At 44.2% G+C, this 288,358-nt stretch overlaps 2 protein-coding genes across 5 annotated transcripts; both read right to left on the minus strand.

Moving 5' to 3' along the window:
- Nucleotides 1-50,225: 50,225 nt before the first annotated feature.
- AP3B2 (adaptor related protein complex 3 subunit beta 2) lies at nucleotides 50,226-174,793 on the minus strand. 4 transcript variants are annotated; one of them, XM_069765750.1, is made up of 27 exons: nucleotides 174,640-174,793; nucleotides 132,173-132,248; nucleotides 132,019-132,093; nucleotides 129,534-129,629; nucleotides 124,443-124,603; nucleotides 121,922-121,988; nucleotides 117,818-118,000; nucleotides 115,741-115,920; nucleotides 115,310-115,407; nucleotides 113,105-113,159; nucleotides 103,451-103,522; nucleotides 99,638-99,700; nucleotides 96,228-96,360; nucleotides 91,099-91,208; nucleotides 89,716-89,892; nucleotides 83,044-83,230; nucleotides 79,126-79,244; nucleotides 76,575-76,686; nucleotides 75,693-75,852; nucleotides 74,655-74,844; nucleotides 73,143-73,215; nucleotides 69,423-69,529; nucleotides 69,072-69,303; nucleotides 64,509-64,593; nucleotides 64,299-64,396; nucleotides 60,046-60,184; nucleotides 50,226-53,348 (listed from the first exon to the last, which is right to left on the minus strand). In XM_069765750.1, exons 1-27 carry the CDS (start codon nucleotides 174,744-174,746, stop codon nucleotides 53,198-53,200), a joined length of 3,306 nt encoding a protein of 1,101 aa, XP_069621851.1. In that variant the 5' UTR covers nucleotides 174,747-174,793; the 3' UTR covers nucleotides 50,226-53,197. The 4 variants fall into 4 exon arrangements, with proteins under 4 accessions (XP_069621851.1, XP_069621850.1, XP_069621849.1 ...); XM_069765749.1 differs by having other exon boundaries at nucleotides 79,114-79,244; nucleotides 174,640-174,785; XM_069765748.1 differs by lacking the exon at nucleotides 174,640-174,793 and adding an exon at nucleotides 136,656-137,724.
- Nucleotides 174,794-227,675: 52,882 nt separating this feature from the next.
- On the minus strand, nucleotides 227,676-253,295 carry OAZ2 (ornithine decarboxylase antizyme 2). The gene is given in 6 exon segments (XM_069762368.1): nucleotides 227,676-228,137; nucleotides 233,948-234,033; nucleotides 241,530-241,705; nucleotides 252,777-252,857; nucleotides 252,859-252,934; nucleotides 253,276-253,295. Coding segments are annotated over 6 exon segments (570 nt in total). The 3' UTR covers nucleotides 227,676-228,006.
- Nucleotides 253,296-288,358: the final 35,063 nt, after the last annotated feature.

The raw sequence follows: 288,358 nt of genomic DNA on the forward strand, positions 1-288,358 counted from the left end.
TCTTTAGCATGGATGTGGCCATGGATGAGTGGCCACCTACTGTATATTACCAGTGGTGCGCAACATCAAACATGATCGCAGCGTTCCGGCGGCATAGGGAAGCATTGCGCAGGGAGGATGACCCGACTTATTAAACTGTCCCACTAGTTAACCCCTTCAGTGAACACCATAAAACAAAACTAGGGAAAAAACAATGATTTATCATCATACCGCCGAAGAAAAAGTGGAATAACACGCGATCAAAAAGACGGATATAAATAAACATTGTACCGCCGAAAACGTCATCTTGTCCCGCAAAAAAAACGAGCCGCCATATAGCATCAGCAGCAAAAAAAGAAAAAAGTTATAGCCCTCAGAATAAAGCTATGCAAAAATAATTATTTTTTCTATAAAATAGTTTTTATTGTATAAAAGCGCCAAAACATAACAAAATGATATAAATGAGGTATCGCTGTAATCGTACTGACCCGAAGAATAAAACTATTTTATCAATTTTACCAAACGCGGAACGGTATAAATGCCCCACCCCCAAAAGAAATTCGCGAATTGCTAGTTTTTTGTCATGGCGCCACCTGCCGCCGCGCTGGCCGCTCACTCTGCGCGCCGACATACTCACCCGTCCCGGCGCGCTCCAGCGGTGTGCGCGCGCCTTCCGGTCTCTTCTCCTGACTCGCCGCAGGTCCCTGGCTCTCGTCGGGTGCGCGTGCGCGCCTCTCACTGCGTGCGCGCGCCTTTCACTGCGCGCGCGCACTTCCTCTCTCTGGTCTGCAGACGCTCCGTTCCTCCACTCTATGATTCTGGAGGATCTTGACCCGGAAGTTCTGCAGCACTCGGTCTATTTAAGTTAAGTCCTTCCTCTGCTCCATGCCTGATGTCATTTGTCCTCATTTGACCCATGTTCCTCTGTAGCTTGCTCTGTCCTGTGCGTCCGCCATACCTTGCACTGTCCTGTGCGTCCGCCATACCTTTCTCTGTCCTGTGCGTCCATCATACCCTGCCTTTTCTGTGTTTCCACCATACCCTGCCTGCCCTGTGTTTCCGCCATACCCTGCCTGTCCTGTGTTTCCGCCATATCCAGTCCGTCCTGGGCATCCGCCATATCCAGTCCGTCCTGGGCATCCGCCATATCCAGTCTGTCCTGGGCATTCACCATTACCTGCCTGTCCTGTGTTTCCGCCATACCCTGCTTGTCCTGTGTTTCCGCCATATCCAGTCTGTCCTGGGCGTCCGCCATATCCTGCATATTCTTAGTCTCAGTCATTGCCAGTCTGTTCTGTGTCTCCATTATAGCCAGTTCTATGTCTTTTCCGCTCCTACTTCCTGTCCCCGGGTAACAGCTTCTGCGGCAATAGTCTCCCTCGGGCCTGCCCCTAACACTCACTGTATTGGGGTGGTCCACCAGGCCAGCTCACCCTTGGGAGGTTCGTTGTCGTGGTTCTGCGGGTTCACTTTAGGAGTTCCAAAAGATCTGACAGTACAATCAGGCCATTGACCCCGCTGGTACCCCATCTCCTACCCAAAAGGAACTACAGTTCCTCCGGGAGAACCAGTCTAGGATCATGTCCTTCTTGAAATCCATGGAGTCTCGTCTCTCGTCTCTCCAGGCCTCCGACCCTGGGAGTGCTCTGCAGCTGGCAGGTGTTATGAAAGGTAATTCAGTACCACAATGGACATACAGGTCAGCGCACATACAGTGACCTGGCAATAACCCAAAAAACAAGAACGAGTTCTGAGACGTGGGAACTCTGTTGACCGCAATCCCTAATCCTCTCCAACCACACTAAAGGCAGCCGTGGATTGCACCTAACGCTACCTATGCAACTCGGCACGGCCTGAGAAACTAGCTAGCCTGAAGATAGAAAATAAGCCTACCTTGCCTCAGAGAAATACCCCAAAGGAAAAGGCAGCCCCCACATACAATGACTGTGAGTTAAGATGAAAAGACAAACGTAGAGATGAAATAGATTTAGCAAAGTGAGGCCCAACTTTCTGAACAGAGCGAGGATAGGAAAGGTAACTTTGCGGTCAACACAAAACCCTACAAAAACCACGCAAAGGGGGCAAAAAGACCCTCCGTACCGAACTAACGGCACGGAGGTACACCCTCTGCGTCTCAGAGCTTCCAGCAAGCAGAAAAAAACTAATTGACAAGCTGGACAGAAAAAATCAGCAAAAAAAATAGCAAAGAGTAACTTAGCTATGCAGAGCAGCAGGCCACAGGAACGATCCAGGAGGAAACAGGTCCAATACTAGAACATTGACTGGAGGCCAGGATCAAAGCACTAGGTGGAGTTAAATAGAACAGCACCTAACGACTTCACCACATCACCTGAGGAAGGAAACTCAGAAGCCGCAGTACCACTTTCCTCCACCAACGGAAGCTCACAGAGAGAACCAGCCGAAGTACCACTTGTGACCACAGGAGGGAGCTCTGCCACAGAATTCACAACAGTACCCCCCCCCTTGAGGAGGGGTCACCGAACCCTCACCAGAGCTCCCAGGACGACCAGGATGAGCCATATGAAAGGCACGAACAAGATCGGGAGCATGGACATCAGAGGCAAAGACCCAGGAATTATCTTCCTGAGCATAACCCTTCCACTTAACCAGATACTGGAGTTTCCGCCTTGAAACACGAGAATCCAAAATCTTCTCCACAATATACTCCAACTCCCCCTCCACCAAAACCGGGGCAGGAGGATCAACAGATGGAACCATAGGTGCCACGTATCTCCGCAACAATGACCTATGGAATACGTTATGTATGGAAAAAGAATCTGGAAGGGTCAGACGAAAAGACACAGGATTAAGAACCTCAGAAATCCTATACGGACCAATAAAACAAGGTTTAAACTTAGGAGAGGAAACCTTCATAGGAATATGACGAGAAGATAACCAAACCAAGTCCCCAACCCGAAGTCGGGGACCCACACAGCGTCTGCGATTAGCGAAACGTTGAGCCTTCTCCTGGGACAAAGTCAAATTGTCCACTACATGAGTCCAAATCTGCTGCAACCTGTCCACCACAGTATCCACACCAGGACAGTCCGAAGACTCAACCTGCCCTGAAGAGAAACGAGGATGGAACCCAGAGTTGCAGAAAAACGGTGAAACCAAGGTAGCCGAGCTGGCCCGATTATTAAGGGCGAACTCAGCCAAAGGCAAAAAGGACACCCAGTCATCCTGATCAGCAGAAACAAAGCATCTCAGATATGTTTCGAAGGTCTGATTGGTTCGTTCGGTCTGACCATTAGTCTGAGGATGGAAAGCCGAGGAAAAAGACAAGTCAATGCCCATCCTACCACAAAAGGCTTGCCAAAACCTCGAAACAAACTGGGAACCTCTGTCAGAAACGATATTCTCTGGAATGCCATGTAAACGAACCACATGCTGGAAAAACAATGGCACCAAATCAGAGGAGGAAGGCAATTTAGACAAGGGTACCAAATGGACCATCTTAGAGAAGCGATCACAGACCACCCAAATGACTGACATCTTTTGAGAGACGGGAAGATCTGAAATAAAATCCATAGAGATATGTGTCCAAGGCCTCTTCGGGACCGGCAAGGGCAAAAGCAACCCACTGGCACGAGAACAGCAGGGCTTAGCCCGAGCACAAATCCCACAGGACTGCACAAAAGTGCGCACATCCCGCGACAGAGATGGCCACTAAAAGGATCTAGCCACTAACTCTCTGGTACCAAAGATTCCAGGATGACCAGCCAACACCGAACAATGAACCTCAGAGATAACTTTATTCGTCCACCTATCAGGGACAAACAGTTTCTCCGCTGGGCAACGATCAGGTTTATTAGCCTGAAATTTTTGCAGCACCCGCCGCAAATCAGGGGAGATGGCAGACACAATTACTCCCTCTTTGAGGATACCCGCCGGCTCAGATACACCCCGAGAGTCGGGCACAAAACTCCTAGACAGAGCATCCGCCTTCACATTTTTAGAGCCCGGAAGGTATGAAATCACAAAGTCAAAACGGGCAAAAAACAACGACCAACGAGCTTGTCTAGGATTCAACCGCTTGGCGGACTCGAGATAAGTCAAGTTCTTATGATCAGTCAAGACCACCACGCGATGCTTAGCTCCTTCAAGCCAATGACGCCACTCCTCGAATGCCCACTTCATGGCCAGCAACTCTCGATTGCCCACATCATAATTTCGCTCAGCAGGCGAAAACTTCCTGGAAAAGAAGGCGCATGGTTTCATCACCAAGCAATCAGAACTTCTCTGCGACAAAACAGCCCCTGCTCCAATCTCAGAAGCATCAACCTCGACCTGGAACGGAAGCGAAACATCTGGTTGACACAACACAGGGGCAGAAGAAAAACGACGCTTCAACTCTTGAAAAGCTTCCACCGCAGCAGAAGACCAATTGACCACATCACCACCTTTCTTGGTCAAATCGGTCAATGGTTTAGCAATACTAGAAAAATTGCAGATGAAGCGACGATAAAAATTAGCAAAGCCCAGGAACTTTTGCAGACTTTTCAGAGATGTCGGCTGAGTCCAATTATGGATGGCTTGGACCTTAACAGGGTCCATCTCGATAGTAGAAGGGGAAAAAATGAACCCCAAAAATGAAACCTTCTGAACACCAAAGAGACACTTTGATCCCTTCACAAACAAAGAATTAGCACGCAGGACCTGAAACACCGTTCTGACCTGCTTCACATGAGACTCCCAATCATCCGAGAAGATCAAAATGTCATCTAAGTACACAATCAGGAATTTATCCAGGTACTCTCGGAAGATGTCATGCATAAAGGACTGAAACACTGATGGAGCACTGGCAAGTCCGAACGGCATTACTAGATACTCAAAATGGCCCTCTGGTGTATTAAATGCAGTTTTCCACTCATCGCCTCGCTTAATACGCACAAGATTATACGCACCACGAAGATCTATCTTGGTGAACCAACTATCCCCCTTAATCCGAGCAAACAAATCAGATAACAATGGCAAGGGGTACTGAAATTTAACCGTGATCTAATTTAGAAGGCGGTAATCTATACAAGGTCTCAGTGAACCATCCTTCTTGGCTACAAAAAAGAACCCTGCTCCTAATGGCGACGATGACGGGCGAATATGCCCCTTCTCTAAAGACTCCTTCACTTAACTCCGCATAGCGGCGTGCTCAGGCACAGATAAATTAAACAGTCGACCTTTTGGGAATTTACTACCAGGAATCAAATCGATAGCACAATCACAATCCCTATGCGGAGGTAGGGTATCGGACTTGGGCTCATCAAATAAATCCCGGTAATCAGACAAGAACTCAGGAACCTCAGAAGGGGTGGATGACGAAATAGTCAGAAATGGGACATCACCATGTACCCCCTGACAACCCCAGCTGGACACAGACATGGATTTCCAATCTAATACTGGATTATGGACTTGTAGCCATGGCAACCCCAACACGACCACATCATGCAGATTATGCAACACCAGAAAGCGAATAACCTCCTGATGTGCAGGAGCCATGCACATGGTCAGCTGGGTCCAGTACTGAGGCTTATTCTTGGCCAAAGGCGCAGCATCAATTCCTCTCAATGGAATAGGACACTGCAAGGGCTCCAAGAAAAACCCACAACGCCTAGCATACTCCAAGTCCATCAAATTCAGAGCAGCGCCTGAGTCCACAAATGCCATGACAGAATATGATGACAAAGAGCAGATCAAGGTAACAGACAGAAGAAATTTTGACTGTACCGTACCAATGGTGGCAGACCTAGCGAACCGCTTAGTGCGCTTAGGACAATCAGAGATAGCATGAGTGGAATCACCACAGTAGAAACACAGCCCATTCAGACGTCTGTGTTCTTGCCGTTCAACTCTGGTCAAAGTCCTATCGCACTGCATAGGCTCAGGTTTAAGCTCAGGTAATACCGCCAAATGGTGCACAGATTTACGCTCGCGCAAGCGTCGACCGATCTGAATGGCCAAAGACATAGACTCATTCAGACCAGCAGGCATAGGAAATCCCACCATGACATCCTTAACCCCTTTACCCCCAAGGGTGGTTTGCACGTTAATGACCGGGCCAATTTTTACAATTCTGACCACTCTCCCTTTATGAGGTTATAACTCTGGAACGCTTCAATGGATCCTGGTGATTCTGACATTGTTTTCTCGTGACATATTGTACTTCATGACAATGGTAAAAATTCTTTGATAGTACCTGCGTTTATTTGTGAAAAAAACGGAAATTTGGCGAAAATTATGAAAATTTCGCAATTTTCCAACTTTGAATTTTTATGCAATTAAATCACAGAGATATGTCACACAAAATACTTAATAAGTAACATTTCCCACATGTCTACTTTACATCAGCACAATTTTGGAACCAAAATTTTTTTTTGTTAGGGAGTTATAAGGGTTAAAAGTTGACCAGCAATTTCTCATTTCTACAACACCATTTTATTTTAGGGACCACATCTCATTTGAAGTCATTTTGAGGGGTCTATATGATAGAAAATACCCAAGTGTGACACCATTCTAAAAACTACACCCCTCAAGGTGCTCAAAACCATATTCAAGAAGTTTATTAACCCTTCTGGTGCTTCACAGGAATTTTTTGAATGTTTAAATAAAAATGAACATTTAACTTTTTTTCACAAAAAATTTAATTCAGCTCCAATTTGTTTTATTTTACCAAGGGTAACAGGAGAAAATGGACCCCAAACATTGTTGTACAATTTGTCCTGAGTATGCCAATACCCCACATGTGGGGGTAAACCACTGTTTGGGCGCATGGCAGAGCTCGGAAGCGAAGGAGTGCCATTTGACTTTTCAATGCAAAATTGACTGGAATTGAGATGGGACGCCATGTTTCGTTTGGAGAGCCCCTGATGTGGCTAAACATTGAAACCCCCCACAAGTGACACCATTTTGGAAAGTAGACCCCCTAAGGAACTTATCTAGAGGTGTGGTGAGCACTTTGACCCACCAAGTGCTTCACAGAAGTTTATAATGTAGAACCGTAAAAATAAAAAATCATATTTTTTCACAAAAATTATCTTTTCGCCCCCAATTTTTTATTTATCCAAGGGTAAGAGAAGAAATTGGACCCCAAAAGTTGTTGTACAATTTGTCCTGAGTACGCTGATACCCCATATGTGGGGGTAAACCACTGTTTGGGCGGATGGGAGAGCTCGGAAGGGAAGGAGCGCCGTTTGACTTTTCAAAGCAAAATTGACAGGAATTGAGATAGACCGCCATGTTGCGTTTGAAGAGCCACTGATGTGCCTAAACATTGAAACCCCCCACAAATGACACCATTTTGGAAAGTAGACCCCCTAAGGAACTTATCTAGAGGTGTGGTGAGCACTTTGACCCACCAAGTGCTTCACAGAAGTTTATAATGCAGAGCCGTAAAAATAAAACAAAATTTTTTTCCCACAAAAATTATTTTTTTAGCCCCCAGTTTTGTATTTTCCTGAGGGTAACAGGAGAAATTGGACCCCAAAATTTGTTGCCCAATTTGTCCTGAGTGCGATGATACACCATATGTGGGGGGAACCACTGTTTGGGCACATGGGAGGGCTCAGAAGGGAAGGAGTGCCATTTGAATGCAGACTTAGATGGAATGGTCTGCAGGTGTCACATTGCGTTTGCAGAGCCCCTAATGTACCTAAACAGTAGAAACCCCCCACAAGTGACACCATTTTGGAAAGTAGACCCCCTTAGGAACTTATCTAGATGTGTGCTGAGCACTTTGACCCACCAAGGGCTTCACAGAAGTTTATAATGGAGAGCCGTAAAAATAAAACAAAAAATTTTTCCCACAAAAATTATTTTTTAGCCCCCAGTTTTGTATTTTCCCGAGGGTAACAGGAGAAATTCGACCCCACAATTTGTTGTCCAATTTGTCCTGAGTGCGCTGATACCCCATATGTGGGGGGGGGGGAACCACTGTTTGGGCGCATGGGAGGGCTCGGAAGGGAAGGAGCTCCATTTGGAATGAGGACTTAGATGGAATGGTCTGCAGGTGTCACATTGCATTTGCAGAGCCCCTAATGTACCTAAACAGTAGAAACCTCCCACAAGTGACACCATTTTGGAAACTAGACCCCCTAAGGAACTCATCTAGATGTGTTGTGATAGCTTTGAACCCCCAAGTGTTTCACTACAGTTTGTAACGCAGAGCCGTGAAAATTAAAAAAAAAAATCTTTCCCCCCAAAATTATTTTTTAGCCCCCAGTTTTGTATTTTCCCGAGGGTAAGAGGAGAAATTCTACCCCAAAAGTTGTTGTCCAATTTGTCCTGAGTACGCTGATACCCCGTATGTTGGGGGAAACCACCGTTTGAGCGCATGGCAGAGCTCGGAAGGGAAGGAGCGCCATTTGGAATGCAGACTTAGATGGAATGGTCTGCAGACGTCACATTGCGTTTGCAGAACCCCTAATGTACCTAAACAGTAGAAACCCCCCACAAGTGACCCCATATTGGAAACTAGACCCCCCAGGGAACTAATCTAGATGTGTTGTGAGAACTTTGAGCCCCCAAGTGTTTCACTACAGTTTATAACGCAGAGCCGTGAAAATAAAAAATCTTTTTTTTTCCCACAAAAAATATGTTTTAGCCCCGAGTTTTGTATTTTCCCAAGGGTAACAGGAGAAATTGGACCCCAAAAGTTGTTGTCCTATTTGTCCTGAGTACGCTGATACCCCATATGTTGGGGTAAACCCCTGTTTGGGCACACGGGAGAGCTCGGAAGGGAAGAAGCACTGTTTTACTTTTTCAACACATAATTGGCTGGAATTGAGATCGGACGCCATGTCGCGTTTGGAGAGCCCCTGATGTGCCTAAACAGTGGAAACCCCACAATTATAACTGAAACCCTAATCCAAACACACCCCTAACCCTAATCCCAACAGTAACCCTAACCACACCTCTAACCCAGACACACCCCTAACCCTAATCCCAACCCTATTCCCAACCGTAAATGTAATCTAAATCCTAACTGTAACTTTAGCCCCAACCCAAACTGTAGCCCTAACCCTAGCCCTAACTCTAACCCTAGCCCTAGTGGGAAAATGGAAATAAATACATTTTTTTAATTTTTCCCTAACTAAGGGGGTGATGAAGGGGGGTTTGATTTACTTTTATAGCGGGTTTTTTAGCGGATTTTTATGATTGGCAGCCGTCACACACTGAAAGACGCTTTTTATTGCAAAAAATATTTTTTGCGTTACCACATTTTGAGAGCTATAATTTTTCTATATTTTGGTCCACAGAGTCATGTGAGGTCTTGTTTTTTGCGGGACGAGTTGACGTTTTTATTTGTAACATTTTCGGGCATGTGACATTTTTTGATCGCTTTTTATTCCGATTTTTGTGAGGCAGAATGACCAAAAACCAGCTATTCATAAATTTCTTTTGGGGGAGGCGTTTATACCGTTCCGCGTTTGGTAAAATTGATAAAGCAGTTTTATTCTTCGGGTCAGTACGATTACAGCGACACCTCATTTATATCATTTTTTTATGTTTTGGCGCTTTTATACGATAAAAACTATTTTATAGAAAAAATAATTATTTTGGCATCGCTTTATTCTCAGGACTATAACTTTTTTATTTTTTTGCTGATGATGCTGTATGGTGGCTCGTTTTTTCGGGACAAGATGACGTTTTCAGCAGTATCATGGTTATTTATATCTGTCTTTTTGATCGCGTGTTATTCCACTTTTTGTTCGGCGGTATGATAATAAAGCATTGTTTTTTGCCTCGTTTTTTTTTTTTTTTTTCTTACGGTGTTTACTGAAGGGGTTAACTAGTGGGCCAGGTTTATAGGTCGGGCCGTTACGGACGCGGCGATACTAAATATGTGTACTTTTATTGTTTTTGTTTTTTTTTTATTTAGATAAAGAAATGTATTTATGGGAATAATATTTTTTTTTTTTTTTCATTATTTTGGAATATTTTTTTTTTATTTTTTTTTACACATTTGAAAATTTTTTTTTTTACTTTTTTACTTTGTCCCAGGGGGGGACATCACAGATCGGTGATCTGACAGTTTGCACAGCACTCTGTCAGATCACCGATCTGAGAGCAGTGCAGGCTGCTTCACAGTGCCTGCTCTGAGCAGGCTCTGTGAAGCCACCTCCCTCCCTGCAGGACCCGGATCCGCGGCCATCTTGGATCCGGGGCTCGAGCAGGGAGGGAGGGAGGTAAGACCCTCGCAGCAACGCGATCACATCGCGTTGCTGCGGGGGGCTCAGGGAAGCCCGCAGGGAGCCCACTCCCTGCGCGGTGCTTCCCTGCACCGCCGGCACATCGCGATCATCTTTGATCGCGGTGTGCCAGGAGTTAATGTGCCGGGGGCGGTCCGTGACCGCTCCTGGCACATAGTGTCGGATGTCAGCTGCGATAGGCAGCTGACACCCGGCCGCGATCGGCGGCGCTCCCCCCGTGAGCGCCGCCGATAGCGCTGGACGTACTATCCCGTCCATGGTCATAGGGGCCCACCCCACATGGACGGGATAGTACGTCCGATGTCAGAAAGGGGTTAAGGGCTTCAGAGAGACCTTTTCTGAAAATAGCTGCGAGCGCACCTTCATTCCACTGAGTGAGTATGGACCACTTTCTAAATTTCTGACAATATACCTCTATTTCATCCTGACCCTGACACAGAGCCAGCAAATTCTTCTCTGCCTGATCCACAGAATTAGGCTCATCGTACAGCAATCCGAGCGCCAGGAAAAATGCATCGATATTACTTAATGCAGGATCTCCTGACGCAAGAGAAAATGCCCAGTCCTGAGGGTCGCCACGCAAAAAAGAAATAACGATCCTAACTTGTTGAACTGGGTCACCAGAGGAGCGAGGTTTCAAAGCCAGAAATAGTTTACAATTATTTTTGAAACTCAGAAATTTAGTTCTATCTCCAAAAAACAAATCAGGAATAGGAATTCTCGGTTCTAACATAGAATTCTGAACCACAAAGTCTTGAATACTTTGTACTCTTGCCGTGAGCTGATCCACACATGAAGACAGACCTTTAATGTCCATTGCTACACCTGTGTCCTGAACCACCCAAATGTCTAGGGGAAAAAAAAGGCAAAACACAGTGCAAAGAAAAAAAAATGGTCTCAGAACTTCTTTTTTCCCTCTATTGAGAATCATTAGTACTTTTGGCCTCCAGTACTGTTATGAAAGGTAATTCAGTACCACAATGGACATAGAGGTCAGCGCACATACAGTGACCTGGCAATAATCCAAAAAACAAGAACGAGCTCTGAGACGTGGGAACTCTGTTGACCGCAATCCCTAATCCTCTCCAACCACACTAAAGGCAGCCGTGGATTGCGCCTAACGCTACCTATGCAACTCGGCACGGCCTGAGAAACTAGCTAGCCTGAAGATAGAAAATAAGCCTACCTTGCCTCAGAGAAATACCCCAAAGGAAAAGGCAGCCCCCACATACAATGACTGTGAGTTAAGATGAAAAGACAAACGTAGAGATGAAATAGATTTAGCAAAGTGAGGCCCAACTTTCTGAACAGAGCGAGGATAGGAAAGGTAACTTTGCGGTCAACACAAAACCCTACAAAAACTACGCAAAGGGGGCAAAAAGACCCTCCGTACCGAACTAACGGCACGGAGGTACACCCTTTGCGTCCCAGAGCTTCCAGCAAGCAGAAAAAAACAAATTGACAAGCTGGACAGAAAAAAACAGCAAAAAAAATAGCAAAGAGTAACTTAGCTATGCAGAGCAGCAGGCCACAGGAACGATCCAGGAGGAAACAGGTCCAATACTAGAACATTGACTGGAGGCCAGGATCAAAGCACTAGGTGGAGTTAAATAGAGCAGCACCTAACGACTTCACCACATCACCTGAGGAAGGAAACTCAGAAGCCGCAGTACCACTTTCCTCCACCAACGGAAGCTCACAGAGAGAACCAGCCGAAGTACCACTTGTGACCACAGGAGGGAGCTCTGCCACAGAATTCACAACAGGCAGGTCTCCAACAGGAGCTTGCTCAGCAGCGTGACACTCAAGCCCACATCTTTAATTTCATGGCATCCATGGATGATCGTCTTCGTACCCTATAGTCTCCTGCTCCTGTTGCCTCTCAGTCCTTGGCCCCTCACCCACCGCCTCACCTGGCTAAACCTCCTCGTTACAGTGGGGATCCTAAATTATGTAGAGGGTTTCTGAACCAGTGCCAACTCCATTTTGAGTTGCTCCCTATGCAGTACCCTACTGACCGAGCAATGATGGCCTTTGTGATTTCCCACTTAGAGGGAGAGGCTTTAGCTTGGGTAAACCCCCTGTGGGAGGGAGATGACCCTCTTGTCTCTCAACTATCCATCTTTTTAGATACTTTTCGTAAAGTATTTGACGAACCGGGTCGTTTGGCCTCTACCACTGAGTCTCTTTTTAACCTTCACCAGGGGTCTCTTTCTGTGGGTCAATATGCCATTCGGTCACTTTCGTCTGAATTAGGATGGAACAATGAGGCATTGGTGGGAGCCTTTTGGTGAGGGCTCTCGTCTCGAATTAAGGACGAATTGGCAGGTCGGGATACTCCGACTTCCTTGGAAGATCTGATATCCCTGGCAACCCGCATAGACTTACGTTTCTAAGAGCGTACCCGAGAATTCGCTAGGGAGAGGAGAGTTCCTCGTCTTCCTTCAGCTACTCTGAGTCCTTTATTGGGGGTGGTCCACCAGGCCAGCTCACCCTTGGGAGGTTAATTGCCGTGGTTCTGCGGGTTGACTTTAGGAGTTCCAAAAGATCTGACATTTTTGTTCTTTCTGCCTAACAAAAATCAGAATAAAAAGCAATCAAAAAATGTCATGTGCCCAAAAATGATAGCAATAAAAACGTCAACTCGTCCCGCAAAAAACAAGACCTCACATGACTCTGTGGACCAAAATATGGAAAAATTATAGCTCTCGAAATGTGGTAATGCAAAAACTATTTTTTGCAATAAAAAGCGTCTTTTAGTGTGTGACAGCTGCCAAACATAAAAACCCTCTATAAATAGTAAATCAAACCCCCCATTATCACAGCCTTAGGGAAAAATAATAAAATAAAAAAATGTATTTATTTCCTTTTTCCCATTAGGGTTAGGGCTAAAGTTAGGGTTGCGGCTAAAGTTAGGGTTAGGGTTGGGGCTAATCATTTTTGTGGAAAAAAAAAATATTTTTTATTTTCACGGCTCTGCGTTATAAACTTTAGTGACGCACTTGGGGGCTCAAAGTGCTCACCACACATCTAGATAAGTTCCTTGGAGGGTCTAGTTTCAAAAATGGGGTCACTTGTGGGGGGGTTTCTACTGTTTAGGTACATCAGGGGCTCTGCAAACGCAACGTGGTGCCCGCAGACCATTCCATCAAAGTCTGCATTCCAAAACACCACTTCTTCCCTTCCGAGCTCTGCCATGCGCCCAGACAGTAGTTTTCTCCCACGTATGGGGTATCAGCGTACTCAGGACAAATTGCACAACAACTTTTGAGGTCCAATTTCTCCAGATACCCTTGGAAAAATACAAAACTGGGGGCTAAAAACATAAATTTTGTTGTAAAAAAAAATTTTTTTTTATTTTCACGGCTCTGCGGTATAAATTTTAGTGAAACACTTGGGGATTCAAAGTGCTCACCACAGATCTAGATAAGTTCCTTGGGGGTCTACTTTCCAAAATGGGGTCAATTGTGGGGGTTTTCTACTGTTTAAGTACATCAGGGGCTCTGCAAACGCAACGTGACGGCCGCAGACCATTCCATCAAAGTCTGCATTCCAAAACGCCACTTCTTCCCTTCTGAGCTCTGCCATGTGCCCAAACAGTAGTTTTATCCCACATATGGGGTATCGGCGTACTCAGGACAAATTGCAAAACAACTTTTGGGGTTCAATTTCTCCAGATATCCTTGGGAAAATAGGAAACTGGGGGCTAAAAGATCATTTTGGTGGAAATTTTTTTTTTTTTAATTTTCACGGCTCTACATTATAAACTTCTGTGAAGCTCTTGGGGGTTCAAAGTGCTCACCACACATCTAGATCCACTGTTTAGGCACATCAGGGGCTCTCCAAATGAGACATGACATCCCATCTCAATTCCAGCCAATTTTGCATTGAAAAGTCAAATGGCGCTCCTTCCCTTCTGAGCTCTGCCATGCCCCCAAACAGTGGTTTACCCCCACATATGGGGTATCAGTGTACTCAGGACAAACTGTACAACAACCTTGGGGGTCCAATTTCTCCTGTTACCCTTGGAAAAATAAAAAATTGGGAGCAAAAATATCATTTTTGTGAAAAAAATAAGATTTTTTATTTTTACGGCTCTACATTATAAACCTCTGTGAAGCACTTGGGGATTCAAAGTGCTCACCACACATCTAGATAACTTCCTTAGAGGGTCTACTTTCCAAAATGGTGTCACTTGTGGGGGATTTCAATGTTTAGACACATCAGAGGCTCTCCAAACGAGACATGGCGTCCTATCTCAATTCCAGCCAATTTTGTATTGAAAAGTCAAATGGCGTTTCTTCCATTCTGAGCTCTGCCATGCGCCCAAACAGTGGTTTACCCATACATATGGGGTATCAGCGTACTCAGGACAAGTTGCACAACAACGTTTCGGGCACAATTTCTCCTGTTACCCTTAGTAAAATAAAACAAATTGGATCAGAATAAATTTTTTGCGAAAAAAAGTTAAATGTTCATTTTTTTTAAACATTCAAAAAATTCCTGTGAAACACGTGAAGGGTTAATAAACTTCTTGAATGTGGTTTTGAGCACCTTGAGGGGTGCGGTTTCTAGAATGGTGTCACACTTGGGTATTTTCTATCATATAGACCCCTCAAAATAACTTCAAATGAGATGTGGTCCCCAAAAAAAATGGTTTTGTAAAAATTAGAAATTGCTGGTTAACTTTTAACCCTTATAATTCCCTAACAAAAAAAAAATGTGGTTCCAAAATTGTGCTGATGTAAAGTAGACATGTGGGAAATGTTACTTATTAAGTATTTTGTGTGACATAGCTCTGTGATTTGAGGGCATAAAAATTCAAAGTTGAAAAATTGTGAAATTTTCAAAATTTTCACTAAGTTTCCATTTTTTTCACAAATAAACTCAAGTTTGTCAAGGAAATTTTACCACCGCCATGAAGTACAATATGTCACGAGAAAAGTTTGTCAGAGTCACCGGGATCCGTTGAAGTGTTCCAGAGTTATAACCTCATAAAAGGACACATGGTCAGAATTGTAAAAATTGGCCCGGTCATTAACATGCAAACTACCCTTGGGGGTAAAGGGGTTAAGCATCTTGGGCTGTTCAGCTTCTACAGCCTTTATGTCATGCACAATATACAGTAAATATTTGATACTCTGCCAATTTTGCAAGTTGTTCCATCAACAAAGAATGGAAAGGTCTGTAATTTTTATCATATGTATTCAACTGTGAGAGACAGAATCGAAAAGTAAAAACAGAAAATCACATTGTATGATTTTTACATAATTAAATTGCATTTTATTGCATGAAATAAGTATCTTATCACCTATCAACCAGCAAGAATTCTGGCTCTCACAGACCTGTTAGTTTTTCTTTAAGGCTAAGTTCACACTTTGCGGATTCCACTGCGGATTTTTCCGCAACAGAATTCCAAAATCCGCAGTGAAAACCCGTCGCGGTTTTTACTGCGGATTTATCGTGGTTTTTACTGCGGTTTCTTCTGCGGATTTTCATCTGCAGTTTCCTATTGGAGCAGGTGAAAATCCGCAGAAAAGAAGTGACATGCTGCGGAATGTAATCCGCTGCGTTTCCGCGTGGTTTTTTGTTTCCCATAGGTTTACATTGTACTGTAAACTCATGGGAAACCGCTGCAGATCCGCAGCAAAATCCGCAAAGTGTGAACATAGCCTAAGAAGCCCTCCTACTCTGCACTCATTACGTGTATTAATTACACTTGCTTGAACTCGTTACCTGTATAAAAAACACTTGTCGACACAATCAATCACACTCCAAAATTTTCACCATGGCCAAGACCAAAGAGCTGTCTAAGGACACCAGGGACAAAATTGTAGACCTGCACAAGGCTGTGATGGGCTACAGGACAATAGTCAAGCAGATTGGTGAGAATTTCACAGTGAGACTTTCATTACAGTGAACTCGCCTTTGCACCGTGCGACTTTCTCACGGTGCTAGCGGGGATCTCACTGAGGTCACTGCAGTTCATCCCGGCTGGGAACGGAGCCTCAGTGACGTCACCATTGGTCACTGAGGCTGCGCTCACAGCATCTCATTCACCAGTGGTTCTCAGCCTGGACGGTTGCATCTTGGCACTGTCTAGGTTGAAAACTAATTATCCCCAGACATTGATTACGGCGTGGGACAGAACAACGGATAGGTGAGGGATATTGTTGCTTTATATTTTTGGTTCATTACAGGAGAACGAGGGCTTTGGTGGAATTAGGCGAGGTCGTAAGTATGGTTTGAGATTATTAAAGGACTCTGTGTCATTTTTTCAGTTAAAGGACTTTTATTCTTGGTGTCTGTGTTTTCTTACAATGTGACTATGGGGTTAGTAATGGGGGCATCTTATTGACACCTCTCCATTACTAACCTCGGAGCTTGATATCACCAGACACTACAAAGGTGACATCAACCCCTCCAACTATCACCCCACTTGCCACTGCTACAGTGCAAGTGGGAAGAGCGAGGCTAAGTGCCAGAACTGGCGCATCTTAGAGCTGTGCCTTTTCTGGGGTGGTTGAGAGCTTGTGTTTTTAGCCTGGAAGAGCCAGTATCCATGGCCCCTTCCCAGGCTATTAACCCCTTTCTGACATTAGACGTACTATCCCGTCGAGGTGGGGTGGGCCCCTATGACCACGAACGGGATAGTACGTCATACGCGATCGGCCGCGCTCACGGGGGGAGTGCGGCCGATCGCGGCCGGGTGTCAGCTGCCTATCGCAGCTGACATCCGGCACTATGTGCCAGGAGCGGTCACGGACCGCTCCCGGCACATTAACCCCCAGCACACCGCGATCAAACATGATCGCGATGTGCCGGCGGTGCAGGGAAGCATCGCGCAGGGAGGGGGCTCCCTGCGGGCTTCCCTGAGCCCCCCGCAGCAACGCAATGTGATCGAATTGCTGCGAGGGTCACCTCCCTCCCTGCTCCAGACCCAGATCCAAGATGGCTGCGGCATCCGGGTCCTGCAGGGAGGGAGGTCGCTTCACAGAGCCTGCTCAGAGCAGGCTCTGTGAAGCCTGCAGTGCTGTAAGTCATTTCGGTGATCTGACAGAGTGCTGTGCAAACTGTCAGATCACCAATCTGTGATGTCCCCCCCTGGGGCAAAGTAAAAAAGTAAAAAAAAAAAATTCCAAATGTATAAAAAAAAAAAAAAAAAAAAAATCCTAAATAATGAAAAAAAAAAATTATTCCCATAAATACATTTCTTTATCTAAATAAAAAAAAAACAATAAAAGTACACATATTTGGTATCGCCGCGTCCGTAACAGCCCGACCTATAAAATTGGCCCACTAGTTAACCCCTTCAGTAAACACCGTAAGAAAAAAAAAAAAACGAGGCAAAAAACAACGCTTTATTATCACACCACCGAACAAAAAGTTGAATAACACGCGATCAAAAAAACAGATATAAATAACAATGATACCGCTGAAAATGTCACCTTGTCCCGCAAAAAACGGGCCACCACACAGCATCATCAGCAAAAAAATAAAAAAGTTATAGTCCTGAGAATAAAGCGATGCAAAAATAATTATTTTTTCTGTAAAATAGTTTTTATCGTATAAAAGCGCCAAAACATAAAAAAAATGATATAAATGAGGTGTCGATGTAATCGTACTGACCCGAAGAATAAAACTGCTTTATCAATTTTACCAAACGCGGAACGGTATAAACGCCTCCCCCAAAAGAAATTCATGAATAGCTGGTTTTTGGTCATTCTGCCGCACAAAAATCGGAATAAAAAGCGATAAAAAAATGTCACGTGCCCGAAAATGTTACCAATAAAAACGTCAACTCGTCCCGCATAAAAAAAAACCTCACATGACTCTGTGGACCAAAATATGGAAAAATTATAGCTCTCAAAATGTGGTAACGCAAAAAATATTTTTTTGCAATAAAAAGCGTCTTTCAGTGTGTGACGGCTGCCAATCATAAAAATCCGCTAAAAAACCCGCTATAAAAGTAAATCAAACCCCCCTTCATCACCCCATTAGTTAGGGAAGAATTAAAAAAATGTATTTATTTCCATTTTCCCATTAGGGTTAGGGTTAGGGCTATTGTTAGGGTTAGGGCTAGGGTTAGGGCTAGGGTTAGGGCTAGGGTTAGGGTTAGGGCTAGGGTTAGGGCTAGGGTTAGGGCTAGGGCTAGGGCTAGGGTTAGGACTAGGGTTAGGGTTAGGGCTACAGTTAGGGTTGGGCCTAAAGTTAGGGTTAGGGTTGGGCTAAAGTTACGTTTAGGGTTTATATTACATTTACAGTTGGGAATAGGGTTGGGATTAGGGTTAGGGGTATGTCAGGGTTAGAGGTGTGGTTAGGGTTACTGTTGGGATTAGGGTTAGGGGTGTGTTTGGATTAGGGTTTCAGTTATAATTGGGGGGTTTCCACTGTTTAGGCACATCAGGGGCTCTCCAAACGCGACATGGCGTCCGATCTCAATTCCAGCCAATTCTGCGTTGAAAAAGTAAAACAGTGCTTCTTCCCTTCCGAGCTCTCCCGTGTACCCAAACAGGGGTTTACCCCAACATATGCAGTATCAGCGTACTCAGGACAAATAGGACAACAACTTTTGGGGTCCAATTTCTCCTGTTATCCTTGGGAAAATACAAAACTGGGGGCTAAAAAATAATTTTTGTGGGAAAAAAAAAGATTTTTTATTTTCACGGCTCTGTGTTATAAACTGTAGTGAAACACTTGGGGGTTCAAAGTTCTCATAACACATCTAGATAAGTTCCCTGGGGGGTCTAGTTTCCAATATGGGGTCACTTGTGGGGGGTTTCTACTGTTTAGGTACATTAGGGGCTCTGCAAAAGCAATGTGATGCCTGCAGTCCATTCCATCTACGTCTGCATTCCAAATGGCACTCCTTCCCTTCCGAGCCCTCCCATGCGCCCAAACGGTGGTTCCCCCCCACATATGGGGTATCAGCGTACTCAGGACAAATTGGACAATAACTTTTTGGGTCGAATTTCTCCTCTTACCCTCAGGAAAATACAAAACTGGGGGCTAAAAAATAATTTTTGGGGGAAAGGTTTTTTTTTTAATTTTCACGGCTCTGCTTTACAAACTGTAGTGAAACACTTGGGGGTTCAAAGCTCTCACAACACATCTAGATAAGTTCCTTAGGGGGTCTAGTTTCCAAAATGGTGTCACTTGTGGGGGGTTTCTACTGTTTAGGTACATTAGGGGCTCTGCAAACGCAATGTGACACCTACAGACCATTCCATCTAAGTCTGCATTCCAAATAGAGCTCCTTCCCTTCCGAGCCCTCCCATGTGCCCAAACGGTGGTTCCCCCCACATATGGGGTATCAGCACACTCAGGACAAATTGGACAACAAATTTTGGGGTCCAATTTCTCCTGTTACCCTCGGGAAAATACAAAACTGGGGGCTAAAAAAATAATTTTTGTGGGAAAAAATTTAGTTTTATTTTTACGGCTCTGCATTATAAACTTCTGTGAAGCCCTTGGTGGGTCAAAGCGCTCAAAACACATCTAGATAAGTTCCTTAGGGGGTCTACCTTCCAAAATGGTGTCACTTGTGGGAGGTTTCAATGTTTAGGCACATCAGTGGCTCTCCAAATGCAACATGGCATCCCATCTCAATTCCTGTCAATTTTGCATTGAAAAGTCAAACGGCGCTCCTTCCCTTCCGAACTCTCCCATGCGCCCAAACAGTGGTTTACCCCCACATATGGGGTATCAGCGTACTCAGGACAAATTGTACAACAACTTTTTGGGTCCAATTTCTTCTCTTACCCTTGGGAAAATAAAAAATTGGGGGTGAAAAGGTAATTTTTGTGAAAAAATATGATTTTGTATTTTTACGGTTCTGCATTATAAACTTCTGTGAAGCACTTGGTGGGTCAAAGTGCTCACCACACCTCTAGATAAGTTCCTTAGGGGGTTTACTTTCCAAAATGGTGTCACTTGTGGGGGATTTCAATGTTTAGGCACATCAGTGGCTCTCCAAACACAACATGGCATCCCATCTCAATACCTGTCAATTTTGCATTGAAAAGTCAAACGGTGCTCCTTCCCTTCCGAGCTCTCCCATGCGCCCAAACAGTGGTTTAACCCCACATATGGGGTATCAGCGTACTCAGGACAAATTGTACAACAACTTTTGGGGTCCATTTTCTCCTGTTACCCTTGGTAAAACAAAACAAATTGGAGCTGAAGTAAATTTTTTGTGAAAAAAGTTAAATGTTAATTTTTATTTAAACATTCCAAAAATTCCTATGAAGCATCAGAAGGGTTAATAAACTTCTTGAATATGGTTTTGAGCACCTTGAGGGGTGTAGTTTTTAGAATGGTGTCACACTTGGGTATTTTCTATCATATAGACCCCTCAAAATGACTTCAAATGAGATGTGGTCCTAAAAAAAAAATGGTGTTGTAAAAATGAGAAATTGCTGGTCAACTTTTAACCCTTATAACTCCCTAACAAAAAATATTTTGGTTCCAAAATTGTGCTGATGTAAAGTAGACATGTGGGAAATGTTACTTGTTAAGTATTTTGTGTGAATATCTCTGTGATTTAATTGCATAAAAATTCAAATTTGGAAAATTGCGAAACTTTCATAATTTTCGCCAAATTTCCATTTTTTTCACAAATAAACGCAAATACTATGAAATAATTTTTACCACTATCATGAAGTACAATATGTCACGAGAAAACAATGTCAGAATCACTGGGATCCGTTGAAGCGTTCCAGAGTTATAACCTCATAAAGGGACAGTGGTCAGAATTGTAAAAATTGGCCCGGTCATTAACGTGCAAACCACCCTTGGGGGTAAAGGGGTTAATATCAGCCCACAGCTGTTTGCATAGCCTTTGCTGGTTATTAATTATAAGGGGACACTACATCATTATTTTTAGGGTCCCCCATTTTAATAGCCAGTAAAGGCTAATTATACGGCTGTGAGCTGATATTAATAGCCTGGGAAGCTCCATGGGTATTACCCCCTTCCCAGGCTATAAACATCGGCTCCCAGCCGTCGGCTTTCCCTCTCCTGGTTACGAAAATTGTGCGATTTTTTTCTGAAAAAAAGTCTTTTATTAATTAAATACGTGTACATAAAGCTGAACATACAGTGTACTCATTGTATTTGTCACTGACATCTATACATCTACCTATTCTATTTGTATTTACTGTATGCAAACCATCTCTTCTATCCTGTCGGCTCCTGCTGGGATTTTACAGTACAAGGCAGATGAATTACCAGCTATTCTATATATCTATGTAATATAAATACATGTATACATGTGTGTGTCACTGCCATCTATATATCTATGTATTCTATGTGTACATATCTATTCTATCCATTCTATTCTAACCTGTCTCGCTGTAATTGTACTGTATGCGGCACATGAATTGCTGGCTTTTATTCTATCTATCTATGTAATATATAAACATATATACAGCTCTGACAAAAATTAAGACCACTACACAGTTTTATAAAAATGTATAACACGTATCCTTAATCAAATAATAAAGCCTCAAAAATCATAAAAATCAATAAACAATTCCCATTGAATACCAGGGAAAAAGGAGGCATACAAAGAAAAAATAAAATATACAAAATTTTATTAGAACAGCAATACAATTGATATGACCACGACAACTATGCTGGACAAGGTAAATCTCAATTAAAAACAAAGCAGCTACAGGGCAATAATAGATGTACACAGAGTTTTATGGGGCATACTTTGAAAATGGCCTTCTATTGTCATGTATACAATTATGCCGAACAAATAAAGTGCAAAGAGTGCCAAAAGGCCACCATTTTTATGAAAAATGCAAAAATACCAGAGGGCAACAACCATCCATGGAACCCATATATAAGATTAACAGTAAAGTGCAAAAAGTGCTAAAGACATATAGCCATATGAAGGCCTAATAGTCACAGTACATAAGATTATATATAAATACTCCTGGAATGCAATCCTGATATATAGTGCTGTGTATGTGTCAGTGCAATATAGGCACATGTATACCACCTTAATAAGGCATAAAGGACAAATGTCCAGATGAACAAATGACACTTACATGAATGCCGCAAGCCTGTGTATCACGCCCGTGCCGCCACCCCAACAGTGCTGTTTCGCCTACCAGGCTTCTTCCATATGGGGGCACAGTTTTATAAAAATCAGCTTCTCTACATGTCTGACAGCCATTTTATTCCAGTGTCAGTTGAATTCCAACTAGAGGACACCTCATTCTACTTGATGTGCTTCTGATTAGGCGATCACCTGAACCAAATGTTATTTAACGAAGGAAAGTATAAAAAAACTCTGCTGTGGTATTCACAATCCTCTTGCAATAGGACAAGCTGGATGGCAAAACAAGTGCAAGCAATATCCCAAAAGTAATAGGAATGAAAAAATAACTTTTAACCATGCCAAAGGAGTTGAAAAGAAAAGTCTTGAGTGAGGAAAAGAAGGGCTCAATTCTGGCTTTACTAGCAGAGCGATACAGTGAGCGTCATATTGTCTCCATCCTCAAAATTTCTAAGACAGCAGTCCATTACAACAAGGTCAAGCAGCCGACATTGGGAACAACAAAGCTACAGACCAGCAGAGGGTGAAAACGACTCTCAACTGACCGGGATGATTGTCATTTTATTCGAATGTCACTCAGCAACCACAGGATGACATCAAGTGACCTACAAAAGGAATGGCAAATGGCAGCTGGGGTGAAGTGCACAACAACAACAGTTTGTAACAAGCTCCTAGATGCAGGGCTCAAGTCATGTAAAGTTAGAAAAAAGCCTTTCAATGAGAAGCAAAGGAGAGCCAGGCTGCTGAAGTTTGCCAAAGACCATAAGGATTAGACCATAGAAGACTAGAGTAAGGTAATCTTCTCTGAGTCTAATTTTCAGCTTTGCCCAACACCTGGTCGTCTAATAGTTAGATGGAGACCTGAAGAGGCGTACAAGCCACAGTGTCTTGCACCCACTAAATTTAGTGGAGGATTGGTGATGATCTGGCGATGCTTCAGCAAGGCTGGAATTGGGCAGATTATCTTTGCAAAGGACATATGAATCAAGCCGCATACAAGGTTATCCTGGAAAAACAGTTGATTCCTTCTGCTCAGGCAATGTTCCCCAACTCTGAGGACTATTTTCTTCCAGGAGGAAAATGCGCCATGCGACACAGCTAGGTCAATCAAGGTGTGGATGAAGGACCACCACATCAAATCCCTGTCATGGGCAGCCCATTCTCCAGACCTGAACCCCATTGAAAACCACTGAATTGTAATCTAGAGGAAGATGGCTAGCCACAAACCATCAAACAAAGAACTGCTTACATTTTTGTACCAGGAGTGGCATAAGGTCACCCAAAAGCAGTGTGAAAGACTGGTGGAAGCATGCTAAGACACATGAAAGCTGTGATTAAAAATCATGGTTATTCCACAAAATATTGATTTCTGAACTCTTCCTGAGTTAAAACATTAGTATTGTTGTTTCTAAATGATTATGAACTTGTGTTCTTAGCATTATTAGAGGTTTGAAAGCACTGGTTCTTTTATTTAATTTTGACCACTTCTCATTTTTAGAAAAAAAATACAAAATTTATTGCTTGGAAATTTGGAGACACGTTGTCAGTATTTTATAGAATAAATTGACAATTTACATTTTACTCAAAAATATAGGTATAAAGAGAAAAATCAGACAAACTGAAAATTTTGCAGTGGTCTCTTAACTGGTCTGTACGAGCCAGAACTCTTAATGGTTGGTATGGGATGAAATACTTATTTCTCACTGCAAAATGCAAATAAATATATATAATTTACTAGATGGTGGCCCGATTCTAACGCATCGGGTATTCTAGAATATGTATGCATGCATATAGCAGCCACATTGTATATAGCACAGGCCACGTAGTATATAGGAGTACTACGTGGCCTGTGGTATATACCATGTGGCTGCTATATACATACATATTGTAGAATACCCGATGCGCTAATATAGGCCACGCAGTAAATAACACAGCACATGTAGTATATAACACAGCCCACACAGTATATAGCAGCCACGCAGTATATAGCAGCCACGCAGTATATAACACAGCCCACGTAGTGTGTAACACTGGCCACGTAATATATAACACAGCCCACGTAATATATAGCACAGCCCACATAGTATCTAACAGTGGCCACGTAGTATATAGCACGCTGTATAGAACACAGCCACGTAGTATATAACACTGCCCACGCAGTATATAGCAGCCATGTAGTATATAATGCAGCCCCGCAGTATATAACACTGGCCACGTAATCTATAGCACAGCCCACGCAGTATAGAACACAGCCCACATAGTATCTAACACTGGCCAGGTAGTATATAGCAGCCACGCAGTATCTAACACAGCCCACGTAGTATTTAGCAGTGTGGGCACCATATCCCTGTTAAAAAAATAATTAAAATAAAAAATAGTTATATACTCGCACGGCGGGATCCAGCGTAGATCCAGCGGACCTCTGGCGATGCGTGCGGTTGCCGCCATCTTGCGTTCCCAGGATGCATTGCGAAATTACCCAGATCACTTAGCGGTCTCGCGAGACCGCCAAGTCTTCTGGGTAATTTCGCAATGCATCTCTGGGACCGGAAGCTGGCGGGAGCGCATCGTCGGACTACGGAAGGTGAGAATAGCAGGTTTTTGTTTTTTTTAATTATTATTTTTAACATTAGATCTTTTTACTATTGATGCTGCATAGGCAGCATCAATAGTAAAAACTTGGTCACACAGGGTTAATAGCGGCGGTAACGGAGTGAGTTACCTGCAGCATAACACGGTCCGTTACCGCTGGCATTAACCCTGTGTGAGCGGTGACTGGAGGGGAGTATGGAGCAGGCGCTGACTGCGGGGAGTGTGGAGCGGGCGCTGGGCACTGACTGCGGGGAGTATGGAGAGGACACTGACTGCAGGGAGTATGGAGCGGGCACTGACTGTGGGGAGTATGGTGCGGGCGCCGGGCACTGACTGCGGGAGTATGGAGCGGGCACTGACTGCGGGGAATATGGAGCGGGCGCCAGGCACTGACTGCAGGGGAGTAGGGGGGACTAATCGGACTGTGGCCGTCGCTGATTGGTCGCAACAGCCATGACAGGCAGCTGGTGAGACCAATCAGCGACTTGAATTCCATAACAGACAGAGGCCGCGACCAATGAATATCCGTGACAGAAGGACAGACAGACAGAAAGATGGAAGTGACCCTTAGACAATTATATAGTAGATACAATGTGATTTTCTGGATTTTATTTTTGATATTCTATCTCTCAATGTTAAAATTAACCTACCCTTAAAATTATAGACTGTTCATGTCTTTGTCAGTGGGCAAACTTACAAACTCAGCAAGGGATCAAATACTTATTTCCCCCACTGTATATATACATGTAAGCACTTTATGTTGGGTTACAGTAACAGGGTTAATACAGTAAAACAACTGTTAATGCCTTTATGTCTCAATTTAACGTGTATCCCTCTCAGTGCTTGTCCTGTTCCCATTGTAGTCTCTGCAAACACTTCTGATCGTTACACTGGCCCTAGTGTGGGTCACCGGTATTTCCCGCTAGGCTGCAAGTCCTAGATATGTGAGTCAATTGGTATACAGTGTGCTCGTTGCACTGGCGTTCTCCATTTCTTGAAGCACGGCTCCAACCTGCACCCTGTACTGTAAGTCTGTGCTGGAAGTAATGGCGCACAGGAACGGTCCTCTGCTACAGCCGGATTGTCTCCTGACCTTGGTTTGGATCTGGTCATGAGCTTCCACTGGTGCTGCTTACGGACTACTACTGGTGCTGAATAGAAAATGAACAGCTCCAAAACGTAAGTGCGGAGGACCGTATGCAACTCAAAAGAAATGTGGGAACAAACAAAATCCTCCAATGCTGATTTTCATGATTTAAAAATACATTTATTGAAATACAAGATCTAAAAAGACATTAAAAATTGGAAATGCAACCTAGACACACAGGTGATGGGAAAAAAAGCAAACACTGGACGTGAGGATAAATTTGTAAACTAGATAGAGTAATGCGGGGTAGCATACATCTTAGGCCGGGGTCACACTAGACCGTAATACGGACGAGTGCAATGCGATAAAAAAATTGCATTGCGCTCGTCCCAAGGATAATCTATGGGGCAGCTCCCATCATCCGATATTTTCTTGCCCGTATTCCGGATCTGAGTGAAATCGCAGCATGCTGCGATTGTCAGCGTATATCGGCCGAGAATCGCCAATACAAGTCTATGGGGGCCAGAAAAATACGGATTACACACGGACCAGCAGTGTGACTTGCGAGAAATACGCAGCGGTGTTCTATAGAAAAGCCGGCAATTCAGTGCGGTGTACAGTAATATCACACTGACAGGTTAGAATAGAATAGCTAAAATAAATGTCTACACATAGTATAGGGGTATATATATATATATGTCAGTGAGACACATATATGTATATATATTAATATTTCATACAGCTTAAAAGCCGGTAATTCAATTGCTGGCTTTTGCTATCTCCTTCCCAAACCCAACATGATATGAGACATGGTTTACATACAGTAAACCATCTCATATCCCTTTTTTGCATATTCCACACTACTAATGTTAGTAGTGTGTATGTGCAAAATTTGGGCGCTGTAGCTATTAATTTTAAGGGTTAAATCGTGGAAAAAATTGGTGTGGGCTCCCGCGCAACTTTCTCCGCCAGAATGGTAAAGCCAGTGACTGAGGGCAGATATTAATAGCATGGAGATAGTCTATGGACATTGCCCCCCCCCCCCCCCCGCTAAAAACATCTGCCCCCAGCCACCCCAGAAAAGGCACATCTGGAAGATGCGCCTATTCTGGCACTTGGCCACTCTCTTCCCATTCCCGTGTAGTGGTGGGATATGTGGTAATGAGGGGTTAATGTCACCTTGCTATTGTAAGGTGACATTAAGCCAGATTAATAATGGAGAGGCGTCAATTATGACACCTATCCATTATTAATCCAATTGTCTGAAATGGTTAAAAAACACACACACACATTATTACAAAGTCTTTTAATGAAATAAATACACAGGTTGTTGGAATAGTTTATTATACTGGTAATCCATCTGAAGACCCTCGCTCTGTAAAAAAGGTAAAATAAAAAAACAACAATATCCCAATAACTTCAGATGATCAGTCTCGTCCCACGCTGTAAATCCATCTGAAGGGGTTAACTAATTTTACAAGCAGGAGCTCTGCTAATTCAGCTGTGCTCATGCCAGTAAAACCCCAGCAAATTAATGGAAAGTAGGTCAATGACCTGTAGTTACCTTCAGTTGCGGTGAGGCGCCCTCTGCTGGATGTCCTCATATGAACTCGAGCCTGGGAACTTTTCAGAATATTTTCCCACGCTCGAGTTCATATGAGGACATCCAGCAGAGGGCGCCTCACCGCAACTGAAGGTAACTACAGGTCATTGACCAATTTTCCATTAATTCGCTGGGGTTTTACTGGCATGAGCACAGCTGCATTAGCAGTGCTCCTGCTTGTAAAATTAGTTAACCCCTTCAGATGGATTTACAGCGTGGGGCTAGACTGATCATCGGAAGGTATAGGATATTGTTGTTTTTTTATTTTACCTTTTTTACAGAACGAGGGTCTTCAGGTGGATTACCAGTATAATAAACTATTCCAACAACCTGTGTATTTATTTCATTAAAAGACTTTGTAATAATGTGTGTGTGTGTGTTTTTTTAACAATTTCATACTATTGGATTAATAATGGATAGGTGTCATAATTGACGCCTCTCCATTATTAATCTGGCTTAATGTCACCTTACAATAGCAAGGTGACATTAACCCTTCATTACCCCATATCCCACCACTACACGGGAGTGGGAAGAGAGTGGCCAAGTGCCAGAATAGGCGCATCTTCCAGATGTGCCCTTTCTGGGGTGGCTGGGGGCAGATGTTTTTAGCCAAGGGGGCCAATAACCATGGACCCTCTCCAGGCTATTAATATCTGCCCTGAGTCACTGGCTTTACCATTCTGGCGGAGAAAATTGCACGGGAGCCCACGCCAATTTTTTTCCGCGATTTAACCTTTAAAATTAATAGCTACAGCGCCCAAATTTTGCACATACACACTACTAACATTAGTAGTGTGGAATATGCAAAAAAATAAAGGGATATAAGATAGTTTACTGTATGTAAACCATGTCTCATATCATGTCGGGTTTGGGAAGGAGATAGCAAAAGCCGGCAATTTAATTACCGGTTTTTAAGCTATCTAGCGGTGTATGAAATATTAATCTACAGTATATACATAATTGTCTAAGGGGTACTTCCGTCTGTCTGTCTATCCTTCTGTCACGGTTATTCGTTTGCTGATTGGTCTCGGCAGCTGCCCGTCATGGCTGCCGCGACCAATCAGCGACGGCCACAGTCCGATTAGTCCCTCCCCTACTCCCCTGCACTCACTGCCCGGCGCCAGCTCCATAATCCCCTCCACTCACCGTTCACACAGGGTTAATGGCAGCGGTAACGGCCCGCGGTGTAACGCACTCCGTTACCGCTGCTATTAATCCTGTGTGTCCCCAACTATTTACTATTGATGCTGCCTATGCAGCATCAATAGTAAAAATATGTCATGTTAAAAATAATAAAAAAACAAAAAACCTGCTATACTCACCCTCCACTGCCTTTCTCGTTCCTCTCCACACTCCCGGGACCGCTCTATTGCAAGCGGCAGCTTCGGCTCCCGTCCCAGGGCTGGTGTGCGACAAGGACCTGCCGTGACGTCACGGTCATGTGACCGCGACGTCATCATAGGTCCTGCTCACACCAGCCCTGGGACGGGACCGCAAGCTGCCGCTTGCAATGGAGCGGTCCCGGGAGCGTGGAGAGGAGCGAAAAAGGCGGCGGATGGTAAGTATAGCAGGACTTCAACGGGCTATAGGTGAGTATATGTTTTTTTTTTTTTAAAGTCTCTATACTACGTGGCTCTGTGCTGGGCAATATACTACGTGACTGGGCAATATACTACGTGGCTCTGCTATATACTATGTGGCTGGGCAATATACTACGTGGCTGGGCATATACTATGTGGCTGGGCAATATACTATGTGGCTGGGGCAATATACTACGTGTCTGGACAATATACTACGTGACTGGGCAATATACTACGTGGGCTGTGCAATATACTACGTGGCTGGCAATATACTACGTGACTGGGCAATATACTATGTGACTGGGCAATATACTATGTGACTGGGCAATATACTACGTGGCTGGGCAATATACTACGTGGCTGGGCAATATACTACGTGACTGGCAATATACTACGTGACTGGGCAATATACTATGTGACTGGGCAATATACTATGTGACTGGGCAATATACTACGTGGCTGGGCAATATACTACGTGGCTGGGCAATATACTACGTGGCTGGGCAATATACTACGTCACTGGGCAATATACTACGTGACTGGCCAATATCCTACGTGACTGGGCAATGTACTACGTCGCTGGGCAATATACTACGTGACTGGGCAATATACTACGTGACTGGGCAATATACTACGTGGCTGGGCAATATACTACGTGACTGGGCAATATACTACGTCGCTGGGCAATATACTACGTGGCTGGGCAATATACTACGTGGCTGGGCAATATACTATGTGGCTGGGCAATATACTACGTGGACATGCATATTCTAGAATACCCGATGTGTTAGAATCTGGCCACCATCTAGTATATACAGTATACAGTGGGGCAAAAAAGTATTTAGTCAGTCAGCAATAGTGCAAGTTCCACCAGGGGTGGATTAAGGGTAGCCAGGGCCCCGGGCTGTTCAGACACTGTGGGCCCCCCCGGTCATGTGACAGGGGGTCATGTGACAGGGGGTCATGTGACAGGGGGTTATGTGACAGGGGGTCATGTGACAGGGGGTCAGGGTCATGATATACCCGAACCAGATTATTCCAGAAAAATGGCCGGGCCCTACTCTACTGTAACCTATTAAATATTTGTTAAAATCTGCAATACAATTTAGGTATATTTTGACCAATAATATCACATACAAGGAACAAATACCACCGCACCATGACCAGACCACATATTACCACCACTTGGTGACCAAATAGCATATACAAGGGACAAATACCACAACACCATTTCCAGACCACATATTACCACCACATAGTGACTGAATACTACAATACTGATCAGTAATGAAAAAAACAAACAAAAAAACACAATACTATCACCATAAGTGCCAGTATTCACAGGAGATCTGTACTTAGTATGCAGTGTCTAGGTAGAGGTAATACAGAGATCACTGGTGGTATTATACACAGGAGCTCTGTATATAGTATACAGTGTATAGTGTCAGTGTATAGGCAACACTGACTTACCAGTGACGTCTCTAGGTGAAGTCCTTCATCTTTCATCCAGCACAGACCGCCATCATTTCTTCCAGCCAGGACTCGTTTCTGCAGGAAATAACAGTTATCTCGAGCTCCGCTTGCAGAACACATTACTTAATTTTTCACAACTTCTACATTACACCACATGAAGAAAAAAAGGCAATATAGTGTCACTCTGTACAGTAACAGGACCGCCCCCCCATTTAAAACAGTATACTCAAAAAATAAAATAAATATATCACTGCAGTAATAATATCCCTTAATTAGCCCCTTTGGTAATAATATTCCCCATCCTGGCCCCGTGTGTCTCATTCCTGGCTCCAGCCATATGTTCTCGCATCCTGCCCTCATGAGTATCCATTCTACTACATATGATCTCCACATCCTGCCCCATCTGTCTCCATCGTATCCATCCTGCCCCATGATCCTGCACGATCTGTCTCCAATCCTGCCCCTGGTGTCTCCAATTCTGCCGCATGTCTTTCATTCTGCCCTGTGTCTACATTCTGCCCATGCCTCCAGTCCTGCCCCCAGTGTGTCCAGCAATCTGCCCCAGTGTGTCCAGCATATTACCCCCAGTGTGTCCAGCAATCTGCCCCAGTATGTCCAGCATATTGTCCCAGTGTCCAGCAATCTGCCCCAGTGTGTCCAGCATTGCCTCAGACAGTGTCTCCAGCATATTGCCCCCAGTGTGTCCAGCATATTACCACCAGTGTGTCCAGCAATTTGCCCCAGTATGTCCAGCATTGCCCCCAGTGTGTCCAGCAATCTGCCCCAGTATGTCCAGTTGTCCAGCATTGCCCACAGTGTGTCCAGCAATCTGTCCCAGTGTGTCCTCCTGCATTGCCCCAGTGTGCCCAGCATTGCCCCAGTCTCCAGCAATCTGCCCCAGTGTGTCCTCCAGCGTTCATCTGCCCCCAGTGTGTCCTCCAGCGTTCATCTGCCCCCCAGTGTGACCTCCAGCGTTCATCTGCCCCCCAGTGTGACCTCCAGCGTTCATCTGCCCCCCAGTGTGTCCTCCAGCGTTCATCTGCCCCCCAGTGTGTCCTCCAGCGTTCATCTGCCCCCCAGTGTGTCCTCCAGCGTTCATCTGCCCCCCAGTGTGTCCTCCAGCGTTCATCTGCTCCCCAGTGTGTCCTCCAGCGTTCATCTGCCCCCCAGTGTGTCCTCCAGCGTTCATCTGCCCCCCATTGTGTCCTCCAGCGTTCATCTGCCCCCCAGTGTGTCCTCCAGCGTTCAATTGCCCCCCAGTGTGTCCTCCAGCGTTCATCTGCCCCCCAGTGTGTCCTCCAGCGTTCATCTGCCCCCCAGTGTGTCCTCCAGCGTTCATCTGCCCCAGTGTGTCCTCCAGCGTTCATCTGCCCCCAGTGTGTCCTCCAGCGTTCATCTGCCCCAGTGTGTCCACCGTTATAAGAAAAAAACAAAACAAAAAAACAAACAGTCTCCTCACCTGACCTGTGCGCTCCAGCGGCGAGCTCCAGCAGCGCACACACTCGCCGGCGACTGACAATGACGTCAGACGCCGGCGACGTGTGCGCTGCGGCCGACTTCAGCTGCCAGCCTCCAATTGGCTGTCAGCTGTTAACTATTGAGGTGCGGGCGCGCGCCCGCACGTCAATAGGAAACAGCCGCAGCGCCGGAAGGGGCCCGGTGAGCAGATGAGACGGGGCCCGATGCGGACCCCCTCTCTCTGCTCACCGGGTCCGGGGGCACACAAATGCCGGCGGGCAGTCACACTCGGGCGAGTCGGGCGGATTATCAGAGGGTCAATCTGTGAGGTAGCCCAGGGCCCCCCACACCATTGGGCCCTGGGCTACCACCCATATTGACCCTCTGATAATCCGCCCCTGAGTTCCACCACTTAAAAAGATGAGAGGTGTCTGTAATTTACATCATAGGTAGACCTCAACTATGGGAGACAAACTGAGAAAAAAAAATCCAGAAAATCACATTGTATTTGCATATTATGGTGGAAAATAAGTATTTGGTCAGAAACAAAATTTCATCTCAATACTTTGTAATATATCCTTTGTTGGCAATGACAGAGGTCAAAAGTTTTCTGTAAGTCTTCACAAGGTTGCCACACACTGTTGTTGGTATGTTGGCCCATTCCTCCATGCAGATCTCCTCTAGAGCAGTGATGTTTTTGGCTTTTCGCTTGGCAACACGGACTTTCAACTCTCTCCAAAGGTTTTCTATAGGGTTGAGATCTGGAGACTGGCTAGGCCACTCCAGGACCTTGAAATGCTTCTTACGAAGCCACTCCTTCGTTGCTCTGGCGGTGTGCTTTGGATCATTGTCATGTTGAAAGACCCATCCACGTTTCATCTTCAATGCCCTTGCTGATGGAAGGAGGTTTGCGTTCATCTGCCCCAGTGTGTCCTCCAGCGTTCATCTGCCCCCAGTGTGTCCTCCAGCGTTCATCTGCCCCAGTGTGTCCACCGTTATAAGAAAAAAACAAAACAAAAAAACAAACAGTCTCCTCACCTGACCTGTGCGCTCCAGCGGCGAGCTCCAGCAGCGCACACACTCGCCGGCGACTGACAATGACGTCAGACGCTGGCGACGTGTGCGCTGCGGCCGACTTCAGCTGCCAGCCTCCAATTGGCTGTCAGCTGTTAACTATTGAGGTGCGGGCGCGCGCCCGCACGTCAATAGGAAACAGCCGCAGCGCCGGAAGGGGCCCGGTGAGCAGATGAGACGGGGCCCGATGCGGACCCCCTCTCTCTGCTCACCGGGTCCGGGGGCACACAAATGCCGGCGGGCAGTCACACTCGGGCGAGTCGGGCGGATTATCAGAGGGTCAATCTGTGAGGTAGCCCAGGGCCCCCCACACCATTGGGCCCTGGGCTACCACCCATATTGACCCTCTGATAATCCGCCCCTGAGTTCCACCACTTAAAAAGATGAGAGGTGTCTGTAATTTACATCATAGGTAGACCTCAACTATGGGAGACAAACTGAGAAAAAAAAATCCAGAAAATCACATTGTATTTGCATATTATGGTGGAAAATAAGTATTTGGTCAGAAACAAAATTTCATCTCAATACTTTGTAATATATCCTTTGTTGGCAATGACAGAGGTCAAAAGTTTTCTGTAAGTCTTCACAAGGTTGCCACACACTGTTGTTGGTATGTTGGCCCATTCCTCCATGCAGATCTCCTCTAGAGCAGTGATGTTTTTGGCTTTTCGCTTGGCAACACGGACTTTCAACTCCCTCCAAAGGTTTTCTATAGGGTTGAGATCTGGAGACTGGCTAGGCCACTCCAGGACCTTGAAATGCTTCTTACGAAGCCACTCCTTCGTTGCTCTGGCGGTGTGCTTTGGATCATTGTCATGTTGAAAGACCCATCCACGTTTCATCTTCAATGCCCTTGCTGATGGAAGGAGGTTTGCACTCAAAATCTCACGATACATGGCCCCATTCATTCTTTCATGTACCCGGATCAGTCGTCCTGGCCCCTTTGCAGAGAAACAGCCCCAAAGCATGATGTTTCCACCACCATGCTTTACAGTAGGTATGGTGTTTGATGGATGCAACTCAGTATTCTTTTTCCTCCAAACACGACAAGTTGTGTTTCTACCAAACAGTTCCAGTTTGGTTTCATCAGACCATAGGACATTCTCCCAAAACTCCTCTGGATCATCCAAATGCTCTCTAGCAAACTTCAGACGGGCCCGGACATGTGCTGGCTTAAGCAGTGGGACACGTCTGGCACTGCAGGATCTGAGTCCATGGTGGCCAGGGCCGTATTTAGAGTTTCTGCTGCCCTAGGCACTTTTCGTGCTGCCTCCCCCATTGGTGAGTGTGACTAATGCAGACACTATCGGCAGTGACTTAGGCTATTTTCACATCAGCGATTTTTGATATTTGCGGCAGATCCGGCAGTTTTTCCGCATCCGTAACGAATCACTTATGGCAACACTGTGTTCGGCCTCATTCATTCCCTATAGGACTTGCAGCACTTGCGGTTTGCTGCGATCCGGCAAATGCGGTACTTGCAGCAACAAGAAAAAATATGCTGCTAGCAGTGTTTTTTTTGTCTCACCTCAAGTGCCGCACATGTCCGCAAGTCCCATAGGGAATGAATGAGGCCGAACGCAGAGTTGCCGGCCTGTAAGTGATATGTTACACGACAGAGGCAGAAAAACTGCAGTATCTGCCGCAAACGGAGAAAATCGCTGATGTGAAAGTAGCCTTAGCAAACCTTTCCATTAGTTGTCATATGAGAATCTGGTGGATCTCATACACAGTACATGGTCAGTTGATTCTGCCACGGTTGCAAGGTTTGGCTGACAGGTTTTTAAGGGGAACCTGTCAGTCGATTCATATTAACAAAACCACGGGCAGCATCACTCAGACTGCAAACAGGGAAGTTTATCTCTGCAATGCTGGGATGTTTCAGAGAGAATAGTTTGAAGAGCTGGATGGGTAATTTAGTGAGAGAACGGACTAATCTGTTGCTATCGTCTGTGGGCTTCTCACTCCATGTCTCTAGATCAGGGGTGTGCAATTTATTTTCCCGAGGGGCCAGATGAAAGACCATGACTGTTGTGGAGGCTGAACCAATAGCATGAAAATAATTCTACTCAATATTAATTAATATTAATTGTATCACTTAATATTGAGCAGAATTAAGTATGCTGACACCCCCTATATATCTTTAAACCCCCCCACAGCCCCTTAAATACAGCATGAGCCCCACACAGCCTCACCATATACAGCATGAGACCAGCCTCTCATCTCATCTCCTCTCCTCAGCAGCCTCTCATCTCCTGTCCTCAGCAGCCTCCCCTCACCAGCCTCTCATCTCCTCTCCTCAGCAGCCTCCCCTCACCAGCCTCTCATCTCCTCTCCTCAGCAGCCTCCCCTCACCAGCCTCTCATCTCCTCTCCTCACCAGCCTCCCCTCACCAGCCTCTCATCTCCTCTCCTCAGCAGCCTCCCCTCACCAGCCTCTCCTCTCCTTTCCAGCCTCTCCTCTCCTTTGCAGCCTCTCCTCTCCAGCCTCTCATCTCCTCTCCAGCCTCTCATCTCCTCTCCAGCCTCTTATCTCCTCTCCAGCCTCTCATCTCCTCTCCTTTCCAGCCTCTCATCTCCTCTCCAGCCTCTCATCTTCTTTCCAGCCTCTCATCTCCTTTCCAGCCTCTCATCTCCTCTCCAGCCTCTCATCTCCTTTCCAGCCTCTCATCTCCTTTCCAGCCTCTCATCTCCTTTCCAGCCTCTCATCTCCTCTCCAGCCTCTCATCTCCTTTCCAGCCTCTCATTTCCTCTCCAGCCTCTCATCTCCTCTCCAGCCTCTCATCTCCTCTCCAGCCTCTCATCTCCTCTCCTTTCCAGCCTCTCATCTCCTCTCCAGCCTCTCATCTCCTTTCCAGCCTCTCATCTCCTTTCCAGCCTCTCATCTCCTTTCCAGCCTCTCATCTCCTCTCCAGCCTCTCATCTCCTTTCCAGCCTCTCATCTCCTTTCCAGCCTCTCATCTCCTTTCCAGCCTCTCATCTCCTTTCCAGCCTCTCATCTCCTCTCCTTTCCAGCCTCTCATCTCCTCTCCTTACCAGCCTCTCATCTCCTCTCCTTACCAGCCTCTCTTATCCTCTCCTTTCCAGCCTCTCCTCTCCTTTCCAGCCTCTCCTCTCCTTTCCAGCCTATCCTCTCCTTTCCAGCCTCTCCTCTCCTGCCTCTCATTTCCTCTCCTTACGAGCCTCTCCTCTCCTTTCCAGCCTCTCCTCTCCTGCCTCTCATCTCCTTACCAGCCTCTCATCTCCTCTCCTTACCAGTCTCTCATCTCCACTCCTTTCTAGCCTCTCCTTTCCAGCCTCTCCTCTCCTTACCAGCCTCTCATCTCCTCTCCTTTCTAGCCTCTCCTCTCCTGCCTCTCATCTCCTTACCAGCCTCTCATCTCCTCTCCTTACCAGCCTCTCTTCGCCTCTCATTTCCAGCTTCTCATCTCCTCTCCAGCCTCTCATCTCCTTTCCAGCCTCTCATCTCCTCTCCAGCCTCTCATCTCCTTTCCAGCCTCTCATCTCCTTTCCAGCCTCTCATCTCCTCTCCAGCCTCTCATCTCCTCTCCAGCCTCTCATCTCCTCTCCAGCCTCTCATCTCCTCTCCTTTCCAGCCTCTCATCTCCTCTCCAGCCTCTCATCTCCTTTCCAGCCTCTCATCTCCTCTCCAGCCTCTCATCTCCTTTCCTTTCCAGCCTCTCATCTCCTCTCCTTACCAGCCTCTCATCTCCTCTCCTTACCAGCCTCTCATATCCTCTCCTTTCCAGCCTCTACTCTCCTTTCCAGCCTCTCCTCTCCTTTCCAGCCTCTCCTCTCCTGCCTCTCATTTCCTCTCCTTACCAGCCTCTCATCTCCTCTCCTTTCCAGCCTCTCCTTTCCAGCCTCTCCTCTCCTGCCTCTCATCTCCTTACCAGCCTCTCATCTCCTCTCCTTACCAGTCTCTCATCTCCACTCCTTTCTAGCCTCTCCTTTCCAGCCTCTCCTCTCCTTACCAGCCTCTCATCTCCTCTCCTTTCTAGCCTCTCCTCTCCTTTCCAGCCTCTCCTCTCCTGCCTCTCATCTCCTTACCAGCCTCTCATCTCCTCTCCTTACCAGCCTCTCATCTCCACTCCTTTCTAGCCTCTCCTCTCCTGCCTCTCATCTCCTTTCCAGCCTCTCCTCTCCTTACCAGCCTCTCATCTCCTCTCCTTTCCAGCCTCTCCTCTCCTGCCTCTCATCTCCTTTCCAGCCTCTCCTCTCCTTACCAGCCTCCCATCCCCTCCCCTTAGCAGCCTCTCCTCTCCTGCCTCTCATCTCCTTTCCTGCCTCTCCTCTCCTTACCAGCCTCTCATCTCCTCTCCTTACCAGCCTCTCATCTCTTCTCCTTTCCAGCCTCTCCTCTCCTGCCTCCCATCCCCTTTCCAGCCTCTATGGCTATGGCTATGCACTTTAACCCCTTCCCGACCTGTGACACAGCGTATGCGTCATGAAAGTCGGTGCCAATCCGACCTGTGACGCATATGCTGTGTCACAGAATGATCGCGTCCCTGCAGATCGGGTGAAAGGGTTAACTCCAATTTCACCCGATCTGCAGGGACAGGGGGAGTGGTAGTTTAGCCCAGGAGGGGTGGCTTCACCCCCCCCGTGGCTACGATCGCTCTGATTGGCTGTTGAAAGTGAAACTGCCAATCGGAGCGATTTGTAATATTTCACCTATTATAACTGGTGAAATATTACAATCCAGCCATGGCCGATGCTGCAATATCATCGGCCATGGCTGGAAACATTGATGTGCCCCCACCCCACCCCACCGATCGCCCCCCCAGCCCCCCGATCTCTCCTTTACACGGCTCCGCTCCCCTCCATCCTCCTGTCCGCTCCCCCCCGTGCTCTTGTCCGCTCACCCCCGTGCTCCAATCACCCCCCGTGCTCCAACCACCCCCCCTGCACTCCGATCCACCCCCCCTGCAGTCCGATCCACCCCCCCTGCAGTCCGATCCACCCCCCGATGCTCCAATGCACCCCCCGTGCTCTGATTCACCCCCCGTGCTCCGATTTACCCCCCCATGCTCCGATCCACCCCCCGTGCTCCCCCACCCCACCCCATCATACTTACCGGGCCTCCCGTGGTCCGTGGTCTTCTTTCCTGGGCGCCGCCATCTTCCAAAATGGCGGGCGCATGCGCAGTGCGCCCGCCGAATCTGCTGGCCGGCAGATTCGTTTCAAGTGCATTTTGATCACTGCGATAAAATCGCAGTGATCAAAATAAAAAAAATACTGAATGACCCCCTTCCTTTGTCACCCCCATAGGTAGGGACAATAATAAAATAAAGATTTTTTTTTTCTTCCACTAAGATTGGGGTAAGAATTAGGGTTAGGGGTAGGGTTAGGGGTAGGGGTAGGGTTAGGGGTAGGGTTAGGGGTAGGGTTAGGGGTAGGGTTAGGGGTAGGGATAGGGTTAGGGGTAGGGTTAGGGGTAGGGTTAGGGTTAGGGTTAGGGGTAGGGTTAGGGGTAGGGGTAGGGTTAGGGGTAGGGTTAGGGGTAGGGTTTCGGTATGTGCACACGTATTCTGGTCCTCTGCGGATTTTTCCGCTGCGGATTTGATAAATCTGCAGTGCTAAACCACTGCGGATTTATGGCAGATTTACCGCGGTTTTTCTGCGCATTTCACTGCGGATTTACAACTGCGATTTTCTATTGTAGCAGTTGTAAAACCGCTGCGGAATCCGCAGAAAGAAGCGACATGTTGCGGAATGTAAACCGCTGCGTTTCCGTGCAGTTTTTCTGCAGCATGTGTAAAGCGATTTTTGTTTTCCATAGGTTTACATTGAACTGTAAACTCATGGGAAGCTGCTGCGGATCCGCAGCGTTTTCCGCAGCGTGTGCACATACCTTTAGAATTAGGCTATGTGCACACGGTGCGGATTTGGCTGCGGATCCGCAGCAGTGTTCCATCAGGTTTACAGTACCAAGTATACCTATGGAAAACCAAATCCACTGTGCCCATGGTGCGGAAAATACCACGCGGAAACGCTGCGTTGTATTTTCCGCAGCATGTCAATTCTTTGTGCGGATTCCGCGGCGTTTTACACCTGTTCCTCAATAGGAATCCGCAGGTGAAATCTGCACAAAAAACACTGGAAAACCACAGTAAATCCGCAGGTAAAACGTAGTGCCTTTTACCCGTGGATTTTTCAAAAATGATGCTGAAAAATCTCACACGAATCTGCAACGTGGGCACATAGCCTTAGGGTTAGGGTTGGAATTAGGGTTGTGGTTAGGGTTAGGGGTGTGTTGGGGTTAGGGTTGTGATTAGGGTTATGGCTACAGTTGGGATTAGGGTTAGGGGTGTGTTGGGGTTAGTGTGGGAGGTAGAATTGAGGGGTTTCCACTGTTTAGGCACATCAGGGGTCTCCAAACGCAACATGGCGCCACCATTGATTCCAGCCAATCTTGTATTCAAAAAGTCAAATGGTGCTCCCTCACTTCCGAGCCCCGACGTGTGCCCAAACAGTGGTTTACCCCCACATATGGGGTACCAGCATACTCAGGACAAACTGCGCAACAATTACTGGGGTCCAATTTCTCCTGTTACCCTTGTGAAAATAAAAAAATGTTTGCTAAAACATCATTTTTGAGGAAAGAAAAATGATTTTTTATTTTCACGGCTCTGCGTTGTAAACGTCTGTGAAGCACTTGGGGGTTCAAAGTGCTCACCACATATCTAGATAAGTTTCTTGGGGGGTCTAGTTTCTAAAATGGGTCACTTGTGGGGGGTTTCTACTGTTTAGGCACACCAGGGGCTCTGCAAACGCAACGTGACACCCGCAGACCATTCCATCAAAGTCTGCATTGCAAAAATCACTACTTCACTTCCGAGCCCTGACGTGTGCCCAAACAGTGGTTTACCCCCACACATGGGGTATCAGCATACTCAGGAGAAACTGGACAACAAATATTGGGGTCCAATTTCTCCTGTAACCCTTGGGAAAATAAAAAATTCTGGGCTAAATAATTATTTTTGAGGAAAGAAAACGTATTTATTATTTTCACGGCTCTGCGTTATAAACTTCTGTGAAGCACTTGGGGGTTCAAAGTGCTCACCACACAGCTAGATAAGTTCCTTTCGGGGTCTAGTTTCAAAAATGGGGTCACTTGTGGGGGGTTTCTACTGTTTAGCCACATCAGGGGCTCTGCAAACGCAACGTGACACCCGCAGAGCATTCCATCAAAGTCTGCATTTCAAAACGTCACTACTTCACTTCCGAGCCCCAACGTGTGCCCAAACAGTGGTTTACCCCCACATATGGGGTATCACCGTACTCAGGAGAAACTGGACAACAAATATTGGGGTCAAATTTCTCCTGTTACCCTTGGGAAAATTAAAAAATTCTGGGCTAAATAATTATTTTTGAGGAAAGAAAACATATTTATTATTTTCACGGCTCTGCGTTATAAACTTCTGTGAAGCACTTGGGGGTTCAAAGTGCTCACCACACATCTAGATAAGTTCCTTTCGGGGTCTAGTTTCCAAAATGGGGTCACTTGTGGGGGGTTTCTACTGTTTAGCCACATCAAGGGCTCTACAAACGTAACGTGATGCCCGCAGAGCATTCCATTAAAGTCTGCATTTCAAAATGTCACTACTTCACTTCCGAGCCCCGGCATGTACCCAAACAGTAGTTTACCCCACATATGGGGTAACACCGTACTCAGGAGAAACTGGACAGCAACTTTTGTGGTCAAATTTCTCCTGTTACCCTTGGGAAAATAAAAAATTGCAGGCTAAAAGATCATTTTTGAGAAAATAATTTTTTTTTTATTTTCATGGCTCTGCGTTATAAACTTCTGTGAAGCACTTGGGGGTTCAAAGTCCTCACCACACATCTAGATTAGTTCCTTTGGGGGTCTAGTTTCCAAAATGGGGTCATTTGTGGGGGATCTCCAATGTTTAGGTACACAAGGGCTCTCCAAACGTGACATGGTGTCCGCTAATGATTGGAGCTAATTCTCCATTTAAAAAGCCAAATGGCGTGCCTTCCCTTCTGAGCCCTGCCGTGCGCCCAAACAATGGTTTACCCCCACATATGGGGTATCAGCGTACTCACGACAAACTGTACAATAACATTTGGGGTCCAATTTCTCCTAATACCCTTGGCAAAATAGGAAATTCCAGGCTAAAAAATCATTTTTGAGGAAAGAAAAGTTATTTTTTATTTTCTTGGCTCTGCGTTATAAACTTCTGTGAAGCAGCTTGGGGTTTAAAGTGCTCAATATGCATCTAGATAAGTTCCTTGGGGGGTCTAGTGTCCAAAATGGGGTCACTTGTGGGGGAGCTCCAATGTTTAGGCACACAGGGGCTCTCCAAACGCGACATGGTGTCCGCTAACAATTGGAGCTAATTTTCCATTCAAAAAGTCAAATGGCGCACCTTCCCTTCCGAGCCCTGCCGTGTGCCCAAACAGTGGTTTACCCCCACATATAAAGTATCGGCGTACTCGGGAGAAATTGCCCAAAAAAATTTAGGATCCATTTTATCCTATTGCCAATGTGAAAATGAAAAAATTGAGGCGAAAAGAAATTTTTTGTGAAAAAAAAGTACTTTTTCATTTTTACAGATCAATTTGTGAAGCACCTGAGGGTTTAAAGTGCTCACTAGGCATCTAGATAAGTTCCTTGGGGGGTCTAGTTTCCAAAATGGGGTCACTTGTGGGGGAGCTCCAATGTTTAGGCACACAGGGGCTCTCCAAACGCGACATGGTGTCCGCTAACGATGGAGATAATTTTTCATTCAAAAAGTCAAATGGCGCTCCTTCCCTTCCGAGCCTTACCATGTGCCCAAACAGTGGTTTACCCCCACATGTGAGGTATCGGTGTACTCAGGAGAAATTGCCCAACAAATGTTAGGATCCATTTTATCCTGTTACCCATGTGAAAATGAAAAAAATGAGGCTAAAAGAATTTTTTTGTGAAAAAAAAGTACTTTTTCATTTTTACGGATCAATTTGTGAAGCACCTGGGGGTTCAAAGTGCTCAATATGCATCTATATAAGTTCCTTGGGGTGTCTAGTTTCCAAAATGGGGTTACTTGTGGGGGAGCTCCAATTTTTAGGCACACGGGGGCTCTCCAAACGTGACATGGTGTCCGCTAAAGAGTGGAGCCAATTTTTCATTCAAAAAGTCAAATGGCGCTCCTTCCCTTCCAAGCCCTGCCGTGCGCCCAAACAGTGGTTTACCCCTACATATGAGGTATCAGCGTACTCAGGACAAATTGGACAACAACTTTCGTGGTTCAGTTTCTCCTTTTACCATTGTGAAATCAAAGAAATTGTTGCTAAAAGATAATTTTTGTGACTAAAAAGTTAAATGTTCATTTTTTCCTTCCATGTTGCTTCTGCTGCTGTGAAGCACCTGAAGGGTTAATAAACTTCTTGAATGTGGTTTTGTGCACCTTGAGGGGTGCAGTTTTTAGAATGGTGTCACTTTTGGGTATTTTCAGCCATATAGACCCCGTAAACTGACTTTAAATGTGAGGTGGTCCCTAAAAAAATGGTTTTGTAAATTTCGTTGTAAAAATGAGAAGTCGCTGGTCAAATTTTAACCCTTATAAGTTCCTAGCAAAAAAAAATTTTGTTTCCAAAATTGTGCTGATGTAAAGTATACATGTGGGAAATGTTATTTATTAACTATTTTGTGTCACATAACTCTCTGGTTTAACAGAATAAAAATTCAAAATGTGAAAATTGCGAACTTTTCAAAATTTTCGCCAAATTTCCGTTTTTATCACAAATAAACGCATAATTTATTGACCTAAATTTACCACTAACATGAAGCCCAATATGTCACGAAAAAACAATCTCAGAACCGCTAGGATCCGTTGAAGCGTTCCTGAGTTATTACCTCATAAAGGGACACTGGTCAGAATTGCAAAAAACGGCAAGGTCTTTAAGGTCAAAATAGGCTGGGTTATGAAGGGGTTAATGATTTCATTATACTGTGAACCCTTTTTTGATATTTTATTGGCCTTCAGATGTAAGCAGATATAATTGATATATAACATTGTATTAATAGATAGATTTATACATTTTCTACTGTATATTGTATATCTCTATGCCCAATTCAATTTGTTTGCACTATGCACTTTATCTAGCTTTCATATTTTACTTCAGACTGTATGATCACTATAGGATGTATTACCTTATTTAAGTTATAAAGTTATTACACTTTACTCCAGACTGTCTGCAGGATCATCATAAGATGAACGTTACCCCGCATTACTCTTATCTAGTTTACAAAGTTATCCTCACGTCCAGTGTTTGCTTTTTTTCCATCACCTGTGTGGCTAGGTTGCATTTACAATTTTTAATGTCTTTTTAGATCTTGTATTTCAATAAATTTATTTTTAAATCATGAAAATCAGCGTTGGAGTTTTTACTGGTGCTGGTCACAAACTTCCTCACAGTTCAGGCCTTCTCCGGCATCTGATTGCTCTCGGACCCTTATTAATAATAATAATAATAATAATAATCTTTATTTTTATATAGCGCTAACATATTCCGCAGCGCTTTACAGTTTGCACACTTTATCATCGCTGTCCCCATTGGGGCAGACAATCTAAATTCCCTATCAGTATGTCTTTGGAATGTGGGAGGAAACCGGAGTACCCGAAGGAAACCCACGCAAACACGGGGAGAACATACAAACTCCTTACAGATGTTGTCCTTGGTGGGATTTGAACCCAGGACTCCACTGCTCCACTGTGCCGCCTTCTGTGGCAATGGTGGCTGTAAGCCCATCTAGCAGCCACACAACCTGTCCTGGTACAGGTTCTCGCGCCAACTGCCTTTTCTCGGCTCGGCCTTTTATAATTAGTCACAAAGACACAGGTGTCACCTGGCCTGGTCTTGTCTTTAATCTTCTCCTCTGGGAACATAGGTTCCCACTAAGATTCCTACTACTGTAATTATTTCTTTACTTTCACTTTTGCCTTTTTTTTTTTTTTTTTTTTTTTTTACTTTTGCCTTTGACCAGCAGATGGCTGTGTTTGTTTGCCATTACTCAGCTAGGCATCAACTTCAACTTTATTGTCCACTTCCTCACAGTATCAGTACACTATCCATTAATTTCTGTAAACTCATCTTGTTACAGGAAAAATATACCTTTTTTTTGCACCATATTAGCCAGTAGATAGAAAAATATAAAAATTTGAGCGTCCTCATTGGTTAATACATTTTAATGGTTAACTGAAAAAATGATAACAAATAGCAATTTTCAAGACTACTCAGGTCTCTTCATCAGGGGCTCAGTATAATGGAAAATCTAAAGAGTCACATATTTACACACAACAGGACATAGAATAGTGTAATAACACAAGTGATGTGAAGCAGAACTATCAATGTGGGAAATAAAACAAAAAAACAAAAAAAATTTGTCCTTTATTCCAGGTACTTTCAGCTGTGCCACGTCTAATATGGCGTACTTATATATGTACTAGCTGAAGAGCCCGGCGTTGCCTGGGCATAATAAATATCTGTGGTTAGTTATAGCACCTCACTTCTCTTATTTTCCCCTTCACATCTTTCATTATCCCTCTCACATCTCTCATTTTCTCCCTCACACCTCTCATTTTCCCCCTCACTCCTCTTATTTCCCCTCTCACTCCTCTCATTCCCCCTAACACTTGTCATTTCGACCTCACATCTGTCATTTTCCGATCACTCCACTATTTTCCCTCACTCCTCTCATTTTGCACTCACACCTTTTCATTTTCACCTCACACCTCTCATTTTCACATCAGTACATGCATGTTTGTCATCTCCCTTATATATAGTATACACCTGTATGTCATCTCCTGTATATAGTATATACCTGTATGTCATCTCCCCTGTATATAGTATATACCTGCTGTGTCATCTCCCCTGTATATAGTATATACCTGTATGTCATCTCCTCCTATATATAGTACATACCTGTATGTCATCTCCTCCTGTATATAGTATATACCTGTGTCATCTCCCCTGTATATAGTATATATCTGTGTGTCATCTCCTCCTGTATATAGTATATACCTGTATGTCATCTCCTCCTGTATATAGTATATACCTGTATGTCATCTCCTCCTGTATATAGTATGTACCTGTATGTCATCTCCTCTATATAGTATATACCTGTGTGTCATCTCTCCTGTATATAGTATATACTTGTGTGTTATCTCCCCTGTACATAGTTTATATCTGTATGTCATTTCCTCCTGTATTAGACCTCGTTCACACGTTATTTGGTCAATATTTTTACCTCAGTATTTGTAAGCTAAATTGGCAGCCTGATAAATCCCCAGCCAACAGGAAGCCCTCCCCCCTGGCAGTATATATTAGCTCACACATACACATAATAGACAGGTCATGTGACTGACAGCTGCCGGATTTCCTATATGGCACATTTGTTGCTCTTGTAGTTTGTCTGCTTATTAATCAGATTTTTATTTTTGAAGGATAATACCAGACTTGTGTGTGTTTTAGGGAGAGTTTCGTGTGTCAAGTTGTGTGTGTTGAGTTGCGTGTGGCGACATGCATGTAGCGACTTTTGTGAGATGAGTTTTGTATGGCGACATGCGTGTAGCAACTTTTTGTGTGTCGAGTTGCATGTGACAGGTTAGTGTAGCAAGTTGTATGCAGCAAGTTTTGCGCATGGCAAGTTTTGCGCGTGGTGAGTATGTGCAAGTTTTGTGTGAGGCAACTTTTGCATGTGTTGCAACTTTTGTGCATGTGGCAATTTTTCCGCGGGTGCAAGTTTTGCGTGTGGCGAGTTTTCCATGAGTTGAGTTTTGCACGTGTGGTGAGTTTTGCGTGAGCCTAGTTTTGCATGTGGTGAGTTTTGCGCGTGGCGAGTTTTGAGCGGCGACTTTTGTGTTTCGACTTTTATGTGGCGAGGTTGGTGTATGTGTGGTGAAATGTGTGCTGAGGGTAATATGTGTTCAAGCACCTGGTAGTGTGTGGCGCATTTTGTGTGTGTGTTCATATCCCTGTGTGTGGTGAGTATCCCATGTCGGGGTCCCACCTTAGCAACTGCACGGTATATACTCTTTGGCGCCATCGCTCTCATTCTTTAAGTCCCCATTGTTCACATCTGGCAGCTGTCAATTTGCCTCCAACACTTTTCCTTTCACTTTTTCCCCATTATGTAGATAGGGGCAAAATTGTTTGGTGAATTGGAAAGTGCGGGGTTAAAATTTCACCTCACAACATAGCCTATGACGCTCTCGTGGTCCAGACGTGTGACTGTGCAATATTTTGTGGCTGTAGCTGCGACGCCTCCAACACTTTTCCTTTCACTTTTTCCCCATTATGTAGATGGGGGCAAAATTGTTTGGTGAATTGGAAAGAGCGGGGTTAAAATTTTGCCTCACAACATAGCCTATGACGCTCTCGGGGTCCAGACTTGTGACTGTGCAAAATTTTGTGGCTCTAGCTGCGACGGTGCAGATGCCAATCCCGGACATACACACACACATTCAGCTTTATATATTAGATGTACCACATATCTATACGTTAGGTACAGTTAGGGCCAGAAATATTTGGACAGTGACACAAGTTTTGTTATTTTAGCTGTTTACAAAAACATGTTCAGAAATACAATTATATATATAATATGGGCTGAAAGTGCACACTCCCAGCTGCAATATGATAGTTTCCACATCCAAATCGGAGAAAGGGTTTAGGAATCATAGCTCTGTAATGCATAGTGTCCTCTTTTTCAAGGGACCAAAAGTAATTGGACAATGGACTCTAAGGGCTGCAATTAACTCTGAAGGCGTCTCCCTCGTTAACCTGTAATCAATGAAGTAGTTAAAAGGTCAGGGGTGGATTCCAGGTGTGTGGTTTTGCATTTGGAAGCTGTTGCTGTGAGCAGACAACATGCGGTCAAAGAAACTCTCAATTGAGGTGAAGCAGAACATCCTGAGGCTGAAAAAAAAGAAAAAATCCATCAGAGAGATAGCAGACATGCTTGGAGTAGCAAAATCAACAGTTGGGTACATTCTGAGAAAAAAGGAATTGACTGGTGAGCTTGGGAACTCAAAAAGGCCTGGGCGTCCACGGATGACAACAGTGGTGGATGATCGCCGCATACTTAATTTGGTGAAGAAGAACCCGTTCACAACATCAACTGAAGTCCAGAACACTCTCAGTGAAGTAGGTGTATCTGTCTCTAAGTCAACAGTAAAGAGAAGACTCCATGACAGTAAATACAAAGGGTTCACATCTAGATGCAAACCATTCATCAATACCAAAAATAGACAGGCCAGAGTTAAATTTGCAGAAAAACACCTCAAGAAGCCAGCTCAGTTCTGGAAAAGTATTCTATGGACAGATGAGACAAAGATCAACCTATACCAGAATGATGGGAAGAAAAAAGTTTGGAGAAGAAAGGGAACGGCACATGATCCAAGGCACACCACATCCTCTGTAAAACATGGTGGAGGCAACGTGATGGCATGGACATGCATGGCTTTCAATGGCACTGGGTCACTTGTGTTTATTGATGACATAAGAGCAGACAAGAGTAGCCGGATGAATTCTGAAGTGTACCGGGATATACTTTCAGCCCAGATTCAGCCAAATGCTGCAAAGTTGATTGGACGGTGCTTCATAGTACAGATGGACAATGACCCCAAGCATACATCCAAAGCTACCCAGGAGTTCATGAGTGCCAAAAAGTGGAACATTCTGCAATGGCCAAGTCAATCTCCAGATCTAAACCCAATTGAGCATGCATTTCACTTGCTCAAATCCAGACTTAAGACGGAAAGACCCACAAACAAGCAAGACCTGAAGGCTGCGGCTGTAAAGGCCTGGCAAAGCATTAAGAAGGAGGAAACCCAGCGTTTGGTGATGTCCATGGGTTCGAGACTTAAGGCAGTGATTGCCTCCAAAGGATTTGCAACAAAATATTGAAAATAAAAATATTTTGTTTGGGTTATGTTTTTTTGTCCAATTACTTTTGACCTCCTAAAATGTGGAGTGTTTGTAAAGAAATGTGTACAATTCCTACATTTTCTATCAGATATTTTTGTTCAACCCTTCAAATTAAACGTTACAATCTGCACTTGAATTCTGTTGTAGAGGTTTCATTTCAAATCCAATGTGGTGGCATGCAGAGCCCAACTCGCGAAAATTGTGTCACTGTCCAAATATTTCTGGCCCTAACTGTATGTTGAGGAGACAGCTTAGAAGAGGAAAGGATTTTCATCGCCACACAATAGTAGAAAAAAGAATAGAGCTACCTGAGGTCAAACATTTTTGCAGACCTGATCACAACAGTATAGACATTAAATTGCTGGTATTGAAAGGTAACTTCAATCTCCGAGACAGAAGAGTCTGGGGGTACAAATTTATGACATTCTAAGACACACTCAGCACAGGAATGAATGTGTCGCATGGATTTATGTCTTTCTACATCAACTAAAGAATGTGCTCCTCAGTTCTTTTTGGGGCATTACAACCCCCAGAGCAGACCCCAATCGGTGGACAATAAAACTTTCACACTCCTTATCTATGAACTGCTCCAGTATTTACAGCCACAGCTGTGTCTCCCCTTCCCATACTGATAGTTCTGCTTCATGTCACTGGTCTTACTGCTCTATTCTATGTCCTGTTGTGAATAATTATGTGACTTTTGAGATTTTCTGTAATACTGAGACTGATGAAGAGACCTGAGTAGTCTGGAAAACTTGCAATTTGTTACCATCTTTTCAGTTAGCCAATAAAAGGTATCAACTACCGAGGATTCTCAATTTTCTTATATTTTTCTGCACATTCATATTAATCTGCTTCTCTCCCGGACTGGGTATCTTCTTAGATCTCCTCCTGACTCTTTTGCTTACCGTACTTTTCCTTTTTTAGGCTGGGTTCACACTGCGTTGTGTGAACCCGTTCAACGGACTACGTTACACCGCGGCATAACGTGGCATAACGTGGTGTAACGTAGTCTGGTAACGCCGCCATTACTGGCAATGGCGAACGCATCGCTAGCGCACACCCACAATGGGTGTGCGCTAGCGATGTGCCGTCATTGAGTGACGGACCCGAGACGCGGGCTGCAGCACACATAGCGCAGTGCCAAAGTTGGCACTTGCGTTAGTGCAGTTCGTTTAACGGATTTGTTGAACGGAGTGCACAACGCAAGTGTGAACCTAGCCTACTTTCCATGAAAATTTGTGCAGATTGCAACGAGTCTTCTCTTACTTCACACCACATATTTGATTTACTACACCTTGATTTATGCTGCCTATAATAAACCAAAGTAAGTTCTTAAAGCCGCAGTGTACCCGTGTCTACCTCCGTGTGCAGCCGAACTACCACACTATATATAACTAATATATTAATCTATTTCAGAGATGCCAAGATCTTCAGCTCTGGTTCCCAGTCATATCAGCTCCACTCCTATCTTGTGCAGAATATGGGAGGAAGGTTTTTGTGTCAGCACATCACTAATGCTGTGTAATGCTGTAATAAATGAACTGGCTGACTGGCTCATTTCCCTTTCCCTGTCTATGCAGATAGAAATACGATTAAAGGGTTAGTTTCATGTTCATATACAATTAAAATTGTAAAAAGATCATCAAAACAAGAAACTTAACAATTTATTTGTTATTAAAATTCCTCTCCTTTCTCAAGGACAGAGGGATTTTTAAATTTATTGTATCGTTGCCTAGAGAACCAGACACCACTCTAGTTTAGAAGTGCTGAACCAATATATGCAGAGTTTACAAGCTATTTGGTCATAGAGCTTGTAAGCGCAGCTCTGAAGCTGGCTGAGTCACCGTAATACATTTCTAGTTCCTGATCAGTGTAAATGGGCTCCTCTGATGCTGCATTGGCAAAGCTGGGTCATATAGCAGCATGAGCGACCACACAGCATGTGCCAGCAGCACAACATTGCCAATGGTCAGAACTGTCAATCAATCAGAAATACCAGAAGCCTCGGAGGCCTGGTGCGCTCCTGCTGAACATAAACCAACTCCTACAACTACCAAATGTAATGATTGACTGCAGTGTATAACTTTTTATCTGAAACTGGAAGTCTACTTTATAATAAATAATTTTGGAAAAAAAATGACACAGATCACTTATGCGTCTTCATGTTCACTTTATTGACTCAACAGATGTTAATAAATAAAACTATAGTATTACACTGGAAACAGTACACAGGGTAGGAAACAGTAAGAAGCCACAAGAGTCACCCCAGGGTTACACAGTGTCCTACTGTCACGGTATCACATCCCATCAGTGCGTCTATCAATACTGTGTCGCTAAGGCTATGTGCACACGTTCAGGATTCTTTGCAGAAATTTCCTGAACAAAACTGGACTTTTTCTGCAAGAAATCCGCTCACGTTTTTATCGCGTTTTTCATGCGGATTTTTCCGGAGCTTTCCACTAATATATTATATAGTGGCAAATCCGGAGATTTTCCACAAAATTAATGAACATGCTGTGTTTTTTTTCCCGCTATGCATTTTTTTTTTTGCGGTAAAAGACGCAACATGCACAAAAATTGCGGATTGCATTCTAATGATAGGATGCTTAATGTAAGCTTTTTTTAGTGTTTTTATTCGGAAAACTGCCGGAAAAAAACCGCAAAAAAAAAACGTGAAAAATCGTGAACATGTGCACATAGCCTAAGAACGCAGCTGTCTACAGTCAGGGAAGCCCAGCACAGATAGAAGCACTAGCTGTTCTCAGTAATGTAATCTTAATGCACTGACTAGCTAGAGTTTTCACCAATATATTGTGCTGAATATACAGAATGCAGCCTCACACTAATATCTTTTTGAGAAATGTATACAGTGGGCCCTCCAGTTAAAATGTCTCAAATTACAATCTTTTTAACATACAATGGTGTTTCTTCTTGGATAATACACTAGTAAAACACCCAAATGGATGTAACAATTGGCTCCTTAGCAATGTCTCTTTAAAGGCCCCCATACACATAACCTTCACACATAATGATTTCGTTAACGATATTGTTGCTTTTTGTGACGTAGCCACTATATCGTTAACGAAATCGTTATGCGTGACAGCGACCAACTATCAGGACCATGCTTGGAGATCGTTGGTCGCTGGGAGTGATCAGGACCTTTTTTGGTCGCTGATCACCCGCTGTCATCGCTGAATCGGTGTGCTCTGCTTTACAGCCGTCCGGCGCTGACACAGTCAGTGCGGGAAGCTGACGCCGGGGGACGTGACAGACAACGGAATGTGAGTATGTACTGTTTTTTGCTTTTTTTACTTTTACAATGGTAACCAGGGTAAATATCGGGTTACTAAGCGCGGCCCTGCGCTTAGTAACCCAATATTTACCCTGGTTACCCGGGGACTTCGGCATCGTTGAAGACAGTTTCAACGATGCCGAAGTCTTTCCCCTGATCGTTGGTCGCTGGAGAGAGCTGTCTGTGTGACAGCTCCCCAGCGACCACACAACGACTTACCAACGATCACGGCCAGGTCGTATCGCTGGTCGTGATCGTTGGTAAGTCGTTTAGTGTAACGGTACCTTTAGACTAATAGCAGCAGGCCCGGCTGACAGTTTAACGTTGGCCGACTGATGGTCAGGAGAGATGTTGATAGCTCATGTCCAATTTCGGACTGCTGATTGCATTGCTCTCCAGGAGCTAAGCCGCCGTCATATGTGTCAGCCTCATAAAGAAGACAGGAGCACTTGGCTCAGGACTTTAACTACTGTCCAGTATTACATGTATACTAATAGCACAACATAACAATAACATTGCTATACTTCCATTCTAAAGATAGAGGTATAAAGTGTGTCCTTTCAGCCTCCATCTGACATGTACTCCTGCATACTGCTTGTGTAACTATATAGAAAAGTACAGCATACTGCACGCTCCTATATAGAGGGCTAAGGTGAAAGAAACATTTGTTTTTTTATAGTGTGCCCTTATGAGTCCTGACTGTGGCCACTGTTGGGCACATACCTCCTGAGCATATACGCCTGGCACTGGACACAAACAGAATGTGTACCTACCCTTAGTTATACAAGCTTCAGACCTGATTTTCTGACTAAATTAATTACTATATGATCTATATGATATGATCTCGAGCTACTATACTTTTAGCAGACAATACTCGTCCCAGTACGAATTTATGAATTACTCCCATTTTCATAGATGGATATTGCCAGATAGTGCTTGTAATTACAAGCAATTTTGCGATTCACTGCTTATTAAAATTTCCATCCGTTCTTGAAACATTATCACTTTTGTTTACAGCTCGTAGCAATGGAAACCGACCACCGCTGCTAAAGCAGAATATGCACAGTGCTTACAGTCTCACTTCTATTGAGCATGTATACACTGTTTATAAGCTGCCAAGAATTGTGGGAGCCTGCTGTTCCCATCTAATCCTGCCCAGCTTCATCGTAGTGCTTAAAAGCTAGACAGCACCAGTGGTTGGTTTCCTAGGTAACGAGCTGTAAAGAAAAATGTTAATATTTTAAGAATGGCTGGATATTTTTATAAGCAGTAAATTGCAAAAGTGCTTCTTTTTATAAGCGCTATCTGACAATATTCATCTATGATGATGGGAATAACTGTTTAATATTAAAACTTCACTACTGTATATCAACATATTGTTATAAATCAACCAATACGTGGACCAATGAAGGGTACACTAAAGAGGTTGTAAATACAATATTTTAAGAGGCTCTTTCATTGTATTAATTCTGAATATATAAATAATAGAAGACAACTGTAATTGTAACAATATGCGAAAAAGATACTTGGTTCTCCATTCATTGTTTTACCTTTATTAATAATAACATTTCCGAGGCAAAGTAAAATTAAGGTCATACGAGTACAGTGTCTTTATCTCTTTCAATATCCATTTTATCTCCCTCTTATTTAGGCATATAAATACAAGATTTTCCAATGATGGTTTTATAAATACACATTAACCTATAAATTAGTGTTATCAGCATGGTAGATGTTCTATAAGTCACGCAGCATCTGATCTTTACAGTTATTTCAGTGCAAATATTAAACCAAAACCAAGTGTGCCCTGTTCCGTAATCAAGTGCAAACTGATCACTGCGCAAGGGCCTGGACAATGTCCTTTGCTAACATGGTTGCAATCACCATTTTTTCACTATTGATAGTCAGCAGTGCAGAAGTGGCATCCTTCAGAGTTAAGGTCACCAGGACGAGGGTTCCACTGGACACTGTTTTCGCTGCAAATCTGTGGAGACATTACAAATATTAGTAACAAAGTTGTGTGTGTATATAGAACATATGGATATATTTCCTCCTATAGCATAGTAGTGTGTTATAGGCAATGTATTTACAGAGATGGACGCAGAAAAGGAGAAATAACCAGCAGTGTGGTGAGAGGAGACGCAGGGTTGGAAGCAATCAACAATCAGAGTTCTGTGGTATTTTGACAGAAAACGTAGTACTGAATCTGCATGAGTATTATTTTATTGGCCAAATGTGACAGAATCTGCAAAAGAGGATTCTCAGAGGCAGATGTGAGTAGCCACGAAATACAAATAGGGGCAAGAACTACTTTCTTTTTACAGAAGATTCTGGTTTGGCCGTATATTTATATACCCCTCTTCAAGGGGTCAATGTTGACTTCTCGGTTTCCTGCCTTCAATAGGTGGATGTAAGAACCTTGTTCTCTTATTCTTTGAGGAGACTATTTATATTTCTTTTTTTTTCAGGGAGCACTGGATGGTCTCTAACACTTCCCAAGCCAGTTTAGCAGGCTCCTACTTTACCTAGTAGACCCTCCATCAAAGGCTTGAAAGGCTTTTCCTGATATGACTGACTACTGTTTGCAAATGCATGAATTTGGAGAGGTCTACTACATCAGAGTGTCTGACTCCATTAGGCGTAGATACCCGAAAATGAAGCACAAAAGAGTGCACGTTCGCTCTGTCGGTACCAATATAGTCTATGGCCGCATTAGTGTATACGCCGGAATCCCGTTTTGCAGGGGATGGGGGTGTTTTGAACATAAGCCCCAACGGGACCAACAAACAAGTGCTAGTATGCAGTGTGAAAGCACCTTACACCTGCCATTTTTCCTGCTATTTATTTACTGCTTAATATATTTACTGGAAGCATATTCTTGAGAAAATCAGTGTTATTTATTGGCTTTAATGTTCTAACTGTGATGATAGTATCTGTAATACTCTAAAGATTGGTAACTGCCAATCTCATCCTAATTCCTAATCCTAATTTAAAAAAACCCACGTGATTTTTGAACATAATTTAAGAAAGGTAGAATAAAACCTCTAAAGACTTTATGCACTACTCTTTAACACACCATGCATCCGCTACCTTATACATGTGGGCTCTGCCTCTGGAATATCTGTGTCACTGTATTAGGAAAACAACTGATTAACACAGGCCGAACAATATAAGCACTTGCATATGGAGTTTAGAAATATTTGACATTTTTCATATATTTTAATTTAACTGAAAGTACATCCTACAGAGGCAATCCAGCAATATACTTCAGCTTAAGTGTTGTTTTAGTTGTGGGCAAAATATAGTCAATCTGCAATCTTGGCAGCTCCTCTTATGTGGTTCCTCTATTATTAAGCCCTGAAGCCTTCATTTCCCTTTATGCACTTGTTCTGCTTTTTGCCCTATCTAAAGTGATGGAGCTCAGTGGCATAAAACTTACAATTAATCTCTTACTAAACTCCTCTATGGCTACGTTCACATTTGCGTTGTGCGGGGCTGCGTCGGCGACACAACGCAAACAAGAACGCATGCAAAACGCATAGTTTTGCGACGCATGCGTCCTTTTTTTTTGCTGGATTTTGGACGCAAAAAAAATGCATCTTGCTGCGTCCTCTGCACCCTAACGCTTGCGGCACAAAAGACGCATGCATCGCAAAACGCATGCAAACGCATGTCCATGCGCCCCCATGTTAAATATAGGGGCGCATGGCGCATGCATCGCCGCGGCTGCGCCCGACGCAGCCCGGCAGAACGCTAATGTGAACGTAGCCTAACACTGCATTGGTATCAGCTGTTTGCTGAATTTCCATGATTCAGAGGAATGCTGCTTCACAGGGTTCTCTACTTCCTCATACTTGACTGGGAGAATGGTATCAAGCAGTAGGCAGGGACAGCAGCATGATGGCTCGGATAAGAGTTAGAATACTTCCACTAGGTTAGATGAAGATGAACACTGAACATTGTGGACTAGGCGGGCAAATGGTTGGCTCTGTATTCTTATCTACATAGCAAATGGATGCAGGAGCTGATTACTATTTTCATGCACTAGTCTGCTCTGTAAATTGAACCAGATCAGCACTGTCCAACATTAGTTTGTGTGAACGTACCCTCAAGACTCATATACACATTAGACTACTGTCGGTGGAAGATAGCAATATCAATGGGTCTGGCCGACAGTCTAATGTGTATGGGCTGATGGCCAACTGATCATCACAGGAGATGTTGATTGAGCAGCTCTGATTTCTGACTGCCGATCGCGTTATTGTCTTGGAGATAAGCTGTGGGCAAAGGTGTCTGTCGACGCCTTTCTCATACAGAACAAATGGGCTCTCGGCTGGAGGAGGGCTGCTGTGAATGGGACAGACAGATGGAATGGCTGTTGGCCGAATAATCAGTTGAAGCATTGTTCGGCTGATAGCCATCTGATGTGTATGGCCGACTTTACTCACAGTACCTCACTCTGTTATCAGAGGGTCCAGTTTACAGCCATGAGATGCAGCACCTTACAGCTCTGTCCTGTCTCCAGCTTGTGTGTCTAAGATATTTCAGCCAGTTAGCTTGTAAAAGCAAGACTCTGTGGATATTGTTATCCACAGAGTCTTGATTTCCTCGCAGAAATCTTAAACAACTCAATCTACACTCACTGTCTGAATCCTTTCTCCCTCTTGCAGACATACTGTATAACACCACAATAGCTTTAGCTCTGGAATCGGTTGCCCATCTCACACATACCAAAGCTCGCAAAATCAACAGACAGCCCTGGCACACCAGTCTGACCAAAGAACTGAGACAGGTTTCCAAGGTTGCTGAGCGGAGATGGAAAAGATGCACTCCAACGAGGACTTCCTTGCATTCAAACAGTCCCTCATTACTTTCAAGGCCACGCTCGCTGCAGCATAACAAACCTACTTCTCATCTCTCATATCCTCCCTGTCTCACAACCCTAAACAGTTATTCAATACTTTGAATTCTCTCCTCCGTCCCCCAGCACACCCTCCCTCTCCACTCACCTCGGCCGAAGACTTTGCCTCATTTTTCAAGCAGAAGATTGATAACATCAGAGGCAGTTTTGGTTGTCAACCCCCAGAGCCCTTCCTCCTGACTGCCAAGCCCTCTTCCTCCAAAACCAACTTCTCCACCATTACAGAAAATCGACTCTCCACTCTACTCTAAAGATCGCATCTCACCACTTGTGCACTTGACCCGATCCACTTCATCCCAAAACTCAGCACAGTCTTCATCCCAACCCTAATCCAGCTCTTCAACCTATCATTAACAACTGGTGTTTTCCCCTCTATCTTTAAACATGCATCAATCACACTTATCCTCAAAAAGCCCTCTCTTGACACATCCTCTGTATCTAGCTATCGCCCTATATCACATCTCCCCTATACCTCAAAACTACTGGAACAGCCAGTTCATCTTGAACTGTCCTCCCACCTCTCTTCTTGTTACCTCTTCAACCACTTACAATATGGCTTCCGGCCGCATCACTCCACTGAAACTGCCCTAACTAAGGTCACCAATGACCTATTAACCGCCAAGGCCAAGCAACACTACTCTGTCCTCCTCCTCCTGGACCTGTCCTCTGCCTTTGACACAGTGGACCATTCCCTATTACTACAGGCCCTCTCATCTCTTGGCATCACAGACTTGGCCCTATCTTGGATCTCGTCATACCTAACAGACAGGACATTCAGCATCTCCCACTCGCACGCCACCTCCTCACCTCGCCCCCTATCTGGTGGAGTCCCACGAGGTTCAGTCCTAGGACCTCTGCTCTTCTCCATTTACACCTTTGGCCTCAGGCAGCTTATAGAATCTCACGGCTTTCAGTATCACCTCTATGCTAATGACACACAGATCTACATCTCTGGACCAGATATCACCTCCCTACTAACCAGAATCCCACAATGTCTGCTATTTCAACCTTCTTCTCCACTAGATTTCTAAAACTTAATATGGACAAAACAGAATTCATCATCTGTCTCCCCTCTCACTCGACCCCCCCAACATACCTATCCATTAAAGTAAATGGCTGCCTCCCCAGTCCCACAAGCTCGCTGCCTCGGGGTAATCCTTGACACTGATCTCTCCTTCAAACCACATATCCAAGCCCTTTCCACTTCCTGCCGACTTTAACTTAAAAATATTTAACGGATCCGTACATTCCTCAACCAAGAATCTGCAAAAACCCTAGTCCATGCTCTCATCATCTCCCGCCTTGACTACTGCAACATCTTGCTGTGTGGTCTCCCCTCTAACACTCTCACACCCCTCCTATCTATTCTAAACTCTGCTGCCCGACTAATCCACCTGTCCACCCACTATTCCCTGGCCTCTCCTCTCTGTTAATTCCTGCACTGGCTCCCCATTACCCAAAGACTCCAGTTCAAAACCCTAACCATGGCAAACAAAGCCATCCACAACCTGTCTCCTCCATACATCTGTGACCTCGTCACCAGGTACTTACCTATACGCAACCTCCGATCCTCACAAGATCTCCTTCTCTACTCCCCTCTTATCTCCTCTTCCCACAATCACATAGAAGATTTCTCCCACGCTTCACCCCTACTCTGGAACTCTCTACCACAACATATCAGACCTTCGCATACCATGGAAACCGTCAAAAAGAACCCGAAGACCTACCTCTTCTGACAAGCCTACAAACTGCAGCAACCACCAGTCGACTAAGCCACTGCGCAACCAACTCTACCCTCGCCTACTGTCTGCTCACCCATCACTTGTAGATTGTGAGCCCTCGTGGGCAGAGGCCTCTCTCCTCCTGTACCAGTCGTGACTTGTATTTTTTAAGATTACTGTGCTTGTTTTTATTATGTATACCCCTCCTCAAATGTAAAGCGCCATGGAAAAAATGGCGCTATAAAAAATAAATAATAATATTGATTATAGGGAAACTAGTACTATATCAATGTACTCCTAGCTAGCTCTTTTCTTTGCTGCTCTTTAAATGGATGGTTCCACAAAGTATATTTTAATCAATAGATCTTGGAATAATAATAAGTTCCACAATTGCATGTGTAAAAAAATATTCCTGTGCTGAGATAATCTTTTAAATGTGCCCCTGCTGTGTACTGTGCAATGGATGTGTCTGACCGTGCAGGAATATGGTCTGATCATACTACAGCTCCTGGGCAGAGGAGGAAACAAGAGAGTATAGAGATAGGACAGCATGAGATCCCAGCTGATTCTTTCTGTGAGGTAAAACATATTTTTAAACAGGCAGGGAAATATTTTACCTCACAGAGATAATCAGCTGCAATCCCGTGCTGTCCTGTATAATGTTCAGTGCACATAGATTGCCATTATTCTCGGCAGCGCTAAGACGATGCACTTCTGAGAACAATGTTTATTTGTGTGGCACAAAAGATAATTTCATCCAATGAACGAGTGTTTTACTCACTCATCGGGGGATCAGCAACCTGTTTACCCTGCAAGATTATTGTGAGTCAAGTACTCCTAGGAACGTTCATTCATGATCATTTTTCAGTGTAAATGCGCCTTAAGGCTGTATCCAAATGTTGCGTATTTTACAGGCATTTATTGCAAAACTTCAGCAGGTATACTGCAGCTTTCCTGAAACCATGGAGGCCTTGTAAATTGCCTCATATCCACTATAGTAAACCTAACCTAACTGTTAACTGGAAAATAATGCCTTTAATGGGAACTAAACCATTTAAAGAGAACCTATTACTAGAGTATGAAAGACATTTTTATTATTTAAAAATAACAAGTAAATAAATAAAAATGCAGAAATATGCAGGCCATTTCTTTCTAAATATGAGTATTTTTTGAAGGATATGAACACCTTCAAGGGCAATATCTATTTATTCAAATACATGTATTATGGTATAAAAATACGGTAAATTCTGCAATTGATTTTTTTTCAAACTTTTGCAAAAATTGGCCTTTACAAATTCTCTGCTTCCCTGCACATATCTGGCCACTGAATGAGTTATCTGAGGATCTTCATTGATCTTTTTCTGATGGAGAGTTTGTATAACTCTTCTGTCTGTCTTTTGGTCAGTTCCTCTCAGCAGATGTATGACCACATCAAAGTTCAACTCCACATTTATGTGGTCTGTGCTGATAAATCTGCAAGGGTTTAGTAAAAGAGATAAAAGAGTTGAGAATTGTCTGGCAGAACCAGCTCACTGGCAAACTTTCAGTTATTCTCATTCTGCAGTCTCCAATGTGCAGGGAAACAAACAGCCTGTAAAAATTAAATGGTGCAAATTATATAATGAAACCTAATTGCAGATATTATTTGTAACCTACAATACATGCATTTAAGTAAAGAGAAAAATGTCCCCAAAGGTGTCAAAATCCTTTATAGTGGCATCTCACAACCCTCCATGGCAGAATTTAGTCTTAGAACACAAGACGTTTCGTGTTTCCATATTAGTAAGTTAGCAGTTATTGATTCGTAATTGCTTTTTGGAAAAATATGGCAGTAATAGGTCCTCTTCACTGCATTTTTTATTTAAACTGTATGGCGCAATAAAATGGGGCTGAGGAGTTGATTAAAATCTTATTTTTTTAGGTAACTAGGTGCTGCTATTATGCTTTGCCTTCTAATATGATGATTCTAATGGTATACAAATATTTGCAATTTTATTTGGATTTTTATTTCATTTTCATTTTGTTCCATTGCTTCTTACCTGTATTCTTTATCTGCACCACAAGGAACACGGTTCATGTTAGCAGCAGATGTGATTCGCTGTACAATGACGTGGTCACTTTGATATGTCTCAGACACTGACAATCGCTCTGTGATCTCATTCATACCAGTAAGTTTACCTGCATTACAGAAAGACATTGCAATATATGCACTTTAGGATATATATTCTATATGATATATATTTTAAAGCTATTTTAGTGCAGTGCAGATGATCACAAATTGTTGTAAGACATTATAAAATGAATACATCTGTGTTTAAGCCCCTTTCTCCTGCTGTCTTAAGATTACATAGCAAAATCTGCTGACAGATTCCCTTTAAAACACACTAATATATGTAAAAAAAAACAACTTTTTTTTTAACATACTCTGCTTATGCTGGTCTATGTCTTTGCAGGGTGTTGATTACCTGCTGAGCCTTGGGCGATGCCACTCCCTATTTAAACCTCCTGGAGCTACTACAGGCTGCCAGTTAGGCCGGGATCACACATACGCGAGATACGCCCGAGTCTCGCAAGTGAAATCCCTCCTCTGGCGCCGGCACTCCGGAGCGGAGCGTGCAGCCACACAGCAACACATGGAGCTGCACGCTCCGCTCCAGAGTGTCGGCGCCAGAGCTGGGTTTTCACCTGCGAGACTCGGCCGTATCTTGCGTATGGGTGATCCCGGCCTTAGAGTTTATTACTACCCTGGTCTGTAACTTTCTCTAGCCCTTTTATTTTGTGTCTCTGGTTGTTTAACCCCTTCATGACAGAGCCCTTTTTCGTTTTTGCATTTCTGTTTTTCGCTCCCCTTCTTCCCAGAGCCATAACTTTTTTATTTTTCTGTCATTATGGCCATCTATAGCAGTTTCCCAGCTGTCCCAGCTGTCAAGTAATAAGATGTGTAGTGAAAAGACATCTGCTCAAGACAGACTACCGGTGAGAGCATCATCTTGCCAGGTATAGTGAATGCCCATTCCTCTGTTCACTGAACCTGACAGGACCCCACAGAGGAGGACCGGAGTGGACTAAAGCAGAAGAAGATGACCTTTCTTTAGCTGACTGAGATTTAACATTAATCTCAGTCAGACTGACAGGTTTAATGGAGGACGGCATGCAGCTGCTGGACTAAGCAATACATACATTTTTACTCAGGATACTCAAGATATTGAGATGACTTTGTCAGACTGAGCAGAAATGCCTGGGCTGGCCAAAGACAGTTTGTATTGTTTGTCCAGCAGCTCTGTTATCCTGTCCTCCAATAAACCTGGCAGGCTGGCATAGATAAATGTTCAGTCCCAGTCAGCTAAAGAAAGGTCATCTTCTGTTGTATTCTGCTCCTCCATGGTGTCCTGTCAGGTTCAGTGAACAGAGGAATGCGCATTTAGGATACCTGATGCTCTCACCCTATGCCTGTCTCAAGCAGATGTCTTGACGCAGCCCATCCTACAGCATCACAGCTGGGAAAATGCTACACAATGGCAGTTGGCATATTCAAAAGTCTTGACAGTTCAAAATATAAAAGTTTCCTTTTTGCCAGATACAGGTATTTTGTAAAATTTGTAATATTTAAATGTATTGTAGGCTACGTTCACATTAGCGTTGCGCCGCCGTGCGACGAAAATCGGACGCACAGAAAATGCTACATGTAGCGTTTTCTTGCGTCCGACGCTAGCGTCGGAAACGACGCACGTGGCGAAAAACGCCACCAAAACGACGCACGCGTCCCCTATGTTAAACATAGGGGCGCGTCGCCGCTGCGGCGCCGCTGCGTCGCCGGCGCAACAGCGACGCACATTGGCGGAACGCCAATGTGAACGTAGCCTTATTTATTTTATTACATTTCTCGGAGAACCCGTTTGGCGTCTCCAATAAGAGCACAGTCTAACCACACATTGATAACATAGCCTAACCAATGAATGCCTGTGATGTAGTAGTAGTATTTCTTACTTACATAATAGTTTTATTTTACATGTTCCTTTTAGAGAATGAAATGTATTTAACCCCTTCACACCGCAGCCCATTTGCGTTTTTGTTTTTGCTCCCCTGCTTCCCAGAGCCATAAGTTTTTTATTTTTCAGTCAATATGGCCATGTGAGGCATTGCTTTTATGCGGGACGAGTTGTACTTTTGAACAACAAAAAAGAGGGGAGAAGCCAGCACTGCTTATGGTCAGAACGCAATACATAAAGTTGCACATGCACATATTAATTTCTAACTGTATTTCAAAATGAGACATTTAGCAAACAATTGATCAATTCTTTGAGCTACCCCGCCACGTCACGGCATTCTCATATTGGGGCAGTCCTACGCTACGTTTTTTATATTCGCTGTGCCATAAAGGCCTCCTAAACGAAAGTAAAGCAAGACCACATTAAATGCAAGCTGTACCTGGAGCATTTCAGAGTCACTCCCATGGTGCCAGAAAGGGCGAGCGCAGATAAAGGTTGACCAGGTCCAGCTATAGACATTTCAGGTTTAACCTCCACACTGCAAAACCAGTGCTTTTAATTAATTTAGGAGGCCTTTATGGCACAGCGAATATAAAAAACGTAGCGTAGGACTGCCCCATTATGAGATTGCCGTGAAGTGGCGGGGTAGGTCAAAGAATTGATTGCTAAATGTCTCATTTTGAAATACGGTTAGAAATCAATATGTGCATTTGCACTTTATGTATTGCGTCCTGACCATAGGCAGCGCTGGCTTCTCCCCTTTCTTGCTTTGATATTGGTTCCGTTGCTGACCACCACTGTAGCCGTGCATCGCCTGGTCATGTGCACCATTCTTTCTGTGTTTCCTGTGATTGATAGGCTGCTGTACACACATACAGCAGCCCTGCCTTAGGCTCTGTTTAATTGTGCACCTGTGTCTCAGCCTGTCTCACTCTTCATTTGTGGCGCTGACTGGGCAGTGTGGAAGTTGGACCCGAAATGTCTGTTTGGACCTGGTCAACCTTTATCCTTACCTGCCCCTCTAGCGCTATGGGAGTGACTCAGTAATGCTCCAGGTACAGTTTGCATTTAACGTGGTCTTGCTTTTAATTTATTTAGGAGGCCTTTATGCCACAGCGAATATAAAAAACGTAGCGTAGGACTGCCCCATTATGAGATTGCCGTGAAGTGGCGGGGTAGCTCAAAGAATTGATCAATTGTTTGCTAAATGTCTCATTTTGAAATACAGTTAGAAATCAATATGTGCATTTGCACTTTATGTATTGCGTTCTGCGTTCTCATAGGCAGCGCTGGCTTCTCCCCTTTCTTGCTTCGACTTTTGAACAACACCATTGGTTTTACCATATATTGTACTGGAAAACAGGAAAAAAATTCCAAGAGCAGTGAAATTGAAAAAGAAGTGCAATTCCACAACTTTTTTTTACCATGTTCACCAAATGCTAAAACTGACCTACAAATATAATTTTCCAGGTCATTACGAGTTCATAGACACCAAAAATGTATAGGTCTCTTTTATTTAAGTGGTGAAAAAAAATCCAAAGTTTGTTTAAAAAAAAACATTGCGTCATTTTCCGAGATCCCTAGCGTCTACATTTTTCATGATCTGGGGCTGCGAGAGGGATTATTTTTTGCGTGCCGAGCTGACGTATATAGAGCAATTCGCAAAGCGGCAATACCAAATATGTGTATTTTTTTTTTAAAGTTGTTTTATTTTGAGTGAGGCAAAAGGGGGGTGATTTGAACTTTAATTTTTTTTATATTTTTAAAAATATTTTTTTTTAACTTTTCACTTGCTTCAATTGTTTCCATGTGAGACTAGAAGCTGTGATAATCAAATCGGCTCTGCTACACACGGGCGATGATTAGATCACCTGTGTGTAGCAGAAATGCTCACTTGCTATGAGACCACAATGACAGACCCTGGGTTGTCATACAACCCATCGGGTGGACGGGATTAGTGACTCGCTTCCGGGTCGATCACAGTAAATGCAGAGATTGACAGGGGCATTTAACAGGTTAACAGCGGCGGGTGGATCACGATTCCATGCATGGCTGTTAGGGGCACATGTCAGCTGTTCAAAACAGCTGACATGTGTCGGGAAAGATGTGGGCTCAGCGCCAGAGCCCATATCAAAGGGAGAGACACCACAGGCACAGTACATGTATGGCACATGTTCTGAAGGTGTTAATAGAAAACTAGACCTATAATAAAATACAGTCGGCCTGAAAAGCAAAAGCTAAATATTTGTTCCATGATTTGGTACTTGATCTGTCTGTAATCTCTCCACACACTTGTCACTCACCCTGTTCTCTCTTGAACTCATTCTCACTCATAAACACAGGAAGCATTAGCTCTCCCACCGGTGGCTGGATGGACACATAAAACTGGCGCGTGTGTGTGCTGCAAAATAAATATATCACATTATGCTCCTTTCTTATTAACAAGGCTATTGGGATACACTCAGAATTTATAAAAATAAATATAAATAAGTGTTATGAGTATATGTTCTCACCAGAGCTGAAAGTTGGCAGCTTGTGTGGAGTCACAGAAATCAATGCCCATTATTACAGTGGCATTTTCACCTGGTGGCAAAGATTCTGTAGAAAAAAAAGAATATATTGATGCCTGCATATATGTAAAAAGTGTTTACAATAATCGACAGCTTCTTTAAGTGTTCCCTTCATTTCAGGTAAATTTTCAGAATAAACATTCATGGGTGTTCTTGAATAACCCAATTTCTGTTCATTGTATGCCTCGTAGCCCACATTTTTTGGCAAGTTTTCCCCTTTGCAAGCTCTATCTCTAATTTTTAGTTGTCTCTGAGCTAGTGGATGGAAACTAGTTGCTATAATGTCTACGCAGCAAACAGAAAGAGATGGATTCTTACTCTTCTTTCTCTGTAGTAAACGGACAAATGTAGCAATGAGATGTAAAACATTAGACGGCAGTACTACTGAGATGTGTGGCTGTGCATCAGCACATAAGTGAAATACATTTCAAGAAAGCTGCAACGCGCTTTGAGTCCTCCTCACTACTCTTCCTACTTCTCCTCTCCAGGTTATAATAGGCTAAATCATTTGACACCACACTACCCTGGCAGTCTATGTTGTTTTGACAAATATGGGTTTGAGCTGGTGAGTTCATGAGGCAGTGGTAAGGGGACGTAGTGTCTCATAGGTGGAAGAAGCAGATTTCCCTGACAATATACTATACAAAGATTCTTATATTCATTTATGCTATTGATTTATTGCTCACATAACATTGGCTACTAAAGAACTATTTTACAATTGATAGATGTGGGAACCATTGGGAGCATTTTTTTACTTAAATGCACAGATTTGTGGCTAAAAACTATTTGGTAATTGGTTTTCATTAAAAATGTTGCACCCTTTGGCACTGATAGATGATAAGAAAACTTATACAGCTGTGTGAAAAAGTATTTGCCCCTTCCTGATTTCCTATTCTTTTGCATGTCAAATATTATACAAATATAACACAAGTAATCACAATATGCAGTTTTTAAATGAAGGTCTTTATTATTAAGGGAAAAAGAAATCAAAGCCAATGGTCTTGTGTGAAAAAAGTGATTGTCAACTAAACCTAATAACTGGTTGGACCACCCTTAGAAGCAACAACTGCAATCAAGCATTTACAATAGCTGGCAATGAGTCTTTAACAATGCTCTGAAGGAATTTTGGCCCACTCGTCTTTGCAGAATTGTTGTATTCAGCCACATTGGAGGGTTTCTGAGCATGAACCACCTTTTTAAGGTCATGTCACAGCATCTCAATCGGATTGAGGTCAGGACTTTGACTAGGCCACTACTAGCCTACTTAAGCCATTCAGAGGTGGACTTGCTGGTGTGTTTTGGATCATTGTCTTGCTGCATAACTCAAGTGCGTTTCAGCTTGCGGTAACAAACAGATGGCTTTTTTGTTAGACAGCAGAATCAGGGGCAGACATACCGCCGGTTCAACCGGTGCAACTGCACCGGGGCCCAGAGCAGGAGGGGGCCCCCACGGACATACAAAACAATGAGATGAATGACAGCCGGCGGCAGTATCACTGCTAACAGGAGAAGCAGGGGGGCCGCTCTGCTGCACACATGTGATATGACGGTCAAACGGGCCCCTTTTCTGACCTCACCTGTTAGCATACATTATGCTGCTGTCTGGCTGTCACTGGTGAGGCGCGGTGATGGGCGGCAGATGAAGGAAGAGAGGAGTGAGGGAGGGGGAGGTACTCTCAGTGAGTCACTGAAGCTGCGGCTCTGCTTTGACTCACTGCTGCTGCTGTCTTCCCAGTGTCTCTCAGTGATCCGCAGGACTGGGATACACATGAAAATAGGGGGGGGTGAGGAGGAATCACTAGTCTAGGTAGGAGAAGGGCTGGCCCGCCGGGAGTTCATAGGGTTGAGAGCTGACAGTCTAGACAGGCTCCATGTCTCCCCTGCTCATTTCCTGTTCCTCTGGGACGGACCAGCTCCCTGTAATTACACTCACTGTAGGTACACATTCCATGTGATGAATGTTGATCTGTCTAGAGTGTGTGTATACAGCTGTGTGTATATAGGGCTAGTGTGTATACACCGCTGTTTGTATATAGGTCTAGTGTGTATATACTGCTGTTTATATAGGGCTAGTGTGTGTGTGTGTGTATACTGCTGTGTGTATATAGTGCTAGTGTGTGTGTGCATACTGCTGTGTGTATATAAGGTTAGTGTGTGTATACTGCTGCGTGTATATAGGGAAAGTGTGTGTGTATACTGCTGTGTGTATATAGGGCTGGTGTGTGTATACTGCTGTGTATATAGGGCTAGTGTGTGTGTATACTGCTGTGTGTATATAGGACTAGTGTGTGTGTGTGTGTATATTGCTGTGTGTATATAAGGCTAGTGTGTGTGAGTATACTGCTGTGCATATAGGGCTAGTGTGTGTATATACTTCTTTGCATACAGGGCTAGTGTGTGTATACTGCTGTGTGTGTATTGCTAGTGTGTATGTATACTGCTGGGTATAGGGCTAGTGTGTAGTGTGTGTGTACTGATCTGTATATAGGGCTAGTGTGTGTGTATACTGCTGTGTACGTAGTGCTAGTGTGTGTATACTGCTGTGTATATAGTGCTAGTGTATGTATACTGCTGTGTATATAGAGCTAGTGTGTGTGTATATTGCTGTGTGTGTATATAGTACTAGTGTGTGTATACTGCTTTGTATATAGGGCTAGTGTGTGTATACTGCTGTGTATATGGGCTAGTGTGTGTATTTTCTGATGTGTATACACATATGATATTATAGGTATTTTATACACAGTGTACATGCATGAGGGGGCCCCCGACGTATTTCCTGCACAGAGGCCCATTGCTGCTTGTGTCCGCCCCGAGCAGAATTCATGGTTCCATTTACCACAACAAGTCTTCCTGGTCCTTAAGCAGCAAAACTGCCCCAGACCATCAGACTACCACCTCCATATTTTACAGTTACCATGATGTTCCTTTTCTGAAATGTCATGTTACTTTTGTGCCTGATGTAGTGGGACATATACCTTCCAAAAAGTTCAACTTTTGTCTTGTCAGTCCACAGAGTATTCTCCCAAAAGTCTTGGGGATCATCAAGATGTTTTCTGGCAAAACTGAGACGAGCCTTTATGTTCTTATTGCTCAAAAGTGGTTTTCGTCTTGGAACTTTGCCATGCAGGTCATTTTTTCCCAGTCTTTTTCTTATGGTGGAGTCACTGACCTTAACTGAGACAAATGAGGCCTGCAATTCTTTGGATGTTGTTGTGGGGTCTTTTATGACCTGCACTCTTGTGGTAATTTTAGTTGGCCAGCCAGCCACTCCTGGCAAGATTCATCACTGTTGCATGTTTTCGGCATTTGTGGATAATGGCTGTCACTGTGGTTCGCTGGAGTCCCAACACTTGGGAAATGGCTTTATATACTTTTCCAGACTGATAAATCTCAATTACTTTGTTTCTCATTTGTTTGAGAATGTATTTGAATTGTGGCATTATGTCTAGCTTTTGAGGAACCATTGGACTACTTCACTTTGTCAGGCAGGTCCTATTTAAGTGATTTCTTGATTGAGAACAAGTGTGGCAGTAATCAAGCCTGGGTGTGGCTAGGGAATATTTGAATTCAGCTTCCCAAAGATGTGATAAACCACAGTTATTTTATTTTTTAAGAGGGGGGTGGTGGTGCAATCACTTTTTCACACAGGGACCTATAGGTTTGGGTTTCTTTTTCTCTTAATAATAAAGACCTCCATTTAAAACTGCATTTTGTTTACTTGGGTTATCTTTGTCTAATATTTAAATTTGTTTGGTGATCTGAAACATTTATGTAAGACAGACATGCAAAGGAATGGGAAATCAGGAAGGGGCAAACACGTTTTCATACAACTGTATATTAGAAAGTGCCAAAAATCCATGTCTCAACACATTTGTGAAAATAAACATATAGGCCCTGATTTATCAAAGCTTTTTTATCAGAAGTCTGTCATAAAAGCTTTGAAAAGTGGAAATAATTTTGCATACTGCGAGGTTGCGCAAACATTTCAACACTTTTGGCATCTTCACGGCATTTTCGCCCAGCTCTATCAAAGTTGGCAGAGTGTGGATGGGTATGTAATGAGAGCCAATCATGATGAGCGGCAATGTTCTCTACCCCACAAATCTTACTCCAGTAGGGACTGGAGTAAGATTTGTGGAGAGGCACATGCCACTATGTGCCTCGGCTGATTCATTAAAAGAAGTGCGCCTTTCAATGAATCAAAAGCCTCGCACTCCAACCCCCCACCTCGTCATAACCAGGTTGAAAATGCCAGGCTTCATGAATTGGGCCCATAGTGTGCAACCACTTTGAATACATTCCTATGAGGATGTGATTCTGATTTGAATTTTGCTTTGTATTAATGACTAATATCTTCTCCTTTGCCATTCAGTGTGATCCTTATGTGGGAATTTTCACAATACACCATTGGATGACTCTTATCGACTATTACATCAATACTTTATCAATATCAATACTAAAAAAAAAACTTTTGAAAACCTTTTGAAACTAATAACAAATATGTACCTATTTCCTGAAACTCTTGCATCCTCATACCACTCAGCAGCTTAGGCTCACTAGTGTGGATACTACGCACTTCACTCTCAGTGTTGTTGGAGATCTTTATTTGAACAGACACCATCCGATGATCAGGTGTAAATGGCTGGCGGCTGAACATATATTCCATAGACAGGCCCTCTCCGGTCATTCGATGTAGTAGTTCGAATGAGCGACCAGTGGAGAATATAGGACTGATTACCTTAGAGGGAAAAATAGAAACACTACAACGTGGAATAGAATAAATTGAGCATTATAAATAAATGCCATATTTTAATAGAGTTGATAGATGCCACCATGGTATAGCCCCATGCTACTCACTGTGGGGGTAAGAGAAGTGTCCGTTAATGATAATCCTTCAAGGTCAGTCACTAAGCTGGATGATACAATACTCCCAGACGTTGTAAGAGGGGCAGAGGGCACTGAGACTATAAAAGAAAACAAAAAAAACACATTTATGTTACTTTAGCTAAGGAGTTTGCATAAAGTTCTTGATTAAATTATATGACAGGGTATCTGTATTAAGGTACCTTCACACTGAACAACTTAACAACGATATCGCTAGCGATCCGTGACGTTGCAGCGTCCTGGCTAGCGATATCGTTGTGTTTGACACGCAGCAGCGATCTGGATCCTGCTGTTACATCGCTGGTCGGAGCAGAAAGGCCAGAACTTTATTTCGTCGCTGGATCTCCCGCAGACATCGCTGAATCGGCGTGTGTGACACCGATTCAGCGATGTCTTCACTGGTAACCAGGGTAAACATCGGGTTACTAAGCGCAGGGCCGCTCTTAGTAACCCGATGTTTACCCTGGTTACCAGTGTAAATGTAAAAAACAAACAAACAGTACATACTTACATTCCGGTGTCTGTCCCCCGGCCTCAGCTTCCTGCACTGACTGTGAGCGCCGGCCGGCCGTAAAGCAGAGCGGTGACGTCACCGCTGTGCTTTACGGCCGGCTGGTGCTCACAGTCAGTGCGGGAAGCTGACGGCGAGGGGACAGACACCGGAATGTAAGTATGTACTGTTTTTTTTTTTTTTACATTTACACTGGTAACCAGGGTAAACATCGGGTTACTAAGCGCGGCCCTGCGCTTAGTAACCCGATGTTTACCCTGGTTACCAGGGGACTTCGGCATCGTTGGTCGCTGGAGAGCTGTCTGTGTGACAGCTCTCCAGCGACCACACAGCGACGAAACAGCCACACTGCAGCGATCGGCATCGTTACCTATATCGCTGCAGCGTCGCTTAATGTGACGGTACCTTTAGGCTACGGTCACACGTTCAGTATTTTACCTCAGTATGTGTAAGCCAAAACCAGGAGGGGGTGAGAAATACAGAAGTGGTGACGTGTTTCTATTAGACATTTCCTCTGATTATAGTCTTTAGGGCTATTTGCATGCCTGTATGTTTGGGGACCGAGTGTCCACAAAAAACACAGAGATGTGTCTGTTTTTGATCTGAGTCGCCCATTTAAATCAATGAGTCCTTAAAAGAAAATTGAACAGCACACAGATGCCATCCATGTATATCCTGAGCACTGTCCTTTTTTAAACAGGCCTCTGACCTTTCCGGCGCCTGCGCACTGCAGTACTATCCTCTGCCCTCAACAGGGCAGAGCAAAGTACGCCTGCGCCGGGGCCGTGGCTGAAGATCAGAAGATGACGTCTTGTAATGAAGATAGGAGGCGCTGCAGCGGACCAGAGACGCCCATCTGACCTGACCAGCAGCGGGACCGCCCCTGGGTGAGTATAATATAACGTCTTTTTCTCCTCTTTCAGGTAACATCAGGGGCTTATCTACAGCATTACAGAATGCTGTAGATAAGCGCCTGATGCCGGTGGGCTTACCTCACCCGCGATTTTCGGGGTGACAGGTTCCCTTTAATACATGGGAAAAGCTTAGACAACTTTGCGGTATGAGAAGAATGGATGCACCTGATGGTAAAAAAATGACACACGGACCCAAAATGAATGAAAATCAAATCTAGCAACATGCTGCAGGTACTGATGTGTTGTAGGAAAAATGCAAGTGTTTTTTATGTATTTTCCCCACTCATTAGTACAGGTGAAATCGCTGAAAGTATTGACGTCCTGCAGACTTAAATCTTCTGCAAATCTGTAAGAAAAAAATAAGCAACGTGTACATGAGACTTCAGGAATCTCATTCACTTTGCTGTTTGTTACTAGGAAAGTTTTCAGGTTTTGTAACAAATCTCCACAGAAAAAACATGACCAAAATATCAATGTGTGCACAGACCTTAACAGGGTGTGTTATTTTAGACCTTGTCTGAATCTGCTGCTATATATAATGCTGGCATAACTATGTGTTGTAAAATAATACTGTGCAATATTTGATCTTCAATGTCAGAATGTCTTCTTTCTACCAACGAGAAATGGAAAAAAGGTGTTGTTCAGAGGTCCAAAGAGAGATACCAAGTGAGGCCGGTTTCACACGTCAGTGGCTCCGGTACGTGAGGTGACAGTTTCCTCACGTACCGGAGACACTGACTCACGTAGACACATTAAAATCAATGTGTCTCTGCACATGTCAGCGTGTTTTCACGGACCATGTGTCCGTTTGAAAAACACGGAGACATGTCAGTGTTCGTGGGAGCGCACGTATTGCACGGACCCATTAAAGTCAATGGGTCCGTGTAAAACACGTACCGCACACGGATGCTGTCCGTGTGCCGTGCAGGAGACAGCGCTACAGTAAGCGCTGTCTCCCCAACGTGGTGCTGAAGCCGCCATTCATTTCTTCTCTCCAGCAGCGTTCGCTGGAGAGAAGATATGAAAAATCCCTGTCCCCAACTTCCTCCCACCCCCTGTGTGCCCCCCGCGGTTAATAAAATACTTACCCGGCTCCCTCGCTGCTTCCTCTCCTCGCCGCAGCTTCTCCTGTATGAGTGGTCACATGGTGCCGCCCATTACAGTGATGAATATGCGGCTCCAACCCTATGGGAGGCGAACGCTGCTGGACAGAAGAAATGAATGGCGGCTTCAGCACCAGATGCAGGGGACAGCGCTTAACTGTAGCGCTGTCTCCTGCATGGTGCGTGTGGTACCCAGTCGGCACACGGGCGGCACACGGATGCCGCACGTGTGCCACACTGATGTGCCACGTGAGCACACGGACACGGATAATTCCGGTACCGGAATTATCTGGACGTGTGGGACAGGCCTAATAGTGACTCATCGAGAATTAAAAATATATATATCTCTTTTGCTTGTTGGATGTTAAATAATATAAAAAATTTCCACTTTAATAGAACTTTTTCCACCTTCTATTACGCTGCTCATTCACTCGTTTCTGAGTGAAGTTTGTTATAACTCTTTTCAAGCAGAATGTACACTATTTGCAAGAAAACGTATTTCTAATGTTAAATAATATAGTGTTGTGCTGAGATTTATAGAAAAAGTATTTTATGTTAGGGCATGTGCACACAGCATTTTTTTAGATGTATCCACTGAATTTTACAGAATGAAGAAGCTTCAGGAATAAGCCAGTGATGTTTTTTTCTGTAGTGTCTTCATTGGTGTCTTTACCGTCTATTTTGTTGCCGCTCCACTGCTGGAGTCTTTTTTTTTTTTCAGTTTAGCGCAACTTCTTTTAACTGTTTCCAGACTTTAGAAGCCTGAAGTGGTTCTAAGAAGTGACAAAAGATGTAACATATGCACAGCAAGTCCTTTTTACATTGCTGTGCATTATGTTCATTCTTTGTGGCGGTTTTCTTTAGAGCTTTTTCAGGTGGACTCCACCTGCAAAAGACATCATGTGCATTACCCTCACCTACTGCATCCTCACCCATCCCTTGTAGATTGTGAGCCCTCGCGGGCAGGGTCCTCTCTCCTCCTGTACCAGTTGTGACTTGTATTGTTCAAGATTATTGTACTTGTTTTATTATGTATACCCCTCCTCACATGTAAAGCGCCATGGAATAAATGGCGCTATAATAATAATAATAAATAATAATAATGTGCACATAACCTTATACAAAAACCAGTGAAACTCTATTCATATGTCAAGATTTTACTCACAGTCATCTAGATCCAGTAAAGACATCTCTTTTGTCTCCTTGGACTGCTTTACTGCTGGTTTGGAAGCTACAGACTGAGTAGGGAGAGAAATTAACGTCACTCACACATTTATATGCTCTCCTTGACAATTCTAAATCCTATACACTGGAGGTCTGTTACAGTAAAAGTGTCACTTCATACAGTTTTACCTATTTCAGAGGCATTCAGATAACATAATGTTAAATCATACTTCTCAACCCTCCCATAATATCTGGGAGGCTTTGGAAAAATACGGGACCTAATAAACAGTGATTGGGGTGTGACACGTCCACCAGTAAAATTGACTTTGAGGGCCCACTGTTGAGTTACATGCAAATATCACATTAGCCTCATTCACAAATTGTTCTGGGCTACTTTTGTCTGATATGTAATGACCCTCTGCTCTCAATGGAGAGAAATTGCAAGTTGAGCACAACAGACATAAATGTGATTACTGAGATATGTCCAGACAAGTAGGCTGAGGGAGTGACAGTACAGCAGAGCTGACAGTACAAAGAGATGAGGTGGTGCTGATGGAAATGGTTGTAAAGTGACACAACTAAACTTAGCTGTGCTGCCGCTCTCCCACTGGGACCTTATAGGAAATCATGCAGGAGGTTAGACCAGGAGATCAAAGCTATATTATTACACTACATTCACTGAGAAAACTGCTCTAAACTACATTTGGGAATGTTCTTCTTTCTTTTGAGTGTAGCTACCTGCTAATGATTGGTCAGCATCATACAGGGAGAAGAAGTAAACACCTCATGTAAAATCTGCCAGATAACACTCACTATGACTTAAAAAAGTTAACTCATTACGTGACAAATACTAATATCTCTGTAACACAGTTTTATTCCACTTTTCAGCTATTATTACATCGTGTGTCCAGTTCAACCTTAAAATTTGGTGAAATGTCCTTTTTAATTCTCCCATACTCAGGCCTCATTCATACAAGTGCATTCCTTGTTTTTCACGGATAGCACTTGCACCTATGATAGTCTATTGGATAGTTCACATGTCCTATTTTTTTCCTTGTATATTGCGGAGGCATGTTCATTAATGATCTGAGTGTCATATAAAAATCATCAATACAAGGCTATGGATCCGTGAAAAAAATCAGATAGCACTTTCAATTTTTCAAGGGCTGAGAAATAGGAGAAACTTTTTTTTTCCTATCAGAGAAAAACTGATGAAAATCTGATGGACCATTTTTATTGTATGTGAAAATAACTGATGTCTGAATGAGGTCTAAGTCTTTGTGCTTTATAAAAGAACACAGGAGTGCAGAGGACTGCAAACTGCAAAAGTAAGGAGAGGGGAGTATTGGCAGAGTTTCGAGTTTCTGGTCTTAATATGTATTTATGTGGACCCAGATCTGTGTTTAGTTAGGGGTTTGGTTTGTGGTCAGTATTAGTTTAGGCTGACTGCTAAATGAGTACACTAGGGGGTCTGGTCTGGCATCCAGATTCGTATCATAAAATAGAGACTTACAGGCCTTTTCTTTTTAGGCTCAGACTGCGGTTGTTCTTTCTCATCCTCTTCCTCGTCATCCTCTTCTGACGAAGATTCACTCTCAGATTCACTCTCTGAGCTGCTTTCTTCTGAAGCGGACTTCTTTGATGTTCTCACTGGGGTTTTCTTCCCTTTTGCTGTTAATCTTTGATCCCGATCACTTTCATCACTGTCAATTGATCAAGAATGTAATTTTTTTTACATACAAACCTATTTATTATTAGTGACTTTATACGATCCCCTGTAATGGTAGGAAAACAGAATACTGAACCTCTCCGCACCCTTTGCTGATGTTAAGGAAATAGGACTGTCTTCGTTCCATCAAGATAAGGTTCCAAAAAGTGTGTTATGTCACAAGGGGCTTACATGTAAAATGGGCATATGCTTCAAGTCTTATTTATGGTCCTAATAAGCATTGGGCTGTCCTTGCTGATATTTCTATGGGATCATACTCACTTGCCGCCGGCACTTTGGAGCGGAGCATGCAGCTCAATGTATTGCTGTGCGGCCGCATGCTCTGCTCCCAAGTGCCGGCGGCAGAGCCGGGTTTTAACATCGGCCGTATTTCACGCAAGTGAGTATGAGGCCGGGGTCGCACTATCAATGATTCTCTCATGTGAGAGAATCAGGCCAATTATGCTAATGACAGTCATCTTACTGTGCTGCGATTCACTCACATGAGAGAATCGCATCACAGTTGCGGAGAAAACAGATCTTAATTTCTACAACTTCTTTATTCTCTTAGTCAGTGGATGTTGGGCTGCACCAGGATGACATCCGAGTGCAGTTCGATCTTTCACATGCACCAAGACTTGTATAAGTGCATGTGATCCGATCGTTGGATGCACCTGCAGCATTTTGCAATTGTTTTCTTATGCCCAATCGGCATGAGAAAATAATTGTTCATCTGCTCTGCCCCATAGTATAATATTGGGCCGAGTGCTATCCGATAAAACAGCGCATAGCACCCGGCCATGTTATACTCCAGTGTGAGCGAGCCCTAACACTCCTCCGTACCTCCCCTCACTCTGTGCTTCATCTTTCTTGTCCTTTTTCTTCTCTTCCTTTTCAGACTCTTCTTCATCTTCACTCTCTTCCTCCTCTTCTTCACTCTCAGACCCTGAACCACTACCACTGGAACTCTCACCACTCTCTGACTCACTCACTGACTCTGGTTCTGAAATAAAAACATTATAAGGCATATATCAGCGTATGTAAAAAATACTAATGTTAAATATGGAAAATTGATAAGTTGAAATAATGTTCCGCAATGTATATACTTTTATCTTAAAGAAAAAAATACAAAAAGGGTTGACATGCACCACTGCAAAGAAAAGTAGACTTCATTAATATTCAGCTTCTCAAATTTCTTTGGCAACAGTTTCATGTGTGATTAAAATTAGTAATAACAGTGTTGCCTGTTAAAAGGGAATCTTTCACTAGGTTATTGCTACTGAATCTAAGAGCAGTGTGATGTGGGGGCAGATACCATGATTCCAGCAATGTGTCACTTACTGGTCTGTTTGCTGTAGTTTTTATAAAACCATTATTTTATCAGCAGGAGATTATGTCTAGGGGACTAGTAAACCTGCTGTCATGTAGTCATCCCCCTTCATGAGTTCTGTATAACCCCGCCCCTACCACTGATTGTGTACACTGTGCATAGGCAAAAAGCTGCCAGAGAGCTGCCAATCAGTGGTGTGGGCAGGTTCATACAGAGCTCAGAATTCAGAGTACTCGCTGAACTGCATGAGATAAAACTGTGATTTTATTGAAAATATAACACACAGCCCAGTAAGTGACACATCACTGGAGTCAGGGTATCTGCCCTTATGTTATGCTGCTTTCACATGGAGTAGCACACACCTGCTGACAGATTCCCATTAACTAGTCTCTTACCACTGTCTGCAGACTCAGTTGGTCCTGATTCCCCATCTGAATCAGAATAGAATGGTTTCTCCTCCCTCTCTTTCCTCTTGTCTCTGCTTGGGCATTTAGTCCATTCAGGTACCTAGAAGAGTGAATTGAATGACTATATGCAAGGAAAGGTGCAAACTACATTCCAAAGCAGACAAAATTCAGATTTATTGGGATTCACTTGTCGATTAAAATATAACAGAAAGGAATAATGCTAAAAAGAAAAATAAATTAAATGAAAAAATATATAAATTCTAGTTCAGCAAAAAGTGTTTCCACTGAATTATAACATGCCATGGCCCAATTTCTAGATGCATATGCATGGTCGGGATGCAGTATTTCAATGCAGCAAGAAGTGACTAGTGACGACCAGGCATCTTTAATAAACAGCAGAGGCCTGACAAATCGGCATTTGGAAAACGTGTATTCCATGCTGTGAGAGGCAGTGACTCCTGTCACAGGTAGGGGGCGCTGTGTGTTCTCCCCAGGTTGTGGATGGAGACGGATGAAGTCCATAGGTATGCATGGCAGTCACAGATTTCCATGTGGCTTCCAGCCACGGGTTTGTCTGTTAAAAACCCTGCAATAAGGGTATAGGTGTGTCAGGTGCAACATCAGTGTCAGTTTGGTGTGTGCTGTTGTGCAGAGCAGAGGCCTGCAGAGAGCTGGCTGTGTGTGCAGCAGCACAGGTCAGCAGAGCCAGGAGCTATGGCAGCTGAATAGCCTGGCACCTGCAGCGTATACAGCGATGCAAGTCGTCCATGGTAGCTGGTCTCGAATGTGGACAGTCATGTGCCCGGAGGTGTACCGAAGGTGGATGTCCTGTGCTTGAAAGAGGACTGGCATGTGTAACGATTGCAAACAGTGGATATGGTGCCCGTCTGCTATCCGGAGGATATCCTGGTCTGTGTACAGCTGTGTGAGTAAAGAGTCTTTGATACAGCGATGCAGGACACCCAGGGGAACTAGTCAGAGGAGGACTGGCGTGTGTAGTGTCTGCAACATGTGAAGCTGTGTTTGGAGACTGTAATATGGCGTGCGGTCGCCCCACGGATACCGGAAAAGGAGAGGACCGGCGTGTTTAGGAACTGCAATCTAAAAGCCATATGATGTGTAGTGCTATGAAACGGGTACTGAGACGAAATGAACTGTTTATATTGAACTTTGATGACGTGTACTATAAAATGCTATGCACCTTTATGTGTGAAGTTACACATTAAAGAGACTTTTGTGTGTGAACTTTGTGGGTCACTGCCTCTTCACTGCGTATGGTGCTACCGCAGCATTACAGCTGTTTGAGGTGACTTCTAGATTCACTTCACTAGAGAGTATCAGGCAGGTAGTGTTACAATGATAAGCATGCTATTAATGTTCGGCATTGCTGTAGCAATTAGCCACAGGATACAACAAGGTACAGAAAAATCTATTATAAAAAGAGAAAAGAATAATGCTAGGCTATAAGTACAATTCAACAGATAAGATATCGAAAAACAATTTTTGCAATATGCAATTTGAATTAAGCTGGGAAAAATGCCATAAGCAGAAAGGACAGGTGCAGTGTAAGGCTACGTACACACGCTGCACAACTGCATGCAACCAAAATCTCTGCCCATCAGCAGAGACGAATAGGTGCAAAAGTCTGCAGGTAGCGCCTCAGTGTGAATGCAAACTCTTGCACTTATTGGTAGCCGCGGGTGGGTAGGACTGTTGGTCATATGTAGCAGCCGCACCGTGGGATCCCAGCCCATGGCTACAATCAGCAATAAGGGCAAACAGCATTTAACAGCAGGCTGACATCCATGCATTCTAGGTCTGATCTCACATTGAAGTAAGTCAGTTACTAAGGAAAAAAGAGGTAAATTCATTGGTAGAATCTTGACGTTGCCCTGAATCATATCGGGGACAAGTTTATCACGTTTGTGAATTCAGCATTAGGTAGTGAGGGGAGAATACAGGTCACTGCACACAGAAAGAATAGTCTAAGTCAGGGGTGTCAAACTGCATCCCTCAAGGGCTGCAAACAGGTCATGTTTTCAGGATTTCCTTGTACTGCACAGGTGATAATTTAATCACCTACACACATAATGAATACAGCACCTTGTGCAAAGCTAAGGAAATCTTGAAAACACGCATGGTTTGCGACCCTCGAGGAATGCAGTTTGACACCCCTGGTCTAAGTGGAGAAAAGGCCACACTAAATCACACACAAGTGACACCTCTTTCCACTCCCCCAGCAGGCTGATGTGACACTCCGTGGGCTCAGTATCCTCCTCTTCCTGAATATAAGGGAAGATAGTTCATTCATAATATGTTACATTATCAAATCTAAAATGACCCTTTACTACAGACTGCATTGATGGATGAAGACTGAAAGGATAGCCTGAAAGTACAGCCCAGAGCAGCAAACAGCGAGCAGCTAGAAAGGGACAGATATCTATGCGGGATAAAAAGCAGGAGTGCACTGCAGGGGGGATAGCGGTGGGCTTTGCCTACATCCCTATATACTCAGGTTAGCACGCACAGCTTCCTTCACCTCCACGTTGCGCACAGATGGATCGGGAGCCTCATCTGGCCAGTCTGGTAGCTCCTGATACCCAACAGCTTTGGCATTCAACAAGTGAGAAAGCGAGCCCAACTGAAAGTGATCCCGATCTGTGTGCAGGAGAGAAATGGATTATTCCTTTTATAATTACGAGCCCTCTAACCAACTATTACACATTCAATATCCTTATTATTTATAAAAATCACATTCTCAAGAGTGGCACAGTGATGAGCAGTTTCTAGGACATGTTGCAATTTTTTCAAACTGTTTTTTAAGGGGTATACTGGCAAATGAAATGTATCCTCTGTGCATAGAATAGAGGATAAGTTACTGATCGCTACGAGTCCCACACAGATCTCGACTCTAAATACATGGAGGTGCACATGCTCAACCTCCACTACATATGTTGTCTATGGCAGGGGTCCCCAACTCCAGTCCTCAAGGCCCACCAACAGGTCATGTTTTCAGGATTTCCTTTGCATTGCACAGGTGATGCAATTATTACCTGGGCAAGACTAAGGAAATCCTGAAAATATGACATGTTGGTGGGCATTGAGGACTGGAGTTGGGGACCCCTGCTCTATGGGACTACCAGAGAAAGCCAAGCACAGCAGTGCCATTGACAATAAATGCAATGGAACTAGTGATGAGTGAGTATACTCGTTGCTCTGGTTCTCACGAGCACGCTCGGGTGGTGTCCGAGTATTTGTGACTGCTCGGAGATTTAGTTTTTGTTGACGCAGCTGCATGATTTGCAGCTGCTAGACGGCTTGAATACATGTGGGGATTCCTTAGCAACCAGGCAACCCCACATGTACTCAGGCTGGCTAGTAGCTGTAAATCATGCAGCTGTGTCAACAAAAACTAAATCTCCAAGCACTCACAAATACTCGGAGACCACCTGAGCGTGCTTGTGAGAACCAGATCAACGAGTATACTCGCTCATCACTAAATGGAACCATTGTTGCATTCTACAAGGATCTACAGAGCCCCATTCGCAATATCGAAGGAGGACCCAGAAGTCGGACCACCAGTGATCAGCAAGATATCCCCTACAAAATAAGAAAACAATGTGTAAATATGGTGCAAAACTTTAAACTCACAAGTATTAAAGCAAATGTAATTTTTACTCCCTTGGGTTACACAAATCACTAGTGGAGAGATAAAAGTATAAAAAAAATACAAAAATGCAAATCTGATCCTCCTTCCACCGCCCCCCCTGCAACATATCTTACGATTCATAACTTTAAAATAGAGTGCAGATACCAGTGAAGTGAGGCAGGGAGCTAATGTCTATTACATTCATTAGGGCTGCTGCTTCTTCCCCATATTGCTAGAGAGGGAAGCAGTAATGAGGACACTCAAAATTGATGATGCGTCTAAAATGATTCCTATACTCACAAATGTTGTTAAATTGCACAAAAACAAAGCAATGGAAACTTCTCTACAGATACTATCTTCCCTTCTACTTCTACATTTGAATCAACAGATCATGTAGATAAAGGGAATTTCTTATGTATTTAATTGTAGTTTAATTTAGTTTTAATTTTAGTAATTAAATTTGTTTGTTCTTTCAATTTTAATTTTCTATTGTACTTTTTTTTACATTTCTAAATCCCTTCCTAAGGCAGCGTTATGGGACGCAGAGCAGTAGGGAGTACATGCTTTCTGAAAGCTGCCATAAATGAGAATCAATCTACAGAAATAGGTCATTGGCCATGTTCACATGCAGCATTTTGTAACATTATTTTCTGCAGCCAAAACCTGCTGTATTGGCAGTAACAATGCTAAGTTCAAAACACAAATTTTGCTATGTTTTTGCAGCCTTTTTCGCTGTGTTTTTGGTGTAGATTATATGTGTGATTTGTGTACAGTACAAACTGAAAAAATGAACTGGATTATAAGTTGGTATGCATGCAAAATAGACGCATGTTCACACTGGCCATTAAACAGACAAAACCCAAGACAGAAACAAAATGAACATATCTCCTGCTGTAAGTAAATAAGTAAAAGCAATAGCGTATATAACTAACATTGGGTACTTAGTGAGCGTAAAAGCAATCCCACCAGCGTCAAGGTGAACTACAATCAGAAAGGTCCTAGCCTATAGTATTAAAACCTTAGCAAGCTTCCCATTTGCTGGGTATCCATTCGGGACCCGGTCCTACTCTGTGCTTATTCACACTGATGTCACTTTGACACATGGCTTTAATACTAGAGGTTATGACCATCCTGATTTGGGTACACCTTGACGTTGGTGTGATGGCTTTTACACATTTAAAACAATACAAAATGGTGTTTACAAAGTACCCAAGGTTATTTATATGTCCTATTGCTTTTACTTATTTACTTAAAGCAGGGTATATGTTCATTTTGTTTCTGTCATGGGTATATACAGTACATGTTTAATAAAGTTAGTGTTAATCACCAAAATTGTGTGAAAAATGAGTGAAAACACCACTGCCAAAATGCTGAAAATATTGATTTAAAAAATGCTGCAATGCTCAAATTCAGTTAGGAAAAAAAAACGTAAGTGCATAACATTTCTGAACTCTCATAACTTTTGCGGGCACTATAAAAGATAACTTCCTTTGAGCAGAAAAAAACGCAGCTAAAATTTTGTGTGTGAACATAGCCATAGAATACAACAGTCTCCAGAAAGCCTCTTCCCTATCAGGGGAAAAGCATACATAGTTTTATCTATTAAATCAACCAAGTGATCACGATTGTGTCATCGTGTTCAATCTACAATACTCAAATCCAAATAGAAGTCTCAAATACCACGAAGCGCCGCAGACCCCCAAAATACACAATGAACTATAATAAAAATCAGTAATGTTTATTAATAATGTAAATAGCAAAGAACAACAAGTGCCCCCTGAGGAAGTGTTATGAAACGCGCGTCGGGGTAAAGGAACGGACCCACGGACATCATACACCTTTGTAAGTATACTAATGGCCTGCCTTTTTATTTGCCACAGATCTCGTTTTCTGGAAAGCAGTATTGTTTAGGGGGTAGCGTTACTATATACATGCCGTATGGCAGTGACAAAGTAATTTAGCCCCCTTTTTTTGCTTTACCTTATCACACTGAGACGTCCTGTTTGTAGGATTATTTCACCGCTCGGCCAGTGTTACTTTGAGTGATGTAGGCAGACTTGTTCACTTTGTTAAGGTATCTTGCTATTGTGTACTCAGATGTGTTCTATTTTTGATGTTATGTGTATAGTTCGCTCCTATTGCATTGGAGGTTTTCTCTGGTCTATGATTGTTGTTCTTTGTTATTTACATTATTAATAAACATTACTGATTTTTATTATAGTTCATTGTGTATTTTGGGGGTCTGGGGCGCTTCGCGGTATTTGAGACTTCTATTTGGATTTGAGTATAGTTTTATCTATATGTAAAGTGTTACTATCCTGGCTTTCTAGGTTTCACGTCGTACAACCGGTCGTTCATTGATTTCCCCCACCTTCTATTTAGAACTATATGACTCTTCTCATTCTGTCTCAGTCTACACGGCAAAGCTGACAAGTGAGCTATCAAACATAAATCACATTATCCTGATGTGTACGCTACAATGTTAAAACATAAAGTATGTTTATAATAAAGGCTTGATTTCAATAATAAGTTATTTCTTGACGATACATTCTATTTAGAAAAATTGATTGTGTGTCCATCCTAAATTGCACGTCCACTTTTTATTGTATGTTGAACAGATTCACAATAAAAAAATTCTGAATTTATTTATTATGTAATCAACTCTGTAGAATTATTTTTAGCAGCCAAGGATTGTTGGTCTGCTGCTGGAACTCATTATGGTACTCTGGTGGAAGGGGTGTGACCCTACACAAATTATAATTCTTGTTCTTATATTTACATGTAATAAGTTAAAAGTGGAAATAATACCTTTAAATGGAGACTCCAAAATAGGTGCAGGTTTTTGAGCCAGAAAGAGCTTCTTGGCATGCTTGCTAAGTGCTCCGCTTTTCTCAGTGGGTACAATCAACTGGCGAATGAATCTTGTTCTGTCTCTGATGTCATAGTTTTGGTCATACTTGGCCAGATTCAGAACATACTGAGTGAGAAGCTTCGTCTAAGAACACATATAATGGGGATAATACTTTAATAAGGACAAACACCAACATGATAATAAGCTACTAGTTTCAAACACATAGGCCCCGATTTACTGACGCTTTTATGCCAGAAATTGGCCTAAAATGCTTTGAAAACGTACAACTTTTTTGGCCAAGCCGAAGTTGAACATTTTCACGCCAGTTCGCAGCAGCTACATCAAAATGGACAGAACTGGAGAGGAGCCAAGGCAGGATGAGAAGGGGCTACGCCCGTCTGCCAGATTCTGAAAAAGTATTGTTGCTTCTCACACCAGAAATGCTACTCTAGTCCCCAACTAGAGTAACAATTTTTGTGAGGTACATGCCACAGAGAAAATGCACCAAATTCATTAAGTGGCATGTGCCAGCAAGCCCTTCATTAAGACTGGCGTGTGCAATGCCAATCTTAATGAGTCAGCCCCATAGACTGGAAACATGGAGAAAATGTCTGTTTATACCCAATAAAGTTTCATAAGCAGTGCTTCTCAAACTGGTTTCTGGGACAAAAAAGTTGAGGGATTGAGACACAGCAATTCAGAATACTTCCATAGCAAATCTAGAAAAACAAAATTGGTGAAAGCTAATGTTGGATCCCAGACTCTAAGAAAATACAATCTTATCTGAAAACACAAAAAAGAGGAAGATTTCCATGTCTAAACTGTTTCTCAAGGGTGATAGGATCCATCATCCACACACTGGTAAGGGCATACCCATCATACTTCGTCACATGTGAGACATCTTTTGTGATACATGTTATTTCCCAACTCAAGTCTACAATTCGTTGTGAAAGCCTCTCGTTACCCCTTCTCTATTTTTTCCATAGAATGGGACTTGGACTTTTGCAGTTGAAATTCCAAGTTTTGGAACAAGTCCTTCCAAACGGTAAGAGATCTACCATGACAACTCAAAAAGAGGGAGACATTTTGGATACATGACTTAGGCTAAGTTCACATTAGCGTTCGGGGGCTTTGCGGAGGGCTGCGTACATCCTCCGTTAAGCCCCGCCTACTTCCGCATGCCTCCTGTGTACCTATCTTTAACATTGGGTATGCAGGACATGCAGATGTATGCGGATGCGTTGCTTTGACGCGCCCGCCGACCGCATGGGAACGCAACTGTGCTGTTAAATCTGAAAATAAACATCACAGATCCAAGGATCAACCTCAGATTCCACCGCAAACACACAGAATTAACCCCTTCCCGACCTTTGACGCCACGTAGGCGTCATGAAAGTCGGTGCCAATCCGACCCATGACGCCTATGCGGCGTCATGGAAAGATCGCGTCCCTGCAGACCGGGTGAAAGGGTTAACTCCCATTTCACCCGATCTGCAGGGACAGGGGGAGTGGTAGTTTAGCCCAGGGGGGGTGGCTTCACCCCCTCGTGGCTACGATCGCTCTGATTGGCTGTTGAAAGTGAAACTGCCAATCAGAGCGATTTGTAATATTTCACCCATTATAACGGGTGAAATATTACAATCCAGCCATGGCCGATGCTGAAATATCATCGGCCATGGCTGGAAATACTAGTGTGCCCCCACCCCACCCCTCCGATCGCCCCCCCCACCCCCCCGATCTGGCCGGTACACTGCTCCGGCTCCCCTCCATCCAGTGCTCCGCTCCCCCCCGTGCTCGTGTCCGCTCCCCCCGTGCTCCAATCACCCCCCCGTGCTCCAATCACCCCCCCTGCACTCCGATCCACCCCCCCGTGCTCCGTTCCACCCCCCCGTGCTCCGTTCCAGCCCCCCCGTGCTCCGTTCCACGCCCCCCGCGCTCCGTTCCACCCCTCCCGCGCTCCGATTCCCCCCCCCGTGCTCCGATCCCCCCCCCCGTGGTCCCCCCCCACCCTATCATACTTACCGATCCAGCCGTGGTCCCGTCCGTCTTCTCCCGGGCGCCGCCATCTTCCAAAATGGCGGGCGCATGCGCAGTGCGCCCGCCGAATCTGCCGGCCGGCAGATTCGTTCCAAAGTGCATTTTGATCACTGAGATATAATCTATCTCAGTGATCAAAATAAAAAAAATAATAAATGACCCCCCCCCCCTTTGTCACCCCCATAGGTAGGGACAATAAAAAAATTAAGAAAATTTTTTTTTTCCACTAATGTTAGAATAGGGTTAGGGTTAGGGGTAGGGTTAGGGTTAGGGGTAGGGTTAGGGGTAGGGCTAGGGTTAGGGGTAGGGTTAGGGGTAGGGTTAGGGGTAGGGTTAGGGCTAGGGTTAGGGCTAGGGTTAGGGGTAGGGTTAGGGGTAGGGTTAGGGTTAGGAATGTGCACACGTATTCTGGTCCTCTGCGGATTTTTCCGCTGCGGATTTGATAAATCCGCAGTGCTAAACCGCTGCGGATTTATGGCGGATTTACCGCGTTTTTTTCTGCGCATTTCACTGCGGTTTTACAATTGCGATTTTCTATTGGAGCAGTTGTAAAACCGCTGCGGAATCCGCACAAAGAAGCGACATGCTGCGGAATGTAAACCGCTGCGTTTCCGTGCAGTTTTTCCGCAGCATGTGTACAGCGATTTTTGTTTCCCATAGGTTTACATTGAACTGTACACTCATGGGAAACTGCTGCGGATCCGCAGCGTTTTCCGCAGCGTGTGCACATACCTTTAGAATTAGGCTATGTGCACACGGTGCTGATTTGGCTGCGGATTCGCAGCAGTGTTCCATCAGGTTTACAGTACCATGTAAACATATGAAAAACCAAATCCGCTGTGCCCATGGTGCGGAAAATACCGCGCGGGAACGCTGCGTTGTATTTTCCGCAGCATGTCAATTCTTTGTGCGGATTCCGCAGCGTTTTACACCTGTTCCTCAATAGGAATCCGCAGGTGAAATCCGCACAAAAAACACTGGAAATCCGCGGAAAATCCGCAGGTAAAACACAGTGCCTTTTACCCGCAGATTTTTCAAAAATGGTGCGGAAATATCTCACACGAATCCGCAACGTGGGCACATAGCCTTAGGGTTAGGGTTGGAATTAGGGTTGTGGTTAGGGTTAGGGGTGTGTTGGGGTTAGTGTTGTGGTTAGGGGTGTGTTGGGGTTAGGGTTGTGATTAGGATTATGGCTACAGTTGGGATTAGGGTTAGGGGTGTGTTGGGGTTAGTGTTGGAGTTAGAATTGAGGGGTTACCACTGTTTAGGCACATCAGGGGTCTCCAAACGCAACATGGCGCCACCATTGATTCCAGCCAATCTCGTATTCAAAAAGTCAAATGGTGCTCCCTCACTTCCGAGCCCTGACGTGTGCCCAAACAGTGGTTTACCCCCACATATGGGGTACGAGCATACTCAGGACAAACTGCGCAACAATTACTGGGGTCCAATTTCTCCTGTTACCCTTGTGAATCTAAAAAAATGCTTGCTAAAACATAATTTTTGAGGAAAGAAAAATGATTTTTTATTTTCACGGCTCTGCGTTGTAAACGTCTGTGAAGCACTTGGGGGTTCAAAGTGCTCACCACTATCTAGATAAGTTCCTTGGGGGGTCTAGTTTCTAAAATGGGGTCACTTGTGGGGGGTTTCTACTGTTTAGGCACACCAGGGGCTCTGCAAACGCAACGTGACACCCGCAGACCATTCCATCAAAGTCTGCATTTCAAAAGTCACTACTTCCCTTCTGAGCCCCGACGTGTGCCCAAACAGTGGTTTACCCCCACATATGGGGTATCAGCGTACTCAGGAGAAACTGGACAACAACTTTTGGGGTCCAATTTCTCCTGTAACCCTTGGGAAAATAAAAAATTCTGGGCTAAATAATTATTTTTGAGGAAAGAAAACGTATTTATTATTTTCACGGCTCTGCATTATAAACTTCTATGAAGCACTTGGGGGTTCAAAGTGCTCACCACACATCTAGATAAGTTCCTTTGGGGGTCTAGTTTCCAAAATGGGGTCACTTGTGGGGGGTTTCTACTGTTAAGCCACATCAGGGGCTCTGCAAACGCAACGTGACGCCCACAGAGCATTCCATCAAAGTCTGCATTTCAAAACGTCACTACTTCACTTCCGAGCCCTGGCATGTGCCCAAACAGTGATTTACCCCCACATATGGGGTATCAGCGTACTCAGGAGAAACTGGACAACAACTTTTGGGGTCAAATTTCTCCTGTTACCCTTGGGAAAATAAAAAATTGCAGGCTAAAAGATCATTTTTGAGAAAATAATTTTTTTTTTTATTTTCATGGCTCTGCGTTATAAACTTCTGTGAAGCACTTGGGGGTTCAAAGTCCTCACCACACATCTAGATTAGTTCCTTTGGGGGTCTAGTTTCTAAAATGGTGTCATTTCTGGGGGATCTCCAATGTTTAGGCACACAGGGGCTCTCCAAACGTGACATGGTGTCCGCTAATGATTGGAGCTAATTTTCCATTTAAAAAGCCAAATGGCGTGCCATCCCTTCCGAGCCCTGCCGTGCGCCCAAACAGTGGTTTACCCCCACATATGGGGTATCAGCGTACTCAGGACAAACTGGACAACAATATTTGGGGTCCAATTTCTCCTATTATCCTTGGCAAAATAGGAAATTCCAGGCTAAAAAATCATTTTTGAGGAAAGAAAAATTATTTTTTATTTTCATGGCTCTGCGTTATAAACTTCTGTGAAGCACCTGGGGGTTTAAAGTGCTCAATATGCATCTAGATAAGTTCCTTGGGGGGTCTAGTTTCCAAAATGGGGTCACTTGTGCGGGAGCTCCAATGTTTAGGCACACAGGGGCTCTCCAAACGCGACATGGTGTCCGCTAACAATTGGAGCTAATTTTCCATTCAAAAAGTCAAATGGCGCGCCTTCTCTTCCGAGCCCTGCCGAGTGCCCAAACAGTGGTTTACCCCCACATATGAGGTATCGGCGTACTCGGGAGAAATTGCCCAACAAATTTTATGATCCATTTTATCCTACTGCCCATGTGAAAATGAAAAAATTGAGGCGAAAAGAATTTTTTTGTGAAAAAAAATTACTTTTTCATTTTTACAGATCAATTTGTGAAGCACCTGAGGGTTTAAAGTGCTCACTAGGCATCTAAATTAGTTCCTTGGGGGGTCTAGTTTCCAAAATGGGGTCACTTGTGGGGGAGCGCCAATGTTTAGGCACACAGGAGCTATCCAAACGCGACATGGTGTCCGCTAACGATGGAAATAATTTTTCATTCAAAAAGTCAAATGGCGCTCCTTCCCTTCCGAGCCTTACCATGTGCCCAAACAGTGGTTTACCTCCACATGTGAGGTATTGGTGTACTCAGGAGAAATTGCCCAACACATTTTAGGATCCATTTTATCCTGTTGCCCATGTGAAAATGAAAAAATTGAGGCTAAAAGAATTTTTTTGTGAAAAAAAAGTACTTTTTCATTTTTACGGATCAATTTGTGAAGCACCTGGGGGTTCAAAGTGCTCACTATGCATCTAGATAAGTTCCTTGGGGCGTCTAGTTTCCAAAATGGGGTCACTTGTGGGGGAGCTCCAATTTTTAGGCACACGGGGGCTCTCCAAACGTGACATGGTGTCCGCTAAAGAGTGGAGCCAATTTTTGATTCAAAAAGTCAAATGGCGCTCCTTCCCTTCCAAGCCCTGCCGTGCGCCAAAACAGTGGTTTACCCCCACATATGAGGTATCAGCGTACTCAGGACAAATTGGACAACAACTTTCGTGGTTCAGTTTCTCCTTTTACCATTGGGAAAATAAAAAAATTGTTGCTAAAAGATAATTTTTGTGACTAAAAAGTTAAATGTTCATTTTTTCCTTCCATGTTGCTTCTGCTGCTGTGAAGCACCTGAAGGGTTAATAAACTTCTTGAATGTGGTTTTGAGTACCTTGAGGGGTGCAGTTTTTAGAATGGTGTCACTTTTGGGTATTTTCAGCCATATAGACCCCTCAAACTGACTTCAAATGTGAGGTGGTCCCTAAAAAAAATGGTTTTGTAAATTTCGTTGTAAAAATGACAAATCGCTGGTCGAATTTTAACCCTTATAACTTCCTAACAAAAAAAAATTTTGTTTCCAAAATTGTGCTGATGTAAAGTAAACATGTGGGAAATGTTATTTATTAACTATTTTGTGTCACATATCTCTCTGGTTTAACAGAATAAAAATTCAAAATGTGAAAATTGCGAAATTTTCAAAATTTTCGCCAAATTTCCGTGTTTATCACAAATAAATGCAGAATTTATTGACCTAAATTTACCACTAACATGAAGCCCAATATGTCACGAAAAAACAATCTCAGAACCGCTAGGATCCGTTGAAGCGTTCCTGAGTTATTACCTCATAAAGGGACACTGGTCAGAATTGCAAAAAACGGCAAGGTCTTTAAGGTCAAAATAGGCTGGGTCTTGAAGGGGTTAAAAAACAAAAACGCATATGAACATAATGAGAGAATGGAACATTTTCGGTTACACTGCATGTAGATACTCATGATGGCACACGTCTTTACTCAGATGTTTTACCCCCCAGGACAATATGTCATCCACATACCTGCTTCGAATTAGTCAGATACAGCTTTGCAGCCAGGTTTATGGTCTGTAGTTTAACAATGTCTTCTTCATTAGTGAATGACTTGGCCATCTTCCTCAACACATCAGGAGCTATTTTAGGCACATGTTCACAGTACTCACCAATCAGCCACAATATGCTAGCTCTAGCCATGGGCACCTGAAAATATATGAGAAATTAGGTCCTACTTGTTAGGGCTGTGTTCACATGCACAGGCCTCAAACTAAAACACTTCTTTTTGGAAGGTAACAGCTCTTTTTCCTACATGAAGCACGGCCAACTGCAATGACTGTGTGGTTTTGAGAGTGAAAGAGCCGATTACCTGCACAATTAATGGGCTTCTCCACTACCTGGACAACCCCTCTTTAAAGCACCACTCCAGGGTTTTATTTAGCGTTCGAGTGGCGCTGTAAATGAAAGCCACCTGCCCCCCATCTTATACTCGAATTCTGGTGGTTTTACCTTTTACCTACGCCTCTCCGGTCCCGCGGCACCATCTTGTGTCCATAACGCTTGACTGTCCAGAAGTCAGAAGTTATGTCACAAGAGCTTAATGCAAGTCTATGAGAGCCACAACGAGGCCAGAACAAGGCTCTCATAGACTTGTATTGAAAAGTGACCTCCGGTGGGTTCTATGAAACACCGGAGCAGCTGGCAGGTCACTTTTCGCTGGAGACTGACGCTGGAAAAAGTTGAAGGTGGTTGCAGGTGAGTACGAGACAGAGGGTAGAGGAATTACAATTAAAGCACCACTCCAGCGGTGCAATGAGAAAAAAAAACACTGGAGTGGTGTTTTAAATAAGGTAGCTCTCCTTGTAAAATAAAATAAAAGACCCTCACCTCCAACACTCCCGCTGTCCCATCGACGCCGGGTCTGTCGGGGTTTGAGTGATACTGTTATGCCATCTGAGCCCTGGAGCCAATTAGTGGTCGCTATTGGGCTCATTGCCCTTAGACATAACAATGTCACGTGAACCCAGGGAGACTTGGCGCCGACATCACTGTAACGACACCAGATTAGGAGGTGAGTATCTGTTATTTTCCAAAGGGAAGCACTTTATTTATATAGTACTTGTCCAGCTAAAGAACAATCCCTTTAAGTGATTGTGCAGCAAAAACCCACAGTGGTACAGGGATGCTGTGGTTTTCAGCCATAGTGTGACCGCCATGTATGAACATATGGGTTTTGTATACACAAAATAATTAAGATGGTAATAGTTAGGCTATTATGTACATGTACGTTGTCAACATATCAGCATCAAGATTTACAGAATATGCCTGAGAATAAATGGCACTACACAAAGCTAAAATTGCATTATGCGCATGTATTATATTACACGTATCATCCCTGTAAGATATGGATACCTGAATATTGTCGGTTAACTTGGCCATGTGCTTTATTATTTCACTGTGCTGTGCTGGCTGCATTTGGAGTAATTTCTTGATGACCACCACAGATTCTGCAACAACCAGCTCTGTAAGAAATGGAAGCAAAGCTAATCATCTTGCATATAATGTATTAAATGTATTATTTATCACTGTTAGCAGAAACGTGAAAAATAGAAATCTCCTGATTTTACATAAATTATATATTCATGATTTGTTTCTATATTATTTTACTTAATAAACAAGAGTTTTTAACTATTGGCAATACAGGTAGATTCAATGTCACAATTTGTATTTGTGTATCTGTCAGACACTTTTCAAGATCATTTCAAGACCAAGAAATTTTCATGTTTTTGTACATGTTTATTTTATTCTTTGCATTTTTTGTGTGATAAATGGTACCTAATTTTGGCAGTTTTATGTTCATATTTTTGGATGATATTGGGTGAAAATGTACAGAAAAATTAAAATTTTTCACATACTTTTTTAGTAGCACAAAATGTCACTAAAATAAGTTTTTCATTGTATTCACCCTTATGTTCCAATCACTTTATAGTTATTGGATATAGTTTTGGGGTTTTTTTTGGGGGGGGGAGGTATTAATCTAGCAGTGTCTTATTTCTTATTTAATTCACAAATTGTATAATAAAAAACCCTTGGGGGCATTTCAATATTAAATCAATTAAATTAATCCCTGTTACAGATCAAATTCAGTTTCCCAAATGCACTGTTGAGCTGATCTAAGTCTGCTAATTCCCAACAGTTCCTGCTGCTTCCTGGCATCTGGTGATCGCTATGGGAAGACTCGGAGAAAGCTTCCTGAACTCCCTAAATGGCACCCATTCCGCTCTGTATACAGCAATACGGAAGGCAGAAATGGCAATAAACCTTTTCTGCCTTCTGTGTGGAAAAGTCTCAGACAGCTGGATCCCAGCTTCGGCAGATGAACAAAGGTGGTTCAGCTGATTTTAAGACATCTTTGCAGACTTGTGTACAGACTGCCTCAATGTTTTAAAAAAATTTTTGGCAAAGTATACCTCCAATGATAAATACTAAGTTCATAGTGTTAATCATCATATACTATAAAAGGAAAGGAAATCCGTCAGCTCGCCACAGCTTGTACACGGCCACTTCTCTTGGTAGAATTTGCCTATGAATTCACAAATGCCAGCACAATGTTCCACATAAAAACTGGATTTTTATTTCTTCACCAACACATTAAAACAGTAAATAGTATGAACAAAAAAAAACATTTTTGGGACTGATGCAATACTGACCATGCGGTCCTTATTCATAGTCCATCAATGAAGACTATAAGTAAGGACTATTTGGTCAGAAACACGTCAGTCCCAAGAATGTTTGATTCTTCATACTGACTATGGCTGGTTTCACACTTGCGTTTTAAAACGCAGCGTTTTAAACGCAAACGCATTTGGTGCAAAAACGCGTTTAAATGCGTTTAAACGCAGCGTTTTTTTAGGCGCGTTTTTTGCGTTTAAACGCGTTTTGATGCGTTTAAACGCGTTTTTTCCTGCATTTGCGTTTTTGAAACGCATGATGAGAAGTGTGTGACAGCTGCCAATCATCAAAATCAACTAGAAAACCCACTATAAACATAAATACCTAGGGTTAGGATCCCTAGTAACCCTAGGGATCCTAACCCTAACACAAATCCTAACCCTAACCCTAGGGATCCTAACCCTAACCCTAACACAAACGCTAACCCTAACCCTAGGGATCCTAACCCTAACCTTAACCCTAACACAAACTCTAACCCTAACCCAAACTCTAACCCAAACTGTAAAACAAACTCTAACACAAACCCTAACCCAAACTCTAACCCTAACCCTAGGGATCCTAACCCTAACCCTAACACAAACCCTAACCCTAAGGATCCTAACCCTAACACAAACACTAACCCTAACCCTAACCATAGGGATCCTAACCCTAACACAAACCCTAACCCTAGGGATCCTAACCCTAACCCTAACACAAACTCTAACCCTAACCCTAAAACACAAACTCTAACCCTAACCCAAACTCTAACCCAAACTGTAAAACAAACTCTAACACAAACCCTAACACAAACTCTAACCCTAACCCTAGGGATCCTAACCCTAACCCTAACACAAACTCTTACCCTAACCCTAAAACACAAACTCTAACCCTAACACAAACTCTAACCCAAACTGTAAAAAAAACTCTAACACAAACCCTAACAAACCCTAACCCAAACTCTAACCCTAACCCTAACTCTAACCCTAGGGATCCTAACCCTAACACAAACCCTAACCCTAGGGATCCTAACCCTAACCTAACCCTAACACAAAACCTAACCCTAGGGATCCTAACCCTAACCCTAACACAAACCCTAACCCTAGGGATCCTAACCCTAACCCTAGGGTTAGGGTTAGGATCCCTAGGGTTAGGGTTTGGGCTAGGGTTAGGGTTTGTGTTAGGGTTTGTGTTATAGTTTGGGTTAGAGATTGTGTTACAGTTTGGGTTAGAGTTTGTGTTTTAGGGTTAGGGTTTGTGTTAGGGTTTGTGTTAGAGTTTGTGTTACAGTTTGTGTTAGAGTTTGTGTTACAGTTTGTGTTAGAGTTTGTGTTACAGTTTGTGTTACAGTTTGTGTTTTAGGGTTAGGGTTTGTGTTAGGGTTAGGATCCCTAGGGTTAGGGTTTGTGTTAGAGTTTGTGTTAGAGTTTGTGTTACAGTTTGTGTTAGAGTTTGTGTTACAGTTTGTGTTGGAGTTTGTGTTACAGTTTGTGTTAGTTTGTGTTAGAGTTTGTGTTACAGTTTGTGTTAGAGTTTGTGTTAGAGTTTGTGTTACAGTTTGGGTTAGAGTTTGTGTTACAGTTTGTGTTAGAGTTTGTGTTACAGTTTGGGTTAGAGTTTGTGTTACAGTTTGGGTTAGAGTTTGTGTTTTAGGGTTAGGGTTTGTGTCAGTGTTAGGATCCCTAGGTTTAGGGTTAGGGTTTGTGTTAGAGTTTGTGTTACAGTTTGTGTTAAGAGTTTGTGTTACAGCTTGTGTTAGAGGTTGTGTTACAGTTTGGGTTAGAGTTTGTGTTACAGTTTGGGTTAGAGTTTGTGTTTTAGGGTTAGGATTCCTAGGGTTAGGGTTAGGTTTAGGGTTTGTGTTAGGATTTGTGTTAGAGTTTGTTTTACAGTTAGGGTTAGAGTTTGTGTTAGAGTTTGTGTTACAGTTTGTGTTAGAGTTTGTGTTAGAGTATGTGTTAGAGTTTGTGTTTTAGGGTTAGGGTTTGTGATAGGGTTAGGATCCCTAGGGTTAGGGTTTGTGTTAGGGTTTGTGTTAGAGTTTGTGTTACAGTTTGTGTTAGAGTATGTGTTAGAGTTTGTGTTTTAGGGTTAGGGTTGGAGGGTGGCTTATAAGTGTGTATTCTTGTGTTTTTCTATAAAAACGCATGTGTTTACGTAGACATCAATACGTTTTTTTGCCGCGAAAAAACGCATGCGTTTTTTCGTGGCAAAAAAAAAACGCCGCTAAAATTACTACATGTTGCATTTCTGCAACAAAACGCATGCAGATAAAAAAACGCATGCGTTGCAAAAATGCGTCAAAACGCATGCAAAAAACGCATGCGTTTTTAATGTTAAGTATAGGGGGAAAAACGCATGCTTTTTTTGCGTTTTTTACCACAGAAACGCAAAAAAAAAAAGCAAATGTGAAACCAGCTTATGTCACTGTTTTTAATGTTCTACGACTAAGGGCAGCTATGCCAAAAACGCATCAGAATCGGCTTCATTTTTAACTATAGATAGCCAGCCCCTTATCCCCTAAACCTTTTTTTCCCTTTGGCTATTGCACACTATTTATCAGCAGTATGGACTGACGTACTCACCTATGGGAGCAGTGACAATGGCACGGTGAGGCTTTTCAAATTATTTTTCTTGCTTAGACTTTACATTGTTTTTTATGATTTGGTGAAGAAATAAAGATCGCATTTTTATATGGAGCACTCTGATGGCGTATGCTAATCCTCATAAACAATAACTTTGTGGAGCCTTTCTCTTCAAAGCTCAGCTATTTGTGCTGCACACACATCCTTCCATTTCTTATAATTGTCTGCTCTGTTTCAGGTACAGTGAAGCTGCAACCCCGTCATGCTCACTGTTTCTACAAGTTTGCCAATGCATATCACATTGCTATGTGCCCCTTCCTCTCTAACCTTTGCTTAACCCATTACTTGCCAAATTAAAATTAGTACAAGTACGGATTTTTCAGAGAAGGGCGTCCCAATATTCAATTAAAAATGACAATGACATGATTTCCTATTTTGAAAACATTCATTTTACAAGCACAACACAAAAAATTGGACCTAATTATAAAAATTATAAAATCTTAGTTGCTAGAAGCTAAAGATTAGGCGTCCCAAAAAAAGGACATTGGTAGATAATGGGTTAAATCAATTCTAAAGCCATGTGCTTGATTAAAGGGATTTTCCCATTAACAAAGTTAATTTGAATCAACATTTTAATCTATAGATCTTTTAATAATAATAAGTTCCACAACTGGATGTGTATTAAAAAAATGTTCCGGTGCTGAGATAATCTTATAAATGTGTCCCTGCTGTGTACTGTGCAGTGTCTGTGTCTGACCGTGCAGGAACATGGTCTGATCATACCCCAGCTCCTGGGCAGGGGAGGATGCAAGATAGGATACAGACAAGACAGCATGGAATCGCAAATGATTCTTTCTTTGATGTAAAATATTGCTTAAAAACAAAATGTTTTGCCTCACAAAAAGAATCATTTGCGATCCCAAGCTGTCCTGTCTGTGTATACTCTTTTGCTTACTCTGCTGCCCAGGAGCTGTAGTATGATCAGACTATGTTCCTGCACGGTCAGACACAGCCATTACACAGTACACAGCAGGGCCACATTTATAAGATTATCTCAGCACAGGGACATTTTTTTTAAAACAAATCCAATTGTGGAAATTATTGTTATTCCAAGATCTATTAATTAAAATGTACTTTGTTTGTTGGAAAATCCCTTTAAATAACATGTTACCTTCTGCAGAAACCGCCTATAATTTTCTGTTCAAGTAGAAAATTATTAACAGATCTTATTAACACAATTTGTCTTACCATCCCGGTTTGATAGCAGTTGGACAAGCCCATTGAGACAGGTATCGCGTACTTTTCCTATGCTGGTAGCACATCGGCCAATGGCCTGTATTGAAGCTGCCACAAAATCTTTATCCATGCTGCGAATGTAAGTCTGAAAGGATTAAGATACGGTAAATACATTGGACTAATAATTATCAGTAATATTGTTAGGTTTTGTCTACTTTGACAAACATGAACATTATTAAATACTACTATCACTTGCACAAAGTATGGTTCTTTCATTTTTATTAATTAGAAAGTATTATGCCCTTAAAAATTGGAAAATGAAATTAGTGAAGTAGGTATAAGATGGCCAAATTAAAGCACAGTTGTCAAAATCTGTAAATGTGTATAGAGTATATCACAAAAGTGAGTCCACCCTTCACATTTTTGTAAATATTTTATTATATCTTTTCATGGGACAACACTGCAGATATGACACTTTGATACAATGTAGTCAGTGTACGGCTTGTATAACAGTGTAAATTAGGTGTGCTCTCTAAATAACTCAACACACAGCTATTAATACATATTGATACCACAGTAGGATAGACTGTGTTCAAAGAAGTGTCACAACAGTATATAAAAAGCTGAATATCTTTATTATAAATGGTTAAAAGACATAAATAAACATGAACATTAAATAAGGTGCCTCAGATCAAACCAACAAATACAAATGAGGTCAGCTAGAGCAGGACACGTTATAGTATGAACAGGAATATGACTAAATGAATAATGGACATATCAAGGTATTAGAGGATGCACATAATTTGGTGCAATCCTTTGGATGCAATGGCAGGACTTAACCAGGAACCTAAGCCATGGATCTATTAGATCCCAGTGCACTCCATGATTCACACTATTGCTGTAAGCTCAGAAGATATAACTGGCAAAATACCCCACGCCCAGTACATACTACCTGATCCGTGTCTCTCCCAAAATGCTCAGCCAAATGGCACGCTGAACCTTCCAGCCCCGATGCGCGTTTCGCGTGTGCTTCTTCCTTCCACCCCCAGGAAGAAGCACACGATTGGGACCAAAATATGTGCATCCTCTAATACCTTGATATGTCCATTATTCATTTAGTCATATTCCTGTTCATACTATAACGTGTCCTGCTCTAGCTGACCTCATTTGTATTTGTTGGTTTGATCTGAGGCACCGTATTTAATGTTCATGTTTATTTATGTGTTTTAACCATTTATAATAAAGATATTCAGCTTTTTATATACTGTTGTGACACTTCTTTGAACACAGTCTATCCTACTGTGTGTGAGGTATCAAGGGGAGAAGTACTAGATAACAGATATGTTTCTACCCGTTTCATTTCCTATGTTTCCAGGTATTAGTTGTGAAGCTGTTTTTTCAATGTAATCAGCTCCTGGTTTCTTTAGAGATCAGCGTGAAAAAGGACTGGTGCCTCCCCTCCACACATACAATCCAGGTTTTGACTTCTGACTGTTTTCAGCTGATATAATCAGGAACTGCTGGGGTTTCAGCGGATTCGCTGGTCTGGGAGAGCTGACACAGTAAGACTGCATGAACTTCTTTGTTATTTGTAGGTTTATTTTGTAGTTAGAATCTTCTTGTTAGTTAGTGGCCAGATGGCCTTAGACATTTATTTTATGTTTGATAAGTGCAACATTGTATGACAAGTGTGCACAATAAAATACCCCTGGCTCATGCCTATATGGAACTCGCCAACCTGTTATTTGTGACTCCATAGCCACCTGCTTGTGACAAAGCAAAAGATCCCTGCTGAATCATATTCCCACAAATGGTGTTGAGAATGCGGGCATAGTGGCTGTTGGACTGTGATTGCAGAGAAAGCGCTCTGTGTATGTCCTGGCTGAATGCTCCGGTGCTTTTGAAGAGCCAAGAGTCCAGTAATATTGAGGAACTAGTGAAACAGTTATTGCAGGCAAATATTCAACAACAGCAGACCAATACTTCCAGCAAGCCCTGGACCAGCAAAACCAGATTCAGCAAGAGCAGTTGAATGCTATAAAGCAGGCTTTGGTTCGGCAACCCCAAGATGAGGAACTCGCCAACCTGTTATTTGTGCCACCTGCTTGTGCCAAAGCAAAAGATCCCTGCTGGATCATATTCCTACATGTGGTATCAATATGTTTTAGTGTAATATGAAGTGCCTTGTGGGAATATGGGCTTGGGTGTTATGCTTACACAGCTATTAATGTCTAAACTGCTGGCAATAAAAGTGAGTACACACATAAGTGAAAATGGACAAATTGTGCCCAAACTGTCAATATTTGTGTGGTCACAATTATTTTAAGCACTGCCTTAACTCTCTTGGCATGGAGTTCACTAGAGCTTCACAGGTTACCACAGGAATCCTCTTCCTCTCCTTCATGACGACATCACGGAGCTGGTGAATGTTATAGACTTTGCGTTCCAAAATCTTCCGTTTCAGAATGCCCCACAGATAGGGTTTAGGTCTGGAGACATGCTTGGCCAGTCCAGCACCTTTACCATCTGTTTCTTTAGCAAGGTAGTGGTTGTCTTGGAGGCTTGCTTGGGGTCGTTATCATGTTGGAATACTGCGACAGAGTGAGGCCAGAAGATTGTGGCATCTAGTTACACGTACATCTGCTCTGGTTAAAACGGTTTCACCTTCCTATTAGCAGTACAGATTTTCCTTGCTCTGTTCTTACAAGAGTGAAATAGTCATGTGTGTTTCCCAGTCTCTATTCCCATTTGGTTTTCCTCACCACTCCTTCCCTATTTCCTACTCGATTGTTTGAGAGTGTTTTTGCATGATTGCGGTTTTCTCCTCTGTGTCTTTACACTAGTGCAGGACTAGCCTTCCTGCTGTCCTACTCACTAAGCAGGATGGTACATAGGGTAAACCAGGGATAGGAATGTGATTGCCGTACGGAATGAAAAAAAACGTCTAGGGACGCTAGGGAGCTCAGGTTGGCACAGGGAAAGTATCAGGGTGCCCCCTTGTATCCATCCCTAGTGGCAGAATGTCCTCTCCCTCCTGTTTCACCGTGCACCATCATGCTTTGAGTAGAAGCGTGACACTGCCAATCCGAACTTTGAACTACAGTTTGTCCGCACCAGAACATCCACGGGTCCGCTCATCCCTACTGACTACTTTACAATGTGCATTGTGTCATACCTTCAGTGTTGTCCCACGGAAAAATATAATAAAACATTTATAAAAATGTGAGGGTGTACTCACTTTTGTGACATACTGTATAATGCTCCATAATTCTCAGGAAGTTATCATATGTTAGGGTTTTATGTAATAACAACTGTGACTGAAAGACTTGTGGTATAAATCCAATTGGTAATCTAGATGCTCTACTAGTTGACAGAAACTAATTTCCAACATGTTTTTAGACTAAACTCATGTAATTACTTACTTGGAATTCCCGCAGAATTATAGAAATGTTGGTCTCATTGGCCAGATTTGTCAGGACTTCCAGCTACACAATATAAAAAAATAAGGGAGACATATATTTTTTAATCAAAATGTTGAGGGTATACTATATTTTTTATTTAAAGAAGCACTCCCAGCAAAAATGTTATGCCCTAAACCTTTCTAAATATCTTTCATCGACCTACAAGCAATACTATGGAGTACTACAATCCAGGTGCAGTTTTCTTAAACTAGTTTTACTGAATAATGTTAAAATAATGATGCCAATGATCATAGATAAAATATGGTCAATATTTGAGAACTCAAAATGTAAAGGGTGAACTAGCACACATATAAAGACCTGATTGTACATAGGAATTTCAGCCAGGTAATACAATAAAAACAGTTTCATCAAAAATAATAACCTGGTTCATTGAACCGAATGAGAATTGAAGTGTCCTAGTGACATCATTCAAAATTTAATACTATGGAGTACAGTAAGAAACATGATGTGGCCATTTAGACAAGAAGCTGAATCATGACAGCATCACTAAGCAGTTAAATCCACAGTATGAATAGACTGTATAAAGAAAGGGCTTACCCATGAGGAAGTGCCAGTGCTAGACCCAATGACTGTCCCTAACGCGAGTTTCGCATAAGCTTTTTCAAGGGGTACTACGTGTGTGTGTAAGGTCATTAAATATAGTGTAGGTGTATTAAAACACTCACCGGTTGCCATCTTCCCTGGTTTCTAGTGCCACTCAGGTCATTTTCTGACTCATGTGACTGAAATTACAACCAGCCGGATCACACCAGGATTTATGTGTGAACCAGAAGTCGCTTTTAGGGCTCACTCAAACTGCCGAGAGAATTGGATGATATTCTGTAAATGGTACATTCTCTAAATTGGACAGAGTGGGGACCGCACAAATCTGTATTAGGACCGACTCTTTTTAATCTTTTTATTACCGTATATACTCGAGTATAAGCCGACCCGAGTATAAGCTGAGACCCCTAATTTTGCCACAAAAAACTGAGAAAACTTAATGACTCGAGTATAAGCCTAGGGTGGAAAATGCAGCAGCTACCGGTAAATGTCAAAAATAAAAATAGATACCAATAAAAGTAAAATTAATTGAGACATCAGTAGGTTAAGTGTTTTTGAATTTCCATATTGAATCAGGAGCCCCATATAATGCTCCATACAGTTCATGATGAGCCCCATACGATGCTTCATACAAAATACGCCCCATATAATGCTCCATACAGTTCATGATGGGCCCCATAAGATGCTCCATATTAAAATATGCCCCATATAGTGCTGCACAAATGCTGATTATGGCCCCATAAGATGCTCCATAGAGACATTTGCCCCATATAATGCTGCACAAATGCTGATTATGGCCCCATAAGATGCTCCATAGAGATATTTGCCCCATAGGCTGTTGCTGCGATAAAAAAAAAAAAATCACATACTCACCTCTCGTCGCTCAGGCCCCTGGCACTTGCTATATTCACCTGTCCCACGTTCCACCGCTGAGCGCTGTTGTGTCTTCTGCATCCACTGCACTGACTGTTCAGGCAAAGGGCGGCGCACACACTAATCGCGTCATCGCGCCCTCTGACCTGAGCGTCACTGCAGAGGACGCGGACGACGGAGCAGCGCCGACGGTGGAACGTGGGACAGGTGAATATGCCCCCGTTATACTCACCTGCTCCTGGCGCGGTCCCTGCAGGTCCCTGGTTCTCCGGGCGCCGGCAGCTTCTTCCTGTATTGAGTGGTCACATGGTACCGCTCATTACAGTAATGAATATGCGGCTCCACCCCTATGGGAGTGGAGTGGGGTTCATATTCAATACTGTAATGAGTGGTACCATGTGACTGCTCAATACAGGAAGAAGCTGTCAACGCCTGGAGACCCAGGGACCTGCAGGGACCGCGCCAGGAGCAGGTGAGTATTATTAGACAGCTGCCGCTCCCCCTTCCCTGCCGACCCCTGGGTATGACTCGAGTATAAGCCGAGAGGGGCAATTTCATCCTAAAAAAAGGGCTGAAATTCTCGGCTTATACTTGAATATATACGGTAATGACCTTGTGGATTGGACTGAGAGTAAAGTGTAAGTCTTTCCCTACGACACCAAACTATGTAGGATATTAAAATCTGACCTTGACATTAAAATATTACAAAACGATCTGGATAAGATGACTGAACGGGCAAACACTTGCCAAATGAGATTTAATGTTGATAAATGTAGAATAATGCACCTATGATGGAGTAATCCTATTTCTATATATACATTAAAGGTACCGTTACACTAAACGATTTACCAACGATCATGACTAGCGATACGACCTGGCCTTAATCGTTGGTAAGTCGTTGTGTGGTCGCTGGAGAGCTGTCACACAGACAGCTCTCCAGCGACCAACGATGCCGAAGTCCCCGGGTAACCAGGGTAAACATCGGGTTACTAAGCGCAGGGCCGCGCTTAATAACCCGATATTTACCCTGGTTACCATTGTAAATTTAAAAAAAAAACACTACATACTCACATTCCCGTGCCTGTCACGTCCCTTGCCGTCAGCTTCCCGCACTGACTGTGAGCGCCGGCCGTAAAGCACATTGCTCTGCTTTACGGCCGGCTGGCGCTGACACAGTCAGTGCGGGAAGCTGACGCCGGGGGACGTGACAGACAATGGAATGTGAGTATGTAGTGTTTTTTTTTTTTTAACTTTTACAATGGTAACCAGGGTAAATATCGCCGATTCAGCGATGACAGCGGGTGATCAGCGACCAAAAAAAAGGTCCTGATCATTCCCAGCGACCAACGATCTCCCAGCAGGGGCCTGATCGTTGGTCGCTGTCACACATAACGATTTCGTTAACGATATCGTTGCTACGTCACAAAAAGCAACGATATCGTTAAAGAAATCGTTATGTGTGACGGTACCTTAAATGGGAGTATACTAGGACTACACAACAGGAGAAGGACTTGGGTATTCTGGTTACAAGAAGCAGCAGTACTCAATGTCAAGCCGCAGCTGCAAATGCAAACAAGATTTTAGGATGTATAGAAGGAGAGATAAAATCCCACAATCAATATATTGTTACCCCTTTATAAATCACTTGTGGGGCCACATGTAGAATATGGGATCTAGTTTTAGGCTCCACATTTTAAATAGGATATTCAGAAGTTAGAATCAGTTCAAAGATGGGCAACTAGAATATTATAATCGATGGAAGGCCACTCATATGAGGAGAGGTTGGAAAAGTTGGGCTTTTTTAGCTTAGATAAAAGACGCCTCAGAGGAGATCTCATTTATATGTATAAATATATGTGTGGTCAGTACACTGGACTGGAACATGACTTATTCCTTCCAAAGACCATACTGAGGACCGGGGAGCACTCATTACTAGTGATGAGCGAATATACTCGTTACTCGAGCACGCTCGGGTGTCCGCCGAGTATATTTTAGTGCTCGGAAATTTAGTTCTTATTGCCACAGCTGAATGATTTACATCTGTTAGCCAGCATAAGTACATGTGGGGGTTCCCTAGCAACCAGGCATATTTTACCACAAACGTAAAGCCATTTATTCCTAAAATGTACTTTGCAGCTCCCTAGAGAATACAATTTCTTAGAAGAGAACTGCATTGCTAGCTTCCATGGTGCATATAATCTTTCCTATCTTACTGTAGAAGTTACAATCAAAGTTGTGACTGAAGGCACAGTGGGATGTGACTATGGGAGAAATGAATAAATTAGTAGCAGGTATTTAAAGAACACAGGGAAAAGTAAAGTAAAGCTGATTTGTTACCTTTAAAATCTTAATCTGAGTAGGGTCAGTAGATCGGATGTAGAAACTTTTTAGGTATGGCTCAAACATTCCCTAAGAAAAAAGATCAACGATAGAAACAACAACGGATTAACATAACTAACGTGTTCAAAGAAGTTTTTCCATTGTACATTGTTGGCATAGCCACATGACATACCCTTTAACCTCATAATTATTACTAGTCTTTTTATAATGGCTATTTAAATACTTGAAACAATGGTTTGTTTTAAAGGGAACCTGTCACCCCGAAAATCGCGGGTGAGGTAAGCCCACCGGCATCAGGGGCTTATCTACAGCATTCTGTAATGCTGTAGATAAGCCCCCCGATGTTACCTGAAAGAGGAGAAAAAGACGTTAGATTATACTCACCCAGGGGCGGTCCCGCTGCTGGTCCGGTCGGATGGGTGTCTCTGGTCCGCTGCGGCACCTCCCATCTCCTTACAATGACGTCCTCTTCTGATCTTCAGCCACGGCTCCGGCGTACTTTGTCTGCCCTGTTGAGGGCAGAGCAAAGTACTGCAGTGCGCAGGCGCCGGGCCTCTCTGACCTTTCCGGCGCCTGCACACTGTAGGCTCCGGCGTACTTTGTCTGCCCTGTTGAGGGCAGAGCAAAGTACTGCAGTGCTCAGGCGCCGGGCCTCTCTGACCTTTCCGGCGCCTGCACACTGCAGTACTTTGTTCTGTCCTCAACAGGGCAGACAAAGTACGCCTGCGCCGGAGCCGTGGCTGAAGATCAGAAGAGGACGTCTTGGAATGAAGATGGGAGGCGCCGCAGCGGACCAGAGACTCCCATCCGACCGGACCAGCAGCGGGACCGGCCCTGGGTGAGTATAATCTAACGTCTTTTTCTCCTCTTTCAGGTAACATCGGGGGCTTATCTACAGCATTACAAAATGCTGTAGATAAGCCCCTGATGCCGTTTTTAAAGGGACATCCCCAATTCTGATGTTTATTGTGTATCAATGATATTGATACTAAAGGTGTTGTCAACCTTTGTGGGCATTTATTTTACTGTAATGCATGCATTTAAAGCTAAAAATATAATTTTTCCTTAAAATTTTTCACGAATATTTTTGCAGCATTTGCAAATGCCTTCTAGAACCTCACCAATGATGTTTACTGCTGGCTGCATAATGAGTTAACTGAGAATCCATCTGTCGGCCTGCTATGATGATCTAACGGAGAGTTTGTAACATTTTTACCCGTCTTTTTCTGAGGTTAATTAATTTTCAAATAACTCCAATTGCAAAAATAGTTTTTAGCCTCAAATACATATAAGTAAAAAATATTGGCCCCAAGTTGAATAACCCCTTTAATTGATTTTTTTTAAAGAGGACCTTTGACCAAATTTTTATTGTTAAAGGGTACCTGTAAAAAAACTCTGCAGCTATGGGTTTAATCTACAGGTGAATAGCGTTTTTAAGCCGCCCGGTGCCCACACTAAGGATTAAAGCCGGCTGTCAGTCAGTGCCAGGGGGCAAGTAACAGACGCCACTAACTATGCACTGAGCGGTGACTGAACCCATACCGGTTCCACTCCTACGATTGAATGTCTGAGGCTGCCAGGAGGAGTAAAGGTCATTTCCTCCCGATAGTGGGGCTGCTTCAGAATGCTATTAACCCCTTTACAACCTATAATATATATATATGTATGAGATCGGAGGTATGCTCCAGCACATATAGCGCTGAGAGGAATGTTTTGAATGGCTCCAGAGCCGGGTTTTACGAGCGGTCTTAAGAGATGGTTGGTAATGACCACTCACATATCCCACCCCAGGGTCGTGGTTTGGTGAATAAAATGGAGGCCAATTGCCTCATTCAGTGTCTATGGCCGGAAATGTGGCGACCTCCATTGTGTGCATTGTAAAAGACATTGACTTGTGCGGGTGGGCCCGGTGTACTACAAGGACTTTGTACCTTTTTTTTCCTGTTATTCATTTGTTATTTCTAACCAGAGCAGTTTATTCCTTTTGAATAAACCTGCTTGGACACTTTAATGATTCCGCTTCATGTGCCTACCTCAACAACAGCTGAGTGAGTGAGTCACTACAATTGGTGCTAGAAGCACGGGCACGAATCCCAAGACACAGTGTGACTGCTGATACCGCATGTCCTGGACTAAATCTGTTGCAAGCCAGCAAGCATTGCCAGACAAAATGGAGGACCTGCTGAAACACTTGGTCCAGTTACAGCAGCAGCAGCAAGAGACCAACAGGCTGTTGTTACAGCAGATACAGCAGAGCAAGCAGGAGCAACGGCAGCAGATGCAACTTCTGGCAACCGCCATCCAGTGCAGAATGAGCCCGCCCCAACCCCAAGTCCGCCTGATGATGCCCACGTCTGGAAGGCTCTAAGACGTTAGTTGCAGAAAATGACCCCTGGGGATGACGATGAGGCCTTCTTGACATTCTTTGAGAAGGTCGCCGAGAGGGAGAAGCTTCCGCCAGAGCAGTGAACAGAGGTACTGGCGTCATACTTGACAGGGGAACCCCAGAATGGCGTACTATGACTTGACTTTGCAGGACGCCAAAGAGTAGCAGAGATTTTCGCTTGGGGGTGACAATGACTACCAAGGCACAGCGGGTTCACTGCTGGGCGTATCACTGGGACAAGCCGCCTCGCTCCAAAATGTTCGACCTGTTGCACCTGGTCCAGAAGTGGCTGCAGCCAGAGTCCTCTATGCCTGCACATGGTAGAGCGGGTGGTGATGGACCAGTTTGTGCACTCCCTGCCGAGGCCCATACAGACTTGGGTTGCCGAGGGTGATTCACGGTATGCCGATGAACTGGTCGGACTGGTCGAGAGATACCAGGGGATGGAAGACTCCTTGGGAAGGCAGCCCACTGTATACTGGGGGTCCCAAGAGAGAGTGGAGTCCCAACAAAGGGTGGGGCATCCAAGGTCAAAAGGGGTGGGGGAGGTGGTGCCCAAGGTCCCCACGGGTGTTGTTATTTGCTGGAGGTGCCACGGGCCAGGTCATATAGCCGCCCGTTGTCCTATGACCACTGAGCTTATGAACTGCAGCACAGGACTGCGCTGCTCTTATTTTGCCTATCCGGTCTGCAGTGCTGTTCCCCAAACAGGAGAGGGGCAGCAGGCATGTCCCGTGACAGTAAACGGGGTACAAGTGACTGGTTTGCTGGACTCGGGAAGTTTGGTAACCCTAGTGAGGTCCACAATTCCCCATCGGCCGATTCCTGGAAAGAAGATGGGCGTCCCCTGTATCCATGGTGACGCGACGGACTAACCTGTAGCCCAGGTGGTCATAAACACAAGCGGTGGCACCGAGTCCCATGAGGTCAGCGTGGTCAAGAACCTATTGCACCCTATTACAATAGGGCGGGACTTTGTGTTGTTTTGGGACTTGTGGGGAAAAGATCGCTCCTGCAAGCAAATGCAGATGACAGGTTTCCGTTGTGTGTGCTTGTTGGAAAAAAGGATGGGGCAGCATCTACTGAGGTCAATGTCCCTGAGCTGGAGGTGTCGGGGGAAACTTTGGGACCGCCCAACTCAGGAACTTAACTCTAAAAGGGGCTTTTGAAAATGTAACAGTACTTAATGGTGTTTTTCAAGAGTCGGGCACTTAATACCCACATTTTGCCATGAATGGGGAGATGCTGTACCGCGTCACCAAGCTGAGAAGGGAGGTAATTGAGCATTTACTGGTGCCAGGGGCATACCGACGCAGAGTATTAGACATGGCCCAAACATGTATTAGGTGGTCACCTGGGCGTAGAAAAAACACAGGAACGGATCCTCCAGAGGTTTTACTGGCCGGGTTGTCACCGCGATATTGTGAATTTCTGCATGACCTGCCAGCTGACATCCCCAGTGGCCCATTTTCAAATTCCCTTGGTGCCGTTGCCCATAATTGAGGTTTGATTGCATAGCCATGGATCTAGTAGGACCCCTCTCAAAAGAGATGGGAGGGAATGACCGCTCACATATCCCACCCCAGGGGCATGTGTTGGTGAATAAGATGGAGGCCAATTGCCTCATTCAGTGTTTGTGGCCAGAGGTGTGGAGACCTTCATTGTGTGTGTTGTAAAAGACAGTAACTTGTGCAGGCGGACCCGCTGTACTACAAGGACTGTGTACCTTTTTTTTCCTGTTTGTTACTTTGTGCCGGAAAAGGCTATTCATTTGTTCTTTCTAACCAGAGCAGTTTATGCCTCTTGAATAAACTTGCTTGGATAGTTCAGTGATTCCGCTTCATGTGCCCACCTCAACAACAGCTGAGTGAGTACAAATCCCTACTATATATATATTTATATATATGACCAAAAGTTTGGACACACCTTCTCATTTAAAGATTTTTCTGTGTTTTCATGACTATGACAATTGTACATTCACACTGAAGGCATCAAAACTATGAATTAACACATGTGGAAGTATATACTTAACAAAAAAGTGTGAAACAACTGAAAATATGTCTTATATTCTAGGTTCTTCAAAGTAGCAACCTTTTACTTTGATGACTGCTTTGCACACTCTTGGCATTCTCTTGATGAGCTTCAAGAGGTAGTCACCGGGAATGTTCTTCCAACAATCTTGAAGGAGTTCCCAGAGATGCTTAGCACTTGTTGGCCCTTTTGCCTTCATTCTGCGGGCCAGCTCATCCCAAACCATCTCGATTGGGTTCAGGTCTGGTGACTGTGGAGGCCAGGTCATCTGGCGTAGCACCCCTTCACTCTCCTTCTTGGTCAAATAGCCCTTACACAGCCTGGAGGTGTGTTTGGGGTCACTGTCCTGTTGAAAAATAAATGATGGTCCAACTAAACGCAAACCGGATGGAATAGCATGCCGCTGCAAGATGCTGTGGTAGCCATGCTAGTTCAGTATGCCTTCAATTTTGAATACATCCCCAACAGTGTCACCAGCAAAGCACCCCCACACCATCACACCTCCTCCTCCATGCTTCACGGTGGGAACCAGGCATGTAAAGTCCATCCGTTCACCTTTTCTGCGTCGCACAAAGACACGGTGGTTGGAACCAAAGATCTCAAATTTGGACTCATCAGACGAAAGCACAGATTTCCACTGGTCTAATGTCCATTCCTTCTGTTCTTTAGCCCAAACAAGTCTCTTCTGCTTGTTGCCTGTCCTTAGCAGTGGTTTTCTAGCAGCTATTTTACCATGAAGGCCTGCTGCACAAAGTCTCCTCTTAACAGTTGTTGTAGAGATGTGTCTGCTGCTAGAACTCTGTGTGGCATTGACCTGGTCTCTAATCTGAGCTCTGTTAGCTTGCGAATTCTGAGGCTTGTGACTCGGATAAACTTATCCTCAGAAGCAGAGTTGACTCTTGGTCTTCCTTTCCTGGGGCGGACCTCATGTGAGCCAGTTTCTTTGTAGCGCTTGATGGTTTTTGCCACTGCACTTGGGGACACTTTCAAAGTTTTCCCAATTTTTTGAACTGACTGACCTTCATTTCTTAAAGTAATGATGGCCAATCATTTTTCTTTACTTAGCTGCTTTTTTCTTGCCATAATACAAATTCTAACAGTCTATTCAGTAAGACTATCAGCTGTGTATCCACCAGACTTCTGCACAACACAACTGATGGTCCCAACCCCATTTATAAGGCAATAAATTCCACTTATTAAACCTGACAGGGCACACCTGTGAAGTGAAAACCATTCCCGGTGACTACTTCTTGAAGCTCATCAAGAGAATGCCAAGAGTGTGCAAAGCAGTCATCAAAGCAAAAGGTGGCTACTTTGAAGAACCTAGAATATAAGACATATTTTCAGTTGTTTCACATTTTTTTGTTAAGTATATAATTCCACATGTGTTAATTCATAGTTCTGATGCCTTCAGTTTGAATGTACAATTTTGATAGTCATGAAAATACAGAAACATTTTTAAATGAGAAGGTGTGTCCAAACTTTTGGTCTGTACTGTGTATATATATATACAGGTCCTTCTCAAAAAATTAGCATATAGTGTTAAATTTCATTATTTACCATAATGTAATGATTACAATTAAACTTTCATATATTATAGATTCATTATCCACCAACTGAAATTTGTCAGGTCTTTTATTGTTTTAATACTGATGATTTTGGCATACAACTCCTGATAACCCAAAAAACCTGTCTCAATAAATTAGCATATTTCACCCATCCAATCAAATAAAAGTGTTTTTTAACAACAAACAAAAAAACCATCAAATAATAATGTTCAGTTATGCACTCAATACTTGGTCGGGAATCCTTTGGCAGAAATGACTGCTTCAATGCGGCGTGGCATGGAGGCAATCAGCCTGTGACACTGCTGAGATGTTATGGAGGCCCAGGATGCTTCAATAGCGGCCTTAAGCTCATCCAGAGTGTTGGGTCTTGCGTCTCTCAACTTTCTCTTCACAATATCCCACAGATTCTCTATGGGGTTCAGGTCAGGAGAGTTGGCAGGCCAATTGAGCACAGTAATACCATGGTCAGTAAACCATTTACCAGTGGTTTTGGCACTGTGAGCAGGTGCCAGGTCGTGCTGAAAAATGAAATCTTCATCTCCATAAAGCATTTCAGCCGATGGAAGCATGAAGTGCTCCAAAATCTCCTGATAGCTAGCTGCATTGACCCTGCCCTTGATGAAACACAGTGGACCAACACCAGCAGCTGACATGGCACCCCACACCATCACTGACTGTGGGTACTTGACACTGGACTTCAGGCATTTTGGCATTTCCTTCTCCCCAGTCTTCCTCCAGACTCTGGCACCTTGATTTCCGAATGACATGCAAAATTTGCTTTCATCAGAAAAAAGTACTTGGGACCACTTAGCAACAGTCCAGTGCTGCTTCTCTGTAGCCCAGGTCAGGCGCCTCTGCCGCTGTTTATGGTTCAAAAGTGGCTTTACCTGGGGAATGCGGCACCTGTAGCCCATTTCCTGCACACGCCTGTGCACGGTGGCTCTGGATGTTTCCACACCAGACTCAGTCCACTGCTTCCTCAGGTTCCCCAAGGTCTGGAATCGGTCCTTCTCCACAATCTTCCTCAGGGTCCGGTCTCCTCTTCTCGTTGTACAGCGTTTTCTGCCACATTGTTTCCTTCCAACAGACTTACCATTGAGGTGCCTTGATACAGCACTCTGGGAACAGCCTATTTGTTGAGAAATTTCTTTCTGGGTCTTACCCTCTTGCTTGAGGGTGTCAATGATGGCCTTCTTGACATCTGTCAGGTCGCTAGTCTTACCCATGATGGGGGTTTTGAGTAATGAACCAGGCAGGGAGTTTATAAAAGCCTCAGGTATCTTTTGCATGTGTTTAGAGTTAATTAGTTGATTCAGAAGATTAGGGTAATAGGTCGTTTAGAGAACCTTTTCTTGATATGCTAATTTATTGAGACAGGTTTTTTGGGTTATCAGGAGTTGTATGCCAAAATCATCAGTATTAAAACAATAAAAGACCTGACAAATTTCAGTTGGTGGATAATGAATCTATAATATATGAAAGTTTAATTGTAATCATTACATTATGGTAAATAATGAAATTTAACACTATATGCTAATTTTTTGAGAAGGACCTGTATATATAGAGAGAGAGAGAGAGAGAGAGTCACAGGTCGCCTCCCCCTCTTTGGTGCAAGCTCCTGTCTTGAGCCGGCACCTTTTCAGGCACGTGACAGCTAATCTGATCAGCTATTATGTGCCCCTAACAGTCGTGGGTGGAATCGCTATCCACCCGCAGCTGTTAACATGTTAAATGCCGCTGTCAATCTCTGACAGTGGCATTTAACTTGTGCAAACCAGATGCGCGTCCTTAGCTCCACCCATTGGTGTTCGCGTCACATAACCATCTGGCGCCAATGGGTTGGCATGACAACCCGTGGTCTGCAGGAGACCCCTGTGGTTGTGAACTGCTATGAGTGCCGCCCTGTAGCCAGCACTCATTGCAAATGAGCATTTTTGCTACACATAGCAGGGCTGCAGCACAAGCGATCAGAAAATCACAGATTCGAGTCTCCTAAAGAGACTATAGAAGATTGTAAACAGTAAAAAAAAAGTTTTAAAAGAATTTAAAAAATATAAAAAGTTCTATTCACCTACTTTTTGCCCCATTCAAAATAAAACAATTAAAAAAAATTAAAAATACACATATTTAGTATCACTGCATTCAGAAACGCCCGATCTATGAAAATGTAAAAAGAATTAATCTAATCGGTAAACAGCGTAAAAAAAAAAAAACTACCAGAATTACGTTTTTTTGTTCGCTGCAACATTGCAATAAAATGCAACAACAAAATATCAAAACATTGTATCTATCCCAAAACAGTATCTGTACAAACGTTGGCGTGGGGCGCAAAAAATAAGCCTTCATCTGGCCCCAGACAAACTTTAGATTTCTTTTACCACTTAAATTAAAAAGAACCTAGACATGTTTGGTATCTACGAACTCGTAATGACCTGAAGAATCATAATGACAGGTCAGTTTTAGCATTTAGTGAACATGGTAGAAGAAAAAGACTCAAATAATTATGGAATTGCACTTTTTTTTTGCAATTTCACCGCACTGCAATTTTTTCCTTTTTTTGAGTACACTATATGGTAAAATCAATGGTATTGTTCAAAAGTACAGCTCGCCCCGCAAAAAAACAAGCCCTCACATGGCAATATAGACGAAAAAATAAAAAAAGTTATGACTCTGGGAAGAAAAGGAGCAAAAAATGAAAATGCAAAAACGGAAATACTAAAGTTGGTGAAGATTATCCCCATATCGGCATGTTAATAGCATTTTTTTTTACAAGGTGGCAACAACAGACATAAGTTTGATTTCTTAAAGAGGTGACAATGCTATGGGAGGAGGACAGTTGATAGAAGGATTTGCAATTTGACACAGCTAAACTCAGCTGCACTGCCTCTCCCCCATTCTGCAGTATGTTAGACCAAAAGATCAGAGAGTTATCCTTTCAACTCACACAGTGAGAAACCTGCTCTAAGCTATGGTGGGGGCGTGTTCTTCTTCCTTTGAGGGTTGCTGCCTGCTTATGATTTGTCAGCATCATACAGGGGTGAGAAGTGCAGGTCCCCAGTGAAAACTATTTGATAACACCCACTTGGATGTTAAAAAGTTAACTCAGTAGGTTACAAATACTGTGATTGCTAATATCTCTGCAATGGAGAGGCAAAATTAAAAAATAATAAATACATTTTAACTGCGCTATGCAGCCACAATTCCATCCTGTGTCGAGTTTAACATGAAAAATTTGGTGAAAGCTCCTTTTCAAAGTGACACCTTTTTTTTGCAGCAGAGCTTCAGAAGAACGTTACAATAATATATACTGTCAAATTCCGAGCCTAGTTCTAAGTGCAATGATCAGGGACCGAAAGGATTGATCTCCAATATTAACATTTTAATATCATAATCCCTTGGATAACGTGGTCAATACTGACCTGAGGTGTTAGGCAGAGTGCTACTATCAGTTCATCTACCCACCTGCAACATAATCAAGAGCCAATGCTTAGACTGGCAACAGAGAGCCTGTTACCCCCTTCTACCCACTTCAACTGCTTTATTATGGCAGCTGAGAGCCTGAAAAGGGACTGTTTCTTCCAAGTACATTGACAAGTGATGAAAAGTATTAAAAAAAAGCAACATATACCGTAATTAATTTTAAAAATCACAGCATTTTTTACTTACCCTCCTCTTGATTGACATAGTAGCTACGTTTTGTAGCACAACAAACTGCACCTCACTGGAAAGGGAGAGAATAATTGTTAGAAGAGCAGGAACAACAAAAAGAAAAGTGAAATGATAATGAACCTCAGATGATTGAAAATAAATCTAGTGAAGAAAAGTGTGACTGTTTACAGAAACAGGTAAAAGAAAAGAAAACGACATGCTTTTCTTGCCTATACTTTTGCATTAAAGTTTATTTTGAAAATATTATTTTCAAAGCAGAGTAAAGCAGAAGTGATCTTTTAGGTTATTTTCTCTGGCTTCACATTTACATTATTATGTGTGCCAATTTATTGTCAAAATGTGTATTAGTGTATTTATGTAAAAGGCTGTATTCCTTCCTGCTGATGACACAATAGTGTGTATCTATAAGCTGATCTCTATTTATATGCACTGATTTACACTTGTGAAAGTTCTACAACTTAAAAAAATGAGCGAGATCTGTAATTGACATCATAGGTAGACCACAACTATGAGAGTCAAAATGAGAAAACAAATCCAGAAACTCACCTTGTCTGATTTGGCAAGATTAATTTAGCTAAATATGGTGGAAAATAAGTATTTGGTCATTAACAAAAGTTCATCTCAATATTTTGTTACATATCCTTTATTGGCAATGACAGTGGTCAAATGTTTTCTGTAAGTCTTCACAAGGTTGGCACACACTATTGGTGGTATGTTGGCCCGTTTCTCCATGCAGATCTCCTCTAGAGCAGTGATGTTTTGGGCCTGTCACTGGGCAACATGGACTTTCAACTCCCTTCAAAGGTTTTCTATGGGTGTTGAGATCTGGAGACTGGCTAGGCCACTCCAGGATCTTCATGTGCTTCTTATGAAGCCACTCCTTCGTTGCCCTGGTGGTGTGCTTGGGATCATTATCATGCTGAAAGACCCAGCCACGTTTCATCTTCAATGCACTTGCTGATGGAAGGAGGTTTGCACTCAAAATCTCACCATACATGGCCCCATTCATTCTTTCATGTACACAGATCAGTTGTCCTGGTCCCTTTGCCACCCCAATGCTTCACAGTAGGTATGGTGTTCTTTGGATACAACTCAGCACTCTGTCTCCTCCAAACACGATGAGCTTTGTTTCTACCAAACAGTTCTACTTTTGTTTCATCAGACCATATGACATTCTCCCAATACTCTTCTGAATAATCCAAATGCTCTCTAGCACACTTCAGACGGGACTGGAGATGTACTGGCTTAAGCAGGGGGACACATCTGGCACTGCAGGATCTGAGTCCCTGGCAGTGTAGTGTGTTACTGATGGTAGCCTTTGTTACAGTTGTCCCAGCTCTATGCAGGTCATTCACTAGGTCCCCATTTGGTTCTGGGATTTTTGCTCACCGTTCTTGTGATCATTTTTTTCATAGCGGGGTGAGATCTTGCGTAGAGCACCAGATCGAAGGAGATTTTCAGTGGTCTTGTATGTCTTCTATTTTCTTATTATTGCTCCCACAGTTGATTTCATCACACCAAGCTGCTTGCCTATTGCAGATTCAGTCTTTCCAGCCTGGTGCAGGGCTACAATTTTGTTTCTGGTGTCATTCGACAGCTCTTTGGTCTTCCACATAGTGGAGTTTGGAGTGTGACTGTTTGAGGTTGTTGATAGCTGTCTTTTATACTGATCACAAGTGCAAACAGGTGCCATTACTACAGGTAATGAGTGGAGGACGGAGGAGCCTCTTAAAGAAAAAGTTACAGGTCTGTGATAGCCAGAAATCTTGCATGTTTGTAGGTGACCAATATCAGACAATGTGATTTTCTGGATTTGTTTTCTCATTTTGGCTCTCATAGTTGTGGTCTACCTATGATGTCAATTGCATTCCTCTCTCATCTTTTTAAGTGTGTGAACTTACACAATTGGTCGCTGACTAAATATTTTTTTCCCCACTGTATACGGTATATCTATATGCTACACTCTTTTTATTTATTTTACTCACTTATATAACGCCATTAATTTCCACAGTGCTTTACATACATCATCATCACTGTCACAATAGGGGCTCACAATAAAACTTCCTTTTCAGTACGTCTTTGGCAATGTGTATTTAAGGACAGCATTAAGGACTCTCAAAAGTGAGAGTGTTATTTTGCTTCCTTACACAATAAACCCATAATTAACTATATAGAGGACATATTTATGATTTTTCTCAATACCTGTGACTGCGTAACAAACGAACCAAGGCCTTTGCTATGACACCGACTTCTGCTTTTGGTGCCAGATGAAAGTACAATTGCGCCACTGCCATAACCACCTGTATACATTTATAAAAAAAGAAAAAAAAAACACTCACTAAATAAGTTCTTATAGGCACTGTATATTAATAATAATTTCTTCTTGCATATAATTCTTGACTTTCCATTAAACATTTGCTGTCATTAAGCCAATCTTTTTAATAGTACATATAATAAGTCTATCATAATACACATTTTATGATATTTTATGACAATAATATGATATTTTATGCTATCTTTTCTGCATGTGATGAACAAGGTGAATGACAAATGGCCAATAGGTATGTTCAAATACGTCCTACATATGACACTGACAGTATTGTATACCCAGAAAGCAAGTAGCTTTATTTTACCGCAGCATTGCGACTCTGCAAGAGGGGCTTGGTATTGCGAAGAAGAAGACGGTGGTCTGGGTCCATAATATATGGCTTGCGCTTGATAACAGAAGATGGTTCTGTCTTTTCCTCCTTGCTTCCTTCATCATCATCTGAGCCATAAAAAGCTTTCTCTGGGTTTTCTTCTAGAAGAGATTCCTGAGAACAAGAGTGGGAGAAACAGCAATACCAATAAAGCAAGACATACAGTTGTGCTCAAAAGTTTACATACCCAGGCAGAATTTTTGCTTTCTTGGCCTTTTTTCCAAGAATATGAATGATAACACCAAAACTTTTTCTCCACTCATGGTTAGTGGTTGGGTGAGGCCATTTATTGTCAAAATACTGTGTTTTCTCTTTTTAAATCATAATGACAACTGTTAGATAGCGCTACCTGAGTGTGTTGGGGGACACTCGCTTGGCAACGGGATTAAAGCACTCAGGCACGGTTTCTCACAAAAACACTCTATTTGGTTTATTTAGGCATCATAAACCACACCACGGCAGTTCATTATATACATCCCTGGAACATAACAACACCGACAGTCTGTTCCAATGGCAGATACTTCTCTGACCATAACCCCCTTTATCTGGAGTTACCTTACAGGAGCTCCAGCTCCACACACTGACTCCTGTCAGTACTGGTTCCCAGGGGAAAGCTGCCTTACTGGGATCACTGTCCTTGTGACCAGGGCACCTCAGATAGTCCAGATTCGCAGAAGGAACTGTAGCTTCCCCAACACAGAAGCTGTCCCAGACTCTGCAGATACGGCCTCTCCGTGTGCTATTCAGGAAGTCCAGTCTCAGGCACTTACAACACACAGGCCTTCAGTCCATGTCCTCACCATGTGCTTCCAGGAATCCAGTCCACTCCAGGACATTCCAACACACAGGCCATAGGTCCATGGCTTCACCATGTGTTTCCAGGAATTCAGTCCACTCCAGGACATTCCAACACACAGGCCATACAGGACCTCACACTCTGACCACTCAGGTCCAAACACTCTGAACATGTGACCCAATTTTATGTCATCTACTCCTGCCAGTTAAATTGTTTGGGATGCAAACAAAAACTCACAAATAACATCAGCTGAAATACAGGACTCTCTGAAAACTAGCGGTGTGGCTGTTTCAAGATGCACAATAAGGAGGCACTTGAAGAAAAATGGGCTGCATGGTCGAGTCACCAGAAGAAAACCATTATTGCGCAAATGCCACAAAGTATCTCGCCTACAATACGCAAAACAGCACAGAAAGAAGCCTCAAAACTTCTGGAACAAGGTAATTTAGAGTGATGAGACCAAAATTGAACTTTTTGGCCATAACCATAAACGTTACATTTGGAGAGAGGTCAGCAAGGCCTATGATAAAAGGAACACCATTCTACTGTAAAGCACGGAGGTGGATCGCAGATGTTTTGGGGATGTGTGAGCTACAAAGGCACAGGAAACTTGGACAAAGTTGAAGGAAAGATGAATGCCAGCACATTATCAGCAAATACTGGAGGCAAATTTGAACTCATCAGCACGGAAGCTGCGCATGGGACGTACTTGGACGTTCCAACATGACAACGATTCAAAACACAAGGCCAGGTCGACCAGTCATTGGCTAGAGCAGAACAAAGTGAAGGTTCTGGAGTGGCCATCTCAGTCTCCTGACCTCAATATCAGTCAAGAAGAGTAGGCAGCCTTATCATCTGAGAACATAAAGGACCTCATCCACAACTACCAAAAAAGACTTCAAGCTGTTACTGATGTTAGAGGGGGCAATACACGATATTAAATGGGGTATGTGAACTTTTGATCAGGGTCATTTGGATGTTTTAGGTTGTCATTATGATTTAAAAAGAGAAAACACAGTAGTTGACAAAAAATGGCTTCACCCAACCACTAACCATGAGTGGAGAAAAAGTTTTGGTGTTATCATTCATATTCTCGGAAAAAAGGCCAAGAAAGCAAAAATTTTGCAGGAGTATGTAAACTTTTGAACACAACTGTATATTAAATATGCATCTAGAAATAAAATACATCAAGAACTATCGTTCAGCCTAACTTACATTTTGGTTGGGGTTCAGAAACTGGGTCCTTGCATAACGTGTCAGCATGTTGATAATGACTACCTGGCCCCATTCCTCCACATCAATCAGCAGGTTACACAACTTGCGATAATTCTTGTGTATCAGGTCGATGCGTTCAGGACACACTTCTTCAAAAGCCATTACTACACTTCCTGCAACAAGCTTTGGAAAACAATGAAATACTTAGCAAAGTTAGTTATACCATATTCTGCAAGACTTACACGCACAACTATTAGGCAAAAGACTATATTGACCACATCATCATTCTAAGGCTGGCGTCACACTACCGCAGAATACAGGCGAGTGCTATGCGAGAAAACAACGCATAACACTCGGACCAGTATTAATCTACGGGGCAGCTCACATCACTGTATTTTTTCTCAGGTGTATTCGACGTGCGTGTAAAATCGCAGCATGCTGCGATTGTACACGTATATTGTCCGAGACTCGCTAATGCAAGCCTATTGGTGCGAGAAAATCTCGGACACCACACGGACCATTCGTCTAGCTTGCGACAAATACGCACACATTTTCCTAATTTCAGCCCATTTAGCAATTTAATTCAATGGTGAAAATCAGTGAGAAATGTAAAGCCATACGCATGTCATACGGATACATACGTGTGAGAAAGTCGCATCATCGCATTGCAAACGCATTACACACGGATGACCATACGGAGATCACTTGTGCGACTCTCAGCAGGGAGACTTGGACCGATTTTTCATACATTTAGTGTGACCCTGGCCTTATGCAGATTTTCCAATGCCACGCAATACAAACTTGAATGCTTATTGGATGAAGCAGGTCAAGTGATGCGTATTTGTGTAATGAGGAGGGTGAGGCCTAAGGATACAACACCCTTTATCAAGGTGTGAAGAATTACTAGGCAGCTTGTTTTCTTCAGTCAAAATTGGCCAGAAAAGAGATTTAACTGACTGAAAAGTAAAAAATTGTTATAGCTCTTACAGAGAGGTGAAGCATTCTTCAAATTGCTTAGATTTTGTGGGGTGATTATAGAACCATCAAAAGTTTTGGTGCAAATAATCAACAAGGACACAAAAAATAAGACAAACATTAACTGCCAAAGATTTGAGAAGGATCAAATGTGAAATGACCAGGAAGTCATTACCCGGAAGTTCTGTCATTGTCATATTCCAGAGCTGCAACCTCCCTGGAGGCCTAAAAGTACAAGGTGATCAGTGCTCAGAGACATGGCTAAGGTAAGGAAGGCCGAAAACTGACCACCACTGAATGAGGCACAGAAGGGAAAATGTCACGGCTGGGCCAAGAAATATCTGAAGACAGATTCTTCAAAGGTTTTATAGGCCTGTGGCTGAATCAGTAACAGGTACAGACGTCCGCTTTGACTCAGATGGCAGAAGTGGGGTACTGCTATGAGCTGGTATTACTAAAGATGAGCTAATTGGACCTTTTCGGATTGAAGGTGATACCGGAAAAAGTCTGCATCTTTTAAGAAAACCATGATTTTTATCAAAGTACTCCACTGTTTGGATAACCAGTAAAGGCCTTAAAGGTATTGTCCACTACTTGGACAACCCCTTCTCAATCACTATGTTCCTCCTTTATAAAATAATAACTCCTATACTCGCCTCCGGTGATGGTGCTGTTACAGCGGTGTTGGCACTGGCTTTCCTGGGGCTCAAGTGACATTGTTATATCCAGCAATCCCTGCGGCAATCAGAAGCTGCATCGCTGCACCCTCCTTCGGACAAATCAGACATCCAGAGGAAGTGAGAGAGCAGCTGCAGCTCTCGCTTCCTCCGGATGTTAGTTAGGTCCGAAGGAGGGTGCAGCGAAGTGGCCGCTGATTGCCGCAGGGATTGTCACTTGAGCCCCAGGAAAGCCAGTGCTGACATCGATGAAACTGCGCCAGAACGCAGGTGAGCAATAGGTGTTATTATTTTACTTGGTATTAACCTAATGATTGAGGAGGGGTTGTCCAAGTAGTGGAAAACCACTTTAAAGATGAAAGCATAGTGACATGGCCCCCTTACTCGCTTTTCGCTACTGCAAACTTGTGAGCCTTTCTTACCCCTTATTGACTGAGCCAATATTGACTTTAATGACCAAGCCAAACTTTACAATTCTGACCACTGTCTCTTTATGTGGTAATAACTCTGGAACGCTTCAACGGATCCCACTGATTCTGAGAATGTTTCTAGTGACATATTGTACTTCATGATAGTGGTAAAATGTATTCAATATGACTTGTGTTTATTTATGAAAACAACGCAAATTTGGCAAAATTGCCATTTTCAAACTTTTAATTTTTATACCCTTAAATCAGAGAGCTATGTCATACAAATAGTTAATAACTATTTACATCAGTACAATTTTGGAAACATATTTTTTTTTGTTAGGAAGTTATAAGGGTTAAAAGTTGACCAGCGATTTCTCACTTTTCCAACAAACTTTACAAAACCATTTTTTTAGGGATCTCATCATATTTGAAGTGATTTTGAGGGGCCTATATGACAGAAAATACCCAAAAGTGACACCATTTTAAACCTGTTATTCTCAAGGTGCACAAAACCACATTCAAGAAGTTTATTAACCCTGCAGTTGCTTCCCAAGAACTGAAGCAATGTGGAAGGAAAAAATTATTTATTTTTTTTCACACAAAAAATTAATTTAGACCCAAACTTTTTTATTTTCACAAGGGTAACAGGAGAAAATGGACCACAAAATTTGTTGTGTAATTTCTCCTGAGTATGCATATACCCCATATGTGGGGGAAATCCACTGTTTTGGCGCATGACAGGGCTCAGAAGGAAGGAGCGTCATATGACTTTTTGAATGTAAAATTTGCTGGACTCATTACTGGACGCCATGTCGCGTTTGCAGAGTCCGTGATCTACCTAATCTATGGAAACTCACCACAAGAGACCCCATTTTAAAAACTACACCCCTCAAGGATTTTATCCAGGGGTATAGTGAGCATTTTGAACCTACAGGTACGACACAGAATTTGCTAAGATTATAGGTTGTCATATTGAATATGTCGTCATTAGTGTTGAGTGCAAGTGCTCTTTACTCCAGTTTGCATAGGGTGCTCGAGGAGGCTACGAGTATTGCGGGTGCTCGAGTGACATGCTCGAGTTCCCGCTCCGCAGATTTTGCAGCTGATAAGATACCAAAAAAACCATGCGGGGATCCGCGATACTATGTGCATACCTGAGCACCCGACAAACTTGTGCTCAACACTAGCCGTCATATTTTTTTTTTACATTTGAAAAAAAAAAAAAAAACAATTCTAACTCCAACCCTAACCCTATCCCCAATCCTAAAAAAAACAGACAAAGGGGAATTTGATTTACTTTTTTTTCTTATGATCACTGTGATAGGGTCTATCACAGTGATCAAAAGTAACCAATAGTAAAAACTCCCTATTGTTGCCCGGTACCGGCTGGTAGATTTTGGTGGGCGCACAGCGCATGCCCCCGCAATTTTTTTCCAGGAAGATGACTCGGAGGGCCAGGGGACGGATCGGAAGCAGAAGAGCCTGGGGATGGCGGAGGTATCAGGGGGTCTTAGAGGCATTATTTCTCTCTCCTCTGACATGTATACCATGTCAGAAGAAAAAGCATTGTAACAGCGGGCACAGTTTTTTTTCTTCGTGATCGCTGTTATTCATTGTATAACAGCGATCATGAGATCAGGCACCTGAAAATCTGGCCCTGATCATGCTCTCCAGGGTTTCAGCTGCACCCGGTAGCTGAAACCCCAGAGATTTTCCAACTCCTTGGGGCGCTACAGCCTTATTCCAGATCACCATTTGAAAACGGTAATGAGGGAATAAGGCCCCTTACCAGCCGCTGTTTTAATTGTTATTACAAGAAGGGTGGATATAATGGTCACTGATATCTTTTTTTAATTATGAGACATGTATACAAAATACAATTGTGCCTTTTGGGAAACATTTACATTTTTCTGTTCCTAAAATGGAACAGATGAAGTTAAACAGACATGTGAACTTAGCCTTAGACAATTCATAACAAGTATGGATTATCCAAAACACAGAACTCCTTTCACTCTTAGCCATGTATTCAGAATGAAACTCACCGTGGTTTTATCAGATAAAAGTTTCTCAATCACTTCAATAAGCTGATCTTTCTGGTCTGAATCCAAGCTGTAAAAAATGTTACGGTAATGAAAAACACCAGAAAAGAAAAGGATCTTTTGGGGGTATGTTATGCAATCAAAAATATCTGTCTATGTGATAGGTATAAGGATCACAAATCAGCTCCTATGATTTAAAAAGATGAATACACACAGATTGTAAATCTAATGTAGAATCTGATACAAATCTGATGCAAATCCCTGGAAAAATCTGCAAGTGTTACATGTGGATTTTCGAAGTGGCTACAGATTTTAGCCTTTGCCAATTCAATGGTGGATTCCAAAGGAAAAATTTGCTGGATATCCACATCATAAGCATGCTGCAAATTGGAACATTTACACCATGTCCTAAAATCCACAAGTGAGACGCGTAAATTGGGTTTTGAAAATCTCATTATCACTTGTTAAACTTCACCTTTGCTGTGAATTTTCAGTATGTAATCTGCACTAAAAAGAAAGCCAAAAAAGTGCCGTACATAATGCTGCAGGAGATGTGCTACCTACGAGGATAAAAAACACAGAAACTATGTATTGCAGTGCAGGGCAACTATCTCACTCTTCTGTTACATAAGAGCCAGACAGAGTACAGAAGCCCTCCTACTTTCCAGCTCACAGCTCAGATTACTGAAGAGAGGGGGAGCAGTACACTAAGGACAGGACAGCCTCCTTTAGGCATCATGTCTATCCTACAATTGTACAGCTGTTGGACGTTACCTAAGGTCACCAAATTCAACAGTCAGTACCCTATCTATATATATAATTGCCTAAGGGGTACTTCCGTCTGTTTCTAAAGGTACCTTCACACATAACGATATTGTTAACGATATCGTTGCTTTTTGCGACGTAGCAACGATATCGTTAATAAAATCGTTATGTGTGACAGCGACCAATGATCAGGCCCCTGCTGGGAGATCGTTGGTCGCTGGGGAAAGTCCAGGACTTTATTTCGTCGCTGGATCTCCCGTGGACATCGCTGGATCGGTGTGTGTGACACCGATCCAGCGATGTCTTCACTGGTAACCAGGGTAAACATCGGGTAACTAAGCGCAGGGCCGCGCTTAGTAACCCGATGTTTACCCTGGTTACCATCCTAAAAGTAAAAAAAACAAACACTACATACTTACCTTCCGCTGTCTGTCCTCCAGCGCTGTGCTCTGCACTCCTCCTGTACTGGCTGTGAGCGTCGGTCAGCCGGAAAGCAGAGCGGTGACGTCACCGCTCTGCTTTCCGGCCGCTGTGCTCACAGCCAGTACAGGAGGAGTGCAGAGCACAGCGCTGGAGGACAGACAGCGTTAGGTAAGTATGTAGTGTTTGTTTTTTTTACTTTTAGGATGGTAACCAGGGTAAACATCGGGTTACTAAGCGCGGCCCTGCGCTTAGTTACCCGATGTTTACCCTGGTTACCGGCATCGTTGGTCGCTGGAGAGCGGTCTGTGTGACAGCTCTCCAGCGACCAAACAGCGACGCTGCAGCGATCCGGATCGTTGTCGGTATCGCTGCAGCGTCGCTTAATGTGAAGGGGCCTTAACTTCCGTCTGTTTGTCTGTCGTGGAAATCTCGGGTCGGTGATTGGTTCCGGCCGGCTGGTTGCGACCAATTAGCGACAGGCACAGTCCGGCCGTGAATTGGCCCCTCCCTACTCCCCTCCAGTCAGTGCCCCTTCCATACTCCCCTCCAGTCAGCGGCCACATAGGGTTTTAGCAGTCCGTTAACGCTGCTATTAACCCTGTGTGACCAACTTTTTACTATTGATGCTGCCTATTCAGCATCAATAGTAAAAACATATAATGCAAAAAATAAAAAAAAATTAAAAAAATCATTCTATTCTCACCTTCTGGCGCCTTTACCGCTCCTCGCGACGCTCCGATCCCGAGAATGCATTTCGGCAATGACCGCAGATCACATAGCGGACTCGCGAGATGATGACGTAGCGGTCTCGCGAGACCGCTACATGATCATGTGTTATTGCCGCAATGCATTCTGTGCCGGTGTCACATTAACAACACCGCACGAGAGCCCGGGAGCGAACGAGTGCCAACACCGCGGGTATGGGAGGTGAGTATAGGCTTTATTATTTTAACGGCGCCAAACATTTTGATCAAGAAGGGGTTGTCCACTACTAGATTTTTTTAATTAGGATGCACAACCAAGAAATCGCTAAGTAATAGCACAGTACCAAAACATGAATGTGAACACCAACTGAAAAAAAGTGAAAATTTTCACAAAATCTGCACGTAGCATGCAAAATATAAACCATTTCTGGACCCCTTCTTATAGGTACTATTTAGTAAAAAGTCAGGTTTCATAGCATTGTGCATTTTAGATTTTGCACCTGGTCAGCATTAATGTATTATTTTGTTGTGTTGGATTTATACGAAATCAGAAGCTATGTGACACTTAAAAATTTACTCTAAGTCAATTGAAGAAATGGCTAAATATATTTTTCGAATTATTTTGATGTTACCTATACAGTTTTGGTATAGCATGTGCTGCTGTCTTTCGTACATAAGGAGACATATCTGACGCCGCTTCTTTTATTGCAAGCATCATAATTGGCACAATGATTGGCACACGGATACTGGAGAGGACACGTAAAGCACTGGCGCGGATAAGCTGGTTAGGATCCTGCAGGAGAAAACACAGTTAAGATCTGTTCACATGAAATTCAGAAACTTCCATTAGAGGTCGAAGTTAGCAGGGCTCCTGAAGTATAGCTTTACAGGAAGAATACAGCGTATCTCTCTGTAAAGTTTTCCCACAAAAGATACCCAGCGAAATACATTGCCTGTACTATGGTTTTCCCTCCCCCTTCTTTATAGAAAATATTGCCAAATTTAAGTTATACTGACTGCCTGATCTACAGTTTTATTAAATTAAGAGAAACATTTTTTTTATCTTATGATTGTGGGAGCAATGGTAATCTCCTACTGATAAAACCTTCATTGTAAGTAAACAACAGCACATAGCCTGATAAGTGACACATTGTTGAAATCTGTCTTTTAACCGATATCTCATGCTGTCTTCAGATTACATAGCAAAAACCTGCTGACAGATTCCTTTTAATAGAAGTTCAGAGATATGCTTTACATCAGACATGTGGACCATAATAATACTAATGTCTGGCTATGACGCTTTTGTTTGGATGGTGTTGTGGGCATGCTTTCTCAAAGGTATTTTTATTAAGGGAGTTTTTTTATATCTGGGGGAGGAGACAGGGGCGTAACAACTGTGGTCGCAGGGGTCGCAGCTGCGACTGGGCCCAGAGTGTTTTCGGGGCCCGCCCAGTCCAGCAAACAAGTAGCAGTAGCAGGGGAAACAAAAGGAGACAAGTCACGCACGCACCCTGCTGGCCACGCCCACAACGACCAGCTTCCCCAGACTTCCAGCAGTGTGTGGCGAGTGGGCGTGTCCGTGAAGGACATGTGACCTAGCAGAAGGGCTGGGCGTGTCACTGAAGCTTGACAGAGATGCAAGGCAGCAGCTGGTGAGTGAAGTGCAGTCACGGCTGTAAAGTGCTGATGTGCTGCTTACGCATGCACGCACACACCTGTTCTGTGCGCACATGACCTGTGATGAGGTCACAGGAGGGGAGGAGTCAGGGGTCACATGATCAGTGGCCTCAGTGTATGCACTATGCAGGACTCTGCTGTGCTTGATTGTCATGGTGCTGAATGAGGGGATGTTTATGTAACAGAGCCGTGTGTGTACAAGGTGTACAGAGCGGAGCCGTGTATGTGTGTTGTGGAGCAATGTGTACGAGGTGTACGGAGCGGAGTCAGGTGTGTACGAGGTGTACAAAGCTGAGCCGAGGGTGAAAGAGGTGAGTGGAGTCGTGTATGTATGGGGTGTATGGAGCGGAGCCGCATGTGTACGGGGTGGACGGAGCGGAAAAACGTGTGTATGGAGTGTACGAAGCAGAGCTGTGTGTGTGAGGTGTACGGAGAAGATCCGCGGGTGTAAGGAGCGGAGCCGCGTGTGTACGGGGTGGACAGAGCGGAGAAGCGTGTGTATGGAGTGTACGAAGCGGAGCTGTGTGTGTGAGGTGTACGGAGCAGATCCACGGGTGTAAGGAGCGGAGCCACGTGTGTACGGGGTGGACAGAGCGGAGAAGCGTGTGTATGGAGTGTACGAAGCGGAGCTGTGTGTGTGAGGTGTACGGAGCAGAGCCGCGTGTGTGCAAGGTGTAAGGAGCGGAGCCGCGTGAGTGCAAGGTGTAAGGAGCAGAGCCGCGTGTGTGCAAGGTGTAAGGAGCAGAGCCGCGTGTGTGCAAGGTGTAAGGAGCAGAGCCGCGTGTGTGCAAGGTGTAAGGAGCAGAGCCGCGTGTGTGCAAGGTGTAAGGAGCAGAGCCGCGTGTGTGCAAGGTGCAAGGAGCAGAGCCGCGTGTGTGCAAGGTGCAAGGAGCAGAGCCGAGTGTGTGCAAGGTGCAAGGAGCAGAGCCGCGTGTGTGCAAGGTGCAAGGAGCAGAGCCGCGTGTGTGCAAGGTGCAAGGTGCAGAGCCGCGTGTGTGCAAGGTGCAAGGAGCAGAGCCGTGTGTGTGCAAGGTGCAAGGAGCAGAGCCGAGTGTGTGCAAGGTGCAAGGAGCAGAGCCCCGTGTGTGCAAGGTGCAAGGAGCAGAGCCGCGTGTGTGCAAGGTGCAAGGAGCAGAGCCGAGTGTGTGCAAGGTGCAAGGAGCAGAGCCGCGTGTGTGCAAGGTGCAAGGAGCAGAGCCGCGTGTGTGCAAGGTGCAAGGTGCAGAGCCGCGTGTGTGCAAGGCGTAAGGAGCAGAGCCGCATGTGTGCAAGGTGTAAGGAGCAGAGCCGCGTGTGTACGGGGTTCTCCGAGCGAAGCCGTGTGTACAAGGTGTAGGGAGCAGAGCCACGTGTGTACAAAGTGTAAGGAGCAGAGCCGCGTGTGTACGGGGTTCTCCGAGCGAAGCCGTGTGTACAAGGTGTAGGGAGCAGAGCCGCGTGTGTACAAGGTGTAAGGAGCAGAGCCGCGTGTGTACGGGGTTCTCGGAGCGAAGCCGTGTGTGCAAGGTGTAGGGAGCAGAGCCGTGTGTGTACGGGTTCTCGGAGCCAAGCCGTGTGTGTACGGGCTGTAAATTTCCGAGTCGGGAAGAATGGTACACGGCTGTGGGCAGAGCCCAGCTTGTGCACTGTGGGGGAGTATTGCGTGTACTCGCCAGTGTCAGAATGTGCAGTGCGCATGGTCTGGAGCCAACCCGTACACCCAATACACCCCCACACTGCACAGGTCTGGAAATGACGCACTGCAGCGTCATACCAGGAAGAAACAGCACACAGATTTCAAACCCCGGGAGTGCGCTTGGAATTAGAGTGAGGGAGGACATATTACTATAGGGACATGTTAGTTATAAAATCATTTTTCTCAGCGAGTACAGGGCAGTATTAGGTCAGACTATACAACATTGCAACACAACTATAGTGTGCGAAATGAATAGAGAAAATGTGAATTTCGGTGGGAAATATTTTGGCGCGCGGGGGGGCCCATTTGAAACTTCGCATCGGGGACCCTCACTTTGTAGTTACGCCACTGGGAGGGGACATGTAAATATAAGGAAATAAACAAGAATAAAAGCTCTTTTTACATATATAAAAAGTAACCATTTACATGTCTCCAAATGACCTAAAAAGAAACAGGATTAATCAGGGAAAAGAGTTGGCGATAAATAGGGGAAGAAAAGGGGGAAAGGAAGGGAAAGATAAGAAAAAGATCGAAGGAAAGATATAGGAAAAAGAGGTGAGGGAAGGGTAAAAGAAAAATCATCTGATTCAGATAACCACAAAAATCAAGTTTTACAATATACCGTATATACACTGATTAGTAATGCAACTGGTTAAGAAAGAAAAATCTGTTACATAAAAGGGATTTTCTTTACTCGGAGGAAATATCGAGCTCCATAAAGCCCATCTAGCTAGGTATTTCTGCATATTGTTATCCTTTAAGGCAACAGGTAATTGAAATTAGTTATGAGTAGAAACTATATCTACAATGTTGGTGATTGATGGGATTTCTATTGATTTCCATTTAAATCCAATGAGTTTTTTTGTAACTTCAAAGATGTGCAGAGCCATGTATCTAATCTGGGTAGGAAGAATACCAGCTTGGATGGAGAGCAGAGATAATTGAGGAGGTATTTTTACTGGATCACTCTTCATTTTATTCAATAGAGCATTCATTTCTTTCCAAATGGGTCTAATTTTTGGAGATAAATATTAAGCAATAAAGGCCCTTATCTCCATAACAGGACACCTCCTCAGTATTATTAACACATCCAGCCTAGGCTAATTTTTGGACATGACCAAAAAATATGAATAATATTGCCTTTTTTGGCCACATTTCCTCCAACATAGATCTAATTGATCTGCAAAAGCCTTACTGATTCTTACTGGAGCATAATACCACCGAGTAGACATTTTAAAATATTTTTTTGTGTAGTGGGCATGCTCTGAGACCTGGGCCGAGATCACTGTGCGGGAAGTGGGAAGAGGTGAGCTTTGTCATCATCTATTGTAAATGGTTGGGTCCTAATCTAGAGGTGTTAACCATCATTGTAATCCTGCCAGAGATGGCAGTGAGATGACTGCTGAGAAATTATCTCTCGAGAACACATTATTTTAGCTTATTATGAGGCCCTATGGTTAGTGGAAGAACTGCAAGAATTCAGTATTTCTGTATAGCTGGTGGAATGGATATTAGAAGAAGACACCAAAATACTAACCATGAATCTGCAAAAACCCTAGTCCATGCCCTCATCATCTCTCGCCTTGACTACTGCAACCTCCTGCTCTGTGGCCTCCCCTCTAACACTCTCGCACCCCTCCAATGTATTCTAAACTCTGCTGCCCGACTAATCCACCTGTCCCCCCGCTATTCCCCGGCCTCTCCCCTCTGTCAATCCCTTCACTGGCTCCCCATTGCCCAGAGACTCCACTACAAAACCCTTACCATGACATACAAAGCCATCCACAACCTGTGTCCTCCATACATCTGTGACCTCGTCTCCCGGTACTTACCTACCCGCAACCTCCGATCCTCACAAGATCTCCTTCTCTACTCCCCTCTTATCTCCTCTTCTCACAATCGCATACAAGATTTCTCTCGCGTATCACCCCTACTCTGGAACCCTCTACCACAACACATCAGACTCTCGCCTACCATCGAAACCTTCAAAAAGAACCTGAAGACCCACCTCTTCAGACAAGCCTACAACCTGCAGTAACCACCGATCGACCAAACCGCTGCATGACCAGCTCTATCCTCACCTACTGTATTCTCACCCATCCCTTGTAGATTGTCAGCCTTCGCGGGCAGGGTCCTCATTCCTCCTGTACCAGTTATGACTTGTATTGTTTAAGATTATTGTACTTGTTTTTATTATGTATACCCCTCCTCACATGTAAAGCGCCATGGAATAAATGGCGCTATAACAATAAATAATAATAATAATAATACTTAGCGACAAAAAATGAACATTTTCTGAATTTACAACCCCTTTAAGGCACAACATTAAACAATCAGGAGCTTCTAAGAATACAGTCATTACTCAACCAACCTTTAACCCCCTCTGAAAGGTGGAGATGGAGAGAAGAGCCAGATCCTGCTGTTCCTCAGCATATCGAACCAAGTAGACATAAACCAACTTCTTCACCTAAAGAGATAAATATGTTTGGCTTTGTCAATGTGGAAAGCCGTATGCTGGGCTCCGAGGGTATGTTTGGTCTTACTGACATGCATTGTTTTCATTTCCGTAGGCTAAATTGCCTTTATGCATCCTTTTAGTGCTTTATCTTTGTAAATTATCGTGACATAATTACAGAGAGATTTTTTTCATTTATTGGGAATGAAAATGAATACATTTTAACACTATTTTTCTAATAATTTGCAGTGGCCATTTTTTGTAAACTTAACATCGCTAAGGCCACTTTCACACTTCCGTCTGCTGGCGGGCGTCGTAATGCGTTGTTGTGACGTATCGACGGACGTGGTGAAAACGCATCCAATGTTTTGACGGATGTGTTACACACGTTGTGGCCTGAATTTCAATGGAGAAATTTCCGGGGACGAGAGAGAGAAAGAAAGAGAGAGAGAGAGAGACTTTTCCCCGGTTTGGAATATGCATCCAGGCATGCTCAGAAGTAAAAACTGCATCCGTCACTGGATTCCTGCGTTTCACAGTGTGCGCAGGATCCAGTATCCATAGGCTCCCATTCTGTGGAAGGATGTATGCCGCAGGAGGCATCGGGGAACGTTTTTCCACTGCAGACAAAAAACATTTCATGGAACGTTTTTTGGAAAAGACAGGCCGTCAAATTCCGTAGGATCCAGTGCACGACGGACGAAACGTGTGGCCATCTGTCGAGATACGTCGCTAATACAAGTCTATGAGAAAATGCAGTGCAGCCTTAAGCAACGGTCACACGCTCAGTATTTGGTCAGTATTTTACCTCAGAATGTGTAAGCCAAAACCAGGAGTGGAACAATCAGAGGAAAAGTATAATAGAAACATATGCACCACTTCTGTATTATCACCCACTCCTGGTTTTGGCTTACAAATACTGAGGTAAAATACTGACCAAATACTGAAGGTGTGAACGTGGCCTAAGGCTGCACTTACTGATGTTAAGTTTGTAAAAGATGGCCGCTACAAATTATTAGAAAGATCTTACTCACACAAAAATAAAAAGTAAAGTGATCTTTGGCCACTAGTCCAGTTTCTGATTTAACAATATATGACATGTTTACAGTTCGGGGGGGGGGAGGGGGTTGGGGGTAGTGCTCATTAAAATGCTTTTGTCAAGTTTAAGAGCCATCAACTATCCACATGCGGTATAACTTACTGGTCGCTTAGCCATCTACAGAAGTCCCATACGCAATTAAAAGAGCAGCAGTGAACACCAATCCATTCTTGAGTTTTGTGGGGTCCTAACAGTCGGACCCCCCAGTAATCTGCAAGTCACCATCTATGCAGTAGTTAGGTAATAACTTTCTAACTTGATACAAACCTTTTCTGTCCATCATCTCTAACTACTGAGGAGCTGAAAGTTATGTTTTGGTTCTAGGTACAAACAATTTTGAGCTGAAGTGAAACTGAATAAAATACATTGGACTAGTTACAGGAAGTCCAAAAAATTAGCTTTGCCCTGCGATTACCATTTTAGTCCCTCTTGTAAAACATACATACTATAGTATATATACTGTATATATGTGTAAATGTTAAGGAAAATCTTCTTACCAGGTTTTTGCTACCCTATCTGAATATAGTAGAATGTAGGAGCACAGACCCTGATTCCAGTGATTTGTCAATTACTGGGCTGCTTACTGTAGCTTTGATAAAATCAGTGTTTTACGCGCTGCAGATCTAGGGGTTCTCTGAATGTGAATGCTGCGCTCTGTATTACCCCGCCCACATCACCAAATGTCAACTTTCTGCCTATGCAGAGTGTACACAAACATTCTGCCAATCAGTGGTGGGGGGTGTGGTTATACAGAGCTCACAAATGTGGAAGACTACATAGCAATAGGTTTACTAGTACTTTAGCAATAAAATCACTGTTTTATAAGCAGATTATCTAAGCTACAGCAAGCAGACCAGTAAGTGACACATCAGTGGAAAACTTTATATCATGCTGTTCTGAGATTAGGTGACAAAAACCTGGTGACAGATTCCATGTAAATCATATAAGACAATGTTTACATCGTAATTGAAGCCTTTATCGTATTTGACAGGAAAACTGCTCTGCTTATACACTAAGCGTATCCATAAGGCTCTAGTCACCAGACAGACTGGACTTTTGGCCTCCATTGGGCCAGTATCGGTTGACATACCTTTTTGTGGCATGGAATAGCATGGTTCACTGATAGACTACTAAATACAAAGGTATATATGTTTTTACAATGGGAGTCCATTAGTGATGTCTCCAACTGTATCTCCAACGTAGGGTAAAAACATGGTGTGAATGGAGCCTTAGCTTCTGACTTTACTTTTAGTTTTTCTTGAACTAACACGCACACATTTGTCGCCACGCTCGTCAGCTCACCTCTATGTTCTTGCAGGCCACATTTTTCACAACAGCTGGAAACAGATCGGATGTATTCTTTCCTCGAGCTATCATCTAAGAAAAGAAGAGATGACATATAATATATATATGTGTGTGTGAAGATTTAGGTAAAAAATAAAATAAAAACACTTACAGCAACTATTCTTTTCATAGCCTCCAGCTTCAGAGAATCCTTGTTGCTGTCCAACATTTCTTTCAAGTCATCATGTCTAAAGAGAAAAATTGTAAGTGACCCATGAAAGCCGTGTTTGTATGAGAATGCCAATGCCGATTTATTCACAAAGTTGTATTTGATTGACAGATTATGTTAACTATGAACCTGAGATGTTTATGGATGTGTTCACATGACCTGGTAAGTGGCACTCGCTGCATTGTATTTGTGAAATTCATGTATTTAACCATCTACACACTACGGGACCCTGTAAATACAGTACACATTTTCCAGAGATTCTGACCCTGATGATATTCCATATTAAGGCTTATATTTCGGGTGACACAATGATGTACTTTATGAATCAACTATAATTAAAGCATACCTGAACTTTCACCCAAAATCTGTAGAAACACATGGTCTCGCAGCCTATATCCCCCACACGAACTGTTTTTGGTGCAAATACAGTGCTAGTCCAAGATATTCAGGAATTATCACGCTTTGTAACTAACCAGGCGCTCTTTTTGAGTAGACTGTCCCTTTTCAGCAGCATTCTGCCAGCACTATAGTTGCTGGAACTTACTCTTCCTCACGACACAGCATGTATTGTGCCAAATTACTTTTGATCCCCAACTGAAAGTCCACCTCTCTGTTAGGCCTGTTTCACACGTCAGTGTCTCCGGTACGTGAGGTGACAGTTTCCTCACGTACCGGAGACACTGACACACGTAGACACATAAAAATCAATGCATCTGTGCAGATGTCATTGATTTTTTGCGGACCGTGTCTCCGTATGCCAAACACGGAGACATGTCAGTGTTCGTGGGAGCGCACGTATTACACGGACCCATTAAAGTCAATGGGTCCGTGTAAAACACGTACCGCACACGGACGTTGTCCGTGTGCAGTCCGTGTGCCGTGCAGGAGACAGCGCTACATTAAGCGCTGTCCCCCCCACTGGTGCTGAAGCCGCGATTCATATCTTCCCTGCAGCAGCGTTTGCTGCAGAGAAGATATGAATAATAGTGTTTAAAATAAAGATCTATGTGCCCCCCACCCTCCCACCCCCTGTGCGCCCCCCCCGCTGTTCTGAAAATACTCACCAAGCTCCCTCGTTGGCTGTCGCTGCTTCCTGTTCTGGCCGCATCTTCTCCTGTATGCGGTCACGTGGGGCCGCTCATTTACAGTAATGAATATGCGGCTCCACCTCCCATAGGGGTGGAGCCGCATATTCATTACTGTAATCGGCGGCCCCACGTGACCGCACATAGATCTTTATTTTAAACACTATTATTCATATCTTCTCTGCAGCAAACGCTGCTGCTGGGAAGATATGAATCGCGGCTTCAGCACCAGATGCTGGTACGTGTGGTACCCAGCACGGTGCGTGTGGTACCCAGTGGGCACACGGGCGGCACACGTGTGCCGCACGTGTGCCACACTGATGTGCCACAGAAACGTAGGGGCACACGGACATGGATAATTCCGGTACCGGAATTATCTGGACGTGTGAAACCGGCCTTATGTGTATTATTGTAGACACAATAGGATCTTATTCCCATGGCAGAACATAGAGCTTGTACAGAAGCAGGAGCGGACGCAGACAGAAGAGGGCCCATGTGCAAGAACAATATACGAGCCCTTTACAGTCTAATAGTGCACCATAAAGCACAATTCCACTAGTTTTGGAGATGGAGATGTGCCCCCATTACCTCTTGAGCCCCCGTGCTGCTGCACAGGTTGCACCAATGCCATGTCCACCTCTGCGCAGTGGTATCGTTGTGTACTAGAGTGGTAGGCACCGGACATCTTCTGTACCCTACATATCTTGGCATACAATTCATTATCCAGGTCAAATTTCTTTTGGATATCTTCCTTTTCGCATAAATTTCTTTGAAACTCTATTACCTCTTTAAATTCTAACTGGAAATGTGTGTGTACGTGATTTGTATTATTTTATATACATTTTAGCATTTGATTAAACATATACATTATACTCCATATTATTGCTTTTATTAAGAGCTTGAAGTATAACTTTGTGAACATTACTTTTTCCATTCTTATTTGCCTTCTAATTAATGTATAAAAAGAAAAAGAAAGTCATATGTGTCCTCAGTCTGTTGCTACCATAAAACTTGACACTGGGTTTTAAAATATTCATTAGTAGTGTCTGGTTACACCAGGATGAAAAGGGGTAAGATAGGCCACCGACGGTGTCACAGCAACCACGGGTCTTAAATTCCAGTAAATGATGCTATGTACATTGCCCTCTAGATGCTAATGTTGAATAGACTTGTGCTTAAAAAGCCCGGAGGGCAGACAAGGGTACGATGTCAAAGGGAACCAGTCATGTCTTTTTCGCAATTAAACTGGCGCCAATGTGCTGTTAGTGATGAAATTTGGATCACTGAGGGTATGTGCAGACATTCAGGAATTGGCAGCGCTTTGGTCGCAGCACATGTCCGCTGCGTCCAAAGAGCTGCCAGCTATTAAATGCAGGTGATTCTGCATGTGTTCATTGAACCGTGCGCATTCATCGCGTCCAATGCATTGTATGGGTGAAATTTATCTTGTGGAGGCTCACATCTCCGCAAGATAAATAGACATGCTGCTTTCTGGAAAGACGCGCCGCGTGTCCTTTTCCGCCGGTGATCCGTGGGTGTCTGTGGATGCATAGTGGACATGGGAGTTCTTGAAATCCCATCCACCATGCTGTAACATCTGGACGCTGCGGATGTACGTAGTGTCAAATCAGCAGCATTTACTGATCGTGTGCACATACCCTAACACATTGCTTTCAAGCAAAATGGCGCAGTATTCATTCCAAAACATCACTTTGTATAGTTATATTCAACCTTATCTTTCAGTCATAAGGGTGGGCTTCCGTTGGTTTCAGTCAAAGTCTAGTCATCTTATCCACACCCTTTGTTTGATCTGTAGTACTGGCCCGACGTCCAGGAACCTTCTCAGTAATCCCGCGCGTGCGCAGTGATAAGTGGTGTGAGTGGTGTTAATGGGGTACGCACGCTGTCTCCTCGCTGCGCTGTGTCTCTGTCACTCAGGTACCGCCGCTGCTCTGGAGCATGCGCACACAGTAAATGAAGCTGACGAGGTCGTACAATAAATTAGGAGAAAGTACAAGACATGATTATACAAAGGACTAAAATGTAATTATTCATGTGACGTCACCGCTATCATTTTAGACCAATTTCATTGTTATTTCCAAAGTAGCCATAAGGTTTCACAGTGAAAAATAAGAAATATTTTGCCCTGCAGCAAATGTATGTCATACCATCTATGGGGCTCTCTGCAAAGATTACGTTCCGGTGAGTCTGACACTTCCATTGTAGAATAGACTTCTCACCCCTGAGCTATTTTACCACCCAGCAATTTAGAATACGCAAACTACCATCCGACGTTCGTTTCCAGGCATTAAATGAAAGTTTCACCACTTTATAGAAATTGTCGGGACACCTAAGCCAGATGACAGCACAATGGATAAACTGATTACATGTATTTTATCGGCTTTATCACTTTTTTTTGCTAATATGTCGCCACTGTGTAGACCGTTACAACTTGTAATGCTAGCAATTGAGGTGTCTGTTTTCTGTACTATTAGTATTGCCATTAATATCGAGAGACCAGTCACTAGCGGACCATCTGCACTCTACCCAAATATCGTTGCGATGACCACCATATTGAAAGCATGGGTTCTTGGGACTGAATATTAAGTTTGCACTGCCTTCTATCTGAGATTGACAGGTCTGGACTAGTGATGAGCGAACGTGCTCGGATAGCGTGCTATCGGGTGTTATCTGAGTATCTGGGGAATGCTCGGATAACATGTTCAATTCCCTGCGGCTGCCTATTAGACAGCACCAAAACATGCAACCGCAAGGACTCAAACATATTATCCGAGCATTCCCCAGAAAACACCCGAGAGCACGTTATCCGAGCACATTCGCTCATCACTAGTCTGGAGCCATTTGCTTTTCATCACTTCTATTTACTTTCCAGCTCACAGGCCCTATGTGAAGGACATGTCCTGTTCTTTACTACACACGGCGCATTTCAGTCAACTGTAGGTATTTGATCATCTGAAACTTAAACAAGGACATGGTATATGTCTACGCTAGATCAGCAGAGTCAGGGAATGCAGACTGGTACTATGGAACACAGGAACGAGAAGAGTAGAAATATTACAAGAAAATGATGCAATTGTACAATAAGATATTAGGATACTGTATGCAATTTTGTCACTTAGGCTTATGCTCACTATAAAACTTTAAATAAGGCATATTAGCAATTTGATTATTAGGTATATCTATGTACAGTATTTCTATTGTTAATACCCAAACAAGGCATGCTAATAAAAATATATTGTATCTATATGCAACCTATGAATTACTAAAGCAAATGAAAGAGGTGCTAGTCACAGGTACGAGGTAGTCGAGGGGCTCCATACCGCACAGGCTGACTTTGGGAGCTGGATCCACTGTCTTCTGTGCTGGTTTCTGTAGCTGGAGACTTGAGCAGTTTCAGCTCATCTGCTTGTAGCGCATTGTAAAATGTTTGGACTCCTCCGTCTGGTGTCAGAACTGGGCTTTTAGCCTCCTCTGACCGGTGATTCTTTACTAGATTCACAGCTGTCACTGGCAATTGCAAGAGCTTCTGCATGGGCTTCATATCTGCTTGTTGGATGCTGGAAGACCCTCTCCAGCCAGGACAAAAAATGTTAATATATTGGAAGATTTGATAGTATTTGCAGCATGGATTAAGGCAATATTTAGAGATGACTGGTTTACTTTGGTAAAAGGTGAGGGATGAGTCTACAGTCTGCGCTTTAGGACAACACAACGCTAACTGTAAAACGTCCTTTTATGATGTCAGTTTAGTCCAACAGAAATGATGCCTTTGACATCCCCCAGTAACATCCAGCATAATCCACAGATGATTCAGTATATGGTATAATCAATATCCAGGTACGTATGCTTTAAAGGCAACCTGGTGCCGGCTCAGAGTCTACAGTTCCTAATGCCGTCGACTTCGGCACTTAGTGTGACATAGTGCTACCTGTGTCCCATTCATCTGTGGATAGCAAGTAATGCATAAGTTCCAGATGTCTTTATACTGACGATCAGATTACAGCCCCGCCTTTATGTTTCTTCCAACCTCCCCATCCACTCCTTACCCATCTAATTTCACTTCTGACACTATCCCTCCATCAGACTTGTCACTTCATTCCCTTCTTTCTACTTTGTCTCCCATCCTCTGATCTTCCCTACCATGCCTTATTCTTTTACCCTCTTTCATTCCATCCTCCCATTTCAGCCCATTCCTTTTCTACATGAATTTCTCAGTCTCCCTCTATCTGACCTGATAGTCCTGTTGTTTGCTCTCGCTCAATCTTTTAGTTTGAGGTTTTGCCAAATTCTATCCTAAAACTGTGTTCCGTTCTTTTCTTCTGTTTTACCAGTCATTTTCCAGCCACGTTTGCAGGTCATCCCCCTCCTCCAGCTTCTCCCATCCCTCCCACACATACACACATCTCTGAGAACATGACTCAGCCTAGATGATGGCTGCATACAGGGACTCCTATACTCCCACCTACAGCATCCACCATGATGATCATTCTAGCCTCCCCTGTACTTCGCGGATTATATTATGAGAAATAATCCAGTAAGCAGGCTGACCATCGCTATCAATCACCCTTTTTTGGTAGTACTGTACGCTACTGTACACTACATGCAAACAGCAAGTATAAGGGACATTCCCAGCATCAGTGCTACTAGTGTTCTGGACACAGACTATTTTTGCTGCCTCCAAAACACTGCATTTTGCAGGACAAGCAAAATGGATGGGATTAATAGAAATCTCATGCCCACTGTGCTTCTTTTTTTACGCTGCATAAACTCACTTACAATGCGTTTTTCCATGATGCAGCATGTCAATTTCTCTTGCGGGTATGCTCAGTCTTCCATGTGGATTTTTGCCATAGACTTACGTTAGGTGTGGAAATTCTGCGGGTAAAATACGCACATGCGTTTTTAGTGCGTTTACGCAGCGGAACTGCATCAAAAATGCATGTAATACACACCTATGTATATCAATAACTTTTTGTTAAAGGAAAAAAAAAAACACTCTACAGATGTGCAAAGATGATAGATAAACAGATAGATAGACAGATGTAGGGTAGATAGATATCCGCGAGAAATATTAGTGCTTTACATGTGTAGTTTAGTGTACATGTATTAAGTGAATAAATAAAAAAAGTGGGGTTCCCCTTACTTTTGATAACCAGCAAAGGTAAAGCAGACAGCTGTGAGCTGATATTATCAGGCTGGGAAGTTCCATAGTTATTGGTCTTTTCCCAGCTTAAAAATTACTGGGTCAGTATTGGGACTGTCTCATAAACACCTGTTCATTATTAATCCCAAAGATTGATGCACCTGCAGTGGCGTAGGAAAGGGGGTGCGGGGGGGGCGGTCCGCCCCGGGCGGCACAATGCGGGGGGCGGCCGGCGCTGCAGGAGAAGAAAAAAAAAAAAAAAAAAAAGACGCCCCTTTAAATCTTCGGGCGGCGCCGTCCGCCGCCACGACCAGGCTCCCCCCACCCCCGGGCCCCCGCCCCCCGCTCTAATACTCACCTCTCCTGGTTCCTGCGGCTTCAGCGTCCTCTGACTCTGCGACGTCTCAGAGCAGAGGGCGCGATGACGTCACTACTGTGCGCGCCGCTCTGCCTCTCTGTCCTGAGCGTCGCAGAGCCGGAGAGACGCTGACTGGCTGCACCGGACCTGCGCTAGGAACGGGAGAGGTGAGGATTTTACTTTTTTTTTTTTCTTTATGTCTGACTGTCTGGGGGCAATGCTGGACACACTGGGGCAATACTGGAGACCATGGGGCAGATTGCTGGACACACTGGGGCAATACTGGAGACCATGGGGCAGATTGCTGGACACACTGGGGCAATACTGGAGACCATGGGGCAGAATGCTGGACACACTGGGGCAATACAGGAGACCATGGGGCAGAATGCTGGACACACTGGGGCAATACAGGAGACCATGGGGCAGATTGCTGGACACACTGGGGCAATACAGGAGACTATGGGGCAGATTGCTGGACACACTGGGGCAATACTGGAGACCATGGGGCAGAATGCTGGACACACTGGGGCAATACAGGAGACCATGTGGCAGAATGCTGGACACACTGGGGCAATACAGGAGACCATGGGGCAGATTGCTGGACACACTGGGGCAATACTGGAGACCATGGGGCAGAATGCTGGACACACTGGGGCAATACTGGAGACCATGGGGCAGAATGCTGGACACACTGGGGCAATACAGGAGACTATGGGGCAGATTGCTGGACACACTGAATACTGGAGACCATGGGGCAGATTTCAGGACACATTGAGGCAATGCTGGAGACCCTGGGGCAGACTTCTGGACATACTGGGGCAATACTGGAGACCATGGGGCAGAATGCTGGACACACTGGGGCAATACTGGAGACCATGGGGCAGAATGCTGGACACACTGGGGCAATACTGGAGACCATGGGGCAGAATGCTGGACACACTGGGGCAATACAGGAGACTATGGGGCAGATTGCTGGACACACTGAATACTGGAGACCATGGGGCAGATTTCAGGACACATTGAGGCAATGCTGGAGACCCTGGGGCAGACTTCTGGACATAATGGGGCAATACTGGAGACCATGGGGCAGATTGCTGGACACACTGGGGGTAATATGCTGGACACACTGGGGCAGATTGCTGGACAACATGGGGGTAATATGCTGGACACACTGGGGCAGATTGCTGGATAACATGGGGGTAATATGCTGGACACACTGGGGGCAGGACTTGAGGCATGGGCAGAATGTAGATACGGGGCATGATTGGAGACACGGGGCAGGAGTGGATCATGGGGCAGGACGGATACGATGGAGGCTGGTGGGGCAGGATGGGGAGATCATATGGTGTAGAATGGATACTCATGAGGGCAGGATGCGAGAACATATGGCTGGAGCCAGGAATGAGATAAACGGGGCCAGGGTGGGGAATATTGTTACCATAGGGGATAATTAAGGGATATTATTACTGCAGTGATGTATTTATTTTATTTTTTGAGTATACTGTTTTAAATGGGGGGGGGGGCGGTCCTGTTACTGTGCAGAGTGACACTATATCACCTTTTTTTCTTCATGTGATGTAATGTAGAAGTTGTGAAAAATTAAGTAATGTGTTCTGCAAGCGGAGCTCGAGATAACTGTGTTATTTCCTGCAGAAACGAGTCCTGGCTGGAAGGAATGATGGCGGTCTGTGCTGGATGAAAGATGAAGGACTTCACCTAGAGACGTCACTGGTGAGTCAGTGTTACCTATACACTGACACTATACACTGTATACTATATAGAGGTCCTGTGTATAATGTCACCAGTGATCTCTGTATTACCTCTACACAGACACTGCATACTAAGTACAGATCTCCTGTGAATACTGGCACTTATGGTGATAGTATTGTGGGTTTTTTTTATTACTGATCAGTATTGTAGTATTCAGTCACTATGTGGTGGTAATATGTGGTCTGGAAATGGTGTTGTGGTATTTGTCCCTTGTATGTAGTATTATTCGGTCACTATGTGGCCTGGTCATGGTGTGGTGGTATTAAGTCACAGGTGTGGCATGTGGGGGTGACACCATTAGGCCCAGTTTAAGTTCTACAAAACAGGAAAACCATTTTTGGTAACTTTTGTGTGTATTGAGCCGGGGGGGGGGGGGGCGCCAAACTCGGGAACAGCCCCGGGCGGCAAAAGCTCTAGCTACGCCTCTGTGCACCTGTGATTTTTGACAAGTTACATGTGACATCAACCTCAACTACCATTACCAGAGCAATCAGGAAGAGCAGGGCAAAGAACCAGAATTGGCACATCTAATATGGTGCGCCACTTCTTTGGCGGCAGCGGGCTGGTATTCCCAGCCTGATAATATCAGCTCACAGCTGTCTGCTTTATATTTGCTGGTTATCAAAAATGGCTTGGACCCCAAGCCATTTTTTTTCATTTATTTATTATGTTAATACATATACAGTAAGCTACACAATGCAAGGCACTTATTATATAACTCACAGATATCTATTTACCCCATATCTATCTATCTATCTATCTATCTATCTATCTATCTATCTATCTATCTATCTAACTACAGTATCTATCTATCGTGAAAAAAATGGAAGTAGCACACCATCTCAAGTAGCAAAAAATGCTATTTAATAGCCCAGCATGTGATGGTTCGGCTCCATGTATGAGCCTTTCTCATGAAGCCGAAACATTGCATGATGAGCTATTAAATTTTTTCTACTTGAGATGGTGTGCAGCTTCCAGTTTTTTTCACTATATTTAAAGGACTGGTATGAATCTGGGAGGCCTTGCATCCAATTTTCCTGGTGCTGCTGTAGTATTTATCTATCTATCTACCGCATCTATCTATCTATGTATCTATATTTGAACATCTTTAAAACATGACACACCAAGTTAAGGCAAAACGCAGAGTCAAAAACATGAAAAAAAAACACACACAAAAATGCAATACTGATCGTGAGAACGTAGTTTCAAGCTGTCCACAGTTCCATTAAGGCCGGTTTCACACGTCAGTGGTTCCGGTACGTGTAGTGACAGTTTTCTCACATACCGAAGACACTGACACACGTAGACCCATTCAAATGAATGGGTCTATGCACATGCCTGCGTGTTTTCACGGACCGTGCGTCCGTGTGCAAAACACGGAGACATGTCCGCTTTTTTTCGGGCAGCACGGTCCATTCGCAAAGCGTCCCACACACGTGCACACGAAGAACAGTGTCCACTCTCCTCCGTGTGCACGTACCGCCGCAGGAGAAACAGCGCTACAGTTAAGCGCTGTCCCCTGCGTGTGGTGCTGAAGCCAGCATTCATTCCTTCTTTCCTGCTCAGCGCTTGCAGGAGAGAAGGGATGAAAGATCAAGTTTTTTTTTTGTTTAAAATAAGTTTGGGGTCATCTCCCGCCTTCCACCCCTCCCCACCCCCTGCGCGCCCGCCCGCTTGCAGAGAAATACTCACCCAGCTCCCACGATGCCTCCTCTCAGCGCCGGCAGCTTGTCCTGCGTGAGCGGTCACGTGGTACCGCTCATTGCAGTGATGAATATGCGGCTCCACCTCCATAGGGGTGGGGGGCGAGAGATGACCCCAGACTTTATTTTAAACAAAAAAAAAACTTGATTTTTCAGCCCTTCTCTTCAGCGAGCGCTGCAGGGGATGAATGCCGCCTTCAGTACCACACGCAGGGGACAGCGCTGCCTCTCCTGCATGGTCCGTGTGGTCCACAGGCGGCACACGGGCGGCACACGGCTGCCGCACGTGTGCCACGCTGATGTGCCACGTGAGCACACGGACACGGATAACTCCAGTACCGATTTCTCCGGTACCGGAATTATCTGGACATGTGAGACTGGCCTAAACTGAAGTAATCCGATCCCGCCAATATCAGAGCGATTGGACAACAATCTAATGTGTATTGGGGACTCCTGAATTTCCCAAGAAAAATCAAGTTGTGGGAGATAAGGATGGGCAGTTAGAATAGACAAGATAAACAAATAGGAGAATAGTTGCTATAGAGGGGGAAATTTCCTCCACGTTTGTGGAGAGACCATCTTACAAGATGCACAAACAAGTAAAAATATGTTATCCGTCACAGTAAACTATATCTATTTAAACGGTGTCAAATAGAACCATGAAGAAATAACAAGACAGAAATATATCAAGAACACGAGACAGGAGAAGACAAGAAGAGACGAGAACAAAGGTACCTACATTGTGAAGGCAACAGAGGATGGACAAGATAAGAGCGGTGGCCGTCCTTGCCAAAAGTTATCTATGTAGAAGCATTAGAGTCAAGAAAAATAATTTATCCAGGGCTGCCATTTGCGCTAAAATTTGGAACCCCTATCATTAAAGGGGTTGTCCAGGATTGGAATGAATGTCTGTAATCACTCTGACGGCAGACTTTTGAATCCTCAGTCTGCACACCACACACTGTGAAGATTCTCTGGTGCCAGCAGCGAGAGCGGGCGGTCACATGACAGCAAGTATGCGACTTGTGTTAAGTGAGGCCACTCATGTCTAGTTGGAAAGTGACCATAAGTATACAAATATACAAAGTATACAAATTGCGTATTGTGGCTGCCTGCTCTCGCTGCCGGCTCGGAGAGTCTTGATAGCGTGCGGTGTGCATGCTCTGAGGATCCAAAAGTCTGTAGTCACATAGAAAAATCTATTTCCCAAGCTTAGACAACCTCTTTAAGTACACAAGATAAATGTTCATTGATCAATATCCACATTACTTTGAGTTTAAATGAATGGGTAAAACTGCAAACTACCATAAGCAGGTATGTGTGATTTAGTTGGCAAAGAAATTACAGAAAGAACGTAAAGGATAAGATATGGTATTTGAAGAATTTGTTCATAAAAGAGAGCTTGCAAAGGGTCTGTCTTCAAACTAGTTGAGGTGATTGATAAAAATTTTTACACCTGAATGCAATCTATAATGAATCTAAGGAATAAATTTAGAGACACCTGATGGAAATAATTGATCTAATCTATAAGGGATATTGTACCATATCATAACTATATTAATGTTTGCCTCTGTAAACGAGACATTAATGTTCATTTTCATGCCAGTCTACTACAGAAAGGGTTTTACCCTTGCCTTTTTCCCAAGTAGTCATATAAAAAATTACACCAAGCCAATTGTTTACGTGTATGGATCAGTCAAGAGGGATAGCGGACAAGTGAATGAGAGCTCAGTTGTCAGCTATTGTATGTATGTGGCCAGCTGTAGGCCTCCTTCATATATCCTGATGATTCCTAAACAGGAAAAACCAGTACTGGTGAGATCCGCAGTCCGTCTCCTTGTGTACGTATGCAACATCCGTATATCCGTGTTCGCAGTACAGTTAACACTGATCCTTGGCACCGGCTGCTGGAGGCAGCTCTCATCATTGTTGCCTGGTCGCACTGAGATGAACGCTACCAGGAGACAATGATGGGAGTTGTCATCAGCGTGACAAGTACCGGCTCCTGGGAAGAAGCAGAACATTTTGCGCTGTTCCCAGGCATCGGCGGCCACAATAAGTTGTATTCAGCAGCAGCTGTGTCCCTCCTGTGTAAAATAAAGAAATTAAAAAAACCTGGGTGGGCTCCCACGCAATTTTCATAACCAGCAGAGGGAAAGCTCATGGCTGAGGGCTGCTTTTAATAATCTGGGACAAGGGAAAATGCTCGATAAGGTTCCCAGGCTATTAATAACAGCTCACAGCTGTTTGCTTAGCATTTCCTGGTGAATTTACAGGGGACCCCATAAACAAAATGACGTAGGGTCCCCCTTTAAAATCAAACCAGCAAAGGCTAAACAGACAGTTGTGGTCTGATATTAATAGCCTTCGAAGGGGTCAGAGATATTGCTCCCCTCAAACTACCAATATCAGCTGTCAGCCGCCCCAGAAATGGCGCATCCAAAAGATGCGCCAAATCTGGCACTTAGTCTCTCTGTTACCCCATTTCCCTGTGGAAAAGGCAAGTGGGGTAATAGGGTTGGGGCTGATGTCACCTTTGTAATGTCAAGTGACATGAAGCCCAGGGAATGGAGAAATGTCTATAAGACGCCCCCATTACTAACCCCATAGCAAGTTTGGAAATAAACACAAAGCAAGATTAAAATCCTTCATTTGAAATAAAAATCAACACCCTGTTTTACAATTTATTTTGAAATTAAAAAACACAAAGTTATACTCACCTTATGCCTATTCCACTGAAGCCCTTGTCCTATGTAAAAAAAAAAAAAATTAAATAAACAACAAAAAATCCACCGATGCCAATGTCCCCTGTAAAAACACAAAAATAATAATCAACCACATACTCTCCTGTCCGAAGTGAAAATATGATAATCCATACTGTCCCATGCCGTAATTCATTTCTACGACATCTGGTTTTCAACATGAACCATGTTTAGTATTACTGGTTTGGAGTTTATGGGGACCCTACATCATTCATTTCTCGGGTCCCCAGTAAATTCACCAGGAAGGGCTCAGCAAACTGCTGTGAGCTGATGTTAATAGCCTGGGAACCTTATGGGGTACTGTCCCATGTCCCAGATTATCAAGACCAGCCCCCAGCCGTGGGCTTTCCCTCTGCTTGTTATCAAAATTGTGTGGAAGCTTACACCATTATTTGTATTTAATTCTTTATTTTACACAGGAGGGACACAACTGTTGCTGAGTACAACTCCCATCATTGTTTCCTGATCTCAGCGCGAGAAAGAGATAATGATGAGAGCTGCCTTCAGCAGCCGGCCGTCGCCTGGGAACAGCGCAAACTGTATTGCTTCTTCCCAGGTGCCAGTACGTGTCACGCTGATCACACACAAATGTCATCAGTGTGCAGCACGCATTTTGTCCATGCTGCGCAAGAAAACTGTGACGTAGCTGCAGGATTTTCACATGAAAACACAGTCAATCGAATTGTCATCAGTCAGTAAGTAGGAAAAAAAAATACAAAAGCTGTTAAACAGTGTAGGAAATTTTTAAAGCAAGTATATTAGAAAATAGCTTAGATTATGGGGTAAAGTAGATAAGGAATTAAGAGAAAAAAGCTTTGTCTTCGGACCACCCCTTTAAAGCAAATATTAGGCTTTCCCTCATCCCAACCAAGATGAAAACCTATGGTAAAACTGGAGATATATCTGTGAATTAGATGTGAATGTTTTTTATCAAAGATAGCTGCGCATGCACGGCTCTTTCTATTCTTCTCTATGGGACTTCTGAAAATTGTTGAGCAAATGTCAACCATTGCTAGCACTATTCATGGTGGTTTTCTCGGGGGCAGTTTTCATTTTGTAACATTTAAAACATGCACTTTTCTCTTCTGCAGTTCGACCTATGGCAAAAAAACTCACAAAAAACACCATACACAGAGAATTATGTTTGAAGAAAAAGTAAAAAACAAACACAAAACTCCATTGCTTGCCGACAGATGCTACTGCGCATGTGCTGTCGCCATTTTGCTGGAGCCAAATGTTTTTTTTCTAAAACAAATTGCGCACTGAATCTTTACGGCGATTCCACAGAAATTTGTTTTGTTCAACATGGAGAAAGAGATTACCCATATGGCGTGCTGCAATGTGTGCTATATGATTACAGACTTGTCAGAGGAAAAGACAAACTTTACATGTCTGAAATGCAAGCTTGTGACTGTTAGGCCAGGATCACACATGCGAGAAATAAGGACGAGTCTCGCATGTTAATACCTGGCATTGCTGCCGTCACTCAGGAGCATAGCGTGTCGCTGCATAGCAATACATTCAGCCGTACGCTCCGCTCCTGAGTGACGGCGGCAATGCCGGGTATTAACACGCGAGACTCGGCCGTATTTCTCGCATGTTTGATCCCGGCCTTAGAGGAAAAGGTGCTGAGTCTTGAGGAGAAACTGGCTACATTGAAGCTGATCAAAGTTGAGGATTTCCTTGACAGAGGAAAAGAATCTCTTCAGAATGTTGCAAGAGAAGAAGTTTTCAGTGTTCCTGCACAAGCTAATGACAGAGTAGAAATAACTATTAAGAATGTAGGAAAAGAAGCACCTTTCAATATACCTGCATAAGAAGAGAAATGGAAGCATGTAACCCAAAGAAGCAGGAGGATGGGGAGGCAATCAGCATCCATACCGCTGAAGAACCGCTACCAGGCTCTCACGCAGGACAATTATAAAGATGTACATCAAAGTGCTCTACCCACAAAGAACACTGTAGTAATAAGGCTACTTTCACACTTCAGTTTTTCGCCGTCAGGCTCAACCTGGCAAATTTTTAAAAAAAAGTCTGTTGCAAATTGTGAAAAACTCATGTGACAGATCCGTTTTTTCGCCGGATCCGAGTTTGTGGATCTAACGGCTATTTTCGATTCTGGGGAGGAGAGAGAGAGAGAGAGAAGAATGGAAAATGCATGATTTGATAAAAAAACGGAATCCGTCTCCAGATTACATCATTTGACCTCACGTTTCATACGTTTTTCACCGGCTCCGTCACTTTGCGTTTTTTAGACGGACACAAAAAAACCTTCTTATGTCCGCTTTCTCCGGCTGCCGGAAAACAACGGATGAAACATGAGGCCATCTGTCACAATCCGGCGCTAATACAAGTCTATGAGAAAAAAACGGATCCGGCGGCAACTTTTGCAGGATCTGTTTTTTTCAAAATTCACTGGATTGTGCCTGACGGCAAAAAACTGATGTGTGAAAACAGCCTAAACCAGAAGCCTCTTGAAGGGAGAAAAAGAAGCACTGTGGTGAAGAAGAAAAAGAGAATGATGGTCGTGGGGGATTCCCTACTGAGAGGAAAAGATGCCGCTATATGCAGACCGGACATTACCTCACAAGAAGTGTGCTGTCTTCCAGGGCCCAAATCAAAGATTTATCTGATAGGGTATCAGGCTCTTCAGTGCTACAGATGACTATGTCTTCTAATACATGAAGTAACAAATGATACAGCAAAAAAGGACCTGGGGACTATATGCAGAGACTTTGAAGACCTAGGCCAGAAAACCAATGAACTGGGAGTTCAGGTCGTCTTCTCATTCATCCTCCCAGTGGATGGGCATGGACCAAGGAGATTGAACAGGATTCTATAGGTGAACAACTGGCTATGTCGATGGTGCCTTGAGCAACGTTTTGGGTTCCTTGACAATGGCGTGAATTACCGGCAGGGCCGGTTTTAGGCAAAGTGGGGCCCTAGGCAAAGTTTAAAATGGGGCCCCAAATGCTAACATATTGCACAGCACACAGAAGCATTTTGGTTGTATTTACATGCACTGATCTCAGGCCGCTAAACGAGTGTGATCGACAATACTGAAGTCGTTAAATGCTTGTTTCCCGGCCTCTTTCCACCGTCTGACAAAGAATGATGGGGACAGAACGATCACTAATAGATCACTAACAGATCACCATACGGTATCATGTTATCAGCAGCACATCTACAGTTTACACCGGCGATGTCCTGCTGAGAACAATGATCTTTATTCCGGCATAAACAATCCAATCACCCAAACAATATGCAGCATTTTGCTTGTTTAGTATAATACACTCCATACTCCTCCATATATTATAATGTGCACCACAGTCCTCCATATTGTAAAATGCACACCCCATAGTCCTCCATATAATATAATGTGCCCCATAGTCCTCCATATAGTATAATACACTCCTCATAGTCCTCCATATAGTATTATACACTTCCCATAGTCCTCCATATAGTATAATACACTCCTCATAGTCCTCCATATATTAAAATATACTCCTCAGTCTTCCATATAGCATAATACACTCCTCACAGTGCTCCATATAGTATAATGCACCGCCATAGTCATCCATGAAGTACAATTCACTTCCCATAGTATAATGCACTCCATAGTTCTGTCAAGGTGAAAATATATATCTTTATACTCTTTTGTACTTTTATATATTCTTATGCTGTGAAACAATAAGTTTTCCCCTTTATGCTTGCTAATGCATATGTAACTGTATTTAAGATGGCTACCAGTATTCACCTTTGCCCCAGATTCGCTCTGCTGAAGAAGTAAGTTACACATTCCAGAAGGACAAGTATAATTTCTTTGGAAATGATACTTAAAGCGATGTGGACAAGATGTGGACAAAGGAAGATTCATCAGATGATGTCAGAGCCAACCAGAAAGACTGAATACTAGATACATTGCTTAACCCCTGCCTATCCCCGCCCTCTGCACACCTTCCCCCAATAGATCATGTAGTGTTGTGTATTAGAAAATAAAGTCAGTTGCTGAGACGTTACTACACTATGTAGACACACGAGCAGGCACTGAGTTTGAACCAGCATTTTGTCTGACTCATTCTACACCCCGGTACCACTGCTCTTATTCTGATTTGGAATGACTGGTGAAGGAAGGGTATTGTCGTGACGACCCCGACAATTTGGCGCAACCAACGTGGGGCGTGGCCGGCGATCCGAGACCCCCTGGACCCATGCCTGAACGTCCGTGGACGACACCCGTAGTGGCTGACCTCGAGGACTGATCACCCTCCAAACACGGTAAGTGGAGATCACATACTATGTATGTGTCACACTTGCTAGTGTTTCAGCCGTTATTGGTTAGTCTGTGGTCTCCTTGGGTCTGGGGAGTGACCGGTCGAGTGGTGAGACCGAGCGCGATCCCGTGCCACGCTTCGAACCAGCAACTGAGAGACGTCGCACTCTGCGCGTCCTCGTGTACACCACACCTCCTCCACCGGTCATTGTACCCCATTCAACCACCCTACCCATGACTGTTGCCTAGTAGTGATAGAGTGAAAGATTGTGGAAGTTTGTGGATTGGGGGCGGCTGAGAGAAGGGATAGGAGACGCAGCCTCTGTGATATTGTACCAACTAGGTAATTAAGACGTCCCGAGAGGGGACCACCTGTTTTTCTGTGGAGGGCTCTCACTAGGAGACCGCCTCCCGACTGGTTAGAATATCGTGACAGGGTAGACTGTTAATCACTGGTGTTCAGGGGTTAGGGTCAGGATATCGAGCGCGAGGCTCTTTATTCATAACACGTCGAACGCGAGGCTCCGTGTTGTTTTTTTTGTTGGGAATATCGTGTTGTTACCGCTGTCAGCGATCCTCGGCTGCAGCAGGGCGTAGTATTCTGTGAGTCATGTTGCGTCTCTTATAGCAGAAGAAGTCCGTGCCCCACGAGTTAAGTGAGGATGCTGTGGAAGTCAAGACAATAGTAGAGTCACGGAAGGGCAAGAAGGCAGTCAAGAATGTTGAGAGGTTGTACAAGTATGTAGGGTTGCCCTCGACAGGGAGATTGCAGCCGTCTACATGGCACCATCTCATAGAGAACAAAAAGGGCATATTGAAAGATAAAGGACAGTTAGAACAAGCGCAAGCTCATCTGCGAGTTGCGCGAGGCTTAAATAACGAGGAATGGAAAAAGGTTGATGGAGAGGAAAGATGAAAGGATGCAGAGCCCATGTTTGGTTATAAAATACCTCGATCGTTAGTTTTTCTAGGGTGTTCTGGCATATGAGTTGTGTGAAGGTTTTGTAGAAATGAATTAAGTCTGAGAACTGCTGTATTCCGTTACTCTGTGTGGTTTTCCGAGACACCCGATGGGAGGGGTCAAACAGCTGCGCTGTGCCTTTCTTCTTTGTGTTGAGGAATTCTGTGATGTTCTTATCTGTTCCGTGTTTCTGGTATGGAGGGGGTCGAGTCGCTGCGTCCTCTCCTTGTGTAGTAAGAATTATTGTAAGTTTGAAGTGAAATGTGTTTTGTTTTAGGAGATTGTTTGGTTATCAGTGTAATTGAAAAAAAAAAAATTGGTAAAAGATTCACCTGTTTCAAGTTGAATGGTTGATATGTATAGCAAATTAAGGATTAACAGAGAAAGTGAATTGTTTTGTGGTGCAAGAAGGAACTGAGAAAGTGACTGAGATTAATGTGTTGGGAAAGCAAACAATAAGAAATTTGAAACAGGGGGGCTCCCTGCTGGGTAATATGGTCCCTCCCCAGGAAATTAAGTCTCTTCTCACGACTGTAAGCTCTGTGCCCCTTAACCCCAAGGCACCAATATATCCTAGACTGCCGAGAAGTTCTATGGGCGTCTTATGGTAGTGTTTAAAGATCTGGGGTTTTCACTGTATAATAAAGCCCATTCACACGTTTTTGTGGTAGCTTTGATGTCCGAGTTTTAAATCGGAATTGAAAGAGGCAATAATGTCAGTTAGACCTGACATCGAGAATTCCACTCCGGACGATGCATTAAAAGTAGTACAAAGTTTCCAGAAGAACTTAACCCATTCTGTATCAGCAGCTGCGCTCTCTAGCCCCCGCAGTACAAGGACGCAGCTCCATTCCTTATCAGTGGCCCAAGCAGAAGACTTCAGCTCCAGCCCCCCCCCCCTGATTTGGAATGACTGGTGAAGGAAGGGTATTGTCGTGACGACCCTGACAGTTCTTCATATAGTATAATGTATTCCCCATTGTCCTCGATACAGTATAATTCCGCCCACATAGAGTATAATGCAGCCACCACCCCACAGAGTATAATGCAGCCACCCAACAGTGTATGATGCAGCCAACCCACAGAGTATAATGTAACCTCCCCATAGAATATAATGTAGCCCCCCTATATAGTATAATATAGCCCCCTCATAGAGTATGATGCAATCACCCCTCTTAGAATATAAATATAATACAGCCCCCCCATAGAATATAATGTAGCCCCGAACAGGATATAATACAGCCCACCTCCCCATAGAATATAATGTAGCCCCATCAAAGGGTACGATGCAATCATCCCTCATAAAATCTAATAAAGCCCCCCACAGATTATAATGAAGTCCCCCATAGTATATAACACAGCCTCCCCATAGAATATAATATACCCCCATAGTATATAGCACAGCCCACATAGTAGCATATAGCACAGCCACGTAGTATATGACACAGCCCACATAGTAGTATATAGCACAGCCACGTAGTATATAGCACAGCCCACACAGTAGTATATGGCACAGCCCAAACAGTAGTATATAGAACAGCCCACACAGTAGTATACAGCACTGCCCATGCAGTAGTATACAGCACAGCCCACACAGTAGTATACAGCACTGCCCACACAGCAGTATACAGCACAGCCCACACAGTAGTATACATCACTGCCCACACAGTAGTATACAGCACAGCCCACACAGTAGTATACAGCACTGACCACACAGTAGTATACAGCACAGCCCACACAGTAGTATACAGCACTGCCCACACAGTAGTATACAGCACAGCCCACACAGTAGTATACTGCACAGCCCACACAGTAGTATACAGCACAGCCCACACAGTAGTATATAGCACAGCCCACACAGTAGTATACTGCACAGCCCACACAGTAGTATACTGCACAGCCCACACAGTAGTATACAGCACTGCTCACACAGTATTATACAGCACTGCCCACCCAGTAGTATACAGCACTGCCCACACAGTAGTTTACAGCACTGCCCACACTGTTGTGAATTCCGCTCTTGGGCTCCCTCCGGTGGTTGTAAGTGGCACTTTTGTGAGTTTTGCTCTTGGGCTCCCTCCGGTGGTTTTAAGTGGAATGGCTGCTCCTTGGATTTAGCAGTCTGCAGCTGCTTCCTCAGATTGTCTTTCTGCTCGGCTATTTATGCCTGGCTCTTTCCTTCAGCCAGTGCCACTTGTCTATGGTTCCTGGTTGGATTCACATCTCTCTTGGATTTCCCTGATATCCTGACCAGTTCAGCAAAGATAAGTCCTTGCTTTGCTCTTTTCTGTCCACATGTTGTGGACTTATTCGTTCTGTGCATTCTATGTTTTGTCCAGCTTGTCAGTATGGATTAATTCAGTTAAGCTGGAAGCTCTGGGAAGCAGATTTACCCTCCACACCTTTAGTCAGGTGTGGAGATTTTTGTAAACTCTGTGTGGACTTTTGTAGTTTTTAATACTGACCGCACAGTATTCTATCCTGTCCTATCTATCTAGCTAGACTGGCCTCCTGTGCTACATCCTGGTTTCATTCTGTGTATGTCTTTTCCCTCTCCACTCACAGTCATTACTTGTGGGGGGCTATCTATCCTTTGGGTATTTTCTCTGAGGCAAGATAGTTTTCCTGTTTCTATCTTTAGGGGTAGTTAGTTCTCAGGCTGTGACAAGGTGCCTAGGGAGTGTCAGGAGCATCCCACGGCTACTTCTAGTGTTGTGTTGAGCTTAGGGACTGCGGTCAGTACAGGTACCACCTCCTTCAGAGCTGGTCCCATGTTGCTCCTAAACCACCAGTTCATAACAGTACAAGTGGCCAAAAATGAATTAAATGCATCTCAAAAGAAGGAAAAAAAAAATTCTGAGCCATTTTTTTTTTTGTGCTCTGTTTTGTCTTTTTTTTTCCTCTTGATCTCTGGGTGGTTCAGGATTTATGCTCTGGCATGGATGTTCAGGGTTTGTTTTCTCGTGTGGATCAACTTGCTGCAAGAGTACAGAGTATCCAAGATTATGTTGTCCAGACTCCGGCGTTGGAGCCTAAAATTCCTACTCCTGATTTGTTTTTTGGGGACAGATCCAAGTTTTTGAACTTTAAAAATAACTGCAAATTGTTTTTTGCTGTGAAACCCCGTTCTTCTGGTGATCCCATTCAGCAAGTTAAAATCATCATATCCTTGCTGCGTGGTGACCCTCAGGACTGGGCATTCTCCCTTGAATCAGGGGATCCGGCATTGCTGAATGTAGACGCATTTTTTCAAGCGCTCGGATTATTGTATGACGAACCTAATTCTGTGGATCATGCAGAAAAAACCCTGTTGGCCCTGTGTCAAGCTCAGGAAGCGGCAGAATTATACTGCCAGAAATTTAGGAAATGGTCTGTGCTCACTAAATGGAATGAGGATGCTCTGGCTGCTATTTTCAGAAAAGGTCTTTCTGAAGCCCTTAAAGATGTTATGGTGGGCTTCCCTACGCCTGCTGGTTTGAGCGAATCTATGTCTCTAGCCATTCAGATTGATTGGCGTCTGCGCGAGCGCAAAGCTGTGCACCATATGGCAGTGTCCTCTGAGCAGAGTCCTGAGCCTATGCAATGTGATAGGATTTTGACTAGAACGGAACGACAGGAATTCAGACGTCAGAATAGGCTGTGTTTTTACTGTGGTGATTCTGCTCATGTTATTTCTGATTGCCCTAAGCGTACTAGGAGGGTCGCTAGGTCTGTTACCATCTGTACTGTACAGCCTAAATTTCTTTTATCTGTGACCCTGATTTGCTCATTATCGTCCTTTTCTGTCATGGCATTTGTGGATTCAGGCGCTGCCCTGAACGTAATGGACTTAGAATTCGCCAGGCGCTGTGGTTTTTCCTTGCAGCCTTTGCAGAGCCCTATTCCTTTGAGGGGCATTGATGCTACACCATTGGCCAAGGATAAACCTCAGTACTGGACGCAGATGACCATGTACATGGCTCTAGCACAGCGGTTCTCAACCTGGGGGTCGCGACCCCGAGGGGGGTCGAACGACCAAAACACAGGGGTCGCCACCAGTGGCGTAGGAAGGGGGGAGAAGAAAAAAAAAACAAAAAAAACGCCCCTTTAAATCTTCGGGCGGCGCCGTCCGCCGCCACGACCAGGGCCAGCTCCCCCCACCCCCGGGCCCCGCCCCCGCTCTAATACTCACCTCTATTGGTTCCTGCGGCGCCGGCAGCTGCAGCGTCCTCTGACTCTGCGACGTCTCAGAGCAGAGGGCGCGATGACGTCACTACTGTGCGCCCCGCTCTGCCTCTCTGTCCTGAGCGTCGCAGAGTCGGAGAGACGCTGACTGGCTGCACCGGACCTGCGCTAGGAACGGGAGAGGTGAGGATTTTACTTTTTTTTTTTTTCTTTATGTCTGACTGTCTGGGGGCAATGCTGGACACACTGGGGCAATACTGGAGACCATGGGGCAGATTGCTGGACACACTGGGGCAATACAGGAGACCATGTGGCAGAATGCTGGACACACTGGGGCAATACAGGAGACCATGGGGCAGAATGCTGGACACACTGGGGCAATACTGGAGACCATGGGGCAGATTGCTGGACACACTGGGGCAATACTGGAGACCCTTTGGCAGATTTCTGGACATATTGAGGCAATGCTGGAGACCCTGGGGCAGACTTCTGGACACACTGGGGCAATGCTGGACACTGGGGCAGATTGCTGGACACACTGGGGGTAATATGCTGGACACACTAGGGCAATGCTGGACACTGGGGGTAATATGCTGGACACACTGGGGCAGATTGCTGGACGACATGGGGGTAATATGCTGGACACACTGGAGGCAGGACTTGAGGCATGGGCAGAATGTAGATACGGGGCATGATTGGAGACACGGGGCAGGATTGGATCATGGGGCAGGACGGATACGATGGAGGCTGGTGGGGCAGGATGGGGAGATCATATGGAGTAGAATGGATACTCATGAGGGCAGGATGCGAGAACATATGGCTGGAGCCAGGAATGAGATAAACGGGGCCAGGGTGGGGAATAGAGTTACCATAGGCATAATAGGGGATAATTAAGGGATATTATTACTGCAGTGATGTATTTATTTTATTTTTTGAGTATACTGTTTTAAATGGGGGGGCGGTCCTGTTACTGTGCAGAGTGACACTATATCGCCTTTTTATCTTCATGTGGTGTAATGTAGAAGTTGTGAAAAATTAAGTTATGTGTTCTGCAAGCGGAGCTCTAGATAACTGTGTTATTTCCTGCAGAAACGAGTCCTGGCTGGAAGGAATGATGGCGGTCTGTGCTGGATGAAAGATGAAGGACTTCACCTAGAGACGTCACTGGTGAGTCAGTGTTACCTATACACTGACACTATACACTGTATACTATATAGAGGTCCTGTGTATAATGTCACCAGTGATCTCTGTATTACCTCTATACATAATGCATATCAGATATTTACATTCCGAATCATAACTAATAAAATTACAGTTTTAAAGTAGCCACCAAAATTATTTTTTGGGTTGGGGGTCACCGCAACATGAGGAACTGTATTGCGGGGTCACGGCATTAGAAAGGTTGAGAACCACTGCTCTAGCACATCAGGAAGATTGCCGTTTTCTGGTGTTGCATAACCTGCATGATGTTGTTGTACTGGGTTTTCTATGGTTACAGGAACATAATCCGGTGCTGGATTGGAAAACTATGTCTGTGACTAGTTGGGGTTGTCAAGGGGTACATAGTGACATTCCTTTGATGTCAATTTCCTCTTCCCCCTCTTCTGAGGTCCCTGAGTTTTTGTCGGATTTCCAGGATGTATTTGATGAGCCCAAGTCCAGTTCCCTTCCTCCACATAGGGACTGTGATTGTGCTATTAACTTGATTCCAGGTTGTAAGTTCCCTAAGGGCCGACTTTTCAATCTGTCTGTGCCAGAGCATGCCGCCATGCGGAGTTATGTTAAGGAATCTTTGGAGAAGGGGCATATTCGGCCCTCTTCGTCACCATTGGGAGCGGGTTTCTTTTTTGTTGCTAAGAAGGATGGCTCCTTGAGACCCTGTATAGATTATCGTCTTCTTAATAAGATCACGGTCAAATTCCAATACCCCTTGCCTTTGCTTTCTGATTTGTTTGCTCAGATTAAGGGGGCTAGTTGGTTTACTAAGAATGACCTTCGAGGGGCATATAATCTTGTTCGTATTAAACAGGGTGACGAATGGAAAACTGCATTTAATACGCCCGAAGGCCATTTTTAATACCTCGTGATGCCATTCGGGCTCTCTAATGCTCCATCTGTGTTCCAATCTTTCATGCATGATATTTTCCGCAATTATCTTGATAAATTCATGGTTGTATATTTGGATGATATTTTGATTTTTTCCGATGATTGGGAGTCTCATGTGAAGCAGGTCAGGATGGTATTCCAGATCCTTCGTGATAATGCTTTATTTGTGAAGGGGTCTAAGTGCCTATTCGGAGTTCAGAAGGTCTCTTTTTTGGGTTTTATTTTTTCTCCCTCATCTATGGAAATGGATCCTGTTAAGGTCTAAGCTATTCATGACTGGATTCAACCCACATCTGTGAAGAGCCTTCAAAAATTTTTGGGCTTTGCTAATTTCTATCGCCGTTTCATTGCCAACTTTTCCAGTGTGGTTAAGCCCCTTACTGATTTGACAAAGAAAGGCGCTGATGTGACGAATTGGTCCTCTGCGGCTGTTGAGGCCTTTCGGGAGCTTAAACGCCGATTTACTTCTGCCCCTGTGTTGTGTCAGCCGGATGTTTCTCTTCCTTTTCAGGTTGAGGTTGACGCTTCTGAGATTGGGGCAGGGGCCGTTTTGTCTCAGAGGGATTCTGATGGTTCTTTGATGAAACCGTGTGCTTTTTTTTCCAGAAAGTTTTCGCCTGCGGAACGCAATTATGATGTCGGCAATCGGGAGTTGTTGGCTATGAAGTGGGCGTTTGAGGAGTGGCGACATTGGCTTGAGGGAGCTAAGCACCGCGTTGTCGTCTTGACTGATCATAAGAATCTGATTTACCTCGAGTCGGCCAAGCGGCTGAATCCTAGACAGGCTCGATGGTCCCTGTTTTTCTCCCGTTTTGATTTTGTGGTCTCGTATCTTCCGGGATCTAAGAATGTTAAGGCTGATGCCCTCTCTAGGAATTTTTTGCCTGATTCTCCTGGAGTCCTTGAGCCGTTTGGCATTCTTAAGGAAGGGGTGATTCTTTCTGCCATCTCCCCTGATTTGCGGCGGGTGCTTCGGGAATTTCAGGCTGATAAGCCTGACCGCTGTCCAGTGGGGAAGCTGTTTGTTCCTGATAGATGGACAAGTAAGGTAATTTCTGTGGTTCATTGTTCAGTGTTGGCTGGTCATCCTGGGATTTTTGGTACCAGAGATTTGGTTGCTAGGTCCTTTTGGTGGCCTTCCTTGTCGCGCGATGTGCGTGCTTTTGTGCAGTCCTGTGGGACTTGCGCCCGGGCCAAGCCTTGCTGTTCCCACGCTAGTGGGTTGCTTTTGCCTTTGCCGGTCCCTGAGAGGCCCTGGACGCATATTTCCATGGATTTTATTTCGGATCTTCCTGTTTCCCAGAAGATGTCTGTTATCTGGGTTGTTTGTGACCGGTTCTCTAAAATGGTCCATCTGGTACCTTTGCCTAAGTTGCCTTCCTCCTCAGAATTGGTTCCATTGTTTTTTCAGCATGTGGTTCGTTTGCATGGCATTCCGGAGAATATTGTGTCTGACAGAGGTTCTCAGTTTGTCTCTAGGTTTTGGCGGGCCTTTTGTGCTAGGATGGGCATTGATTTGTCTTTTTCTTCGGCTTTTCATCCTCAGACTAATGGCCAAACTGAGTGAACTAATCAGACCTTGGAAACCTACTTGAGATGCTTTGTGTCTGCTGATCAGGATGATTGGGTGGCTTTCTTGCCGTTGGCCGAGTTTGCCCTTAATAATAGGGCTAGTTCAGCTACTTTGGTTTCACCTTTCTTTTGTAATTTTGGTTTTCATCCTCGTTTTTCTTCAGGGCAGGTTGAGCCTTCTGATTGTCCTGGTGTGGATTCTGTGGTGGACAGGCTGCAGCAGATTTGGACTCATGTGGTGGACAATTTGACGTTGTCTCAGGAAAAGGCTCAACGTTTTGCTAACCGCCGTCGGTGTGTTGGTCCCCGGCTTCGTGTGGGGGATTTGGTTTGGTTGTCTTCTCGTCATGTTCCTATGAAGGTTTCTTCCCCTAAGTGTAAGCCTCGGTTTATTGGTCCTTATAAGATTTCTGAAATTATCAATCCGGTGTCTTTTCGTTTGGCTCTTCCAGCCTCTTTTGCCATTCATAATGTTTTCCATAGATCTTTGTTGCGGAGATATGTAGTGCCCGTTGTTCCCTCGGTTGATCCTCCTGCCCCGGTGTTGGTTGAGGGAGAGTTGGAATATGAGGTTGAGAAAATTTTGGATTCTCGTTTTTCGAGGCGGAGGCTTCAGTATCTTGTCAAGTGGAAGGGTTATGGCCAGGAGGATAATTCTTGGGTTGTTGCCTCCGATGTCCATACCGCCGATTTGGTTCGTGCTTTTCACTTGGCTCGTCCTGATTGGCCTGGGGGCTCTGGTGAGGGATCGGTGACCCCTCCTCAAGGGAGGGGTACTGTTGTGAATTCCGCTCTTGGGCTCCCTCCGGTGGTTGTAAGTGGCACTTTTGTGAGTTCTGCTCTTGGGCTCCCTCCGGTGGTTTTAAGTGGAATGGCTGCTCCTTGGATTTAGCAGTCTGCAGCTGCTTCCTCTGATTGTCTTTCTGCTCGGCTATTTATGCCTGGCTCTTTCCATCAGCCAGTGCCACTTGTCTATGGTTCCTGGTTGGATTCACATCTCTCTTGGATTTCCCTGATATCCTGACCAGTTCAGCAAAGATAAGTCCTTGCTTTGCTCTTTTCTGTCCACATGTTGTGGACTTATTCGTTCTGTGCATTCTATGTTTTGTCCAGCTTGTCAGTATGGATTAATTTAGTTAAGCTGGAAGCTCTGGGAAGCAGATTTACCCTCCACACCTTTAGTCAGGTGTGGAGATTTTTGTAAACTCTGTGTGGACTTTTGTAGTTATTAATACTGACCTCACAGTATTCTATCCTGTCCTATCTATCTAGCTAGACTGGCCTCCTGTGCTACATCCTGGTTTCATTCTGTGTATGTCTTTTCCCTCTCCACTCACAGTCATTACTTGTGGGGGGCTATCTATCCTTTGGGGATTTTCTCTGAGGCAAGATAGTTTTCCTGTTTCTATCTTTAGGGGTAGTTAGTTCTCATGCTGTGACGAGGTGCCTAGGGAGTGACAGGAGCATCCCACGGCTACTTCTAGTGTTGTGTTGAGCTTAGGGACTGCGGTCAGTACAGGTACCACCTCCTTCAGAGCTCGTCCCATGTTGCTCCTAAACCACCAGTTCATAACACCACACAGTAGTCTACAGCACTGCCCACACAGTAGTCTACAGCACTGCCCACACAGTAGTGTACAGCACTGCCCACACAGTAGTGTACAGCACTGCCCACACAGTAGTATACAGCACTACCCACACAGTAGTATACAGCACAGCCCACACAGTAGTACACAGCACTGCCCACACAGTAGTACACAGCACTGCCCACAAAGTAGTACACAGCATGGCCCACACAGTAGTACACAGCACGGCTGTTGTGAATTCTGTTATCGAACTCCCTCCTGTGGTCATGAATGGTACTTCGGCGAGTTCTGTCCATGGACTCCCTCTGGTGGCTGTGAGTGGAGCTGCTGCTTCTGAGGTTCCTTCCACAGGTGACATAGTTTATTCTTTGGCTGGCTGTTCTATTTAACTCCACTCAGATCGTTACTCTATGCCAGCTGTCAATGTTCTTGTACTGGTTCAGTTCGCTCTTGGATCTTTCTGGTGACCTGTCTACTCCAGCAGAAGCTAAGTCCCTGCTAGTTATTTATTTGTTCATTGTTTCCTTGTCCAGCTGGCTATCATGATCTTGCCTTGCTAGTTGGAAGCTCTGGGATGCAGAGTGACACCTCCGCACCGTGAGTCGGTGCAGAGGTCTTTTTGCACACTCTGCGTGGTCTTTTTGTAGTGTTTTGTTCTGACCGCAAAGATACCTTTCCTATCCTCAGTCTGTTTAGTAAGTCTGGCCTCCCTTTGCTGAAACCTGTTTCATTTCTGTGTTTGTGACTTTCATCTTAACTCACAGTCAATATATGTGGGGGCTGCCTTTTCCTTTGGGGAATTTCTCTGAGGCAAGGTAGGCTTTATTTTCTATCTTTAGGGCTAGTTAGCTCTTAGGCTGTGAAGAGGTGTCTAGGTCGTGTTAGGTACGCTCCACGGCTATTTCTAGTTGTGTGATAGGATTAGGGGTTGCGGTCAGCAGAGCTCCCACTTCCCAGAGCTTGTCCTGTGTGAGTTTAACCATCAGGTCGTTCCAGGTGCTCCTAACCACCAGGTCCATAACACACGGCCCACACAGTATTATACAGCACTGCCCACACAGTAGTATACAGCACTGCCCACACAGTAGTATACAGCACAGCCCACACAGTAGTATACTGCACTGCCTACATTGTAGTGTACAGCACTGCCCACACAGTAGTGTACAGCACTGCCCACACAGTAGTGTACAGCACTGCCCACACAGTAGTGTACAGCACTGCCCACACAGTAGTGTACAGCACTGCCCACACAGTACTGTACAGCACAGCCCACACAGTAGTATACAGCACTGCCCACACAGTAGTATACAGCACTGCCCACACAGTAGTATACAGCACAGCCCACACAGTAGTATACAGCACAGCCCACAAAGTGGTATACAGCACTGCCCACACAGTAGTATACACCACTGCCCACACAGTAGTATACAGCACAGCCCACATCCCCCTTCCCTCCCCTCCTCTCCCCTCCCGAGAATGGCCCCACAGTCCAGTAAAAAAAACAGAAGCCCCTCACCTCTCCTCATGCCTGCGCTGCCTGCTCCTGTGTCGGCGCACTGCCTGGCACACAGTGAGTGTGCGATGATGCGCACCCGCAGTTCCAGAGGCAGAGCGGGGAATGATGGGAGAGGGAGCATCAGGTGACGCTCTCTCCTCCATCATTGCTTTGAACTGTACCGGCAGACGCCAGTATAGTTCAATGCGGAGGAGGAGTCGGCGCTGGTGGCAGGAGAGCCCCCTGCCTCACAGGGGCCCCATAGTGGCTGCGTGACTTGCTGCTATCTGGGGGCCCATGGGGGACCGGGGGGCCTAGGCAGCTGCCTGGTCTGCCTGCCCCTAACACCGGCCCTGATTACCGGTAAGATGGACTCCTTGCTAGAGATGAGTTGCATCTTATGAAAACAGAAAAACACATATTTGGTAGACGCCTTGCTACACTCATGATAGCTTTAAACTAGAGCAATATGGAATGGGAAATATACGTCCACGCTAACACAGGAAGATAGATATGATGTCATAGGCATCACTGAAACTTGGTGGGATTATAATAATAATAATGTTTATTTATATAGCGCCAACATATTCCACAGCGCTTTACAGTTTAACAGTTTCAAACACAACAGTCATAAGTAACAACGTTAACAATAATACAATAATTAAAGCAAAATAAAACGACCCTGCTTGTGAGAGCTTACAATCTACAATGAGGTTGGGGAGATACAAAGTACAGGTGTGTATTTACAATGATGGTCCAGCTATCTTGAGGGAGGGGGGTATAGAGATAGTGAATCGGCTACACAAACACATAAAATAACTTTGATAAAGGAACATGATAGGCTGCTTTGAACAAAAGTGTTTTGAGGGAGCGCCTAAAACTGTGCAAGATGTGTCTGGTCCTAATTTCTTGGGGTAGAGCATTCCAGACGATTGGCGCAACGAGGGAGAAGTCTTGGAGTTGGTGTGGGAGGTACGGATTAGTGCAGAGGTTAGTTGAACGTTATTAGCGGAGCGCAGCGATCGGCTAGGCTGATAGACAGAAATGAGGGAGGAGATGTAAGGGTTTGCAGAAGTGTGGAGAGCTTTTTGGGTGAGAACAAGTACTTTGAATTGAATCCTATAATGAATGGGCAGCCAATGTAATGACTGGCGAAGAGTGGATGCGTCCGAGTACCAGTTAGCCAGATAGATGACCCTGGCTGCTTCATTAAGGATGGACTGGAGAGGGAAAAGTTAAGTGAGGGGGAGGCCAATTAATAGAGTGTTACAGTAGTCCAGGAGGGAGTGGATCAGGGTGACAGTGAGGGTTTTTGTTGTCTCTATGTTGAGAAAAGGGCGGATTCTAGAGATGTTTTTTAGGTGTAAGCGGCATGAGCAGGCAAGAGATTGTGTATGGGAGGTGAAGCAGAGATTGGTGTGAAACATAACACCCAGACACCCTTCTGCCAGGATGTAATTATGGTGCCACCCACGGAAAGGGAAATGTCAGATTTAAGGAGTTTAATAGATGGCGGGAGCAGAAGAAGTTCAGTTTTAGAAAGGTTGAGCTTCAGATAGAGAGCGGACATGATGTTGGGGACTGCGGACAGACAGTCACTGGTGTTCTGTAGTACAGTGGGGGTAAGGTCAGGGGATGACGTGTATAGTTGTGTGTCATCAGCATAAAGATGGTACTGAAAGCCAAATCTGCTGATGGTCTGTCCAATTGGGGCCGAGTAGAGAGAGAAGAGAAGGGGGCCAAGGACTGAGTCCTGAGGTACCCAAACACTGAGAGGAAGAGGGGATGAAGTGGAGCCAGCGAACAAAACACTGAAGGAGTGGTAAGAAATATAGGCAGATAACCAGGAGAGAGAAGTGTCTTCAATGCCTAGTGACTGGAGCCTAGAGAATAGGAAATGGTGGTCAATAGTGTCGAAAGCTGCAGACAGGTCAAGAAGAATGAGTAGAGAGTGGTTACTCTTACATTTTGCTGTCAGAAGGTAATTGGTCATTTTGATGAGTGCAGTTTCTGTCGAATGTAGGGGGCGGATGATACAAATGATTAAATGATTGGAATACAACCCTTGAAAGCTAAAACTTATTTATTAGAAACAGGATTAACAAAAGGGGAGGAGGTGTTGCATTGTATGTTAGGAACATGTACCGGATTTTTCGCTTTATAAGACGCTCCGGATTATAAGACGCATCCCAAATTTTGAGGAGAAAAATAGGAAAAAACCTTTTTTTTAATAAAATGGTGGTGCTTCTTATAATCCATGCATCTTATTGCTTACCGGGGGTGGTAGCTGCGGTGAAGCGGGGTTCCAGGGTTGCTGCTGGAGGAGGCAGGAGTGGAACGTTGCTGCAGGATGCAGGCTGGGATGACGGGGTGTTCCGATGTGCGGCGTGCCACTGTGGGTGTCCGATGCTATCGCCATGCTCTGTCCCCGATGTTGCCGGGTGTTGCTGTCACCACGCTCTGTCCTTGGTATTGCCACGTGCTGCAGCAGCGCTCTTTCCCTCGATGCTTGCCGCCGCGCTCTGTCCCTGATGCTTGCCGCCGCCACGCTCTGTCCCGTGCAGTGCAGGGCGCTCTGCCTTTCCATCCATGCTTTCCTGTGCGTGTGCGGTGGATTCTTTCCAGGAAACTGGCCGCTGGGAGGTGGTACATGCGCCGATGGTGATCTCGGCACTGAAATCTCGGGAGATCATCTCCCGAGATTTCAGTGCCGAGATCTCGTTGGCCAATCCACCGCATGCACACTCACAGGAAAGCATGGATGGAACGGTAGAGCCACTCACATTGCACGTGACAGAGCATGGCGGCGGCAAGCACCGGGGGAGAGAGCTTGGCGGTAGCACTCGGCTGCACTGGGGGACAGAGCGTGGCGGCAGCACCCGGCTGCATCGTGGACAGAGCGGGGCAGCAAGCAACGGACACCAGCAGCGGCACCACAGATAAGGTATATCCTCATTGTAAGATGCACCCCCATTTTCCCCCCAAATTTGGGGAAGTGAGGTTTGCAATGATAAACGAAAAGCAATAAAAAGGATTTGGGGAGTATGTCAAATGTAAAAGAAAAGTCATAGATGCAATAGGATTTTTTCAAGATGAAAAGAGTGAAGTGGTAAAAAATGATGTTGAGAAGGATGAACCTTTAAATTCCCATTTTGCATCTAAGAAAGCAATTGTAACATCAATTGATCTTCAAGATGCTATCAAAGGAATGAAAGAATCCACACTATCTATAAACAGAGAGATGGTGAGGGTACACTTAGCTAATTTAAACAAATTTAAATCTTCTGGTCCAGATGAATTACATCCTAGGGCAAACCAGATCTCCACTTTGACCTGACGAGGGGCAGAACCCCGAAACACAGTATCTGCAAATTGAGATTCTGGTTTGGTTTTTATCCTAAGTCATGTGCCAAGGCTCATTAAAGGGTTGACATTGACTGTTAGGACTCCTACTTCCAATAGGTGGCACTAGAGTTCTAGTCCTCTTCCTCTCTGAAGAGACAATTTGCATATTTCCCAGAGGACCATTGCGACTTTAAGTCTCTTCATCTCGACATGCTTAACATGTCACTATCCGCAAGAAGAAACGATACTTCTTGGATCCCGGTCAGACACCTCTCACTCAGTCAAACCAGATTTCCACTTTGCACTGACGAGGGGCAGTACCCCGAAACACAGTGTCTGCAAATTGAGATTCTGGTTTGGTTTTTATCCTAAGTCATGTGACAAGGCTCGTTAAAGGGTCGACATTGACTGTTTGGATTGCTACTTCCAATAGGTGGCACTAGAGTTCTAGTCCTCTTCCTCTCTGAAGAGACAATTTGCATATTTCCCAGAGGAGCATTGCGGCTTTAAGTCTCCTCATCTCGACATGCTTAACATGTCACTCTCCGCAAGGAGAAACGATACTTTTGGATCCTAGGGTACTAAAAGAGTTAGTAGAGAAAATTGCAGAACCACTACCCAGAATCTTTGAAAAATCCTAGCGAACAGGAGAAGTCACAGAAGATTGGAGAAGGGCAAATGTTGCCCCTATCTTCAAAAAACGAAAGAAGACAGAGCCAGGAAATTACAGGCTTGTGAGCCTTACTTCTATATCAGGTAAGATCTTTGAACAATTAACTAAACAGCATGTATGTAAAGGTACCGTCACACATAACGATATCGTTAACGATATCGTTGCTTTTTGTGACGTAGCAACGATATCGTTAAGGAAATCGTTATGTGTGACAGCGACCAACGATCAGGCCCCTGCTGGGAGATCGTTGGTCGCTGAAGAAAGTCCAGAACTTTATTTCGTCGCTGGATCTCCCGCTGACATCGCTGGATCGGCGTGTGTGACACCGATCCAGCGATGTCTTCACTGGTAACCAGGGTAAACATCGGGTAACTAAGCGCAGGGCCGCGCTTAGTAACCCGATGTTTACCCTGGTTACCAGCGTAAAAGTAAAAAAAAAAAAACAGTACATACTTACCTACCGCTGTCTGTCCCCGGCGCTGTGCTTCTCTGCACTCCTCCTGCACTGGCTGTGAGCACAGCGGCCGGAAAGCCAGCGGTGACGTCACCGCTCTGCTTTCCGGCCGCTGTGCTCACAGTCAGTGCAGAGGAGTGCAGAGAAGCACAGCGCCGGAGGACAGACAGCGGTAGGTAAGTATGTACTTTTTTTTTTTTTAACTTTTACGCTGGTAACCAGGGTAAACATCGGGTTACTAAGCGCGGCCCTGCGCTTAGTAACCCGATGTTTTCCCTGGTTACCCGGGGACTTCAGGATCGTTGGTCGCTGGAGATCTGTCTGTGTGACAGCTCTCCAGCGACCAAACAGCGACGCTGCAGCGATCGACATCGTTGTCGGTATCGCTGCAGCGTCGCTTAGTGTGACGGTACCTTAAGTTCTTAGATAGAAATACAGTAATTAACCGGAGCCATCATGGGTTTGCAGGAAACAAGTCTTGCCAGACTAATCCAATTTCCTTCTATGATGGAATCACTAACGGGGTAGATAAGAGAAATATGGTAGATATACTATATCTCGACTTCAGCAAAGCATTTGATAAAGTATCTCACACTAGCCTTACTGAAAAAATGCCTAAGTATGGGATTGACAAGGCTAAAGTTAGGTGGATTCATAACTTCCTCAGTGATCGTACTCAAAGAGTGGTAACAAATGGTTGCACATCCAATTGGAAGAGTGTTTTAAGTGGGGTACCACAAGTCTCTATCCTGGCCCCAGTGTTGTTGAACATTTTTATAAATGATCCAGATAAGGGAACTGAAGGTAAACTGATCACATTTGTAGACAATGCAAAGCTAGGCGGGATAGCTAACACTAGAGAAGACAGAGAAATATTCAGAAGGCTCTAAATAAGCTTGAACAATGGGCAGCGACTAATAGAATGGTATTTAACAGGGATAAATACAAGATTCTACATCTGGGCAAGAAAAACTAAAATCCCACCTACAGAATGGGAGGAACAGAACTAAGTAAAAGCACGTGTAAAAAAGACTTGGGTACACTAACAGATCACAGACTGCAAAAGAGTCAACAGTGTGATGCAGCATCAAAAAATGCAAACACAGTTTTAGGATGTATTAAGAGAAGCATAGAGTCTCGATGACGTAAAGTAATTATCCCCCTCTACTCCTCCTTGATCAGGCCTCATCTGGAATACTGTGTCTACTTCTGGGTATCACTGTCGAGCTCGGACATGGGTAAGTCTGGCGTACAACACAGCAAATAAATACAACGGAATGGAAAAGGGGAGGAAAGCCCTAACGGTCACTAGTGGGGAATAGGACTCCTCCTGACACAAACCTGTACCTGTCCCTAAACTTCCCTAACGCCCTATGCATGTGTCCTTCCCTCTGCCGCCGTCACGTGCCTAGTCCCTGACTGTCACCACAGAATTCCCTGGCTAGTGCACTGGCCAGCAAGGACGCTAGCCTTGCAACTGCAGATGAAAACACACAGGGGAAGAGACAAACAGGGGACAGACAAAAGGAAAATACTCTGCTCAGGCTCTGCTGCTAAACTCCACAGCAGCAGAGAAAACTGCACCAGGAATCAGAACTCAATCACAGTCACTGGGAAGCTCCACACACCTAGATGGCCTGCATAGAAGAAGAACTCTGTAACCGACAATCAGCTGAAGGGTCATTTGACTATTTAAAGGGAGGTGGGAGTGGATAACAACCATTATTAGCTGAGGAAGCTAAACAAAACTGCCAGCAAGAGACTGACATTAACTCTTGCTGAACCAAAGGAAGAAAACATTTAAATTTCAGCAGAACCAGAGCTGTCATGAAACTTAATGATTCCTGACAACCACATTTTAAAGGGAACCTGTCACCGCGTTTTTTCAGATTGAGATAAAAATACTGTTAAATAGGGCCTGCGCTGTGCGTTACAATAGTGTATGTAGTGTACCCTGATTCCCCACCTATGCTACGAAATACATTACCAAAGTCGCCGTTTTCGCCTGTCAATCAGGCTGGTCAGGTCGGGTGGGCGTGGTGACATCGCTGTTTCTTCCCCAGCTTTCCGTTGGTGGCGTAGTGGTGTGCGCATGTCCAAGTGCCGAATCCACTGCGCGCAGGTGAAGAAAAAGCGCGTGATCTGCGCTATTACCCTTGTCATCGGTGGGGGCGGCCATCTTCCTGAGGCCGTGCGTGCGCAGATGGAGTGCTCTGCTGCACGAGGCTTCAGGAAAATGGCCGCGGGATGCCGCGTGCGCAGATGGAGATCGCAGCGGCCATTTTCCCGAAGCCGAGATGCAGCAGAAGCCCCGTGCAGCCCCGTGCAGCAGAGCACTCCATCTGCGCACACGCGGCCTCAGGATGATGGCCGCCCCCACCGATGACTTTGGTAATGTATTTCGCAGCATAGGTGGGGAATCAGGGTACACTACATACACTATTGTAACGCACAGCGCAGGCCCTATTTAACAGTATTTTTATCTCAATCTGAAAAAACGGGGTGACAGGTTCCCTTTAAAAAAGACATTGAAAAACTGGAGCAAGTTCAGAGAAGAGCTGCCAGGATGGGGAGCGGACTGTAAAGTAAGTGCTACAAGAAACAGTTAAAGGATCTGGGAATGTTTAGCTTGCAATAGCATCTATCTGCAAGCGATGCTATTAATCTACGCAAGTGCAATATTTAAAATAGAGGGCAGGTAACTGAAGGTTCAGTGACCTGTCACTTAAGCCAGAATGATGACAATGAGCCCAGAGCATGAAAAAAAGAGCCGCCCAAAGTCCCGCCTCGGAGCGCGAGCACCTCATTAACTGAAAACTTCTAACACTGATTACACAAGAACCACGAGACAGATTTCTTCAACCCATGTATCATTTTAATCAGCGTAACAACCTGCCAATGCCAGTAGTTTACTTAGCAAAATCCTGATGACAGGTTTGCTTTAAAGTGTCGGTGTTTTTGACTTAACAACACTTAAAAATTAAGAATTACAAAAGAAAATCATAAAAAGCATATGGCAATTCTCTAATATAACATTTAGTGGATATCCAATCTCTGGTACCTCCTTTACTGAGAACGAGATGCACCAAATATCTGTGCCACCTAATATGCAGTGTGGAAAGACACTTTACATACCTAAAGCACCATCTTGTGGGCTGTTTGTACTTACCATGCAGCTATGTTTATATTTGTAACGACTACTTATTTTTCAGGTTTTGTGGTTTTACCATTGTGAACATGTATAAAAACTCATGCTTTCGAGACACAGTATCCTTGTCACCCAGCTAGGACAACTAGACAATTTGAATTTTTAAATTTCAACTAAAAGAATGAACATTGCTATATGTTTGAACATTGTTATATTGTTGACCTAGTGTACATACAATATATCATCAGCATAATATAGCCACATTCTAATGCATTCTTTAGTGGGTCAAATGAAAAATAGCTACTGGGACACTTTGTGGAAGTGGTCGTAGCACTAGTTCCATGACTAAACTAAGCACAGCTTGTGTAGCCTAAAGGTGCTAGCATGGCCTACAGCATCTCCGGACTTGTTCCCATCAAACACATATGGAATTGCAAAGATATATTCCAATAGTGGATCTTGATAATTTGAGTGCCCAAATTCACTCAGCATTGCAGAACATCCCTCAGACAACCCTTACTGACAACAATGATAGCAAGTCTAGGTGTGCATTTCTGTACTCATGGAATGAATGGAAATGTTTTGAAATTTTTTTCTTTCCATTTTTTTTATAATTTGCATATTACTAACATGTCTATTCATCCTGTGATTCCCATAATACCACACCTTACCGTTCTGAATATTCCAATTTCAATGTTGAGAAATGTATCGCATAGGTAGCTCTTGGGATTGCGGAACCCACATTCTGAAGTTACTTGCAATCGGCATTGGCCAGACATTTATGTCAGATCTTGTGGCTAAGCCATAAATATCTATGGTGGAAATTAATTCCTTATATTGCAAGAAATACATGTGTTGAACTGCATGCACTTTAGAAAGCAGAATTAGGCTACGTTCACATTAGCGTTGCGCTAATGTGCGTCGCTGTTGCGTCGGCGACGCAGCGGCGACGCGCCCCTATGTTTAACATAGGGGACGCGTGCGTTTTTTGGGTGGCGTTTTTCGACACGTGCGTCGTTTCCGACGCTAGCGTCGGACGCAAGAAAATGCAACAAGTTGCATTTTTCGTGCGTCTGATTTTTGTCAAAAAACGACGCACGCGTCGCAAAACGCAGCGTTTTTGCGCGCGTTTTTTGTGCGTCGTGCGTTGCGTCGCCGACGCTAATGTGAACATAGCCTAAGACAGCAGTTAAGAGTTGTGGTGTATTTTAATGCATCCATTCTATCAATTGCATTAAAATATTTGTTTTAATCATACAGGGTATCAAAAATAGATAAGTCCACTAAGTTGTGAAAATCTTAGAAATAAACACCATAAATGGGTTAAGATTAAGATTAAGGCCTAACATTAATTAAGAAACTTCCTAATTTCTTTGCTGTTAAAATTCTATTATGTTTCTGATCTGTCACATTTGGTGATGTGACGTCTGTCCATCTTCTTATTTCCTGCTACAATCCATTCAAAGTACAGAGATTTGCTGCCTGTGCGTTTGCTAAACAAGCAGCTCTCACAACAGTGTGCTCTGTATGGTGATTATTATAAGGAGCACAGCCCGTGATCTGCAGCAAGCTTACAGTGACTGGGGATGTGCACAGGCTGGGAGAGCACTGCAGGATGCACAGAGAACAAGTCAATTTATCATATGAACTTTGCCCAGAGAGGTGGTGCTGGGCATTTAAGAGTGCGTCATTACATTATAATGTATGAATACACTATATGACTATATGAATCATTACTGAGGATTTCAGGACAATGCGTATTAGATGAAGTGGGAGGCATACTATGGAGAAAGAATAGGGATTTAGCCATATACAAAGAGTCTTAGGATCAGTGACGTAACTTGAAACTCGCGGGACCCAATGCAAAATCTCCAACAGGGCTCCCAACTATCGCAGTTATTCAATATTCATAGTCTTTTCATATGGGCCAAAGGGACCCTTTGGGCTCTCTAGGCTCCGGGGCCCCAGTGGGATTGGAACCCCTGCACTTATTCTAGTTTCGCCCTTGCTTAGGGTAGTGCTTTGTAGGTGGAGTAAGCGGGCACAGTCTGTGGGAATGTGTGGACTGTGGGACACATCGAGCCCATCCTCTGTGGAAATGTAGCCTAGAGGAACAGAGGGAGAGCTAGCAGGACGTAAGGCTACTTTCACACTAGCGTCGGAATTCGGCCCGTCGCATTGCGTCGGGCCGAGATTCCGACGCTAGCGTTGTTAGCGCCGCACAACGGGTGCAGCGGATGCATTCTCCGGCGCATCCGCTGCCCCATTGTGAGGTGTGGGGAGGTGGGGGCAGAGTTCCGGCCACGCATGCGCGGTCGGAAAAAGCGGTCCGTCTGGAGCAAAAAACGTTACATTTAACGTTTTTTGCTCGCTGCGGTACGCCACAACACTGCGCAACCGTCGCACGACGGTTGTGACGTGTGTCAATACGTCGCAATGCGTCAGTAATGTTACTCTATGGGGCAAAAACGCATCCTGCAAACAACTTTGCAGGATGCGTTTTTTCCCCTAAACGACGCATTGCGACGTATTAAAAAAAACGCTATTGTGAAAGTACCCTTAGATGTAAGGATGTAACTAACTTACCACAAAAATGGCTGCAGTGTGCTGAAGAAGTGCTAAAAAATGAAAATAAACATAACAATGGGAGAGTGTTGTTTTTTTTATCCTCCTACAGTAGAGAATCAAACTGGATATTTCTACTTCAGGGGAGACAGCCTCAGAGTTTAAAGGGGCTTATGGGATTTGGTAAAGTTGTCCAAGAGAAGGAAATAGTCAATCATTACTTACTTATTGCGGCTGGTGGTCTCTGCCGGGATGATGTCACATCCATCATTACCTGACACTGCTGCAGCCCACCAGTGGATTTGGGTGACTTTGGCATGTATGGCACATAATTACTGAGAACAGTGTGTGACTGCAGAGGTGACCTGAATAATAGATGGGACATCATCACTGCAGGACTGGTGGGGACCACTGAAGCAGTGGTGGAGGAGCGGCATGGGGTTCAATTGGTATGTTATGGTTATTTTTTTTTTACTTACATTGTTAATACGGTTAAAAAAAGACACACATCCATCAAGTCCAACCAAGGGATAGGAAAGGATAAAAGGAAGGGGCATAGATACAACCGTCATGCATGATCTAGCGCTCTATGACATTCTCCAGATTTTCTAAGAAAACCAGCTTAAGGACTTGATTCATAAATATTGAGTATCCTGTTTGTAATTACATTTCTGGATGAAATGATTGACCCCGTCCATACACAAACAATATATGTATATCTACCATCTAAATGGCAGCTATGTTTTGTCATTTTTACTAACAGATGATGCTGCAAAACTGCTTTGCATTAAAAGGCTTTTCTGGGCATTAGACACAAAAGTCTGCTGAATCATGACAGCATGCGGTGTGCACACTGTCCCCAGCATTACCAGTGCGACCTGATGGTCACACGACCGCATGTGTGATTGGCATGCTTGCGGTCACATGCCAACTAGTCGTATCAGAATTCACTTCTATGGAGCAAAGCTGAATATGTATGTTCGACATGTGACCGCAAGTAAATAAATTGTATTTATGAGGTCATGTGACCGCTCACTCGCACTGGCAGTGCGTGATGTCATCAGTCGAGAGTCACAGTAAGTGACTGCAGACTTCTGTCTCAAACCTGGATGACTGCTCAAAATAGATCACGCTAAAACTGTGTCATACAATTCCTCCTAATGTGACCAGCAGCTGAAATGTCAGACTGGAGGAGAGCATGCTGGGAGAATAGGATCTGTATTATCCCAGAATTCTTCCATATGCTGATCCCTGCTGATGATGATCTAATACCAAGCAGGCATTAGATCACTGGTATCTGTGATCAGCATAATGCAGAGTATGCTAATCTAGCTTCTTACAAACCCCCCCAAAAGTAGTAAGCACAGTAAAAAAATAAAAAGTATTAAAATAAAAAAAAACATAAAAATCACTGCGGAGTGGGCGTTTGTGAATACTGCAGCTCAGCTCCTATTGAAGTGAATGGCAACTACACGGTGAACAGAGCTGCGCTGATCAGCACCATTCACTGTTCACATCCAGCTTATAACAGCTGATCGGAGGGTGTCAGACCCCACTAATCTGATATTTATGACCTATCCTAAAGAGAGGTCATCAATAGCTTAAGCCTGTAGACAAATATAATGGAAACAATCTATGTGGCTTATTTTTTACCTTGCTATACATGTAACGATGTGGCCGGAATTGAAGTAGCAAGCTGATATTTTTCAGCATTGGAGTCATTGCATTATGTCACATCTATGGTTATACATGTATTTCAGTGAGACAGTGCAGTATTTAGTAACAATTGTGCACTATGATACATAGTAGCAAGGCTTTATTGTGCAACAATTGCTTTTCTACGGTAGGAAATGTAGCGGTGTGTATTCCTCGTCTAATCGTCCCATTTAGGATATTTCTGTGCAGATTGGAGTAAAGCACGTACATAATATAACGTTTAGTCTGCGAAGAAGATCTCATGCAGACATCAGTTTTTTGCATATTTCTTCTATCTTATAGAACTCGCCCCCATTATAGTTTATTGGGCAGTCCACATGTTGGTGTGTTTTTTGGGGGGATAGAGTGGTCGGCACTAAACCACGAGGACATTCCGATTTTGATCCAATCCATGAATCAAACTCACCAATGCGAATCTACGGGCTGTGATGCGGTGAAATGACACGTGATTCCCAATCTGCGCTGGCGTTATTTCCGCCTCCTGCTGAAATAAACATGAAGAGGGAGTCAGGGATCAGCTGCAGCCCGGGCATCCTCTTCATGTTCAGTTTATCCGAAGACGGAGACAGTGACGCCAGAGCTGATTGGGCGCCGGGCATCACGTGTCATTCCACCGCAACGCAGTGCCGGGACCGCGAGTGCAAACACTGCTGGAACGGAGGAGGCACGGGAGGTGAGTATAGGTTTACTTATTTTATCGGGGTGGAACATTGAGTGTAAGAAGGGGTAGTCCTATAGTAGACAACCCCTTTAAAAGGGCACGTATTTGTAAATACAAAGATGTCTCAATTATTACACAAGTCTTAGAGGGGGTTGTCACGATCCAGGTGATGTTTAGGAGGTGGCTGCTACTCAGGGTTAACAAGAATCCACAATTTCCAGGATAATCCGTAAACATAGGGCACTTCTTGTTAAAAATAATGAAGGTGTCCGTGATTTTTTTGGAACCTGAAGAAACTTGTAGAGATTATTTTGACTGTAATGATCATCACTTTACAGTATGCAGCTGATGCCTTCACACCATAATTATGGGGGGCAGACATGGACCACTTATAATCACTATGATTTATTAGAGTTTTTTATTGTGTCTGTCAAAATATTGTATGACTGTGATGTCCACAAAAATAAAAAGTGAAGTTGGCAACCCTGGTGGTGCTGTATGGGCAGAACCACAAAGATAACACTGGGCCTGGGTCCTACACTAAGAAAGTGAGCAGCCCCCTCTGACGTCACCATTATTGTGGTTGCATTTCAGCCCCAGCCCAGGTGTGGGATCTCAGGGGCCACAGGGTGGCGATGCCCCCTATGCAGTAGGCCCAGAATCCCCCCATACCAGGACAATGACAGATCCTGGAACTATAAGCCCCTGCCACCTTTGTGCCATCTGTAGGCCTGGAAGGAGATAACCCCATCCCCCTAGCCCAGCACAAGCCTCCATTGTGTGTGGGGGGCGAGCACCGGCGATGCTGCACGGTAATATCGCAGTGTGCCCGCCGCCCGGCCATGGTACCTCTTGTAGTCGCTGCTGAAGATGCCCCCGCTGGCAGGGTCCTGACCATACTCGGGCTCGCCCAGGCTGCCCCCCTTTTCCTCGCTGTACCCCGGGCTGGCGGACATGGCTCAGCACTGTGTGTGCGGACAGCGCCTGGCAGGAGTATACAGCCCCTGCTGACGTCACCAGAGGAGGAGATTCCACCGAAATCTTGCCTCCTTGCCTTAACTCTCTCAGCGCCATGCGGCTGTCCAGCTACGCACGTGCCCGTCAGTCTGTGACTAGATTTGGGGGGGGCTGCAGTTCCCCTGGCTAAGCTGGTGCCCCCATAGCTCCCAGGTGGTCCCAGGCTCACACACGCCATGCCTCCCCATGGTCGTTATTCTCTATTTTTCTCTTTTCTCTATTTGCTATACACATCTTTACAAACACAACTTAATTTATTTATCAAATTCTTGAGTCAATTCTCATTCCTTGGTTTCACCACAATTATTCCGTAGGAGTTTATCTTTGACGGGGGAGGGGGTGGGGGCAAATACTTTACACAAGGGGCAATGTGAGCGACTGTTGTGTAGGGATCAACCGGTACATCGAATTTAATTCTGCTCAGTATTAACCCCTTTACCCCCAAGGGTGGTTTGCACGTTATGGACCGGGCCAATTTTTACAATTCTGACCACTGTCCCTTTATGAGGTTATGACTCTGGAACGCTTCAACGGATCCTGATGATTCTGACATTGTTTTCTCGTGACATATTGTACTTCATGATAGTGGTAAAATTTCTTTGATATTACCTGCGTTTATTTGTGAAAAAGCAGAAAATTGGCGAAAATTTTGAAAATGTCGCAATGTTCCAACTATGAATTTGTATGCCCTTAAATCAGAGATATGTCACACAAAATAATAAGTAACATTTTCCACATGTCTACATCAGCACAATTTTGGAACCAAATTTTTTTTTTTGTTAGGGAGTTGTAAGAGTTAAAGGGAATCTGTCACCCCCAAAATCGAGGGTGAGGTAAGCCCACCGGCATCAGGGGCTTATCTACAGCATTCTGTGATGCTGTAGATAAGCCCCCGATGTATCCAAAAATATGATAAAAAGAGGTTAGATTATACTCACCCAGGGGCGATCCCACTGCTGGTCCGGGTGTCCCATCTTCATCAGATGATGTCCTCTTCTTGTCTTCCTGCCGTGGCTCCAGAGCAGGCATGCTTTGTCTGCCCTGTTGAGGGCAGAGCAAAGTACTGCAGTGCGCAGGCGCAGGGCCTCTCAGACCTTTCCCGGCGCCTGCGCACTGCAGTACTTTGCTTTGCCCTCAACAGGGCAGACAAAGTATGCCTGCTCTGGAGCCGCAGCGTGAAGACCAGAAGAGGACGTCATCGTAAGTGGATGGGAGGCCCCGGACCGGACCGCGACGCCCATCGGACCGGACCGCAGCGGGAACGCCCCTGGGTGAGTAACCTCTTTTTCCTCATCTTTTAGGATACATCGGGGGCTTATCTACAGCATTACAGAATGCTGTAGATAAGCCCCTTATGCCGGTGGGCTTACCTTACTCGATTTTGGGGGCGACATATTCCCTTTAAAAGTTGACCAGTAATTTCTCATTTTTACAACACCATTTTTTTTTAGGGACCACATCACATTTGAAGTCACTTTGAGGGGTCTATATGATAGAAAATATCCAAGTGTAACACCATTCTAAAAACTGAACCCTTCAAGGTGCTCAAAACCACATTCAAGAAGTTTATTAACCCTTCAGGTGTTCCACAGGAATTTTTGGAATATTTAAAAAAAAATTAACATTTAACTTTTTTCACAAAAAATTTAATTCAGCTCCAATTTGTTTTATTTTACCAAGGGTAACAGGAGAAATTGGACCATAAAACTTGTTGTGCAATTTGTCCTGAGTACGCTGATATCCCATATGTGGGGGTAAACCACTGTTTGAGCGCATGGCAGAGCTCAGAAGGGAAAGAGCGCTGTTTGACTTTTCGCTGCAAAATTGACTGGAATTGAGATAGGACGCCATGTCGCGTTTGGAGAGCCACTGATGTGCCTAAACAGTCATCCACCTCTCGTGTCTCCCCTTTTCCTCATAGTTTGTAAGCTTGCGAGCAGGGCCCTCATTCCTCCTGGTATCTGTTTTGAACTGTATTTCTGTTATGCTGTAATGTCTATTGTCTGTACAAGTCCCCTCTATAATTTGTAAAGCGCTGCGGAATATGTTGGCGCTATATAAATAAAAATTATTATTATTATTAACAGTGGAAACTCCCCAGAAGTGACACCATTTTGGAAAGTAAACCCCCTAAGGAACTTATCTGGATATGTTGTGAGAACTTTGAACCCCCAAGAGTTTCACTACAGTTTATAACGCAGAGCCGTGAAAATAAAAAACCTTTTTTTTTCCACAAAAATTATGTTTTAGCCCCCAGTTTTGTATTTTCCCAAGGGTAACAGGAGAAATTGGACTCACAAAAGTTGTCCAATTTGTCCTGAGTATGCTGGTACCCCATATGTGGGGGGAACCACCATTTGGGCGCATGGCAAAGCTCGGAAGGTAAGGAGCGCCGTTTGGAATGCAGACTTGGATTGGTCTACAAGCGTCACGTTGCATTTACAGAGCCCTTAATGTACCTAAACAGTAGAAACCCCCCACAAGTGACCCCATACTGGAAACTAGACCCCCCAAGGAACCTATCTAGATGTGTTGTGATAACTTTGAACCCCCAAGTGTTTCACTACAGTTTATAACGCTGAGCCGTGAAAATAAAAATCTTTTTTTCCCACAAAAGTTATTTTTTAGCCCCCAGTTTTTTATTTTCCCAAGGGTAACAGGAGAAATTGGACCATAAAACTTGTTGTGCAATTTGTCCTGAGTACGCTGATATCCCATATGTGGGGGTAAACCACTGTTTGAGCGCATGGCAGAGCTCAGAAGGGAAAGAGCGCTGTTTGACTTTTCGCTGCAAAATTGACTGGAATTGAGATAGGACGCCATGTCGCGTTTGGAGAGCCACTGATGTGCCTAAACAGTCATCCACCTCTCGTGTCTCCCCTTTTCCTCATAGTTTGTAAGCTTGCGAGCAGGGCCCTCATTCCTCCTGGTATCTGTTTTGAACTGTATTTCTGTTATGCTGTAATGTCTATTGTCTGTACAAGTCCCCTCTATAATTTGTAAAGCGCTGCGGAATATGTTGGCGCTATATAAATAAAAATTATTATTATTATTAACAGTGGAAACTCCCCAGAAGTGACACCATTTTGGAAAGTAAACCCCCTAAGGAACTTATCTGGATATGTTGTGAGAACTTTGAACCCCCAAGAGTTTCACTACAGTTTATAACGCAGAGCCGTGAAAATAAAAAACCTTTTTTTTTCCACAAAAATTATGTTTTAGCCCCCAGTTTTGTATTTTCCCAAGGGTAACAGGAGAAATTGGACTCACAAAAGTTGTCCAATTTGTCCTGAGTATGCTGGTACCCCATATGTGGGGGGAACCACCATTTGGGCGCATGGCAAAGCTCGGAAGGTAAGGAGCGCCGTTTGGAATGCAGACTTGGATTGGTCTACAAGCGTCACGTTGCATTTACAGAGCCCTTAATGTACCTAAACAGTAGAAACCCCCCACAAGTGACCCCATACTGGAAACTAGACCCCCCAAGGAACCTATCTAGATGTGTTGTGATAACTTTGAACCCCCAAGTGTTTCACTACAGTTTATAACGCTGAGCCGTGAAAATAAAAATCTTTTTTTCCCACAAAAGTTATTTTTTAGCCCCCAGTTTTTTATTTTCCCAAGGGTAACAGGAGAAATTGGACCACAAAAGTTGTTGTCCAATTTGTCCTGAGTACACTGATACCCCATATGTTGGGGTAAATCCCTGTTTGGGCGCACGGGAGAGCTCAGAATGGAAGAAGCACTGTTTTACTTTTTTACTTTTTCAACGCAGAATTGGTTGGAATTGAGATCGGATGCCATGTCGCGTTTGAAGAGCCCCTGATGTGCCTAAACAGTGGAAACCCCTCAATTCTAACTCCAACCCTAACCCGAACACATCCTTAACCCTAATCCCAACTCTAACCATAACCCTAACCACACCCCTAACACCCCACGCCCCTAACCCTAATCTCAACCACACCCCTAACCACAACACACCCATCCCAACCCTAACCACACCCCTAACTCCAACACACCCCTAACCCTAATCTCAACCATAACCCTAACCACACCCCTTACCCTGACACACCCCTAACCCTAATCCCAACCCTAACCACACCCCTAGCCCCAACACACCCCTAACCTAATCCCAACCCTAACCACACGCCTAACTACAACACACCCCTAACCATAATCCCAACCATAGCCCTAACTATACCCCTAATCTTGACACACCCCTAACCCTAATCCCAACCGTAAATCCAAACCCTAACTCTAGCCCCAACCCTAAGATTAGCCCCAACCCTAACCCTAACTTTAGCCCAACCCTAACTTTAGCCCCAACCCTAACTTTAGCCCCAACCCTAACCCTAGATCTAGCCCCAACCCTAACTGTAGCCCTAACCCTAACTTTAGCCCCAATCCTAACCCTAACTTTAGCCCAAACAATAACTTTAGCCCCAACTCTAACCCTAACTTTAGCCCCAACCCTAACCCTAACTTTAGCCCCAACCCTAACTCTAACTTTAGCCCCAACCCTAACTGTAGCCCCAATCCTAACTGTAGACCTAACCCTAACTTTAGCCCCAACCCTAACCCTAACTTTAGCCCCAACACTAACCCTAACTTTATCCCCAACCCTAACCCTAACTTTAGCCCCAACCTTAACTGTAGCCGTAACCCTAACTTTAGCCCCAACACTAACCCTATCCCTACTGGATTTGATTTACTATTTATAGCGGGGTTTTTAGCGGATTTTTATGATTGGCAGCTGTCACACACTTAAAGACCCTTTTTATTGCAAAATGTAGTTTTTGCGTATCCACATTTTGAAAGCTATAATTTTTCCATGTTTTGGTCCACAGGGTCATGTGAGGTCTTGTTTTTTGCGGGATAAGTTGACGTTTGTATTGGTACCATTTCCGGGCACGTGACAATTTTTGATCGCTTTTTATTCCGATTTTTGTGAGGCAGAATGACCAAAAACCAGCAATTAATGAATTTCTTTTGGGGGGGCGCATATACTGTTCCGCGTTTGGTAAAATTGATAACGCACTTTTATTCTTCGGGTCAGTACGATTACAGCGATACCTCATTTTTATTTTTTTTATGTTTTGGCGCTTTTATACGATAAAAACTATTGTATATAAAAAAATTATTATTTTTGCATCGCTTTATTCTGAGGACTATAACTTTTTTATTTTTTCCCTAATGATGCTGTATAGTGGCTCGTTTTTTGCGGAACAAGATGACATTTTTAGCAGTACCATGTTTATTTATATACGTCTTTTTGATCACGTGTTATTCCACTTTTTGTTTGGCGGTATGATAATAAAGCGTTTTTATTTTTGTTTTGTTTTTTTACGGTGTTCACTGAAGGGGTTAACTAGTGGGACAGTTTTATAGGTCGGGTCATTACGGACGCAGCGATAATAATTATGTGTACTTTTATTGTTTTTTTATTTAGATAAAGAAATATATTTATTTGAACAATATTTTTTTTTCTTTATTTTGGAATTTATTTTATTTATTTTTTTACACATGTAAATTTTTTTTTTTTTTACTTTTTTACTTTGTCCAAGAGTGGGACATCGCTGTATTATGTCAGATCACTGATCTGACACTTTGAAAAGCACTGTGTGAGATCAGCGATCTGACAGGCAGTGCTGCAGGCTTGCCGGCGCCTGCTCTTAGCAGGCGCTTGCAAGCCACCTGCAGGACCCGGAAGGAGGCCCGCGGCCATTTTGGATCCAGGGCCTGCAGGGAGAAGGACGTAGGAGACCTTCTGAACAGCGCAATCACGTTGTTCCTAGTGTCTCAGGGAAGCACGCAGGGAGACCCCTCCCTGCGCGATGCTTCCCTATGCTGCCAAAACTCTGCGATCATATCTGATCGCAGTGTTCCGGGGGTTAATTTTCCAGTAGCGGTCCGTTCCTGGCACATATTGCCGGATGTCATCTGTAATAATCAGTTGACAACCGGCGGTGATCGCCCGCGCTCCCCCTGAGAGCGCGGCCGATCGCCTATGACGTACTATCCCGTCCCTGGGAATTAAGTCCCAGGTCACCTCAACGGGATAGTGCGTCATATGGGATTAACCCCTTTCTGCCATTGGACATACTATTCCGTCCATGTGGGGTGGGCCCTACTTCCCAAGGACGGAATAGTACGTCCAGTGCGATCAGCCACGCTCATGGGGGGAGCGCGGCCGATCGCGGATGGGTGTCAGCTGACTATCGCAGCTGACATCCGGCACCATATGCCAGGAGCGGTCACGGACCACCCCCGGCACACTAACCCCCGGCACACTACGATCAAACATGATTGCAGTGTTCCGGCGGTATAGGGAAGCATCACGCAGGGAGGGGGCTCCCTGCGTGCTTCCCTGAGACCCTCGGAGCAACGCGATGTGATCACGTTGCTGCGAGGGTCTCTTACCTCCTCCCTGTAGTAGGCCCGGATCCAAAATGGCCACGGAGCTGCATCCTGGTCCTGCAGGGAGGTGGCTTCACACTCACAGCGCCTGCTCAGAGCAGGCGCCTGGGAAGCCTCCCTGATGTGCACATCAGATCGCTGATCTGACACAGTGCACAGCAAAGTGTCAGATCAGCGATCTGTCACTTTACTGTGATGTCCCCCCTGGGGCAAAGGAAAAAAGCAACAACAAAAAAATGTACATATGTAAAAAAAAAAAAAAAAAAATCCTAAATAAATAATAATAATAATAAAAAAATATTGTTCCAATAAATACATTCCTTTATCTAAATAAAAAAAGAAAAACAATAAAAGTACACATATTTAGTATTGCCGCGTCTGTAACGACCCGACCTATAAAACTGTCCCACTAGTTAACTCCTTCAGTGAACACCGTAAAAAAAAAAGAGGCAAAAAACAACGCTTTATTATCATACCACCGAACAAAAAGTGGAATAACACGCGATCAAAAAAACTGAGATAAATAACCATGGCACCGCTGAAAATGTCACCTTGTCCCGCAAAAAAAAGAGCCGCCACACAGCATCATCAGCGAAAAAATAAAAAAGTTATAGTCCTCAGAATAAAGCAATGCAAAAATAATTTTTTCTATAAAATAGTTTTTATCGTATAAAAGCGCCAAAACATAAAAAAATGATATAAATGAGGTATCGCTGTAATCGTACTGACCCGAAGAATAAAACTGCTTTATCTATTCTACCAAACGCAAAACGATATAAACGCCCCCCCCCCAAAAAAAAAAAAAAAAAAAATTCATGAATAGCTGATTTTTGGTCATTCTGCCTCTCAAAAATCGGAATAAAAAGCGATCAAAAAATGTCATGTGCGCGAAAATGTTACCAATAAAAACGTCAACTCATCCCGCAAAAAGCAAGACCTCACATGACTCTGTGGACCAAAATATGGAAAAATTATAGCTCTCAAAATGTGGTAACGCAAAAAATATTTTTTGCAATAAAAAGCGTCTTTTAGTGTGTGACGGCTGCCAATCATAAAAATCCGCTAGAAAACCCGCTATAAATAGTAAATCAAACCCCCCTATATCCCCCCTTAGTTAGGGAAAAATTCAAAAATTAAAAAAATGTATTTATTTCCATTTTCCCATTAGGGTTAGGGCTAGGGCTAGGGTTAGTGTTAGTGCTAGGGTTAGGGCTAGGGTTAGGGCTATGGTTAGGGCGAGGGTTAGGGTTGGGGCTAGGGTTAGGGTTGGGGCTAAAGTTAGGGTTAGGGTTGGGGCTAAAGTTAGGGTTAGGGTTGGGGCTAAAGTTAGGGTTAGGGTTTGGATTACATTTACGGTTGGGAACAGGGTTTTGATTAGGGTTAGGAGTGTGTCAGGGTTAGGGGTGTGGTTAAGGTTACCGTTGAGATTAGGGTTAGGGGTGTGTTTGGATTAGGGTTTCAGTTATAATTGGGGGGTTTCCACTGTTTAGGCACATCAGGGGCTCTCCAAACGCGACTTGGCGTCCGATCTCAATTCCAGCCAATTCTGTGTTGAAAAAGCAAAACAGTGCTCCTTCCCTTCCGAGCTCTCCCGTGCGCCCAAACAGGGGTTTACCTTAACATATGGGGTATCAGCGTACTCAGGACACATTGGACAACAACTTTTGCGGTCCAATTTCTCCTGTTACCCTTGTAAAAATAAAAACTTGGGGGGCTAAAAAATCTTTTTGTGGAAAAACAAATATTTTTTATTTTCACGACTCTGCATTATAAATTTCTGTGAAGCACTTGGGCATTCAAAGTTCTCACTACACATCTAGATAAGTTCCTTGGGGGGTCTAGTTTCCAAAATGGGGTCACTTGTGGGGGGTTTCTACTGTTTAGGTATATCAGGAACCAGGTACGGACTGGGACTGAAATTCAGCCCTGGCATTTGCAATTACACAGGCCCATGTTGTCCCATTTCCAAGCAACAGATGGGGATATGTTATTAACATTATCATGGATGGAGGAAAGCAAGATTTACAAGAGCAATATTTCTAATGATACCTGTGGCCCGCTGGGGTAAGTGACGGAGTCAGTGACTTTGTGCTCCATCACAACTGTTAACCGTATGGGAGTCTTGAGAACACTGATTCTGCTAACAACATAACATACAAGGCAGCCCATGACCAGACAGGCCCTTCTGGCATTTGCCAGAATTGCCCAATGGCCAGTCCGGGCCTGTCAGGAACTCTGCAAACGCAACATAACGCCCGCAGACCATTATATCAAAGTCTGCATTCCAAAACGGCGCTCCTTCCCTTCCGAGCTCTGCCGTGCGCCCAAACAGTGGTCTCCCCCATACATGGGGTACCAGCATACTCAGAACAAATTGGACAACAACTATTGGGGTCCAATTTCTCTTGTTACACTTGTGAAAATAAAAACTTGGGGGCTAAAAAATATTTTTTGTTGAAAAAAAATATTTTTAATTTTCACGACTCTGCATTATAAACTTCTGTGAAGCACTTGGGCATTCAAAGATCTCACCACACATCTAGATAAGTTCCATGGGGGGTCTAGTTTCCAAAATTGGGTCACTTGTGTTTTTTTTTAACTGTTTAGCTACATCAGGGGCGCTGCAAACGCAACATAACACCCGCAGACCATTATATCAAAGTCTGCATTCCAAATGGCGCTCCTTCCCTTCTGAGCTCTGCCATGCGCCCAAACGGAGGTTCCCCCCACATATTGGGTATCAGCGTACTCAGGACAAATTGGACAACAACATTTGGTGTTCAATTTTAACTGTCAACCTTGGAAAAATACAAAACTGGGGGCTAAAAAATAATTTTTGTGAAAAAAAAAAGAATTTGTTATTTTCACGGCTCTGTGTTATAAACTGTAGTGAAACACTTGGGGGTTCAAAGTTCTCACAACACATCTAGATGAGTTCCTTAGAGGGTTTACGTTCCAAAATGGTGTCACTTGTGGGGGGTTTCAATGTTTAGGCACATCAGTGGCTGTTTTCTGGCTGGATTCACATCTCTGCTTGGATTCACCTGGTTTCCTGACCAGTTCTGCAAAGATAAGTTCTGGCTTTGCTCATTTCAGTCCACATGTTGTGGACTTATTGTTCTGTGCATTCTATTTTTGTCCAGCTTGTCATTATGGATTTTTTCTGTTAGCTGGAAGCTCTGGGAAGCAGATTTACCCTCCACACCTTTAGTCAGGTGTGGAGATTTTGTAAACTCTGTGTGGATTGTTTTGTAGTTTTTATACTGACCGCACAGTATCCTTTCCTGTCCTATCTATCAAGCTAGACTGGCCTCCTATGCTAAAATCTGATTTCATCTCTGCGTGTGTTATTTTCCCCTCCTCTCACCGTCAATATTTGTGGGGGGCTATCTTTCCTTTGGGGATTTTCTCTGAGGCAAGATAGGTTTCCTGTTTCCATCTTTAGGGGAAGTTAGATCTTAGGCTGTGCCGAGGGGTCTAGGGAGCGTCAGGTACCCCCCACGGCTATTTCTAGTTGCGCTGCTAGGTTCAGGGTCTGCGGTCAGTACAGATACCACCTCCTTCAGAGCTTGTCTCATGTTGTTCCTAAACCACCAAATCATAACAGTACAAGTGGCCAAAAATGAATTAAATGTATCTCAAAAGAAGGAAAAGAAAGTTCTGAACCATTTTTTTTTTCTGTGCTCTGGTTTGCCTCTTTTTTCCTCTTGATATCTGGGTGGTGCAGGATATATGCTCTGGCATGGATGCTCAGGGTTTGTTTTCTCGTGTGGATCAACTGGCTGCAAGAGTACAGAGTATCCAGGACTATGTTGTCCAGACTCCGGCTTTAGAGCCCAGAATTCCTACTCCGGATTTGTTCTTTGGGGATGGATCCAAGTTTTTGAACTTTAAAAATAACTGCAAATTGTTTTTTGCTTTGTAACCCCGTTCTTCAGGTGATCCCATTCAGCAGGTGAAAATCATCATATCCTTGCTGCGTGGTGATCCGCATGTTGTGAATTCTGTGATCAAGCTCCCTCCTGTGGTCACGAGTGGTACTGCGGCTTCTGAGTTTCCTTCCTCAGGTGATGAGGTTAAGTTGTTAGGTGCTGCTCTATTTAACTCCACCTAGTGCTTTGATCCTGGCCTCCAGTCAATGTTCTAGTATTGGTCTTGCTTCCTCCTGGATCGTTCCTGTGGCCTGTCTGCTCAGCATAAGCTAAGTTCTGCTTGTGTCCTTTTGTTGCTATATTTTCTGTCCAGCTTGCTTTTTTGGTTCTGCTTGCTTGCTGGAAGCTCTGAGACGCAGAGGGAGCACCTCCGTACCGTTAGTCGGTGCGGAGGGTCTTTTTGCCCCTCTGCGTGGTTGTTTGTAGGTTTTTGTGTTGACCGCAAAGCTATCTTTCCTATCCTCGGTCTATTCAGTAAGTCGGGCCTCACTTTGCTAAATCTATTTCATCTCTGTGTTTGTATTTTCATCTTAACTCACAGTCATTATATGTGGGGGGCTGCCTTTTCCTTTGGGGAATTTCTCTGAGGCAAGGTAGGCTTATTTTTCTATCTTCAGGACTAGCTAGTTTCTCAGGCTGTGCCGAGTTGCATAGGGAGCGTTAGGCGCAATCCACGGCTGCCTCTAGTGTGGTTTGATAGGTTTAGGGATTGCGGTCAGCAGAGTTTCCACGTCTCAGAGCTCGTCCTATGTTTTGTGGTTTTTGTCAGGTCACTTGTGTGCTCTGAACTTCAAGGTCCATTGTGGTTCTGAATTACCTATTCATAACAGTACTGGAGGCCCAAAGTACTATGCTTCTCAATAGAGGGAAAAAAGAAGTTCTGAGACCATTTTTTTTCTTTGCACTGTGTTTTGCCTTTTTTTCCCCTAGACATTTGTGTGGTTCAGGACACAGGTGTGGTGATGGACATTAAAGGTCTGTCTTCATGTGTGGATCTTCTCACTGCAAGAGTACAAAATATTCAAGACTTTGTGGCTCAGAATTCTATGTTAGAACCAAAAATTCCTATTCCTGATTTGTTTTCTGGAGATAGAGCTAAATTTCTGAGTTTCAAAAATAATTGCAAACTGTTTCTGGCGTTGAAACCTCGCTCCTCTGGTGACCCAGTTCAACAAGTTAAGATTATTATTTCTTTATTACGTGGCGACCCTCAAGACTGGGCATTTTCCCTTGCGCCAGGAGATCCTGCATTATGTAATATTGATGCGTTTTTTCTGGCGCTCGGATTACTGTACGATGAACCTAATTCAGTGGATCAGGCAGAGAAAACTTTGCTGGCTCTGTGTCAGGGTCAGGATGAGATAGAGATTTATTGTCAGAAGTTTAGAAAGTGGTCTGTGCTCACTCAATGGAATGAATGTGCTTTGGCAGCAATCTTCAGAAAGGGTCTCTCTGAAGCCCTTAAGGATGTCATGGTGGGATTTCCTTGCCTGCTGGTCTGAATGAGTCTATGTCTTTGGCCATTCAGATCGGTCGACGCTTGCGTGAGCGTAAATCTGTGCACCATTTGGCGGTATTATCTGAGCATAAACCTGAGCCTATGCAGTGCGATAGGACTTTGACCAGAGCTGAAAGGCAGGAACACAGACGTCAGAATGGGCTATGTTTCTACTGTGGTGATTCCACTCATGCTATCTCCGATTGTCCTAAGCGCACTAAGCGGTTCGCTAAGTCTGCCACCATTGGTACGGTACAGTCAAAATTTCTTTTGTCCGTTACTTTGATCTGCTCTTTGTCTTCCTATTCTGTCATGGCATTTGTGGATGCAGGCGCTGCCCTGAATTTGATGGACTTGGAGTTTGCTAGGCTCTGTGGGTTTGTCTTGGAGCCCTTGCAGTGTCTTATTCCATTGAGAGGAATTGATGCTACGCCTTTGGCCAAGAATAAGCCTCAGTATTGGACCCAGCTGACCATGTGCATGGCTCCTGCGCACCAGGAGGATATTCGCTTTCTGGTGTTGCAAAATCTGCATGATGTGGTCGTGTTGGGGTTGCCATGGCTACAAGTCCATAACCCAGTATTAGATTGGAAATCAATGTCTGTGTCCAGCTGGGGTTGTCAGGGGGTACATGGTGATGTTCCATTTCTGTCTATCTCATCATCCACCCCTTCTGAGGTCCCAGAGTTCTTGTCTGATTACCGGGATGTATTTGATGAGCCCAAGTCCAATGCCCTACCTCCGCATAGGGATTGTGATTGTGCTATCGAGTTGATTCCTGGTAGTAAGTTTCCTAAGGGTGGACTGTTTAATTTATCTATACCTGAGCATGCCACTATGCGGAGTTACGTAAAAGAATCCTTGGAGAAGGGTCATATTCGGCCGTCGTCGTCGCCATTGGGAGCAGGGTTCTTTTTTGTGGCCAAGAAGGATGGTTCGCTGAGACCTTGTATTGATTACCGCCTTCTAAATAAAATCACGGTCAAATTTCAGTACCCCTTGCCGCTGCTATCTGGTTTGTTTGCTCGGATTAAGGGGGCTAGTTGGTTCACCAAGATAGATCTTCATGGTGCATATAATCTTGTGCGTATTAAACGGGGCGATGAATGGAAAACTGCTTTTAATACGCCCGAGGGCCATTTTGAGTACCTGGTTATGCCATTCGGACTTGCCAATGCTCCATCAGTATTTCAGTCCTTTATGCATGACATCTTCCGAGAGTACCTGGATAAATTCCTGATTGTATACTTGGATGATATTTTGGTCTTCTCGGATGATTGGGAGTCTCATGTGAAGCAGGTCAGAATGGTGTTCCAGGTCCTGCGTGCTAATTCTTTGTTTGTGAAGGGATCAAAGTGTCTCTTTGGTGTTCAGAAGGTTTCATTTTTGGGGTTCATTTTTTACCCTTCTACCATCGAGATGGACCCTGTTAAGGTCCAGGCCATTTATGATTGGACTCAGCCGACATCTCTGAAGAGTCTGCAAACGTTCCTTGGCTTTGCTAATTTTTATCGTCGCTTCATCTGTAATTTTTCTAGTATTGCTAAACCATTGACCGATTTGACCAAGAAGGGTGCTGATGTGGTCAATTGGTCTTCTGCTGCTGTGGAAGCTTTTCAAGAGTTAAAGCGTCGTTTTTCTTCTGCCCCTGTGTTGTGTCAACCAGATGTTTCGCTTCCGTTCCAGGTTGACGTTGATGCTTCTGAAATTGGAGCGGGGGCTGTTTTGTCGCAAAGAGGTGCTGATTGCTCGGTGATGAAGCCATGCGCCTTCTTTTCCAGGAAGTTTCCGCCTGCTGAGCGAAATTATGATGTTGGCAATCGAGAGTTGCTGGCCATGAAGTGGGCATTCGAGGAGTGGCGTCATTGGCTTGAAGGAGCTAAGCATCGCGTGGTGGTCTTGACTGATCACAAGAACTTGACTTATCTCGAGTCTGCCAAACGGTTGAATCCTAGACAGGCTCGTTGGTCGCTGTTTTTCTCCCGTTTTGACTTTGTGGTTTCGTACCTTCCGGGCTCTAAAAATGTGAAGGCGGATGCCCTGTCTAGGAGTTTTGTGCCCGACTCTCCGGGTTTGCCTGAGCCGGCGGGTATTCTCAAAGAGGGAGTAATTGTGTCTGCCATCTCCCCTGATTTGCGGCGGGTGCTGCAAAAATTTCAGGCTAATAAACCTGATCGTTGCCCAGCAGAGAAACTGTTTGTCCCTGATAGGTGGACGAATAAAGTTATCTCTGAGGTTCATTGTTCGGTGTTGGCTGGTCATCCTGGAATCTTTGGTACCAGAGATTTGGTGGCTAGATCCTTTTGGTGGCCGTCTCTGTTGCGGGATGTGCGTTCTTTTGTGCAGTCCTGTGGGATTTGTGCTCGGGCTAAGCCCTGCTGTTCTCGTGCCGGTGGGTTGCTTTTGCCCTTGCCGATCCCAAAGAGGCCTTGGACACATATCTCTATGGATTTTATTTCGGATCTCCCCGTCTCTCAAAAGATGTCGGTCATTTGGGTAGTTTGTGATCGCTTCTCTAAGATGATCCATTTGGTACCCTTGTCTCAATTACCTTCCTCCTCTGATTTGGTGCCATTGTTCTTCCAGCATGTGGTTCGTTTACATGGCATTCCAGAGAACATCGTTTCTGACAGAGGTTCCCAGTTTGTTTCGAGGTTTTGGCGAGCCTTTTGTGCTAGGATGGGCATTGATTTGTCTTTTTCCTCGGCTTTCCATCCTCAGACAAATGGCCAGACTGAACGAACCAATCAGACCTTGGAAACATATCTGAGATGTTTTGTTTCTGCTGATCAGGATGATTGGGTGTCCTTTTTGCCGTTGGCTGAGTTCGCTCTTAATAATCGAGCCAGCTCGGCTACCTTGGTTTCACCGTTTTTCTGCAATTCTGGGTTCCATCCTCGTTTCTCTTCAGGGCAGGTTGAGTCTTCGGACTGTCCTGGTGTGGATACTGTGGTGGACAGGTTGCAACGGATTTGGACTCATGTAGTGGACAATTTGACCTTGTCCCAGGAGAAGGCTCAACGTTTCGCTAATCGCAGACGCTGTGTGTGTCCCCGACTTCGTGTTGGGGATTTGGTTTGGTTGTCATCTCGTTATATTCCTATGAAGGTTTCCTCTCCTAAGTTTAAGCCTCGTTTCATTGGCCAGTATAGGATTTCTGAGGTTCTTAATCCTGTGTCTTTTCGTTTGACCCTTCCAGATTCTTTTTCCATCCATAACGTATTCCATAGGTCATTGTTGCGGAGATACGTGGCGCCTGTGGTTCCATCTGTTGATCCTCCTGCCCCGGTTTTGGTGGAGGGGGAGTTGGAGTATATAGTGGAGAAGATTTTGGATTCTCGTGTTTCGAGACGGAAACTCCAGTATCTGGTTAAGTGGAAGGGTTATGGTCAGGAAGATAATTCCTGGGTCTTTGCCTCTGATGTCCATGCTGCCGATCTTGTTCGTGCCTTTCATATGGCTCATCTTGGTCGGCCTGGGGGCTCTGGTGAGGGTTCGGTGACCCCTCCTCAAGGGGGGGGTACTGTTGTGAATTCTGTGATCAAGCTCCCTCCTGTGGTCACGAGTGGTACTGCAGCTTCTGAGTTTCCTTCCTCAGGTGATGAGGTTAAGTCGTTAGGTGCTGCTCTATTTAACTCCACCTAATGCTTTGATCCTGGCCTCCAGTCAATGTTCTAGTATTGGTCTTGCTTCCTCCTGGATCGTTCCTGTGGCCTGTCTGCTCAGCATAAGCTAAGTTCTGCTTGTGTCCTTTTGTTGCTATATTTTCTGTCCAGCTTGCTTTTTTGGTTCTGCTTGCTTGCTGGAAGCTCTGAGACGCTGAGGGAGCACCTCCGTACCGTTAGTCGGTGCGGAGGGTCTTTTTGCCCCTCTGCGTGGTTGTTTGTAGGTTTTTGTGTTGACCGCAAAGCTATCTTTCCTATCCTCGGTCTATTCAGTAAGTCGGGCCTCACTTTGCTAAATCTATTTCATCTCTGTGTTTGTATTTTCATCTTAACTCACAGTCATTATATGTGGGGGGCTGCCTTTTCCTTTGGGGAATTTCTCTGAGGCAAGGTAGGCTTATTTTTCTATCTTCAGGACTAGCTAGTTTCTCAGGCTGTGCCGAGTTGCATAGGGAGCGTTAGGCGCAATCCACGGCTGCCTCTAGTGTGGTTTGATAGGTTTAGGGATTGCGGTCAGCAGAGTTTCCACGTCTCAGAGCTCGTCCTATGTTTTGTGGTTTTTGTCAGGTCACTTGTGTGCTCTGAACTTCAAGGTCCATTGTGGTTCTGAATTACCTATTCATAACACCGCAAGACTGGGCTTTTTCTCTTGAAACAGGGGATCCGACATTATTGAATGTAGACGCATTTTTTCAAGCGCTCGGATTATTGTATGACGAACCTAATTCTGTAGAGCATGCTGAGAAAACACTGTTGGCCCTGTGTCAAGGTCAGGAAGCAGCAGAGTTATACTGCCAGAAATTTAGAAAATGGTCTGTGCTCACTAAATGGAATGAAGAGGCTCTGGCTGCTATTTTCAGAAAAGGCCTTTCTGAAACCCTTAAAGATGTTATGGTGGGCTTTCCTACGCCTTCCGGTTTGAACGAATCTATGTCTCTAGCCATTCAGATTGATCGGCGTCTGCGCGAGCGCAAAGCTGTGCACCATATGGCAGTATCCTCTGAGCATAGTCCTGAACCTATGCAATGGGATAGGATTTTGACTAGAATAGAACGGCAGGAATTCAGACGTCAGAATAGGCTGTGTTTTTACTGTGGTGATTCGGCTCATGTTATCTCTGATTGCCCTAAGCGTACTAAGAGAGTCGCTAGGTCTGTTACCATTAGTACTATACAGCCTAAATTTCTCTTATCTGTGACCCTGATTTGCTCATTGTCCTTTTCTGTCATGGCATTTGTGGATTCAGGCGCTGCCCTGAACTTAATGGACTTAGAATTCGCCAGGCGCTGTGGTTTTTCCTTGCAGCCTTTGCAGAGCCCTATTCCTTTGAGGGGCATTGATGCTACACCCTTGGCCAAGGATAAACCTCAGTACTGGACACAGATGACTATGTACATGGCTCCTGCACATCAGGAAGATTGCCGTTTTCTGGTGTTGCATAACCTGCATGATGTTGTTGTGCTGGGATTTCCATGGTTACAGGAACATAATCCGGTGCTGGATTGGAAAACTATGTCTGTGACTAGTTGGGGTTGTCAAGGGGTACATAGTGACGTTCCTTTGATGTCAATGTCCCTGAGTTTTTGTCGGATTTCCAGGATGTATTTGATGAGCCCAAGTCCAGTTCCCTTCCTCCACATAGGGACTGTGATTGTGCTATTAGCTTGATTCCTGGTTGTAAGTTCCCTAAGGGCCGACTTTTCAATCTGTCTGTGCCAGAGCATGCCGCTATGCGGAGCTATGTTAAGGAATCTTTGGAGAAAGGGCATATTCGGCCCTCTTCGTCACCATTGGGAGCGGGTTTCTTTTTTGTTGCTAAGAAAAATGGCTCCTTGAGACCCTGTATTGATTATCGTCTTCTTAATAAGATCACGGTCATTTTCCAATACCCCTTGCCTTTGCTTACTGATTTGTTTGCTCAGATTAAGGGGGCTAGTTGGTTTACTAAGATTGACCTCCGAGGGGCATATAATCTTGTTCGTATTAAACAGGGTGACGAATGGAAAACTGCATTTAATACGCCCGAAGGCCATTTTGAATACCTTGTGATGCCATTTGGGCTCTCTAATGCTCCATCTGTATTCCAGTCTTTAATGCATGATATTTTCCGCAATTATCTTGATAAATTCATGGTCGTATATTTGGATGATATTTTGATTTTTTCCAATGATTGGGAGTCTCATGTGAAGCAGGTCAGGATGGTGTTCCAGATCCTTCGTGATAATGCTTTATTTGTGAAGGGGTCTAAGTGCCTATTCGGAGTTCAGAAGGTCTCTTTTTTGGGTTTTGTTTTTTTCTCCCTCGTCTATAGAAATGGATCCTGTTAAGGTCCAAGCTATTCATGACTGGATCCAACCCACATCTGTGAAGGGTCTTCAAACTTTTTTGGGCTTTGCTAATTTCTATCGCCGTTTCATTGCCAACTTTTCCAGTGTGGTTAAGCCCCTTACTGATTTGACAAAGAAAGGCGCTGATGTGACGAATTGGTCCTCTGAGGTTGTTGAAGCCTTTCAGGAGCTTAAACGCCGATTTACTTCTGCCCCTGTGTTGCGTCAACCGGATGTTTCTCTTCCTTTTCAGGTTGAGGTCGACGCTTCTGAGATTGGGGCAGGGGCCGTCTTGTCTCAGAGGGAGTCTGATGGTTCTTTGATGAAACCGTGTGCTTTTTTTTCCAGAAAGTTTTCGCCTGCGGAACGCAATTATGATGTCGGCAATCGGGAGTTGTTGGCTATGAAGTGGGCGTTTGAGGAGTGGCGACATTGGCTTGAGGGAGCTAAACACAGTGTTGTGGTCCTGACCGATCATAAGAATCTGATTTACCTCGAGTCGGCCAAGCGGCTGAATCCTAGACAGGCTCGATGGTCCCTGTTTTTCTCCCGTTTTGATTTTGTGGTCTCGTATCTTCCGGGATCTAAGAATGTTAAGGCTGATGCCCTCTCTAGGAGTTTTTCGCCTGATTCTCCTGGAGTCCTTGAGCCGGTTGGCTTTCTTAAGGAGGGGGTGATTCTTTCTGCTATCTCCCCTGATTTGCGCCGGGTGCTTCAGGAATTTCAGGCTGATAGGCCTGACCGCTGTCCAGTGGGGAAGCTGTTTGTTCCTGATAGATGGACAAGTAAGGTAATTTCTGAGGTTCATTGTTCAGTGTTGGCTGGTCATCCTGGGATTTTTGGTACCAGAGATTTGGTTGCTAGGTCCTTTTGGTGGCCTTCCTTGTCTCGCGATGTGCGTGCTTTTGTGCAGTCCTGTGGGACTTGCGCCCGGGCCAAGCCTTGCTGTTCCCGCGCTAGTGGGTTGCTTTTGCCTTTGCCGGTCCCTGAGAGGCCCTGGACGCATATTTCCATGGATTTTATTTCGGATCTTCCTGTTTCCCAGAAGATGTCTGTTATCTGGATTGTTTGTGACCGGTTCTCTAAAATGGTCCATTTGGTACCTTTGCCTAAGTTGCCTTCCTCCTCAGATCTGGTTCCATTGTTTTTTCAGCATGTGGTTCGTTTGCATGGCATTCCGGAGAATATTGTGTCTGACAGAGGTTCTCAGTTTGTCTCTAGATTTTGGCGGGCCTTTTGTGATAGGATGGGCATTGATTTGTCTTTTTCTTCGGCGTTTCATCCTCAGACTAATGGCCAAACTGAGCGAACTAATCAAACCTTGGAGACCTATTTGAGATGCTTTGTGTCTGCTGATCAGGATGATTGGGTGTCTTTCTTGCCGTTGGCCGAGTTTGCCCTTAATAATCGGGCTAGTTCGGCTACTTTGGTTTCACCTTTCTTTTGTAATTTTGGTTTTCATCCTCGTTTTTCTTCTGGGCAGGTTGAGCCTTCTGATTGTCCTGGTGTTGATTCTGTGGTGGACAGGCTGCAGCAGATTTGGACTCATGTGGTGGACAATTTGACGTTGTCTCAGGAAAGGGCTCAACGTTTTGCTAACCGCCGTCGGCGTGTTGGTCCCCGGCTTCGTGTGGGGGATTTGGTTTGGTTGTCTTCTCGTCATGTTCCTATGAAGGTTTCTTCTCCTAAGTTTAAGCCTCGGTTTATTGGTCTTATAAAATTTCTGAAATTATTAATCCGGTCTCTTTTCGTTTGGCTCTTCCAGCCTCTTTTGCCATTCATAATGTTTTCCATAGATCTTTGTTGCGGAGATATGTGGTGCCCGTTGTTCCCTCGGTTGACCCTCCTGCCCCGGTGTTAGTTGAGGGAGAGTTGGAATATGAGGTTGAGAAGATTTTGGATTCTCGTTTTTCGAGGCGGAGGCTCCAGTATCTTGTCAAGTGGAAGGGTTATGGCCAGGAGGATAATTCTTGGGTTGTTGCCTCCGATGTCCATGCTACCGATTTGGTTCGTGCTTTTCACTTGGCTCGTCCTGATCGGCCGGGGGGCTCTGGTGAGGGTTCGGTGACCCCTCCTCAAGCAGGGGGTACTGTTGTGAATTCCGTTCTTGGGCTCCCTCCGGTGGTTGTAAATGGCACTTTTGTGAATTCTGGCCTTGGGCTCCCTCTGGTGGTTTTGAGTGGAACTGCTGCTCCTTGGGTTTAGCTTTAGCAGCTGCTTTCACTAATCGTCTCTCCTGGCTCTGCTATTTAACCTGGCTCTAGTCTTCAGCCTATGCCACTTGTCAATGTTTTCTGGCTGGATTCACATCTCTGCTTGGATTCTCCTGGTTTCCTGACCAGTTCTGCAAAGATAAGTTCTGGCTTTGCTCATTTCAGTCCACATGTTGTGGACTTATTGTTCTGTGTATTCTATTTTTGTCCAGCTTGTCATTATGGATTTTTTCTGTTAGCTGGAAGCTCTGGGAAGCAGATTTACCCTCCACACCTTTAGTCAGGTGTGCAGATTTTGTAAACTCTGTGTGGATTGTTTTGTAGTTTTTATACTGACCGCACAGTATCCTTTCCTGTCCTATCTATCAAGCTAGACTGGCCTCCTATGCTAAAATCTGATTTCATCTCTGCGTGTGTTATTTTCCCCTCCTCTCACCGTCAATATTTGTGGGGGGCTATCTTTCCTTTGGGGATTTTCTCTGAGGCAAGATAGGTTTCCTGTTTCCATCTTTAGGGGAAGTTAGATCTTAGGCTGTGCCGAGGGGTCTAGGGAGCGTCAGGTACCCCCCACGGCTATTTCTAGTTGCGCTGCTAGGTTCAGGGTCTGCGGTCAGTACAGATACCACCTCCTTCAGAGCTTGTCTCATGTTGTTCCTAAACCACCAAATCATAACAGTACAAGTGGCCAAAAATGAATTAAATGTATCTCAAAAGAAGGAAAAGAAAGTTCTGAACCATTTTTTTTTCTGTGCTCTGGTTTGCCTCTTTTTTCCTCTTGATATCTGGGTGGTGCAGGATATATGCTCTGGCATGGATGCTCAGGGTTTGTTTTCTCGTGTGGATCAACTGGCTGCAAGAGTACAGAGTATCCAGGACTATGTTGTCCAGACTCCGGCTTTAGAGCCCAGAATTCCTACTCCGGATTTGTTCTTTGGGGACGGATCCAAGTTTTTGAACTTTAAAAATAACTGCAAATTGTTTTTTGCTTTGAAACCCCGTTCTTCAGGTGATCCCATTCAGCAGGTGAAAATCATCATATCCTTGCTGCGTGGTGATCCGCATGTTGTGAATTCTGTGATCTAGCTCCCTCCTGTGGTCACGAGTGGTACTGCGGCTTCTGAGTTTCCTTCCTCAGGTGATGAGGTTAAGGTTCAGGGTCTGCGGTCAGTACAGATACCACCTCCTTCAGAGCTTGTCTCATGTTGTTCCTAAACCACCAAATCATAACAGCATCCCATCTCAATTCCAGTCAATTTTGCATTGAAAAGTCAAATGGCGCTCCTTCCCTTCCGAGCTCTGCCAAGCGCCCAAACAGTAGTTTAACCCCACATATGGGGTACCAGCGTACTCAGGATAAATTGTACAACAACTTTTGGGGTTCAATTTCTTCTCTTACCCTTGGGAAAATAAAAAATTGGGGGTGAAAAATTATTTTTGTGAAAAAATGATTTTTTATTTTTACAGCTCTGCATTATAAACTTCTGTGAATCACTTAATGGGTCAAAGTGCTCACCACACATCTAGATAAGTCCTTAGGGGGTCTACTTTCCAAAATGGTGTCACTTGTGGGGGGTTTCAATGCTTAGGCACATCAGTGGATGTCACGCTCACGCCCTGACTGGTGGGCGTGAGCTCGGGGGGTTTGTGGCCCCACTGTGCCACAAACCAGACTACCCTGGAAGGGGCGTGACTATGACAGCTGCCTGGGTTTTCACTGGAGCCTCTGATGGTGAGGACAGGCTTGTGCAGCAGGCAGCTGCCAGGTGCTACTCCAGGGTGGTGTCTGGCTGTGGCTGCTGATCCCACTTGGGAGACAGGAACACCAGGATTGGTGCGGGCATTAGGCAGGACTGGCAGAAGAGCACGGCTGGAACACAGACGAGTAGGCTGGCACGGCTGAGACAGGGCTGGCAGAGACACGGCAGAGAACTCAGGGCTGGCAGAGACACGGCAGGAAACAGGACTGGCTAGGACAGCAGGAACACAGGACTGGAAGGCAGGGCAGGAACGGCAGGACTGGCAGGAACACAGGATTGGGAAGCACTGCAGAGAACACAGGACTGGAAGGCAGGGCAGGAACGGCAGGACTGGCAGGAACACAGGATACACAGGAATGGTTGATGTGGTGTATGAATCAGGCTGCACTCAGATGACACCCGAGTGCAGTCCTATTGTGAGAGTGATGAAGGAACAGGTAGGGACCTGTACACACAGAAGATGCAGGTACGGAAACAAGCCAGAAGGAAAGGAGAATGAAGGAACAGGTAGGGACCTGTTCACACAGGAGGTGCAGGAAAGGAAACAAGCAGAAAGGAATGAGGTATGAAGAAACAGGTAGGGACCTGTTCACACAGGAGGACCAAGTAACAAGTAGAAGGTGGAACTAAGAAAAGAGAAGGAGAAGGCAGAGCCAAGGGCGGAGACGCTGGAGGCGGAGCCAAGAGCGGAGATGCTGGAGGCGGAGCCAAGAGCGGAGACGCTGGAGGCGGAGCCAAGAGCGGAGATGCTGGAGGCGGAGCCAAGAGCAGAGACGGAGCCAAGTGCAGAAACACAGGAGGCGGAGCCAGATAGTACCGCAAAGAGCGGAGCCAGATAGAACCGCAAAAAGCGGAGCCACGGAGCAAAGCCAGAGAGTGCGAAGCAAAGTCTGAGTGCAGAGCCGCAAGAGTGCGGAGTGTAAGCAAACAGAAAACACAAGGAAAGAAAGCAGGGAAGGAAGCCACAGACAAGGAGACCGAGAAAAGACAAAGTACAGACAAGGCAATAGAACAAGACACAGGGACAAAGACACAGGGACCAGGATATTCTGCCTCCTGGAGGGCGGACTACAAGAACAAGGCAAAAGCACAGAGAAAAGCTCAGAGGGAGTAACTCAGAGCAAGGCCAGGCAAACTCAGCAGCTAAACACTAACTGAGCTAACACATTGCACAGGCCCAGACCACAGGGTGGAGCTGCACTATATACAGGAGGCCTCTTGGTAATTGGTCAGGAACTGATTGGACAGGTGCACCTGATTCCTATAAGAACCAGAGAGTTCAGGCGCCGGCCCCTTATACACATAGCCATGAGGCATGCACAGAGCAAAGACACAGAACATGGAGCTGGCATTAAAGAGAAAGCACATCATGGCCTGGAGCAGTGGGTAAGATTGTGTGAGAGATGTGAGGCCATGCTGTGATGCCAGCAGAGTTGTTACAGTGGATCTCCAAACGCAACATGGCATCCCATCTCAATTCCAGTCAATTTTGCATTGAAAAGTCAAATGGCGCTCCTTCGCTTCCGAGCTCTGCCATGCGCCCAAACAGTGGTTTACCCCCACATATGGGGTATCTCGGCGTACTCAGGATAAATTGTTCAACAGCTTTTGGGGTCCATTTTCTCCTGTTACCCTTGGTAAAATAAAACAAATTGGAGCTGAAGTAAAATGTTCTTTTTTATTTAAACGTTCCAAAAATTCCTGTGAAAAACCTGAAGGGTTAATAAACTTCTTGAATGTGGTTTTGAGCACCTTGAGGGGTGCAGTTTTTTGAATGGTGTCACACTTGGTTATATTCTATCATATAGACCCATCAAAATGACTTTAAATCAGATGTGGTCCCTAAAAAAAATGGCGTTGTAAAAATGAGAAATTTCTGGTCAACTTTTAACCCTTATAACTCGGTAACAAAAAAAATTCCAAAAATTGTGCTGATGTAAAGTAGACATGTGGGAAATGTTACTTATTAAGTATTGTGTGTGACATATCTCTGTGATTTAATTGCATAAAAATTCAAAGTTGGAAAATTGCAAAATTTTCAAAATTTTCGCCAAATTTCCATTTTTTCACAAATAAACGCAGGTAAAATCAAAGAAATTTTACCACTATCATGAAGTACAATATGTCACAAGAAAACAGTGTCAGAATCACCAGGATCCGTTGAAGCGTTCCAGAGTTATAACCTCATAAAGGGACAGTGGTCAGAATTGTAAAAATTGGCCTGGTCATTAACGTGCAAGCCACCTTTGGGGGTAAAGGGGTTAAGGGCTTAATATGTTAGTATTATATTTAATTATTTGGAATATTAGTTTATTAATGTTATTATTAATAATATTTAAATATTATTAATACTGTATTAACCCCTTAACAACCAGAGGTATTTTTGGTTTTGCGTTTTTCGTTTTTCGCTCCGCTTCTTCCCAGAGCCATAACTTTTTTATTTTTCTGTCAATATGGCCATGTGAGGGCTTATTTTTTGCGGGAAGAGTTGTACTTTTGAACAACTCCATTGGTTTGTCATGTACTAAAAAATGGGGGGAAAAATCCAAGTGCGGTGAAATTGCAAAAAAGTGCAATCCCACACTTGTTTTTTGTTTGGCTTTTTTGCTAGGTGGACTAAATGCGAAAACTGACCTGCCATTATGATTCTCCAGGTCATTGCGAGTTCAGAGACACCAAACCTGTCTAGAGTCTTTTTTATCTTAGTGGTGAAAAAAAATTCCAAACTTTGTTAAAATAAAATTGTGCCATATTCCAATACCCGTAGCATTTTTGTAATCTCAGGTTGGATGAGGGCTTATTTTTGCGTGCCGAGCTGATGTTTTTTATGATACAATTTTGGTGCAGATACGTTCTTTTGATCGCCCATTATTGCATTTGAATGCAATGTTGCGACGATCAAAAAAAACGCTTAGCGATCAGGTTAATCGTTTTCTTTTATTGATACATTGGGCAATTCTGAACTCGGCGATACCAAATATGTGTAGGTTTGATTTTATTTTTATTGTTTTAATTTGCATGGGGCAAAACGGGGGTGATTTTAACTTTTATATTTTTTTTATATTTTTAAAAACATTTTTTTTACTTTTGGCACAGTAGCCTAGAAGCTGCAGTAACCCGATCGGTTCAACTACATACAGGTGATGATCAGTTCGCCTGTGTGTAGCTGAATTACTCACTTGCTATGTGAGCCAACCACTGGGCAGTGCTCACAGCAGGCCAGCAATGACAATCATAGAGGTGTCCAGGAAACCACTGGTTGTCATGCCAACCCACCGGTCACCCGCAATCACGTGACGGGGGTCCTCGGTGGGTGGATTTCCAGCGCGATATATACAGTGAGGGGGCATTATACTGTGTATAAGAGAGCATCACACTGTGTATAGGGAGCTGTACAGGGGGGGAGACTCGGGACTTTATTAAATGTAAAGTGGGCACTTATTGTTATAGGGGAACTCAGGTTACGGTGACTATCAAAGGGGCACACAGGGCATTATTACTTTCTAGGGGGAAAAATATGGGCATTGTTTTCTAGGAGACTTGCACCTGGCAATACTATATTATAGAGAGTTGCTTTAGAATTTAGAGGGCACAGAGAACCACACAGCAGGTGCAGTAATAGAGTGGTCACATACGGCAGCAGTGGCTTAGTATTGGGGTATCAGGTGCACTAATAGGGACAAATACGGCAGCAGCGGCTCAGTATTGGGGTATCAGGGGCAATAATAGGGTCACATGCGGCAGCCGCGGCTCAGTATTGGGGTATCAGGTGCAGTAATAAGGACACATACGGCAGCCGCGGCTCAGTATTGGGGTATCAGGTGCAGTAATAGGGACACATACGGCCGCAGAGGCTCAGTATTGGGGTATCAGGTCGAGTAATAGGGACACATACGGCAGCAGCGGATCAGTATTGGGGTATCAGGTGGAGTAATAGGGACACATACGGCAGCAGCGGATTAGTATTGGGGTATCAGGGGCAGTAATAGGGACACATACGGCAGCAGAGGCTCAGTATTGGGGTATCAGGGGCAGTAATAGGGACACATACGGCAGCAGAGGCTCAGTATTGGGGTATCAGGGGCAGTAATAGGGACACATACGGCAGTAGTGGCTCAGTATTGGGGTATCAGGTGCAGTAATAGGGACACACACGGCAGCAGCAGCACAGTATTGGGATATCAGGGACAGTAATAGGGAAACATACGGCTGCAGAGGCTCAGTATTGGGGTATCCGGTGCAGTAATAGGGACACATGCGGCAGCAGGGGCTCAGTATTGGGATATCAGCAGGATGAGGAGTTTGTGCAGGTTTGGAATAGATGGTGATAGCTGGAATATGAGAAGTGAAATGTGTTTTTGTTGTATTCTCTGCAGACGAGTCCTGGCTGGAAGAAGCTGTTGTGTCGGTCTGGAAAAGACGTGAAAAGTGAACGACTCAATGAGAAATAACGTCAGCGGTAAGTCACCATCTGTAACTGTGCTGTGATCTCATATGTCCTGTAGGGCTGATCTCTACCACTGACCATATGGCGGTAATATCCATGTTGGTCTTTATATAGAGATTATCTTCAGTAACAGCGCGGTCATCTGCTGAGGTCCTCCTCCACTATTAGAGCGCGTCACCCAGTTGTAATCAAGGTTACCTGGTTAGGGGCCCAGTCAGAAGTTTCGCCCTCCCTGAACCAAAACCCTAGCTACACCTCTGGTTTGGCGGCATGATGAAAAAGCAAAGGTTTTTACTCCGTTTTTTCTTTTTTTATGGTGTGCGTTGAAGGAGTGAACAAGTGTGACCTTTTTATAGGTTGGCTCGTTCCGGACCCGGCGATACCAAATATGTGTACGTTTTTGTTTTTACATATACATATCTAATATATAATTGCCTAGAATACTACTTCCTGCAATTTGTGCCAACTTCCTGTCCGGAGCTAATGTCCGGAGCTAATGTCCGGAGATAAGTGACGTCAACAGTGTCCAGTGTCTGATTGGTTGCCGCCTGCTGCGAGCGACCAATCAGAAACGTGCCGTACTGTGACACACTCCGCCCGCCATTTTGGTGTGATTTTTGAATTTTTACCTCACAGCAAGTTTCTACTGCGTGGGGGCGGGCCCAGTGACGTTGCTCTTCAAGCTCCTGCCGAATTTCGTCAAAAAAATGATAATACCATTTACCAAAACTATATATATTTAGTTGTGAAGTGGTTCAGTGACATTTTCACACCAATTTTGAACTTTTGTTTGGTGTTTTCTCCATATACTGCCTATTATTCACTGACTGTTATATTGAGAGACTGCCGTTTATTAACCTCTTCTTTGCCACATTGGGTATATTGCTCTATTATTTGCCACATAAGGACATTGTCCATTATTGCCCAGCAATTTCTCTGCAATATAAACTGCCTATTTATTAATATCTACATTCCTGCAAAGAACTATTGCCTATTATTAACTGGCTATTTTCCTACTACCTGACATTGTTCTTAAGCAAAGAACCGTTGTTGTGGCATTTGCCACAACGCGCAAAGTTGTCGTCTGATGTCTTTCATCCCTCCCCTCATAAGCATGTTCATGGATCCTGTGTAACTGTACCTTAAATAACAAGAATTGTCAAGAGCTGGTGAGTGCAGCCATTTTTTGTTCTTTCTTACTATTATTTATTAATTGTATTATTTTTACATTTGAATAAATAAAGTATATATGGATTCTAGACTCCCGATTCTTTAGAATCGGGCTGCCATCTAGTATTTATATATTATTATATATATATTTATTGGTTTAATATTTTTTCTTTTTTTTTAACTTTTTTACTTAGTCCCTGTATGGGACTTCAATTTTTATTTGTCTGATTGCTGGTCTCTTACAATGCAATACACATTTATAGCATTGCAAGAGACCTGTCAGTTTTACACAGCCAGATTTCTTTTGAGGCCAGGGTCACACTAGCGTTGAATCCGGACGAGTGGGGTCACACTAGCGTTGAATCCGGACGAGTGTTATGTGAGAAAACATCACATAGCATTCGGACCAGTGTTGATCTATGGGGCAGCTCACATCACTAATTTTTTTCTCGGGCGTATTCAGCGTGTGAGTGAAAATGCAGCATGCTGCGATTGTATGCGTATATCGCCCGGGTCTCGCCAATACAATCTATGGGTGCGAGAAAAAAAATCGGACACCACATTGACCATCAGCGTGACTTGTGAGAAATACGCACACATTTTCCTCATTTCAGCTCATTGAGCCATTGAATTCAATGGTGAAAAGCAGTGAGAAATGTAAAGCCATACGCATGTCATACGGAGACATAGGTGTGAGAAAATTGCATCATTGCATTGCAAACGCATTACACACGGATGACCATACGGAGAACAGTTGTGCGACTCTCAGCAGGGAGACTCGGACCAATTTTCCATACGTTTAGTGTGAACCCAGCCTTAGACCACTGCAGGCTGAGTCTAAGGCCGGGATCAGTCTAAGGCCGGGTTATCCCGCGATGTCCTGGCAGCCGGAGGTCATGTGATGACCTCCGGGTCTGCCAGCCATGGTGGCTTGTTAGGCCAGGATCACACATGCGAGAAACACGGCCGCGTCTCGCTTGTTAATACCCGGCCCTGCCGCCTGCACTCAGGAGCAGAGCATGCAGCTCCATGTATTGCTATGTGGCAGCATGCTCCGCTCCGGAGTGCAGGCGGCAGGGCCGGGTATTAACATGCGAGACTCGGCCGTGTTTCTCGCATGTGTGATCCTGGCCTAATAAGCCACCATGGCTGGCAGACCCGGAGGTCATCACATGACCTCCGGCTGCCAGGACATCGTGGGATAACCCGTGATGTGATCAGATCTCATCACGGGGGGCGTCAAAGAGGTGAGTATAGCAGGATTCTCCCCCTGCTATCCTCTAAATGCCACGGCATCTAGAAGATAGCAAAGGGTTAACATCATTGGGACCTGATCTAATCAGGTCCCGATTATGTCACCTTTCAGAGCAACCGCTCTGCACAGGAATCACAGCGCTTGCAGGACCCTGGGGGTCCTGAGCGCTGCGAGACCACCCACCATTCATAAACGTCGGTGCTGCACAAAGCCCTGCTAGCATCGACGTATATCTACCGTGGGCGGTCACGAAGAGGTTAAACTCGAGCGTGAGAAAATAGCGTGAGATGAACTCGAGCGTGAGAAAATATTCTGAAAAATTGAGAAAGGTCCACATCCTGGACTGACACGTCGCACATGGGCCAATAAACCACTTTTATTTTTCCTATTGGAGTGCTGCCTTCATTTTTTGGACTATATATATATATATATATATATATATATATATATATATACTGTATATATGATTTCATGAATATTTGAGCCCATGGATCCATTGTATGTCCGTTTTGCAAGCCTGCTTGAAAATCTCGCTGTACGGATGCCATACGGATTACATATGGAGGTTTACATGCGCAAAATACGCTGACACACCCTGCCTATGGATGACATACGGATCACTATTTTGGGAATATTTCTGCATATTACGCATGTAAAATACGGACCGTATTTTCATACGCCTAGTGTGTGTTAAATATTAATTATTCTTATTTTCAATTCTGTACGGAGCACATTGCTTCTTGCTGACATTACCAAAAGCTATTTCTGTGTATGTAGCTCAGAGTGTAAGTTAACACCATATACAGAGAACATGTGATCTGTGGGACATATAAATAACGTCTCTTAGGAGGGTAGGGGGCTTTTTGTCACGTGCGAGCTTTTTGTCACGTGGGAGCTGCCACCTCCTTCCTTCACCATTCTCCATGGACACCAGACAAGACACAAGGAAGGAATAGCCGGTAGCCATGATGATTTCAGACTTCATACAGAAAGACGGTTATACCATTCAGGACTTTGGGAAAGATGAGTAACAAGACAAGCGCTGATATTTACACATGGACAATCTGTTCGTAACTATTTCATCTATTTTTATGTTTTGCTGCAATTTGGTTTTCCGGAGGACAATTCAATAAACCACTATATTTTTCATGAGAATATCATGACATTTTTCTTTAAGAGTAAGCACCTGGTAAATGTGCGAAATAAGCATATTTAACATTGGCCAAGCCAGCCAGTTTTGATTTTTTGTGCTATTTTTGCATGAATTTCCTTCATCTTGCACACGGGGGGAGACAGAAGAGCTCTGCTAGATGTTGTGCAAGTTTTCAGGAATTCCACTTCAAAACTTCAAGTCACAAAGATCTCCCAAGAACCTATGAAACAGACTAACAGGTGCAAGACGGTTTGACAAGCACTAGCATCGGAAGTGCTGAAGACAGACGTGCTGATGACCAGAGCCCAGCATTGTACAGCAAAGGAACTACAAGCTGATACATTTCAAGGTAAGAAAAATGGATTTAATTAATATGTATTGTAAGTCAAGTTCACTGGAATTTTTAAGTCTAGGCGAAAAGCCTAAAAGCGTAGAAATATTTTGGCTTAGCTTATTTGCAGAATGCAAGATAGCAAATCTAAAGTTAGATTCTAAGCTAGTATCTAGGAAAAAAAGAAAGAGAGCAACTGAAAAATATTTTACATATGACTGATGTATTTCATAAGTATGTTACAGAGAAGTCCAAAAAAGACTGTGTAGAAAGAATTTCTAAGGAAATTAATGATGTTCCCAAGATTGACTGTAATGTAAAGAGTCAACAAGATGTGACACAAGTGTCTGTTATAACCACTCAAGGTGACCTTGTTTCTCATGATGAAAAACAAGATGGAGGAAACGTAGGAGACATGACATCTGACAAAGATGATGTACAAGGGCCATTAAAAATAGGAGACGACTCAGAGGCCCAACTCCAAACTAAATCTAGAAAAATCTTGCTAAAATTATGCAAAATCATTCCTGCATATGATGACAAAATCCATGTGTGCAGAAATTCAGAGATATTTGAGAGTTTTGCTGATAAGTTTGATTTGACTAATGAGGAGAAAAATCAGTTGTTTAAAATGTGGCTTCCAGTAACTTTTTCCAGAAGATTCTCATTAAAAATGCAGAATGATGAGATCCATGAAGACATGACTGATGTAGAAAGATTAAAAATTTTGATATTCTGTGGATTAAAAGAAAATTATCCAGATATTGATATTCTTCTAAAATTGAAGATTGGCCAGAAAGAATGTACTTTTACATTCATGTCCATATTTGAAAGATTGTACAAATTTGTCATTTCGAATTTCAATAAACAATCTTTGATAAATTGTTTTGTAAACAAATTTGGATTCCTAAATCCTGCATCTCGTGTTATTGCATCACAAAAAGATTCTTTATTTGAATGTGCGCGATCCCTTGACTTTTCCAGAAAACATGAGAATCTTGAAAGGAAAACATATCATACTAAGTTTTTTAAAACAGACAGAATTATATCTTATGAAAAGCCAAAATCACAATCTCCAAAATGGATCCAAAATCACATCTATGAAGTACGAAGAAAATTACATATTTGTTATAAACCTTATCAATTGATTCAAGAGTCTTCCACAGAGGCTGCTCTGAAAGGGTTAAAAGCTGACGGGCCAGATCTGTCTGCAAAGATGGCGGAAATTGACAGACAGAAGCAGGTGAGCATAAGGATGAGCTGAACACTCCGTTATCGCAGCTCGTAAGACTAAAGATGGCAGTTTTAGGTTTTCAACAAATTATCGACAGAGAGGTAAATTTTGGTTTAGAAATTGGCAAAAAATGTAATTATATTATATGATGAGTTATACAATGTATTATTTTATTCAATATAATTCTGCAGTTACATATATTAATATAGTATACAGTAAATACTGTAGCATATTATTGTAGCATATTTGTATAAGTAGAGATTATATTAGCTGAATTTTTACATGTATAGTGAAATAATTAAAATTTACTCCAGTAATAATACTTAGAATTACATTAAATACATTTATTAAATATATACATATGTATAAGATGTTTACTGTAAATTATTTTATTTTTTAAATAAATATGAAATTAACCTTTATCTTTTATTTCTCCATAGAGCTTTCATTTCAAAGCAGGAATTGAAAAAAAACCCTCTTATATGATTTATGTCTTTATTCACACAGGAAAGAAATATATCTTGGTACCGTGTTAGCCAGTGGATAGAAAAATATTTAGAATTGAGAGTCCTCAGTGGTTGATACCTTTTAATGGCTAACTGAAAAGATGGTAACAAATTGCAAGCTTTCACGACTACACAGTCTCGAAAGCTTGCAATTTGTTACCATCTTTTCAGTTAGCCATTAAAAGGTATCAACCACTGAGGACTCTCAATTCTAAATTTTTTTTTATTCACACAGGAAGTTATAATAACTGCATGATTATATATTTATATATTTAATATTGAAGAGAAATAATATAATACAAAATATAAAATGTATGTACTGTAAGTATTCTTTCTGTAACATTATCTAAAACTTGTTTTTTTCCTCCACTGCATGGTGCATGACATGTGACAGCTGTGAGTTAAAAGAGGCCTATATCATATACCCTTGTTTTACTTTAAGAAGATTTTAGAAGTCTTTACATTCAAATGGATCTAGTTGCCGGCCCTGTACCAGATATAGCTAGTAGAACATTCAACTCGGGTTTCTTGTGGATGGGTCCTATCTATGGGTTAGAACATAGTGTTAGTAATTTGGGTTAGAGTACGTTCTTATTTTTTGGATGTGAAATATGTAGTTTCAACTTCTATGTGAGTCACAGTCTGAGTGACAGATGAGCGTATGAGCAGCTGCAAAGAGTGAAGTTAATGTAAGAGTGACTATAGTGTGGAATGTATGCACTGTATGACAGAGGCCTCATGATTCATGGTTTATTGGGGGAAAAAAAAAAACCTTTGTGTTAATGAGAAAATAAGATTCAGCTAAATTATTAGAATATTAAGATATATTTAAATATTATTTACTCAACATATATTTCTATATTTCTTTAGTAATTATTATTTCTTGATTTAGTTAATAGTGAATAAGTGCAATCACACATCAATATGGTTTATCAAGAAAATCTACATTTAGAATAATTTTTCCAAATTATAATTTTATGATATTCAGTGTTTTTTTTAATGGTTACATAGATGGGTACATATCTTCAAACAAATGTATGGCACAAGCTGATATGACAGTTATAAAAATAATTATTTTTAATTTTGGTTTTTACAAATTAATTTTTTCATAAAAAATATTTTTTTATATTAAGGGGGAAATGTGTTTGTGATGCTGATCACATCACCACATTTCATCAATACCTCTTCTTCACACATTTTAATAAAGAAGAAATATTAATAAGGTATTATTGGGTATAATAACATTAAGTATTATAAAATAATTTTTTTCCTCTAAGGTATTATATGCAAAGTTACATAATTTCAATATTTTGGTAATCCAAGGTTATGATAACATTTAGATTATGAAAATATTAAGGGAATGTGTTACTGAGACATAACCTCAGCATTTGTCATCAACATATAAAGGCCTTATTCTTATTCTCATTTTTATTTTTCAGTTTTAATTTTTTCATCAACATATAAAGGCCTTATTTTTATTTTCATTTTTATTTTTAATTTTTATTTTTTTATCTCAAGAAGGAAAAAAATCAGTATTTAATAAAGTAATGTCTACAAGAATATTGCTTTACTAAATATAATGATCATATGGTTTCATTATAAAAGAAATGTTACAATTCTTTCAGTCAGTCATTCATATATATATATATATATATATATATATATATATATATATATATATATATATATATATATATATATATATATATATATATATATATATATATATATGAATATCATTATTTTGGTTCATGGCTACACATTCTTACATATTATTGGTCTAATAAATATAAACTATTAATAAAGTTTCAGTAAAAGACACACTGACATCTATCGGTTCAAAAAGAAATTACACCTATGACATAAAAATGTCCAATCACATGAAGAATATGGTTAATAATGTATTATCATTTATTATTATTTGATTTTTTCAAACAAGAAGCCATATTAATATTTTGATAAAATAATTATATTAATATTACTGATTGCTATGGTACGCTGTGATATAATAAGTTAGGAAAATTACCAGATTTGCTATAGAATAGGGAATGAAGACTTCAATCAAGATACTGAAGTTAAGTTAATAAAGACTTTTCATATTTCTAAATTCAATTGATTCTTAAAAGTTGCAAGAAGAAAAAGCCGTTATCCAGAAGTTCCAAAAGGTAACAATGCTATGATTTCTGAATAATAATAGACTGTGTCAAATACAATTCATGTCACCACTCACAACTACAGCATCCATATGCTAAGATGAACTGTGTTATTAAATTTTTATCATGTTCCAGTGGTTTCCTATCACCTATAAGACTTCCATGAAAGCTGGTGAACAATCAGGTAATTGTCAGGATGCTACAACCCTGACACGTGTCCTGTGCACTAAGGACTGGTTATGATGCTATGTTTAGCAAGGAAGAGTCAATGTAACCCTTGCTGTGCTGACCAAAGATGTCATATCTGTTCCAAGACCATTGCGGATGATATGGGAGGATTCCAGATCATTTCCAAGGCGAGCCAATGTAAGCCCAGGTCTTTAAAGGTGACAATGCACAGATATTAAAGCTACATTTCATCTATGAACTTTGTTTTCTTATCAACATTTGAATTTATGGACTTTGATTGACACATGACACAGTCTCTACAAAATCTACCTGCTATCATCTATTTCAAAAGAATTATAATAAAGATTGTTTTAAAAGAACCAAGAAGAAGACATCAAGATGAAGACCAGATGACATCAGATGATGATGAGACCTGAAATGCTTCAAGTAGAAATAGGGAAGTATAAATATATACATATATTTTATATTAATATTAGTCACAGCTTACCATAACATGAATTTACATATCATTATATTATTGAGTACGTATAACAATATTATTATTATTATTGATATTATTTATTAAATTATTTTGCCAAAGAAGAAGAAAAGAAGAAGATATTATTAATATGTTTAATTTGAGGGTTGCAATCAATGTCTGTCACCCTCAAAAGGGGGAATTGTTAAATATTAATTATTCTTATTTTCAATTCTGTACTGAGCACATTGCTTCTTGCTGACATTACCAAAAGCTATTTCTGTGTATGTAGCTCAGAGTATAAGTTAACACCATATACAGAGAACACGTGATCTGTGGGACATATAAATAACGTCTCTTAGGAGGGTAGGGGGCTTTTTGTCATGTGGGAGCTGCCACCTCCTGCCTTCATCATCATTCTCCATGGACACCAGACAAGACACAAGGAAGGAATAGCCGGTAGCCATGATGATTTCAGACTTCACACGGAAAGACGGTTATACCATTCAGGTCTTTGGGAAAGATGAGTAACAAGACAAGCGCTGATATTTACACATGGACAATCTGTTCGTAACTATTTCATCTATTTTTATGTTTTGCTGCAATTTGGTTTTCCTGTGGACAATTCAATAAACCACTATATTTTTCATGAGAATATCATGACGTTTTTCTTTAAGAGTAAGCACCTGGTGAATAGTCTTGATTAAATAAATGTGCGAAGTAAGCATATTTAACAGTGTGACGCCGGCCTAAGTGTATTGACATACTAACACATCACTATCTTCTCTGGTGTCCAGTACTGCTCCTCTTCTCATTGACATGACTCCTATTCTGAATTGTAGTATCACACTAAGCTTTATGTTTGAGCTGGAAGACGCTCTTACAACGTAAGGCTATGTTACCATTAGCTTGTCATGTAGGAGCTGCAGCCAAAAGATGGCTAAAGGGGTTCTCAGGGACTCTTGGAAAAGCAGAAGATGGAATTTTATGATGAGCAGGGAGCAGACATTAGTGATACCACTTAGCTTGTGAAATAATAAAAACACACACACCACAAAGTGCTGCTTTAATGGAATTGGTCAACAGGATTTCACACCCAAAACTATTTTTGTGCGCATGTGGCTCTTTCACAAACAAGTCCAAGTTCAGTCTGAAAAATGAGAATTTTTGGTAATCACAGTAAAATCTCTTCCTCAGTCTTCATTGCGGGATACGGGAACCATGGGTCAGACTGCTGACACTAACAATAAAAGTTAATGAGAAAGCAGTAGGAGAAGCAAAAAACTATAACATGAATGAATTAATGAAAATGCTGTGGGAAAAAAACTACGGTACTTAAATGCATGCCTGACCAAGCAACAGTATGGTTGCCAAGTCTCCCAATGAAAACTACAAGAAAGATTTTAAAGGGAACCTGTCACCCCGTTTTTTGAGATTGAGCTATAAATACTGTTAAATAGGGCCTGCGCTGTGTGTTCCTATAGTGTATGTAGTGTACCCCGATTCCCTATGTATGCTGAGAAATAACTTACCAAAGTCGCCGTTTTCGCCTGTCAATCAGGCTGGTCAGGTCGGGAGGGCGTGGTGACATCGGTGGTTCTTCCTCAGCTTTACGTTGGTGGCGTAGTGGTGTAGTGGTGAAGACACAGCGCGCGATCTGCGCTGTAATCCCTTGCATCGGTGGGGGCGGCCATCTTCCTGGGGCCGCGCGTGCGCAGATCGAGTGCTCTGCTGCACGGGGCTTCAGGAAAATGGCCGCGGGATGCCGCGCGTGCGCATTAGAGATCGCGGCGGCCATTTTCCCAAAGCTGAGTTTGCATCTCGGCTTTGGGAAAATGGCCGCCGCGATCTCTAATGCGCACGCGCGGCATCCCGCGGCCATTTTCCTGAAGCCCCGTGCAGCAGAGCACTCGATCTGCGCACGCGCGGCCCCAGGAAGATGGCCGCCCCCACCGATGCAAGGGATTACAGCGCAGATCGCGCGCTGTGTCTTCACCACTACACCACTACGCCACCAACGTAAAGCTGAGGAAGAACCACCGATGTCACCACGCCCTCCCGACCTGACCAGCCTGATTGACAGGCGAAAACGGCGACTTTGGTAAGTTATTTCTCAGCATACATAGGGAATCGGGGTACACTACATACACTATAGGAACACACAGCGCAGGCCCTATTTAACAGTATTTATAGCTCAATCTCAAAAAACGGGGTGACAGGTTCCCTTTAAGGTGAATACCAAAAGTCTTCATTTTCAGTTGCATTGGGGATACAGGAACCTTGGGATGTCCTTAAACTGCCCCAAAGGAATACTATGGTAAGAAGGTCAGGGTGCAGAGTGCTGGCAAAGAGAAATTCACTTTTTCATTTTCTCCCCTTACCTAGGAATTAAAAAACAAAACAAAATGTAAAACCATGAAAAGAGTATACGCACACTAACCCCCTGAAACATACCTCACATCACCTAGATGGCCGGAAAAGGGTGTAGATCTGAAGCCTTTGTAACTCCAGATCTATTCTGCACCCAGCACCATAACCTCCTGCCTGAACTCTGAGACGGCTCTGCGCGAGGAATAGAGCTGGAGTGACAGAGGATAGGAGTCAGTACTGAACAGGGAATAGAGCTGGAGTGACAGAGCTACAGATCTACAAATAGTTCTTCAGCCTCATTTGTTAATCAATTTAAACACAAACTTCTCAGTAACAGAGGAACAGACTGGTTCTGTAAAAGGTATTGTTTGACTAATCTTTGAAAGCACTGAATGCACATATATTTTGGGGTACATAATCCTGCTGATAGTTTCCCTTTAAGAATGGACTGCAAGAGATAAAAGGGCCAAAAGGTGTTTGGACAAACTTTGCAGTCTTTAAGAAAAATCATAAAGGAGAGTTACAACATTTTATTGCTCCCTCCATTAGCCATCACTAATGTGTGTAAAAAGTGAGCATTAAAATACCCATCAGTGACTTCTCTGTCTCTTCTCCGAGATTATGTGACTTGCCAACATCTTCTTTGAGGAAAAGAAGTCACTTTCTTAGTTTAAGTCTATGAGACTCAGAACTAAACTCTCATACACTTACATAAAAAAAAAAAGAAACTAATTATTTTGTGTCAGCCGGCAGAGCTGTGGTGGCATGATGCAGGGGAGGTCCAGGACAATGCTGAATATGGCAGAAAACAGTGATGGATACATATTTTAACCCCCAAGAGTGGTTTGCACGGTGGTTTTACAATTCTGACCACTGTCCCTTTATGAGGTAATAACGCTGAAACACTTCAATGGATCTTGGCGATTCTGAGAAAGTTTTTTGTGACATATTGTACTTCACTTTAGTGGTAACATTTCTTCGATATAGCTTGAGTTTATTAGAGTAAAAAATGAAAATTTGGAAAATTTAGCAATTTTCAAACACTGAATTGTTATACCCTTAAAACAGAGAAATATATCACACAAAATAGTTAATCAATAACATTTACCACATGTGTACATCAGCACAATTTTGGAAACAAAATATTTTTTTTTCTTAGGAAGTTATAAGGGTAAGGCCATGTGCACACGCTGCGGATTGCGTTGCGGAATTTTCCGCAGCGGATTTGATTAAATCCGCAGTGCAAAAAGTACTGCGGATTTATCGCGTTTTTTTGTGCGGTTTCCACTGCGGTTTTAGACACCTGCGGATTTTTAATATGGAGCAGGTGCCAAACCGCTGCGGATTCCGCACAAAGAATTGACATGCTGCGGAAAATAAACCGCAGCGTTTCCGCGGGTTTTTTTCCGCAGCATGTGCACAGCGGTTTTTGTTTTCCATAGGTTAACATTGTACTGTACACCACACCATACCCTTAAAATTTGACCAGCGATTTCTCATTTTTACAACAAAATTTACAAAACCATTTTTTTAGGGACCACGTCACATTTGATGTCACTTTGAGGGGTCTATATGGCAGAAAATACCCAAAAGTTACATCATTTTAAAAACTGCACCCTCAAGCTGATCAAAAACACATTCAAGAAGTGTATTAACCCTTCAGGTGCTTCACAGGAGCTAAAGGAACGTGGGAGGAAAAAAATGAACAATTAACTTTTTAGTCACAAAAATGATCTTTTAGCAACAATTTTTTTTTATTTTCCCAAGCGTAAACGGAGAAAATGGACCCCAAAAGTTGTTGTCCAATTTGTCCTGAGTACACCGATACCCCATATGTGGGGGGAAACAACTGTTTGGGCGCACGGCCTGGCTCGGAAGGGAAGGAGCACCGTTTGACTTTTCAATGCAAAATTGGCTGGAATTGAGATTGCATGTCACGTTTGGCGAGCCCCTGATGTGCCTAAACAGTGGACACCCCCCACAAGTGACCCCACTTTGGAAACTAGACCCCCTAAGGAACTTATCTAGATGTCTGGTGAGAACTTTGAACCCTCAAGTGTTTCTCTAAAATTTATAATGCCCAGGCGTAAAAATATAAAATCCCATTTTTTTCCCACAAAAATGATAGTCCCCAATTTTTAATTTTCCCAAGAGTAACAGGAGAAATTGGACCCCAAAAGTTGTTGTCCAATTTGTCCTGAGTACCCTGATACCCCATATGTGGGAAAAAATACTGTTTGGACACACGTCAGGGCTCGGAAGGGAAGTCGTGACGTTTTGGAATGCAGACTTTGGTGGAATGATCTGCGGGCATCATGTTCCATTTGCAGAGCCCCTGATGTGCCTAAACAGTAAAAACAAAAAAACAAACACAAGTGACATCATTTTGGAAACTAGACCCCCAAGGAACTTATCTAGATGTGCCCCCTTTTTGGAACTAATCTACTGTTTCCTGTAAAGTAAATTAGTAGTGCATGGAGGTGTTGTACAATTTGAAGCAATCCTTCATACACAGGCCAGGTATTCCCCTTTTGTAACACATTCGGCACCTTTTTTGCGATTTACCTCTTTTTCCAGTTTGCGTGACCTATCCCGGGAAATGTTGACCTGGTACAATACGAACACCTTCAGTTCCGGAAGTCCTTCCCGAGCACTAAATATCACGGCCTTAACCACTACCTCCTGGAACTGAAGGTATGACTTATCGATGTGGCATGCACATCGTGACACCAGGAAAGTGTTGAGCATTGCCATTTGTATGATGTGCATGGCTAGCTTTTTGTACCACACCCTGGCCTTTCTCAAAGCACTGGACAGTTGGAGGAGTTGATCGGAGAGATCAACGGCCCCCCGTGTTTTGTACCCCAGTACACAGTCCGGTTTGCAGACCTGTGTAGAGGCACCCCGTACAGTAGTGAGGGTGCTGCCATCACCGTGTATGGTGGTCAAGAGAAGGACATCCCTCTTGTCCTTGAACTTGACCACCAGCAGGTGGTCGCTACATTGAGCTCTGCTGTCACCCCTTCAGAGCATCTGCCCAAGTAGCGTTTTCGGGAGGCCGTTCTGAATTTTGCAGACAGTACCGCAGTAACAACACTGCTGTGCCCTGCGATTGGTGAGATCGATGTGATCGTCGATTGTGCCAATCTAAGCAGTTTTGGCCAATGCCTGGCGTTGCCAGGCACCAGCCTAGGATCGAGTATGTCGGTACTCAATCCTAGCCTGGGAACTCACTATGAGAAAGGCTGCGATTGGCTGTTCAGAATTGAACAGCCAATCACAGTGATTGGGAGGCCGGATCAGGGAGGACGCAGCCCAGGATGCCGACACCATCTTCCTACGGGTAAGATGGTGTTGGAATTTTAACATGATCACCGCGACTTAAGTCGCAGTGTCGCATTAAAGGGCATGACGTACTATTCTGTCCATGGGAATTAAGTCACAGGTCAGATGGATGGAATAGTACGTCTGAGGTCAGTGAGGGGTTAATATTCATTAGTAATAGCCAACAATGGGGACAAAACAAAAACAAACACTGGAGTGGTAATTTAATGACTACAATTTAAAAGAAAAAAAAAAAAAACACCCTTGATTCATTGGATGTAATTGTGCATTCAGTCAGCTATTGCAGCTGACCAGTACTCCATTCTCTTGTATGGTATGCTGAAGCCATGTGCAGATCTGGTGCCCGACCATTATATGGTTACCACTATCACAACTTTTCCAGATTTAGTTGAGCGTTTGAAATCAACGTGCTCAGATATGTTTACCATTACCCACACAAGAACAAATCTACACACATGGACAGCCATGTTGCCACTTTTGTGAGGGATTTTTGTAGCTTTTTTACCCTCTCATATTGCAGTTGACATTAGTTAATGCTTTTTTTTCTTTTCTTAATTGCAGTGTTGGCTATTCTCAACTCACATCAGTAGGAAAAACACAACAGACAAACTATAATAACATTTCTCCATCTACCAGTCACAAAAAAGAGTAATAATTCTTACAATGGTTTATGAAAATGACCATTTAGACAAACTTCTCTATTTGTGCAGTGTAGTAACTATCAAGAATGTATATCACTTTATTTGCATATAATTTGGTCATAACCAGGTGCTCTAAAGTGCCAGCCATTATAGCTGCCTCCCTCATTTTGTCCACAGCTTGTTGTGTCAAATCCATGTCAAATAATGGAAAGATCACAGGAAATGGGGACAGAACTTTGCTTCTCCTTCGGGTCAGTGAAGGTACATTAGTGCATAAAAAAGATTAACCAGCCCGAGCGGAATATATCGAAACAGTGGGAAGTCAATATAGTATTCTATCCTCACTGTTCAATCCCTGGGATATGCAATGACACACTCCAGCAGTGATATAATAAATGCTTTAACGGACTAATCTTAAATCCTTATAAAACCGCTCCATAGATATTTGCAGAATCTCTAAAAGAATGGCATACTAAACAAGATATATAATCTAGGACAATGACCTATAAATGTCTGCAAACCCAGGTGATTGTGCTCAAAACACTCCACGCACAAACCCACGAAGTGCTGATATAGGTGCACTGTCCCTAACTGTATGACTATCTGGTGGCCTATCTATTTGCGGGGGTTGGCACCTTAAGCAAGGCCGTATTTGCCACTAGGCACGTGCCTAAGGTGCCAGGAAGCAGGGGGGCGGCACCTGAGCAAGGTTTTCTTTTTGTTTCTTTGTTAAAGTCTGGGGTCAACCGCCCGCCCACCTCCCCCCCTCCTTGAAGATGACATACTCACCCTGCTCCAGCGGTGCCTGCAGCTCCAATGGTCTCAACCCCGGCAGCTCATCCTGTTCTCAGCGGTCACGTGGTACCGCTCATTAAGGTGATGAGTATGGATGCATATTCATGATGTTAATGAGCAATACCATGTGACCGCTGAGAACAGGAAGAAGCTGCGGCGCCGGGAGTCGGGACATAGATACAGGCCAGGCAGGGAGTTCAGCGCGCTGTGAGGAGGGTGAGTATGACTGCCCAGGTGAGGATGAAGGAGGTCGGGGGAGGATGCAGGCGGACGGGGGAGTATGAAGGACGACGGGAGAGTATGCAGGAGGATAGGGGAGTATGAAGGAGAACGGGGGAGGATGCAGGAGGACGGGGGAGGATGCAGGAGGACGGGGGAGGATGCAGGAGGACGGGGGAGGATGCAGGAGGACGGGGGAGTATGAAGGACGGGCAGGATGAAGGAGGATGGGGGAGTAAGAAGAAGGACGGGGGAGGATGCAGGAGGACGGGGGAGGATACAGGAGGACAGGGGAGGATGCAGGAGGACGAGGGAGTATGAAGGAGGATGCAGTAGGACGGGGGAGTATGAAGGAGGATGGGGAGGATGCAGGAGAGCGGGGGAGGATGCAGGAGGACGGGGGAGTATGAAGGAGGACGGGGGAGGATGCAGGAGGACGGGGGAGTATGAAGGAGGACGGGGGGAGTATGAAGGACGGGAAGGATGAAGGAGGACGGGGGAGTATGAAGGACGGGAAGGATGAAGGAGGACGGTGGAGGATGCAGGAGGATGCAGTAGGACGGGGGAGGATGCAGGAGAGCGGGGGAGGATGCAAGAGGACGGGGGAGCCACGCATATAAGGATGGGAGGGGGGAGCAGAGCCACGCATTCAAGATGGGAGGGGAGAGCCATGCATATAACAGGGGGAGCCACATAGAGCAGGACAGGAGGGGGAGCCACACATGATGGACAGTGATGAGGGGACAATACATACCCGGCTTATACTCGAGTCGATAAGCTTACCCAGTTTTTTGTGGCAAAATTAGGTGCCTCGGCTTATACTCGAGTATACAGTCATGGCCAAAAGTATTAAAACCCCTGCAATTGTCAGATAATACTCATTTTCTTCCTGAAAATGATTGCAAACACAAATTGTTTGGTATTATCTTCTTTTTGTGTTTTTTCATTTAAGACAAATTAAATGAATTGTCCTAAAGCCAAATTGGATATAATTCCACACCAAACATAAAAAAGGGGGTGGACAAAAGTATTGGCACTGTTCAAAAAATCATGTGATGCTTCTCTAATTTGTGTAATTAACAGCACCTGTAACTTACATGTGGCACCTAACAGGTGTTGGCAATAACTAAATCACACTTGCAGCCAGTTGACATGGATTTAAGTTGACTCAACCTCTGTCCTGTGTCCTTGTGTGTGCCACATTGAGCATGGAGAAAAGAAAGAAGACCAAAGAACTGTTGAGGACTTGAGAAACCAAATTGTGAGGAAGCATGAGCAATCTCAAGGCTACAAGTCCATCTCCAAAGACCTGAATGTTCCTGTGTCTACCGTGCGCAGTGTCATCAAGAAGTTTAAAGCCCATGGCACTGTGGCTAACCTCCCTAGATGTGGACGGAAAAGAAAAATTGACAAGAGATTTCAACGCAAGATTGTGCGGATGTTGGATAAAGAACCTTGACTAACATCCAAACAAGTTCAAGCTGCCCTGCAGTCCGAGGGTACAACAGTGTCAACCTGTACTATCCATCGGCGTCTGAATGATAAGGGACTGTATGGTAGGAGACCCAGGAAGACCCCACTTCTTACCCCGAGACATAAAAAAGCCAGGCTGGAGTTTGACAAAACTTACCTGAAAAAGCCTAAAATGTTTTGGAAGAATGTTCTCTGGTCAGATGAGACAAAAGTAGAGCTTTTTGGGCAAAGGCATCAACATAGAGTTTACAGGAGAAAAAAAGAGGCATTCAAAGAAAAGAACACGGTCACTACAGTCAAACATGGTGGAGGTTTCCTGATGTTTTGGGGTTGCTTTGCTGCCTCTGGCACTGGACTGCTTGACCGTGTGCATGGCTTATGAAGTCTGAAGACTACCAACAAATTTTGCAGCATAATGTAGGGTCCAGTGTGAGAAAGCTGGGTCTCCCTCAGAGGTCATGGGTCTTCCAGCAAGACAATGACCCAAAACACACTTCAAAAAGCACTAGAAAATGGTTTGAGAGAAAGCACTGGAGACTTCTAAGGTGGCCAGCAATGAGTTCAGACCTGAATCCCATAGAACACCTGTGGAGAGATCTAAAAATGGCAGTTTGGAGAAGGCACCCTTCAAATATCAGGGACCTGGAGCAGTTTGCCAAAGAAGAATGGTCTAAAATTCCAGCAGGGCATTGTAAGAAACTCATTGATGGTTACCGGAAGCGGTTGGTCGCAGTGATTTTGGCTAAAGGTTGTGCAACCAAGTATTAGGCTGAGGGTGCCAATACGTTTGTCTGGCCCATTTTTGGAGTTTTGTGTGAAATGATCAATGTTTTGCTTCATTCTCTTTTGTGCTTTTTCAATTAAGACAAATTAAATGAAGATAATAATACCAAAGAATTTGTGTTTGCAATCATTTTCAGGAAGAAACTGAGTATTATCTGACAGAATTGCAGGGGTGTCCATACTTTTGGCCATGACTTTATACGATATGTAATATATACACATGTATGTGTGTGGCTATATCTATACAGCTGTCGCCATAAAACGAGGGGGGCCCAGACAGTTCTTGCACAGTGGCCCCAAGCTGTCAGTGTCTGCCCCTGCATAGGTAACAATTGTACTCGCATCTTACAGAAGTGAGTACAATTGAGGCTCTGACTGCCGGGTCAGAGCGATGTGAGCAGCGTGATCAGATCATGTGATCACGCTGCTGACGTTGCTCACTCGCGCTGCAGAGGCGAACAATGGTGGTAAGTGCTCCAGTGGAGCAGAAGACACCAAAGATTAAGTTAAGGGGGGGGACAATTTGAGTGGGGATGGGGGATTTATTATATGTGGAGAGAATTTGAGTGGGGATGGGGGTGCTTAATGTGTGGGGTGAGATATACAGTATGAGTAGCGATGTGAAAAATGTATGTGGACAGTGTACAGGGAGTGAGGGTGATGGGATGTGTGTAGACACAGTATGGGGAGTCAGGTGAGCAGGCAGTATAGAAAGTGAGGGGGTAAATATATGAGGAGACAGTATGGTGAACAGGAGGGATGTGAGAGGAGACAGTATGAGGAGGGAGGGGAATAGCGTGAGGAGACAGTATGGGGGGAGAAAAGTGAGTGGGCACAGAATAGAAACTGAGTAGTGGGTTCGTAGCAATGGGGGACAGTGTAAAGGCACAGCCAGGAGGGGACAGTATACCAAGGAGGAGGAGTGTGATGAGAGAGTACAGTATAAATACTGGGCCCTATAGGGGGGACACATTGTGAGAGGACACTGTGAAGAGGGGGCCGGTATGGAAAGGAGAGGTCAGTGTGAAGAGCATGTACCAAAAGCGGGACAATGTGGGGGTCATATTTTGTGCAGACAATATAGTGAGGGGCAATTTTTTATACAGGAGCATTATAATGACACTTCCATCTTTAAGGGCATCATGTGGAGATTTTCTGCAAAAGAGCGGAGAAGATGGAAGTCTGCACAGACGGCTGTGGATGAGAAAACTCATCATGGGGTCTGGACAAGATGAAGAAAAGAAGGAGAACGTCATCTATAAGGTACCTGGATGTAAATGTTATTTGTGATACAACTAGCTCTCATGTTTTTATTTATGTTAGGAGCATTAAAGGGGATGTCCAGGTTTGTAATGAGTCTGCAGTCATTCTTTGTGACTGCAGACTTCTGAATTCTCACACTGCGCACTGCACGAGGTCAGGATTCTCTCGTGCTGGCGATTTACATACATGCGGTCACGTGCTGACTAGACATGTGTGGCCTCACTCAATGAAAATGAACTGAGAGAGTCCGGGCACATCTAGTCGGAATGTGGTCAGAAGTATACAAATCACGTGCTTGTGCTGACATGACTGTCCACCGGCAAGGGGGAATCCTAAAAGTGTACAGTGCATTAGTTGTGAGAATTCAGAAGCCTGCGATGTCCGGATTCAGCTCTGCAGGTTCCAGTAGTCGTCACATGAACACTTCACTCATATGCGACTTTCATACTTGTGGTCCTGTGACAACGAGCTTCTCTTCTGCTTCTCTGTTTTTCACTGATCATTGAGAACATTAGGGATACAAGGTCGTTGGTACATGACTAAGTGTGCAAATCGCATATGTCCTTGGGGGGGGGGAATTAATTCTTGCCCCTGGTGCCAGAAAACCTAGATACACCTCTGCCGGTATGCTACTGCGAGCGGCGATTACAGGTCCGATGGAGGGATGTGTGTGCACAATGCAGCACAGGCAGTGAGGCAGGGACTGAGGGTGTGCACAGCGAGAGAATGGAGACCCGGAGACTGCCCGTCCCAGTCTACGCCGTAGCCTGGAGGCCTCATTATCAGAGGAATGTGTCAGTTAAAGGGAATCTGTCATCCCAAAAATCGTATATGAGATAAGGCCACCAGCATCAGGGGCTTATCTACAGCATTCTGTAATGCTGTAGATAAGCCCCCCGATGTATCCTGAAAGGCAAGAAAAACAGGTTATATTATACTCACCCAGGGGCGGTCCCGGTCCGATGGGCGTCACGGTGCGGGTCCAGCGCCTCCCATCTTCATACAATGACGTCCTCTTCTTGTCCCTCGAAGCGTCCTCTCCGCTCCTTCTCCAATATGAGCGGTCACGTGGTGCCGCCCATTACATTCATGAATATGCGGCTCCACCCCTATGGGAGGTGGAGCCGCATATTCATGACTGTAATCGGCAGCACCACGTGACCGCTCATACAGGAGAAGCTGGCGCTGAGAGGAAGCTGCGAGGGAGCCGGGTGAGTATTTTATTAACAGCGGGCGGGCGCACAGAGGGTGGGAGGGGGGAGGGGACAGGGATCTTTATTTTAAACACAAAAAAAAAAAAAAAAAGATTTTTCATATCTTCTCTCCAGCGAACGCTGCTGGAGAGAAGATATGAATGGCGGCTTCAGCACCACGCTGGGGGGACAGCGCTTACTGTAGCGCTGTCTCCTGCACGGCACACGGACTGCACACAGCGTCCGTGTGCGGTACGTGTTTTACACGGACCCATTGACTTTAATGGGTCCGTGTAATCCGTGCGCTCCCACGAACACTGACATGTCTCCGTGTTTTGTACACGGTCCGTGAAAAACACGCTGACATGTGCCGAGACACATTGATTTTAATGTGTCTACATGAGTCAGTGTCTCCGGTACGTGAGGAAACTGACACCTCATGTACAGGAGCCACTGACGTGTGAAACTGGCCTAACAATGTGGAACATCATTTTTAACCCCTTTACCCCCAAGGGTGGTTTGCACGTTATGGACCGGGTCAATTTTTACAATTCTGACCACTGTCCCTTTATGAGGTTATAACTCTGGAACGCTTCAACGGATCCCGGTGATTCTGACATTGTTTTCTCGTGACATATTGTACTTCATGATAGTGGTAAAATTTCTTTGATATTACCTGCGTTTATTTGTGAAAAAAACGGAAATTTGGCGAAAATTTTGAAAATTTCGCAATTTTCCAACTTTGAATTTTTATGCAATTAAATCACAGAGATATGTCACACAAAATACTTAATAAGTAACATTTCCCACATGTCTACTTTACATCAGCACAATTTTGGAACCAAAAATTTTTTTTTGTTAGGGAGTTATAAGGGTTAAAAGTTGACCAGCAATTTCTCATTTTTACAACACCATTTTATTTTAGGGACCACATCTCATTTGAAGTCATTTTGAGGGGTCTATATGATAGAAAATACCCAAGTGTGACACCATTCTAAAAACTGCACCCCTCAAGGTTCTCAAAACCACATTCAAGAAGTTTATTAACCCTTCAGGTGCTTCACAGGAATTTTTGGAATGTTTAAATAAAAATTAACATTTAACTTTTTTTCACAAAAAATTTACTTCAGCTCCAATTTGTTTTATTTTGCCAAGGGTAACAGGAGAAAATGGACCCCAAAAGTTGTTGTACAATTTGTCCTGAGTACGCTGATACCCCATATGTGGGGGTTAACCACAGTTTGTGCGCATGGCAGAGCTCGGAAGGGAAGGAGCGCCATTTGACTTTTCAATGCAAAGTTGACTGGAATTGAGATGGGACGCCATGTTGCGTTTGGAGAGCCACTGATGTGCCTAAACATTGAAACCCCCCACAAGTGACACCATTTTGGAAAGTAGACCCCCTAAGGAACTTATCTAGAGGTGTGGTGAGCACTTTGACCCACCAAGTGCTTCACAGAAGTTAATAATGCAGAACCGTAAAAATAAAAAATCATTTTTTTTCAAACATTATCTTTTCGCCCCAAATTTTTTATTTTCCCAATGGTAAGAGAAGAAATTGGACCACAAAAGTTGTGGCACAATTTGTCCTGAGTACTCTGATACCCCATATGTGGGGGTAAACCATTGTTTGGGCGCATGGGAGAGCTCGGAAGGGAAGGAGCGCCGTTTGACTTTTCAATGCAAAATTGACAGGAATTGAGATTGGACGCCATGTTGCGTTTGGAGAGCCACTGATGTACCTAAACATTGAAACCCCCCACAAGTGACACCATTTTGAAAAGTAGACCCCCTAAGGAACTTATCTAGATGTGTGGTGAGCACTTTGACCCAATAAGAGCTTCACAGAAGTTTATAATGCAGAGCTGTAAAAATAAAACAAAATTTTTTTCCCACAAAAATAATTTTTTAGCCCCCAGTTTTGTATTTTCCTGAGGGTAACAGGAGAAATTGGACCCCAAAAGTTGTTGTGCAATTTGTCCTGAGTGCGCTGATACCCTATATGTAGGGGAGAACCAGCGTTTGGGCGCATGGGAGGGCTCGGAAGGGAAGGAGAGCCATTTGGAATACAGACTTAGATGGAATGGTCTGCAGGCGTCACATTGTGTTTGCAGAGCCCCTAATGTACCTAAACAGTAGAAACCCCCCACAAGTGACCCCATATTGGAAACTAGACCCCCCAAGGAACTTATTTAGATGTGTTGTGAGAACTTTGAGCCCCCAAGTATTTCACTACAGTTTATAACGCAGAGCCGTGAAAATAAAATAAAAAATTTCCCCTCAAAATTATTTTTTAGCCCCCAGTTTTGTATTTTCTCGAGGGTAAAAGGAGAAATTGGACCCCAAAAGTTGTTGTCCAATTTGTCCTGAGTGCGTTGATACCCCATATGTGGGGTGAACCAGCGTTTGGGCGCATGGGAGGGCTCGGAAGGGAAGGAGCGCCATTTGGAATGCAGACTTAAATGGAATGGTCTGCAGGCGTCACATTGCGTTTGCAGAGCCCCTAATATACCTAAACAGTAGAAACCCCCACAAGTGACCCCATGTTGGAAACTAGACCCCCCCACGAACTTATCTAGATGTGTTGTGAGAACTTTGAGCCCCCAAGTGTTTCACTACAGTTTATAACGCAGAGCCGTGAAAATAAAAAATCTCTTTTTTTCCCACAAAAATTATTTTTTAGCCCCCAGTTTTGTATTTTCCCAAGGGTAACAGGAGAAATTGGACCCCAAAAGTTGTTGTCCAATTTGTCCTGAGTACGCTGATACCCCATATGTTGGGGTAAACTCCTGTTTGGGCACACGGGAGAGCTCGGAAGGGAAGGAGCACTGTTTTACTTTTTCAATGCAGAATTGGATGGAATTGAGATCGGTCGCCATGTCGCGTTTGGAGATCCCCCTGATGTGCCTAAATAGTGGAAACCCCCCAATTATAACTGAAACCCTAATCCAAACACACCCCTAACCCTAATCCCAACGGTAACCCTAACCACACCTCTAACCCAGACACACCCCTAATCCTAATCCCAATCGCAAATGTAATCCAAACCCTAACCCTAACTTTAGCCCCAACCCTAACTGTAGCCTTAACCCTAACCCTAGCCCTTACCCTAGCCCTAACCCTAGCCCCAACCCTAACCCTAACCCTAACCCTAGTCCCAACCCTAACCCTAGCCCTAACCCTAGCCCTAACCCTAGCCCTAACCCTAGCCCTAACCCTAGCCCTAACCCTAGCCCTAGCCCTAACCCTAACCTTAGCCCTAACCCTAGCCCTAACCCTAGCCCTAGCCCTAACCCTAATGGGAAAATGGAAATAAATACATTTTTTTCATTTACTTTTATAGCGGGTTTTTTAGCGGATTTTTATGATTGGCAGCCGTCACACACTGAAAGACGCTTTTTATTGCAAAAAATATTTTTTGCGTTACCACATTTTGAGAGCTATAATTTTTCCATATTTGAGTCCACAGAGTCATGTGAGGTCTTGTTTTTTGCGGGACGAGTTGACGTTTTTATTGGTAACATTTTCGGGCACGTGACATTTTTTGATCGCTTTTTATTCCGATTTTTGTGAGGCAGAATGACCAAAAACCAGCTATTCATGAATTTCTTTTGGGGGAGGCGTTTATACCGTTCCGCGTTTGGTAAAATTGATAAAGCAGTTTTAATCTTCGGTTCAGTACGATTACAGCGACACCTCATTTATATCATTTTTTTATGTTTTGGCGCTTTTATACGATAAAAACTATTTTATAGAAAAAAATAATTATTTTTGCATCGCTTTATTCTGAGGACTATAACTTTTTTATTTTTTTGCTGTTGTCGCTGTATGGTGGCTCGTTTTTTGCGGGACAAGATGACGCTTTCAGCGGTACCATGGTTATTTATATCCGTCTTTTTGATCGCGTGTTATTCCACTTTATGTTTGGCGGTATGATAATAAAGCGTTGTTTTTTGCCTCGTTTTTTTTTTTTTTCCTTACGGTGTTTACTGAAGGGGTTAACTAGTGGGCCAGTTTTATAGGTCGGGTCGTTACGGACGCGGAGATACTAAATATGTGTACTTTTATTGTTTTGTTTTTTTTATTTAGATAAAGAAATGTATTTATGGGAATAATATATATATTTTTTTTTCATTATTTAGGATTTTTTTTTTTTTTTTTTTTACACACTTGGAAATTTTTTTTTTTACTTTTTTACTTTGCCCCAGGGGGGGACAATACAGATCGGTGATCTGCCAGTTTGCACAGCACTCTGACAGATCACCGATCTGTCTGAGAGCAGTGCAGCGTTACCAAGTGCCTGCTCTGAGCAGGCACTTGGTAAGCCACCTCCCTCCCTGCAGGACCCGGATCCGCGGCCATTTTGGATCCGGGACTTACTGCAGGGAGGGAGGTAGGAGACCCCCGGAGCAACGCGATCACATTGCGTTGCTGCGGGGTTCTCAGGGAAGCCCGCAGGGAGCCCCCTCCCTGCGCGATGCTTCCCTGCACCGCCGGCACATCGCGATCATCTTTGATCGCGGTGTGCCGGGGGTTAATGTGCCGGGGGCGGTCCGTGACCGCTCCTGGCACATAGTGCCGGATGTCAGCTGCGATAAGCAGCTGACACCCGGCCGCGATCGGCGGCGCTCCCCCCGTGAGCGCGGCCGATCGCGCTGGACGTAATATTCCGTCCTTGGGAATTAAGGCCCACCCCACATGGACGGAATATTACGTCCAATGGCAGAAAGGGGTTAAGTAGTTTTCCTTTAATTAGAGTCACCTGGAAAACTAATTATCACGTGTTTAAGATTGATTTGAGTGATCTATTGAGCCCTGAGACAATACCATCCATGAGATTATTTGAAAAACAAAACAATTAAATCTTTATGACACAAATCCAATTTGCATAATAATTTGGAACACAGTGTAATAGTGTTGTGTATGTGTGGGTGATGCAGAGTTAACAATGTGTGCAGTTTAATTCATGTGTTTATTTATAAAAAGTTGTACAGTTAAATCCTTGGGTCAAGAATAGTATATCTTGGTGGTTTAATGTAATCACACACACCCATCGGCCTCTGGCGTTTTTAATCATAGCAGGATCCTATTTATCCACATAAATGCATGCTTCAGCCTAAGAGAAGATTCACATTAAATAGGTTCCTGGCAACGAGAATCACCTTATCGCGGCTGCTGGGTATAAATCATTTGGCCAATTTATTTGTAAAGTATTTTCAGTTTTTCCTATTTTCCAGAGCAGTAATGCAATTAATATTTCATATTTTCATGCTGCTATAGTGCTACAGTGTGTAACTTTATTTGTAGGTTAGGCTAGGTTCACACTTGCGTTGTGCAGTCCGTTCAACAAATCCGTTATACGGACTGCACTAACGCAAGTGCCGACTTTGGCACTGCGCTAGCGCAGATGGAGCATCTGCTAGCTCCACCTGCGCTAGCAGTGACGGACCCAGAAACGATGCAGCCCGCGTCTCGGGTCCGTCACTCAATGATGGCACATCGCTAGCGCACGCCCATTGTGGGCGTGCGCTAGCGATGCGTTCGCCATTGCAAGTAATGGCGGCGTTAACGGACTACGTTACACCGCGGTGTAACGTAGTCTGTTAAACGGGGTCACACAACGCAGTGTGAACCCAGCCTCATACTGTTAAGACAGTTCATCTCTATACTCGTATCCTCAGAGTACTCCACGAAAAACCCATTATCCATAAACCCCTGCACAGTAGCAATGCTGCCACTGCAGAATTTCTAATCCAGTCAGACTGATGTAAAGAGAGTATGCTTATTAAAAATAATAAAGTTAGGTCATAAAGAGAAGATAAAGTCATTCAGTTTCAGAATGAATTTGCCAATAGTCTAACGTGTAGGGGACACTCAGACCATGACCTAATGTCCTGCCATTTTAACATGCTTGGTCAATTGTTCCCCAGGGAGATCATCCACTATGAGAAGTGACTGACAGATTATACCTCCTCCTACCATTGAAATAGACAGAGCATGAGACAAATGAGTGTTCAGCATTGTATGTGCATATGTATGGCCAGCATTCCTTCTAGCATAAAAAAGCACACCCACAACAGACTGGCATTTAAGACTACTATTTTTTTTTCATATGCAGTTTCAACTACATTCTGAGTACATGTTTGTGACCACAGACTGCAAGGTGCTTGAAGTTGATGCTCTTAAACATAATTGCAGAAAAAAAAAAAAAAAACAAAACAAAATCTTATTCATACAACTGAAAGAAAGGCCAAAAACATCAGTCCATCGCATGACCATGCACGCTTGTCCTCCCATGCCTAGGGAAAAAGTGCGAAAAATTCTCAACAGCTACTTGGATACACACAAAGAAAACAAAAAGGAAAAACTCAAAAACAAAAATGGGGCTACAAGAACTACATGTCCGCTGTATATTATTCCTCATCTGATGAGCTCTGGTCAAGAGCGTACACCATGAACAAAACTTCAGGACGTGCGGGGACACAGGGGTGCCCAGGGCGCACAATCTCAAAACCCAGGAAACTGAACGTCTTGAGGAGTGGACCTGTGAAAAGAAGAAAAAAATAAATAAATAAGTACCCTGACCATCAAATAAATATAAAAATAAGTATTAGTACTAGCAGCCTAAAGTTGAAAAAAAAGATACAGTCATGCCCTTTTGTCTCACTAGTGACTCATGGAGATTTGAGAAATCTAAAAATCGCCAGCACATGTTACATCATTAATCACAAATTACACATTTACATTTACGCCGCAAGTCAGTAGCTGGTGTAAGGAATGGGCTCACGGGGCAACCTCACCCCATACCCGGCAGGTAATGGCTGTATTACAGCCAGGAACTGCATCTAACAACTGACTGGAGCAGAGCTCCATCCGAAACGGTCAACCGGCACGGGGGCATGTCATTCTAGGCATCCATCAGCGCTCAATTAAAGCAATCTCGTGGTGCCAATAGGTTGACATGACAGCTGGGGGTCTGCTGAAGACATCCGTGTCTATCATAATGGAGCCCCATTGAAATAAAGCTTGTGGCTGTGCTTCAAAGGAGACTGCAATTTTTTATTATATGCAGCAATACTGTGGTATTGCAGTTCACAGTAGATGAGATCAGAATCACAAGGTCAAGTCCCCTAAGACTACTAATAAATACTGTAATAAAAAAAAAAAAAAAAGTTTAAAAGCATATGAAAAAAAAAACTCACTCCCCTTTTACCAACTAAAAATAAAGATAAAAAAATGCACATGTGGTATTGCTAGGTCCAGAAAAGTCCAATCAAAGTATAAAAATAATTAACCTGATTGGTAAACTCGGAACAGAAAAAAAAAAAAGCACAAAAACTTCAAAATGCCACAGCAGCATTATTGGGTGATGCAATGTTGCAAAAAAAACCGTAAGAAGTGATTAAAATGTCATATCTACCCCAAGATGGTATTAAAAACAAAATACATTGCCATGCTGTGCAAAAAAACAAACAAACAAAAACCCTCTCACAGCACCATCGTCCCAAAAATGAAAATGTTATTACAGGTCTTGGGAAATGGCAATACAAACTATTGCTCTGGGACAAAAAAAATTGCCATGTCAGAAGTTAATGACAAATTAACCTGTTTAGTGTTGCTTGAAAGCCAGGTTTTGACCCCTGTGTGTGCAGATAAATCTCACTTCTTTTATGAAATGTCGCAAGGTAAGCCATCTTATCCTTTGGGTATTTGACAAGGAAGGCCTCTATAATTACTTCCAATACCCTTATCCGGGTCATGACATGCCAAAGGACTGCCTGATTAACAAGGTATAAATTTAGATGCGATACCACAGCTCACAGCTAAGACGATCTTAAAGTCCCAATGTACAATTTTAACAATCTCTTTAATATTTAAGCAATGTTCCAACTGCTGGATAAAATCAGAAATCTGCTGCATTAAAGGGACATTCAGGCCTTCTTACACTGATGACCTACCCTTAGGATAGACCATCAGTATTCGACCAGTGGAGGTCAGAGCCTCCGCATCCCACTAATAAGCTGAGCGACACTCCCGCTGTGGCTGGGAATACAGTGTGTGTAGCCAGAGCTACCCAGCGTCACGCACGGGGTACTGGCTTTAGTGCAGAGGTTAGTCGAAAGTCATTCGCAGAGCGCAGCGGTCGGTTAGGCCGATAGACAGAAATGAGGGAGGAGATGTAAGGGGGTGCCGCACTGTGGAGAGCTTTGTGGGAGAGAACAAGTACTTTGAATTGTATCCTGTAATGAATGGGAAGCCAGCGTAATGACTGGTGAAGAGCGGACGCGTCCGAGTAATGATTAGCCAGATGGACAACACTGGCTGCTGCATTAAGGATGGACTGGAGAGGGGAAAGTCGAGTAAGGGGGAGGCCAATTAATAGAGCGTTACAGTAGTCCAGACGGGAGTGGATCAGGGCGACAGTGAGGGTTTTTGTTGTTTCCATGGTGAGAAAAGGGTGGATTCTGGAGATGTTCTTTAGGTGTAAGCGGCATGAGCGGGCAAGAGGTTGAATATGGGAGGTGAAGGAGAGATCAGAGTCAAACATAACACCCAGACAGCGCGCCTGCTGCCGGGGTGTTATTATGGTGCCACCCACGGAGAGGGAAATGTCAGGTTTAGGGAGGTTAGTAGATGGTGGGAGCAGAAGTTGTTCAGTTTTGGGGAGGTTGAGTTTCAGATAGAGAGCGGACATGATGTTAGAGACTGCAGACAGACAGACAGACAGACAGTGGCGTTCTGTAGTACAGCGGGAGTAAGGTCAGGGGATGACGTGTATAGTTGTGTGTCATCAGCATAAAGATGATACTGAAAGCCAAATCTGCTGATGGTCTGTCCAATTGGGGCCGTGTAGAGGGAGAAGAGAAGGGGGCCAAGGACTGAGCCCTGAGGTATCCCGACAGTGAGAGGAAGAGGAGAGGAAGTGGAGCCAGAGAACAGAACACTGAAGGAGCGGTCAGAAATGTAGGAAGAGAACCAGGAGAGAGCAGTGTCCCTAATGCCTAGTGACTGGAGCCTAGAGAGTAGGAGAGGGAGGTCAACAGTGTCGAAAGTTGCAGAAAGGTCAAGAATGAGCAGAGAGTGGTCACCGTTACGTTTTGCTGTCAGAAGGTCATTGGTCAGTTTGATGAGTGCAGTTTCAGTCGAATGTAGAGGGCGGAAACCGGACTGTGAAGGGTCTATGAGGGAGTGAGTGGAGAGGTAACGGGTAAGGCGGGAGTATATCAGGCACTCCAAGAGTTTAGAGATGAAGGGGAGATTGGAGACCGGTCTGTAGTTATTTGGGCAGGATGGGTCGAGGGTGGGTTTCTTTAGTAATGGAGTAATGATAGAGTGTTTGAAGGAGGAGAGGAAAATGCCAGAGGAGAGGGAGAGATTAAAGATTGTAGTTAGGTGAGTTGTGACGGCTAGAGAGAGACTGGAGGAGGTGTGAGGGAATGGGGTCGGTGGTGCATATAGTCGGACGAGAAGAAGAGAGGAGCCTGGAGACTTCTTCTGTGATAGGATCGAATGTGGAGAGTGAGCCAGGGGAAATGCAGGGAGGGATGGGAGTCACTGAACTTGGTGATTGGGAGCGGATTTCCTGACAGATATTGCCTATTTTCTCTATAAAGTGGGAGGCCAGGTCATCAGCACAGATGTCTGTGATAGGGGCTTGTGCTTTTGGCCTGAGGAGGGAGTGAAAGGTGTCAAAAAGTTTCTTGGGGTTGTTGGCTAGTGATAAGATCAGGGTGGTGAAATAGGTCTGTTTGGCAAGGTGAAGGGCAGAGTTATAGGTCCTTAACATAAATTTTAAGTGTATGAAGTCTTCTGGTGTGCGTGTTTTCCTCCATAAGCGTTCAGCACACCTAGATCATCGCTGGAGAAATCGGGTTTGCGATGTGAGCCAGGGCTGTTTCACTCTGTGTTTGGAGGTTCTGAGGGTGAGGGGCGCTACTTGGTCAAGGGTGCTTCTAAGAGTGTCATTGAAGTGATGTACAGCCAGATCAGGACAGAAAAAAAGAAGAGATTGGGGACCATGATGAGTGTAGGGAGTCTGAAAGTGTATGAGGGTTAATGGCATGTAGATTTCTGAATGTGTGGTAGGTAGGAGTGTGCTGGGGTGGGCGAAGATTTGTGAGTGTGAAGGAGAGAATGTTGTGGTCAGAGAGGGGAAGCGGTGAGTTATCTGGGTAGGAGATTGAGCAGAGCCGGGCGAAGACCAGGTCAAGAGTGTTACCGTCCTTGTGTGTCTCAGAGGTTGAGAGCTGTGAGAGGCCTAGAGAAGTGGTTAGTGATAGAAGCTGGGATGCAGATGGGGAAGTGGGGCTGTTTATGGGGATGTTGAAGTCTCCCAGGATAAAGGTTGGTAGTTCTGAGGACATGAAGTGCGGCAGCCAGGCAGAGAAATGGTCCAGGAAGTGGATGGGTGAGACTGGGGGCCGGTATATGACCGCTACTCTGAGGGAGAGGGGACGAAAGAGCCTGATGGTGTGGACCTCAAAAAGAAGGGAATGAGAGTGATGGAACTGGGGGGTGGAAGGGGATGACCTGGAAGGTGCATTGTGGGGAGAGAAGTATGCCGACTCCACCACCATGTCTGTTTGTGGGTCTCGGAGACTGTGAGAATTGTAAGCCACCATGGGAAATGGCAGCAGGAGAAACCGTGTCAGAATCCTGAATCCAGGTTTCTGTGAGGGCCAGCAGATTCAGAGAGTTTTTCAGAAAGTAATTGTGTAGGAAAGGAAGCTTGTTGCATACAGACCGTGGATTCCAAAGGGCACAATTAAAAGAAGGAGATGAAGGAGTGCAAGAAATATTAGTAAGATTATTAAGGTTTCTATGTGAGGTAGGGTATGGGTTGAGGTTGGTGGATGGTGGACCGAGGTTGGGGGAGATGTCCCCTGAAATCAGTAGGAGTAGGAAGATAACAAGCAAGTAGTTTTTGGAATTGTATGAAGTTTTTTTGTGCAGAGAGTTTGGGCAAGATGGGCTGAGGTTTTTCAGAAAGGTGAGAAGTGCATGGGAGCTGTACATGGGAGAGGGAAGGAGTGAGTGATGTATACGAGTCGTGGTGGAGGGGGTATTGGTTGGTGAAAGTGGATTGCAAGGGAACATAGGAGGATAGGAATAAAGCACATGGATAGAGGGGAGTGCAGAGTGTGGGTTACCTGACTCCTGCCCTGACTAACTACCATGGAATAACTGCTGTATCACGACGCTTAGCTCCATGACGCTTTGCTTCTGGGACGCTTGAGTGCACCCCTAAGGATGTTTCTAAATTTATAGTCCAGACTGCTGAGTCACAAGAGATGGATTGTGGGAACTGGTTGAGGATAATTTGGCAGCTGGGGCCAGCACACCAGGGATTTTTTTTTTTAGATGATCAAAGACATTCAGCCTGGCAACATCTATTTTGATACCTTCCACCAGATAAGATCTAAACTGATCCCAGTCATGGATAAGCAACAGTGAGTTTTAAGTACAACGCACCAAAAGAATTATACCAATGAATTAGTAGACACATTAAAAGATGTTTCTAGATGGTAAAGCAGCAGATGACACAGCAGACAGCAAGCAGATGTGGGACGTTATACCATAAGAGTCTATTGCAGCAGATGAGACAGCAAGCAGAGGTGGGAAGTTATACCATAAGAGTCTATTGCAGCAGATGAGAAAGCAAGCAGAGGTGGGACGTTATACCTATTTCCTTGAGCATGTTTATGCGTTGCTGCCAAACTTCATGTCCTCATGACACTGTGCAGAAGTATGCAGTCACAGAGTCACTACACACTTGAGTCCCAAGCCTGGAGAACCCCTCCAAGGTAGTACAGTGTAAAATATATAAAACACTGGGAATAATAATCCCAGTTCATGTATATTGCAGCACGTCTAAACTCTTGGCCGACAAAATTAAATAAGAATTGATTACTACATCTATGGTAGTAAAGCAGACAATTTTTTTTTTTAATACAAAGATCATTTACAGCCAGGTTAGGGTTTGACAGGTCGTATATTCATGTGAATATTTTTGAGGATTGAAGAAAAACTGTACATTTACAAATGTATAGATTAAATCATAAACAGATAAATAGATTATCACCCCCACGACAGTATGAAAATTCACTCAATTTTACTGAAAATTCACTTTATGCCAGTGAGTTTTCAGACCATGCCATGTGGATGTTATTCTATTTTCCCTTATGGAAAATCAATAAAGTAGTAGAGTTTTTTGTGATATTTTTGGCTGTGCAGTTTCCTTCAATCCTCAAACAAATTTACTAAGTTGGAAGTCCAGAACAGGCGTGACAAGTGGCATTCACACATGGTAGGCTTGTATGACCATCATATGCATATCTTAGCACATTCACATACCTCTATCTTCTCGACTCTTTCTGAAGCAGATAAAGACATATCTAACTTTCATCTTTTCTTCTGCAAACTCAAGTAGAGCCAGCAACCTATTGACAAAGAGTAAGTATGTCAGAGGCAAACCAAATGTACAAGATTGTACCAGAATGGAGAAACTGATCACTTAGACCCAAACTTTACCTAACTAGATTATAAAGTGGAGACATCATTCATAGGTTCCTCTACTCCTGTACCAGTTATGACTTGTATTGTTTAACCCCTTCATGACCCAGCCTATTTTGACCTTAAAGACCTTGCCGTTTTTTGCAATTCTGACCAGTGTCCCTTCATGAGGTAATAACTCAGGAACGCTTCAATGGATCCTAGCGGTTCTGAGATTGTTTTTTCGTGACATATTGGGCTTCATGTTAGTGGTAAATTTAGGTCAATAAATTCTGTGTTTATTTGTGATAAAAACGGAAATTTGGCGAAAATTTTGAAAATTTCGCAATTTTCACATTTTGAATTTTTATTCTGTTAAACCAGAGAGTTATGTGACACAAAATAGTTAATAAATAACATTTCCCACACGTCTACTTTACATCAGCACAATTTTGGAAACAAAATTTTTTTTTGCTAGGAAGTTATAAGGGTTAAAATTTGACCAGCGATTTCTCATTTTTACAACGAAATTTACAAAACCATTTTTTTTAGGGACCACCTCACATTTGAAGTCAGTTTGAGGGGTATATATGGCTGAAAATACCCAAAAGTGACACCATTCTAAAAACTGCACCCCTCAAGGTGCACAAAACCACATTCAAGAAGTTTATTAACCCTTCAGGTGCTTCACAGCAGCAGAAGCAACATGGAAGGAAAAAATGAACATTTAACTTTTTAGTCACAAAAATGATTTTTCAGCAACAATTTTTTTATTTTCCCAATGGTAAAAGGAGAAACTGAACCACGTACGTTGTTGTCCAATTTGTCCTGAGTACGCTGATACCTCATATGTGGGGGTAAACCACTGTTTGGGCGCACGGCAGGGCTTGGAAGGGAAGGAGCGCCATTTGACTTTTTGAATGAAAAATTGGCTGCACTCTTTAGCGGACACCATGTCAAGTTTGGAGAGCCCCCGTGTGCCTAAAAATTGGAGCTCCCCCACAAGTGACCCCATTTTGGAAACTAGACGCCCCAAGGAACTTATCTAGATGCATAGTGAGCCCTTTAAACCCCCAGGTGCTTCACAAATTGATCCGTAAAAATGAAAAAGTACTTTTTTTTTCACAAAAAAATTCTTTTAGCCTCAATTTTTTCATTTTCACATGGACAACAGGATAAAATGGATCCTAAAATTTGTTTGGCAATTTCTCCTGAGTACACCGATACTTCACATGTGGGGGTAAACCACTGTTTGGGCACATGGTAAGGCTCGGAAGGGAAGGAGCGCCATTTGACTTTTTGAATGAAAAATTATCTCCATCGATAGCGGACACCATGTCGCGTTTGGAGAGACCCTGTGTGCTTAAACATTGGAGCTCCCCCACAAGTGACCCCATTTTGGAAACTGGACCCCCCAAGGAACTTATCTAGATGCCTAGTGAGCACTTTAAACCCTCAGGTGCTTCACAAATTGATCCGTAAAAATGAAAAAGTACTTTTTTTTCACAAAAAATTTATTTTCGCCTCAATTTTTTCATTTTCACATAGGCAATAGGATAAAATGGATCCTAAAATTTGTTGAGCAATTTCTCCCGAGTACGCCGATACCTCATATGTGGGGGTAAACCACTGTTTGGGCACACGGCAGGGCTCGGAAGGGAAGGCGCGCCTTTTAACTTTTTGAATGGAAAATTAGCTCCAATTGTTAGCGGACACCATGTCGCATTTGGAGAGCCCCTGTGTGCCTATGCAATGGAGCTCCCCCACAAGTGACCCCATTTTGGAAACTAGACCCCCCAAGGAACTTATCTAGATGCATACTGAGCACTTTAAACCCCCAGGTGCTTCACAGAAGTTTATAATGCAGAGCCATGAAAATAAAAAATAATTTTTCTTTTCTCAAAAATGATTTTTTAGCCTGGAATTTCCTATTTTGCCAATGGTAATAGGAGAAATTGGACCACAAATGTTGTTGTCCAGTTTGTCCTGAGTATGCAGATACCCCATATGTGGGGGTAAACCACTGTTTGGGCGCACGGCAGGGCTCAGAAGGGAAGGCACGCCATTTGGCTTTTTAAATGGAAAATTATCTCCAATCATTAGCGGACACCATGTCGCGTTTGGAGAGCCCCTGTGTGCCTAAACATTGGAGATCCCCCACAAATTACCCCATTTTGGAAACTAGACCCCCAAAGGAACTAATCTAGATGTGTAGTGAGCACTTTGAACCCTCAAGTGCTTCACAGAAGTTTATAACGCAGAGCCATGAAAATAAAAAAAAAAAATTATTTTCTCAAAAATGAATTTTAGCCCGCAATTTTTTATTTTCCCAAGGGTTACAGGAGAAATTGGACCACAAAAGTTGTTGTCCAGTTTCTCCTGAGTACGCTGATACCCCATGTGTGGGGGTAAACCACTGTTTGGGCACACGTGGGGGCTCAGAAGGGAAGTAGTGACTTTTGAAATGCAGACTTTGATGGAATGGTCTGCGGGCGTCACATTGCGTTTGCAGAGCCCCTGGTGTGCCTAAACAGTAGAAACCCCCCACAAGTGACCCCATTTTGGAAACTAGACCCCCAAAGGAACTTATCTAGATGTGTGGTGAGCACTTTCAACCCCCAAGTGCTTTACAGAAGTTTATAACGCAGAGCCGTGAAAATAATAAATACGTTTTCTTTCCTCAAAAATAATTTTTTAGCCCAGAATTTTTTATTTTCCCAAGGGTTACAGGAGAAATTGGACCACAAAAGTTGTTGTCCAGTTTCTCCTGAGTACGCTGATGCCCCATGTGTGGGGATAAACCACTGTTTGGGCACACGTGGGGGCTCAGAAGGGAAGTAGTGACTTTTGAAATGCAGACTTTGATGGAATGGTCTGCGGGCGTCACGTTGCGTTTGCAGAGCCCCTGGTGTGCCTAAACAGTAGAAACCCCCCACAAGTGACCCCATTTTGGAAACTAGACCCCCCAAGGAACTTATCTAGATATGTGGTGAGCACTTTGAACCCCCAAGTGCTTCACAGACGTTTACAACGCAGAGCCGTGAAAATAAAAAATCATTTTTCTTTCCTCAAAAATGATGTTTTAGCAAGCAATTTTTTATTTTCTCAAGGGTAACAGGAGAAATTGGACCCCAGTAATTGTTGCGCAGTTTGTCCTGAGTATGCTGGTACCCCATATGTGGGGGTAAACCACTGTTTGGGCACACGTCGGGGTTCGGAAGTGAGGGAGCACCATTTGAATTTTTGAATACAAGATTGGCTGGAATCAATGGTGGCGCCATGTTGCGTTTGGAGACCCCCTGAAGTGCCTAAACAGTGGAAACCCCTCAATTCTACCTCCAACACACCCCTAACCCTTATCCCAACTGTAGCCGTAACCCTAATCACAACCCTAACCCCAACACACCCCTAACCACAACCCTAACCCCAACACACCCCTAACCCTAACCACAACCCTAATTCCAACCCAACTCTAAGGCTATGTGCCAACGTTGCGGATTCGTATGAGATTTTTCAGCATCATTTTTGAAAAATCCGCGGGTAAAAGGCACTGCGTTTTACCTGTGGATTTACCGTGGATTTCCAGTGTTTTTTGTGCGGATTTCACCTGTGGATTCCTATTGAGGAACAGGTGTAAAACGCTGCGGAATCCGCACAAAGAATTGGCATGCTGCGGAAAATACAACGCAGCGTTCCCGCGCGGTATTTTCTGCACCATGGGCACAGCGGATTTGGTTTTCCATATGTTTACATGGTACTGTAAACCCGATGGAACACTGCTGCGGATCCGCAGCGGCCAATCCGCACCGTGTGCACATAGCCTAATTCTAAAGGTATGTGCACACTGCGGAAAACGCTGCGGATCCGCAGCAGTTTCCCATGAGTTTACAGTTCAATGTGAACCTATGGGAACCAAAAATCGCTGTACACATGCTGCGGAAAAACTGCACGGAAACGCAGCGGTTTACATTCCGCAGCATGTCACTTCTTTCTGCGGATTCCGCAGCGGTTTTAGAACTGCTCCAATAGAAAATCGCAGTTGTAAAACCGCAGTGAAATGCGCAGAAAAACCGCGGTAAATCCACGATAAATCGGCAGCGGTTTAGCACTGTGGATTTTTCAAATCCGCTGCGGAAAAATCCGCATAGGACCAGAATACGTGTGCACATACCGAAACCCTAACCCTAGCCCTAACCCTACCCCTACCCCTACCCCTAACCCTAGCCCTAACCCTACCCCTAACCCTACCCCTAACCCTAACCCTAGTTCTTACCCCAACCTTAGTGAAAAAAAAAAAAAAAAAAATTATTTTTTTTATTGTCCCTATCTATGGGGGTGACAAAGGGGGGGGTCATTTACTATTTTTTTTATTTTGATCACTGAGATAGGATATATCTCAGTGATCAAAATTCACTCTGGAACGAATCTGCCGGCCGATTCGGCGGGCGCACTGCACATGCGCCCGCCATTTTGGAAGATGGCGGCGCCCAGGAAAGAAGACGGACGGACCTCGGGCGGCCAGGTAAGTATAAGGGGGGGGAGATCAGGGCACGGGGGGGGGGGCGTCGGAGCACGGGGGGGTGGATCGGATCATGGGGGGGGGGTGGATCGGAACACGGGAGGGAGGATTGGAGCACGGGGAAGGATTGGAGCACGGGGTGAGGGATCGCTGTGCGGGGGGGGGTGGATCGGAGCACGGGGGGGGGGTCGCTGTGTGCGGGGGGGGGGGATCGGAGTGCGGGGGGGTTTGATTGCAGCACAGGGGGTGTGATTGGTGCACGGGGAAGCGGACAGGAGGACGGGGGAGCGGAGCACAGGACGGAGGGGAGCGGACCACAGATCGGGGGGCTGGGGGGGCGATCGGAGGGGTGGGGTGGGTGCACATAAGTGTTTCCAGCCATGGCCGATGATATTTCAGCATCGGCCATGGCTGGATTGTAATATTTCACCCGTTATAATGGGTGAAATATTACAAATCGCTCTGATTGGCAGTTTCACTTTCAACAGCCAATCAGAGCGATCGTAGCCACGAGGGGGTGAAGCCACCCCCCCTGGGCTAAACTACCACTCCCCCTGTCCCTGCAGATCGGGTGAAATGGGAGTTAACCCTTTCACCCGGCCTGCAGGGACGCGATCTTTCCATGACGCATATGCTGCGTCATGGGTCGGAATGGCACCGACTTTCATGACGCAGCGTATGCGTCAAAGGTCGGGAAGGGGTTAAGATTATTGCACTTGTTTTTATTATGTATACCCATCCTTATATGTAAAGCGCCATGGAATAAATGGTGCTATAACAATAAATAATAATTCTATACTGGTCAGAATGCTTAACCCTTTACCAGAAATCGGTTACCAGAATTTTGCTACCCCATCTGATAGCAGCATAATGTAGGGGCAGATTATGGTTTAAGCGCATTTTTATTTTACCGTATTTTTCAGACTACAAGACGCACTTTTTCCCCCCCAAAAAAGGGGGGAAAATGGGCGGTGCGTCTAATAGTCGCAATGCAGGCTTACCGTGGCGGCAGAGGTGCGGGGATGAGGAGGCGCAGTAAGCGGGGTCCCTTTCTCCGGTGAGGTGATGCAGCAGCCCGGTAAGCAGCAGAGCTGGGTGAATCCTGTTATCGGTGGTAGCGGCCATTTTCCCGAGGCCGCGCGTGCGCAGATGGAGCGCTCTGCTTCCCGGGGCTTCAGGAAAATGGCCGCGGGAGGCCGCGCGTGCGCAGATAGAGATCGCGGTGGCCATTTTCCTGAAGCCGAGTTCGCAGATTTAGATCTTGGCTTCAGGAAAATGGCCGCCGCGATCTCCATCTGCGCACGCGCGGCCTCCCGCGGCCATTTTCCTGAAGCCCGGGAAGCAGAGCGCTTCATCTGCACACGCACGGCTTCAGGAAGATGGCCGCCCCCACCGATAACAGGATTCACCCGGCTCTGCTGCATCACCTCACCGGGGAAAGGGACCCCTCTCATCCCAGCACCTCCTCATCCCAGCACCTCCGCCGGTAATCACTGCTGCAACCCTCCCATGGACACCAGGCCGTGGCATCGCCCACCTAAGCAGGAAGGGACCCTGCTCAGGTGCACGCCACACCGCATCACCCCACCTCTGCCAACACCATGCCTCCTGTGACCCTGCTCTGCCACCGCCAGCCCTCAGGTAAGATACTGTACATTCGGACAATAAGACGGACCCCCCCCCCCCCCCCCCCATCTTATAAAAAATCTTTTTTTCTGCAATTTTCACCCCAAATTTGGGGTGCACCTTATGGTCCGGTGAGTCTTATAGTCTGAAAAATACGGTAATTTTTTGGTGTTGCTGCGACTAACAAACTGAAATTCTGAGCTTCAATTTTTCTCCTGTATAGAGAACTTGAATGTTAATTGTTTGATTGCTTGTCCCATACAATACACAAACCGCATTTCTCCAGTTTTCACCAACCAGGCCCCTCTTTCACAGCAACACATCGGCCACTAGTAATTGTGTTGTGTGGGAAGCAGATGTAAGTCTGAACAAATGTCCGGGATAGAACGCGGTGCTTAAAATTCTTTCGTTAGTGATTGACTGGCATTCAATAGTAGCACTGATCTCTGCTGTTAAAGACAGATGCCAGCTATATAACATGGCCAACATCTGTCCTGTGTGGAGCAGGCTCAGGTCCCGAGTCCGCACTAAGCACGCTGACAGAATCCATGACTGATATCTTTGTAATGGAGCACTTAATTGCAAAATTAAATAAATGCTGTGAAAGCACTTCTATAGTGACTGCCTCAATATTTGGTGGAGCGCTCTGCACATCTAAGCTGCATCATACCTGCCCTTTAACTCTGTAAGTATCTCAAATTTAGAAGTGCAGTCTATATAGCAGTAATGCAGTTCAACATGCCCATTTTCACATGCACCTAATGTGCGCTCAGTGTTGTTGTATTAGTTCCTTTGTATGTCAAAACAGATTCTCGTGTGACTGTGGTTTTTAACCCCATCAGCCCTGGGGGATTCTTGTGGTTTTCGTTTTTTTACGCCCCTTCTTCCAAGAGGTATAATTTTTTTTTTCCCAACCATAAAAAGGGTTTCGTTATTGAGGGAAGAGTTGTACTTTTTAATGACACCATTTATTCTGCCACAGCATACTGGAAAACAGGGGGAAAAAATCCAAGTGCGATGAAATTGAGAATGTTTTGGTTTTTTTTTTTTTAAATTATTTACAGTGTTCAATATATAGTAAAACGTCCACTTCATGATGCTATTATTCTTCGTGTGTCTGACAGGACAGAGCAATCTCTAAATTGCAGTCACCCCAGACCGCCAGCTCCCTCCCCTTTACTAGATCGTTTTTTTGCTGCAGAAAATGCGAAGTGTATGAGCGCGATGGTCTTTTACTATTGACCTGGTTATAGTGCAATCTGATCCATTACTTTACATTCTAAAAATCTTGTTGCATACCCCTCTTTGCTCCCATCTGCTAAGATGCCCTCAGGTATTTCCACAAAGAGGCTCTGATTTGACAGCATGGCCTTCCATGACGAGTGTTTCACCTCGGTAACCTTATATTGGAAATGGACGAGGTGGGGCTTCCCATCATTCCCCGGGAGATCCTGAGAAACTGTAAGCTTTTCGTCCTGTGTCAAGAAATAGACAAAACAAGTGAGACCAAGTGGAAGTACTGCCAAAAATAAAATGTGCACTTTGGTGAAAAGGTTCTGTAATCAAAAATATGTACATGAATGAGAGTGTCACCTCAAACTGTCAGTATAAGCAGCCGTCTGTGTAGCCTCTGATAGTAAGCATAGTTTTTTTTTGTTTTGTTTTTTTTTTTTTTGGGGGGGGGGGGGGGGGAGGGGGTGGTATGGTTTCTCCCCTATAACAAAGAGTAAAGGCAAAGCAAATAGCTGTGAACTGATACCAATAGCCTGGGGACCTTTATGGCTATTGGCCCCTTCCCAGAATATTAACATCAGCCCCAACAGTCAGCTTTACCTCAGCTGGTTATGAAAATTAAGGGGGACTTTTTTTTTTTCATACAAGGTACACAGACAGTGGGTGCTGACTAGAAATCTCATGATTGTCGCATGGTTGCGCCAATTGCAGGTAGATCAGGCAACAATGATGAGAGCTATATTCAGTACCTGTACTGGAAAGACTATTTAAGTGGGCACCATCATACAAAATCTATAGGTACTTGTCTGGGATCACTGCCATGCATGTAGAAATTTACTACAAGAACCATTAGAGAGACAGGTACATGCATATAGTTGTAGGATCACCACAAGACAAAGAAATAATTATCAAAAAGAATTAAATTTTATTAGACACACCACGAAAAAACAGACAATACACACTATTAAAAACACTTAAAATTTGTTCCACATAGAACAAAAAATAGATCCAAATCAATTACATATAATATATGATGGTATAAATGAAATAAATAACAACAACAACAACACTGCCCGGCTGTATAATATTGTAAATGCAGGGAAACACACACTCGTATTTCTGCATACCCTATAAACCACTCCGGTCCACTACAATTGATCTATGTCTACAATTGTGTGCATTTGAATTTATAGGAAATACGAGTGTGTGTTTCCCTGCATTTACAATATTATACAGCCGGGCAGTGTTGTTGTTATTTGTTATTTCATTTATACCATCATATATTATATGTAATTGATTTGGATCTATTTTTTGTTCTATGTGGAACAAATTTTAAGCGTTTTTAATACTGTGTATTGTCTGTTTTTTCGTGGTGTGTCTAATAAAATTTAATTCTTTTTGATAATTATTTCTTTGTCTTGTGGTGATCCTACAACTATATGCATGTACCTGTCTCTCTAATGGTTCTTGTATATTCAGTACCTGGGAACAGCACCAATTGTACTGCTATTCCCAGGCAACGGTACATGTCACACTGATGACACATTGACGTGCTTTTTCCACACCGTTCGTGTGAAAGACCGGACATGTGTGCACCACCATTGAATACAATGTGTGGGGGGTATGGTCTTTAAAAAATGGACTGCATACGGACATAAAAAAAAAAAAAAAAAAAAGACGTGTGAAGAAGGCCTTAGGAAGAGTTTCTCATTATCAGCAGAGGCAGGATTACATTGGCAGGTGGCAAAGCTATACAAAGCTGATAACACAGGATCCAATCATAATAGGTGATGTCATACCTGACCCTACTCCCCCTCCTTTCACATTTTCAGTACATTTGTACACGCTCTTTAGATGCTTCAGTACTAGTGATGAGCGAATATACTCGTTACTCGAGATTTCTCGAGAACGCTCGGGGGTCTTCTGAGTATTTTTTAGTGCTCAGAGTTTTCGTTTTTCTTGGCGCAGCTGAATGATTTACATCTGATAGCCAGCATAAGTACCCTAGCAACCAGGCAACCCCCACATGTACTAAATCATTCAGCTGCGCCAAGAAAAAAAGAATCTCCGAGCACTAAAAAATACTCGGAGGATCCCCGAGCGTGATCGAGAAATCTCGAGTAATGAGTATATTCGCTCATCACTATTCAATACAAAAGATAGGGTCAGAGTTTGTTCGTTGTGGCGAATAGTACTTGTGTTTCAGGAAACAGGAAGTTATAGGTTTATTCTCAAGTTGTCTCTTGAGCGGTTCAGAGCAATGCAATTCCCTTAGTCTCCTCACTTCCTGGTTTCTGGCAGAACCGCTCTCCTTGAGTGACCATGCAGCTATAATGGTTTGTTTGGAGTCTATACTGTTATACCTGTAGTTACACATCGTGATAACACTGCATTTGAACAAGCACACAGGTCAGAGAGCAGTGATTAGGAGACCTGCTGTGAAAGCTGCATTCCTTCAGAAGATGAAGAGGGAAGGGAGGTGAGGAGCCAACTGCTGTATTTACGGTATTTATTCAATTTATTTAACGCATTTATATAGCTCCATTCATTCCACAGCACTTTACAGACATTATCACATGGAAATCAATGGGCTAGAGAGATGACCTGGAAGAGAAGCGTTAAAGGGGTTGTCTGGTCTAAAACGATCTATGCAGCTGCAGACTTGTGAATCCTCACATAACGCTCACTATGCGCTGGTAGAATTCTATGGTGTCACCACCAGGAACAGTGGTCACATGACCGCAAGTATACATACTTGCATACTCTTGGCCAGAATCCGACTACACTATTTTTGGAATCGCGCGAGATTGTAAAGTCTAGGCGGATTTTGGCTAGGAGTATGCATATTGCATACAAGCCATTCCTGGTGCTGACATCGCAGTCACATATTGACTGCAGACTTGTTGCTTTAGACCGGACAACCCCTTTAACACATTTCCTGGAATACAACTACTGATCACTCTTGGCCAGGATCTGGAGGTAAAGCACTATGGAAACTAGGTGTAAGCTATTAAAAGCTCCCATTGTAGGAGTATGATAGCAGACAGACCGCTAGAAAATCAGCACGTTTTCAATGGACTTCCTTTATCCAACTACCAATTAAAGCACTTTACGAACTTGAGAATACACCTTCAAAGTCTACAAACTCCCCAGTGGCCAGGGTGAAAATTGCAACATTTGTATTTATCACAGTGTGCATTTGTGATACGTATGTACATTTATACACTTATTTTCTGATGATAGTTTTCTAATTCTGCAAAATGGAAGCATAAATTAGACCACTAAAGGTGCAATTCCATGGGCTTTAGTGCCTAAAAGGCTATGTGTTTTGTTTATGCTATCAGATTTACTTAAAGGGAGTCTGTCAGCCCAAACTTACAATATAATCACAATTAAAGTATATCTGAACCACTAATTCTGCTGACTAGTAGATACATGCTGAGACAAGCGATTAAGAAAGACACCACAATAAGATGATGTAAGAGCACTGCAACTATGTTCTGTTCTGCAGAACTACAGGCAACTGGGAGTCTCCTGACAATAATGCAAGAGAAAAAGATGTGGAAAGAAAATATAATGTGTAAGTGGCTGTATCAATCTGTGTGTGCGAGGGGACTAACAGAGGGATGATTAACAAAATAGATATTTGACTACACTTTTCAGAAAATTGTAGCAAAATGTCAAAGCCAGCACATGTCATTTTCCTCCTAAATCCTTATCTATTTATGGCCATCATCTAAACCATTTTCTACTGGAATTAAAAATGTCCTATCCTTCTCTAATTGCACTAATATTTGCCTTCCCCCAAGTTCCTTTTTGATGATGCTTCATTTGAGACTCCCAATGCATGCTGGGATACTCAAACAAAGTGGCATCAGAGGACAGAAGCTTTCTGACAACGCACTCTGCAGTCTCGTTACTGCTGTGAGCCAGCAACCGATAGGGCACTGTCATTGTGCACATCGCAATGAGACTAGCCCGGCTCCTGACACTAAGGTAACTGATGATGATGATGCTGCATGGGAATTCTCAAACGAGGAGTCAAAAAAGAAAAAGGGGGTGGGGTGGGAATTCAGTAATTTTTTTTTTTTTTTTAAACTCAAATAAATTTTTATTTAGGATCACATGACAGTTAACCTGTTACATTCTTATATTTCAATACAGAGTTTTCACCCCAAAACAGACCCCCCATTCCCAACTTAATCCACCCCCTCCCAAACAGACAGCCCACCTCTTTTAATAACTTAACCATCAGGATTATAGAGTTACTATCATCTCATGTAGATCTGCATGCCTCATATTATACACCCTTCTTTTATAGCGAACCTACCCCATGGCGAGCCAGGAAGACCACAATTTGTCGAAGGTTTCTATTTTCCCTCTTTTCTTATAAATCCCTTTTTCGAATATCAGGCAATTCAGTAATTTTTAATTATATTAGAAATTATGTATTTTTTTTATGTGAAAAGGCAAAATTCTGTGCAATGTGTGTTGGGGCTGTTACCTTTGAGCCAAAAAAGTTCTAAGAGAAAAAAAAACAAAACAGTACTTTAAGCACAGTCCCGGGGTCAGTGGCAGCCAATCAGTGAGCTCAGCGGCTGTGCGCAGGGCATTCCATCTACATGGACAGATCTCCTGAGCCGATTGGCTGCTGCGCTGTCGACAGGATGTCAGCATTACAGCCAATACCAGACACTAGGAGCAGCAGTGGAAGTTCAGCGCTGGACCCACAGATTGCAAGTAAAGAGCAGTTTTTTCTTTTTAATATATAAATTGCGCCCAGGGACTTTGATTTTCTGAAAGGGAACAACCGCTATAATACCAAGCTCAGTTCCGCAAAATTAGATTTAAAAAAGTGCTTCTAAACTGGTATCATCTGTCACTTGCCAGGTTTCGGCAGGTCTCGTACAAGCTCAGCAGGTACTGAGCACAAATCAGTGGTGCCTGATCTCATGATGCGAGAGGCGCAGGGTAACCCCTACAAACTAAACACGTTCACCAACCTGCTTAGTGAAATTGAGCTGGTTAATCAAATTGCAGCCCTAAAATAATGATGGTCTCCAGCCGATTTGGATTAAAACTTGTTCACTGTATATTTCAGCAGTTTAAAATTGTGTGCATTAACACATCCCACTAAAGCATTAAATTATGCATTTCAGACAGTGCTGTGTCCGAAACGTGCACATTTTTGCTTACATGCCAGGTTTTAATGTACTGTAAATTCTAACCAGTGGAAATAAATACGGTGAACAAGTTTTATTCTGAAACGACTGGAAGCGTTAGTTTGTGATGTCTGCACTTCAAGCCAAACAGAGGCCTGCTTTCCGTGTCGAGGATTAATTAGGGCCACACGGAGGGTGAGCTGGTGCATCCTGTGCATTACATATTCTGCTGCATATGTGGGGGTCTCTATAAAATACAACACACAATGGATGCAGACATTACCTTATGGTAATTAAGCATAATATTAGCTGCATGTAAGAATTCTCTGAAAACAACAGTAATCAGAAGTAAAAAAAAAAACAGAAGGGGGAGGGAGACTTGGTGATCATCACCTTAGATTGTTGGTGAGCATCTGATTTTTTTCTGCCATGTATTTGATATTTACCAATAAAAGAATTTGTTTTTGCATACTTGGACTGGAAGCTGGATCATTCCTCCGTTCCCCTGCATTACTTATATTACTTATTAAAATTACGGTACTTATTTTGTATAGAATCGGAGTTACAGCCAGTATCATATCCCAGAGCTGCATTCACAATTCTGCGGCCTTCTTAGTCACCATCTTTAAACCTGGAACTGTACTGTAATATGATGTAAAACACAGTCCAATACATAACTAGAGCTCAGCCAAGAGCGAACCGTGATGGAGATGTGCCAGTCTGCTATCGGGCCAACTGTTTTTAATATCAACCAGCAGAACTGGAAATGTAGCTCTGGACTGGAATAGATAAGTGATGCAATGTTTGTGCAAAGTCATTCAGAATATATCTGCCTCAAGATATATACAGGATGGGCTTTCTAAGTATGCAACAGATCAGGGATCAACAACTTGTGCCACTCCAGCCGTTGTCAAAAAAACAATTCCCGATGTTTCCAGATGGCCACAGACTGAGGCGACCTTTAAGGCATGTTGGGCGTTTCACAAAAGCCTGAGTGCGTCAAGTTTCTGATTCTTCAATAAATATATAGGTCTTTCAGAGAAATGATACAATAACATCGTACTCCTACAGCCTCTTCCTTTATTAGATTATTGACGACAAATCAAGCACCTGACCAGATCACGTTGTAGTCATATTGATTCATATTAGATATGGGTATATCTAACATTTGTGGCAACCAACATAATATCCCACTGATGTTCACAGATAAAATGATCTCTGCTGCATCCACATGTCCAAGTACCATTGAAGTCAAAATATGAAATAAGTGTGTTATTAGATCAGCATTCCCCACTGATGTCAAACTGCTGCATTGATGTCGCCTGCCCTTGAGTGTGAAAGCAATGCGTCCTCCTGCCCTTCAGTGTGATAGCAATGCGTCCTCCTGCCCTTCAGTGTGATAGCAATGCGTCCTCCTGCCCTTGAGTGTGATAGCAATGCGTCCTCCTGCCCTTGAGTGTGAAAGCAATGCGCCCGCCTGCCCTTCAGTGTGATAGCAATGCGTCCTCCTGCCCTTCAGTGTGATAGCAATGCGTCCTCCTGCCCTTCAGTGTGATAGCAATGCGTCCTCCTGCCCTTGAGTGTGAAAGCAATGCGTCCTCCTGCCCTTCAGTGTGATAGCAATGCGTCCTCCTGCCCTTCAGTGTGATAGCAATGCGCCCGCCTGCCCTTCAGTGTGATAGCAATGCGTCCTCCTGCCCTTGAGTGTGAAAGCAATGCGTCCTCCTGCCCTTCAGTGTGATAGCAATGCGCCCGCCTGCCCTTCAGTGTGATAGCAATGCGTCCGCCTGCCCTTCAGTGTGATAGCAATGCGTCCTCCTGCCCTTCAGTGTGATAGCAATGCATCCGCCTGCCCTTCAGTGTGATAGCAATGCGTCCTCCTGCCCTTCAGTGTGATAGCAATGCGTCCACCTGCCCTTCAGTGTGATAGCAATGCGCCCGCCTGCCCTTCAGTGTGATAGCAATGCGCCCGCCTGCCCTTCAGTGTGATAGCAATGCGTCCGCCTGCCCTTCTTTTTTTTTAATTTAAATAGATTTTTATTAACAATATAAAAAAAGGAGAACAACAGAATGCCATTTACATTGCATTATATCAGATACACATTTTCTTACTTTAATAAACCCCAACATTACCCCAACTACCCCCCTCCCCCATAAGACAGCTCAGTCTCAATCTCCACCCCACCGAGGCATTATCTGCCTCTTGTAATTTATCCTCTTCCAGGTCTTAGGAAACACGACGCCTATACTCCTCAATCCAAATCAAGCCAAGGAGACCATATTTTATTAAAGAGTTCTATTTTCCCCCTTTTACTGTACACCCCCTTTTCCAATTTTAGACCATGTTGAACATATTGGAGAAATTCCCTTCTCACAGGTGGTTCCGCGTTTATCCAGTTTCGTGCTATTACTTTCCTGGCCATGTAGAGTAGCCTAGCAATTGCAATCTTCCAAGTATTGTCAACTCCAATTTCTTCCACATATCCCAGCACACATACTATCGGGTCTCTAACAACTCTGCACTTATACGCTGCTTCAACTCGGCTCAAAACCACCACCCAAAAGGCAGCCAGTCTCGGACACGTCCACATCATGTGATATATTCCTGCCTTCTCACTCGCACACCTCGGACACCCAGAATTGGCACGCAATCCCGCTTTGTATAACACTTCCGGAGATTTATATACCCTATGCAAAATGTATAGCTGCGAGAGCCTATATGGTTCACTCAAGGATAGTCGCGGAACCCACTCCATCACCGATTCCCAGGTTTCATTTTCCATCGGCCCCACTTCTCTCTCCCACTTAGCTCTCGCCTTTATAGGGAAATCTAGCAGAAATGTGTGCATAAGGTCCTTATACAGAGTGGAAATAACTCCCCTTGTAGTACCCTCACCACACACATACTCCAACACTATATCATCTTGAACCCTGATATCAGCCTTCTTATTCTGAGCTCTAAAGGCATGTCTCATCTGCGCATACTGATATTCCCCTGTGGATCGCAAACCAAATTCTTCCTGCAATTGGGAAAAGGACTTCAGCTCCTGCTGCTGGATTATCTGGTGAACAAAGCAAATTCCCTTATTCTGCCATTCCATCAATCCTCCCAGGGCCTCAAAATCCTTTAAGTTGTGGTTAGACCATATCGGTGTGAATTTAGTCAACCCTGTAACCCCACGAATCTGCCTTAATCTATTCCATAATTTACGAATCAGGAACAGGGTTGGGTATATTTTCCCCAGCGCGCCCAATGAGCCATCCTCCAAACACCTGGCCATCGGTCGTCGGTCCGTCACCTCTTCCAATAGCTGTTGTACTGCACTGGATGACGCCCCTCGCGCCCAGCCCTTCAAATGCTGGCTCTGGGCCGCAAGGAAGTATATTTCCGGGTTGGGCAAAGCCAAACCACCATCTTCCTTGGGTCGTTGAAGCGTCTCCAAGCTAATACGTGGATATTGTCTACCCCATATCAAACTTCTAAAGAGGGCATTAATCTGCCTGAACTTCCCCCGAGGGATCCAAATTGGTGCGTTATGCAGAACATAAAGAATTTTGGGCATAAGGACCATTTTAATAAGGTTTACCCTACCGACGACCGATAGATGTAGCTTATTCCAGGCGTCTACCTTTGCCTTGAGTACCCCCATAACAGGAGTCAAATTTCTTTGCAGAAACTCCGCCACCGGCACCGAAATCCATATTCCAAGATATTTAAATTGGGAAACCACCTTCAGCCTCTCATCCCCAACATCCTCACTCACATTCTCTCCTACGTCATCCACTCTAAAAAGAACCGTCTTATTCCAATTAATTGTTAGTCCCGACACAGTACCAAATCTCTCAACAATTTCAACGGCCCCTCTTAGTGAATTGTCTGGATCCTCCAGGAACAGCAAAACATCATCCGCATATAACGCTATTTTTTCCTCTACTTTGCCATACCTAAACCCAGGGACCCCATCCGACTGCCGAATCTTAGCAGCAAGAGGTTCTACAGCCAACGGTCCGCCTGCCCTTCAGTGTGATAGCAATGCGTCCGCCTGCCCTTCAGTGTGATAGCAATGCGTCCGCCTGCCCTTCAGTGTGATAGCAATGCGTCCGCCAGCCCTTCAGTGTGATAGCAATGCGTCCTCCTGCTCTTCAGTGTGATAGCAATGCGTCCGCCAGCCCTTCAGTGTGATAGCAATGCGTCCTCCTGCTCTTCAGTGTGATAGCAATGCGTCCGCCTGCCCTTCAGTGTGATAGCAATGCGTCCGCCTGCCCTTCAGTGTGATAGCAATGCGTCCGCCTGCCCTTCAGTGTGATAGCAATGCGTCCGCCAGCCCTTCAGTGTGATAGCAATGCGCCCGCCTGCCCTTCAGTGTGATAGCAATGCGCCCGCCTGCCCTTCAGTGTGATAGCAATGCGCCCGCCTGCCCTTCAGTGTGATAGCAATGCGTCCTCCTGCCCTTCAGTGTGATAGCAATGCGCTCGCCTGCCCTTCAGTGTGATAGCAATGCGCCCGCCTGCCCTTCAGTGTGATAGCAATGCGTCCTCCTGCCCTTCAGTGTGATAGCAATGCGTCCTCCTGCCCTTCAGTGTGATAGCAATGCGTCCGCCTGCCCTCCAGTGTGATAGCAATGCGTCCGCCTGCCCTTCAGTGTGATAGCAATGCGCCCGCCTGCCCTTCAGTGTGATAGCAATGCGCCCGCCTGCCCTTCAGTGTGATAGCAATGCGTCCTCCTGCCCTTCAGTGTGATAGCAATGCGCTCGCCTGCCCTTCAGTGTGATAGCAATGCGCCCGCCTGCCCTTCAGTGTGATAGCAATGCGTCCTCCTGCCCTTCAGTGTGATAGCAATGCGTCCTCCTGCCCTTCAGTGTGATAGCAATGCGTCCGCCTGCCCTCCAGTGTGATAGCAATGCGTCCGCCTGCCCTTCAGTGTGATAGCAATGCGCCCGCCTGCCCTTCAGTGTGATAGCAATGCGCCCGCCTGCCCTTCAGTGTGATAGCAATGCGCCCGCCTGCCCTTCAGTGTGATAGCAATGCGCCCGCCTGCCCTTCAGTGTGATAGCAATGCGTCCTCCTGCCCTTCAGTGTGATAGCAATGCGTCCTCCTGCCCTTCAGTGTGATAGCAATGCGCCCTCCTGCCCTTCAGTGTGATAGCAATGCGCCCGCCTGCCCTTCAGTGTGATAGCAATGCGTCCTCCTGCCCTTCAGTGTGATAGCAATGCGTCCTCCTGCCCTTCAGTGTGATAGCAATGCGTCCGCCTGCCCTCCAGTGTGATAGCAATGCGTCCGCCTGCCCTTCAGTGTGATAGCAATGCGCCCGCCTGCCCTTCAGTGTGATAGCAATGCGCCCGCCTGCCCTTCAGTGTGATAGCAATGCGCCCGCCTGCCCTTCAGTGTGATAGCAATGCGCCCGCCTGCCCTTCAGTGTGATAGCAATGCGTCCTCCTGCTCTTCAGTGTGATAGCAATGCGTCCGCCTGCCCTTCAGTGTGATAGCAATGCGTCCTCCTGCTCTTCAGTGTGATAGCAATGCGTCCACCTGCCCTTCAGTGTGATAGCAATGCGTCCTCCTGCCCTTCAGTGTGATAGCAATGCGTCCGCCTGCCCTTCAGTGTGATAGCAATGCGTCCTCCTGCTCTTCAGTGTGATAGCAATGCGTCCACCTGCCCTTCAGTGTGATAGCAATGCGTCCTCCTGCCCTTCAGTGTGATAGCAATGCGTCCTCCTGCTCTTCAGTGTGATAGCAATGCGTCCTCCTGCCCTTCAGTGTGATAGCAATGCGTCCGCCTGCCCTTCAGTGTGATAGCAATGCGCCCGCCTGCCCTTCAGTGTGATAGCAATGCGTCCGCCTGCCCTTCAGTGTGATAGCAATGCGTCCTCCTGCTCTTCAGTGTGATAGCAATGCGTCCTCCTGCCCTTGTGGTAACATCTGCATTACTGAGCACATTCAATAGTGACTGTCACTTCTCTACAGCAGAAAGTGCTGCACCTTAAAATTAATCCCTACTGACTGATACTCAACATCTGGTCTCATTGACTTTACTGCAAAAACAGACTAAAAAAAAAAAAACCATAACGTTTTTCCTATAAACGCGGAAATGCGAGAATCCCCTCAATGGAGGTGTTTATTACGCCATAAACTTTGACTATTATTCTTACCTTATGTATCACAGCTGGGAGTGCAGGATCCCTGCTGTCCCCTCGCCCACCGGGGATCTTCAACAGTGGGTGAGGGGCATCAGGAGCACCACAGAGGCCCGGGAACGAGGTGCCTGCAGCACTGAAGCTGGGGACTGCTACTCAAAGGTAAAATACTACTGCAAAAGAAAAGAATAGGAAAAAAATTGGTTAATAAATACACACAAAGCTTTCTTCACGTGTTCTTTCTGGAGTTTTCTTTAGCTGCTAGAAAACTGCATTCCTTAAAAAAAAACAAAAAAACAAAAAAAAAAAAACGAATAGTTATTGTCTTTATAAAACATTTATGTATGGTAGATGTTATTTGTTGACACCAGGTACATGCATAGAGAAAAAAACCCAAAACAAACCATCTCAGAGCACCTTTAGGGCTAATTCACAAGACCGGTGAGAAAAAAAAATCAGTATGGACTCCTGTGCACATCAGAATTAAGTCTGCACACGTGTACTCTGCCCTTACTGAAACTGTACTGGAGTCATTTTTGTCTTATTCTGCACTTTCAAAATTCGCTCAGAATAAAATCCTTTATAGTCCCATATATAATATGGATGGAAAAAAAAAAAAAAAAAAAGTCACATGGGTTTTCCAGAAAATTATTAGAAATGCAGCTATGTCACTTAACTTCCATGGGCAACTGTCAGCCGCAAAACGGTATCCAAAAATGCAAGCTGCATTTCTCCCCCGAGCACAGAATTCTACTTTCTAAATGGAGAGTTCACGGTATCAAGATGCCACCAACTCCTGCCCTGCAGATACATAGCCTATAATGGAAATGTCCATCTACTTTTGATAGTAATTAGGAATATGTGTGATGACTTTACAGCTCTTTTTATGGCTACTGTGGGGAATTAACAATGTGATCCTTATAGGCTATGTGCACACGTAAGAAAAGAGGTGCAGAATTTTCGGCACAAAATCCGCATCTCCTGGCAGAATCCGCGGCTGCGGATTTGCTGCGGTTTTAGTGCGTTTTTTGTGCGGAATTGATGCAGATTTTCTGCAGTTTTTACCACTGCAGATTTCTATTAATGGAGGGGTGCAGAAATGCTGCAGAACTGCACAAAAGTAGTGACATGCACTTCTTTGAAATCTGCAGCGTTCCTGCACGGGTTTTTCTGCACCATGTGCACAGCTTTTTTTTTCACATTGATTTACATTGTACTGTAAATCACAGTGCAGTTCTGCAGAGTTTCTGCGCGGAAAAAAACGCTGCAGTTCTGCACTAAATCTGCATTGTGTGCACATAGCCTTACAAAGGCAGAAAAACAGCCATAGCAAGCATGACAATATAGGAAGGTACGGTAATATAGAAAGGGAACAGGCGGTTGTTTCGCACCCAGCGATTGTGCAATTCTCGGGAATGTGAAAGTCAGTATGATAGTTTGCCCCTATACAGAACGATGGCCCCATTACAGAAATAGCAGGGATATTCTTATTAAAGACACCCATCACGAAGCTGGTCCAACACAAAAACGGTCAAACAAAACATTTCTCAAACTATGTGTAAAGCCAGTCACACCATTCTGGGCAGCTAAAAGGACAGAAATAGACAATTTCCTGCAGACCACTGGAGCCTTTTCATCACACGTACAAGACTGATGGAGGAAGGTATATACATATCTGTGAAAAAAAATTGCTCTAATTTATTTTTTCGGCTTGGGGAGACAGGGTGGGAGGGGTTGGCATTGTCTAGTCTTGTAGTTGAAATTATAGTGATGGACAGAAAATCTGCAGATTACTACAAGCAAAGACTAGGCACAGATCAAGAGTTTGTTCTAATTTATGGTATTGTTGTCCACAATGGGAACCTGTCAGCAGAATTGTGCATAGTAACCTACAGTGTCAGGTCGGCACCGTTATACTGATCAAAATGCGCAAATGAAGATCTCGGGTGATGAAATCTCATCTCCTGAGATCTTGGTGCCGAGATCTCCATCTGCGCATGCCCCGCCGCAATGACTCCAGATGACATAGCGGTTTCGCGAGATGATGACGTAGGAGTCTCGCGAGACTGCTACGTCATCACGTGATATTGCCGCAAGGTATTACTGGGAACGGAGCGTCGCGAGGAGCATCGCTAAAGGCCTGGGCTGGATCTGGGAGCCGCCGGAAGGTGAGTATATAACCATTTTTTATTTTAATTCTTTTTTTAACAGGGATATGGTGCCCACATTGCTACATGCTACGCGGGCTGAGCTACATGCTACGCGGGCTGAGCTACATGCTACGCGGGCTGTGCTACATGCTACGCGGGCTGTGAGACTTTCGCCCGGGGCCCTCAAAAACCTGCAGCCGGCCCTGGCTTCACTGATTGTTCGCGGCCGGCCGGGCGGGAAAAATCAATCAATCAGCGACAGACGCAGTCCGACCGCAAATTGGCGCAGGATTTGAACCATGCTTCGCTAATTGGTCGCGCCCGGCCGAATCCTGTGTATTCATTGCATTATTCTGACGTCTTCATAAATAAACTACATACATATTCTAGAATATCCGATGCGTTAGAATAGGGCCACCATCTAGTATGTATTATATATACCGTATATACTCGAGTATAAGCCGACCCGAGTATAAGCCGACCCCCCTAATTTTGCCACAAAAAACTGGGAAAACTTATTGACTCGAGTATAAGCCTAGGGTAGAAAATGCAGCATTTACCGGTGAATTTCAAAAATAAAAATAGATGCTCCATACCGTTCATTATTGCCCCATAGATGCTCCATATACAACTGTGCTATATAGAATGCTCTGCACCGTTGATTATGGCCCCATAGGTGCTCCTTATAATGCTGTGCCCCATATATGCTCTGCACCTTTATGGCCCCATAGGTGCTCCTTATAATGCTGTGCCCCATATATGCTCTGCACCTTTATGGCCCCATAGATGCTCCTTATAATGCTGTGCCCCTTATATGCTCTGCACCTTTATGGCCCCATAGATGCTCCTTATAATGCTGTGCCCCATATATGCTCTGCACCTTTATGGCCCCATAGGTGCTCCTTATAATGCTGTGCCCCATATATGCTCTGCACCTTTATGGCCCCATAGGTGCTCCTTATAATGCTGTGCCCCATATATGCTCTGCACCTTTATGGCCCCATAGGTGCTCCTTATAATGCTGTGCCCCATATATGCTCTGCACCTTTATGGCCCCATAGGTGCTCCTTATAATGCTGTGCCCCTTATATGCTCTGCACCTTTATGGCCCCATAGGTGCTCCTTATAATGCTGTGCCCCTTATATGCTCTGCACCTTTATGGCCCCATAGGTGCTCCTTATAATGCTGTGCCCCATATATGCTCTGCACCTTTATGGCCCCATAGATGCTCCTTATAATGCTGTGCCCCTTATATGCTCTGCACCTTTATGGCCCCATAGGTGCTCCTTATAATGCTGTGCCCCATATATGCTCTGCACCTTTATGGCCCCATAGGTGCTCCTTATAATGCTGTGCCCCATATATGCTCTGCACCTTTATGGCCCCATAGGTGCTCCTTATAATGCTGTGCCCCATATATGCTCTGCACCTTTATGGCCCCATAGATGCTCCTTATAATGCTGTGCCCCTTATATGCTCTGCACCTTTATGGCCCCGTAGGTGCTCCTTATAATGCTGTGCCCCATATATGCTCTGCACCTTTATGGCCCCATAGGTGCTCCTTATAATGCTGTGCCCCATATATGCTCTGCACCTTTATGGCCCCATAGGTGCTCCTTATAATGCTGTGCCCCTTATATGCTCTGCACCTTTATGGCCCCATAGGTGCTCCTTAGAATGCTGCCCCTTATATGCTCTGCACCTTTATGGCCCCATAGGTGCTCCTTAGAATGCTGCTGGTGCTGCCATTAAAAAAAAAAAAAAAAATCACATACTCACCTCTCTTCTCAGGACGCCGGCGCTTTCAATATTTACCTGCTCCTCTGCGGCTCCGTCTCCAGCACTGACGCTCAGCAGAGGGCGCGCACTGACTACGTCACAGCGCCCTCTAACCTGAGCGTCATTGCTAGAGGACGCTGCAGACGGAGCCGGAGCGAGGAGCAGGTAATTATAGCGCTGCGCTCCCCTTACCTGCTGCGGCGCGGTCCCTGCAGTCCCTGGCTTCTCCGGCGCTGCAGCTTCTTCCTGTAATTGAGCGGTCACATGGCACCGATCATTTACAGCAATGAATATGCGGCTCCTCCCCTATGGGGGTGGAGCTGCCTATTCATTTCTGTAATGAGTGGTGCCATGTGACCGCTCAGTGCAGGAAGAATCTGCAGCGCCGAAGAAGCCAGGGACTACAGGGACCGCGCTGGGAGCAGGTAAGTATGATTACACAGCCCCCGCTCCCCCTCACCTGCTGACACCCGGGTATATGACTCGAGTATAAGCCGAGAGGGGGACTTTCAGCCCAAAAAAATGGGCTGAAAATCTCGGCTTATACTCGAGTATATACGGTATATATATACACACACACACACACACACACACACTAGATGGTGGCCCTATTCTATAATATACATACTAGATGGTGGCCCTATTCTAACGCATCGGGTGTTCTCGAATACGTATGTAGTTTAATTATGAAGATTTCAGAATAATTGCATGTGTACTCTGTGTATAATTAATGTGCTTGAGGTTATCCTGATACTAAAAGAGAAAAAAAAAAATCAATTTGAAAACGGCGCCTGAGCAGTAGCGGATATCGGTGTATATAGCGGTGATCTGATAATACCTGCACAAGGGTTTTTAATTTATTTTCTTTCAGTATATACAGGTATTCACATTATGTAAACTAGGGGGCATGTCACTGAGGAATCAGTGACCTGTCAGAAACCATACAGATGAATACCTAATCAGAGCACCACACGAAGACCCCCCCCACAGGCCGCCCCGAAGCACGGGCATATCATTAACTCAAAACTGAAAAAAAACGATTATACAACAACCACAAGAAGGATTTCATCAACCAAGGTATCATTGTAATCAGCATAACGACGCCGACCTGACAGTGTCTGTATGTTACTGCGCACAATCTGGCTGACAGTTTCCCTTTAACCCCTTTCTGCCATTAGACGTACTATTGCGTCCATGTGGGGTGGGCTTTACTTCCCAAGGACGCAATAGTACGTCATGTGCGATCGGCAGCGCTCACGGGGGGAGCGCCGCCGATCGCGGCCGGGTGTCAGCTGTTTATCGCAGCTGACATCCGGCACTATGTGCCAGGAGCGGTCACGGACCGCCCCCGGCACATTAACCCCCGGCACACCGCGATCAAAGATGATCGCGATGTGCCGGCGGTACAGGGAAGCACCGCGCAGGGAGGGGGCTCCCTGCGGGCTTCCCTGAGCCCCCCGCAGCAACGCGATGTGATCGCGTTGCTGCGAGGGTCTCACCTCCCTCCCTGCTCCCTCCAGCCCCGGATCCAAGATGGCCGCGGATCCGGGTCCTGCAGGGAGGGAGGTGGCTTCACAGAGCCTGCTCAGAGCAGGCACTGTGAAGCAGCCTGCACTCCTATCAGATCAGTGATCTGACAGAGTGCTGTGCAAACTGTCAGATCACTGATCTGTGATGTCCCCCCCTGGGACAAAGTAAAAAAGTAAAAAAAAAAATTTCAAATGTGTAAAAAAAAATAAAAAAAAATATTCCAAAATAATGAAAAAAAAAATAAAAATATTATTCCCATAAATACATTTCTTTATCTAAATAAAAAAAACAAAACAATAAAAGTACACATATTTAGTATCGCCGCGTCCGTAACGGCCCGACCTATAAAACTGGCCCACTAGTTAACCCCTTCAGTAAACACCGTAAGAAAAAAAAAAAAAAAACGAGGCAAAAAACAACGCTTGATAATCATACCGCCGAACAAAAAGTGGAATAACACGCGATCAAAAAGACAGATATAACTAACCATGGTACCGCTGAAAACGTCATCTTGTCCCGCAAAAAACGAGCCGCCATACAGCATCATCAGCAAAAAAATAAAAAAGTTATAGTCCTGAGAATAAAGCGATGCAAAAATAATTATTTTTTCTATAAAATAGTTTTTATCGTATAAAAGCGCCAAAACATAAAAAAATGATATAAATGAGGTGTCGCTGTAATCGTACTGACCCGAAGAATAAAACTGCTTCATCAATTTTACCAAACGCGGAACGGTATAAACGCCTCCCCCAAAAGAAATTCATGAATAGCTGGTTTTTGGTCATTCTGCCTCACAAAAATCGGAATAAAAAGCGATCAAAAAATGTCACGTGCCCGAAAATGTTACCAATAAAAACATCAACTCGTCCCGCAAAAACCAAGACCTCACATGACTCTGTGGACCAGAATATAGAAAAATTATAGCTCTCAAAATGTGGTAACGCAAAAAATATTTTTTGCAATAAAAAGCGTCTTTCAGTGTGTGACGGCTGCCAATCATAAAAATCCGCTAAAAAACCCGCTATAAAAGTAAATCAAACCCCCCTTCATCACCCCCTTAGTTAGGGAAAAATTAAAAAAATGTATTTATTTCCATTTTCCCATTAGGGCTAGGGTTAGAGTTAGGGCTAGGGTTAGGGCTAGGGTTAGGGCTAGGGTTAGGGCTAGGGTTAGGGCTAGGGTTAGGGTTAGGGCTAGGGTTAGGGCTAAGGTTAGGGCTAGGGTTAGGGCTAGGGTTAGGGTTAGGGCTAGGGTTAGGGCTAGGGTTAGGGCTAGGGTTAGGGCTAGGGCTAGGGTTAGGGCTAGGGCTACAGTTTGGGTTGGGGCTAAAGTTACAGTTAGGGTTTAGATTACATTTACGGTTGGGAATAGGGTTGGGATTAGGGTTAGGGGTGTGTCAGGGTTAGAGGTGTGGTTAGGGTTACTGTTGGGATTAGGGTTAGGGATGTGTTTGGATTAGGGTTTCAGTTATAATTGGGGGGTTTCCACTGTTTAGGCACATCAGGGGCTCTCCAAACGCGACATGGCGTCTGATCTCAATTCCAGCCAATTCTGCGTTGAAAAAGTAAAACAGTGCTTCTTCCCTTCCGAGCTCTCCCGTGTGCCCAAGCAGGGGTTTACCCCAACATATGGGGTATCAGCGTACTCAGGACAAATAGGACAACAACTTTTGGGGTCCAATTTCTCCTGCTACCCTTGGGAAAATACAAAACTCGGGGCTAAAACATATTTTTTGTGGGAAAAAAAAGATTTTTTATTTTCACGGCTCTGCGTTATAAACTGTAGTGAAACACTTGGGGGTTCAAAGTTCTCACAACACATCTAGATTAGTTCCCTGGGGGGTCTAGTTTCCAATATGGGGTCACTTGTGGGGGGTTTCTACTGTTTAGGTACATTAGGGGTTCTGCAAATGCAATGTGACGTCTGCAGACCATTCCATCTAAGTCTGCATTCCAAATGGCGCTCCTTCCCTTCCGAGCTCTGCCATGCGCTCAAACGTTGGTTTCCCCCAACATACGGGGTATCAGCGTACTCAGGACAAATTGGACAACAACTTTTGGGGTCGAATTTCTCCTCTTACCCTCGGGAAAATACAAAACTGGGGGCTAAAAAATAATTTTGGGGGGAAAGATTTTTTTTTTTAATTTTCACGGCTCTGCGTTACAAACTGTAGTGAAACACTTGGGGGTTCAAAGCTATCACAACACATCTAGATGAGTTCCTTAGGGGGTCTAGTTTCCAAAATGGTGTCACTTGTGGGAGGTTTCTACTGTTTAGGTACATTAGGGGCTCTGCAAATGCAATGTGACACCTGCAGACCATTCCATCTAAGTCCTCATTCCAAATGGAGCTCCTTCCCTTCCGAGCCCTCCCATGCGCCCAAACAGTGGTTCCCCCCCACATATGGGGTATCAGCGCACTCAGGACAAATTGGACAACAAATTGTGGGGTCGAATTTCTCCTTTTACCCTCGGAAAAATACAAAACTGGGGGCTAAAAAATAATTTTTGTGGGAAAAAATTTTTGTTTTATTTTTACGGCTCTCCATTATAAACTTCTGTGAAGCCCTTGGTGGGTCAAAGCGCTCAGCACACATCTAGATAAGTTCCTAAGGGGGTCTACTTTCCAAAATGGTGTCACTTGTGGGGGGTTTCTACTGTTTAGGTACATTAGGGGCTCTGCAAACGCAATGTGACACCTGCAGACCATTCCATCTAAGTCTGCATTCAAATGGCACTCCTTCCCTTCTGAGCCCTCCCATGTGCCCAAACAGTGGTTCCCCCCACATATGGTGTATCATCGCACTCAGGACAAATTGGGCAACAAATTTTGGGGTCCAATTTCTCCTGTTACCCTCAGGAAAATACAAAACTGGGGGCTAAAAAAATAATTTTTGTGGGAAAAAAATTTTGTTTTATTTTTACGGCTCTGCATTATAAACTTCTGTGAAGCACTTGGTGGGTCAAAGTGCTCACCACACCTCTAGATAAGTTCCTTAGGGGGTCTACTTTCCAAAATGGTGTCATTTGTGGGGGGTTTCAATGTTTAGGCACATCAGTGGCTCTTCAAACGCAACATGGCGTCCCATCTCAATTCCTGTCAATTTTGCTTTGAAAAGTCAAACGGCGCTCCTTCCCTTCCGAGCTCTCCCATCCACCCAAACAGTGGTTTACCCCCACATATGGGGTATCCGCGTACTCAGGACAAATTGTACAACAACTTTTGGGGTCCAATTTCTTCTCTTACCCTTGGGAAAATAAAAAATTGGGGGCAAAAAGATAATTTTTGTGAAAAAATATGATTTTTTATTTTTACGGTTCTACATTATAAACTTCTGTGAAGCACTTGGTGGGTCAAAGTGCTCACCACACCTCTAGATAAGTTCCTTAGGGGGTCTACTTTCCAAAATGGTGTCACTTGTGGGGGGTTTCAATGTTTAGGCACATCAGTGGCTCTTCAAACGCAACATGATGTCCCATCTCAATTGCTGTCAATTTTGCATTGAAAAGTCAAACGGCGCTCCTTCCCTTCCGAGCTCTCCCATCCGCCCAAACAGTGGTTTACCCCCACATATGGGCTATCAGCGTACTCAGGACAAATTGTACAACAACTTTTGGGGTCCAATTTCTTCTCTTACCCTTGGGAAAATAAAAAATTGGGGGCGAAAAGATAATTTTTGTGAAAAAATATGATTTTTTATTTTTACGGTTCTACATTATAAACTTCTGTGAAGCACTTGTTGGGTCAAAGTGCTCACCACACCTCTAGATAAGTTCCTTAGGGGGTCTACTTTCCAAAATGGTGTCACTTGTGGGGGGTTTCAATGTTTAGCCACATCAGGGGCTCTCCAAACGAAACATGGCGTCCCATCTCAATTCCAGTCAATTTTGCATTGAAAAGTCAAATGGCACTCCTTCGCTTCCGAGCTCTGCCATGCGCCCAAACAGTGGTTTACCCCCACATGTGGGGTATTGGCATACTCAGGACAAATTGTACAACAATGTTTGGGGTCCATTTTCTCCTGTTACCCTTGGTAAAATAAAACAAATTGGAGCTGAATTACATTTTTTGTGAAAAAAAGTTAAATGTTCATTTTTATTTAAACATTCAAAAAATTCCTGTGAAGCACCAGAAGGGTTAATAAACTTCTTGAATATGGTTTTGAGCACCTTGAGGGGTGTAGTTTTTAGAATGGTGTCACACTTGGGTATTTTCTATCATATAGACCCCTCAAAATGACTTCAAATGAGATGTGGTCCCTAAAATAAAATGGTGTTGTAGATATGAGAAATTGCTGGTCAACTTTTAACCCTTATAACTCCCTAACAAAAAAAAATTTTGGTTCCAAAATTGTGCTGATGTAAAGTAGACATGTGGGAAATGTTACTTATTAAGTATTTTGTGTGACATATCTCTGTGATTTAATTGCATAAAAATTCAAAGTTGGAAAATTGCGAAATTTTCATAATTTTCGCCAAATTTCCGTTTTTTTCACAAATAAACGCAGGTACTATCAAATAATTTTTACCATTGTCATGAAGTACAATATGTCACGAGAAAACAATGTCAGAATCACCAGGATCCATTGAAGCGTTCCAGAGTTATAACCTCATAAAAGGACAGTGGTCAGAATTGTAAAAATTGGCCCGGTCATTAACGTGCAAACCACCCTTGGGGGTAAAGGGGTTAAAAAGGTTATCCATGACTAACAAAGCATATAGAAAGCAGCGGTCTGAAGTCTTGAATGTACAGCCAGTTTAAGGGATTAACGTAGTCTCATGATTTTCATTCATCCGTACAAACGTCAAATCTGAAGGAAATGCGAGTACCATTCCAGCCTGCTCTTCCTTATTTCTTCCTCAGCATTCCACTCAATCAAGGAAACGTAGTCTTCTGTCTGGGAAGGTCGCAAGCTAATCCAAACAATAATAATTAGTGTCCAAAGAAGATTAGGAAAAAGATTATATTACTGCCTTTCGCATTTTTTTCGCGCTAAAAACGCTATAAAAACTCATTAAAAACGCATACATTATGCATTCTATCATTTAGAATGCTTTCTACATGTTTTGTGCACATGGATGCGTTTTTTTCCGCGAAAAAAACGCATCACGGTAAAAAAAAATGAGTATGTTCATTATTTTTGCGGATTTTCTGCGTTTTTCCCACAATTCTATGCATTTGGGAAAAAACGCACAAAAAACGCATCAAAAACGCATCAAAAACACATCAAAAAACGCAAAAAATAAAAACGCATGCGGATTTCTGGCAGAAAAGTCCGGTTTTTGTCAGGAAAATTTCTGCAAGAAATCCTGACGTGTGCACATACCCTTACATTTTGAGAACACATGTAAAACCTCGGATTCCCCAACCATCACGCTTATTAACAAGGCTCCATATCCACTTTACCCTTGGACAGGTCTCACCAAGGCTCATTTAGACTGGAAGATAATCGGCAAACAAGCGTTAAGAACACTGAAGCCCAATTGTTGGTAAAGGTGCAAGTTCTTCTTGAGGGCTGCATATCAGAAAAGTTGCCCATCGACAAAATTTGTTAAACATGCACGGCAAAAAAAAATGGTTTGGAGAAAAGTTTAAATGGAGAGTAAAACATTTTTTGACCACATACCAAGTACCTCGCTTTATGTGCGCAGCAATAGTGGAATTCATGTATTTGGTAACTGCAGTGTGTTGTTGCATAGTGTTTGTATATATGTCTAGATGTTGGCCATAATAAAATAGAGGTGCTGGCCTCGTCAAGAGGACTTGATGAAGACAGTCAAAAGAATGCTTAAAACTTCTAAACCAAAACAAGGTTTTATTGGGATTCATTTGGCTCTCCTGCACCCACACAAGCTATGGTGTTAATTAAATTTAAAGGGAATCTGTCACCAGGTTTTTGCTACCCCATCCCAATTCTAGTGATGTATCACTTACTGGGCAGCTTGCTGTAGTTTTGCTTTAAAAAATAACAAAACAAAAAAAAAATAAAAAAAAAAAATCACAATTTTATCTGTTGCAGGTCTAGCAGTTCTCTGAATGCTGAGCTCAGTATAACCCCCTCCACACTACCGATTGGCAGCTTTCTGTGTGCACTGCGAACAGAGAGAATGCTGCCAAATCAGCGGTGAGGATGGGGTTGTACGGAGGTCATGAATATGGAGGAATACAGGGCAGCAGGTTGACGAGACCTATATTGATAATCTGTTATCAAAACAACAGCAGTCACCCCATGAGCGACAGATTGCTGGAATCAGGGTTTCTGCCCCTACATTATGCTGCTCTCAGATTAGGTGACAGATCCCCTGTAATACAGAAGCTTGTGTTCCTCCTTTTTCATCTCCCTTCTCCTCCACTTGGTTCTTTGTTTCATTAGGATCTGAATGGCTTAAATGGCACCTTAGACATCAGTGTCAGCTTCATCATTTATGTCACTTGTTTTAATCACAGATCTCAAGGGCCTCACATTTGCATGTTTATATTACCATTATGCATAAAACTGGTAATGGTATCAGCCATCCTTGCGCACTTTTCATGTTTCCGAATATGCGCACACAGACGTTTTTCCATAAAAACTGAAAATAAAAAAAATTGAAAGCACAAACATGAGACCCGTGATTTTTTTGATGAAGCAACACTATCCAGCTAATTAAAGAAACATAAGAAGGATCTGTATCTGAAACAATATACAGGTCCGTGTTTCCGAGGTCTGCACACCGACAAGAAAGTGATATCGGAATATGAAGTTTCAAGTTTAGAATCTCAAAAATTCCCTCCAGTGTACTCTTACATAACTTCTCTGTCATTAGGACAGAGGGATAAAAGGACATCAGGCCATCTGACAATCCCTGCAGAGGCCACATAAGAGCTGCTTATTACCAGAACATTCACCATCTAATCCACATGTGGAATTAGCAAGTCATCAATGTGAAGAGCATCTGTTACCATCTAATGGTGATATATTCTCATGGTTTGTCCATCGTGCCACTGAGCGGGTGGCCAGGGGTCCCTGTGCAGAAGAACAATGAAGGCCACAACACCAGCTCTGTATGCAGTTCATCCACACGGGAGTCCTAGAGGTCAGACCCCCACTAGATGTAATATAAAAAGATGTTCTATCAATATGCCATTATTGTTCCAAAAGGATCTGCTACTAATATGGTGATGGATAATACCGGGAACCTTCAGAGGTCTTGGAGCGTCAATGATTAACCCTGCGTCAGGCGCAATAGGCCTGGCAGGTACAGCTCACACATTTTGGTGTCCCCCTCCAAGACAGCAGGGGGTTGCACCCTTCCCAGTACCTTCCTATCTTTAGGTACTGCTTGACAGCCCCCACTCAGTTTTACTGCTGGCCTTGCAGAGAGGTGTGACCTCAGTGACCTCTCAGGTTCATTGCGCCTGAAGGTTCTCACTTTTGAAGGTTCGCACTTTCTAGGTTTTTTTTCCCCATCACAATTGTTTATTTTGCTTGTTTTATGAATGAATAATGCAAAGTTTGTGGATATCTTGTAGAAATAAGTAGGGTTTTCTTGGAAGCGGCCTCTCAGGGTACTTTTTGTTTTAGTAGGTTTATTAAATGTTTGGGGTTTTTTTGCATCTGATTTTATGTACTCTCTTAATACATCCTTATGAAGGACACTTTTTCAGAGCCCAGAAATTGAGATAATTAGATATTATAGGTGGTTTTCTAACCTGTGCCTGAACTCCGGAGTAACACAGATGCACCTGACCCAGGGTTAAAGGCTATGTACACACATTGAGTATTTATTTGCAGAAATTTCTCCAAAGGTTTCTGCAAATCTCGTGAGAGGAAAAACGCTGTGGAAAAAAAATGTGCGTTTTTGTACAGCAATGATTGCTTTTTTTGAGCTAAGTAAAGATATTTAAAAAAAAAAAAAAGTTTTGTGATGTAATTTTTTGATTCAACACCACCTCTCATGCTGATGCAGTAGCAGGGCTCAGTGTCAGCAGCTGTCATTGACACGTAGCTCCAGGGTTAAGGTACTGTCACACTAGACGATATCGCTAGCGATCCGTGACGTTGCAGCGTCCTCGCTAGCGATATCGTCCAGTGTGACAGGCAGCAGCGATCAGGCCCCTGCTGGGAGATCGCTGGTCGGGGAAGAAAGGCCAGAACTTTATTTCGTCGCTGGACTCCCCGTAGACATCGCTGAATCGGCGTGTGTGACACCGATTCAGCGATGTCTTTGCTGGTAACCAGGGTAAACATCGGGTAACTAAGCGCAGGGCCGCGCTTAGTAACCCGATGTTTACCCTGGTTACCATCCTAAAAGTAAAAAAACAAACAGTACATACTTACCTACAGCCGTCTGTCCTCCAGCGCTGTGCTCTGCTCTCCTCCTGCTCTGGCTGTGAGCGTCGGTCAGCCGGAATGCAGAGCGGTGACGTCACCGCTCTGCTTTCTGGCTGCCCGGCGCTCACAGCCAGACCAGAGAAGCAGAGCGCCGAGGACAGACAGCAGAAGGTAAGTATGTAGCGTTTGTTTTTTTACTTTTTAGGATGGTAACCAGGGTAAACATCGGGTTACTAAGCGTGGCCCTGCGCTTAGTTACCCGATGTTTACCCTGGTTACCGGGGACCTCGGGATCGTTGGTCGCTGGAGAGCTGTCTGTGTGACAGCTCTCCAGCGACCAAACAGCGACGCTGCAGCGATCCGGATCGTTGTCGGTATCGCTGCAGCGTCGCTATGTGTGACGGTACCTTTAGTAATGAAAAGGTGCCAGTCTGACACCCTCATTACTAAGCCGATAAGTAAACAAACCCAAAAAGAAAAACACACACTGTCACCAGAAGGAACACACATAGGCTGTAACCAGACAGCAACAGTGAATTAAAAAAAAAAAGTTGCATGGGCTCCCGCATAATTTTAACAAGCAGAGGGAAAGCCGGCTGTTGATGTTAATATTCTGGGAAGGAGCCAATAGCCATAAAGATTCCCAGGCTATTAATATCAGCTCACAGCAGTTTGCTTAGCCTTTACTGGCTAGTTTACAGGGGGACCACAGAACAAAATTGACATAAGGTCCCCTTATAAAATCTAACCAGCAAAGGCTAGGCAGACAGCTGCGGGCTGATATTAGTAGCCTAGGAAGGGGTCATGGATATTAGCCCCCCCCAGACTAAAAACATCAGCTCCCAGCCACTCCAGAAAAGGCACATCTATAAGATGCGCCAAATCTAGCGCTTAGTCTCGCTCTTCCACTTGCCCTGTAATGGTGGCAAGTGGGGTTCATATTTGTGGGGTCGATGTCACCTTTGTATTGTCAGGTGACATCAAGACCACAAGTTAGTAATGGAGAGGCGTCTATAAGACATCTATCCATTAGTAACCTCAGTGATATTGCAAAAAAACAGACACCCAGAATAAAGTCCTTTATTTTAAATAATGACACAGACTCCTTTAATAATCACCTGTCCGCTGAGAAGATAATCCATAATGTCCTACGACGATCCTGATCACTTTGAGAGCAGTCACATCAGTTTATCAGCTCCAGTGATCTCCCTTATAGCACCACTGCTGTGTGGGAAAGTTCTCACGCAGCGGTGCCATAAGTGAGAGCACCGGAGCTGATGAACTCCGGTGAACTCTCGCAGCAGCTCAGTGATACACTGACAGGAGGTAATCGCTCCCGCAGTGTATCGCCGACGGCCGGGTAGAGCGGTCACATCTCCAGATGTGACTGTTCTACACGTGAGATCACCGTGAGACACTCGGGATGACGTGGACTACGGCGGACAGGTGAGTATATGTCGGTTTACTATTTTACATTATTCCTAGGAACGAGGGCATCGGGGATTACGTGTTAGGCTATTTTCACACTAGCGTCGTACTCGGCCCGTCGCAGTGCGTCGGGTTGACGTACCGACGCTAGCAGTGAATGCGCCGCACAACGGGGGCAGCAGATGCATTTTTCCAGCGCATCCGCTGCCCCATTGTGAGGTGCGGGGAGGTGGGGCAGCGGATGCTGTAACGTTTTTAGCTGCCGGCTGTCCGCCACAACACGGCGCAACCGTCGCACGACGGTTGCGACGTGTGTCAATGCGTCCCTAATGTTAGTCTATTGGGAAAAAACGCATCCTGCAGACAACTTTGCAGGATGCGTTTTTTTCCCCTAAACGACGCATTGCGACGTATTGTAAACGACGCTAGTGTGAAAGTAGCCTTAGGTGAGTATAATGGGCTTTTTTTTTTTACATGTATGGAATTTTATTTTTATTATTTATTTATTTATTTTAACTGTGACCACAGGCACCAGCAGATGAGACTACATCCCCCATCAACGGCACCTGCTGTCACTGTTATCAATGACAGAAGACATAGCCCGATGGGAGCAGTAGTCTCATCGGCCAACGTCTGTGGGTCACAGTCACAGCTACGGGGTCACGCTGACATCATGACCCTGCAGTGTTCTCACCGACAGTCTGCAGTAGCGTTACCGAGGGTGATAGTCAGCTGTGGGGTCACGCTGACATCTGCTAGCATGATCCCACAGCGCTCTGACCGACTGTCTTACCAGCGGTAGCGCTACCGCCGATGACTACCACGCCAGTGTTTCCCATGCTGTCACACAGATGACAACGTGGGAAACACCATAGGAAGCTGGTAAACCGCGAAACAAAAACTCAGCAACTCCGCAAACATTTTTACATCTGCGTTTTCCTGCGGATTTGACTGACTCAATTGAAGTCAATGGGTGCAGAAATGCAAAAAGAATAGACATGCTGCAGAAAAAAAAATAAAAAAACACACTGCAGTTACGCACGGATATTTACTGACCATGTGCACAACACTTCAGAATTGTAATTGAATATGCTTGCATATGGATTACGGTACATAGCGCTTTTGGCCCATTTACGTGCGGAAAAAAACGCCGGGAAAACGCATCAAAGATGCACTGTGTGCACATAGCATTACATATTATAGGCGGTTTTCTAACCTGTGCCTGAACTCCGGAGTGCCAGAGATGCACCTGACCCAGGGTCAAGCAGGTCACAGTTTATCTGGCACAAGGTGAACCTCAAAATAACATTGAGGCCAGCATATTACAAACTCAAATGATGGAAAAGTAAGGTGAAATTACCATGAGTACAATATGCTATATGGGAAATAGAGGGGCCAGCTGCCAATAGGAATACACTAAAGAAAAAAGGAAAACACAGGCAGCCATATGGTCCCATAAAAAATAACACTTTATTAGAAAACATTAAAATAACACCAAACACAGAACAGAGGTACAGTAGGGGATGCAAATGCACCCAAATGGCAATGCAAAAAAACAGACCACAACCGGATCCAAGGACTGTGCTGCTATATAACTATAGCATACCATGCCATCTCCCCGCAAGAAAGATGTAACAATAACTATTCCAATCGATATAGGGCAAGTGCCCTCATATGGGGAGTGCACATTAGGGGTTACGCCTCAATCAGCGTATCCGTAACGGATAACATACCTTCCATCAGGAAGGATGAAGGAGCTGCGCGCTCCGAAACGCGCGTCGGGGTCAGGCCTGCCGTTCCCTGGACTTGTGCTGCGCATTTGGAGGTATGTTATCCGTTACGGATACGCTGATTGAGGCGTAACCCCTAATGTGCACTCCCCATATGAGGGCACTTGCCCTATATCGATTGGAATAGTTATTGTTACATCTTTCTTGCGGGGAGATGGCATGGTATGCTATAGTTATATAGCAGCACAGTCCTTGGATCCGGTTGTGGTCTGTTTTTTTGCATTGCCATTTGGGTGCATTTGCATCCCCTACTGTACCCCTGTTCTGTGTTTGGTGTTATTTTAATGTTTTCTAATAAAGTGTTATTTTTTATGGGACCATATGGCTGCCTGTGTTTTCCTTTTTTCTACAAGGTGAACCTGTATAACAGGCTGGTCAGTGTATAAAATTCAGAGGAGGGGGATCTTTCTTCTATTAGCAAGAAGCAAGCTGCTGCACAAAGTAGCAATGCAAATCACCCATTCATTAGAATAGGTGTGTGTAATACATTTCATGCAGGTGTCATGCGTGCCCCCATAGACATATCACCTGATCAGGAATTCCAGCAGATTGCTCCAGAAACAGAATCCTTCACACTATAATTGTATTAAAAATATTTCTGCAGGGTGTAATGCCATGATAAGCAGGGCTGTGGAGTCAGTATAAATTGGGCCAACTTAAAATTAATAATACATTGGGTACAGTAGTTCAGTGTAGGATGTGCTGTAAATGTTTCCATAATAATTTGGGAACGTTATGAAATGTCCTATAAATGTCTGTTCTGTTCCTGATCTAAGGATCTGGGCTTTTAGTGGAGATGAATCTGTGCAGCACTTTATGCACATGCTCAGTAGTGACCAGTGCTGTGGGGCCGGGGAAATTGAGGACTGAGGTTTGGCTCACAGACTCCACAACCCTGGATAGGAGAGGACTTGTCACCTTGCTGTTTTAAATAAACCTTTTCACAGCTCATAAAATGATGACATACCACCAAGATATGCCATCACTTTACGACGCCATGGGCCGTAAATCATCAATTGTAAAAAGGAACTGCTGCTCTGTTTGCTGCTTAATGGGGAACCCCATCATTGCCTTGTTGACTCAAATGGGGCTGTGCTTCTGTTCCCAGCGCAGTGGGATGATGGAGAGCTCTATCTGTGCAGGGAATGGCTGAATCAGCTAGGTGGCACATTCATTCTCAGGAGGTGGTCCCAGAGGTCCCGATAATAATGTGATAGCGTTTACTCTTCTCAATGGAGGGAAGGGGGAAAGCTGCCACTAGACACCTCTTGTTGCAACTTATAAACTGAAAATAGAAGGATCAGATGCTTCAATCCAGGCTGCCTGTTCCTTATCTCCCGATATTTCAGCAACAGGAGGCCTCAGGAGGCTCAGACTGGCCCATAGGGTAACGGGAATCCCCGGTGGGCCCCTGTGCAGATCTGGGCCCCTAACCCCACTATATGAGCAGTACTTCATATAATTCAATTGATTCACTCTGTACATAAAAAAGCATCATCTCATTATTCATTAACCAAACCACCCAGTTTATTATTATTATTATATAGAGATATAGGAAAACTTGTGAATGAGGGAAGTGTTCTATTTGTATGCAAGTGAAAAGTGGGCCCCCCAATGTCAATGTTACTCGTGGGCCCTTAGCACCCCGGTCTGACATTGCCGCCATACACATTAATGCTTCATTCGATCATTTGGATGACTGTTCCATACACAGGAGCGCTCCTGTGTTCTCTAGGAGAAAGTCGCCAGCTGACATGTCGGTCAGTAACTTATCCAAGGGAGGACAGCATGATCAGCAGTCCAAAAATCTGACATGCCCCAAATGACATCTCCCCCAACAATCAGTTGGCTGGCATCCCCATACACAGATTGTCAGTGAAACCCATCAATATCGGTGGGTTCACTTGACAGTCTACTGTGTATGGCGGCCTTCAGAAGGGTCATCCGTAGTGAAAAGTGAGTGTGCACGGATAAGGTGTTATCCAAGCATGATCGTATCCTAATTGAGTATTTTTGGGGTACTCGAAAAAAAATGCTCAAGTAGCTGTGGTTGCATGTCTCGCGGCTGTTCAACAGCCGCAACCCGAGCAATTTTTTTTCCCCAAAGCACACCGAAAACACTGTTAGGACAAGCACACGCTTGCTCATCATTAGCCGCTCTCACCAAAAATGGAGGGACTCTGCCAACTTTAATGTGTATGGGCGCATAAAAGAGCCATTAGTTCCCTTCTTAGAGGTAGGATAGTTTAGTTCTGTGCAGAATATAAACTCAGACTGGCAGGAAACACCAGACTGACAGCTATACACCGGGAATGTATCAAGTAAGGAATAGCATGTTAACCATGGGAGTTGTTAGTCAGACATATACATTAAATGGTTTGCCAGAAACCACAAAAGTTTGATTTTAAAGGGTTACTTTCACCTTATACATGGGACAGGTGATGACTTGCTGACTGACGGAGCTCCAACCACTGGGATCCCAACAGTCATGTGGATAACAACTTCTATAAATGGGAAAAAGCTTTTCAGGTGCAAGACGTCCTTAAAAGGGAACTTATCACCAGGAAAATGCAGTCCAATCTGTAGGCACCATGGTATAGAGAAGGAAGTGGAGTACACCGATGTATAATTTTGGAAGAAAAGATTCAGTAGATTCATCTAACTCCCTGCTCTTTCTGGGATTTTGGGTCCAGTGGACGGTCTCATCAGTGACTTATGACTACAGATGAGTGAACATTGTCGGCTTCTTCGGTTAGCGCTACAGCTTGCCGAATAAGGAGAGAGCCGACGATGTTCACTCATCTCTACTGACAACCAGCAAAATCAAACACTGGATACATTATTGCAGCTGTGCGTATATTTCGCTGAAACACTACAGAGAGAACAGTTTAAAAGCTGAGCAGAGACCGTGTGTTTCGGATGTCTAGTCCACGGCCAGTCCTGATGGCTTCTCCCCATGACTGACAGCTCTCTGTATGTGTGTGTATAGGGGGAGACCTGTCAGTCTAGGGGACGCAGCCAGGGACCTGCCTAGAACTAGTTATCCGAGATGTTCCCGGCTGACTTTTCAAAGTATGTTTTCTCTGAAATGTCCAAGAGCTTCAGAGGAAAACATGCAGGTAATTCGAGCAGCAGAAATCAGCTGACGGCTTCCCTGCAACAAACCATCCTCCTGCCAACACTTCTTATATTTAGTCACCAGACACCTAGAACTATTTATCAATGCCTGGAAGCACCACATGTAAAACAAGACGACAATATTATTATTATTGTTGTGTTTGTAAAAACAACTCATCCTGCGAGTGGTAACAAACCCAAAATATTACCAGCCAGGCCCCTAGGAATGATCCCATGGACGGTAACGTCAGAGCGGTGGCATGTCAGCGGTCATCTGACGGGCGATTAGATGTCTCTCCTGCTGTACACGGCCCCTATGGGCCGCAGCCACACACCCAGGAAAATACAAACCTGTCAGGCGATCAGATTGCACTCCTGTACCGCTGCCAGCTAACAAGTGTGTCCTCAGTGCTCCTCCTCACAAGGGTAGGGTTACACTGGGACCAGCCACAGTGTGTCTGCGTGTGTACATATACAGTGCGTCTGCGTGTGTACATATACAGTGCGTCTGCGTGTTTACATATACAGTGCGTCTGCGTGTTTACATATACAGTGCGTCTGCGTGTTTACATATACAGTGCGTCTGCGTGTTTACATATACAGTGCGTCTGCGTGTTTACATATACAGTGTGTCTGCGTGTTTACATATACAGTGTGTCTGCGTGTGTACATATACAGTGTGTCTGCGTGTGTACATATACAGTGTGTCTGCGTGTGTACATATACAGTGTGTCTGTGTGGTTACATATACAGTGTGTCTGTGTGGTTACATAGACAGTGTGTCAGTGTGGTTACATATACAGTGTGTCAGTGTGGTTACATATACAATGTGTCAGTGTGGTTGCATATACAATGTGTCAGTGTGGTTACATATACAATGTGTCAGTGTGGTTACATATACAGTGTGTCGGTGTGGTTACATATACAATGTGTCGGTGTGGTTACATATACAGTGTGTCGGTGTGGTTACATATACAGTGTGTCAGTGTGGTTACATATACAGTGTGTCGGTGTGGTTACATATACAATGTGTCGGTGTGGTTACATATACAGTGTGTCAGTGTGGTTACATATACAATGTGTCAGTGTGGTTACATATACAGTGTGTCGGTGTGGTTACATATACAGTGTGTCGGTGTGGTTACATATACAATGTGTCGGTGTGGTTACATATACAGTGTGTCGGTGTGGTTACATATACAATGTGTCAGTGTGGTTACATATACAGTGTGTCGGTGTGGTTACATATACAATGTGTCGGTGTGGTTACATATACAGTGTGTCGGTGTGGTTACATATACACTGTGTGTCGGTGTGGTTACATATACAGTGTGTCTGTGTGGTTACATATACAGTGTGTCTGTGTGGTTACATATACAGTGTGTCTGTGTGGTTACATATACAGTGTGTCGGTGTGGTTACATATACAGTGTGTCAGTGTGGTTACATATACAATGTGTCAGTGTGGTTACATATACAGTGTGTCGGTGTGGTTACATATACAGTGTGTCTGTGTGGTTACATATACAGTGTGTCGGTGTTTGTACATTGTGTTTGTACATAGACATAGCTATATTAACCACTCCTTTGCCGGGCACTGCTCGGGCGGCCTCTGGCCCCCGTTCCTCCAGCGCTCACCCCATCCCCTTTCATACGTGTCCGCACCTGTCCTGCGGGTCTATCATTCTCCCCGCGCCGTGTCCTGATCTGGTCGGACGCTTCTGTGTGTTCGGGCCCGGTCTGGTTCCGCTTGGTCTCGGCCCGTCCTACGCTCGGGTACGGGGCTAGGTATAGAAGTCTCTGGCCGGTAACTGCGCGTCTTCTGTGCTTTCCTGGTGACACACATAAACCGCATCCGGCCCCGATGTTCCCGGTGCAGCGCGTCCAACAGCCGCACTCCCCCTTTGCTGCTCAACAACTCCGCTCGGTTACTGACCTCGCTCCGCCCCCTCTGTGCTCGAGAACCTTCCCAGACCACGCCCTCCTTGGACGTCAGGCGCGTGAGGACGTGTGATTGGACGAGCTGTGACGTCCGTTCTCGCTTCCTCGCGAGTTGCTATCAATCTTGGCCTCGCTTTCGTCCGGAGCTTCCGCCTTTCTGTTGTTGTTTTGCGTTCCGACATCTCCAGGCCACGCCCATCCCTTACAGAGGCACAAAGGGGCGGAGCTATGGTGGAGGTAACGGCGTCGTCAGATGTGATAGGGTGACAGGTGACAGGACAGGTCATTGCTGTGGAGGCTGCGTGCAGGCAGTCATGTCCTCAGCGCTGTGCTGCATTGCAGCTTCCCTCACATTGTCCCTGCTCCCCCTTCATTTCTCTGCACCTGTATGTCAGTGTGGGAATAATGGGCCCAAATACTGCTAGTGTGACCAGGGGCGGACACAGACAGCTCGGGGCCCCTGTGCAGGAAATGTGTCTGGGCCCCCCCCTTCTTTAAAGGCGACAAAGCTACATTATATATATATATATACTGTAGAATATGCCCGTGTATTATAAACACCTGTGTCTACTGCATATGTGACATAGTATACATTAATGTATAAGGGTATGGTTCCACGGTCAGGAATCGGCAGCGCTTCGGATGCAGCACATGTCCGTTCGGTCCAAAGCGCTGCCGGCTTTTGTACGAGTGATGCTTCCGCATGTGTTCATTGAACACATGCGGAATCACCGCATCCTATACATTGGACTGTGATATTTATCTTGTGGAGACTGAGCGTCTCCGCAAGATAAATAGACATGCTACAGTCTAGAAAGATGCGCCGCATGTCCGTCTCTGCAGGGAAGCTGCGGGTGCCGCTGCATACATAGTGGACATTGGATTCCTTGAAATCTCATGCACTATGCTGTAACATCAGGACGCTGCGGACTGGATGCTGCGGATGTACACAGCGTCCAATCCGCAGTTTACTGACAGTGGAAACATACCCTTATATGTGTCTATGTATTGTACCTGTGTGTTTGATGCAACAGATCAGGGCCGCCATCAGGGCATGACGGCCGTGACTGGCGTATGGGGCCCGGTGAGCAGAGGGGGCCCGCATCGGGCCCCCTCTTATCTGCTCACCGGGCCCCTACCGGCAGCCGCAGGCTAACCGGGCCCTTAGCGCCGACGCTGCAGCTGTTTAAAGCTATTGACGTGCGGGCGCGGGCCCGCACGTCAATAGTTAACAGCCGCGGCGCCGCCAGCCAATCTGAGGCTGGCAGGCGCTGACGTCAGCCGCACCGTGCGTGCATGTCGCCGGCGTCTGACATCATTGTCAGTCGCCGGCGAGTGCATGCACGCTGCAGCTGCGTGGAGACTTCGCCCACCGCAGGACCGCGGCAGGTAAGAAGAACTTTTTTTTTTTTTTACTTGAGAGCGGCGATCCGGGGGCCCAGGGAAGAACACTGGGGCAGAGTGTGCTGGACGCAGAGGGGGCAGAGTGTGCTGGACGCAGAGGGGGCAGAGTGTGCTGGACGCAGAGGGGGCAGAGTGTGCTGGACGCAGAGGGGGCAGAGTGTGCTGGACGCAGAGGGGGCAGAGTGTGCTGGACGCAGAGGGGGCAGAGTGTGCTGGACGCAGAGGGGGCAGAGTGTGCTGGACGCAGAGGGGGCAGAGTGTGCTGGACGCAGAGGGGGCAGAGTGTGCTGGACGCAGAGGGGGCAGAGTGTGCTGGACGCAGAGGGGTCACAGTGTGCTGGACGCAGAGGGGGCAGAGTGTGCTTTACGCAGAGGGGGCAGAGTGCGCTGGACGCAGAGGGGGCAGAGTGCGCTGGACGCAGAGGGGGCAGAGTGCGCTGGACGCAGAGGGGGCAGAGTGCGCTGGACGCAGAGGGGGCAGAGTGCGCTGGACGCAGAGGGGGCAGAGTGCGCTGGACGCAGAGGGGGCAGAGTGCGCTGGACGCAGAGGGGGCAGAGTGCGCTGGACGCAGAGGGGGCAGAGTGCGCTGGACGCAGAGGGGGCAGAGTGCGCTGGACGCAGAGGGGGCAGAGTGCGCTGGACGCAGAGGGGGCAGAGTGCGCTGGACGCAGAGGGGGCAGGATGGATACGATGGAGACAGATGGGGCAGGATGGGGAGATCATATGGGGCAGAATGGATACTCATGAGTGCAGGATGGGAGAACATATGGCTGGAGCCTGCAATGAGACACACGGGGGCTAGGATGGCGAATATTACCATAGGGGCTAATTAAGGGATATTATTATTGCAGTGATGTATTTATTTTATTTTTTGAGTATACTGTTTTAAATGGGGGGAGGTCCTGTTACTGTGCAGAGTGATACTATGTCACCTTCTTTATGTGGTGTAATGTAGAGGCTGTGAAAATTAAGTAATGTGTTCTGCAAGTGGAACTCAAGATAACTGTGTTATTTCTGCAGAGACGAGTCCTGGCTGGCTGGAAGAAATGATGGCGGTCTGTGCTGGATGAAAGATGAAGGACTTCACCTAGAGACGTCACTGGTGAGTCAGTGTTAACTATACACTGACACTATACACTGTATACTATATACAGAGCTCCTGTGTATAATGTCACCGGTGATCACTGTATTACCTGTAGACACTGCTTACTAATTACAGATCTCCTGTGTATAATGGCACTGATGGTGATAGTATTGTGTTTTTTTTTTTTTTATTACTGATCAGTATTGTAGTATTCAGTCACTATGTGGTGGTAATATGCGGTCTGGTCATGGTGTTGTGGTATTTGTTCCTTGTGTTTGATATTATTCGGTCACTGTGGTGGTAATATGTCATCTGGTCATAGTGCTGTGGTATTTGTTCCTTGTATGTAGTATTATAGGTCATTTTAAAAATTGAAAAATAAATAAAAATATACCTAAATTGTATTGCATATTTTAACAAATATTTAGTAGGTTACAGTAGAGTAGGAAGAAGAAGAAGACACAAAAGAGAATAGTAAAACCAAAAACACTCAGTTTGAAAAAATGTTGCAGTAATCCGCAAGTGCTAGTAAAAGATGTAAAAAACAGGGTATTTGGTTGATACGTTTTTTGCAAAAAATGTATACTAAGCTGCTCTACCAATCTTCACGGTATACCCTTATCAGAGCAGTCCTAACTAATGTATGCAATCCCTATCTGATGTATTTAAAAACCTGATCATCTGTATATAACCTGTGTGAACAGGGTTCAGAGAGGAAAAATCCATGTGTGCATACAGGGTAGAACAGCTTTTGTGCAGATAGCCCAAGAGGAGTGGTGGAACTCCCCAGTCTTGTAAACACAAGAGAACAATTATGGAAACAGGAACACATGGGCTACAGTAGAGTAGGGCACGGCCAAAAGTGTCTACCGTGTTCTGGTGGCGGCTTAAAAAATCTTTTGGCCAAAACAAAAGCTGCTGGCTATATGTGTGATCTGGTGATGGGAACTGTTAATGTGTGATAGGTGAGAAGTGGAGATTTTCCAAGAGATGGCGGTGGGACTGTGGACAGTTCGAGGGGTGGAGCCTGGAGGCGGGGCTGGGGTGGAGCCTGGGCGGAGTCTCAAGGGGGCCCCGAAAATTTTGCCAGTATGGGGCCCCGAAATTTCTAGTGGCAGCCCTGCAACAGATACAGTATATGTGAATAAAGTCTTCACTGGGGGATGGGCTCAGGGGTCAGTCCCAGCCTGGATCTGATACTGCAGTGATGACTGGAGTCCCGTCAGAGAATAGACCCAGTGATTTAGTGACTGTGTTCCTGAGCTCTGAGCTCTCCGGTCCCTGCTGTGTGTGGATGAAAATCCTGCACTGACCAGAGAACACAAAGCTCTGGGGGTCACAGTCAGTAAATCACTGCTTCTAGTCTCTGACTGCAGCCCCTGCCTCCTCGCTTTACTCTGTAAACAATCCGTCACATTCAGGCCGTTCTTTACCTCCTGTTCAGGGGGTGATTGAGGTCCTGCACACAGCTTGCAGCTTCATTCCAGGCATGAGTGTGCAGACGCCGTTCTGCACAGGCTGGAAGTGTGTGCAGCGAGAAGGTGCCAGACAGGACGAGCCGGGAGGAGGAGCAGCCGTGAAGAAGACCTCTGCGCACGGATCCTATCCTGAAGCTGCACGCCGGCAGCTTCCTGTCTCGCACAGCCGCAGCGCGGAATGATGATGTCAATCAGATGAGCCGCTGCTGTCTGTGTGAGAAAGGAAGCAGGAAGCATCCATTCCCTGCAGATCCGTTGCCATTTTCTCTTGCAGGCAGCGGAGCTGCAGGGATTGCTCCATGCCTGCCGCACATGAGGGCAATCTGGCCAGGGGGCCCATGGAGCCTTGGGGCCGGATAGACTGGCCAGATTGCCCTCTATGTTAGCCGCCCTGCAGGGGCCCCCCAGAGCCTCCGGGCCCCGGTGCAGCTGCATCGGTTCAACCGGCGGTATGTCCGCCCATGAATGTGACGGCAGTCTAAGGCTAGTTTCACATTTGCGTTTTTTGGCGCTGTATTTTAGCGCAAAAAAAGCATGCGTTTTTTTCCTATATTTAACATTAAAAACGCAAGTGTTTTTTTGTATGCATTTTGCTGCGTTTGACGACGCATGCGTCGTTTCTATGCTTGCGTTTTGTTGCAGAAATGCAACATGTAGTAATTTCTAGAGGCATCTTTTTGCCGCAAAAACGCGCATACGTTTTTTTGCGGCAAAAAAACGTATTGCTGTCTATGTAAACACATGCGTTTTTAAGCACATGCATTTGGTTGCGTTTTTAAATGCGTGCGTTTCCATAGAAAAAAACAAGTCTACACACTGATAAGCCACCCCCCACCATCAAGGTGATAAAGGTATCCAAACCCTAACCCCCCACCATCAAGGTGATAAAGGGATCCAAACCCTAACCCCCCACCATCAAGGTGATAAAGGGATCCAAACCCTAACCCCCCACCATCAAGGTGATAAAGGGATCCAAACCCTAACCCCCCACCATCAAGGTGATAAAGGGATCCAAACCCTAACCCCCCACCATCAAGGTGATAAAGGGATCCTAACCCTAACCCCCCACCATCAAGGTGATAAAGGGATCCAAACCCTAACCTCCCACCATCAAGGTGATAAAGGGATCCTAACCCTAACCCCCCACCATCAAGGTGATAAAGGGATCCTAACCTCCCACCATCAAGGTGATAAAGGGATCCTAACCCTAACCTCCCACCATCAAGGTGATAAAGGGATCCTAACCCTAACCCCCCACCATCAAGGTGATAAAGGGATCCTAACCCCCACCATCAAGGTGATAAAGGGATCCTAACCCCCCACCATCAAGGTGATAAACGGATCCAAACCCTAACCCCCCACCATCAAGGCGATAAAGAGATCCTAACCCTAACCCACCACCATCAAGGTGATAAAGGGATCCTAACCCTAACCCTAGGGATCCAAACCCTAACCCTAGGTATTTCTATTTATAGTGGGTTTTCTAGTTGATTTTGATGATTGGCAGCTGTCACACACTTCTCAGCATGCGTTTCAAAAACGTGTCAAAACGCCGCGTTTTTTTTACCGCATACGAAAACGCATGCGTCTAAAAAACGCAGCGTTTGCACGCGTTTACATGCGTTTTTTTCACCACCTGCGTTTGCATTTTAAACGCTGCATTTTTAAACGCAAATGTGAAACTAGCCTAAGCCGCAGAGTGCGTAGACCCACATATCAGTGCTCTGGTAGTCATTTACAGGGGAAGTCCCATCTTCATAAATGGATGGTGTTGGAAAGAAGTTGTAAATGCGAGTAATTTACTCCTTGAAATTTGCAGCCGTTCTTGAGATATTAACACTATTTTGTCCTTTGATTTACTGCTGTCTCCCTTGGAGACCGACCACCACATGTGCGCTACTTACAAGCTCTTTTTAATTGAGCACCTGAGAACTGTTTTGAAGCTGGCAGGAGAGCCGCTAATCCCTGACGTGTCTTCTGCACTGTGCTTACAAACTAGAGAGCTAGGGTGGTCGGTCTCCTAGGCAATAGACTATAAACAAAAGGAGAAAAGAACTCAGGATAGTTAAAAATACTCGTCTTACAATTAGCTTGCATGTGATCAGGCTGACGTTCACCCGATGAATAAGCACAATTCATCGGCGACTGATCTTTTGGGCAGCACATGAAAAATGATCATTCTTGGCCTATGTGCACTGAGCAATCTAACAGTTTTCTCTGGTGTCTGTAAACAAGCTTTAATATCGTGCCTCTGATATTAATGTGCGGCGAGTATAAATATAGCCAGTTTACTGATTTACACATACTTGGGGACTTCACCCATTGTTACACTGGGTGAAGCCCCTTGTTAGCACAGCCTTCTCTCCTGATCGTACAGCAATCCTGACTTAGAAAACAACCACAAATGGAGGGAAATGTGGCAAGTCTATCAGCAGCCTACTTGAAAACTATCACGCATGAGTGGACACACTATGCCATGGGGCCGGGCTTATTTAGGAAGAGCGTGGCTAAGTGGCTAAGTTCTCTTCGCTAGAGCTGCTGATGGAGTTAGACACCACCCCTAGTCAGTCCCCGGTACTGGAGCTGTTGACTCCAGAGGTCAGGCTTCAGACACGGACAGAGCTCGAAGAAACTGTCAGGATAGGGAACACTATCGGATACTGACATGGAGTCACAGGCATGGCTGGATTGAGGTAGTGGAACAGACTCCAACAGTGCGGACTCTGGAATGCCAACCAGGACAGACACTAGTGCTGGTTCAAGTACCGCCGGGATGGTTTCAGGTCTGGGCACCCCTGTTGCGGCTTCAGGGTTCAGGTAACACTGATGTGGCTTCAGGGTTTTGCTTCCGCCGTTGTGGTTTCAGGTTCAGGGACTGCTAGGCGTGGGTTCAGGCCCTGGCCACACAAGGACCAGAGGTTTATGTTCACATGTTAACTACTCGGGATACTAGGACGGGAGACTTGGCAACATACAGTTGCACACACACACAATGTAAGTAATTACAGGGGTTGCTCAGGCATCTCCCAACTGGGGAGGGTGGCTTTTATGCAAGATGCCTCCCAGCTCGTGCGTGCACGAAGCGTACCGCCGAGACTGTGCATTGGTCCCACAATTTCTGCTGAATGTAGAAATACCCCATATGTGGCTGTACAGTACTACTTAGCCATACGGAGAGACCCCGGAGGTACAGAGCGCAATTTGCCTCCTGGAGCGCAGATGTTCCAAGAATAGTTTGCGAACTCCACATACGGAGCCCCTAAGTGCTAGAAAATCTTAATCCCCCCTCAAGTGACCCGATTTTGAAAATTATACCCCTTTGGGTACTACAGGTGTAGTGACAATTTTGACTCCATTGGTGTTTTCCAGAAACATGAAGCAGTGGATGTTGCGGAGTTAAAATTGCAAACTGCCATTGACATTTTATATGTTTTGGTACATTGCACTATTATTTCTTGTTCGTGTTTCTTGTTCATAGTTTGTGATATATGGCTGGGGGTCAGTAGTATCACATTAAGGCTGCCGTCACACTAGCAGTATTTGGTCAGTATTTTACCTCAGTATTTGTAAGCCAAAACCAGGAGTGGGTGATAAATACAGAAGTGGTGCATATGTTTCTATTATACTTTTCCTCTGATTGTTCCACTCCTGGTTTTGGCTTACACATACTGAGGTAAAATACTGACGACATACTGATAGTGTGACGGCAGCCTAATAGTAACATAGTTTTTAAGGTTGAAGGAAGACTTTAAGTCCATCTAGTTCAACCTATATCCTAACCTAACATGCCCTAACATGTTGATCCAGAGGAAGGCAAAAAAAAAACCCACGTGGCAAAGAGTAAGCTCCACATTGGGGAAAAAAAATTCCTTCCCGACTCCACATATGGCAGTCAGACTAGTTCCCTGTCTGACCACGGAGGTTGGCACCCTAATATGTGTCAGGATGACTGCCCCCAACTATATATCCCTACAAATGGCCCCAAAACCAAAAGGGAAGAGAAGATAAAGGTAAATCTAAAAATATATTCAAGAGTACCAAGCTATAAATTAGAGGGTCCCCTTAACATCAAGCATAGAAGAAATCCCAAAGGCAAGATCCCAGTCAAAAGTCCGGGGTCCCAGGCTTGATGCTTTTCCCTCTACCGATGTGTGGGTTCATAAGGAGACAGTATCCTTGAGGGGCTGAATTGCCCTCTGTATCAAGAAGAGATATGGCGATTCTGCTGCCTCACGCCAACAAATCAGGGGAGCTCTGTCGACGGGGTGTGACTGGTCATGTCATGCTGTTGGACAGCCAGCTCCCCACAGTTACCCACCTGTTACGCAGTTGCTAACCACCTGCCTACTCTGCCCGGCTCAGATCGATCACAGAACGCTTCTGCTGGTGATTCTGCTGCCTCACATCAACAGAGTCGCTTTTCCTCTAATGGGCTGCTCTGTTGATAGGGCGTCCGACATCATGCTGATTGATAGGCTGCTCCATGCTGTTAAGCATCAGGGAGCCGGCTGTCAATCAGCATGACATCGGCAGTGATGCCGTCAGCAGAGCGGAAGAGAAGCACCTGCTCTGTCGACGTGATGTCACTCGAAGCCGCAGAATAGTCGACAGGAGCGGTCCCTGACCAAGCAGAGATTGGCACCAGACACAACAGACAGGTAGATAACAACTACCTGCCTGTAAGGGTACCGTCACACAGTGGCATTTTGATCGCTACGACGGTTTGATCCGTGACGCTCCAGCATCGTAACAATATCGCTCCAGCGTCGTAGACTGCTGTCACACTTTGCAATGTACGACGCTGGAGCGATAACTTCACGACGTATTTGCGATGTAGAAGCCGTTGGTTACTATGCGCACATCGTATACAATATCGTGCACACCTTTGTTACACCATGCGATCATGCCGCCACAGCGGGACACTAGACGACGAAAGAAAGTTTCAAATGATCTGCTACGACGTACGATTCTCAGCGAGGTCCCTGATCGCAGGAGCGTGTCAGACACTGCGAGATTGTAACTACAGGTCCTTCTCAAAAAATTAGCATATAGTGTTAAATTTCATTATTTACCATAATGTAATGATTACAATTAAACTTTCATATATTATAGATTCATTATCCACCAACTGAAATTTGTCAGGTCTTTTATTGTTTTAATACTGATGATTTTGGCATACAACTCCTGATAACCCAAAAAACCTGTCTCAATAAATTAGCATATCAAGAAAAGGTTCTCTAAACGACCTATTACCCTAATCTTCTGAATCAACTAATTAACTCTAAACACATGCAAAAGATGCCTGAGGCTTTTATAAACTCCCTACCTGGTTCATTACTCAAAACCCCATCATGGGTAAGACTAGCGACCTGACAGATGTCAAGAAGGCCATCATTGACACCCTCAAGCAAGAGGGTAAGACCCAGAAAGAAATTTCTCAACAAATAGGCTGTTCCCAGAGTGCTGTATCAAGGCACCTCAATGGTAAGTCTGTTGGAAGGAAACAATGTGGCAGAAAACGCTGTACAACGAGAAGAGGAGACCGGACCCTGAGGAAGATTGTGGAGAAGGACCGATTCCAGACCTTGGGGAACCTGAGGAAGCAGTGGACTGAGTCTGGTGTGGAAACATCCAGAGCCACCGTGCACAGGCGTGTGCAGGAAATGGGCTACAGGTGCCGCATTCCCCAGGTAAAGCCACTTTTGAACCATAAACAGCGGCAGAGGCGCCTGACCTGGGCTACAGAGAAGCAGCACTGGACTGTTGCTAAGTGGTCCCAAGTACTTTTTTCTGATGAAAGCAAATTTTGCATGTCATTCGGAAATCAAGGTGCCAGAGTCTGGAGGAAGACTGGGGAGAAGGAAATGCCAAAATGCCTGAAGTCCAGTGTCAAGTACCCACAGTCAGTGATGGTGTGGGGTGCCATGTCAGCTGCTGGTGTTGGTCCACTGTGTTTCATCAAGGGCAGCTTCCATCGGCTGAAATGCTTTATGGAGATGAAGATTTCATTTTTCAGCACGACCTGGCACCTGCTCACAGTGCCAAAACCACTGGTAAATGGTTTACTGACCATGGTATTACTGTGCTCAATTGGCCTGCCAACTCTCCTGACCTGAACCCCATAGAGAATCTGTGCGATATTGTGAAGAGAAAGTTGAGAGACGCAAGACCCAACACTCTGGATGAGCTTAAGGCCGCTATTGAAGCATCCTGGGCCTCCATAACATCTCAGCAGTGTCACAGGCTGATTGCCTCCATGCCACGCCGCATTGAAGCAGTCATTTCTGCCAAAGGATTCCCGACCAAGTATTGAGTGCATAACTGAACATTATTATTTGATGGTTTTTTTGTTTGTTATTAAAAAACACTTTTATTTGATTGGATGGGTGAAATATGCTAATTTATTGAGACAGGTTTTTTGGGTTATCAGGAGTTGTATGCCAAAATCATCAGTATTAAAACAATAAAAGACCTGACAAATTTCAGTTGGTGGATAATGAATCTATAATATATGAAAGTTTAATTGTAATCATTACATTATGGTAAATAATGAAATTTAACACTATATGCTAATTTTTTGAGAAGGACCTGTATATCGCTGGAACGTCACGAATCGTGCCGTCGTAGCGATCAAAATGCCACTGTGTGACGGTACCCTAAGTTCTTAGGCCCTTAAAAAAAAAAATAGTCTTGAATGACCCTTTTATGCTTGTTCCCATTACCTTTGACCCTACATTCGACACCCTGTCAGGGGCATCTGTCTGAAGACTGGAAATACAGGATTCCAACATATCCCCCGCCATTCACTGTAATGAGACAAATGAAGCCACTTTGTACTTCATCTGTCCTCTGTTCTGGGAGAGCTCACCTTTGTAGGAGGACACACAAAAAGAGATCTACCACACTGTTGTGTTCACCTGAAAAAAGTATAATGCCAGTTTAGAGGCCTGTATCACTTAGTTGCCTCATTAGACAGGCCGTGAATGTAGTTTTTCCTCAGTATCACTGTACGGATGTGCATGTGTGCATAAACTCGCATGTCTATGAAGTACAATCTCTCTGATCTTGGTTTAGAAAAAATAGAAAAAATAATCCTTTGTTCAAGCTCCATATAGTTTCAGACATTGTCTTATCAATTGTTCTTTGGTTTTCTTAGTTTCATTTCATTAAAACTACTGCTAAATATGTATTTAAATAGACTTTGTTTTCTCGATGTCCTTCCAGATTAGGGAGTATTTTCCCTTTAATAATACCTCGCGTAAAATCATGCTGTGTTCAGCATCCCGATCTTCTATTTTTATCCATCAGGAAGGCAGATATGAGTTTCCCACGCTGTGCAGGGCACTTGTTCAGCCTGTTTGTTGCTGCGGATGTTTTCTTGGGTATACAGTACTGTTTTTAGTAGGATTCTCATGGGAAAGTTGATATATTCATGCCATGCAGAGGTAGAAATGCTGACATTAGCTGTACCCATTTGTTCTGGGATTCTCATGTTATGTGGTAAAATTAGTAATTTATTAGGCATTATGAAATAAAGCACATTTATTAACACTGCCTCAGTTTAGATCCAGCGTTACTGAGATAGCTGGAAAGCACAATAAAGTAGCGAGCCTGCTCCTATTCTGCATTTGCTTGTGCTTGACAATTACTGTACATATTACTCAATCATCCCTCTAAGAGTCACTGCATAGAGAAGACAATCCATCTGCTTTTATTTGATAAATTTGAACAATAATCATCACTGTGCATTTTTAAGTTTACTACATATACCAGGAAAGAAAACCAACGCAACGAGCGGCATTATATGTTGGTATAAGTGCAGTGTAGGTGCACCTTGTGGCCATTTAACAGACAGATCCTAGCATAGAAACAGATACCAGAGAGTCTGATCCCTAAGTGCATTCTGCTTCCCATCCTATATCTTACGTCAATATTAAAGGTGTGTTTGCAGTATGACAGCCATTTTCTTATCTATAAGATAGGTTCTAAGTGGCTAATCACCACTGCTGGAATCCCCACCCTTTTGTCAAAACAGTGAGAACCCCAGCGGTGGAACCCCCAGGAAGCAATATGCACAGTGACAGCATGCTCGCTCGCCAACTCTGAGCAGCAGTAATGAGCTGACAAGAGAGCGCATTGTTGTAAGATTACCCAGCATCATGCAGGCAGAACAGCAACTAATGCTGCCCCTGCAAGTGAAGTCACTTGTGGGGCAGCACTGGTCTTTGCACACTGGGTGATCTTGCAATGCACACTGACAGTGCACTCTCTTACAGGGTCAATACTTATGCTCAGAGCTGGAGAGGGAGTGCACTGTCAATGTGCTGCACAGTGGTAGAATCTACTGAAATCTACATCGAGAGTGAACTTTTCCAGTTGCAAATTGATTGAAGTTACAGTACTGGAGAACTAATGACAATCTATTGAGCATACATCAGAATTGACAACCGATGCATCCTCAGTAGAGCGGGGACTAGCCCAACCCCTGAAACAGGTGTCACTGATAATGTTTCTTTTCGGGAAGGGGACTGTGACAGTTACTGCAGCCTCTGCCCCCTGGTGATGACTCATTTGACTATCCCAGCATGAACTGGGATTCTCTAAGAAGTGTCATTAGATGCAATAAAAAAAATGAATAATGCAATTACAGTAGAGAGGGAGTGGTAGGTAATTTTTAATTAAAGTGTATTGCAAATTATTACATTAAATAGATAAGAATTTAGATTAAAACATGTTTTACTTTTGGACCACCCCTTTATGAGATCATTGCCTTGCATAAACAAGGAAAATTATCAAGAAGATAGCAATGTCTTTGAATGTTCCTAAGAAAATCTGGGAGAAGCATAGTCCACAAGTTTAAAGTTAACTTGCCACACTCAATGTATATGGTGGAAAGAGGAGACTCGGGCGAATTTCCCATAAAGCCAACCTAGGCCATGGCCTAGGGAGTAGCAGTCAGTAGGCTTATATACTGTACATAACAACCAAATATTTACAAAATTGTCAGTATTACCTTAAAACACCATATATAATGCTGTTTTCTAAATTTACATCCATATACTGTGTGGGCAATGTATATGGATAGACCTAAATAAAATGGGAATGGTTGGTGATATCAACTTCCTGTTTGTGACACTTTAGTATATGGGAGGGGGAAAACTTTTCAAGATGGGTGGTGTTAAGGCTGGCGGAACACACTGAATAAATATAAAGATAGTAATAAGGTGCGTTTGCAGCCCGGGGTCCACCGTGCAGAGATGGAACCTGCTGCTGGGTAATGGCGGCACTATATGGCGGTACTACGCCAGAATAAACACAGGTTCCGTCACCTGGTATGAACTGACGTGAACTCTGTTGCTTCACAGAGCCGCAGAGAAACAAAGGAAACGTTGTGCCCTGTTAGGGTGCAGCAGATGGATGCTAGTGGGAACCCTGAAATTCACCCCCACTACGCTGGTGATTGATCTCGCTCTGACCCTCTGTGGCTTTTGAGCCTGTGCCTGAGGACGCCCTGAGTCAGATGCTGAGATCAAGTGGGAATTCCCACCCTACACTGACCAGTAGTGTTAATGTAGCTGAG

The sequence above is a fragment of the Ranitomeya imitator genome, chromosome 4, assembly GCF_032444005.1.
Source record: "Ranitomeya imitator isolate aRanImi1 chromosome 4, aRanImi1.pri, whole genome shotgun sequence".
In the NCBI taxonomy this organism is placed as follows: domain Eukaryota; kingdom Metazoa; phylum Chordata; class Amphibia; order Anura; family Dendrobatidae; genus Ranitomeya; species Ranitomeya imitator.

What these genes read in the sequence shown, in the direction of transcription:
- AP3B2 (XM_069765747.1), bottom strand. Translation starts at nt 136,876, where the DNA reads ATGAAGCCCATGCAGAAGCTCTTGCAATTGCCAGTGACAGCTGTGAAT. An exon ending in AGTTAACCGACAATATTCAG is followed by an intron (nt 89,893 to 91,098) that starts GTATCCATATCT and finishes ATATATTTTCAG; the next exon opens with GTGCCCATGGCTAGAGCTAG. An exon ending in GGTGCAGATAAAGAATACAG is followed by an intron (nt 53,349 to 60,045) that starts GTAAGAAGCAAT and finishes ATGTCTCCACAG; the next exon opens with ATTTGCAGCGAAAACAGTGT.